The sequence below is a fragment of the Pecten maximus genome, chromosome 17, assembly GCF_902652985.1.
Source record: "Pecten maximus chromosome 17, xPecMax1.1, whole genome shotgun sequence".
In the NCBI taxonomy this organism is placed as follows: Eukaryota; Metazoa; Mollusca; class Bivalvia; order Pectinida; family Pectinidae; genus Pecten; species Pecten maximus.
In genome coordinates, this window is record NC_047031.1 from 26,101,713 (window position 1) to 26,326,097 (window position 224,385).

The 224,385-nt window shown below is 35.7% G+C and overlaps 4 protein-coding genes across 17 annotated transcripts; 2 read left to right on the plus strand and 2 right to left on the minus strand.

Annotated features, from left to right (window-relative positions):
- Window positions 1-8,147: 8,147 nt before the first annotated feature.
- LOC117315584 (cell wall integrity protein scw1-like) lies at window positions 8,148-177,770 on the plus strand. Of its 14 annotated transcripts, none has more exons than XR_004529722.1 (13): window positions 8,148-8,814; window positions 139,459-139,536; window positions 145,183-145,245; window positions 149,067-149,129; window positions 149,896-150,034; window positions 153,447-153,610; window positions 154,469-154,501; window positions 155,366-155,392; window positions 156,870-156,893; window positions 159,666-159,907; window positions 163,274-163,284; window positions 165,004-165,073; window positions 169,819-169,839. XR_004529722.1 is itself a non-coding variant. In XM_033869835.1 (13 exons), exons 1-13 carry the CDS (start codon window positions 8,719-8,721, stop codon window positions 169,867-169,869), a joined length of 1,164 nt encoding a protein of 387 aa, XP_033725726.1. In that variant the 5' UTR covers window positions 8,148-8,718; the 3' UTR covers window positions 169,870-177,770. The 14 variants fall into 14 exon arrangements, 12 of the variants coding, with proteins under 12 accessions (XP_033725726.1, XP_033725728.1, XP_033725727.1 ...); XR_004529723.1 differs by lacking the exon at window positions 169,819-169,839 and adding an exon at window positions 168,292-168,311; XM_033869835.1 differs by lacking the exon at window positions 163,274-163,284 and adding an exon at window positions 168,292-168,405 and having other exon boundaries at window positions 169,819-177,770.
- A 2,589-nt stretch (window positions 177,771-180,359) lies between these two features.
- LOC117315258 (zinc finger protein 239-like) lies at window positions 180,360-191,316 on the minus strand (the record flags this gene model as incomplete). The annotated part of the gene is made up of 4 exons (XM_033869405.1): window positions 191,248-191,316; window positions 189,495-190,633; window positions 187,771-188,804; window positions 180,360-180,416 (listed from the first exon to the last, which is right to left on the minus strand). Coding segments are annotated over exons 3-4 (1,041 nt in total), but the record flags the coding sequence as incomplete, so codon positions are not given.
- A 5,457-nt stretch (window positions 191,317-196,773) lies between these two features.
- LOC117315259 (heat shock 70 kDa protein 12A-like) lies at window positions 196,774-209,723 on the plus strand. The gene is made up of 4 exons (XM_033869406.1): window positions 196,774-197,175; window positions 206,738-206,962; window positions 207,194-207,353; window positions 207,741-209,723. The coding sequence occupies exons 1-4, from the start codon at window positions 196,774-196,776 to the stop codon at window positions 208,757-208,759; spliced, it is 1,806 nt and encodes a 601-aa protein (XP_033725297.1). The 3' UTR covers window positions 208,760-209,723.
- A 2,659-nt stretch (window positions 209,724-212,382) lies between these two features.
- Window positions 212,383-219,336, minus strand: LOC117315260 (zinc finger protein ZFPM2-like). The gene is made up of 2 exons (XM_033869407.1): window positions 219,161-219,336; window positions 212,383-213,228 (listed from the first exon to the last, which is right to left on the minus strand). Exon 2 carries the CDS (start codon window positions 213,223-213,225, stop codon window positions 212,383-212,385), a length of 843 nt encoding a protein of 280 aa, XP_033725298.1. The 5' UTR covers window positions 213,226-213,228; window positions 219,161-219,336.
- Between the last annotated feature and the right edge of the window lie 5,049 nt (window positions 219,337-224,385).

Consider the following 224,385-nt stretch of genomic DNA (forward strand, 5'->3'; position numbering starts at 1 on the left):
TCATTGAACCGTGACCAATGATTCTATCTAACACTATGATCCCCTGTAATGGGGAAGTTGGGAGAGTCGTACTGTTGTATATTGAGCCGATGTGTATAATAATAAAATCTCCCTGAACGTGCCTCTTAAATATGAATTAATTTTAAATATTGATTAAGTATGGAGAAAGGTTTGTGAATATGTAAGTACACGTTATTACAAAGGATTAGTCCGACCCAGACTACACATGTGTACACACACATACAGACACGCGACTCACAACTTTGTCAGCTTGAAAACTCGTCCAAAGTAACCACGCGTTATAAATGCAGTTACCTGATAGTTTTGCATTATAGTTAGAGCTTAATTATTGAATTTATTGTTTTTAAGTACAAAATTTGATATTTTTGTGAAGAAATTAAATTAATATCTATGTGTATATATTTACATCATAGAGTTTCACTATCAAGCTCGTGGAAGTATGTAATGACGTCACACACGTAGATTAACATGTATATTTATACAAGGTCATTAGAACGGGTGATTATTGAAATATGAAATCGATAAGTAATCATACAGGTAGGTTGTGTACCTGGTCGTGCCGCGTCAACTCTGTGTGGAACAAAACCACTCTCGACATTGTAAATCGTTCATCAGAGTTCAGGAAACCCTGTACCTTAAGGTTTACGAACGGGAAGCATGTTGGAACTTTCTGTATATTTCAATGCTTTCCTATAGCATATTTTAGTTTAAGAACCCTTTTTTTTTTTTTTTTTACAAAGTTATGAAATTTAATAAACTTACATACCTAAACCTGATCTGACTATTCGTGAGAGGCGACTAAATTTGAGGAATTTATCTTCTTTCATTTTTTTTCCGCCCTCATGTCTCCTAAGACGTAACCTTACTTTCAGATTTGGAATCCTTGTTTGGAATGCTATGGGTTCTGCCCAAGAATGTGGCGTACAAAAGCTTCTAAAATGCTACTTGTTAGGTCCTGCTTGTCAAGAGTCACGTGTCGTGACAAGTTTCGGCGACGGAACAATTCAGTCATTTACATTTGTAACCCCCCACCCCCACCCTACCCCACCCGAACCCCCTATCCCCAGCAACACTCCCCCTCCCCACCCCAAAACCCAACCCACCCATGTATTCCTAGATCCCGATGTCAAAACTACACTTAACCATTGACGTGACGTGGTTGAGCATGAAGTTAAGAGATCTAATATCATTTGATCCTCCTTTGTAAACACCATTACATTTTCTGCTTAAAAAGAGGCTTGCTTGATTAACAGGTAATCCTTCCTTAAAACTATTCAGCTTTTCTTCAGAGTTGTAATCAGTCAAAATACTGGCAAATGAGACGGATATTGCTCTACCCGATTTCTAAATTCCTAAAGAATCCTTTTTTTTTAAATTTTTTTTTCTTCTTCTTTTTATTGCTGACTGGAGTATTTGTTCAACTTGACCTTTATCTACACTTCTAACTGCCATCCTTAGTACAGTTATATTAGGATACACTTTACTCCAGAATTGGAAATAATGAAATGTTAATTTTGAAGAAACCCAAAGATCTTTTTTCCATCTTGAACATCCTAAAAATGTTTCTTTTATCTTTAACCGACCATTCCTTATTCCAATCTGAAGAAACGTCTTCCTTCTCTTCTGATAAGAGGTTTCTTTTCCAGGAAAGGAGAATGGCGTTACATTGTATAAGTTACGTAGTTGTTAACCATACGGGGACGTATTTCGTTAGACAAACGACGATGGGTTGTAGAAAATGATTGGATTTGTGATCGACAACATGTTCTTTGAGTCTGGTGACCAGATTTTCCAATAGAATATTGACATACCCACGGGAACAAAGTCTGCTCCTCTGTAAGGCGTCTTGTTGTGGTATCATATGAGGTTGCTCATATTGAAGATCTTATCAGAACAGGTAATGGAGACCTTGCTATATTGACGAAATGTTGCCATGTCGATTGTATACATCATGAAGAACTGTAGGGCAGTGTAGACTCTTCAACATCAGACGCTCAACGTGTTCTTACTTACAGAGTCTTCATACAACTAAGCTGCCCGATAAGTGTGTTTTTTCACTTTCTCATTTTGTTCCATTTCTGGTTAGTAGCATCCCTGCTTCCCCAATAAATTCGATAATTTTGGGAAACGAAAAGTAGCTTTGTGATGGAAAAGTAATGCTGAAAGCTTATATCAATTCCTCTATTCAAATAGTCGAAAAGTATCTTCTTTGGAGTGGAAAAGTAATCTTTGGAGTGGAAAAGTAATCTTTGGAGTCGAAAAGTAACTTTGGAGTGGAAAATTAATCTTAGGAGTCGAATAGTATCTTGGGAGTGGAAAAGTGATTCTGGAAGTAAAAAAGTAAACTTGGGAGTTGGAAGTAACTTTGGAATGGAACAGCAATAACATCAACGCATTTTTAAATGTTAAATATTCCATCAAAAGAACACTGGTTTTCGTATGCGTTCTATATATGTGAATGTTATATTAAGGGATTTTTTTTTATTTTACCGTAGAATATTTCTCTGTTGAGAGAAGTTTTACAGGTGAATATTTTCGTGTATTAAGAAGTTTTATGTGTGAATATTTTCGTGTATTAAGAAGTTTTATTTGTGAATATTTTTGTGTATAAGTTTTGTAGGTGATTATTTTATGTTTTCGTGTATAAAGAGATTTTATATGTCACGGAATATTTTCGTGCCTAAAGAACTTCTATATGTGAATATTTTCGTGTATAAAGAGGTTTTATATGTCACTGAATATTTTCGTGTATAAAGAATTTTTTATAGGTACATATTTCCATGATTTAAGAAGTTTTATAGGTATAAATTTTAACAATACATCATGTGTGAATGCAGATGTTTTCCTTTAAAACAATCGGTTTAAACACGTGTTTTACACGTGAACTAATGGGATGATCGCGATGAAGACTCATTACCGCGTGTTTCGTCAGTGAATTCACTCCACACCAATATCTATACCGACTGTGTTACACTGTATTACACTTTATGTGGTCGCGGTAAAGTTATTTTGACACAAATTATTCGTAAATTATTTCCATTGTTCATTATTTTAAAAATTCGATTATTCTAAATAGTAGTTTCAAATGTTAAAATAGGTCTTAATAGGTCTATAAATATATCATCTTTTAAAACGTTAACAGTGCAAATTTTATACGAACTTGTCAAGTCTGGATCGTCCTACATTAACGTGCACTGCACTTGTGGGTTACACGTGTGTGTGTGTGTGTGTGTATAACACGTGTGTATTGGGTGTGATTCCCTTGTTCACGCCGTATGTGTGGTGTATGTGTGTATGACACATGCATGTGTATTAGGTGTAATTCCCTTGTTCAATCTCTCTCTGATATGTCAATCATTATATTTTCGTTTCTTTATCACATTTTTGAATATTTGTATATGCCATCATGTGACTATGTAATTGTTTATTATTTTGTTATTATTTATTGGAGAATTTATTGGTAAAACTTGCTGACTAATCCCTTTGACATTTTTATATGTCAATAAAATATGTTTAAACTAAACATGTTATGCTGTGTATGATATTCACTTTAATAAGTAAGTCATGTTCATTGAACTTATTTGCTTAATATATTTCAATAAACTTAATACAAAATGTGGGGACTGGTATGGCATATGAAATTACGTGTTGTCATCCGATATATTAATGGGTTTTTTTTGTTTCTTTTATATATACATATACTTTTATTATATCATAATATGCTGCCAATTGTAAACACTATTATATAAATCTTTTTTTATAATTCTTTTATTTTTTGAAGATTTTCACATATTAAAACAATAGACATGGATGACAAAAATAAAAACCAGACAAAGAAAAAACATACATACACACACTCTTACACATACATGTTGTGATGATGATCAGCATCATCATATCATCATCATCATCTTGCATCATCGTCATGTATCATATAAGCAAACATGCAATATCATCATATATTATAAATATATATAAATATATATATATAAATCTTTATGGGAAAGGACGTTTATAAGTTGTACAACTTGTGTTTAAACTAAACATATTAAACTCGCTAATTCTTTGCCTTCAGTAGAATTGTAGGTGTAGGGGTAATGTTTATATCATTTGACTTACATCTTAAGATATACTTGTTCTATTTTATCTTCTTTGTTATTTCTATTATCTGTCCATCCGTTTTGTTGTTGCTTTGTTTTGCTTCTTTCTTTCTTAATTTTTAGATTACAAATTGAACTCTAAAAATGTCACATTCTTATATTTTTATTCTTTTTATTGGACTTTTTCACCATAAACTTAGATATATGTGGATCATTATGACAGATTTCTTCATATTTCAGATCTTGTTTTGTTTGTTTTATATTTTTGTTTATCAATATAAACTCGAGCCTTCTCCATTACAGTACAACGCCACCTGTAATGTACCATATGGCGGTATAGTTTTGGTGTGTATGTGTGAACACTCACCCTGACATATGGCTCGTCTCGAGACAATAATCACGCGACAGTTCAATTAAGGTATCGCTTAATTCAATTAATCCGGAATTGGTGTTTTCGCTTCACGACAAGTTGTTGATATTTCGTCGATAAATATTTTGACAATAGAAATTATGATTTGTAATTAACTGTGTGTAGACAGTGTATAGACATTCCTTTGTAATCTTACATGGACTATAGCGACAACCTTTAAACAGTGTCGTAAATACCATAAATTACACATGTCTGTGTAAAAATAAACTGCAATGTTGTTACTTAATCATCTATTATTTTATCATTCGTTACTTTATCATCTATTACTTTATCTTTCGTTACTTTATCATTCGTTACTTTATCATCTATTACTTTTATCATTCGCTATTTTACCATTCGTTACGTTATCATCTATTACCTTTTATTACCTTATTATTTATTACTTTACCATTTGTTACTTTATGATTCATCGTCCATTACTTTACTATTCATGACTTCATCATTCATTTCGTCATCATCTATGACTTTATCACATATCACTTTAATATATATTACTGTATCATATATTACTTTATCATATATTACTTTATCATTTATTACTTTATTATACATCACTTTATCATATATCACTTTATTATACATTACGTTATCATATATTACTGTATCATATATTTCTTTATGATATATCACTTTATCATTTATTACTTTATCATATATTACTTTATCATATATTACTTTATAATATATTACTTTATCATATATTACTTTATCATTTATTACTGTATCATATATTACTGTATCATATATTACTGTATCATTTATTACTGTATCATATATTACTTTATCATATATTACTTTATCATTTGTCACTTTATCATCTATTATTTTATTACTTTTAGTGTCATATGTATTCCATTCCTTTCGTGATCTATTATTAAACTTTTCGGAAGCAGTATAATTTTTGTTTTAATGTATTCTATAAATCATTTTTTGTGTAAGAGGCATTCCTTTTTCCTAATTTAGATTTTATTGATTAATTTGTTTTGTGAAGGAAATGTGGAAACCTATACGTGTCATCTGGATTTTGTTTTGATCTGTAACGAATAAAAAGTTCCATGTGATACATGTACATATGGGCTTTCGTAAGGAGGCGTTTCTTTTATAATTAATTACGATTTATATAATTAAATACGATTTATATAATTAATTACGATTTATATAATTAATTACGATTTATATAATGTTCTCATCTGATGAATGATGTCTACCTCCGCTGATCGAAGTCAAAAGTTGGATCCATGGACGATCGATTCTCATGTCTTTATAACACGCCTGTATTTCCTGGTTTTAAAACACCTTTAAATTAACACATCGCCTGTATAATGCGTCATCAGTAAGTTAATCGAATTAACGGTGTTGAATATTTCATCGTTTTTTTAATACAGTAATTATTTGGTTTTTCTGTCATACGAAGAAAACGTGATGTCATAAAACGTCTGATCAATTATCACATAATCGACATGTTGTCTATTTGGTTTGGTTTATTTTGTTTAACGTCCTATTAACAGCCAGGGTCATTTAAGGACGTGCCAGGTTTTGGAGGTGGAGGAAAGACGGAGTACCCGGAGAAAAACCATCGACCTACGGTCAGTACCTGGCACGTAGGTTTCGAACTCGCAACCCAGGGGTGGAGGGCTAGTGATAAAGTGTCGGGACACCTTAACCGCTCGGCAACCGCGGCCCCGCCTATAATTTAATGAGTTCGTCCCTGTAATAATTTTGAATATGTATATAGTGTTATATATCCTGGAGTGTTTTTCATTGGCTACATTATTCATAATGCGATTACGACGTCATTATACAGGCAATGACGTTATGTCATTAATTGAAATAAAAACTGCCTCCATTTGAATTTTTCCTTCACATTTTGTAAATAAAACATGTTAAAATTCAAATTTTCTGGGTTATGTGATAAAACATATTTAATTTTTTTTTAATTGAATTTTATTAAACTTGTGTCGAAGTTTCATTTTTTTCTCGCCAAGGCTCGCAAAGAGTAAAAAATTCAAAGATTAATTTAATAAAATCTCATTTGAAAAGAAAACTTATTTAGATTCAGTATTATAAGACACCCGTACAGCACCACACTATTATGGTATTGATGTCATTAGAATTTTGATGTCATCAATAATTCTATGACGTAACATGATTTTCACGGAACCATATGCTAATTTTTTTTTGTCTTCTGTCTTAAAAAGAAAAAAACCTTTGAGAGTTTTCGCTTATTTTCTCATGATTTTGAATCATGTTATAAATAGAATCTTAAACTCGTGTTGAAGTTTGCATCTAGTTATCAAAATATTGAATTCGTTAAATAAATTCCATACTACATTGAAACGCGTGTTCGATCTTTTTTTTATCAATATCCTGAATTAAATGTTATAGCTTTGTTTGCTTGTTGCATTTATTTACCACGAAGACCACAAAGGTCTACTCCACAAACATAATATACAAGTCTCTGATTTAACACACCCGAATTCATCAATCAATCTACGTCATAGCTTATCTAAATAAATATCAGTGCTGATTACCTAAAGTACATTTGTGATTTGAAACAAAAAATGATTCGTAAAATTCAAAAATAGGATGTAAGTCAAGATATGTGAGAATAAAATGGCCAACGCCAGTCTTGATTGGCCCTATCAACTCAATAGCTATTCCTCTCTTTGTGAATATGCAAAAAATATATTATCTTTAGAATGAAAACGTAATCTATGCCTAGGGATTACAAATGTTTATTATCTTATACTAAATATTACTATATATGTACACATTGTCAGTTCATTTATCTCATAAAATTGAATCTAAAAAATTAATTTCATTTAACATAAAGCTAACAAATCTTGTTAAGATGCTGTTCCAGGACCAGGTTTTAAAAGTGTAATTACTAGATTTCACTCACGGTAATGTTATCGGCAAAATAATGCGAACGGAACAAGGCGACATTAATTTTTATGGATTTGACTGTGTATGATAAATAGGTTTTCAAACAAATATCGTTTTGTTAGAATTTAACAAGATTTTATTGTTTGTGTGTAACATAGTAATCGTGATAGCATTATCGATAAAATTATACGTCACAAAACACTTTTTCTAGTCTAAAGAACAAAGGTGGTATTTTTCTTATTGTTTTTTTCCCCTGTACAGACACTGTGTATATTTTACATTTAAATCGTATCGCCAAGTTGTCAAATTTCACCCCCATTCTCAACTGTTTTTAAATGTCATATATATTTTCATGGTCTATGGTTTTGTAGTTGTAAGCTCTTTAATGCCACTTTTCACATACATATTTAAACTCTACACAGTGATACGGGCGTATTATTTTGTCTGTAAGCTGCTATAGACTTCAGGCTGTAATACCACTGTTTTATTTACATTTAATCCAGCGAAATTTGTACTAAATAACGTTCCCAATCGGATTGCGATCATAATTCTTTATAATAACGCTCTCGATCGTTAAAACCACGTGGAGCTGTACAAAGGGGCGGGGTTACCGGGGTCAGCGAATGATTGACAAGTCCATGGGATATCGAATTTTGTGACGTCACCCAGTGAATGTGCTCGTGCATTTGAATAACAAAATAAACCCTATCAGAGTGAAATAGAAAGCAGAGAGCTGGAGACCATTTGTGCTGGCGAGTCTGGCAGTGTTTGTATGAAGTCCAGCCCGAACACGTGTGTCAATGTAGATATTAGATAGCTGTTCTTACCTCTGTCTTTCAGAACGCTTGTATTTACTACACGGAACACGGCGCACTCACTCGTACCGTATCAGAGGAGATACTCTATATATCTATATTACCTACTATGCGGTCACTCTGAAATACTCGGGCTTCAAAATAGGACTTACCTACACCGGAGAAAGGAGTTAATTAAATTTCACTCAATTTTATTTTACACATAAAGGTGTCTTTCTTGTTCGTGCGCTTTCTTGAGGATTTTTATATACAGGTGACATTCTGTTAAACGTCGCTGCATCAAAACGCACGTGTGTGAATGCTCCACTGATGCAGAGTGTTCGAGGTGTGTGTATTTTGGACATATCGTGGCAATAATATAGTGTTATTCAGACTTATGGTGTTTACAAAGCCTGGAATTTAATTTATATACAAACATACCAGTTATTTATTTGAATATTTAATATTTTTCCTGAAATTATTGACTATGAGAACAGATATGGCTACTACTACACTGAATACGGATACAACGATAGCCCTGAGTCAAAGCATGGACTCGGTGAATGCCGCAGCGGAGGAAGAGGTAAGATTTTTTAAAGGACAAAATAATTTAATTAAAATTTTATTTTAAATTATTTTCTTAAAATTTCATAATTATAATATTAAATTAATAGCTAATGTGTTTCTAGTATATACGCATTCCCATGGGCCTTGTGTATTTATGTTCAGAATATATTTATCAGCTTGACAGCTATTATTAGCGTATTTTAGAAAGTCTTTTCATATCGAGCGTACCGGCACGGACGAGTGACCACACTAACGAATCCCAATTTACAAAGCTCGCGCTGGGATAATATAGCGTCATTGTTTTTACCAGACAGAAAAAAAACAACTTCCATAACCAATATATCTACATGATGTGTATATGATTGTAACACCGGCTAAACTCTGTACTTGTCATCTTTTCGTGCCAAACTACCTGTTACATACATGCTTTGAAGTTTGAACACGAACTGTGATGCTATAACACAGTCGCCATACAGCGACGTCAGTTGTTATTACCTGTGGGGAAAACACACGTGTTTTTCACAAGTTTTCAAGCCATTATGGCCTTTTGTAAAGAATCTAACGTGTCAATAGCGTGAAGAAAATCTATTGGAAACCCAAATTACCTGAGTGATTCAAATCTCTGCCATAAAACGTAATTATTTCATTTGTGCGAGATAGATTAGGTTGAATATTTACACAGAGATATTACGCTGACAATCCAAACAGCCCAACACGAAATAGCTCTATCTGCCAATTTCTTTCGTATTTCCAATTTATTAATTTTCTTACGGTAGAAATGTGTCGAGACTTTAAACCTGGGCCAAACACAATTACTTTTATAAAATAGAAACGAGTCTTTTGTTAAATGTGAAGGAAGGATTAAATATTTTGCTAGCGTTAGGTCTAAGCCTTGTACTAATCCTCGGCCACACTGTTGATAATTAGGACTAGCTATCGGGTCACTGGTGCGTGACGGCTAGTATTTTCTATTACCGTCTTGAGTTCAAACCGGTTTCCCATTTAACTGAACACTCTCACTCTTTACACATGTTCTGATGTGTATGTACTTATGTTTAAATTGAATACCCAGACTGAATGAATTAAAATGTTCTCATTTATCAAGGAAATCTATTACTTCCGATATTGTCTGTGTGTGTACAGGTTCAGAAAAAGTTTGGATGATTTGAAATGGTTTTTGATTATATAGCATTCAGGCCAAGATTGTATTCATCGATTCCTGTATTTCTTTATCCACTTCTTAAGCTCGTTATTCTAAGATATATATAATTATAACCATAGGATATGATATTGATAATTTATAGATAGATCTGGTGTGGTATATAGGAAAGGCACGGTTATAAAAACCCTCTATTCAAAGTTTTTGATAAAATTCAATGCTTTGAGTTAAATAGTCTCAGATTTATTATTTAACCAAGCAACCAAAATGGGAAGGATTATGTAATTGAACCAAATTTTAAATCCGAAAATTTTCTTTAATGTTTCAATTTTTTAAACATTTCTTAGGCAAGAAGTACCATTTATTTTTGTCTTAAAAACTTCTTTATTACATCAAACAAGCCTTTATAAACAAGATATATTATTTAGGAAATTTCCAAATTTCACTGCATTAAGATATTTTGTTTACAAATATATAAAATGATTATGTGACTTTTGAATGTAATAATCTATTAGCCCAGTATCTCAAAAGATTCTCTCTAAACATCCTTTCTGTTAGTTACATTAATAGGACTATATGGAATGATCCCCGATTCCTTTAACTACACGATTAACAGGACTAAGATATCGAATGATCCCCGATTATATTAACAACATAATTGTGATATTTTGTCACGATCTAATGAGGTTGTTAACAAACACTTAGGTCAAAGTTATCAACTTTTCAAAGTCATAGTATTCAGCTATTCATCATAGATCTTAAGTCTGGTATCCAATAGTTTCCTCGGGCTCTCCACCCACCTGTTGACAGAAAATCTTGAAAGATACCAAAACCGAGTAGCTATTTGATAGTCGAAATCATTAGAATTCGGCTTTTTGGGAATCATTGGGCATAAACCTCTTGCACACAAACATCATTGATTATGAATTAAGCATTATAGCTTATTTTACTGAGAATCCATCCTTCAAATATCACGAAAACAAAAGTAATATTTTGATGTTTCCAAACAAAATGATTATCAATACTTGCAGGCTGTAATATAGAGCTGTTAAATTCTTACTGCTGCTATAGCCAAAGTGTGGAGTTTCACAGCCCATAAAAATTTTCCTCTATAAGGCTGTCCGCCATTTCATCAATGACAGTGAAATTGATTAGTTCATATTCAGCCTTGGGAAAGTAAAAAAAAATCTGGATGACATTTTCTGTAGTAACTAAATAATTATACATGTCTTGCTCAACACCATTTCAGTTTTGAAATTGTTTCCAGTTTTCCAAGGATAATTGTGTCTTTATAAGAATGACGATCACAATTTGAACTTTTCTCCGCGGTTTGTTAAACACATTCAAGTTTCCTGTGTAGTGTGTATCATTGAGCTGGCATTTCACAACAGAGTGAAATGGATCTCGCCAGGTATCATATTGTGTAATGTAAAATTAAACACAAAAAAATAAAGATATCATCAACCTTGATGTATGCATGTTTTGCTGGAGTATAGAGTTTGTATTGAAACATGACTAAAATCTGTACCAGAATAACTTTTGACCTTTTTGGGCACCTGAATAACCTTTGACCTTTTTTGGGGGTCAAACTGATTTCCCCTTATGTAATAGATAGGACTAATAGTTGCTATCACAGATTGGGAAAGCAAAGTCCCCTTACTTTGATAGGAGATTGAGTGTCCTATATTTATGTGAAAATAAGGGGAGGATAAGATGGAAAATTGGTTGTGATGGGGTAAGGTGAGGATGGGGGTTGGGATGGAGTGTCGCGGTGGCTGGAGGGGAGGTGGGTTTGTGTCTTAATTAGAGTTGAAGGGGGACTTAATGGTTCTGATAGGGGAGGAGGTGTATGTGTGTTTAGGGAACAGTGTCATGGTTGAGTTAAAGAGGGACTTGCTGGCCTAGATGGTGAAGTATGTGGGAAGCTGGATGATAGGGAGTTGTTGATCGTATCATTTAAAGTTCAGAGAACCTTGAGATATTAAGATACCCCATCTCTATTACCTAATGATCCTCGCTTCCTGAACTCTCTTTAAATTTTTCAAATATGTTGTTGAGATCAGCTGGTGATTTTCAGTGGTGTGATGAGATGTATCAAATTACTATGAATAAGCTTGTTGTACAGTCCTCGAATAAGCTTGTTGTACAGTCCTCGAATAAGCTTGTTGTACAGTCCTCGAATAAGCGTGTTGTACAGTCCTCGAATAAGCGTGTTGTACAGTCCTCGAATAAGCTTGTTGTACAGTCCTCTTCGTGACAAACTTAAGGTTCCTCCCACAAGCCAGAATCTCATGAAAATAGATTCTGCATTGGTTTATAATCCTTTCGTAAACAGTTCTACTTTTTCCAAATACATCTTTTCCTGTACCTTATTATCTTTCCTCTTGTCTGTTCACTTCCCTCTGTCATCACTACTCCTCCACCCGACCCCTTTTGTCCTGACCCTTTTGTCCCGACCCCTTTTGTCCTATCCACTTCCAATATCATCCCTTGATCCACACTGGTTCTGATCCCTTCCCCTATGCATGCTCTCTGCTATATTTAATTAAGATATGTAAGGAGGAATGAAAGCAGCCTCGGTGAGGGTATACAGGCCTATGTGAGGGTGTATGGCCAATGTGAGGGTATATGGCCTAGGTGAGGGTATATGGCCTAGGTGAGGGTATATGACCTATGTGAGGGTATACAACCCAGGTGAGGGTATAATGGCCTATGTTAGGGTATACAGCCTATGTGAGGGTATATAGCCTATGTGAGGGTGTAAGGCCAATGTGAGGGTATACAGCCTAGGTGAGGGTATATGGCCTATGTGAGGGTATACAATCCAGGTGAGGGTATATAGCCTAGGTGAGGGTATACAGCCTATGTGAGGGTATACAGCCTATGTGAGGGTATATGGCCAATGTGAGGGTATACAGCCTATGTGAGGGTATATGGCCTAGGTGAGGGTATAATGGTCTAGGTGAGGGTATATGGCCTATGTGAGGGTATACAATCCAGGTGAGGGTATATAGCCTAGGTGAGGGTATACAGCCTATGTGAGGGTATACAGCTTAGGTGAGGGTATACAACCTATTTGAGGGTATATGGCCTAGGTGAGGGTATGATGGCCTAGGTGAGGGCATACAATGAGGGTATACATGTATGTACAGTTTGTTTCAGGTATCTGTAGGGAGGCGGGGGGAGGGGGGGGGATATTTGTCAAATCTAGACTTATTTATCAGTGAATGTAGACATGTAGAACTCTGTCCTAATTATCTCGGGGTAGGAGCGAAGTCCATCACAGAGAGAATCTATCTCTACTGTAATCTTGGTCGTAGGGAGATAACATGGCGGTGAGATTACCGGGTGGGGATGTTGCTGATTTGTGGGGTCCCCTATGGGAGAGGCTGAAGATGCCATGGATGACCATCCTTATTACATATTGATAAATCTTTATTTCAACTCCCCGATGTTACCCTTAAACATCTCAATCCCACTTAATGTTTTTATCATAGTTTTATGATGTAATTTAGGAATTTGGATTTACTCATGTTTGGGACACATACATACCAGTTGTGGAGTCGTGATTTTCCTGTGAAAGACTCGGTTACCCGATCTTATAGTGGTAGTCTCAATGTTCATACTTGGAGATTTCAATAAGAATCCAAACATTGCTGTGTTTGTGTTTCAACCTTTTTTTTACCATAAGTATGTTGCAATAGAAAACCAGTCATATTATACCAAGAAAATTGGGAATTGTGTCCGTATATATAAAATGAATATTTTTGAGCGTGAAGAAAATTATCAATATTTTTCTGAAGTTTATGACTTAACCAGACATACAGCAGTATATATGTACCCCCCCCCCCCCCCCCCCCCCCCCCCCCCCCCCCTCGGTCGGTAGTTGAGAAAATGTTCTTATAAGATTTTAGTACAGATTGCAGAAAATTCAAATTCAGAAAAATGCTGTACAAAATGAACTTTTTTTCCCCTTCGAGGTAGAGTGTAGTTGGTGTTTTTTTTTTTTTTATAAAAGTACAGTACCGATCACTGTGTGGACTTGATCACTGTGAGGACTTGACTTTAAAACTTTGACATATCCGCTATTCTGTGATGAATGTTGAAACAAGTACGGAGTATTAGGTCGGGATACAGGGTGACAGTACACTGATAAAAACCTCTAAATCAACAGTCTACTCCATCATGGTTCTCCTCAAGGTCTGCTCCAGTCCTGGGAGATAAACGGGCATCAACGTGTGTACGAGTTGTCCAACGATTTGTATTCACACTGGAACGACACACTATTTATGAACGATTCGTACAGGTCTCTCACACTGGAACGACACACTATTTATGAACGATTCGTACAGGTCTCACACTTGAACGGCACACTATGAACGATTTGTTCATAACTTTCACACTCAAACACCATAATTTTTTATGTATGATTTGTACAGGTATTTCACACTTAAACACCACAATATTTATGAACGATTTGTACATAACTTTCACACTTGAACACAATATTTTTGTACAATTCGTACACGTCTCTCACTCTCGAACACCACAACATTTATGTACGATTTGTACATAACTTTCACACTCGAGCACCACAATATTTATGAACGATTTGTACAGGACTTTCACGATCAAACACTCAATATGTATCTATTTTGTAGTTAACATATAAAATTGATATATGTATACTCATGTATATTGAAGTCACTATAATCAATCCCAATGGTTGAACAAAACAGTCTGCCAAGGTTAAAATTTAGATATATCGGACATTAAAATGTTGATGTGCTGGTTATTTTACTGCATCTAAAACAGTCGGAAATTCTCATTTGTACATTCATTGTGTTCATCGACTATTTTGTGAAATCTAGAAATTGAATTTCGCCATATATATATATCTGAACACTTTTAAGTCCTAGTATGCTTTTTCTTATTTCAGCATTTATTTTCTAAAAAAACCCAAAAACATTCTTGTATAAAATGTGTTTTTTTTTCTCCATTTAGAAATATACTGTAGAACTAAAAGCATTTGTTGAATTTCAGTTAGAATACTAGTCCTTGGAAATGGGTACGCTGAAAAATAAAACTGTTATGCAACAAAGCAATCATCCTTCAGATTGTATAGAAATTTAAATTCAGCACACACATACACACCGGCTTCAGTAGAGGCCCCGTCGAGCCATTGTTTCCTATACTGGGATACTGTAAGGATGTACAAATGTACAGACAGCGTTCAATAAAAGATGAGCATGTTTATATAATGCATTTGGTAGGTATTTTCCTCAGTAAGGCTGACTATAGTTACATATATTTGATTGTGTAAACTACGTGAGCCTAGCGTCGCGTCTGTACGTGAATACATACGTGAGTTTGATGCAGTACGACCAGACTACGGTATTGTATCCTGTCCAAGCTGATGAGTAGAAAATAAAGAAATGTGTGTTTAGAACATCATTTCTATTTCCATAATTATGTAGTTAATTTGTTTAAGTGTTAAAATATTTATATAACGTACCTGCCCTCATCTTCAACCATCAGAAAATATAATTTAGTAAAATATTTAAGATATCTAAAACATTTTAAAACAAAGTAGTGTCTTGTTTAATTTTTAAAACCACCTTAATTAAAGTTCATCGAGTTCTCAGAAGCCCAGTATATACCACCTATGTGTATGAATTCAATAAAAGCTTTTCGGCACATGCTACGTGAATTATGTTCTGGTCTGGATCTATTGAAAGCTTTGAAGCATAGGCTTTTGGTGTGATGTGTACAAGCATGTTCATGGATGGTTCAATTCGACTTAACAACCCCAATTTCTGATACATAGCTGTGTGTGTGTGTGCACCGTTTCATTTGATTTGGCCCAATTTGACTGAAGCAAAGATTTTTTTCTGTACGGCATATAAATTCAATGCCACAAAGATTTGACTTTGGTACAGACGATGTGTTGGTTTTAGTTATTGAGATTCAATGAGCGTTGTACACACTGAACGGCCTCCATAGACAGATCAATAACGATTAAACTTTCCCTCTCTTATAGTAACCTCGTTTGCTTCTTCGTCCAAAGGATCCCATCGTCTGCCTCAATTATAAGTGAGAGAGCATGTATCAGCAGTCGCTGTTCGAGGTCTGGCGAGTATATAGACAACCTATTAAAGCAACTCGATGTACACGCAGTACAACAAAGAACTATTATACCAGTATTATTGATAATCTACCTACGATATTTCTCTGTAAACACAGGCGAATCAGCTGGTACTGAACCACAGTGAGTTAGGGAGGCTGGACATTGAGCCGCGATCATTATATCTCAATAGCTCCAGGCTAGGTTTTAATCGCGGGTCTGCGTGTGTGATGTAAATACAATCCTAGGTTGATATTGTGTACTTTGTAGAGCTAATCTGTATGGGTGTTTTTCTGGACACTATTACTGTTATTTATGTAAATAAAAATGCTGCTACAATAACCTCATCTTATCATTTGATACAATTTATAAGCTAATGTAAAATAGATCAAAATGTATAGCTGGGGTGTCATTATGAGGAACAATACCAGATGTACAGGAATTAGGATGCATATTATCTGAACCACTCAGAGACACAATATTCTTTTTCGGATCTTACACTTGTCATGGAATGATTACGATCAATTAAGAGATAAATTAAGAAATAACTTAAGAGATAGATTAAGATATAAATAAGAAATGAATTAAGACAGAACAAGAGAGAAAATATAAAAATTTCTCATTATCTTATATTCAACACAAGAACAAACTCGTAAGTCAGAGGGCCTGTGGTTTAATCCTTAAAGCAAAGAATGACCTGTGCTTCATTGATACAGCGATATTTGTCTGATGTTGGAAGTCGTGAAGGTCATATAGATCTAATAATTGATGAGTGTGGTGTATACTCACATATTGATTAGGTCTCGGTATGATACTCCAGTAATTAACTGTAATGAGACAAGGTGAAGTTAACGGGAGGTCGTCGGGAAATGTGAGCTGTCTTTATAGACGACCCGTGTCCAGGGCTGTGAGGGCGTTATAGCATACCCCTCTCAGTTATCGTGGTGTCCAGGGGCTGTGAGGGCGTTATAGCATACCCCTCTCAGTTATCGTGGTGTCCAGAGGCTGTGAGGGTGTTATAGCATACCCCTCTCAGTTATCGTGGTGTCCAGGGGCTGTGAGGGCATTATATCATACCCCTCTCAGTTATCGTGGTGTCCAGGGGCTGTGAGGGCGTTATAGCATACCCCTCTCAGTTATCATGGTGTCCAGGGGCTGTGAGGGTGTTATAGCATACCCCTCTCAGTTATCATGGTGTCCAGGGGCTGTGAGGGTGTTATATCATACCCCTCTCAGTTATCATGGTGTCCAGGGGCTGTGAGGGTGTTATAGCATACCCCTCTCAGTTATCGTGGTGTCCAGGGGCTGTGAGGGCGTTATACCATACCCCTCTCAGTTATAGTGTTGGACTGTGGCGTTATACCATACCCCTCCCAGTTATAGTGGTGTCCAGGGCGTTATACCATACCACTCTCAGTTATAGTGTTGGACTGTCTCAATAGACGACCCATATGAGCTGTGAGGGCGTTATACCATACCCCTCTCAGTTATAGTGTCCAACATTTGTGTAAGTTTTATGTGTAAGTACAGTACAGTGTTAGGTAATCAGAAAATTTTGGAAGAATTACTGACTTCACATCCTCACACAATCGTTTCATAGATTTACCCCCCCCTTACCCTACCTACCAACCCCCCCCCCACCCCCCATCCGGCCCCCTTACCCTCAACATGCACATCTCCTGTAACCCCCTTCTTTGTATCTCCTCCCCCTCTACCTTCACATTCCCATCACCTTTTCAAATCCCACTCCAACCCCCAACCCCATTCCTCAACCCCTACACTCCCTCGCCCCAAAAACACCCTAATACCCTCCTTGTTGTTCTTGTCCCCAAACATGCCCCATATCATCATTGTTGCTGTCACCCTAACCGTCCAAATCATAACCCTCTATAATCCATCAACCCAACACAACCCACAATTATTCCTGACACATAACCTGTCCGTTCTTCTCCAAAACTGTCACATATAGCACAATAAGGTGGGGAGGATGGATGTATAGGGGGTCTTAACTCAATATAACTACACAAACCTGTCCTGAAAGGTCATTCGGTACACCAGGTGTACCGGCTGACCCCTTGTGATCATCATTAAGAGTTAATTATGGGGCTCGTGGAACTTGTCGTTGATTACATTGGTGAGGTATCATACTGGTTTACCCAACATTTCAGGTGACACATCACTTGTAAGCCTGGTGTAAATACAACACAGCATTGCATGTAGGAATAAATTCACCGTCCTGACGCGAACCCAATAAACTCCTGCGAAGATTTCAACAAGATGCATCACTCATGTCTGTGAGAACTGTGAATTATGTATGTGGATTCCTTCTCATTTAAACACATACCAGTGTGTAGTTTATCATAAAAAGATGGTAGTGAAAAGAAAATGGAAAAATATATGCTATATTTAACAAGTAATCGGACCATAACAGTAAGTCCCCCTCCACTCTAACCCCCTCAGTTAGCTAAGGAAACCGGTAACATGAATATGATTGTTAAAGGTAGATTGAGGAACATCTTGATATGTTTTTTGTATTTAGATAATCATTTTGAACCAGTATTTTCAAAAAAGGGAATGCAATTGTAGTATTTATATTAAACTGACATGCTGTGTTGTGAAGGGAGCCATGTCATCCACACAGTATGATACCATATGACCGGGGTCGAGGTCATTACTAAGTTCAACAGAGGTGAAGTGAGTATTTCCTGAAAATGTTAAAATTAAAAAAAGGTAAAAATTAACTGTATCCTAACAAAGCTTTGAACACATTGGCCCTGCATATCTTCTGTATTTATAATAACATTATAACAGGCCAGACCATCTTCACTACTAAACCGGTTAGTTTACTCCCAGGACCCTAATACACTGGACTGGACTGGATCCACTCCATAAAGAATGCCAACCCATATTTTATCAAGTCATGGAACACTAGTTTATCAATGATGGAGGTACAGCTTACTGAGACTGGTTAGTTTCATTACAGCAAATCGAAAACTGTTCAGTGGTATATTTTATATTTCCATTGAAAGTAATCTACAAAAATTCTGTTATTTGTATTCAGGTAAGTCAGAAAAGTATAGAAGTATAGAAAATATGTTTTTTCTATTAAGTCATTATTGAGTTATTGTTTTATAAATGTTTGAATGATTTGGCAGTGTGTTGGTGTCTGTTGGACTGGTGTAGGGTTTGGCAGTGCACTGGATGGAAACCACTTAGCCCTGAACTAAGAGGTGATCCCTGATGACCTCAAGTTTCAATTTCCCTGGGACTTTTTCATTTTCTCTGGTCTAATTACATACACCAAACTGAAGATCAGGCAGTTTGGACCCCACCACAAACATCCTTATGACACTGATCACAAACATTTCTATGACTGATCACAAACGCCATGATGACACTGATTACAGACATCAGTATTGGTGATCACCATGACACTGATCACAAACGTTTCCATGACTGATCACAAACGTCATGATGACACTGATCACAGACATCAGTATTGGTGATCACCATGACACTGCATGATCACAAACATTTCCATGACTGATCACAAACATCACCATGACACTGATCACAAACATTAGGTACTGTTATCGCCATGATGACACTGATAAAATGCAAACATTTCAATGACTCTGACCACATAAATATGTCCACAAATATTTACGGATATGTTTTTCGAAAATCTTGGAAACAGAAACTTTGTACTGGAGATTTCCAATTCAACTGAAATAACCTGGAGAGTCCAGTCAAAAAAAAAAAGGAGAGTCCAGTCAATAATAAACTTAAAATACTGTCCGGAATAGAGAATTGAAAGCTATAGTATTTAAACTGGAATCTGTATGCCATCCTCCTCCTTGCTGTTAGTATCTGTGGGTTACATTAGGTAGTGTGGGTAGTTACACCAACTATATCCTATTGTGTGTAACATATACCACCCAGACTCTAGGTAAACGGGAGATTTATACACAGTATTATACACAGTACGTATACCACTGTTGTCTCCTGCAGTTCTCTGCTCTCTTCCATTGATTTTGGGTTTTATATCGGATAAAAAAGACAGTTTCAACCATTCAATGTCAGTTAGAAATTTAATGTATTTTAAAATTCAATAAGTCAGACCTTGTATATTAAATTATGTAATCCTTGTGTTGCTAGGTTTATAGGACTGATAGCCTATCTCGGCAGATTACTTGTACCGTACTTAGGTAATTAAACATCCAAATATCTCGGCAGATTACTTGTACCGTACCTAGGTAATTAAACATCCAAATATCTCGGCAGATTACTTGTACCGTACCTAGGTAATTAAACATCCAAATATCTCGGCAGATTACTTGTACCGTACCTAGGTAGTTAAACATCCAAATATCTCGGCAGATTACTTGTACCGTACTTAGGTAATTAAACATCCAAATATCTCGGCAGATTGCTTGTCCCAGTACTGTATCAAGGTAATTAAACCACCAAACACCAGTACTGTATTTATGTAATTAAACAACGAAATACCAGTACTGTATTTATGTAACGAAACAACGAAATACCAGTACTGTGTTTACGTAATGAAACAACGAAATACCAGTACTGTATTTACGTAACGAAACAACAAAATATCAGTACTGTATTTACGAATTGAAACAAGGAAGTAACAGTACCGCAGCCTTGTTATTAAACAACGGAATAACGTTTTCGTTACTAGGTTCTTAAACAAAGGAATAACATTATCAGATCTTTAGGTGCAAACACAAACTTTGACTCAAAGGGGTTAAATTGACTTATAATAGGAAAGCAAATTTTGTTGGCATTCTAAGTGAATTTTAATATCTATCCATGGACTTATTACTAGACATGGGCTTATTACTAGACATGGGCTTATTACTGGACATGGGCTTATTACTAGACATGGGCCTATTGTCTGAGACATGGGCTTGTGGTCAAATAAATATGATCTGATACAAAAAAAAAAAACCAATGCAATACAAGTACAAAAATTGGCCGAGTTATAGAGGCTCCGATCCTTAAAGTACCTGGGAGGTTCATGATGTTAGTCTGTAAACAATCGCTAGTAGTGGTTAACGATGCGTATGAAGTGTGGAAAATCTATAAAGTTTGACACGTTTGAGATAAGGTTTAATATCTGTACATAAATAAGTATACACATGCATTTACATTGTATGATAAATCAAAGTCAATCTCCTTTTGTTATCTTACTCACTAAATGATTATAGCTACCGAATCTTTATCAGATAAACATTGTCGGCTCTAGTGTCAACTGGTATTATCCTGATATAGGGTTTGTGTGTACACTTAGATTTTCACAACTTGGTTGATTTTATGTGGAAGTTATCAAAGGAAGGTGTTAGATAGCAGCAGCCCGTATCTCTAAAATGTTCAATGTTCAAGGTGCATTTACGGTCCTATAACACTAATTTGATTGATCAGGCTAGATCTGATTCCTATTTGCATAAAAACGTTCACCGATCAAGATGCATTCACTGACCAAGATGCATTCACTGCACTGATTATTTCTAAAACGTTCCATGTTCATGGTGCATAAACTGTTTGATCCAAATTTGAAACTCATTCTCTTGTTTGAAGGGTGCTTTGTTAATATAACGTTATAGGTGTTAATTATCCCTAAAATATTATATAATATAAGTATACAGAGTGTATATATTCATGGCTGTAATGGTTTCTTATATGTTCAAGGTGCATTCATTTCAGATCAATCTAATCCATTCTCTTCTTTGAGTGAAAGTTTGGTAATAATTGATTTCACTTCAGACCTGGGTTAAGAAGGGTTTAAAGATTAGATGGATTTAAAATCCAGTGTTTGGAAAACTAGCCAGATATCTGTGTTACAGATTAGCGGTGATCAAATATTGAAGGTTTGCTCGGGGTTAAATGCTGTATGTCTAAAATTCTGGCAATTATGTCTTGTTTTAGATATACTCCGTCCAATATTACGGTAATTATGTTCTCTCTAAAGACTATGTGTCAACGGTAAGGCTAATTACAGGTAATATACCTGACTGACTTCATTAGGTAAACAATATCTAGGTATTAAAGCTCTCCAGGGCGTGTTTACTGTCTCGCGTAGTTACTCTGATTTACGAGCTATGAATTACAATTCATGATTTGCATTTTCATGATGGATGAAGTTGGTGATATTTTTTTTACATGTTGAAAACAAATTTCAGCTCTTGAATGAAATCGCTTATAATTGTCAAAATCTGAGGTGATGAAAAACCATGATTTGTCTTGAGAAATTTACGAAGGGTCAAACGTGCGGCCCACAGGTTCCATCACTCGAATCATTTATATAAAGGAAAATTCTCTTCAGAATGAAGTTTGATTGTGAAAGTGATCATAATTATATGATTAAAACCTGCCATATTTTCAATGAGAATCTGAATGAAATAAAAATAGAAAAGCTCCTGCTAGATTTTGGAGACGACTATGTAAGTGCACCAGTGTCAGAGATGTTTTAGTGCAATACCATTTACAATTTATTATTTATATATATTGTATGGAAAGAAAGCCTCAATGATTGATGGAAGATAAAAAAAAATGTAATCTCTGTTCCAAGTGATTGGTTTGATAGGAACTGTGGAGCTATTGGCCTGGAATATAGGAGACACCTGCCTTTGAGAAATAAATATATCAATATTTCATATTGTTTGCATTCATATTGTTAGGTATTGCCACCTGCCTTTTTCCCCTGAGAAGATTTATAACTCTCTGTTTAAATGTTGGTATACTATTATGTATCATGATATTTCACACAAAGAAAAATGATCAGAATAGAGATTCTATATATCACAGACTCAAACAAGTATTGCATTGCCTTTTATTGCATTTATGGTGGAATGAATGCAGTGGGATACAGACATTCTATTTTCTGTACATATATAATCACAAGCACTCAATTATGTCATAGACTTACAAAATCAAAGGAAATCCTGTTTTGACGTTTTCTTAAACTTGTATTTTTTTGGCAATGTTTAAATCATTGTCATAAATCTAAACAATTGAGGAAAGTTTGCGCATATATTTTGTTTTAACCTGTTTTTAATTCCTCCTCAATATTACGTCATAGTTTTCATTCTTTTATTGAAGTTGTTATCAAATCATTTTTTTTTATCAAAATTGAGCAATAAATTTTAAATATTTGTTTGAAAACCAGAAAGTCCAGATTATAAAAATATTATACAATTAAGTGAGTGTTGACACTGTACTTCAAGTCAGTATAAAGACATACATCCAAAGACATACACACCTAGTCTGGGTACCTGATCCCCTACCTATAGTACTCGGGATACCTGCTCATCCTAACACACCAACCTGGCCTGTTTACATTGCAAACTCAATGATAATATTGGCAATTCATGACCACTATTTTCATTTTAAAGAGAGCGTGTCTTTATATTCACTGCGATCCACCTGTTTATTTACTGCGGTGGTAACGCTTAGTTCCCAGACATCAGAAAACGCTTTTGTGATGAGGATTTCATTCAGTGGGTACAAATCCTACTTGACGCTTAGTCGCAGGTATATTATTTTGAGATAAAGAAGAGTGTGTTCAATAGTTGTGTTTACCTGTCAGGACACGCTCGTAAAGATTTATCATCCCTGACGCGTTTACCGATAAAATAGTTTACAAATAAACAACAGATAACGGATGTTTAACACTATTCATTTTAACTCTTAACTAGTTGTCTCAAATTATATAGAAATAAAACAAAAAAGTGAACATTTCTATTATATATTTGTAAGATGATTTTTGTACATTTGTAGATTCAGTTTCAAGTTGACAATACTTTATTTGTGGTGTGTCTCCTCGGCAGCGGTGGATAGGTACCTTAGGAATCATCTACAAATGGAAGTAAACCGTTTGTACACTGGTATAGATAGATAATGGGAGGGTCAATAGTTGTCAAATCCGGTCATTTGTCAGATGTCGGTATCACTGTGGCCCACAGGAGGTGGGAAAACAATGGGACATATCTATAAATAAGTTATAACCTTTACAAAATGAAAGATGATAACAAAAAATGAAATAAAAAAATGTATGAAAGCTATTTATATGTGTGTTCCTATAAAGAGCTTATTCTTAGAAAAAAGTTAGAGCAAAATATATACATTTGTCACCAACTTTAGATCTCATTTGAGATTGTGATTCAACCTGGATTTGACCTAGATTTGTATGGTGGATGTCATCAATTTGATCTAGATTTGTATGGAGGGTGTCGTCAATTTGACCTAGATTTGTAAGACATGTCGTTGATGAAGCAGAAGACGCTTACTCTTCTGTAACACCTGGTCTTGTTCTCCTTGTCTCTCTCTCTATATATATGCAAGTCAATTTTGTTGTTAATATTTTGCCCTCATTCAATCAATTTTGAATTTGAATTATGTTGGTATTCTTTGTTGTTTTTGTCAATCAATTCATTTTATATTCATAACAGTTAAAGTAAAAGAAATAATTTATAATGAATTAATACTCTACAAATCAAATCAGTTCTTCTGGACATCGCTACAGAGGACATGAGCTATGAAGACATAACTGTATGGTGTCAATATAAAAATAAAGTTATAATTGTCTTAGATAAACAATCTAAAAAAACGACCTGAATTAGAAATTTTCTTCACATTCCTTAATCACCAGCACACTATTGACACAGTGTTCCCCTCTCTAGACGTGTATGTGTACTGTAGATCTGAAGTTTGGGTGGAGTCATCTTTGGGTGGAGTCGTCTATTTACAGGTTCAGTAAGGAACAGGTAATGAAAAGAATCCTGCCCACGCATGGGCTCGAACTAGTGACCTCTCTCTCTCTGTACGTGTAATACCGTACCCCTAGACTGAAAATAAAGCCCAGCTGGACTAGCAGGGTGTCATGTACTCTAATTCTGTAAGATTACGTAATTTCTTCTCGATAGGTTCATGTCTGGTAGGTAATAGGCCACTCCATGTCTATTGATCTGAGGTTAGAAATGTGATTTTATTGTCCTGCAGTAGGACCCACCCTCCTACTTTGTGTCAAAGATTTTACATTAATTATCTCCTAAGGCCTATTATTACAAGATAAATATGATACTCGCTTCTTTACTAAGTCTTTGCCCACATAGCTTTGTTTCCACCAAAGTCTCTCAATCTCCTTTAGCTTAAACTCGGAGTGGTCAACAGCACTTTGTAGGAAGGTGTTATTTATAATATTTGGTCCCTAAGGGCTCAAACTGTTTCCACTAGTGAATGCTCTACCTGGAAAATAAAAATCCTGTCTGGTGGACCCTGCGAGTCTGTGAGGTGACCTGTAATGGTCAACTTTTACACAATAACTCTGGAGTTCAGAGAATTGTTTTCTCCGAGGTGGGAACACTGGGATATTAAGTTTTAGTGTCGGTGGCAAAAGGAAGGTCAAGGTCCCTTTTATAAATGGTTTTGTTAAATTATAGTCCAGGGAAATTTGTGAAAGAGACCGATCTTTTTATCTACAATAATTGTGTACTAAACAGTTTTATCATTGTGTGAAATCTCTGTAATGCTTCAAAAGTTTCTACTGGTCTTAACAACAGATCAGGTCAAACTCCTGTCCAGAGTGAGTGGTCAAGAGTTTTGAAGTAGACTGACCACACTGTAAAGTATTTCTCTAAATCCACTGTTATTTGGTGGCTGTGTAACGGTGAGGAATTTTATGCTAGATTTGTTAAATCTAAATAGTTAAGTCTTTGGTCGGTGTTTTTCTTACAAAGGTCTAGAATTTTTTAAAGTAGCATTATACTATGAAGTTTTAATGGTAAAGGGTCATCAGACATTTTAATGGTGAAGGGTCATCAGACATTTTAATGGTGAAGGGTCATCAGACATTTTAATGGTAAAGGGTCATCAGACATTTTAATGGTGAAGGGTCATCAGACATTTTAATGGTGAAGGGTCATCAGACATTTTAATGGTAAAGGGTCATCAGACATTTTAATGGTGAAGGGTCATCAGACATTTTAATGGTGAAGGGTCATCAAACATTTTAATGGTAAAGGGTCATCAGACATTTTAATGGTAAAGGGTCATCGGACATTTTAATGGTAAAAGGTCATTGGACATTCAGTATTCTACTATAAAACGGTGTGAGGTTGAAGTCTGAATCCTTTATTCCATGTTCCATTTCTGGGAAATTTGATATACTGTAAATGTTCTAATTTTCCAGGGTTTTATTTTCCGTTACAATTAAGAAGGCTTCAACTAAGTCATGAAAAATATATAGATACATGTCAAAAATGCATCCTTGCTGCTTCAACTTTTGTTAAAACTGTGTAAATTTGACCTTTTGAGTTAAAAACCCCGTTTCAACAAGGTATATCATATACTGTATAAAGATGCTGATCTATGTATAATAAAAATGTAAAATGTAAAATATACTAGAAATAAAGAAAAAAACTTCTTTATATATAACAGTGTGAAGAATTGCAAAGATGCGTTGAAAAAGTACTAAAGACAAGTTGTCGTGTTTTTCTTTATCTTTATGTAATACCTCATCCGTAGGGATCATACTTAACAATTTCGTCATATATATTTAACCTGCCGTTTTAATGTACATTTTAATTTTCACGAAAGGTTGAGAAGACTCGTGGAAGATTAATATCACAGAATGTCTCTATGAACCTTGAGATGATCCACTCAATCTCACAAACAAAATCTTCAGGGACTTATCTCAAGTAAAAGTACAAATGAACAAACAAAAAAAGAAGTTAAAATATTATTAGGGTAGTGTTACCTAAATCACCTGATATAGTCCTCCAACACCTAATACACCACATCTGGTGGAAAGTGGCCCAACATATGTTTAAAATGTAACCTGATCAGCCCTAATTAGTACTAGAGAAATAATTACACCTATTTAAATCTAGGGAGTGCTTATAGTTTGAAGATAGTGAAAGAGCTGGATAAGGGGCTCACACAGGGACAAGTTTTAATATGGGGAAATGGAAATATCACTACATACTTAGGACAGCTGCATCTTTTCTTAGAAAGAAAACCAGCGTGAAAAAAATGTCTTCCCTTCTCAAGATGGAAAAATCAGTACTTCATAAAATTATAGTCTTCTTTCAGAAGGGAAATTATTACAAAAAACAAAACAAAAATTCTCCAGATAGAAAAATCATGAGTTAAGAAATGTTTGATCACTTCTTGAAGAAAAATTGAATACAGGAAGCTATTTTTTCTCAATGTTAAATCTAAACGAGGAATTTCTTAATCTCAATTCTCAACAAGGGGAATATTATTGTCAAGTCAGTTACAATTCTCATCAAGGGGAAAATGATTGTCTCAACAAGTTGACTTCTAACTTGTTTGAAGTTGTATTTGTGACAACCTGTACAATAAAATCTGAATAATGTTGGTCACCTGATTAGTTTCTGAAATATATCGGAGTTTGATATCGAGGCGTTTCTTTACTCAATGACTATTCCTTATGTGTCTGGTCGTCATATCTATTAAAGGAAAAAAATGACATTAAATGCTTACCTCATTATCATAAGATCAAAGAGTAAGAAAAAAACCTAACTGCCCATCAAAGTCGAAAAAAAAATTATATGCTGGGTCATGTATTTAATAAGGCATGTTTTTCGTAAGATGACTAAATAGTGAATATGTTTCGAACAACATTCACTTCACTTCCACTCCCCGAATTAGAAGCGACGCCAAGTTTTAAGTTGATCGTAGAAACAATTGCCGTTTATATTTTTCTGTTGTGTCATCGGTTTAAAGTACATGTTGGCTTATTGTTTACTCTGGCCCCAATAACAAAGGACTTTTTGATGAAATTATTACTCATGATTTCGGCTTCAGTAAATTATGGCTAACGGTATTATGAATATGTATTTACCTGTGTTTTTTCTGAATATGGAACGGAACTTAATACAATCCGATGAAGGAAAAGTATATAATCTCTGAAATATGAAGTCACTGTGTCACATTTAAAATTTTTGAAAATCATGGAAGTGAAAAATTCAACGACAAAGGAGACCGATTGTTTGAGTTTTCAACGAGAACGCGTTTTTACCTGTAGCTGAAGAAAACACCATCGCTTTTATTGTGGCGATTTGAAAGAGAAACTGAACACCCAGTTTTGTTGTTCCGTTTGACAACACCTTTTACGATTTCTACACAAAGAATATGTTGTGCCAGACCAGTAAACGTGGGTCATTTGAGATCAACTAAGTACGATATCGCGTTTTCTTTCAATCAGTAATTTGGTTTTATTATACGGGGGTTTATAAAGCTAAATACAGCTGCTATTAAATACAGACCCAAACAAACTGTTGTTGTTCAGATTTAATTACGGTACGTTGCATTTGCAGTTCAACATTTATGTTTTTTTCTATTTTGATTGGTGTTTCTCTGGTGAATGTTTTTGTTTACTGAAAAGGGAAATGGTTTGTTAAACATTACTGTCTGGAATGTGACTGTTTGTTTTAAAACGTCTTTATACTCTCCTAAAATATTTCCCCCCCTCCTAGTGAAAATTGAAATGTGATATCCTTGCACCAACCAAAGGATTGGGAAGATGGCTTGGATGTGATGTAGGTCTCTTGATAAGAATCTAAAATGGTTAACTTTTGTTAATGGGTAGAACTACATGTCTTATGATTACACACCCCTCTCTCTTACCCCCTCCCCTCACCCACCCCACCCCCTCCCTCCACCCCTCTCTCTCTTACCCCCTCCCCCCACCACCCCACCCCTCTCTCTTACCCCCTTCCCCCACCCCCACCCCCACCCCCTCTCTCTTACCCCCCTCCCCCTCTCTCTTACCCCCCTCCCCCCACCCCCACCCCCTCCCCCTCTCCCCCAACCCCAATCTCATATAATGTAACCCCCCCCGTTCTCGCTGCATTACAAACATGCACACAGTTTTTTTCTTCTAATTTTCCCTCTCTTTGCTAAAACCAAAGATGGAAGCTTCTTAGTATAAATAACACACATAGAAACTCACCAAACTGTACCATGTATAAATATATAAAAAAAGATATTCTGAATATGATGTTAATAGCTGTCTGTATAATTGTGGTGTCACGCCATAGGAAATTCTAGCCATAGTTATAAGGGAACAACAAATTATAGGGTTTTCGATAGGCAAAGAACAAAGATTTGTCTGCTTTAGAGTAGCCTTAAGGTTTTTTCGATCGGCCAAGACAAAAGATTTGTTTGTGTTAAGGGTAGCCTGTGGTTTTTTCGAGTGACCAAAAAGAAATTTTTGTTCTTAGGGTAGCCAATAGGTTTTTCGATACTAACCATTTATATGTATAAAAAACATGATAAATTAGGTGCCGGAGGGGGGGTTGGAAATTTGTGCTTAGACCGTGTGGAAGCCAATTGCAGGAAATAAAAACACAAACATCTTTTGGCCTTATTGTTACAAATCATTAATATGTACATGTTTATATTAGCATTTAGACAAAGACCTATGCTGAACCCATTGTTTTAAAGCTTGATTCAGTAACAAAGTGATATTTGTATCTCGGATATTTTCAAAAATAATGTTGAAATTTGGTTCTAAGAACGGATGATGCCAAGAGATTCCAATGATTTTTCAGGACGTGGCATGTGTAATCAGACCATAGGGACATGTCTATAAGGATTTTTTGTCTTTATCAATGAACAATGATTTAAGTTGACCATACGTAGAACCTGTCTGTCACATGTAGGTCTATGTTGTTTGTTCACAGTGGTATCTTTTTGTACAGATACCAGTACATTACCAAACATAAATTACTCTCTGCTGGAATTCATCAAATTAATTTGCATACTGAAGTTCAGCAGACAAACAACATATCAGTTCCGACACGATCTCAATATTTATTCAACTAATTAGTTTAAACCAGGTCTTGTCTGTCAATATATAGACACTGGAACATTAGTTTTATTCATAATTTTGTTCACGCATGGATGATCACAGAGCCAGTTAAATGCCCTCATACAGTGGTGAATGAGGCGTATTGTTTTCTGCCCACGTTACTTAACGTTTATGATACATAAGTTATGAACGAGCTGACATTTTTAATGACTTATCCAGAAACGTTAGCAATGTATTTAATGAAAGTAAATGATCGGGACTCGGCAGCTGTCTAGAGGGATAGTGATAGACAAAAAAGGGAAGTAAATTTGATGGATGAAAGATAACAGCTTCATACAACTGTTAGCTTGAGGGCTATTAATGAAAGTTAAATCAAAACATTTTTTAATTGAAAATTGAAAATTCTGAATTGAAATTTAATCTCTTATAGTTAATTGTAATGTTTTTAAAATATTATGATAAGGAAGAATTGTAAAAGAATTTCAGAGATTGATCTTGAGCTTGAGAAAGCGACTTGTAGAGCTGATAAAACAGTGGGTAAATTGTATGAAGTTTAATGACATTGAGATTAGCATTCAGTACTTGTTTTGGCGAATGATAAAGCAATATATGTAATGATAATTTGGACTCTAAAAACAGATTCTGTTTCCTCAATCTGTTAGGGACTAACTTTAGAAATATGTGAATGTAAAGGTGAAGGAGTAATAAAAACATCCTGGACTAGTGACTTGTCGTTCTTACGGCAAGAACCTTACCATTAGTCTAAAGGGAAATTCCCACTAGTCTGAGCTAGTAAGGTGACCTATACTCTCCACATCCTACCACTAGGCTAAAGGGAAATCCCCACTAGTCTGAACTAGTAAGGTGACCTATACTCTCCACATCCTACCACTAGGCTAAAGGGAAATTCCCACTAGTCTGAACTAGTAAGGTGACCTATACTCTCCACATCCTACCACTAGGCTAAAGGGAAATCCCCACTAGTCTGAACTAGTAAGGTGACCTATACTCTCCACATCCTACCACTAGGCTAGAGGGAAATTCCCGCTAGTCTGAACTAGTAAGGTGACATATACTCCCCGCCCCCCCCCCACAACAGTGATAGTGATTGGACCAATTTTAGATCCTCCCTTGGTAAGTAAGTCAGTTATAAGTTCTTAACGGCCCATCAACACTATAAAGGTCATTAAGGCCAAAATATGGTGAGTAAAATTATGAATAAAATAGTCAAACGAAACGTCAAACAAAACATGTAACTATATATTGGTAGACCTCACGATTAGTTCAAAATTAAACAGTAGCTATGGTTACTCTCCTTATACAGACCAACAGCTTTCAGATACATGTAGTTCAAAATTTAGTGCATGATAGGTTGTTTACAACACTTATTATGTAAGGTTTTAGATTTTTCAGTATTTTTATTTTAATGAAAAGAGGACTATCAATCTACACTGACGTATTATGTAGTACTAATGGGTTATCTGCCCTTCGTTCAATCTTAACCCGTCACGTTTGTGTTTAATGTTTCTATTTTAAGTATTTTCAACTAATATGTCTGTCACCAGAATGTTTATATTTTAAACAAATCTTCCTAAATTTGTTGTTGTCAGCAATACAAAGTAAACACCAATGAGCAACAGGAATGGAATTCACATCTAATTTGTGTGACTTTTGACCCAGTAATAATACTTTAAACTTCAATCTTGACTTTTATTCACAGTCTGACCTAGAGGGAGATTCATGCACCTGAACCTATCTCAAACTAACTTAACACCTGTATAAGTGAAAGGACTAACTTACTTCACTAGAAATAAATTCTTTATGTATCGAGGAGTCCTGTTTTCAGCATTGTATCCAACCTATCCGTGTTTTGTATTGTTTATTTTGATATACTATACATACCTGTATCAGTGTTACCTGTTAAGGAGAGTTCCCACCTGGCTGAAGTTGTACTACTGTGATCACCTGATGATGATATACCTGTAATAGGTGCATATCCCTAAAGGTAGTGTCATTGTCTCGTTAAGGTGAAAATTGCCATCTGGAATTGCTTACAATAATGTTGATTTTTTTTGACTGGCTGTAATTGAATTTTTAATGCGAGCTATTAAATTGTGAGGACCAGTGGGAAATTAAAGACAAGCTGACGTTGTTTTGTCTTTCTGTCCTGTGGTGATTGATTTACATTACTGAGGGTTTGATTACTCTACAACAATTGTTCTATGTAGATCGTGAAATAACTGCCAAATTTAATTGACTGAAATGAGAAACACTGCTATGTAGAGGTAAATGTGAAATTTGTTTGTTTAATTAGTTAAGACTGACACGTCTATTGTTCATTAAGTGTTTCTCAGCTATTTGTAGTTTTGTTTAACAATGCTTGGATTTTATGATGAGTTATCTCTCTTTGGCATATTTTATTAACAAACTCTTAATGAATTTGCAAAAGAATTGAAGTGAGAAAATTGGACTGTTTATATAATTACATAGTCTGTGTTCTTGGAGGAAATTTGTTTCTTTTATTATTTTTCTATCATTAAAGAATTGTTTGAATTATTACACCCAGTAATTGTCTCCCCTTGGTTTATTTTTAGTACTATATTTCATATTGATGATGAACCATTAAGATGATTGTAATTACCTCCCCTTTCTTTCATGGTGACATTTCAGTCATTGAACAATGATTTGAGTGGTTGTAATTACCTCCCCTTTCTTTCATGGTGACATTTCAGTCAATGAACAATGATTTGAGTGGTTGTAATTACCTCCCCTTTCTTTCATGGTGACATTTCAGTCAATGAACAATGATTTGAGTGGTTGTAATTACCTCCCCTTTGTTTAGTGGTTAAATTTCAGTCAATGAACAATGATTTGAGTGGTTGTAATTACCTCCCCTTGTATTTTGTCCTTGGTCATTATGTAGAGACATTGAGTAGATAAGGTTGTTAGTATTAATATATAATTAAGAGATCATTTGTAGTTGGTTACATCCATGTGTACATACAGGTATGTGAGGAGGTCGATCAATTAACAGAACATGATTAGTCTGGATTCTGCAGTATTTTTTTATCATTAAATAGAATTAATTAATTTTAAAGTGTCATGGTGTTGTATGTGTAAATATGGTGCAGTTTACACTGAAAGCTGTTGTGTGTGTTATGTAATATCAGGACATCACATGATATTGATCAGTATATTATAACTATGTATATACTAGCTGTATTAAGACTGCAGACAGCCTTGGCATTGTACCTGTACTCGAACCTGTACAGGTACACATCAGTTATACCTGTAAATTGATTTTACCAAAAAGTCAATATGTAGAAAATGAAAAAACCTGCTGGAGAAATTTCGTTTTCTGTTTGGTATAAAAAGATAATTGCTTAGCAAGGTATCACATGGTCTTAGATGTTTGTTAGGAAGGTCGTCAACAGTGGAATTCTCATTGGACAGGTATTTCAATAGAGGTTATTTTTTTAATTTAATGTATGTTGAGGTGTGGGACATGCCTGTCGATATGTCATTATGTCTGTCATGTAGTTCCTCAAGACACGCTGTAACACAAAAGGTCTCCAAAGTTAAGAGATAACTCGGGAGAGGTTTTCTTAGGGTGGTGTCTTAACTCTGGATCTCAGGACAGGTTTTCTTAGACAGAGTGGTACGTGTTTTAACTCTGGACATCAAGACAGGTTTTCTTATACAGGGTGGTGTCTTAACTCTAGATCTCTGGTTTTCTTAGACAGGGTGGTATCTTAAATCTGGATCTATTGGGGTGTAGTGTGTGGCTAATTATGTCATGTCTAAGTTACCATATACCTGGTAGATATAATGTAAATAAGAATTCCTTGCAATGGAAAATATAAAAAAAAATCAACAAAACTTTAAGACTTTTGTGCAAGGCCTTTCTGCCTTCATAGACTTCTTTAGGCTCTTTGCTGCCAATACTAGGCCCCATTCCCAACTATTTCATATTAAAGCCAGATTCCTTAAATTTGCAATTCACACCTAATTTGTTTTCCCTACAAATTTGCTAATATTCTTACCAAAATGAAGCACAATGGCCCCATACCCCCAATACAGAGAAAACGGCAGTGAATAGCAGACATCTAATGCTTTCATTTGTTTAATAAACTTGACTGTCCTCACCCCCGGATTCCCCTGTCACCAGGGACACATCCTGTCCCAGTTTTAAATTAACACTTGGTTTATAAATCCCTACAGCCTACCCACATGTGGTGAGAAGGTGACGTTAAATGTCTAAAAGTTCTGTTAGAAAATGTATTAGTAGTGAAACAACTTTATCAAAGAAGGAAGTGCCGTGTGATGTATTGTTGATAATCAGCAGAAAAATTGGGGTGTGCAAGCTCCCTCTGTGATACTGACTATTAAATTGATATAATGATTCATCGCTACAAAGTCAATATGTAGGTCATAGTTAATATTTTCGTTGTAGTTACTTTAAAGTTGGATATTTTCATGTCAGATATTTCAAAATCTCAATCCATGCTGACTCATAACACAGTTTTACAGATATTTCATATAAAATATTTGAAAATCTCAAACCATACCAGTCCATAACTCAGTTTTACAGATATTTTCATGTAAAATATTTCAAATCACACACTGTACATGCCCTAAGCCCCATAGCAGTCATGTTTACTGCTTTTTTTCCTCTTTAAAACTGTTTTAAAACCTAAAAAACATATCCTTTTAATTGTTTGTATATTGGATGTGTATATCTTACAACTTTTAACAACAAAGTTCTAAACAATGTATTCTCATAATTTCTTGTTTTGGTTTATGAATTTGAATTCAGATGTCAGATATTTACTCTTTCAATTTCAAATTGAATTTTTTTTTTTTAAATTCCCCTATCTAGTCTATATATAGGCATAGTTTTGTATATACATAGGTGTAAATTTGTGCCATGTGAGGTGAAATAGCTATGTTGTGGAGCCGAGTGAGATGTCCCGCTGAGTGCAAGTTATTAGAGCTGACGTTTAGGTATTCTATATGTGATCCGAGGGCTTGTCAAACCTGGTGTTTTGTCAGAACTCCGTGTTAGGGGCGTTAATCTTGTGTGATCACTCCCCGGTCAGGTTCACACTGGTTATGTTAATAGGGAACGTCTATTATACATCATCCTATGTGTGATATATACAGTGTCCGACGCTGACATGTACTGCAGACAATTAGTATTCAAACTAGTATACAAACGGAGCAGTGACTATTATAATATCATGAATGCCGAGACTAATAGTGATATACAAACGGAACAGGGACTGTTGTATATGGTCTCAATATTCGTAATCGTACAATGGCCCCAATTTCATCACCATTCATGAACATAAAGCATTATAAAATTGGAAAAAAAAGTTATGGAACTTTTCTTAAATTCTTTGAAATGCTTTCCAATGGAAATGTTTTAATGTGTTCATGTTAATGTGTACTAATATCAATATAAAATATTTGATGGAATATATAATGATATGATATTAGATATAAGATTTTGTGTTGAAATATGGTATTTCCGCTAGTGTAGGCAGATTTTAGTTTAAATACGGTACAGTAATTGGTTGTGTTAGATGTAAGCTTACAGAGATTACAACACATTGGATATTATGTCATATTGTGTATGAGCTGTTTGGCATTGACTTATCAACACACTACGGTGAAATGCTCATAACGATTCATATATCAAAATTTATATGTGAATTTTAATTAAGCTAAATCTATATATACACTGACTGTGCCGACATGGTAAGGTTTTGATATGTAATATGTAAACTGAATCATCCTTATTACTGATCCACCCACTGGCTAGACCGTCCTGATATCCACGTAACTTCAGTTGGGAAATATTAATTTTTAAACATGAGGAAGCTGAAGGTGAAAGATGTAATCTTTACCATTGACCCAGCTATATGATAAAATCTGTTTAAAACATGGAAAATTATTTACTTAAATTCTTTGCCCCTCCCTGAATCATTTATCATTGACGTAAATACAAATTTCTTTGGCCCTATCCTTACATGTCGCTGTGACACAGCAGTATTTTTCCTGTCTTTATAACCAAGTGTCTTATACGATCCCATTCCAAATACATTTTAGCTTTGTTTTTACCATAATGAACTTCTCAATTATTTAAAACTCCCGAAAACCCCCAGAAAAATATAATGGCAAACATCATGCAAAGTAGAGACGAAATAAGGGTAGACAAGGGTCGGAATTGGTGTGTGACGTCATATATAACTGATTAGTTTGTATGACACTCATAAAAAACAATTACTGGGCAGGGAATGTAATTTTTTTGCATTTCCTCTCCACCGTATCTGTCTATGGACAAAACTTCAAGAACATTTCTCATCAGCCGTATTCTTCTATGGACAAAACTTAAAGTGGACATTTAATGACCAACACTATTTTTGAACCATTCCCTCGGGAAAGGGGATACATGAAATATAAAGAATTCACTATCATATCTAAATACTCCTACACTGTATACTACACGTTCCTGTATACTTTCCTCGGTCTAGAACATGCCCTACATGTAAATTACAGGTTTTCTTGCTCCATGCTAGGGGTGTAAAGTTACCGTGAATAAGATAATGTGTTTTTCTCCATGTATAATGAATGATAAATTGCTGGAACCACATGAAGATTTGAATTTAAACCATTGCCCTCCTCTCAAATTCCTCCTCCCCAGCATACACCTACTCCACTGTCTACTCTACTTTTTGATAGGCAGCAATAAAGTTTTTTAAAATAGCATAGCTAGCTTAAGGGAAATTCTTATATCATTTCTATTTAACAAAAGCTGTACATTAGTTTATGATATTTTGTAGATTTTATTTAATATTTTTAAAAATTTAAATAAATATTAATGTGACGTTCAGTGTTTGGATGAAAGTGGAGGAACATCAAAGTTAGAAAAGTTTGACTGATGATGTTGAGATGACAGTACTTGATGTTTGGGAGATATTTACTCGCAGTGCTGACTACATGGTGGGTGATGAGAGCAGAGCTAATGATAAGTTTGTAAACCAGTGGATGGATAGATATGTTCCCCTGTACAAATTGTAGTAACAGTGTAATTCCATGTACTGGAACTGTGGTTGGACACGTCTGGAGCATTTGACAGTTGGTCATTTTATCAACTTAAATGTTTTTAAAATATAGATAATTCTTCTGTAAGAACCTTTACCCCATGGACAGCATGTGACAGGCCTACTGTATGTTATAAATGGAGGTAGCCACACACTGCTACAAAATACTCTGTCTCGAAATGATGTCTCAGAACTCAGATGGTCCTTCAGGAAAATACTTTACCCTAATAGCTCTGAATATTCTTCAGTGAAGTGGCCACCAACTACTACAAAATACTCTGCCTCGAAATGATGTCTCAGAACTCACATGGTCCTTCAGGAAAATACTTTACCCCAATAGCTCTGGATACTCTTCAGTGAAGTATCCACCAGCTACTACAAACTACTCTGCCTTGAAATGATCCTTATATGTTTCCTGATGTCTCAGATCTCAGATAGTCCTTCAGCAAGATACTTTACCCAAATAGCTCTGGATATTCTTCAGAGAAGTAGCCACCAGCTACAACACAATAATCTGCCTTAAAATGATGTTGCCTGTTTATAAGGCTATAAAACCTAGAGAAAAAATTTATCAGACATAAAATAAACAAAAACGTGTTATGTTTTGATTGAATACATTTTTTGGTAATTTTACAGCTCATAAAAAGTCAAGTTATCATGATCAACCCTAAGCATATGTTTGAGTGTAACATCGTGTTTGTAAGACATTTTACATATGTATTTTGGCGTTTTGACTAGTGTCTACACACTCGAACACAATTGATAAAAACTAGGTATGTCACTTTCTTTCGTACTGACAATTACCTGTTTGTGACAGGTAAACCAGAGATAAGTTAGTGTTAATGGATTGTGAGATTTGTCTGTATCCCTACAGGCCGATTGTTTCGAGCTGGTTTCTCTCAACTCATACATTGTGTTAACACTCAATTGGCGTGTTGTACGCCTGAGGGCAGAGCCACCTAGTGGAGAAAATAAAGAAAATTTGTGGCATAAGACCTTCACGTTTACTAGAATATAAAGGACAGGCTGTAGATCGGTCACGCTTGATTAGATGCAGACATATGTCACTCAGCTTGTCCATGACTGATAACGGTTAGGGTGGCTCTAGTGTTAAATCAGGGGAGATAATTAGGTTTAACAATTGTCCAGCCCGTGTGTAAAGTGTATGACAGTGTCGCCTGTCTCCAGTATTAAAATAACAAATACAAATTAAGCTTATAAGTTTGATCTTTAGAGATCTACATGGTTAGATTTTAGCTCTAGTCATCAATTCCAAACTAGGGCCAAATGAGGCTGGCATTAGAATCAGCAATTCCTCACACTAACCCTGTGGTTTGGTAGTCAGTCTAGTTTAAATCAGGGGAGACAATCATGTCTCAACATATTGTTTAACATGAATGAAATGTGGATACACGAGAACAACCAAGAATGATCCATACTGTTATACTCACATTGAACATTAGTTACAGGGACTGAAATCCTGTTTTACGAAGATGAAGATCGCTGTGAGGTCTTAAGAACATTTTTGGAGCTTGGCCTATATTCATGAAGTTACTTTTATTTCAAAGATGTAGTTCTATAAAAACAGCCAAGATGATTATTGATTTTCTCAGTTTACCAGAAACAAATCTGGTACAAAAATACATCACATCTTTATGTACAAGATAATTGAATTTGGAAAAGATCTGGATTTTCTCTCTTTTTGCAAACATCTGTGACTTATGACCTATGCCCTTTACTCAGATGTGACCTCTGACCTCTGACACTTGAGATGTAACTGTATAGCACTCCACTGAAAGAATGATAATAACTTAATTGATGGGGAAATCAAAATATTGAGATAAATAATGGCCGACCTTGATTGCTTCACCAGCGAGGAGTAATTGATTTTACCGCGCTGATTAAGATAACCTCGCCTGTGTCTGTTGTATAGTTTACTTCGTTAGAAATCCACTGTATGGTGGAATGAGGGACGTGAGGTAGAACAAGAAAGGACTTTAAACAACGATTTCTGCTTTTGTCACAAATATTTCATCTCAAATTTGACTGTGTTTGTATAGATTAGGGTTCGTCTTGTAGTGGCAATACTGGTCTAATAGAATCTTGCTGCAGTGTGTTCTGTATAGACAGGGATATCTCAACTCTTGTGTAGGAGTTTGGCTGGCCAGCACTCCGCAAGCCCAACTCTTACACTTCATAAAATTACATCCCTGAACAGACCCATGTTTGATTATTTTACTCGCATACTCAACAATAAACAAAATTCCATACAAAATAAACATGTATGAAATTCCTCTGCCCAAAAACAAAGGTTTCTAGGGTTTATAGACACATTTCTGACATAATGGAAATATAGTAAAAAATGTCATGTCAAAAAATGTATTAATATGATGTCATAGTGCAGGTGAGCTGTCTTGGCCTACCACAGTAATGACCTATGACGTGCTAAAATCATGACCATTTCTAATATTTCAGTACGTTGTATCAAAATTTCCACAATAGTATTGATATAAATGTGTACAAAGTATTATGTAGTTTTAACGTAGTGTATGTTTGATGAACTTTTCGGAGAACGTTTTTGAGAGAACATGTCTAGGAGACTGACCCGAGATGAATCTCGACGATTACACAACAGCTTGGGCTGTATCTGTCGGCGGTGTACTTTAATTTTACACTCATTCCTCAGATTTTTACAGTAACACATGTTCCTTGGAGTCTGATGAACCCTTTACATCACTTTTGATCGCAGTGTTTATATAGGATTAACATTTCGCTCCAGTTTAATGAAAGACTTATCAGTTATCTCCAAACCCTTTAACTCGACCGCCCCCTGAGAAAGCAGGGAAAGCATACCTCTACTGTATCACAGAAAATTGTTGTGTATCTATGGGAGAGAAGGGGTATCTATGGGAATAGGGTGTATCTATGGGAGAGAAGATGTATCTATGGGAATAGAGTGTATCTATGGGAGAGAAGGGGTATCTATGGGAGAGAAGGGGTATCTATGGGAATAGGATGTATCTATGGGAGAGAAGGAGTATCTATGGGAATAGTGTATCTATGGGAGAGAAGGGGTATCTATGGGAGAGAAGGGGTATCTATGGGAGAGAAGGGGTATCTATGGGAATAGTGTATCTATGGGAGAGAAGGGGTATCTATGGGAATAGGATGTATCTATGGGAGAGAAGGGGTATCTATGGGTGACAAGGGGTATCTATGGGAGAGAAGGGGTATCTATGGGAAGAGGGTGTCTATGGGAGAGATGGGGTATCTATGGGAATAGGGTGAATCTCTGGGAGAGAAGGGGTATCTATGGAAATGGATGTGCATCTATGTATGGGAGTTTTTTTTTCCTAAAAAAGATTTTAATTTTTTCATTGCTTTTTATTTTCTCCATATTTCCTATCTATATCCAATTTCCCACATTTTCTGGAGGCATTGTTTCTATGCTCCATTCCCTGACAAAACACATAAACAGCGTATTTTATGACGAATTACTACAGACCAGTTCTCTTTTAGTATTTACCTTCACATCATCTACACAAGAGAAGGAAACTTATCTTGACCTAGTTCTGCGGAGTATTATTCTTTTGAAATTTTAGGGATTCTCTTCCTTTTTGGTTCAATGTCACATGGAAAACAGGTTGAGGTTAATTCGTTGCTTATATGGACATACCAATGACCTTTCGTTGTTTTTCTGCAGCGAAAACTGAAGAATGGCAAATGCAACCAAATATATTTATTCTTACCCATACAGCTAAAAGTATTTAAAGAAATATTTGTTTTTGCGACTTGGCAGTGATAATGAGTACGCCTGTTCTTGGTTATACCTGGCATGGTCTCTCTCAGTCTGTTCCAATTAATCAATTCTAGATGACAATTGTGTTATCTACTTCCTTGTCATTCAATAAAGATGTTGAGAATTCCCTCTGTAGATAGTGGACACAGCTACACAAGTCTGTCGGACTGATTTAGCTGTTTAGACAAAGTGGACAAATTGACACCAGTCTGATGGACTGATTTAGCTGTTTAGACAAAGTGGACAAAGCTACACCAGTCTGTTGGATTGATTTAGCTGTTTAGACAAAGTGGACAAAACGACACCAGTCTGTCGAACTGATTTAGCTGTTTAGACAAAGTGGACAAAACGACACCAGTCTGTCGGACTGATTTAGCTGTTTAGACAAAGTGGACAAAGCTACACCAGTCTGTCGACTGATTTAGCTGTTTAGACAAAGTGGACAAAACGACACCAGTCTGTCGGACTGATTTAGCTGTTTAGACAAAGTGGACAAAGCTACACCAGTCTGTTGGATTGATTTAGCTGTTTAGACAAAGTGGACAAAACGACACCAGTCTGTCGACTGATTTAGCTGTTTAGACAAAGTGGACAAAACGACACCAGTCTGTCGGACTGATTTAGCTGTTTAGACAAAGTGGACAAAACGACACCAGTCTGTCGGACTGATTTAGCTGTTTAGACAAAGTGGACAAAACGACACCAGTCTGTCGGACTGATTTAGCTGTTTAGACAAAGTGGACAAAGCTACACGAGTCTGTCGACTGATTTAGCTGTTTAGACAAAGTGGACAAAACGACACCAGTCTGTCGGACTGATTTAGCTGTTTAGACAAAATTCTACATTATGTACATCTGTAATGTCATTGTATAGCCGTTTTTTTTCATGATTTCCACCTGTTGTTCCAAAGATTTCAAAATACCACTACGAAGACAGAAGATAAGAGGGTGTATATTTCTTTCTTTGTCTCTCACCAATGCCTATGTCTTCTGTCTTTCTCTCTTTCCATTTCTCACTCGATTCTCTCTATCGTTTCCCACCTATAATTCCATTCCCTGTATCACCATTTCTCAGTATTACTGTTAAATGTTCGCTCTGTGTTCTCTCACAGTTTGTCCTCCCTAATTCCCTTTCATCGACAATAGATATAAAGAAATTCCTCTATATTAGCCAGTCTCTGTACACCCTGACTAGATAGGATGTCTGGGTCGAGTGCTATCTGGTACTGGAAGTCAGGACTGGACTATCTCGGGATGAATTTTTATGAAAACAGATGGTTAGCCATAGATCTGTTGATTATATCTGGCTTTTTGTGAGTAGAGGATGGTAAACTGGGCAAACCATGAGGGAGAGTTGGTAAAGAGAAGCTGTTAACACACCTGTGTTAGTGTTCAGGGTGTCAACTCATTCTGTGGGGTTTTAAGGATTGGTCAACTTACGAATCATATAAAAATTATAACAATATCTCAGAATTGTTATATGCTTTTCTCTATGAAATGAAAATTGTTCATTTACACATGGTTAAGTTGACAAATCTTTGTTAGAAAGGACTTCATTATCAGTGGGTAAACTGTCAACTTGCTGTCTAATGTCTTTTATTTCAAGTTTCTTTCAACTTACAAAATTCATGATATACAATTGAAAACATTCATTTAGTTATTTTGTATTGAATAATATTCCTGTGATTTGTTAGCTTTACATTTACGTTTTAAATGAAATAAATCCTAATAGTTGATGGCAACTAAATGAATAATGTCCCTTCATATGGAGTTATGGCCCCTTGAAAGAATTAAGGAATTGGTTACAGGTGGTGTTTGCCCTTTAATATAAAGAGTTATGGCCCTTTGAAATACAGCAGGCTAGTGTTGTTCACCCTTTTATATAGAGAGTTATGGCCCTTTATACAAGTAATTATGGCACTTTGTTTTTTTTTTGAAAATTTTTTGATGGGGTAGTGGAAGGTTGATCACTTATTTTGAATTGTTTTCTGCTGGTGACAAAAAACTGACTATAACTCATAGTCCTTTGGATTTTAGTATAGGCTTGCAGGGTAGGATCTATATCCCTTGACAGAACTGGCATGTAAGTCATAAGTTTGTCAATGCAGAAACTTATTGCATTGTAAAGATATTAAAACTTATCAAATATTTCATTTATGAGAACTGAAATCTAACATAGAACATGTGTATGTTTGATAAAATCTGTGTAAAACTAAATTATTGATGCATTTGTGAATACAGATTTACTTCTTCAATCCAGTCTCTCCCATGGCTCCCATAACACTTTACATTTGGAGTTTAAAATGAAGTAAATTGCTGAAAAAAATATTTTGCAAAGATTTCTCATCTCGTATCAGGAGGATGTGGCTTTGAGGCATGCGATGTGCAGGTTGTACTTCGTGTTGTGTAATGTGGTATTCTTTGTTTGTACTTATGAGTCACAATCAACCAAGATTCAAGTATATATACATTCAAATTAAGTTCTCCATTACAAAAATCACATCTCGAAGTTTTACTTTAAAAAGCCTGGTTAGTTTTGCTCTTTAAGTATGCTATACAGATATCAGTCATAAGGGTGATCTTATATGTGTTAACTTTTGTTTGATATTTCACATGGACAGGTAAATGATCTATCAAATAATGAGAAAAGGTTTGATACTGAATTAAAAATATTAGCCTATTGGAATACCTGGATAAAGACCATCATATAAGGATCTGTATGACAGATATTTTGACGCACTAGACGGAGCCACATGTTGATTTACACATTAGAGGGAGGCACATGTATTTTAACACACTAGAGGGAGCCACATGTATTTTACACACTAGAGGGAGACACATGTATTTTAGCACATTAGAGGGAGCCACATGTATTTTAGCACATTAGAGGGAGCCACATGTATTTTGACACCAGAGGGAGCCACATGTATTTTGACACACTAGAGGAAGCCACATGTATTTTAGCACACTAGAGGGAGCCACATGTATTTTAACACACTAGAGGGAGATCCAGCCACATTTATTTTGACACACTAGTGGCAGCCACATGCATTTTGACACACCAGAGGGAGTCAAATGTATTTTAGCACACTAGAGGTAGCCTAATGTATTTTTACACCAGAGGGAGCCACATTTATATTTTGACACACCAGAGGGAGCCACATGTATTTTGACACACTAGAGGGAGCCACATGCATTTTGACTCACCAGAGGGAGCCACATGTATTTTGACTCACCAGAGGGAGCCACATGTATTTTAGCACCTCAGGAGGAGACACATGTTGACATCCATGCGGAAGGGTACCACATGCTATTTTATAAATGTATTTTAGCACACCAGAGGGAGCCACATTTGATTAAAACACACCAGAGGGAGCCACATGTTGTGTGATGGTGGCCTTACTGATATGTACAAGGTGTTACATGATTATCGACTGTTATGCGACACCATTGTCATTCTCTCTGCGTCTTTAACTGCCATGAAATTACCTGTTTTTGTCCAATAAACCTCGGAGTTCTACAGTCATATGTATGTTGTATACTGTAACCTTCTCTATTTGAAACTTTAATTTTTTCTCCTTCCTTATATCTTGTGTGTTTTTAATTCACCCAAGCATCTGTTGAGCCTCGCCTCCCAGCCAGGCCTTGTTTTCTATGATCTATATAGATGTAACAGGAACACTACACCTTGTGAGGTCAGTGTAACTATAGCGTGCCAGTTTGTGTTATCCGATTATGATGCCGGAAATATTATCCATCTGTCTGCAATATATTCGAGAAAGCTCCGAACATCCCAGAGCATGCATCGTATAACGGAGGCTTTTCAACATATTTATATTATCATTTCCAATTTTTCTTGTGAGTATAAAAAAAATCGCTCTTGTTTCAACATCTGGCCTGAACAGGGATGCATGACGCTGAGCATATGTCTGGTTAATTCAATTACGTCTCTCGTCAATAAATAACTATTGGTTATAATGTAATTACTCTAGAGGGGGCCCCGGGGTTACGATTATCATCAATTTTATATCATCTCCCTCACTTTCTGCTGGCCGGTATCACTGTGGGACTTGGTGGAATGGCCGTAAGGTAGTGGGACGGGGTGTCATTAAAACAGATCCTATTGTCCATTGGACACGATCGCACTTGACCGACAAATTAGGTTGGATAGGTCAGGATCCGGAGGTTGTAGGGTTGGAGCCTGGAGATCGTGTCTGATAATGGAGATGATATAGGAGCGCCAACCCTAGGTATGGGAAGGCATTGCCCAAATATGGTCGTTGTGTAAAGGTGGAAAATGTTACATGTATACCTGGCTCTTTAAAAAAAAATTGTTTAAAATGTGCAGGCACTTCTGAATTTTAGAATAAAAAAAAGGATTAAAACTGTGTGGTAGGAAAAAAAAAGATTTGAAACATTTTGGTGATGTAGAGATATTTTGATTTAGCTGGTGTGAGCCAGCGATTTGTACAGGAGATCAACTTTCCAACCGAGTAAACATGATCAGTTTGTTGCCGTAACAATCTGATCTGTTACCGTGACAAGTACACCTTACCAGGGTACAGGGCCAACTCCAGTGTAAATATGTGTCCTTGACTTCGTAACCACAGGTGTCACACTGGTATCAAATGTGATGTTTTCTAAAAAATAAAAAATGTAGCAAGCAAGTGTCAGAGATAATCAAAGCCTAATTAATGAACTCAACTGTAAAGTAAGAACATCGAGGGAAGTAAAACCCACATCATTGAAGATAAATAAACCATGCAGGCCCATTGGTATATTGCTGTTATTTTTAATTCAAGTATAATTATAAATATATATTATGTAACTCGTCTTTATTTTATTTAGTATTTTATTTATTTGTTGTTGTGATGATATTAAAACTTAATTTATATATTTTTTTCCCTCTTTTGTCTTTTCAGGTAAGTGTCAAGTTAACAGTAAATCTGGATTACACAGTTATCTCTCCTTGAATCCTGTTACCATGGTTACAGTTACAAAGTAGGTGATGGACAAACTTGACCTGTTGTATATAGGTCACTGTAAAAAGATATGGTTTAACATGCATTATCAACATTCATTTTGGAATGACCTGGAAACAAGTTATACCAATCACTCCTGTTAAAACACACGTTAGCTGGTAGCTAGGGCAGGTGCCCCCCCCCCCCCCCCATACATTTTCATATCCAAATGGGAATTAATCCAAAGTCACATTCCATCTGTACCCCCTAACTTACAGGTAAATTGTACCTGTCCATCTGTAGACCCCTCTAACATATACAGGTAAATTGTACCTGTCCATCTGTCGACCCCCTCTAACATATACAGGTAAATTGTACCTGTCAACCCCTCTAACATATACAGTTAAATTGTACCTGTCCATCTGTCGACCCCCTCTAACATATACAGGTAAATTGTACCTGTCAACCCCTCTAACACATACAGGTAAATTGTACCTGTCCATCTGTCGACCCCTTTAACATATACAGGTAAATGTCTATCCATACCTCACCTGTTTGTTTTGAGGTCAACTCATATTGTTGTCGGCCAATTTAAGGTTCATTTTTCACAATTTTCACTTCATTTATTCAACCCTGAATAGAATAATTAACGAGCCGTATATAATAGCAGTGATTTCTATCTAGTCGGCGAGAGGCATGTATTCTGCATCTAGAATGAGGGTATATGGACGGGTAGTTGAAGATAGTCCTCATTATCAGTTGAATAGCTGTTGATCTATGCAAAATATTCGCTAAACACAGAAATTGTTCCATTGTACAAGTCTGACGAGAGAGGTCAGAGTATAGGTCTTGTATGTACGGATATAATGCAATTAGTTCTGTATACAGAGATAATTTCCACAAACTTTTTTCATATTCGTGTCTAAAATATTCTATACAGATAATGTCACCTAAAGGTGGAAAGTCCCGTTATGATCCTATGGGAGTTTAATTCTTCTGAAAAGATTCAATGAGAAATTTGAAAGACTGCCTATTTAGGAATAATATACCTATAATTTCTTAAGGCATTTTAATTCTGAAATTAAATTTCCATTATGTTGAGGAACGAAATATCAAGATATTATTGAAAAATTATTTTTTGGCACACAGTACTTTAGGAAGCCGTATTGATAATTCTATTAAAATTTGTTTTTGTAAAATGACTGAGTTGAAGGTTCAAGCTGTTCATGTTTTTTCTTGTATATTCAAAAGATAATGGATGACTATGTTGATTTTCATGCTAAACATTTTTTGGACAAAAATTGAATACCATTTGAATTTTCTACAGAAGATGTCCCACATAGATTTCCATTGCTGATATTGTTATCAGTTATACAATCTCTTAAACATGTATATAAAAATGTGGAAGAAAAGGTACAGAAAATGTATTTTATTTGTGAATAATCAATGAAAATATTGAGAAATGACTTGTTCAGCTTTTAAAAAATTCTGAAGAAAAATTAAAGAAACAGTATTTCCTCTGCTAATATTCCATGAAAAAATATAAAAAGAGAGTTAGTCGATGCATTCTTATATATGTCATAAAAAAATATTTAAGAAAATTTGTGAATAATCAATAAAGAATTACAGGAAGTAAATTGTTTATCTGTAGTGTCTGTTATTGAAAACTTGAGCAACATTAGTTTGCTTAGAATGGTATTGTTGCTTGACCGAAGATAAAAATGGCTGACCCACGAGGCTGTATTGTGATAAGTCGGATATAAACTTATGAATTACTTATGGGATGGGGAGTTTTATGTATTCTGTTTAACTGTTCTGAGTCTCGGAGGATTGGCACTGCGCAAGTTGGACGTTTAGGGCCACGATTCTGCTTCATAAAAAATCCATAATTACTGAAGCATAACACTTTTATGTTCTCCTCAGTTGAGGAAGTCAGGGTCCCATGAGAGCTTTGAAGTACATACATTTTTCATAGGTATCTCCATTCATAAGTTAGGCTCTATACAAAACGAGGAAGTCATCACCTTTTTAAGTGTTTTACAACCAAAGTACATCCATGTTAACTTCGACTGCTGTATAGCTTGGTATTATGATGTTACACTGTATTAAACTGTTTGTTGGTGGTGGACGGGTTGTGGATGACGGTGAAGTATGTGTGGGCATGGGTGGAGATGGAGGGGGTGGGGGTGATGGGTGGAGGGCAAGGGGTGGATGATGCTGAAGTATGTGTGGGCATGGGTGGAGATGGAGGGTGTGGGGGTGATGGGTGGAGGGCAAGGGGGTGTGTTTGATGGATGGAGGGCAAGGGGGTGTGTTTGATGGGTGGAGGGCAAGGGGGTGTGTTTGATGGATGGAGGGCAAGGGGGCGTGTTTGATGGGTGGAGGGCAAGGGTGTGTGTTTGATGGGTGGAGGGCAAGGGGGTGTGTTTGATGGGTGGAGGGCAAGGGGGCGAGGGGGTGTGTTTGATGGGTGGAGGGCAAGGGGGCGAGGGGGTGTTGGGTGGAGGGCAAGGGTTTGGGGGTGTTGGGTGGAGGGCAAGGGGGCGAGGGGGTGTGCATGATGGGTGGAGGGCAAGGGGGTGGGCATGATGGGTGGAGGGCAAGGGGGCAAGGATGTGTTGGGTGGAGGGCAAGGGTGTGGGCGTGATGGGTGGAAGGCAAGGTGGTGGGGGCATGGTTGATGTGGTGTGGTCAGAGGATATGCTGATGTGGGGGTCGAGGAATATGGATAGAGGTTAAGGATTTGATCAGTATTGAAGTTGTAGGGTATTGGAGGTCTTTATGCATTTGTAGATGGAATTATGAGTCTAGTAAAAAGGTCCTGCAGATATATAATGTATAAGGAAGTTCTCTTGTTTTGTCTTTCGTTCAATGTAATGAAGGAACCGGTAAATGACTTTGAAGGTAATTGATTTACAGTGTCATTCAAGTCTGACACTTACATCTATTAAGTGATAAAAAACGAGAGAAAGTTAGTAAAGATCTTGACAGATAAGATATTTGTTCATTAACACAGTAGAGTGAAGAACAGCCTCCTACAATAGAAAACAGTTTACCAAGGTTTAGATTCTACTGTGACAGAGAATACCTTCCTACAATAGAATACAGTTTACCAAGGTTTAGATTCTACTGTCACATATAATACCTGTTTGTGTGGTTATCCTATCACTGATCAGTGTGTCATGATGTTCACTACAGTAGGGTAATCACCATCAGACATCATGCTCAAGGTCAATGAATTAGTGAATAGTTTATCTATAAGGTCATATATATTTAAATGTATACAAAATAGCAAATGTTATATAGACATGTAAATAAGGCCTGCATCGTTTAATTATCGGCCAATGTCATCTAGGGGTGATCAAATTTTGTTTAATTTTCAATTTTGTGAAAGGTTTCATAGTTAATGTTTAGTGGTATACATCAGGTTATATTTGAGAAGAATAGGGAATTATTTTTTTTTTTTTTAATTTTCAATTTTGGTTTAGGTGAACAGAAATTATTGTTACTATTCAATCCCACAAAAAGGTTGTATGTAAATAATTCAGAAGGAGTAGTGGATTCAAAATTTAATGTTCAATTTTGGAAAAGGTTGATGTTATGTATGCTATCTATATACGTGTATATTGGTTATGATATTATGAGACGGCTACAAATAGATGTTTTAATAGGTTTACTGGTAAGTAATGTGATAGCAATTTGTTATTTAAATTTATTCAGATAGCTTAATTTATAAAAAAAAAAAACCCACTTGAAAAAGAACCGAGATGGATAATGGCCTCTATGTCCTACCCTATTTAACCGACATGCCCATACCTTGTAATAGTTTGGTTATAGTCGACCACAAAAGCTTAAAGATGATGTTTGCTTGTCATGTGGTAAACCCTCTAGCATGTCAAAGTCTATACATTGGCTACCTGTTATTAATGTATTTTGATTCATATATTTCCATGTTGGCCTAGACTTATCACACTTTAAGTCAATGAGTTAAATATGTTGGTCTTTTGGGCTTCTAAACTTTGATTCAAATACATTTATGCATTTGCATCCAGACTTATTACACTTTCAGAATTCAAAGATTCATACATTAGCTGTCCATGCTTATTGCTCTTTGAGTCAGTGTTTTTGTGGTTGCCTAGCCTTATTTTATGTTGATTCAATGAGTGGATATGTTGGTCTTTGGGATTCCAAATTTGAGTCAAATATGTTTATACAATTGTATCTAGGCATCAAAGAAGTTTATGTCTTGAATGTCCCAGGTTAATGTTAAAATTAGAGTCAGAGAAGATGATGCATTGGTCGCTGGCCGTATAATTCCCCTACATCTGAAACCGCGGGAGACTAGGGGTTTCCTCCCCATCCGTCTGACGTCCGTCGGTCAGTCTGTCCACTCAGTTTTCTGTACTTTTCTCAGCCATGCTTCAAAGTATGTTTGTGGAAGTTGGTATGTAACTACAGTATGAATAGCTACAGATCAAGTTTGAGTTTGAGGGTTTTGGGGTCAATGTCAAGGTCACTGTTACTACTTTTAGCGGGGCTGGTATGGGACATGTTACCAGAGTACGGGAGTACACTCATTGACAGTGTCGTTCATCTGTATCATTAATGTATACATTACGGTGAACAAGTGTTTTGACTGTACGACTCCTCTGACACTGTAAATACCAAACAAACAAACTAAATGTTGTGACATCATGTGTATAAATACGTTGTCATACCAATCATCACCTCTAGCCAGTGTAGGCTGGGAAATCCACCAGTGTTATCATGACAAACACGTGGTTTAGACAGATTTATCCAACCATTTAATAAGTTGTCTCCCCTTTTAGTTACAAAATTTTTCTGTCGACCACAATAATAATTTGGAACATCTGCCTAACGCTGTTTTGAATGCTTGAATGTCCAATTCTATGGATATTCCTCGGTTTGTACATTAAAAAAAAAAAAAATTGCTTGGGTTGAGGTCGATTTTTGTCACACCTGCAAAGTAAAAACTGCCTGTTTAGGACAAATGTTTATTTAAGACAAGTGAGTAATTCAGGGGCGGTACATCGAGTTATAGATATTCAAGAATCTTGTCCTTCTGTCTGAGATAATGTTTTTGTCACAACTTCAAGTTATAAAATGTGCCCATCATTTTCTTCACTTTTTGGAAAAAGGTCTTTGAGGATAAATTAACTTTTTAATTCAGGTAGTCATTTGGCAGTTAGATTGTTGATACATTTGATCTTTAATGACAGCGACGGTCCTAATGACAGCGGTGTTCACTGGTTGCTATTTGTCAGCCAGCTATGAAGGCTGTCCTGGTTTAATACTTTGTTTATATAGAGTATCAAGGTCAATGTCATTTGACAGAACATTAATGAGTTACTCAGGAAATAATAATGTCTTCATGAAGAAAGAGTCAGTGTTAATTAGTGTAAGAGTATCTGAGCGGCAAACGACTAGTTAGCATGATCACGAGGCAAAAACAAACAAGTTAGTATGATCACGAGGCAAAAACAAACAAGTTAGCATGATCTCGAGGCAATAAACAAACAAGTTAGCATGATGACGGGGTAAAAACAAACAAGTTAGCATGATGAGGGGGTAAAAACAAACAAGTTAGCATGATCATGAGGCAAAAACAAACAAGTTAGCATGATAATGGGCAAAAACAAACAGGTTAGCATGTTGAGGGGCAAAAACAAACAAGTTAGCATGATCACGAGGCAAAAAAACAAACAAGTCTAGGGTCTGATAGCCTGACACATCCTATCAAGATTACCTTCTGCATTGTACCATGAAAATATTTCATCTGATAATATTTTTTCAAAAATTAAAAAAATTAGCCCATTATATAAATCATTAAATATCAAGGCTAATTTAGAATCTTACTTTAACAAAGAAGAAATTCTATGAAGTAAAATAAATTCTATTAAATGCAAGAAAAAAAAAAAAACTGGATTTAAAGCTAACAATTGCTTTAGTGCAGAGGGAGGACTCGGCAGACCTCGAGTTGTTAGGGACGTTTTGAAGACACCAATAGTTAATCAATACAAGTTTGGCCTTCTCATCCACTGCGTGCAGTCTCTATCTTGTAATACTGTAGAAATACTGTCTGCAGGCCCCTCTTAAACGGTGTGTGACATGGCAAAACCTTCATTCAAGTTGGACACTGTCTCATAGCGATTACCCTTCTTAAGAAACTCTCAAAATAGAATGTTCCGTTTTTGACCTCTATTTTGAAATACGTGTATATATCTTTTTTGCCCTGGAGACTCAAGTTTTGATCACCCAACTCAATATACCCTTTTGCTTTTGGCTCCGATTCAAAATATCTATCTTTTTTTGCTCAAACTCAAAATATTGATTGTATTTTTGGTCCCTAATTCGAAATACTCATCTATTTTTGGACACCCAGGAGACCAGGGCACACGAAATATTGATCCTTTTCAGGAAACCCAACTCAAAATATGTATCCTTCAACTGACCTATTCAGATTATCGTCCTGTCCATTTTCAATTGTCTCCATGTAACCATTGACAACCATTGAAGGACAGCATTCCTGAGACGATGAGATAAAAATAATGTTATTGTTTTAAATCACCGTGTTCTTGTTTGTCTATCAAGCTATTAGTCTAAGCATTTATAAGTATAGGAACTAGACAATGATGAAATGATGTCCGAATGATTCTGAAAGGATGTCCGAATGATTCTGAAATGATGTTCGAACGATTCTGAAATGATGGCCGAACGATTCTGAAAAGATGTTTGAACGATTCTGAAAAGATGTCAGAACGATTCTGAAAAGATGTCAGAACGATTCTGAAAAGATGTTGGAATGAATCTTTCATGTTATATGAAAGATAGAGGAAAGGTGACAGATTTCTGTAAGGCCTTTTTTGTCTTGTTAAGGTCTGAAATATGCCTTTGTACTGTCTGTAGAGATTAAAGATTAACGACTGTACTAAGCCCAATAAGGAAAGGTTATGGTGTGCACTACATGTGAAAAGTACATGATGCTCGGAGTGTTGTTAAATATGTATGCAGGTTAGTTTGGTCATTAATTGTACTGAGGTCACTTCTGTCTTCTGTAAAGCTCTTCTGAGACATCTGTCTTAGAGAGCCTTCTCTAGTCCAGTTGTAACTTGTTCTAAGCTTGTCTCTGGGACATTTATACATTGTTCTGAGCTTGTCTCCAGTCCAGTTGTACTTTGTTCTGAGCTTGTCTCCAGTCCAGTTGTACCTTGTTCTGAGCTTGTCTCCCAGTTGTAACTTGTTCTGAGCTTGTCTCCAGTCCATTTGTACTTTGTTCTGAGCTTGTCTCCAGTCCAGTTGTAACTTGTTCTGAGCTTGTCCCCAGTCCAGTTGTACTTTGTTCTGAGCTTGTCTCCAGTCCAGTTGTACTTTGTTCTGAGCTTGTCCCCAGTCCAGTTGTACTTTGTTCTGAGCTTGTCCCCAGTCCAGTTGTACTTTGTTCTGAGCTTGTCTCCAGTCCAGTTGTCACACTTTGTTCTGAGCTTGTCTCCAGTCCAGTTGTACTTTGTTCTGAGCTTGTCCCCAGTCCAGTTGTAACTTGTTCTGAGCTTGTCCCCAGTCCAGTTGTACTTTGTTCTGAGCTTGTCCCCAGTCCAGTTGTACTTTGTTCTGAGCTTGTCTCCAGTCCAGTTGTACTTTGTTCTGAGCTTGTCCCCAGTCCAGTTGTAACTTGTTCTGAGCTTGTCTCCAGTCCAGTTGTACTTTGTTCTGAGCTTGTCTCCAGTCCAGTTGTAACTTGTTCTGAGCTTGTCCCCAGTCCAGTTGTACTTTGTTCTGAGCTTGTCTCCAGTCCAGTTGTACTTTGTTCTGAGCTTGTCTCCAGTCCAGTTGTACTTTGTTCTGAGCTTGTCCCCAGTCCAGTTGTACTTTGTTCTGAGCTTGTCTCCAGTCCAGTTGTACTTTGTTCTGAGCTTGTCCCCAGTCCAGTTGTACCTTGTTCTGAGCTTGTCTCCAGTCCAGTTGTAACTTGTTCTGAGCTTGTCTCCAGTCCAGTTGTACTTTGTTCTGAGCTTGTCTCCAGTCCAGTTGTACTTGTTCTGAGCTTGTCTCCAGTCCAGTTGTACTTTGTTCTGAGCTTGTCTCCAGTCCAGTTGTACTTTGTTCTGAGCTTGTCTCCAGTCCAGTTGTACTTTGTTCTGAGCTTGTCTCCAGTCCAGTTGTACCTTGTTCTGAGCTTGTCCCCAGTCCAGTTGTACCTTGTTCTGAGCTTGTCTCCAGTCCAGTTGTACTTTGTTCTGAGCTTGTCCCCAGTCCAGTTGTACTTTGTTCTGAGCTTGTCTCCAGTCCAGTTGTACCTTGTTCTGAGCTTGTCCCCAGTCCAGTTGTACCTTGTTCTGAGCTTGTCTCCAGTCCAGTTGTACTTTGTTCTGAGCTTGTCCCCAGTCCAGTTGTACTTTGTTCTGAGCTTGTCTCCAGTCCAGTTGTACTTTGTTCTGAGCTTGTCCCCAGTCCAGTTGTACTTTGTTCTGAGCTTGTCCCCAGTCCAGTTGTACTTTGTTCTGAGCTTGTCTCCAGTCCAGTTGTACTTTGTTCTGAGCTTGTCTCCAGACCAGTTGTACTTTGTTCTGAGCTTGTCTCCAGTCCAGTTGTACTTTGTTCTGAGCTTGTCCCCCGTCAGTTGTACTTTGTTCTGAGCTTGTCTCCAGTCCAGTTGTACTTTGTTCTGAGCTTGGTCTCCAGTCCAGTTGTACACTTGTTCTGAGCTTGTCCCAGTCCAGTTGTACTTTGTTCTGAGCTTGTCTCCAGTCCAGTTGTACCTTGTTCTGAGCTTTGTCCCTCAGTCCAGTTGTACTTTGTTCTGAGCTTGTCTCCAGTCCAGTTGTACTTTGTTCTGAGCTTGTCTCCAGTCCAGTTGTAACTTGTTCTGAGCTTGTCTCCGTCCAGTTGTACTTTGTTCTGAGCTTGTCTCCAGTCCAGTTGTACTTGTTCTGAGCTTGTCCCCAGTCCAGTTGTAACTTGTTCTGAGCTTGTCTCCAGTCCAGTTGTACTTTGTTCTGAGCTTGTCCCCAGTCCAGTTGTACCTTGTTCTGAGCTTGTCTCCAGTCCAGTTGTAACTTGTTCTGAGCTTGTCTCCAGTCCAGTTGTAACTTGTTCTGAGCTTGTCTCCAGTCCAGTTGTAACTTGTTCTGAGCTTGTCTCCAGTCCAGTTGTACTTTGTTCTGAGCTTGTCTCCAGTCCAGTTGTACCTTGTTCTGAGCTTGTCTCCAGTCCAGTTGTACCTCGTTCTGAGCTTGTCCCCAGTCCAGTTGTACCTTGTTCTGAGCTTGTCTCCAGTCCAGTTGTACCTTGTTCTGAGCTTGTCTCCAGTCCATTTGTACTTTGTTCTGAGCTTGTCTCCAGTCCATTTGTACCTTGTTACCTTACTCTAAGCTTGTCTCTGGACATTGATACCTTGTTCTGAGCTCATCTCCAGTCCATTTGTGTCTTGCTATGATATTATATGGTAGATCTTGGAAACCAATTTATCATCGTTGATATTTTTCCTCGACAATAACTGTGACATAAGGTACATATCTTGAATTACTTAAAATATTCAACATGTTTTCTGAAATTGATATTGGCCCATAAACCTCCCAGGGAACCCTGTATATAAGCTGTATGGTTCTGTGTGTGAAGCTTTAAAGCTACTTGGAAGGAACAGCACGCAGGTTTTATATAAAACACCCAAGGAAATCCTTCATGCTGTCGTTTCTCGTAACTCATTCCCAGAAAACTTGATACAAAGTTGTTGCGGTATAATTTAAATTGTTCGATTAATCTTGATTTCTGAAATAGAACAATGGGCATTTTGATGAATAAAAATAAATTGACAAACAAAAGCAAAATTGAAAAAAGAAATTTATCAAAAGAAAAATTGGATTTAGAAATTACCCACAATGCTGTTTGAAGGTCACTAGGATTGGTAGGGCTGTTATGTACTTGTGGCTTACTCGGATTTTACTGAGGATGTTGTGGAGGACGGTTTCTTTGAACTCGACCTCAAACCTTGTAAGATTTCAGGGTCTTCAAAGACCATGAGATAATTTTATCATGGTAACTGAATGGACCGAGAGATACAGAAGTAAAGGCTTGTTAGGGCATGGGCCAGGTTTATGTAGATAGACTGCAGATGTGTTTACATACTGTTTAAATCTTTGTCAACTTTGTACTCACATGAATTATTTTGAGCTGGTGATATTTTCAAATTTAAAACAATATTTATATTACATTTTCACACGCACTTCAAAGCTATACCACTGATGTCAGAAACACCAGAAATCATCATATGGAAGCAATGTTTTAAGAAATTTTGATTAAATTGTTTTTAACAATTTTTTAGATATATTTCAGTAAAGCTGACTAATCGCTGAAGTACTTGTGATGTAGCGGGTTTGATTGTTATTCTGTCCATATTCCTCTGTGAAGAAACATCATTAGTTAATTCATAAAATTTCTCAGGGAGTCTGGAGAACTGCTCTGTTGGATGAATCTTTCATGTGTATTGTTAGTGTTCTGCAAGTGATATCACAATATTAGTGAGGATTCCAGATAATGCGTCTTTGGTATTGCTTAAACAGTTTATGTTCATTATCAAATTCTTCCTCTGACCCCTAGAAAAATTTTGGAAGCACCGATTTTTAATGGTTAGGCTAATTCATGTACATTAATAGGGATGACAGGAGTGATATAATGGTATTATAGAATCAGGTGAGGTATGCATTCCTGTCCAATCAATAAAAGGTATGATGCTCTAGCACGCTAAGGTAAACATATTGTTAGTTGTATTAAATATATATGCTACCCTTTGTACCTCTATTTTAGAAGAGTTCTAAGCTAAAGTACCAGGTAAATTGTCATTAATGGCACGGGTATTTATTTTGAGCTAAATGATGAAGTGTGGCTGAATTATGTACAAAATGATTGAATACATCAGTTAGATACACAAAAATTAGTGACTCAATTTTAAGGTACACAAACAATGATGACAAACCAGGTAGGTACATAAAAAATGATGACACACCAGATAATGTACACAAAAATTGATGACACACAATATGTGTGTACACAAAGTTGATATCACATGATACACATTAATGTTGATAGAAGCAATGAATGCAATTTACGTCAACTGATCTACAAACACTTATTGCAGGCCACCAAATTCTATTCTTTTGTTTATGAATAAATGCTGAACCTTGTATGTTGTAAGTGATTTATGTCGACATGGTGGCCATTGGTGAATGGTAGAGTTAACCCTTTAACATAGGCCATAAAGCAGATTAATTAGCCCTATCACCAAAACAATGGGTTTGATTACTGGACTAATGTGAACGGATTCCATGTTTACCATCTTAGAGCTTAGCCACGGGATCTCTAAACTGGGGTTCATCATTGTCCGTGAGGGTATTACGGAAATGAAATCGACTTGACCAAAATCAGGCCCTTCCGGACCAACCATTAATGGTATAAAGTATCGGATGGAATCAGCTCTGGAGAATCAGAGGAAAGGTCGGGAGGGAAAGTTACAGATCAATGATAATGGACAGCAGATTGGTGAGATTCCGCGGCCCAGTGTAGACTGATCACCTTAATACTGTCTAATTAACAATGATGGACAACGGATATATCATAGCCTTCGTAGGATTTCTGAGGTGGACATTACTGTACTGTGCTTATAATTATATCTCGATACATTTAACCAGCATTGACAATTCTTCTGATTCTGCTCCCATCAACCTTATATCGGCCATATCTTACAACACGATGAAATATTAAAAATGCTGATTTTATCTCGTATATCATTTTATTTGTAGGATTTCAGAGGTGGACATTACTGTACTTTACTTACATAGATCTCAATAAAGTATTAACCAGCATCGACATCTATCTGACTCTGCTATAAGGCTAACCTTCTATCGACCATATCGTATCATATCTAATGGTGAACATACTGCAACCACCCTGATATAACATCAAATATATTCAGAATTAAGGGTCAAAATCTATTTTGGAAAATAATGATATTTTTTCAATTATTAATTGGAATGTAAATTCTCATCATGGTTATGGCTACACGATCAAATTGGTCATGCTTTTATGTCTTTTAACTTTCATTAATTTTCAATACCCATTGTGACCTTTATTTTGATGAATGACGTCTGACAAAGGAAAACAGAAAAATATAGAATGCAAACAATTTGATTTAAGAATCTCAATTTTGGCATCAAAAAGTTTTTCACTGGAAATTGATAAATATATTGAAATTAAATTGATAGGTACATAATTCAACAAATTGACAAAATGCATGAAGCAGAAACTAACATTATTCAATAGCATTCTACCTGAGAAAACACTATATCATATAAGGGTATAGAGCTTCATAGCCTAAGCTGACCTTTGACCTGTGACCCCAGTGGGTGAGTTTTTTGTTGACATTGGGTTTACAAGTGTATGAACACACCAGCTCATAGAGGAGTCCTGTGTTTATCTAAGCGTCCTGTGTCAATTTGTGAGGCAAACAGCAAATGTGTGGTGTCTGTCAATATGTTGTATAGGATTTTCAATCATTATAGCGATATCCTGTCTAATTTTGAGATCAGTTTGTCTGCATGCCTTGTTGAGCCGGGCAGTGTGACCGATACTTTGATCTCGCATGTATGGCAAATCATTTTATATACTGTTACATGTACAAAGGCTATGATCTATTAAACTTGTGTTGATTTACAATGTTCTACCATAAACCACTCGTACATGCAGATATTGAGATTTGATTTCAGCCAGAAATCTGTAACAAAGAAATAGATGGGAATATACTTATAAACTTTAATCTTCTAAACTTAACATTTTAGTTTAAATTCTTTTAAAGATAAATAACTTCAAAATTTTAATCAAATTATCATTAATTTCTAGGAATTTTGAAATTAAAACTATCATATTACTTCTGTTTGGCCATTAACCTTGGATAATTAAGCCTGGAGGACTAACATCTTAATTTAAATAAAAGATATACGTATTGTAGGACAATGAAATGATATTTGTTAGCACTATTGATGGATATGTGGTGGCTTTTAGCTGGGTATGCATGGGCTAATTGGCTGTACTGTATATATGTATTTGTGATTCAATCATAAAAAATGATTGATCAGGTAGATTTAGCAATTTTTAATAATTTTTGAAAAAAATACACAATGATATATTTCTGTTGAACAGGTCTATAGATCTGTGTTCCTTATGTTGTCCAATTATCATAATGCTCTCCGTCAGGAAGTTATCATGCATTGTTTTGTGTGCTTTAGTTTCTGTGACAAGAAGACCAATTTTTCTGTGAAGGTACTTAGATACTCTGTTCAAACTGTCAGAAACCGTGTATCATTTGAGGAAAATTATTTTTCAATGGATCGATATTTGAAATAATGTTTCACAAAGTAGTTCTTTATGATGGTGGCTATTACGTATTTTCAAATACATTAAAAACAGAACAAAACAGCAGAGTAAAGAAACAACTACATATACGGGTAATTTTAGTCGTCTCTCGAGTTCATAATGTGATTTCGACTCCATATTCCCACGTTGAAGCTAAAATAAATTGGCCCAGGCTATTCCCAGTGCTAGGTTGGAGATGTCGCATCACAACTGTAGGTTTATATGAATGTAGGATGGTGATATTCTGACCCACAGTGGTCAGTGTCTGGCTCATGGAGGGAGGTGTGTGACCTTTATACAGGTCACTGTTCTTGATACTGACCTGTCTGCTTTGTAAAAACTAATATACATGAAACATAGGTATGATTACATGTTAAAAAAAATGCTTTCCATGGCACCATAAATGTCATGTGATGTCAAATAAGGACTTATTTCTCACAATTTCGACTGACTTGATTCATAACGACCACAGGTGATGAGTGGTCGTGACAGTTTTCTCTTACTGTGTTATATAGGACTTTGATAGACAGATCACAATCTGATTGTCAAAAACACTGCAGGTTAAGGGAGAAGTGTTGTATGGATAATCATGTTAGCTTCAGCCTCAAAGTGTGAAATAATTACCCAATAGATTACACTGTCTCATCCTGCCACAAAATCAATAGCCAATGGCTAATGTTGTTACATCTAGCCTTCAGTCAAGCGATCAATGTCCAATAGATTACTCTGTGACATCTCATTCTAGAATCAATAGCCAATAGCTAATCTTGTTACATAACCTGCTCTTGGGGAAGTGGGAGGATATCATTACATAACGTTAATTTTTTTTTGACTTTCAAAGAATTGATATTTCTTGCATTCGAAGGGTTCTAAATAGTCTGCTTAAAAGTTATGAAAAGGTCCAATACTTTTATGGCAAAAAAGCTGAAAAACGAGAATAAGGTTGTGTTTTATGCCAAAACAAACAGACAATTCTTTTAAGTACTTCACACTTTTTGAAAAAGAATATATGAAAAATTTAAGTGATGAATGGATTGAAAAGATAATACTTTGAACAACCAGACAACAAACTCATAAAATAGTAATAATCTGCCACCTTGCCTTCAAAATTACATCATCAACCAATAGATAAGCTTGTTACATCTCCCCAATAACATCTGTCCAATCACTAATCCTGTTTTATAGTCACCTGGACCAGTCATCAAATAGATACACATGTTACATTGGAGGGATCAATGGTCCCTACAATAAGGTTACATATTGCTGTTTGACAGGAAATCAGAAATCGTTGATATTTGTATAAGAGGACCATTAGCCCTGTATTACTACAGACACCTGCGAGTATTTGTCTCTTTATATTGGCACAAGCAGGATAATCTCTGGTACTGTAATCTAAATACAAGGAAATTCTCACCGTACGGATACAGTAAAACTGCCGCAATGTCTCAACATAATGAGTTTTCCTTTTGTTATAGATAGAATCGCATATCCAGTCATGTATGACTAAACAAATGTTGTGTCCCTTGAACAGTTTGGATTTCAATGAGGTAATATTATCCTGTATGTACTGGGACTCGAACTAGGAACCTCTCACTCCCCTACACAGCATCCTACTCGGTACTGCTATAGACAAAAGGGACATTCCTTCTAGCCTGGGCTAGTTAGATGACCTTTACTCCCCACTTTTACTAGTAAGGTGAAATTGTTTACAATCCTACTTCTCAACACCATGGGCGTAACATGGAGGATATTGCTCATGACCTTGTTTTCAATCCTCAGAAAAGACTATTTGTAGGTCTCCTTTTAACAAATTTAAATGGGTACATATTTCATACTGAGCATTCTGATGGACTATTTGCATTTAACAAATTATGATTTTTTTTTGTCATAAATATCACCTGCTTCTTATACGATAATGAGGATCAATAAACAGGCTTTATTAGAATCAATGTCCACACACAATACTATCGGAGAACAATTTTCATGGAGGAATATATCTCCTGAATAATTTAACCCTAGGAACTCAACATTGAACTGGAGGGTATTGATTCTGATTTGTGAGGAGTCGGTACTCATAGGTGTATAGTGAATTACTAACACACAGTGTCCTACCTGTCAGGTCTCCAGTTTTGGAATTTCATCTCAAATCAGAAATTTTTCGATTAGATATCTTTTATCCAGAAAATTGAGGGGACTATTGCAGCAACAAAAGTAAAAAGTCAAGAACTAGAAATCCCTAGGTCTGAAAGACTTACATGAGGATGTTATTAGGGGCGATGAGGAATTGTATTTTAGGGCCGGGTTAGTGATAGGTAGGTGGATCTGATGGGGATTATCAGGTTGTGGTCAAGTAGTGTGAGGGGTTAAAGGTGGGGATACGATGGAAGGTCATCATGGGTCACTGCAGGTGTTAATTCCCAATTGTCCTACAGACTTTAGAGTCTAGTTTGTCATAATTTCATTTAATGTAGCCATATACCATATCATTCAATCTGATGTAGGCTCTGCAGGGTATGAATCATTTTCAATCTGAATATAGAAGGAAACATCTCAAAATAGCGCAGCATTAAATTACTACAATTTTCCACAATTAAATTGTCGTCTTGGGTTTCTCATTCTGCCTCACATATACATACAATCATATCTTAACAATTTTATTTAAAATGAATTTTTCATCAACACGCTTGCCAAGTCTCCATATTTTTGTAGACATTTTTTGGATCAACAGAACACTTTACATCTTGCTTCTTGATCTCGGAATGACATTTTTCTTGTTTAGATTTTATCTCGCGGTCTCGCAGATTCTCTTGTCATGAAAAGTCTGAACTGTTTGTAACATGTTCTTAATTTCATATTTTTTCGTTCCTACATCAATAGATACTCATACAAAGGGAGATAACTTTACTCTGTTGATACATTTCGTATTTCATGTTTCTACAAAAGGGATGACAATATTCATATGGCATACAGTAATATATATTTTTCAAAGGGAGATAAATTAGCAGTGTTTATGCATCTCTTCATTCTCACAAAGGGAGATAATATCAAAATGTTCAAATAAACATACATCTATTTATTTGAACTAAGGGGAGATAACTCTACAATGTATATGCTAGTATATCATGTATATGGAATTTTATATCAATATGAATTTATATAAAGGGGAACAACTCTGTATTGTATATTAATGAACAAATATACAGCAAAGTATTACACAGGTAAATTAGGATCATAATGGAAAGTAAAATTTAATAATGCTTGCAGCCCTTAAAAGTTCCTTAGTGGATCTTTATATTGTATGTAGAATATACGGAGAATGTTATTAAATATTTAATAAGAATTGTTGTTATGTTGCCATGGTGACACGGGTATCCTGTGTTTTAGTATAGGATAATTATCAATAAATGACTCATTCTTGAAGGATAAATCTTTAAATTATAAATGGTGAAAGTATCCTTTATGTCCGTTATCTGAAACATTTATGATGCACATTGATGGGAACCTGAGATCATGTTTCCGGAAACAAAAGTGTATTAAGATCTCACGTCAATGTTGGGAAGGTATCCTAGTAACCTGCTGTGAAATTTGATATACGATTTTCTGTACTTTTAGGGACAGGGCGTAATAAAATGTTCTGATTTTGTTAAAAAGCTGTGAAGACTTCGATAAATATCTGCCTGATAAAACAATCTATTTAGTGTGAGTTATGTGTGATAATCAGGAGGATGAGGTACTATCATTTACCTACTAACTACCTTGTCAGTAAATTTATCGTTCTATCATCAGACTGTGAGATAAAGCTGTAGCTCTGAATGATAACAATTATACAGTTCAGTACCCTAGACTACTACAACAGAGATGTGGATTCTCTTCAGCACAACAGAAACTTCTGAAAAAGATTTTAAAAAATGTTTTCAAATATTATGAAAAATTTTGGGTAAAAACTTCAGTGACAGGAAAATATAATCATCCACAGCAAGACTTCTCCTAATAAAGAAGTGTAATATTTTCCTGTTTTTATTCCTCGACTGTTAAAAGGGCCTCGTGACGTTTTCCTCTCCGTCCCTCCTGAGATATTTTTGGCTATATTTTTTGTCATGCAACATAGTACTGATATCATAAAGCTGTGTAAAAATGAATTGTCATGCAACATAGTACTGATATCATAAGGCTGTGTGAAAATGAATTATCAGTTTTAACTTCACTTTGTCATCTCCTTTTTTGAGCTACTTTGCCTTGGATGTAACATGATATTTGCCTGAAAGCTATGTCATTTATAACCACTGTAAATTCTGTAGCAAGGATGTTCAAAGTTTATATCTACATGATCAATACACATTTTGCTGTCTTTTATAGATTCTCATTTGATTAATCAGAACTCCAAAAAAATATTCATTACAAGCATTACGACAGTTCCCATGGATACAATTATGATATCATAACCGACAAACACACAAAATGGCATATATAGTCTTTAAATCACACTTCTCTCTAGTTATACAGTTTGTATGGTGGTATGTTGTCATAAATATTGGTTGGTGACTGACCGTTGTGGTCAGATCATCTTCTCTAGTGTCGGCCCACAGGTGAACATCGCTTGTCATTCATCATGCTTCGGAATATATTTGGAATGCATAACAGGAGTTACGTGTTTTTTCTGGTATTTTTTTCCAGTATTTTTTCCGGTGTCACATTGTAGCATTCCTGGACTATTATGAGGGATTTCTTGAGCTGTTAATTATCCACATTCCAGAATTCTGTTCCAATTTGAAATTATTTCATATTTATATTTTAAGACATTAATCCAAAAATGTGCAGTTTACATCTGAATTAATCTATTTTCTTCCCAAAATGACAAAAAACGTTTCCAGAGTATTGAAAAAAGCCTTGCAGTCTGAGGTTGTCCAATCTGAGGTTGTCCAATCTGAGGGTTGTCCAGTCTAAGTGAAAATTGAAGTTTTACCAAAAATTATAAAAACCATTCCTCATACCACAAATGTAGCCGTTTCTTCAACAAAATAAATCATATCAAATAACTTTTCCTATCTTAATATATGCACTATTGTAGATCCTTGTAAAGATAAATACCTCTTTAAAATGTTTGGAAAACTCATCAATATCAGGTAAATGCTTGTCACATTATTCTATAAATTACAAAATAAAATCCTTGAAGTCGTTTTGTTTATTGAAACATTTAATTTAGTACCAGGTTGTAAAGTAAAGTTTGGAATAGAGCTGTTTTGTGATGTCTACTGTTTAGAATACACAAAAACAAATTTAAAACTGTCTATAGTTGTCCAAAAATATGTTATAGAACATTGTGCATACTGTATGAAATTTATTTGAATCTTGAATGACAAAGAACTCATTTGATATTATCATATAGTGAAGGAAAAAAATTGCTTAAACTGCAATGATTTAGTTGATGATTAAAATTCATTCCAATGTTTAACAAATAAAGTGTTAACAGGAAAGGGATGTTTATACGGTTCACACATCAATTGCAGATTAAAAAGAAAATTAAAATGTTTTCAGTCTTTTATCGGCAGTGTAATATGTAAGGGAGATAATTGAGTTTGTATTGCCGGTGTATGTATTAAATGAGTTTTTGTAATGTTCCTGCAATACAGACACTAATCTTCTGTCAATTTTCATGTTCATTTCAACAAGGATGTCAGTTATATCTTATCGAACCCAGCCCTTTTACAGATAAGTGACATAATGAAATTTTAAAGTGTTGAGAGTGTTTTTAGATATATGTGATGTCTGTCAAAACATACCTATGATAATTACCCCTCTTCTTCATAGTAGCAGGATCCAAATACATCTAATGGGCTGGTCTATTGTCAATTTATAGGAATGCATACACATTATGGAATAGATTAGATTTGTCGGTTTAAATTCTGTTATCTCTGTAATTGAGCCTTAAGGTTAAAGGTCAAATGATACCTATTGTATCGGTCACATGATCAGTCTGCAGGCGAGCATGACATTGGAGAATGATCTGTTATGAGATATGTGGAAGGGTTTATTTTGTCATGATTTTTAAATGTCTGTACAGAGAAAGTGTCACATGTGATTACCAGATTATTGGGCTATATCATATGTCCTTATTTAGTATCGCGTGTCAGATGTAATAAGATACCAAATTAAATTGTCATTAACATACACATCTCAATTTTACTCCGAAATCCTCATTCATGTAACATTATTTTTATCTGGGTAACACAGAACCACACAGAACTTTTTACACGGACGTTGGACCTCCCGCATCCCGTATATCGTTTTTATTTGTTTTGTTTTGAATTTAGTAATGTTTGCAGTTTAGTCACATAGGCTGCACTAAATCATTTTATAAACTTCAAAAACTATTAATTCTACAGCAATTAAAAAAACATGGCCACACCCTCTATATCAACTCAGATCTTATGTGTTGGTTCCCTTACAACAGGACAATATCAATATGTTGTATATAGAGTCTATAGTGGCCAGGTGTGGATGTTGTCAATTTCGAGCATAAAAATGAATTAAAATCATCAAAATAAAACATTTCATAAAATAAATTTTACTATTTCAATGAAATGCAAGATATTAAAAGCTACCAATAATATTGTTTAGAAATTAAAAAAAACATATTTTCTAAAATAAAAAAAAAAAAAGATCTAAAAATATGTTGACTCTGTTATGGTATTGTTGGTAGTAGTCAGCTGCATGGGACACATGTTTGTCGGGAATCACAATGAATGTTTTATTTTGAAGCTAAATTCTATTATACTCATGTTTTCATGTTTGAGTTGCATAATCTCCTGAACCTTGTGTGAAAAACTACAAATTGTGGTATGGGTTGTAAAGTTACACAATCTACCATATTGTACATAATAAAAGGGCACCTGTTTTGGGAGGGAATATTTAATGTAAAATTCAAATGATTCTGATAAAATATTCCAGGTTTATTCTATTTCTGGTTTGATAATGTCCCAGTTGTCCAGTTTGCTTCTTAAATATATTAATTCTGTGAAAACAGTTCCATCAGAATATTTTGAATAAAATAAGGTTCTATAAAGCGTTAAATTCAGCTGATACATTTGTCATTGTAAGTCTTATATTTCAAAATCTTAGAAACTGTTGGAAATATTATGGAAATTACAACTTTATATACCTGTTTGGATCAGCAGATTTTTGGTTATGCTATTTAAAAAATAAAATCTTCACTTAAGCCAAAAAAATTGGTACTGCAGATTGCAAAATGTGCTTGAAAATAAACTAGAGGTTACAGCTCATAACTGGTTGTTTAGTGAGGTAGCCACCAGCTACTACAAGGAGATTCCACCTCAAAACAATTATGGCTTTCAAGGGTGAAAATCAAGAAAACAAACAAACACAGCATTCCTCATATGTGTTTTGAAAATTAAGATTTCTTTGTAACATCTTAAATTCTTCTTAAGAAGAATGGTTTGTTTAAAAACAACAACTTGTCCTTGATCTGAAAAAAAGGAAGGAAAAGTAGAGCCTGATGTACCAGTGTAATCGCCATGGTAATGCATGACTAAGTTCCTGATGAGGCTGTACTCCACAAACCAGACCCCAACATTAAGTATATCTTACCATCCACCACAGACCCAGGCCAAACTGCCATACAGTTAATGATGCAGAAAGAAAATGACAAGCTTTTTATGGCCCCTGATTCAGGGTCTCCTGCATGCTTGACAGTGTTATTATCTTTGTGCCTCATTTAAGACTGATCACTTCATTCAAAAATCTGGAGTCCTACTGTCTCCTGGGGAAAATAAGAAAAAAAATATGTAAAAAATCTCACAACATGACAGTAGTTATCAAACTGGCTAGTAGTTAAGGGTGTATGCTACCATACTGTAACGAGAGTCTGCCTGATAAAAGAGTTTCACACAACGACTCTTGTACTGGAATATGTAACTTGATGTAATTCATTCATGGGTGATTATTAATTAAAGCTGATTAGATTTCTAAATGAGAAAATCATTTTAGTGTGTAATTTCATAAGTGACATAATCATGCTGTCAAGTTAAGAGGTAACATATTTTACCATCAGAGATGTAGAATGTCTATGATATACCTACTGTTCTTATATAAAAAAAACATATTGGCTATCATATTTGCAGGATATCTACTTCATCAACATATATAAGATTTACAGGAGATTTACTAAACAAAGCATCAATTTTAGCCGTCAGTGTTTTAGGATTTCTACCATACAAACAATACATCTACCAAACTGACTATCAGAATGGTAGGTTATCTGTTAGCAGCTATGGCTAAACAATTTTAATGTTGTGTTGGGGATCTACATAGATATTGAGTAATACATACATGTATGCTATTGTGTTTGATAGATAATATTCTGATATGTCGAGACAATCCCTCACTTTTGATCGTCAAAATTCCATCTCACAGTTATAATCTTTAACTGTAGATTTTCTCCTCCAGTAATACAACAGAGTTATAATTTGTAATCCTGGTTCCTTTTTACGGGGTTGAATTTTTACATTAAATTTGACGTTTGGTTGTGTAAGCTTGGTGAAATGAGTTGGTTTATACTAGATGTCGGACAGATTTTAAATCCGAATTCCTTCTGTGTCAGTCAAAAATTCACCTGTCATTGCTTTCTCATAAATATGAGTAAATTAAAATTTTACAATTGTGTCAGTGAATTATACAATGTATAAAGGCTTGTGACATCACAATTTGTTATTACATTGACACTCTCATACAATCGTCTTTACGTAGGATTTCATTTTTTTTTTACGACAAATGGTTGATTTAGTTTACTTGTCTGAAATTATCATTATTTATAAATTCTGATACAGACATGTCACAGTGTTTCTACTTTAAGCTGTTTATTGAACTTTCATGTTCAATTATCATTGAATCAACTTTTTAATATCAAATTTTTCGGATATTAAATTTTGATTTCATGAGCTCATATTATCCTGTCCAATTTTCCCAAAACAGCTAAAGAAAAAAAGCGGTTGTTTGATGTCTTTTCTCTTGATTAATTCTTTATCTGGCAGAGTTTATGACTTTTTATAATCCCAAAATACCGTAATTAAATGTCTGACGGCTGAAAATATTGATCAGCTCAATAGTACAAAATTCCAAAGCTTCTGTGTTAAGATTGATCTGACTTCAAAATCCAGATCAGTTTTGTCTATCAAGGTGATGAGACAAAGTTCTGCAGATAGGAACCTGTTTAAGTTCGATTTCAAGGTCATTCATTAATCTGTGTAGTAAATAAAAGATATGTCATTCAATTAAAAAATACAGACATGTTCACAGATATTTCCTTTTTTAGTGTAAATCTCAGTTGCTCTTGATAGAATGCTACATACCTCCTGTATAATGTTCAGTGAGGTAGCCACCAGCTACTACAATCAGAGATTGGTTGTTCATGAGGCAATAAACCCAGCCAGCCAACAAATGTTCTTGTGTGATGATGTATCGACTGTTTCCTGTATCGTCACAGCTGTTCCTCACTGACACTTCAACATCATCAATAATTCTTTTTTATTCTTTCAAGGTCAAGGTTATTTAAGAATTGAGAAATTGAGTTATTTTAACAGGACAGTTGAGATACACTTATGGTACTATGTAGTATATGTCCAGTTTCCTTCCAAGATAGAAATAGAGAAATTAAATTCTAGACTTTTGTATTTTACAAAATATTCTTTACTTTGTGAACCTTGTGTCAAATTTGACTTCACACTGGATATGAGTAAGCTGACAACCTCCTCATTTACAATTATATACATTTTATTTGTATAAATAGATTATATACATACTGGTATACCTATTGTGAGACCATGGTTAAAGATTCACTATATAAACCTGAAGGTCACCATGCCAACATTCTTTGCCAATGAATAGCAGATATTATACAAATCTCTCTTCCTTGATACCAGAAAAAGATTAAGTTCATCGGGATTATTTCTCATGGGCTGTGGAATTATTTCTTGGAAAATGTGAAGCACCACAAACTAATTTGTAACTCCACATAGAAAGAAGATAATACATTTTTTTGTGATGCACTCAAACGCAATTGATCAAATTACAGTTAATGATAAACTAGTAAGTAATTTCTAATTATTTTGCACGGAACGACAGATAAGAACTAGAGCCTTAATGATCTGCTACATCAGGAAAACAGGAAGGATTTCAGCCTTATGTAACACCTGTCTGACAGTTGTTGTTGTTCCTCTTTCATGTTAAAGCTTATCTTCACAGAGACGATGCAAACATTTCAAGGAGTCAGATGTCACAAGTATATTGAGGGTCATGGTATACTTTCAATCATTTAACTTGAATGTTTTAACAATTCGTCAAGGATTAAAGGATAAAAAGTGAATGATAAAATCATAATCAAACGATCAAAACAATTAAAATTGAAAAAAAAAAAGTTCACCCAAAATTAGGGCAGTTGAAATTGATGTTATATGGCTGATGATTAAGTAATTTCGCAATATATTAGTAAATATAAAATTAGATAAGAAATAAAAACTTCTGGAATTATTTAAATTGGATGTAATATAATGTGGCTGACAAAGTAGTGGAGACTGACATACAGTATTGTTTTATAACAGTACATCATGGTATGATTCACCATTCGCCCAGTCTTAGAACCTTGTACTGTCGATCTGGCAGTCTGTACATATGCTCTCATATAAAATTCTCTATTTCGCAATGTGGTCTGTGCCGAAAGTTTTGGCAAGTAGCAACAAGCCAGAACTGGATCAATGCATGTATCCCTGACAAATCTGACTCTTCTTCCTTCATGCAAAGTCAATGGGTGGAACCAGATTCAGATAAACACTTGAAAGACCCAGGGCAGGTTGAAGGTCAAGGTTAAAGGTCATGTGCTGCGTCTGCATTTTGGATTAGGGTGTTTTTTGAGGGTCTGGTATCTGAGTTGAGATATGGCTTATTAAACCCACCCACTCCTTGGTCCTATATGACAGAGATGATTTCTAAATCTGTTTGTTTTATAATTGACGGCCAACTCATGCGATGCTTGTCTGTCAAACTGTGTTTGCTTGTTATATTTTAATGTAGATCTTGATGTCTTGTTTTAAGATGGAAAGTGACGTCTGGCATTAGCAACTCTCAACATTTAAATTGATTTGAATATGAGTTTTACTCCATACACACATGGAAAGTGTTGGTAAAGAGGTTTATAATCAGATATTTAAATCGTGTACGATTAAGTTAAATAGGCCTTGAGTGATATGAATTTATACCGTAATGGTGAACCTGAAATAGATCGCCTGACCTAACACTATACTGTGACCCTACATATTTTTGCGTACTAAAATTTTAGTGCATCATCAAATTCTTACAGCATATTATCATGTGAAATGTTAGCTGTGTATTGCTCATATGTTGTATTCAAAATCTTGAAAAATACCAGAAAAAAGTTCTTACTGAATTCATAGTTGCAAAACTGTTTAAAACTTCCATCGGGGAGATTTTGGTTGAAGCCTCAGATTAAAGTACATTTATAGTACCAAGAAGTAGAGTATACTGTGTATATCCGACTCCTTTAAATGTTTGTATGTAATTAACTATCATCACTATGACGATAAGCTTTAACATTAAAGAGCAACTATTTTCAAGCCTCAGAAAAGTACATTCATCTGAATCCTTTAAATGTTTGTATACAGTATACTTTAACATTAAAGTCAGCAGCAAGATTTCAAACCTCATGATGAAAAGTACATTTATAGACCTACCCATGACAAACTGATATCTTAAAACAACAACAGTAAACTTCAATCTGCTCTTTCTGCTGGAGTAATTGGATTTTGGAAGTTTAAGTGTTATAAAGAAATTCTACTGTTAATTTATGTCTTAATATTAAAGTAAAAAACAGAGTTTTTCTCCTAAATTGGAAGGGCTGGCAGCTCTGTAGATTAGTACAGTATTGAACTGGCTCACCCACATGGAATGTTAAATGAGTTGATGCAGTCATGTAGTATGTCAGATATCCTCCGTAACTCATGTTCGGGGATACAGCAGTAACATTATATGGACACAAGTGTTAGATTCTATTTATCATATAATTCCATCAACTTGATAACAAATGCTTCCCCTCGATATAGTAACCAGTTTGGTGGAAGAACACCAGAATCTTACTTGGGTCTGGAGACGGGGATATCTAACCAAGTGGTAGAGTCTATGTTTGTCACCCAAACTCTTACATGATCATTTAAATGTCTTTGTCCGCTGAACAGGCCCATGTTTGATTATTTTTCTCACATGCTTAAAAAAGTGTTACAAATTGTAAGCTGTGAAACCTGTTCATCGCCTCAACTTCAACATCCCATGAAATGTATGACAAAATTGATGATTTTATCAATTTGTGAAGTGGTTACTTTATAAAAAAGGAAGATGTTATGCTTTTGTGAGTGGCATCATAGTGTGTGCCAGATATCTTTTCCCTTCCTTAGCAACCACGATTCCAATAACGAGATTTATATTCATTACATGACACATGTTTTTACATGTGCATTAATTTCATATTAAACTATAAAAATGTATGTATATCAAAGATAATAGCTAATATGTTTTCTTTTTATCTTTTCAGGTAAGTGTCTTTTATCAACAGTATTGGATGGTATGGTGGATAGAGTGAAAAGTAGGTTACTGTGACAGTATACTGATGACTTCCTGTGTGTAAAGTAGGTCACTGTGGTAATACTTTTGAGGCTTTCATGGTAAAATACTTGGTTTAAATAGGTTACTGTTTCCAGGTTACAGTTGAAGTTGCAGCAGAATTTTTCATCATGAAAATAAAGGCCCTGGGCAGTGATAGCACATCTTAAATTTACTGTAGGCTTTGTGTAAAGGAGCATTTCTCAAAAGATTATTGCTCAGGAATCTGATGTTTGTCAAGAAGGTCTTTTGGGGGTCTATCATTGATGATGTGGAGTTCAATATTAATTACCTTGAATTTCTGAGGTGTTTTGAACCGTACCATATTGTCCTGCTTGAAGCTTGCCCTCGACTCAAAGTTTATGTTTTGGACCAGACTTGAGATTATTACTGATTAAATAAGATATGACACATTATAACAGATATAAGATGTGGTTAACCGATGATGTGACAAGTGTTTGACCCAGTTACAATGTACTACCTGTACTGATAAGTCGGAGAATCAAATCACAACCTGTTTAAAATTGTCAATCTTAACGCCAAGACAGAGTTCCTTAGTCGGAGATTAGAACAGTATCCTCTATCTTAGTAATGTTGACACTATACTTAATATACTTCTGGATAAGGTCAGAGGTCAGCTTGATTGTTAAGTTGTAGTAGTGTTCGTGTAGAGTCAGTCAAATGACATTAGAGTTTTCTCCCCTGGTTCAATACTAACTCAGGTAAATTTCGGTATAAAAACATTTGATGATGGTTTAATGGTTTATTTTTTCTTGATTTTATGATATACAAATGAACAATTTCAACAGACTGATTTGGACATAGATTTCAATTTTTATGCGTTCAATTAACAAAATCCTCTTAGATTTTTCGTTCTGGTAGAATCGTTCAACATAGACGTTCGCCAATTAGAAAGATAAGTGAAATGTTTAAATAATGTTAATTCAGACTTTGACTTAAAACACTATTAAAATGACAGCACCTTAAACCCAGTGCTTTTTACAATTTGTAATAAAAAATATTTGTAAAATAAATGAAAATATTTGTAAAAATAAGCTATTTTATAACTTTTGTATAACTACGTCCCTGTCAATAAACTCGTACTCAAACTTGTCAGCCGTAGTGGAGGTACAGTGGGTCTTTAAAGACTGTAAACGGTATTTCACAACAGTTGGGAATCGAGATGTTATATCGGCTCATATTGATCACACTATCTCCGATGGAAAGTGTGGGAGGTCTCTTTGTAATTACTTCGGTAGAAAACTGAGTTCTGTGGGTGGTGTGTTCTCTATTTCGTCACCTGACCACCAATTTATATATTTCACAATGCTTCCAATACAGCATATTAACATTTATATGTTTGGGTTTATATATGAAAAATGCCCATGTTTAGTTTTAAAATCTGGGCAACAGTTTCTGCTTGTAGTTGACTATTCATGTACAGGAACTGTTGTGATATGTTTGGAGCTTGGCGCTCATTCTTGGTCAGCAGTCTTCCGGATCTATAGACTGTGTAAGCCTCTTTGCGACCCAGAAGTCTGTTGATACCGGATTAACGGCACTTTCCAAAACAGCCTTCTTTAACCGTTACATCTGTGCCATTGTTTGAGGAAATCATAATTCGCCACCCCGGGATACAAAACCACCCTCACTTGACCTGGGTTAGTACGGGAGTAAATCGGCTCTCTTTTAACAATCCTTCTAAACGTTTGTATTTAGTTGAGGATCAAGGCATAAGACAGACTATTTAAGATTTACTTAGAGAAGGTGCTGAAAATTAAAGGTGCCCGCTTACCTGTGTAATCTGGCTTTAGGGTACAGCTGAGTCAGCACGTATGCTATGGACTTGTCATAGTAATACAAAACATATCTCACTTTTGTCTCATAAAGTTTGTAGAATGTCAGGTATAATATTATAGACCTGTCGTAGTAATACAGGTACAAAGCTCGCTGTTGTCTCACAAAGTTTGTAGAATGTCAGGTATAATATTATAGACTTGTCGTAGTAATATAAAACATATCTCGCTGTTGTCTCAAAGTTTGTAGAATGTCAGGTAAAATATTATAGACTTGTCGTAGTAATATAAAACATATCTCGCTGTTGTCTCACAAAGTTTGTAGAATGTCAGGTAAAATACTGAGCAATATTTGTCGACTTTATGCAGAAAAAAGGAAATTTTCTAAAGATCTTTGTCATTAATGAAAAGACTTTTGAGGATTTAAAAGATATATCGTGTGGAGGTCGACATTTACATCCTAGGGTGATAGTCCTGTATGATGTAATTGTGTTGTACAATCGTAGTTTTATTCAAAACGAGTTCGTTGTAATTAATGCCCTGGAGAAATACATAGCATTATGAAGTTCATTGTGATGAAGGTTTTATACTGATAAAACATCTTTTCCTCCATTTAAATCCCCCAAGGTGAATATAATAAAAATGGCATGAAAAAGATTGTTGGAGAGGTCCTTTTGAAATGCTATACAGTCAAATCTGTCATATATGATCTTCTAAGGGAAGCGATGAAAAAGGTCACATATGACAGGTGGTCTCTTAATCCAGGTTCTGGTAACTATAGTAAAACTAAAAAACATTGGGAGGGACAAAAATGGTCATATATGAGAGAAAGTCGCTTATTCAGGTTGTCTCTGAGGCAGGTTAGACTGTATTTGTATGATGATAATAGCTGTTTTCACAGTACTGTTACTTAGTAGTATTAGTCCTTGTTGTAGGCAGTAACACAGAGGACTAGATAGCATTAAGCAATATCTTGACAAGATGAAAATCAGATTAATTTATTTACTGGGGTTAATATTTCACGGGACTCACTTCAGATATTTCACATGGCTCATATTTCACAGGGGTGATATTTAATGAGACCAATATTTCATGGGGCCGATATTTCACACGGCTAATATTTCACAGGGCTGATATTTCATATGGCTATAATATTTCAAAAGGGTAATATTTAATGGGACTAATATTTCACGGGGCTGATATTTCATGAGATCAATATTTCACGGGGCTAATATTTTAAGAATGTCCTTGTTGGAGCTATTTCACATTTATTTAATTTAGGCAACCTTACGTTAATTTTGTATGTCAACTATAGTTACAGGCCTACAATATGTATTTATAATGTATGGTTTCAATATTCAATAAGTAGTTACGGTTGTGCTTTATTTCATGACCTCCAAAATATAATAACCAAATATTACCTTTTATACGGTAACTATCTTATCAGCTTTTCTAATACCTTATATAAAAAAAGGATTGCTTTGTTAAATTTGTCTCGTATTCTTAATAAAAATGTCTTTTCAATAAAAGGTTGCCATGCCGTTGACTATCACAAATCACCAGGTTTTATGTTTAGTGCCCTTTACCAGATTGTGTTACACTGTTTATTAATCAACTGAGGCCATTAATACATATAAAAGATAAAAAAAAAAGACGTTCTTTATCAAATCATTTGTCTTTGATAGTTCGTGTGTACTCATAGCATTAACTTCTACATTCATATCCATTTGGACGGGAAAATGTGCCGTCTTGAATTGAAAATGTTCTGTTTTATGGAGGATTAATGTATTTAAAAGCTCCAAAGGAAATTAAAACAATCGCTATTTTATTTAATATTTGACATTTAAATACCAGTTGTTTTTTTCTTGTGTAAATTTTCTGTGTAAAAGGGAGACAACTCTGGTTTTTTGAAAAGGGAAATGAAGATGCAAAGACTTGACTCCTGACTGAGCTAATCTGTGTAGACACAGGGAAACTTTGGTTTATTTTTTGTTTAACGTCCTATTAACAGTCAGGGTCATTTAAAGATGTGCCAGGTTTTGGAGGTGGAGGAAAGTACCTGGAGAAAAAACCCACCGGCCTACGGTCAGTACCTGGCAACTGCCCCACGTAGGTTTCAAGCTCGCAACCCAGTGGTGGAGGGCTAGTGATAAAGTGTCGGGACACCTTAACCACTCAGCCACCGTCCTCATCAGACCCTGGCGGTTGGTGTCTGCCCGACACCTGTTCCGTCCTAATATAACACTTTGATGTTGTGAGGACATCGGACCCTGTACTAACAAAGCGTACCTGTTACCTATTGCAATTGAATTTGATTTTATGCAGTGTTGTATTCCTATTAACTCTAAATTTTATTTGAATCTAAAAGAATTAATGTTAATGATAGAAAAGATAGTTTCATTCGATTTATTTTAGAAAACATCTCGCACAATTATCTAACTAAAAATCAGATTGAAGGTTGATGTGGTTTTCGTGAAGGTCTTATTTACACCATGTGACAGAAATGTGTCCTCAAGCAACTTTATATGGCAGATCGCACATCATGATTGGGCAATTTTCTTTTTCATTTTACATTTTAGATTTCATTTTCACAAGTCTGAGTCAGTAAATAATTTGTATTGGTAGCAAATAGAGGTACTGGTTTTCTAATTGATAATTAAAACTTACTCAAACGTCCAGAAATGTATATTAAATTGTTTAGTTAGAAGTTTTCCTGTGTGAACTTCAAAATCTTGATGAATCACAGACAATCTTTTTTTAACAAAAATTTATTTCACCTTACAAAGTGTGTATTTTCTCACGTTACGAGAGGAATTTGTTTTTTTTATCTCTACATGCTTGATGCACATACCAGGTTCTGTACATTTAACATGATACACAATTTTAGCTCGGTGAACAGGTTTTATGATAAAGGTACAAGTCGTGGAAGAGTAATTTAAAAATAAATTTGGATTTATTGATAAAGTTTGAAGACCTGAGATGAATAAATATGTTTCCAATTGAGACTTAAACCTGTTTTATTAACTAGAACCCGAGGAAATGTTCCCGTCTTCAAAGTAAGCAATAAATTTCCTAGCAGGGAAATGTAACTTTATTAAAGATTTTTTTTGTTAAGGTATACAGTACTGTAGACTGGCCATCAGACCTAAGTTGTTTTTTTAGGAATTGTCAAGCTAAATTCTATTACTAGGTTATCTGCCCCTAGTTTGAAACAACTGAAGCTGAAGCTTTTACATTATAAAGGTGAGAACATAAATGGATGATAATGTTCTGTAACTCTGTCTTCCTCACTCAATGTCAATATTACTGCGGTGACATTAGACGTTTTTATGATGTCACTGTGAAGGTAACAACAGCAATGAAATTAGAGATATCACTTTTTTGATATCATACTTTGGTTTTTGATGTTGCTGCATAAAGGCAACAAGAGTAAAAAAGATTTCATATAATTTTCTGAATGCCTCCTAATATGAACTATGACTAGTTGACTCCTGGCCCAGTAAAAGTGTCATTGACTCCTAGTTGACTTCCGGCCCAGTAAAAGTTTCATTATCTCCTAGTTCACTCCCAGCCAAGTAGAAGTGTCATTGACTCCTAGTTGACTCGCGGCCAAGTAGAAGTGTCATTGACTCCTAGTTGACTCGCGGCCAAGTAGAAGTGTCATAGACTCCTAGTTGACTCCCAGTAGAAGTGTCATTAACTCCTAGTTGACTCCCGGCCCAGTAGAAGTGTCATTGACTCCTAGTTGACTCCCGGCCCAGTAGAAGTGTCATTGACTCCTAGTTGACTCCCGGCCCAGTAGAAGTGTCATAGACTCCTAGTTGACTCCCAGTAGAAGTGTCATTGACTCCTAGTTCACTCCCAGCCAAGTAGAAGTATCATTATCTCCTAGTTAACTCCCGGCCAAGTAGAAGTGTCATTGACTCCTAGTTGACTCGCGGCCCAGTAAAAGTTTCATTATCTCCTAGTTGACTCGCGGCCCAGTAAAAGTTTCATTGACTCCTAGTTGACTCCCAGCCAAGAAGAAGTGTCATTGACTCCTAGTTGACTCCCAGTAGAAGTGTCATTGACTCCTAGTTGACTCGCGGCCAAGTAGAAGTGTCATTCACTCCTAGTTGACTCCCAGTAGAAGTGTCATTCACTCCTAGTTGACTCGCGGCCAAGTAGAAGTGTCATTCACTCCTAGTTGACTCCCAGTAGAAGTGTCATTGACTCCTAGTTGACTCGCGGCCAAGTAGAAGTGTCATTCACTCCTAGTTGACTCCCAGTAGAAGTGTCATTCACTCCTAGTTGACTCGCGGCCAAGTAGAAGTGTCATTGACTCCTAGTTGACTCCCAGTAGAAGTGTCATTCACTCCTAGTTGACTCGCGGCCAAGTAGAAGTGTCATTCACTCCTAGTTGACTCCCAGTAGAAGTGTCATTGACTCCTAGTTGACTCGCGGCCAAGTAGAAGTGTCATTCACTCCTAGTTGACTCCCAGTAGAAGTGTCATTCACTCCTAGTTGACTCGCGGCCAAGTAGAAGTGTCATTGACTCCTAGTTGACTCCCAGTAGAAGTGTCATTCACTCCTAGTTGACTCGCGGCCAAGTAGAAGTGTCATTGACTCCTAGTTGACTCCAAGTAGAAGTTTCATTGACTCCTAGTTGACTCCCAGTAGAAGTGTCATTGACTCCTAGTTGACTCGTGGCCAAGTAGAAGTGTCATTGACTCCTAGTTGACTCGCGGCCCAGTAGAAGTGTCATTGACTCCTAGTTGACTCGTGGCCAAGTAGAAGTGTCATTGACTCCTAGTTAACTCGCGGCCCAGTAGAAGTGTCATTGACTCCTAGTTGACTCGTGGCCAAGTAGAAGTGTCATTGACTCCTAGTTGACTCGTGGCCAAGTAGAAGTGTCATTGACTCCTAGTTGACTCCCAGTAGTAGTGTCTGACTCCTAGTTGACTCGCGACCAAGTAGAAGTGTCATTGACTCCTAGTTGACTCGCATTAAAAGTAAAAGTAACATCTCCCACTCAGTGGTTCACGGTGCATATGATGGCACGTAAGATGATCTACCTGTATGTTTCTCACCTCAGCATTGCACTCACCTGTGTGTGTAGAAAATGACAAGGTGATACCTGTAGAAACAGATGTTCATTTCACAGTATACAACACATTAAAAAACTGTGTCCCATGTGCTATATAACTTTGGTATCAGGTGTAAAACAGAGACAGAAAAAATATTGTCATCAAATATTTATATTTACATAGGTAACAGAACAGGTTGTACAGAACAGGTTGTACAGGACAGGGAACCTCATAGGTCAACATCCAAAAACATAAAAATATAAAAAAAATATTATTGTTTATAATTGGTGTCAGAAGAACAAACATAAATGTCATTTTGAAACCTGTTAAATGTCACTTGTATTGGGTTTTGTCAACAAATAGAGGAAGGATATTGTTTAAAAGTGTATATATACATGTTCCCTATAATAAATAGAAATACAACTGTCTCATGGGTGAGTGAACATCGAGTGTTAAGTGAATACTATGATGTTTAGTGAGTCATATCTGGTTCAACCAGTTTTTAAATATAAATGCATTGTAATAAATCTAGTTTCTGATCAATCAAGTATTGCTTAAGCGAAAAAGTTTGAGAAAATAGATATTGGTTTGTTTATGTAATATTAGACTTCAAAACATATTATTTTCATTACTGGATTTAAAAACATTGGTTTATAATCAGAATAAAAAGACATATTTATTAGTTTCATACAATGTCCATTTTTATAGCAACAAAAATAATTTCCACGCTTATTTTTTGTTTTGCATTCCCTAGAAAAAGTTTGTATTCATCAATGCTTGAAGATGTAAAATGACGACTTATAGAAAAATAGATCAAGTTATATTTTTAGTCCGAAGTTCTGGTTCGCCTTGATGTTTGTACATTTGTATTTTGTTTTTAATTTCACGTTGTTTGCAGCATCTGCACAGTAGCCACATGACCAGGTTTCATCGCAACCAATCCTGAAACGAAAGCATACTCTAGATAAAACCAGTGATTCTGCAGGTGTCTGTCATTATTTGTTAAAAGTTCCGAATTGTCCCCACGTACATTTCACTTATTTCTAAGAATGTGCATTTCACTTTTGTTTTTTGCCATTACACATCAAAGATGGCTGCCGCAGTTGCTGATTGGTCAAAACTCAGATACGATTCAATTTTGATAAAATCGGTGCTGTAGTGTAATGAAGAATTTAGCAAAACAAAGCATTCTAAATTATATAGAAAGAATACAAACGGCTGGTTGGTCTTTTTGAAAGAAAAGCTCTTATTGGTTGATTTGTCTGAACAAGGGCTTTTCATTGGTTGGTAGTTGAAGCATTTAGTTTATACATATTCTTGTCTGAACTTCATTTGTAATTAGAAATAAGTATGTATTTGATGATGTATATTGTTGTTGCCCTTAAAATGAAGAATCTTTTATGTCTTCCATATATATAAGTTTCATATTGTTATTTTCACAGCAAATGTTTGGTGGTGTATATATGAATGGTTACATCTTTAAGAGTAGAATTGGTGTATCTATATGATAAATATTGTCATAGTAGAATTGGTGTATCTAGATGATAAATATTGTCATAGTAGAATTGGTATATCCACATGATTTCTACTGAATCTTCATTAGTATCAGGATGAAACTTGATAGAAAATGTGAGAAGCCTTCAATTGTTTAAAGTAAAGCTATAAATTTTGTGTTTCAAAAAAAAATTCTATGTGAGAATTGTAAAAGACTGAGACTTTTACACAAAACAAAGCGTTGATATTATAAAGGAACGCTTCCGATAGGACATGGACGCTTTCCTTCTAAACAAAACTTTTCATATAACTACACAATGTTATATCTATAATTCATGTTAACAGAACCCAAACAATAGTATGACATGTCTGCCTACCCGGGATAGACAATCTACATTAAACATTGATGTTTCAGCAGCTCCGTGGAAATTTCTATAAAAGTGAGAGTTATATAGCATCGGTTGTCATGTGGAACTATGAAAAAAAAGATAAAATATTCTGTGTGTTTTGAATAGCTAATAGATTGTGTGGTAGTTATGGGGTGGTTTGTGATGTGTCTTTACCACGTGTAACAGGCTGAGGCATCAGTATACTTTATATATCCATACTAAATTTGCCGTTCACACGTGTTACTTGATCCTGTTAGAAAATCGATGTCATTTTCTCTCTAATTGAGTCATCAGACTTTGGTAAATAAGGTTCTAAAGATATTTTTCTAGATTGTCTCCAGAAAATTACATGCTTCAGTGATTATGATAATATCTCGCATTCAATATGGTGTGAACATCATTTAATCGTGAGTCGGCTGTTTGACTGTATTTGTGGGAATATCCCTGTGTTATGTGTGTGTTGAAATTCGGATACAGGCTTATATCAATACTACGGACACGCTACGCTGATCAGCCATGAAATCTTCCAACCATGACCTACTCGGCAGGTATAGATATCCCTATAATGGTGGTCGGTCATGTGAGACCGTACTGAGCTGACTGGATCCAATTATATTCCATTAACACAAAACATTGTAAAGATGCAGATGACTTTGAGCACCAGACCATAGAATTCAGCTTGCCGAGGAAACTTGGGAAATATGAAGGGGTGTCATACATTTTTTATAAGTTGTTTGATTTGTGGAGTATAACAGGGTAGACGAGGACCGACTCATTTGTAGATCTAGAACGACCAAGGACGACGTGTGACAAGTATTTTGTAGTACTACTTTCTGTCGACTAACCTCGTCACTTTCCTTGTCAATGATATACTTCCACCATCCGATTCTACGCCAAAAGTTATCATAGTACATCTATTCCGGACCACGCATATGTTTGACTGGATTACTGATTTACAATCTGTAACAAACATTACCATCACCAAGATTCTGGATCTGTCTGAGAAGCATCCATGTGATTATTCTTGTGCAAGTATACATAGAAATCCGTGTAGCGAGTGGTATTTATAGAATGGAGAACCTCTAAATTCAGTCGTCAGTACTTAATGAGCACATGTGTGACATTCTGTAGCAAGGATTAACAACAATTTTCAAAGACAGCTGGGAGTATACATGTTAATTTAAGATTTGTGAAAACCGTCTCGCGAAATTTGCGAGATTACGAGACATTGCCGTTACGACTATCCTTGTTACACGATGAGCTTCTGTCCCTACGATCTAAGCACCTTGAAGGTAAGGAAAGAATGACACCGTGATGTCCTAACTACAGAACGAAGCTTAAATTCAAGGACAGAAAATGTTCTGGATATGTTAGAAGCTTGATTGTTTTTACTCGGAAATTAGGCCGTTGACGATTTTTACTGTAATGGTTTCTCATGGTAGTTTGTGTTAATTTGTTCACGGTGGCTTGTTCGCATCGTAACACGTTGGCTTTTTTCGTCATGCATGGTTGTACTAATGCCTAGTGCTGTTGGTAATGGGTCCCTGGTCCAGGAGATATTAATCCCTGATCGTTGACTAAATTATACACGTTACATCTACAAATGTGTGTTCACCATTAGTGAAGGTTTCAGTCGAAAATATGTTAGGATTGCTAAGAATTTTATGAAACAGTGAACATATTCATTGTACCTTGGTTTTATATCTGTACATTAGCTTAATGAAGGCAGAACTATAAATTTGACTCATTTGAAATGGTGGGTATATTGTAGAGGTTGCCAGTTAAGACAGCATTTCGTATAGAGAAGAAATATTGGGCCCCACTCCACCAAGGATGGAGTAGACCCTTTGTTCTTACTGAATCTCAAATGTCCATCTTGGAATAGCAGCCAGAATATCTAATCCTTCCCATGAGGGTTTTGGAGAGTGTTTCCCTCTCAAGAGACTGGACCCAAGAGTCTATAAGTCTGTAGGTCTCTAAGGAGCCCATCTAGCCGAGTCCCCCTCCCTAGAGGCTCTTAGCTCCAAGTATCTTCTGAGCACAAGTGATTTTAAGCTTCAATAGCCCCAAAACCCCAGGGAGGCTATGAGACCCAGCCTCTATCTTTAGAGTCTGCAAGTCCCAGTCTTGTGAGTGCTAGACTGTATCTACAGAGCCTGCAAGCCCTTGTCTGCCTTCAAAGACCCAGTTTTTCACAACTTGTAAGCTCCAGTGATTCTTTGAGCTCCTTCCAGTCATCTAAGAGTCCCTGTAAGCTCCAGTGATTCTTTGAGCTCCTTCCAGTCATCTAAGAGTCCCTGTAAGCTCCAGTGATTCTTTGACCTTGTCATTAAAGTCTGTGAGACATTCAGAAGCCTGTTATGAAGCTAACTATAAATTGGACTCTTTGAAATGTAGTAGAGTGTGCAAGATTTGGCTCATTTCAGCATCTGATCTCTGTATGACCCAGTCAAAATCACGGTGTACCAACTCCATCCAAGAGGGAACCTTCTGTAATCTTCGAACTAAAGACCATTGAGTGGACAATCAGCCTTAGAAGTATAAACCCCAGTAGAGGCTAGATCTGTTGAGCTCTTCAGAAGACTAAGACCCAGTTTAGAGCACGTTTGTGAGCTCTCCGACAGAAGCCCATCTAGGGCCCCAGATTTTGTGAGCTCTTTAAGCTCCAAGTACATCGAGTGCCACAGATTTGTGAGCTCTTTCAGAAGTAAACCCATCGGGAGGAGGCCCAGACTTTGAGTCTTTCAGACGTATAGCCCCCAAGTCCCAGTCTGTGAATCGCTTCAGAAAGACTAGATGCCACAGATTCTGTAAACTCCTTTCAGACAGTATAAGACCCACTCAGAGTGCCACAGATTTTGTGAGCTCCTTTCAGACAGTAAGACCCAATCAGAGGGCCTCAGATCCTGTGAGCTCTTTCAGACAGTATAAGACCCAATCAGAGTGCCACAGATCTTGTGAGCTCCTTTCAGACAGTAAGACCCAATCAGAGGGCCTCAGATCCTGTGAGCTCTTTCAGACAGTATAAGACCCAGTTAGAGGGCCACAGATTTTGTGAGCTCCTTTCAGACAGTAAGACCCAATCAGAGGGCCACAGATTTTGTGAGCTCCTTTCAGACAGTAAGACCCAATCAGAGTGCCACAGATTTTGTGAGCTCCTTTCAGAAAGTAAGACCCAATCAGAGGGCCACAGATTTTGTGAGCTCCTTTCAGACAGTATAAGACCCACTCAGAGTGCCACAGATTCTGTGAACTCCTTTCAGAAAGTAAGACCCAATCAGAGTGCCACAGATTCTGTAAGCTCCTTTCAGACAGTTTAAGACCCAGTTAGAGGGCCTCAGATCCTGTGAGCTCTTTTAGACAGTATAAGACCCAGTTAGAGGGCCTCAGATCCTGTGAGCTCTTTCAGACAGTATAAGACCCACTCAGAGTGCCACAGATTCTGTGAGCTCTTTCAGACAGTATAAGACCCAGTCTGAGTGGCACAGATTCTGTGAGCTCTTTCAGACAGTATAAGACCCACTCAGAGTGCCACAGATTCTGTGAGCTCTTTCAGACAGAAAGACCCAATCAGAGTGCCACAGATTCTGTGAACTCCTTTCAGACAGTAAGACCCAATCAGAGTGCCACAGATTCTGTGAGCTCTTTCAGACAGAATAAGACCCACTCTTTCAGACAGTATAAGACCCAGTTTGAGTGCCACAGATTCTGTGAGCTCTTTCAGACAGTAAGACCCAATCAGAGGGCCACAGATTTTGTGAGCTCCTTTCAGACAGTATAAGACCCAATCAGAGGGCCTCAGATCCTGTGAGCTCTTTCAGACAGTATAAGACCCACTCTTTCAGACAGTATAAGACCCAGTTTGAGTGCCACAGATTCTGTGAGCTCTTTCAGACAGTAAGACCCAATCAGAGGGCCACAGATTTTGTGAGCTCCTTTCAGACAGTATAAGACCCAATCAGAGGGCCTCAGATCCTGTGAGCTCTTTCAGACAGTATAAGACCCACTCAGAGTGCCACAGATTCTGTAAGCTCCTTTCAGACAGTATAAGACCCAGTTAGAGTGCCACAGATTCTGTGAGCTCTTTCAGACAGTATAAGACCCACTCTTTCAGACAGTATAAGACCCAGTTTGAGTGCCACAGATTCTGTGAGCTCTTTCAGACAGTATAAGACCCACTCAGAGTGCCACAGATTTTGTGAGCTCCTTTCAGACAGTAAGACCCAATCAGAGTGCCACAGATTTTGTGAGCTCCTTTCAGACAGTATAAGACCCACTCAGAGTGCCACAGATTTTGTGAGCTCTTTCAGGCAGTATAAGACCCAGTTAGAGGGCCTCAGATCCTGTGAGCTCTTTCAGACAGTATAATACCCAGTTAGAGTGCCACAGATTCTGTGAGCTCTTTCAGGCAGTATAAGACCCAGTTAGAGGGCCTCAGATCCTGTGAGCTCTTTCAGACAGTATAATACCCAGTTAGAGTGCCACAGGTTCTGTGAGCTCCTTTCAGACAGTATAAGACCCAGTTAGAGGGCCTCAGATCCTGTGAGCTCTTTCAGACAGTATAAGACCCACTCAGAGTGCCACAGATTTTGTGAGCTCCTTTGAGAGTAGCCATGTAGACCCTGTTAATCCCAGTCTCCCATAACACTTGTTGAGGAGATGATTGACATCTATCAGACCAACGTGTTGAGGAAGCTGTGGGCCACAGATACTGGGAGGCATGTCTGGACTTCGTCATCCAGTCTGATGGCATTCACGGAATCATGGACAGTACAAATTACACATATCTTGTGATTTTCATTTAATTAATTCAGAATGTCTTCATTTAAAAAAACCATTTCCCTTGACTAGGAACAAAGGCGGCAGTACCAAAATCTTATCCAGTATACCAGACAATAGGGAAGGGAGTACCCAAAACCTTGTCCACTATACTAGACAACAGGGAAGGGATTACCCAAAACCTTGTCCACTATACTAGACAACAGGGAAGGGATCACCCAAACCTTGTCCAGTATACTAGACAACAAGGAAGGGAGTACCCAAAACATTGTCTGGTATACTAGACAACAGGGAAGGGAGTACCCAAAACCTTGTCCAGTATACTAGACAACAGGGAAGGGAGTACCCAAACCTTGTCCAGTATACTAGACAACAGGGAAGGGATTACCCAAAACCTTGTCCAGTATACTAGACAACAGGGAAGGGATTACCCAAACTGTGTCCAGTATACTAGACAACAGGGAGTACCAAAACCTTGTACAGTATACTAGACAACAGGGAAGGGAGTACCCAAACCTTGTCCAGTATACTAGACAACAGGGAGTACCCAAACCTTGTCCAGTATACTAGACAACAGGGAAGGGAGTACCCAAAAACTTGTCCAGTATACTAGACAACAGGGAAGGGAGTACCCAAAACCTTGTCTAGTATACTAGACAACAGGGAAGGGAGTACCCAAACCGTGTCCAGTATACTAGACAACAGGGAAGGGAGTACCCAAAACCTTGTCCAGTATACTAGACAACAGGGAAGGGAGTACCCAAACCTTGTCCAGTATACTAGACAACAGGGAAGGGATTACCCAAAACCTTGTCCAGTATACTAGACAACAGGGAAGGGAGTACCCAAAACCTTGTACAGTATACTAGACAACAGGGAAGGAAGTACCCAAAACCGTGTCCAGTATACTAGACAACAGAGAAGGGAGTACCCAAACCTTGTCCAGTATACTAGACAACAGGGAAGGGAGTACCAAAAACCTTGTCCAGTATACTAGACAACAGGGAAGGGAGTACCCAAAAAGAGTCTTAATCATTTGTAAAAAGTTGACTTACATCATAAAATACAAGAAACTTCATCATGATACAAAATTTACAAAAGTCACACTAGTAAAACTGTTCCCACCTGAGTAGAATACCTGTACTACAGGTGTATAATACAGGTGAGATGAACTACCATTTGTATTTGGTCTGCCAGCCATACAACATCTGGTTCAGACAAAACTTAATTTTGCCAATAACAAGTGCTAACAGATGTCACAGTAAAATTATGATTCATGCGACCAGAAATTAAATTTAAATATAGATGTCGTGTACACACATGTAAACAGATTTTGCTACAGAATATTTAAATATTTTAGCGTGGAAGTACGGCTGGAGTAATCTCCCAATCAAGCCTGCTAAAATCATTAGAACACTTTGTTCCCCTAAGGGTACAAGATCATCATTGACTAATTACAAAAAAATAAAGTATCGCAAGACGAGCGTAATGTACAACTGAAATTGACGTTGATTATAAAATTGTTGATGCGACCTGTTTCGCCCCCATAGGGAACTATTCATGTAAGGGTGTGACTGACTGCCGCACTACCATCATACATGGCTTTGTAGAAATTTGTAATTTAACTTCTTTAGCAACCTGCAAAGTGCAAATGTCTTGTTTCCAAATGATTTCCTATTAAATAAGTGGATTTCATAGTTACAGTGTGGAATTTGTCACAGATTTTGTGTCATATGTCATACTGTATTTATCCTGCACTAAGCCTACGGGGCAAATCAATTAACTAAGAGTTTCGTAGTAAAGGGGCGGGCTTATTGGAGGACTTTTACACAACCCATAAACTCTGTCTTATGGTAAAGGGGTGGGCTTATTGGAGGACTTTATGGTAAAGGGACAGGCCACTACTGCACTGTAGTGAATATTGCTGGATGAATACACAAAACCATGATTGCTAGTAAAGATGGACTTCCTGTATTTCAGCTGGGTCAAATCCTTGTTACTCTTACCTGTTAAAATTGGATGACACCTAAACAGATATTTAAACAATTATTATGTTCAATGAACTGGAGAATTCCCATCAAGGAAGGACAAAAACATTGTCAAAATAGTTTTGTTCAACAAAACAAAACAATATCATTAAAAAAATAATTGTAACAGGAGAGTCCAACAGGATATTGTACCGAAGTAAAACAGTTACGACAGAAAACTACCCAACAGATACATGTTTCCATGGCGACCATTGATGTGGAAAGTCTTTGTGTTAACCTGCGGACATGATGATGGTTGCTCATTAGGAAAGCAGTCTGTCTCGTTTCAACACATATGTAGGGACAGAAATCCATGACAAGGATGATGTGGAGATTGTTCTGTCGTGCTTACAACAGATACCCGATATAACTTAATGGATTTGTCTGGACATTTTCTGTTTCAGAAAGTCGGTACACAATCTTCAACTGATGATGTGAATTGTTACTACAATTACAATAAATTGAAGCTGGCACACAAATTTCTGATGGCTTACTCACATCTCATCTATATATTCAGACAGATATTTTTTTCTGAGTTTACCGAGATGCATTTGAATGTTAAATTGTTGTTGATTTTCAATAGTATGAGTTAGGAAGTAATGGCATAAGAAAAAATAAAATTCCAAAACATAAATGTCATAGTTAGGTTGCAAACATCCTTAGGTCTCTGTGTCACAGTAAAGTAGAATAAACCATTAAGTCACCATGTCACAGTTAGGTAGCATACATCCTTAAGTCTCCATGTCACAGTTAGGTAGCATACATCCTTAAGTCTCCATGTTACAGTAAGGTAGCATAAACCCATTAAGTCACCATGTCACAGTAAGGTAGCATACATCCTTAAGTCTCCATGTTACAGTAAGGTAGCATACATCCTTAAGTCTCCATGTTACAGTAGCATAAACCCATTAAGTCACCATGTCACAGTTAGGTAGCATACATCCTTAAGTCTCCATGTTACAGTAAGGTAGCATACATCCTTAAGTCTCCTTGTCAGAGTAAGGTAGCATACATCTTTAAGTCTCCATGTCAGAGTAAGGTAGCATACATCCTTAAGTCTCCATGTCACAGTAAGGTAGCATACATCCTTAAGTCTCCATGTTACATATTAAGGTAATATATAGCCTTTAGTTACCGATGTCACACAGAAAGGTAACATACACCCTTAAGTCTCCATGTCACACAGTAAGGCAACATACACCCTTAAGTCTCCATGTCACAGTAAGGTAGCATACATCCTTAAGTCTCCATGTTACATATTAAGGTAATATATAGCCTTTAGTTACCGATGTCACACAGAAAGGTAACATACACCCTTAAGTCTCCATGTCACACAGTAAGGCAACATACACCCTTAAGTCTCCATGTCACAGTAAGGTAGCATACATCCTTAAGTCTCCATGTTACATATTAAGGTAATATATAGCCTTTAGTTACCGATGTCACACAGTAAGGTAACATACACTCTTAAGTCTCCATGTCACTGTAAGGTAACATACACCTTAAGTCTCAATGTCTGTGTAATATATCATGCAGCTAAAGTAAAAGCTGCCCGGACTATTGCTCATTTTCTCACTTCTAATTTTATTTTGTTTTATTGTCCATATTTCCCTATAATCTGCCATAGATACATGTTCATCTAAGAATATCGCTACATCAGTCTTGGAGCTAGTTCTGAGTCCATGTTTGACATGATGCCCTGTGATGAAGATGTTTTACAGAGGTGGGGGTGAAATAAAGATATGTTACAGGTTTCAAGTATAAAAAACATGGTTAAACAGGATCCCTGATGTTGGACAGATAACCATCAGGCTAAAAGGGTAGAACTTTTAAACATGTACCCAGTAATTAAATAGGCATAGCTGGTGATGGAGCCGATAGTGTCAAGAGCTCTGTATGTGCTTCTGCCCTTTTAACAGTGAAGGTCGGAGAAGGCAGATAAGGAAGCAGACCTAATGGTAAGGTCAGAGGTCACTAGGGTCATTGTAGTTTCCTCAAGGTCAGCATTGTTGTAGGTTGTGTAGGGTCATAGTAATCTAGATTAGACAGAATAGGGAGTGGGTGGGAGGGAACGTGGAGCAGGAAAACTGATGATAAGAATAAATGAAGGGAAAACAGGAAGAGCGAGAGATAAGAGGGGGGAATACAGAACAAGGAGAGTGAAAGATAGTAGGAGGGAGAGAAGGGAAAACAGGAAGTGTGGGAGATAATAGAGGGCAGGTAGAACAGGGAGAGAGGATCGAAGAATAGTAGGAGGGACATAAGAGATGAGAAGAAAATTAAATTTGAAATTTAAGTGTGAGAGGAAGATGGAGATATGTTTTGGAAAGCATCAAAATGAAAATAGGAGCTGATGGAAAGGGTGAGACAGAGAGAAGAAAAACAGAAAATGGAATGCTATAGTAGAGGGAGGGAGAACAGGAAATGGAATACTAAAGTAGAGGGAGGCAGAACAGGAAATGGAATGCTATAGTAGAGGGAGGCTGAACAGGGAATGGAATGCTATAGTAGAGGGAGGGAGAACAGGAAATGGAATGCTATAGTAGAGGGAGGTAGAACAGGAAATGGAATTCTATAGTAGAGGGAGGGAGAACAGGAAATGGAATACTATAGTAGAGGGAGGGAGAACAGGAAATGGAATGCTATAGTAGAGGGAGGGAGAACAGGAAATGGAATGCTATAGTAGAGGGAGGCAGAACAGGAAATGGAATACTGTAGTAGAGGGAGGCAGAACAGGAAATGGAATACTATAGTAGAGGGAGGGAGAACAGGAAATGGAATACTATAGTAGAGGGAGGCTGAACAGGGAATGGAATACTATAGTAGAGGGAGGCTGAACAGGAAATGGAATACTGAAGTAGAGGGAGGCAGAACAGGAAATGGAATGCTATAGTAGAGGGAGGCAGAACAGGGAATGGAATGCTATAGTAGAGGGAGGGAGAACAGGAAATGGAATGCTATAGTAGAGGGAGGTAGAACAGGAAATGGAATACTATAGTAGAGGGAGGCAGAACAGGAAATGGAATGCTATAGTAGAGGGAGGGAGAACAGGAAATGGAATGCTATAGTAGAGGGAGGTAGAACAGGAAATGGAATTTATAGTAGAGGGAGGGAGAACAGGAAATGGAATACTATAGTAGAGGGAGGCTGAACAGGAAATGGAATGCTATAGTAGAGGGAGGGAGAACAGGAAATGGAATGCTATAGTAGAGGGAGGCTGAACAGGAAATGGAATATTATAGTAGAGGGAGGCTGAACAGGAAATGGAATGCTATAGTAATGGGAGGGAGAACAGGAAATGGAATACTATAGTAGAGGGAGGCAGAACAGGAAATGGAATATTATAGTAGAGGGAGGCTAAACAGGAAATGGAATACTATAGTAGAGGGAGGCTGAACAGGAAATGGAATGCTATAGTAGAGGGAGGCAGACCAGGAAATAGAATGCTATAGTAGAGGGAGGGAGAACAGGAAATGGAATGCTATAGTAGAGGGAGAGAGAACAGGAAATGGAATGCTATAGTAGAGGGAGGCAGAACAGGAAATGGAATACTATAGTCGAGGGAGGGAGAACAGGAAATGGAATGCTATAGTAGATTTAGTGTAGAAGATTGGAGGACAGAAATCAAAAGGAGAGAAGTTAAAAGTGCTGAGGAATGGAAAACACAGGATTGAGAAGATAATTGAGGAGTTTGATGATCGTGTTGAATATGAAAGTTAAAATGTTCTTATTTTGTTAATATGGAAGTTATCTCATGAAATTAACACATTTAATGTTAGAATGGTAGACATTGTTTATTTTTTTACCAATCCAGTAAGGTTTAGCTAGCGAGGCTCTCCAGTTCATTATACAATATGTACTGAATTACCACTCATAATTCATAAATACTCCATTACGTCACAACATCTGCAACATTTTAACATTCATTAGATTCATTAAAATTGAAACAGTATATTTTGTTAGTGTATTGATGTTTAATGCATGCATACTTTTAATTTCTATACAACTTTCCCCCCAGCTGTTGCAGTCTGGGTGGGACATCTACATAAAAGGGCTCCAGTAACATTTCATACTACAGTTATTTCTTACTCGTTTATATTCTTACATTCACACGGCTTCTTTAGTGTGTCACATACAGTGAAACCTGACTTTACTGACAGCTCAGTCAGTTGTTGTACCGACAGTTGTACATATGGCATGCAACATGTCTCCCATATGTCTCCCATATGCTGTTCAGTGAGGTAGCCACCACCTACTACAAGGAGACTGACTAATATGCACACGTTAATTTTCTTCAAACTTACTCAATGCCATAACTAGCATGTTTTACCAAGTAATATGGCCATGTCATAGATATCGTAATACGGAAAGTGTGTTGTCATCAATTAATGATGTCTTCGTAGCGAAAAACATTCTGTTGGAGTCAAAATTTATCTGTGTCCTGGGGAATTTAGAGTTTCCCCTTATCGCGCATGATAAATAGAATCTCATACTTGTGTCAACGTAATATGTTTAAAAATTTGTTAGATATTTTGATATTTCACTCAGCGCAACACTTTTAAGACATATCAAATTATTGAACTTGTTAAATAAATTCTGTGTTACATTTTATACATGTGCAAGATCTTCTATGTCTAACTATCGTCACTGCTGTTAGCCATGTGGTCCTGAAACTGTCCATCTTTCTTGTCCATCATACACTGATACAGTTACAGTTACTGGCAATGGGACAACGATTATTCAAATTTTGTTATAGCGAGATTCAGCCGTTTCTCTACATCTGACAGAATTTATAATTCATACAACTGGAGTCGGAGAATTTATTGCGAATTTCTCCTCACACGTTTTCCCGTGTGTTTACAATGTAACCATAGAAACATAATAGTCGGGAACTCGTGCATGAAAACATTGGACCATAAATAAGAAGGAGCTGACACAAGTGAGCCCTACTTAGTTATATAGGGGTAACTCAGGTTTCAATTTTTTTTATTAAGTTGTTGTAAAATTTGAACTTATATGAATATCAACCAGATTTTTATCAAAGTTTTTCATTTATTCTTGGCTCAGATTTTGTAACTTGGCTACATTCAAATGAATATGATAACTAGGTACGATAAATTTTCTTGAATTATGAAGACCTTTTACCAAATTTTTATTTGAAAATTTTATGAGAATTATATTTAAGTTTAGATAGATGGTTGTTTTTGGAGAGATATTTTCTTCTTTACCGTATTATAATTGAACTTCAAAACCTCTAACACAAACTCTACTTATCTTAATTGTATAGCCTCATAATCCTGCCACATACTAAACCACATGATAGTAATGTAAGTGTTTCAACTGTTTGACTCTTGAAGTTTTGGATTATGTAGTTTGAATTTTTAATTTATAATAGAATTTCGTCTAGAATTTCATCTATTTAAAAACAAAATGTATAGTTTGCTGAAGTGCTGATTTTTAATATAATTTCGTCAAATTGAGAACAAATAAGATTTTCTGAATTTTTAATTTATATTAGAATTTTATCAAGTTTAGAAAAAATAAAGTTTACCATCAACTTGTTATAATAATCACATCAACATATATACACCCTGGTAAATAGCAATATGTTTTTGTCATTTACCGTGCCATCATAAAGAATTAACCGACATCAAAATTTTGTGACCTCTATCGTAACACCAGTGTGTATTTCAGTAAGGTATATCGTAATTTGAAGTGAAATGTTTGTAGAATAAAGAATCCACGTTTGATGTGGATAATGTAAATGTTGAAATGATTAGTGTTTTAAGTGAGAAGCAGATGTGGGCTGTAAACGGCCGGTATTGTGATCATGCTTTGTTCTATAACTATTGTTATATGTATTGTTAACAGTTGGAATTAGCTGTTGTTCTTTAGGGAGAATATCTCTCGGGTTAGATTCCGTTTTTTTGGGTGGTTTTGGTACAGTATTTATCCAGCAATAAGCCCAAGTCTGATAATAAGCCCATCCATCTATTGCTGTATTGCATGGTAAGATTTCAGTGTTTTGAGAGGTGTTGGTACAGTATTTATCCAGCAATAAGCCCAAGTCTGATAGTATGCCCCACATGTCTGATGGTGTGGCCAATTGGTTAGTTAAGTTTGGTGACTAATATATCATACTTTTTATTTAATTTCCAGAAATGGGTTTATTGAATCATGAATACAATATGTAGATGTTTGGTATTTCATTGAATGAGTAATTGAATAAAATGTCCCAAAATGTTGATACGATGAAGTACAAGGTCCCATGGTGTTGATACGATGAAGTACAAGATCCCATAGTGTTGATACGATGAAGTACAAGGTCCCATGGTGTTGATACGATGAAGTATAAGGTCCCATGGTGTTGATACGATGAAGTACAAGGTCCCATGGTGTTGATACGATGAAGTACAAGGTCCCATGGTGTTGATACGATGAAGTACAAGGTCCCATGATGTTGATACGATGAAGTACAAGGTCCCATGGTGTTGATACGATGAATGAATTACAAGGTCCCATGGTGTTGATACGATGAAGTACAAGGTCCCATGGTGTTGATACGATGAAGTATAAGGTCCCATGGTGTTGATACGATGAAGTATAAGGTCCCATGGTGTTGATACGATGAAGTACAAGGTCCCATGGTGTTGATAAGATGAAAGAATTACAAGGTCCGATGGTGTTGATACGATGAAGTACAAGGTCCCATGGTGTTGATACGATGAATGAATTACAAGGTCCCATGGTGTTGATAAGATGAAAGAATTACAAGGTCCCGTGGTGTTGATACGATGAAGTACAAGGTCCCATGGTGTTGATACGATGAAGTACAAGGTCCCATGGTGTTGATACGATGAAGTACACGGTCCCATGGGGTTGATACGATGAAGTACAAGGTCCCATGGTGTTGATACGATGAAGTACACGGTCCCATGGTGTTGATACGATGAAGTACAAGGTCCCATGGTGTTGATACAATGAAGTACAAGGTCCCATGGTGTTGATACGATGAAGTACAAGGTCCGATGGTGTTAATATGATGAAGTACAAGGTCCCATGGTGTTGATATGATGAAGTACAAGGTCCCGTGGTGTTGATATGATGAAGTACAAGGTCCCATAGTGTTGATACAATGAAGTACAAGGTCCCATGGTGTTGATACGATGAATTACAAGGTCCCATGGTGTTGATACAATGAAGTACAAGGTCCCAAGGTGTTGATACGATGAAGTACAAGGTCCCATGGTGTTGATACGATGAAGTACTAGGTCCCATGGTGTTGATACGATGAAGTACTAGGTCCCATGGTGTTGATACAATGAAGTACAAGGTCCCATGGTGTTAATACGATGAAGTACAAGGTCCCATGGTGTTAATACGATAAAACACAAGGTCCCATGGTGTTGATATGATGAAGTACAAGGTCCCATGGTGTTGATACAATGAAGTACAAGGTCCCATAGTGTTGATATGATGAAGTACAAGGTCCGATGGTGTTGATATGATGAAGTACAAGGTCCCATGGTGTTGATAAGATGAAGTACAAGGTCCCATGGAGTGGATGTGGTGAAGAATCAAGCGAAGGATCCCAAAGAGCTTGTTGAATGATGCAAGGTGTCAGTTTGTAAACAAAGTGATAGCTGTACATTATGCTGTATCAACGTCATCTTCACGGTATAATAGCTACTTTATCAAGCGTTGACATATAATATACAAACAAACAGCTCTCTATCCGATTTCTCATTCAAAACAAAGTAGTAGATTTCAACAAGCCATACCTATTAAATGTTAAGTTAGAACATTTAATTTTCTCCTTTATCATGTATCATCCTTTTTTAATTGGCAATGTCAATGTTTGTTTCTTAATTAATCTAAATACTTAAAAAACTACTGGTGTTGTAGATCAAATTACCATCTGTTGTATTTCAAACCAGATCATTGTAGGAGAGAGTAGTACATACTGGGCGATTTGTCTGTCCCTGTCAAGCTGTTTTCCTGGATTGTTTTATCAAGCAAATAGACAATGAGCTGAAATTTAATACCTGGCTTTGTAATAATGTTACCTTTCCAGTTTAATACCTAGTTTTAGTTTGTTGTTGTCCACATTGACAGAGTTATGTCCCTTTGAACTTTAGTTGTTTTGAGGGAGTAGAAGGGGCTGTAGAATATTCTTCACCAGTTTAATACATAGTTTTAGTTTGTTGTCGCCCACATTGACAGAGTTATGTCCCTTTGAACTTTAGATGTTTTGAGGGAGTAGAAGGGGCAGTAGAATATTCTTCACCAGTTTAATACGTAGTTTTAGTTTGTTGTTGTCCACATTGACAGAGTTATGTCCCTTTGAACTTTAGTTGTTTTGAGGGAGTAGAAGGGGCTGTAGAATATTCTTCACCAGTTTAATACATAGTTTTAGTTTGTTGTCCACATTGACAGAGTTATGTCCCTTTGAACTTTAGTTGTTTTGAGGGAGTAGAAGGGGCTGTAGAATATTCTTCACCAGTTTAATACATAGTTTTAGTTTGTTGTTGTCCACATTGACAGAGTTATGTCCCTTTGAACTTTAGTTGTTTTGAGGGAGTAGAAGGGGCTGTAGAATATTCTTCACCAGTTTAATACATAGTTTTAGTTTGTTGTCGCCCACATTGACAGAGTTATGTCCCTTTGAACTTTAGATGTTTTGAGGGAGTAGAAGGGGCAGTAGAATATTCTTCACCAGTTTAATACGTAGTTTTAGTTTGTTGTTGTCCACATTGACAGAGTTATGTCCCTTTGAACTTTAGTTGTTTTGAGGGAGTAGAAGGGGCTGTAGAATATTCTTCACCAGTTTAATACATAGTTTTAGTTTGTTGTCCACATTGACAGAGTTATGTCCCTTTGAACTTTAGTTGTTTTGAGGGAGTAGAAGGGGCTGTAGAATATTCTTCACCAGTTTAATACATAGTTTTAGTTTGTTGTTGTCCACATTGACAGAGTTATGTCCCTTTGAACTTTAGATGTTTTGAGGGAGTAGAAGGGGCAGTAGAATATTCTTCACCAGTTTAATACGTAGTTTTAGTTTGTTGTCGCCCACATTGACAGAGTTATGTCCCTTTGAACTTTAGATGTTTAGAGGGAGTAGAAGGGGCAGTATGGTTTCATGTTTCATTTGCTGACATTTAATCCGATACATTGTCTGACAGTTAATCCGATGCATTGTCTGCTTAACTGAGGACAACTTGCTGCTAATAAAGTTAATAGTCGTGTTTTGTTAATCTAAAAAATCTCAAGTCACGTAGGCTGTTTACGATAAAGCTGTCTACCGGGGTCATGCAACTATACTAACATTAAGATTCTGTGCTGTGGAAACATACATCTTTAAATTTTATAAAGGTACACAAGATTCCAAGGGATCAAATTAATTTCTACATTGCTAGTGGTAGAGAGCACTTATCAGTTAATATTGGTGGTGGGTCTATAACAAGTACATGCACACCTTATTTGATGTCCATAATTGTACTTCTATACAAATTATACAAAAAGTTGAAAATGTCTGTATGTCCATTTAGGGAAATTTAAGATTTAAGTAAGATGATTAAATTGACATTAAACTTTTAAAGTAGGTAATTAAAACCCATTGCATGGACTAGGTTATTTAATAAAATGTCACTGATTTTTGATTCTGTTGTGCTTTCTGTAATAAAAAAAAACCCAGCCACAGCTTCATGAAGCAACATATATAAAATGACAAGCAGAGCAACTTTTACAAAACCTAATTATACATACATGTCATATTTTGATATAAAAATTCTCTGAATAATTGAATTAGAGTTTGCAGTAACCATTAAAAGTATAATAGTACAATGATGTGGTATCTCATGATAATGGCCATTGTGCTATATCATAGTCTTGTAGGTGCTTGATTGGCTCCTCTGATTACAAAGGTGTTTTAAGACTATTCATGAAACTGATTTTGTCATTTGACTCTCCCATCAAATGTTTTTTTTTTTACCTATTTTACCTTCACTTAAGATTAGTTATAATAATCAGAGAAAAAATTGTTTTGAAAATTTTGTATGACAATTATGATTTTATGAACTAGTTAATGTAAAACGATAAGGAGCTTATTGCTTTTGGCTTTGAATTTTAGACTTATTTTAAAATAAAATGTGAACCATTTGTAATCAAATCATATTTCTTAGAAATGATCCCATAAGTTAGCTTACATACTTTCAGATTTCAAATTTCCAGCTGGTAGATTGTGGTCAAAATTTATACAGCTACTTTCAAATTAATTCTTAAAACTACATCTTTCAAGCTATGATGCATTTTACAATATGATTGATTGATAGGATTTTAAAAATTCCAAAAAAAAAAAAAAAGCTTTTCTGATCATTTTCGTCTGAATTTGGGGTAAAAATTTGGAGTCTCTTAGGTAAAAGTTTTAAAGTGTGTTATTTTCCAAAACAAGGAAAATGGAGGAATATTTTACAATTTAAGTTTAAATTATTGCTTTCCCAAATTTATACAAGCACGGGTTGCTAGAAAATTAGATCGAAAACAAAACTTTTTATAAGAACCAGAATTGTTGTATTTAAGAACCTGTTAAAATATAAAAGTATGCTTTAGTAATTAATGAAGTTGACATAGTGGTGGGCAGACACAGACACCCCAGGATGTGACATATCAAACCCATTAATGTTGGTAGTAGCTTTAGATCTGTCGTCAAAGGTTACAACGGTTTAATACCTCTGAGTAACTACACTTAATTTACATACTTAATTATGCTACATATGAATAAAAAGTCAGATTAAAAGACTAGAGGACGGCTTTCAAAGAGAATTGACGTTCATTTGACATTCTATATGATAGCTTGTCAAAAACTTGCATATATCTCCATTTATAAAAAAGACTTGTAATGAAAATAACAAAAAACATACACATATAGATATATAGGCAAATTATTGGTGCATTTAGGATATTTGGTCTGTCACTGAAACATCAACAGCTATTTCACCTCATCTTTACATGTTAACATAGGACCACCATTTTACACTACCATCCTGTAGATGTGAAGTTCATATATACAGAACAAAGGATGTGGAAATGATGAATTGTGTTAATTCTGGTGTGGGTTTCAAATGGGGAACAATAGTTGAAAACTTGCCACAGTAACTAAGTGACAAGCTGACAACCTTTGTCTGAAGTTTGCCATTCGGTCCTCTAGGCCATTGGTCCCAAGTGTTCTGCATCAAATTTAATGAAAGCACTGATTCTAATCTCAAAGATGTTTGCATTGAATGCACAATGATGGCCACCACAAACTGAATCAATTCGTAATAAAAAGTTTTCTGTTTTCTCATGATCTGCTCTTGTGACCTTGACCATGATGATGCAACCCCTCATTACCTCCCTTTGATTTAATTTTCGACCATCTCCAGGGGGTGCTGTTGACACTGCGAGCTTGTCTGGTCACTGAAACAGCAATGTAAATGTTACAGTGCATGACAGCTTCAGGATGCAAGTCTGCGATGGAGGATACATGAAAGTGTACGCCTTGTTTGTTGCTGCCTTCCATTGGCATTGATGTATTTTTGTTATGTTGACAGTTAGCCTATGTGGAAAATAATTGTGTGTTAAAAAACTGTTAATAATGACCAGCCTATGTGGAAAATAATTGTGTGTTAAAAAACTGTTAATAATGACCAGCCTATGTGGAAAATAATTGTGTATTAAAAAACTGTTAATAATGACCGCTTACAAATGTATATAGAAAGTTCACGAAATATTCTCTTAGAGAGTATAAATGCACTTTGTTTAGAGAGTATGCAGCAGGGATGCCATCTAGTGGCTGTAATGGTATTAACTGGTCTGTGTTTTTTCTCAATGACACGTTTGCATGTTCAGCTAGATACATCGTACTCCAAGCTTCCGACTGATCACAGACGAGCATACTTCAGTTGATGAAACCGTTCCCTTGGAAACATTACATTAACTGATATAAAAAGGGAAGAAAAACAATGCGTGAAAAGAAATTGACACGCTCAAATACATTTCCTCCCATTTTGAATAGGAAACAGCAGTTTTGTGTTCTGTTCATATACGCGATTGTTCTCGATATCAGATCAACTCTGATGTTCATGCCTATAGCTAATACATGAAGGTATTAAACGGAGACTAATATGTCTGAAAGAAAACAATGGTTTCTTCTAATAGAAAACATGTCAAAGTGAAGACTGTTATTCCATGACCACAGTACACAACAAACTTAGGTCCCGGAGGTTTCATGAATAGGTCAAAACATTTCTCTGTACTTTAAACACTTGGAGAGCAAAGATGTACAAACATTTTTTGGAGTTTTATTAATAAGTCGCGCATTCCCAGTACTCTCCACCTATGTACAAGGAAGGTCATCCAGAGTTTTATAAATAGATCACCAACTCCTGGTACTTTCTACACTCAAAGACCAGGAACAGAACTTCACAATGTAATATGAATGATTCATTCATTCCTCGTACTTCTGTGCTCCGAGACGACCGATGGACAAGGAAGCAAGTCCGGAGTTTTATAAATAGGTCATAAATTCCAAGTACATCTGTACTTGTAAGAAGTATGTACTTGTTAGAAATATTGGTTTTTGAGGAGCTAGACATATCGTAAGCCATATTTGGGTGTTCACAGTAACATATATAGGAATTCCATTAGAAAACCCCTAAACAACGTGTTTATGTAGCTTCCTCGTCCTTTCTACTATGTATCATATACAACATGCATCTCATTTTGTATCACAATGAATTCGGTATTGATTTATTTGTGAAATTCTAATGTTTGTGTTCATAAAGTGGTCTTTCAGAGATGAGGAAGCTGCGATACTAAACCGCAGGAATTTCTCCGCGTTATAAATTTATAGATTTTTTTAGTGCCCCAATTTTTGTTTCCGTAAAAGTGCTGGGATGCTTTATCGTAGGAAATTTGAATATATTTGATATGACAGAGGTTTTGTGGGAGAGGTTGGTGAGACAACTGTCTGGTATTGTAATAGACAGCTTGGCTGTTGACTGAGGCTGATTACAATTGGCGAATCATTTTAGTACAATAACACCAAACCGTCCATCACATATAGGAGGACTATTCAGAATATAGATCACATTTCTTATCGGTTTCCTTAACTTGGTATCGCCATTATATGTCCATTAATTGTATTGAATATCATTCTCAATTGTAAACACCCTGGGAGATATGGACCAAGTGTACTGTTGTTCAACAATGGAATCTTCCAAATAATTTTATCTGTCTCCCCTATGAAATATGGTTTCTTCCGCCTGTGTTCTTTATGATGTAATGTGTTTTGTGATGAGAGAGAAGGTTACATGATGGATGACCCCAGTTATGTAATGAGGCTGGAATTTCTTAATAACTCTTCTCAGTTTTCTCTTATTTTACCAGAAAGACTATATCTTTCATAATTGAATCTCCAACTTTCTGAGAATATTTTTGATTTGTGGGTAAACAATACACCTGATTACATAAGAGCTTTGAAATGTACAAGGAATTTACCGTCCTATCACCTGTTGTCGTGGTGATACATGTTACCTGTTGTCGTGGTGATACATTTGACCTGTTGTCGTGGTGATACATTTGACCTGTTGTCGTGGTGATACATGTTACCTGTTGTCCTGGTGATACATTTGACCTGTTGTCGTGGTGATACATTTGACCTGTTGTCGTGGTGATACATTTGACCTGTTGTCGTGGTGATACATGTTACCTGTTGTCGTGGTGATACATTTGACCTGTTGTCATGGTGATACATGTTACCTGTTGTCGTGGTGATACATGTTACCTGTTGTCGTGGTGATACATGTTACCTGTTGTCATGGTGATACATTTGACCTGTTGTCGTGGTGATACATGTTACCTGTTGTCGTGGTGATACATGTTACCTGTTGTCGTGGTGATACATTTGACCTGTTGTCATGGTGATACATGTTACCTGTTGTCGTGGTGATACATGTTACCTGTTGTCATGGTGATACATGTTACCTGTTGTCATGGTGATACATTTGACCTGTTGTCGTGGTGATACATTTGACCTGTTGTCATAGTGATACATGTTACCTGTTGTCGTGGTGATACATGTTACCTGTTGTCGTGGTGATACATGTTACCTGTTGTCATGGTGATACATTTGACCTGTTGTCATGGTGATACATGTTACCTGTTGTCATGGTGATACATTTTACCTGTTGTCATGGTGATACATGTTACCTGTTGTCGTGGTGATACATGTTACCTGTTGTCATGGTGATACATTTGACCTGTTGTCATGGTGATACATTTGACCTGTTGTCATGGTGATGTATTTTACCTGTTGTTATAGTGATGCATTTTACCGGTTGCTGTAGTGATACATTTCCAAGATTAATTTTGTTCTAAAATAATTAGTTTTACCAAATACTTGACCTGACTTAATGAAGGGAACATGGGTTTCCTGTGGTTGAGATTTTTCTGCCTGGCTTCTGATAAAGTTGGAGACAATTAGGGACTTTCTGTCAGAGTTTGAAATGTCCGGGCACCATTATCAGGGCACCATTATCGGACAGCAATTAATCTGTAGTGTTAAGAAATACCAGAAAAAATTCTGAGCATGGAACCTATCATTTAGAGTTGGTAGACGTTTGTTTGTAGACTGTGTATGGTAGGCAGACATTATAACACTAATTTCAGTCCTAAGCTAACTCTCTTATCAGTTCCGATGTTATGTTTCTGTGTTAATTTTGATGAAATTGGCCAAATTGTGGCAAGCAATGACTGTCAATAGAAATGTACAACATGATTTTTACAAGCCAGCTGATATTGACGGGATCATAAGAGATATACTTGTCAGAGAACGACCAGACATCTGTTTATGTTATCTGTGTATTTAAATACTGTGGATCTGTATTGGTATACAGCATCATTCTAACACGACTATTTACCTGTGTGCCTGTAGTAGTATTACAGAGAAGTCGGGGACATGCTCAGTTTATTACCAGGCGTTGGATGCATTGCCTGTGTCTAGTTATCAAATGATTAATTTATCTCGCCACGAAGCATGCACGGTGATGTGGTTCACATGGTACGGAGGCTGGAGACGGGCTTCGCCTGCGAGATCACACGCTGGTGACCATGTCAACCCTCCTGGGGCTGCAGTCACTTGGTGCAAACATAGCCCCTCCTAGCGGTCTCATTATGAGAAGGAAATATATCGAAAAATCATCACTTAATAAAGCAGACTGGATATATTTACATTTCCACTCGATGGCATTATACACACACTACCAGAATCGGTGTTCATTGAGATATTAAATACAATCAGATCTGAGTCATTTGAATGCTTCTACCATTTTGTATAATTGTCCGACTACAAAAAAAACATTTCTGCTTCATGATGCTATTCTTAGAATATTGTTGACCTCAAGCAATTCATTAATGCAAATAGTATTTGGTTCAAAAGATTGAAAATTATATTTGATATTTTTTTTAGGTTTTTAATTTTTTAATAATCCATTGATATTGCATGTAAAATTTAAATTCAAATGTAAATTCTAAAACTTTCATTAAAGAAATATTGGCATTGTACTTGTATTTAATGAGACAAATATGGAACATGTTGATAGATTTGTTCTAAATTGATTGATGCTTGGATAAATAATGTGATTGGGTATCTGATGTAAACTTGTTAAGTATGTTTGCTTTTAATTGAATATCAACAATACAGATGATTAGGCCTTAATTATATATACATAGTAACACCTACTAGGATTGGTTGATTACATCCTGAATGATTGCAACAGCTAATTTGATTGGATACTCTGATATAAAAAACACTCCATACATTCAATATGATTGGTGGACTAATTATTACCGGAATTATAGTAACAACTAATTTGATTGGCTACTCAGCTAAAAACCATACAATTGGTCAGGATGCCTTTATCTTTTACGCAATTATCTGATTGATTTTCGTACAAGCTGATTATTGATGGACTCTCTAGAGCAGGGAATTTCCTCCTTTACAATGCCACCTGGTGGGCTTTTTTGTATTTACTGATGATTATGAGGCTGGGTCAAGGTTGTCATATTCACTCAAGTCTCAATGACAAAAAAATCTAATTAAAAATCCATCAGATTGGACCTATAGATTGAAGCCTTGCTGTAATTGTTGGTGAAGAAGCAGATAGAATTGTAGCCGATGTCTGTAATGGAATAAATACCTTATAGAGACAACGGGATCATCTTCTGGTTTTAGTAGATTCCGGCTATTTTTGTTCTAGGGTGATAAGTGGTCAGAAAAACGTGGATTGGTGACATTTCAGATTTAACTGTGAGTCAGTTAAGGTCATACACAGTGTATCTAGTCGAATTTATAGAGACTTAAATATAGACAGGGTTTGTAATACAGGTGTCCAGTTTATACAGACTTAGACAGGGTTTATAATACAGGTGTCCAGTTTATACAGACTTAGACAGGATTTATAATACAGGTGTCCAGTTTATACAGACTTAGACAGGGTTTATAATACAGGTGTCCAGTTTATACAGACTTAGACAGGGTTTGTAATACAGGTGTCCAGTTTATACAGACTTAGACAGGCTTTATAATACAGGTGTCTAGTTTATACAGACTTAGACAGGGTTTATAATACAGGTGTCCAGTTTATACAGATTTAGACAGGGTTTATAATACAGGTGTCCAGTTTATACAGACTTAGACAGGATTTATAATACAGGTGTCCAGTTTATACAGACTTAGACGGGGTTTATAATACAGGTGTCCAGTTTATACAGACTTAGACAGGGTTTATAATACAGGTGTCCAGTTTATACAGACTTAGACAGGATTTATAATACAGGTGTCCAGTTTATACAGACTTAGACGGGGTTTATAATACAGGTGTCTAGTTTATACAGACTTAGACAGGGTTTATAATACAGGTGTCTAGTTTATACAGGGTTTATAATACAGGTGTCTAGTTTATACAGACTTAGACAGGGTTTATAATACAGGTGTCCAGTTTATACAGGGTTTATAATACAGGTGTCCAGTTTATACAGACTTAGACAGGGTTTATACTACAGGTGTCTAGTTTATACAGGGTTTATAATACAGGTGTCCAGTTTATACAGACTTAGACAGGGTTTATAATACAGGTGTCCAGTTTATACAGACCTAGACAGGGTTTATAATACAGGTGTCTAGTTTATACAGACTTAGACAGGGTTTATAATACAGGTGTCCAGTTTATACAGACCTAGACAGGGTTTATAATACAGGTGTCCAGTTTATACAGACTTAGACAGGGTTTATAATACAGGTGTCCAGTTTATACAGACTTAGACAGGGTTTATAATACAGGTGTCCAGTTTATACAGACGACTTAGACAGGGTTTATAATACAGGTGTCTAGTTTATACAGACGACTTAGACAGGGTTTATAATACAGGTGTCTAGTTTATACAGACTTAGACAGGGTTTATAATACAGGTGTCCAGTTTATACAGACTTAGACAGGGTTTATAATACAGGTGTCCAGTTTATACAGGGTTTATAATACAGGTGTCCAGTTTATACAGACTTAGACAGGGTTTATAATACAGGTGTCCAGTTTATACAGACTTAGACAGGGTTTATAATACAGGTGTCCAGTTTATACAGACTTAGACAGGGTTTATAATACAGGTGTCCAGTTTATACAGACTTAGACAGGGTTTATAATACAGGTGTCTAGTTTATACCGACTTAGACAGGGTTTATAATACAGGTGTCTAGTTTATACAGACCTAGACAGGGTTTATAATACAGGTGTCCAGTTTATACAGACTTAGACAGGGTTTATAATACAGGTGTCCAGTATATACAGACTTAGACAGGGTTTATAATACAGGTGTCCAGTTTATACAGACTTAGACAGGGTTTATAATACAGGTGTCCAGTTTATACAGACCTAGACAGGGTTTATAATACAGGTGTCCAGTTTAGACAGGATTTATAATACAGGTGTCCAGTTTATACAGACTTAGACAGGGTTTATAATACAGGTGTCCAGTTTATACAGGGTTTATAATACAGGTGTCCAGTTTATACAGACTTAGACAGGGTTTATAATACAGGTGTCTAGTTTATACAGACTTAGACAGGGTTTATAATACAGGTGTCCAGTTTATACAGACTTAGACAGGGTTTATAATACAGGTGTCCAGTTTATACAGATTTAGACAGGGTTTATAATACAGGTGTCCAGTTTATACAGACTTAGACAGGGTTTATAATACAGGTGTCCAGTTTATACAGACTTAGACAGGGTTTATAATACAGGTGTCCAGTTTATACAGGGTTTATAATACAGGTGTCCAGTTTATACAGGGTTTATAATACAGGTGTCCAGTTTATATAGACTTAGACAGGGTTTATAATACAGGTGTCCAGTTTATACAGACTTAGACAGGGTTTATAATACAGGTGTCCAGTTTATACAGACTTAGACAGGGTTTATAATACAGGTGTCCAGTTTATATAGACTTAGACAGTGTTTATAATACAGGTGTCCAGTTTATACAGACTTAGACAGGATTTATAATACAGGTGTCCAGTTTATACAGACTTAGACAGGGTTTATAATACAGGTGTCCAGTTTATACAGACTTAGACAGGGTTTATAATACAGGTGTCCAGTTTATACAGATTTAGACAGGGTTTATAATACAGGTGTCCAGTTTATACAGACTTAGACAGGGTTTATAATACAGGTGTCCAGTTTATACAGACTTAGACAGGATTTATAATACAGGTGTCCAGTTTATACAGACTTAGACAGGGTTTATAATACAGGTGTCCAGTTTATACAGACTTAGACAGGGTTTATAATACAGGTGTCCAGTTTATATAGACTTAGACAGTGTTTATAATACAGGTGTCCAGTTTATACAGACTTAGACAGGGTTTATAATACAGGTGTCCAGTTTATACAGACTTAGACGGGGTTTATAATACAGGTGTCCAGTTTATACAGACTTAGACAGGGTTTATACTACAGGTGTCCAGTTTATACAGACTTAGACGGGGTTTATAATACAGGTGTCCAGTTTATACAGACTTAGACAGGGTTTATACTACAGGTGTCCAGTTTATACAGACTTAGACGGGGTTTATAATACAGGTGTCCAGTTTATACAGACTTAGACAGGATTTATAATACAGGTGTCCAGTTTATACAGACTAAGACAGGGTTTATAATACAGGTGTCTAGTTTATACAGACTTAGACAGGGTTTATAATACAGGTGTCCAGTTTATACAGACTTAGACAGGGTTTATAATACAGGTGTCCAGTTTATACAGACATAGACAGGGTTTATAATACAGGTGTCCAGTTTATATAGACTTAGACAGGGTTTATAATACAGGTGTCCAGTTTATACAGACTTAGACAGGGTTTGTAATACAGGTGTCCAGTTTATACAGACTTAGACAGGGTTTATAATACAGGTGTCCAGTTTATACAGACTTAGACAGGGTTTATAATACAGGTGTCCAGTTTATACAGGGTTTATAATACAGGTGTCCAGTTTATACAGACTTAGACAGGGTTTATAATACAGGTGTCCAGTTTATACAGACTTAGACAGGGTTTATAATACAGGTGTCCAGTTTATACAGACTTAGACGGGGTTTATAATACAGGTGTCCAGTTTATACAGACGACTTAGACAGTGTTTATAATACAGGTGTCCAGTTTATACAGACTTAGACAGGGTTTATAATACAGGTGTCCAGTTTATACAGACTTAGACAGGGTTTATAATACAGGTGTCCAGTTTATACAGACTTAGACAGGGTTTATAATACAGGTGTCCAGTTTATACAGACTTAGACGGGGTTTATAATACAGGTGTCCAGTTTATACAGACTTAGACAGGGTTTATACTACAGGTGTCCAGTTTATACAGACTTAGACGGGGTTTATAATACAGGTGTCCAGTTTATACAGACTTAGACAGGGTTTATAATACAGGTGTCCAGTTTATACAGGATTTATAATACAGGTGTCTAGTTTATACAGACTTAGACAGTATTTATAATACAGGTGTCCAGTTTATACAGACTTAGACAGGGTTTATAATACAGGTGTCCAGTTTATACAGACTTAGACAGGGTTTGTAATACAGGTGTCTAGTTTATACAGACTTAGACAGGATTTATAATACAGGTGTCCAGTTTATACAGGGTTTATAATACAGGTGTCCAGTTTATACAGGGTTTATAATACAGGTGTCCAGTTTATACAGACTTGGACAGGGTTTATAATACAGGTGTCCAGTTTATACAGGGTTTATAATACAGGTGTCCAGTTTATACAGACTTAGACAGGATTTATAATACAGGTGTCTAGTTTATACAGACTTAGACAGGGTTTATAATACAGGTGTCCAGTTTATACAGACAGACAGGATTTATAATACAGGTGTCCAGTTTATACAGACAGACAGGATTTATAATACAGGTGTCCAGTTTATACAGACTTAGACAGGGTTTATAATACAGGTGTCCAGTTTATACAGACTTAAACAGGATTTATAATACAGGTGTCCAGTTTATACAGGGTTTATAATACAGGTGTCCAGTTTATACAGACTTAGACAGGGTTTATAATACAGGTGTCCAGTTTATACAGACTTAGACAGGATTTATAATACAGGTGTCTAGTTTATACAGACTTAGACAGGGTTTATAATACAGGTGTCCAGTTTATACAGACTTAGACAGGGTTTATAATACAGGTGTCCAGTTTATACAGACTTAGACAGGATTTATAATACAGGTGTCCAGTTTATACAGGGTTTATAATACAGGTGTCCAGTTTATACAGACTTAGACAGGATTTATAATACAGGTGTCCAGTTTATACAGACTTAGACAGGGTTTATAATACAGGTGTCCAGTTTATACAGACTTAGACAGGATTTATAATACAGGTGTCCAGTTTATACAGACTTAGACAGGATTTATAATACAGGTGTCCAGTTTATACAGACTTAGACAGGGTTTATAATACAGGTGTCCAGTTTATACAGACTTAGACGGGGTTTATAATACAGGTGTCCAGTTTATACAGACTTAGACAGGGTTTATAATACAGGTGTCCAGTTTATACAGGGTTTATAATACAGGTGTCTAGTTTATACAGACTAAGACAGGGTTTATAATACAGGTGTCCAGTTTATACAGGATTTATAATACAGGTGTCCAGTTTATACAGACTTAGACGGGGTTTATAATACAGGTGTCCAGTTTATACAGACTTAGACAGGGTTTATAATACAGGTGTCCAGTTTATACAGGGTTTATAATACAGGTGTCTAGTTTATACAGACTAAGACAGGGTTTATAATACAGGTGTCCAGTTTATACAGACTTAGACAGGGTTTATAATACAGGTGTCCAGTTTATACAGACTTAGACAGGATTTATAATACAGGTGTCCAGTTTATACAGACTTAGACAGGATTTATAATACAGGTGTCCAGTTTATACAGGGTTTATAATACAGGTGTCTAGTTTATACAGACTAAGACAGGGTTTATAATACAGGTGTCCAGTTTATACAGATTTAGACAGGGTTTATAATACAGGTGTCCAGTTTATACAGACTTAGACAGGGTTTATAATACAGGTGTCCAGTTTATACAGACTTAGACAGGATTTATAATACAGGTGTCCAGTTTATACAGACTTAGACAGGGTTTGTAATACAGGTGTCCAGTTTATACAGACTTAGACAGGGTTTATAATACAGGTGTCCAGTTTATACAGACTTAAACAGGATTTATAATGATATTCAGATCATCCCAAGGTTATGTACCTTTTAAAATGGTTTTTACTCTAAGTATTTGAAGTATTATTGTCAAAGCCAAAAAATTTAAATTTTAAATTTATCCTGTGAAACATATGTATTGATCAGACACAGGCAATGCAGTTGTGTTACAAAAGCTAAGGGAACATTTTCTGGAGTTTAAGTGAATTTAAAAAACGTAAAAACCAAATAGTTTGTGTTTAAAGCATTGTATATAGCTGTGCGGAATATTCTAAAGTATGAAAAGTATGTAATGTTATGGGGACGGAAAATAACTACCACATACACGTAAATCTATGACGATCCCGTGTAACATTTACATGTCAAAACTGTACAGCATGGAATTAGCTTTTATTTGCATGTCAAAATACTGCAATGCTAAAACAAAATACCAACATACCGTGAAGCACAAAGGTCTCAAAGTTCCCAAACATCAAATAAAAGCACATTCAAAACCTGGAAAAGACTGCTAGACAGCCCGGTTCTATAGACTTTTATATATGCAAGTCTTTTTAGAATGTATTTGTTTTTTTGTTTCCTGTCAGAAGACTGAAATAATTCCCCAGAAAATACTGTTGCATGTTGAGACATATAAGGAATATCCAGGCATCTGTTTTTATATGGACCCACAGTCTTATTAGTAAAATATATATCTTGTTCTTTTTTTATGCATCATTTATTCTTGTGTAAATATCCAGAAAGTAAACATAATATTATGATATGTTTGAAAAAGAATAGATTAGATATCTCAAAAGATCAAATATATATACCCAGGTCTGGTTCCAGACACAAAGGTCTGGCGATCTTTCATTGGGCCTTCGTGTTTGTTTGTAGCCGAGTGAGGGATATGTAACTCTAAAAAAAAAATCTGAAAGCTTGTTAAGCTGAGGATCTGCACTCAATGTATATCATGGTTTTTCTTTGAATTGAGAGGTTTTTGAGGAGAATTGGGCTATTTGTGTCTGTAGTCTATCATGATACACGAACCTGACGTTTCCAAGTTGATTAATATTGTATTCTTTGATCTTCTTCAGTCATAGTTTCATATAGGCGAGTAAAAATACCTAGAGAGCCGTTCTTTATATCAAAATAGGCAAGTAAAAATTCCTAGAGTGAAGTTCTTTATATCAAAATAGGAGAGTAAAAATACCTAGAGAGCGGTTCTTTATATAAAAATAGGCGAGTAAAAATTCCTAGAGAGAGAGGTTCTTTATATCAAAATAGGCGAGAAACATTCCCAGAGAGCGGTTTTTTGTATATCAAAATATTCTAGGAAAAATTTCAAAGCTAAATGACATCTTTGTTTAGTCTTTGAAGTAATTGGGATTTTTATAGAGGTTAAATTGCTACATTTCATGAAATTGTATTTTACATATAATTTTTGACCCCATTAGAAAGAATCATGAAATATAAATCTCTCTTGATACAGAGTTAATTAGTAAGGAATTTAACTGGTGTGTGTGAAATATAGAGAAATTTGTTCTATTTGAACAAAACGTTTATATTTGTCCCACAAAATGTTACCAAGTAGAGTTCAATCAGAAACTGTGTATGTAATGTTATTGTGACTAATGTTGTTTTCTCTTTTTGTCTTTTTAGGTAAGTGAACTTAAATGCCATGATGGGACTCGCTGATTGGTACTGTACAATGGCTGTCTTAAATGTGGTACAGAGAAAGTTTACTCTGGGCTGGAAATGACCTGACACAATGGAGGTTGACATAGAACCAATAACAATGGATACTGATACAAAGTACTAGGTCACTGCTGTCGGTTACCATGGATATTGGTATAAAGTAGGTCACTGTTGTCAGTTGCCATGGATATTGGTACAAAGTAGGTCACTGCTGTTGGTTACCATGGATATTGGTACAAAGTAGGTCACTGTTGTCAGTTACCATGGATATTGGTACAAACTAGGTCACTACTGTCGGTTACCATGGATATTGGTACAAAGTAGGTCACTGTTGTCGGTTACCATGGATATTGGTACAAAGTAGATACTGCTGTCAGTTACCATGGATATTGGTACTAAGTAGGTCATCACTGTTGGTTATCATATATATTTGTACAAATAAGGTCACTGCTGCCAGTTTTTATGGATATTGGTACAAAGAAGGTCATCACCATTGGTTGTCATAGATATTTGTACAAAGAAGATAACTTTTTATTGTCACTTGCCATTGATATTGGTACAAAATAGGTCACTGCTGTCGGTTACCATGGATATTGGTACAAAGTAGGTCACTACTGTCAGTTACCATGGATATTGGTACAAAGTAGGTCACTGCTGTCAGTTACCATGGATTTTGGTACAAAATAGGTCACTGCTATTGAGAACTCTTAAGTCCTGTTAGATTTTAAGTCAATTTTTTTTTTATATTAAACCACTGTAACTTTGGAAAATTACCGTGTAGAATTGATTCCCAAAGAACCTTGACATCCACATAACAACACTAAATTATTGATACTCCATGGTGATGTGGTACATTATAAACCTCTTATACATTACTACTGAACTCGACAGACAATAGACCTGTGGTCGAGATCATATCACTGTGATAGACATCTTCATTTTTTATGGGTATCAATTTTTGAACTCCAACTGTCCATTGTGAGGTATACAATAAGAGAAATATTGTGATAAAGATTTGCTTTGGCAGACAATGGGAACTTATATCAAAGAAACCTATAAAACAATTCTACTACAAAGAAAGTGAGACTGGATTATCAAAACCTCGTGGGAACTCTTTTGTTTTGAAGTTCAAAAAGTATCTGACAGATAGGCACAATATATGAACATCAGATTGGTTTAGAGTCGTATAAACGTTCTCGTATGTTAGTTAATCATAATGAAACTGAACAGAATTTTTATTTAGTTGCGTAACTTATCTCTAGTTAGTTTGAATATGTATGTAATATGTTATGCTGTGTATCTATTATAATGACACTCCATCTCAGTTCTAGTAAACAAGAACAAAATAGCGGTATTCTGTATACCTATCTGTTTCAGAACAATTTCAAACATGCTATATATTTAGTTTAAAATCCTTTAGGCTTGCAGTCATTAGCTGTATAAGTAGATATGTAATTGTTACCAGCGATGTTCTGTACAACAAATCAACAATATTTATATCGTAGACACATATGTAAGCATACAAAATCTACTGTTGCCTAGTTACGGAACCAGACAACACTAGAGAGTTCTGATAAAATGCTTCATTAGCTAAATTCAGTGAACTAGTACATACTATTTCAATATAACCAGCAAGATGGGAGTAGAAAGTGAAATGTTGTCTTCGTGCAAAAATCATTTTGTCATACTTGGCATCTAAAAGGCATTCATTTGAATACATTGTTTAGATACTGATGAATGATATTAGTGATCGTTTGGTTAGAAATGGATAATTATAGATGTTATTTATGTATTGCATTTGCCTTAGTCATGTCCCTGCCATGAAATAGGGAAGGGGGCCCCATGTAGTGCTACCCATGTCCTGTCCCGTCACATCTGATTAGGGGTGACCTTGACCTTGAGGTGAAGCTAGGAGGCTTAAATTTAGGTAGATGTTAGGGGTGACCTTGACCTTCAGGTGAAGCTAGGAGGCTACAATGTAGGTAGGTGTTAAGGGTTACCTTGACTTTGGGGTGAAGTGCGGAGGCTACAAAATAGGTAGATTTTATGAGTGACCTTGACCTTTGAATGGGGATGTATAAAGTATGATATATGCTACAGTTTATGTTTTGCTAAACACTACCTGTATTCATATCAACATCAGCACAGATTGCATTTCCCTTAATTCATATCCTTGGAATATTCCATAATATACCTGGTTATTGAATCGGAAGCAACCATTGCATAATATAGGGATGCCAACTTGTTAATGAATGATAATGACACTAAGTGGTGAAGAATTGGATCCATTGACGAAAAAGCAAGAGTGGAAAATGACTGTATAATGGGTGTACCTTGTTAAACATTAGTAATCTTCACTTAGCTACATTAGAAATAACGATGACGTATCGGAACTACTTCAGCTGAGTTTAGTGTTTATTTTAGAGTTTTTTCGCTGCAGGTTATATCATGGAGTATTTAGATTTTAGGTGTCTATGTGTTTAACGGTCTAAATTAAAGGTTTCTTATTGATTGAAGGCCATCTACCAACTGTTGTTTCTCTTCAGGAGAGTTCTCAATATGAGTGAAGAGCTCTTCTTAATTGAAAACCACATAAAAGGATTGCGTAATCCTCCATACTGTTTACCATGGGAGAGCTTTTATAATACAAGCCGTTAATGTAAATAGTTCAGTTATCAGAAATAGACACTTGTATAATTCTAACAGCTAAGATAATTTGTAAATATAATGATGATAATTTGTAATTAGTTGTTAAATATAAGTGTACGGAAATAAGTCGGGAATTATTGTATTTTTTACTGATATGGTTTGTTTCTATGACACTAAATGTCCTTCCATCAGCCAGGGTCAGATGAGGACAGGTGTCAAGGAGACACCAACAGCTAGGGTCAGATGAGGACAGGTGTCAAGGAGACACCAACAGCTAGGGTCAGATGAGGACAGGTGTCAAGGAGACACCAACAGCTAGGGTCAGATGAGGACAGGTGTCAAGGAGACACCAACAGCTAGGGTCAGATGAGGACAGGTGTCAAGGAGACACCAACAGCTCGAGCCATATGAGGATAAATGTGTAGGGGGACACAGCTACATGGGGTCATATGAGGAGGGGTGTCTAGGGGACACAAACAGCCAGGGACATACGAGGAGGGGTGTCTAGGGGACACAAACAGCCAGGGACATATGAGGAGGGGTGTCTAGGGGACACAAACAGCCAGGGACATATGAGGAGGGGTGTCTAGGGGACACAAACAGCCAGGGACATACGAGGAGGGATGTCTTGGGAGACACCAACAACTGGGGTCTTATGACAACTAGTTTCAAGGGGAAAGAAAAGCAAAACAAAACAAGAAAAAGAGCAGATAGGACAGATACAGAAGGTCAAAGTATGGTAGTGGGAACAGCTCACATTAGATATGCTAATTTTAGCAGCATTCTTATTTTACCCCAAATTTACGATTCTCCTAATTATAGCTTTCATTAATTTTTTTTAAGCAAATGTTGTGGGTATGCTAATTCACCAATGCTTCAATCTGTTAAATTGTGATTGCTTACTATACAAACCAACTGACCATGGCAAAACCTGCATTTACTGGTCAAGTGGTCAAATGTCATATGCCAAGCCAATAGAACTCCATGAGGTCAAAATTGGTCAACCGAGGTCAAGTCTGGTCAAGTGAGTAATATCTTAATGGCCAAGTGACAACTATCCTTAATAGTCAGACAATGATACCTCCCTAGTAGTCGTATAATGATGCCTCCCTAATGGGACCCATGTGACACTTGTGTCTCAATCCAATGGTACAGTGATTTCTGATCACATGCCTTACATGTATCCTAGAGAAACGAAGGAAAACCTATAATTATAGTCACTGGGACATAGACAAGCATAGAGAGGAGTTTATAATGAAACATATGTTCAGTTAATTAGGAAAGTAGGATTTAGGTTTTATAAATCGAAATGTCATATTTAGGCATTCTGATTTATTGATACAAGGGGCCTTATAATGTTGCTGTTGATTTTGAACGCGATTCATTGATACAAGGGGCCTTATAATGTTGCTGTTGATTTTGAACGCGATTCATTGATACAAGGGGCCTTATAATGTTGCTGTTGATTTTGAATGCGATTCATTGATACAAGGGGCCTTATAATGTTGCTGTTGAATTTGAATGCGATTCATTGATACAAGGGGCCTTATAATGTTGCTGTTGATTTGGAATTTGATTCATTGATACAAGGGGCCTTATGACGTTTCACAACCTCACAATAACAACAAATATTTCACATCATACAAGAGTTTTCTGATGATGTTGAGTTCCTGAGAATTACCACTTGAGCCCTTTTGTACCTGGTCGTTGCCTCAAAGCCACTAACAATTGATTTTGTTCCTATACAGTCTACGGCTTCATGTTATGTGCGTGCAGTTGTTGTTATTAGTTCGTATTGTACAAAATATCTAGTAGAGGTTAATTTAATTAAAAGTGAACCATCTGACTTGCAGATAGAAATAAAAATGGCCGTTTTATGTCCCACTGAAACCCAACAATGGAGTGAACATATTGTTGTATGTATTTTATTGCGAAGGACCATTCAGATTATTGATGGCCCTCTAGTGCTACTTCGCTTTGTTACAGCTCTACATCATAAGAGGAGTCGAGCTCTCCTGCCCCCTCTGTCCATTTTTTCAAATTAAACCCGTAGGATATGTATTGTCTGTCTATTGCTCTTACTCCTGACTGCCACCTCCGAGCAACCATTTCTGTGTGGTAGACGATTAATGGCGTAGTCTAAAAAAATATTCCCAACTGCATGATGGGAAGGTTTTTTGTGACGCTATAATAATTAGTGCCAATTGAGGGAAATTAATGTAGGAAGGAACCCTGTTGTATTCCTTTACTTCCTCGTTAAAGTACAGGACATGGTTGTACTTTAGCGTAAGTACAGACATGACAACACGTCAGTCCAATTAAAAGGACATGTCTTCTCCAGTTTGTTTAGTACTACCGTATTTTACCTCAAATAAGATCCTAGCCTGCATGCACTTTTGTGAAAAACCAGGAACGGGGTTGGGGGTGGGAGGGGTGGGAGGAGTTGGATGAAAGGGTGGGGTGGGGGGGTTGGGGGTTGGGGGTGGGGGAGTTGCTTGCAATAAAGCCCCCCTTCTTACATTTCATTTGTGAAAAGTTAAAGATTATTAAGCTTCAAACATTGGCCGAAGCTTCACTGAATGTTGTGTCGCTGCCTTGAATTGTTTTTTTGATCTTGTATTGTTTTTTTGATCTTGTATTGTTTTTTTGATCTTGTATTGTTGAATAAACTTGTTTTTGATCATGACTTGCAGTCAAGTGAGACTTCACTGTTTCTGAGAATGTTAAAAGTTAATTGAAACTATATTTTAAAATTTCAAGAAGCAGGTGAGATACTGATGACTACCGAATATAAAAGCTTTCTGGTTGTTGGTTTTATGGCCACCTCATATGAAGTCCTTTATTGTACGTAATTTGAATAAAATTCGGAAAAGCTCAAATATGTTTACACTTTTCATGTTACTATTTATACTTGATATCTGAAATATCCCAAGGAGGTAGATCGGAAGACATCATTCTTGGAGTCGATTACTGTAATCAGACTTGCTTGATTCTCAGAAGTGTTGAAATAATAGGTTCCTCTGAAGATTTGTGAGATTTTGTAGAGAAGATTTACTGCCTGTCAACCCTATATCTCCCCTGTCAACCGTCCCAAGCTATTGATCCAGGCCAGCCTATCCAGATCAGTGGGGGTATTGAGTTAAATGGTGTTCGCACAGACATTGGAAGAGCTGAGGAGGCAAATGAAATTACCACCTAGTGTTGTAAATTCTAAGTGAAGCTGGTTTCAGGGAATCGCACCAATAGTGAACAAAATATTGGATTTACACAACCAGGAGATTTATCAATAATTTAGGATAGCACTCGATCCTCATGTAGGCTTGTCAGCTACGGTGTGTAGGACGAAGATAGAACTCGTCATGTAGGCTTGTTGGTTATTGGTGTATAGGACGATGATAGAACTCGTCATGTAGGCTTGTTGGTTATTGGTGTATAGGACGAAGATAGAATTCGTCATGTAGGCTTGTTGGTTATTGGTGTATAGGACGAAGATAGAACTCGTCATGTAGGCTTGTTGGCTATTGGTGTGTGGGACGAAGATAGAACTCGTCATGTAGGCTTGTTGGCTATTGGTGTATAGGACGAAGATAGAACTCGTCATGTAGGCTTGTTGGCTATTGGTGTATAGGACAATGATAGAACTTGTCATGTAGGCTTGTTGGCTATTGGTGTGTGGGACAAAGATAGAACTCGTCATGTAGGCTTGTTGGTTATTGGTGTATAGGACGGAGATAGAACTCGTCATGTAGGCTTGTTGTCTATTGGTGTATAGGACGAAGATGGAACTCGTCATGTAGGCTTGTTGGTTATTGGTGTGTGGGACAAAGATAGAACTCGTCATGTAGGCTTGTTGGTTATTGGTGTATAGGACGATGATAGAACTCGTCATGTAGGCTTGTTGGTTATTGGTGTATAGGACGATGATAGAACTCGTCATGTAGGCTTGTTGGTTATTGGTGTATAGGACAAAGATAGAACTCGTCATGTAGGCTTGTTGGTTATTGGTGTATAGGACAAAGATAGAACTCGTCATGTAGGCTTGTTGGTTATTGGTGTATAGGACGATGATAGAACTCGTCATGTAGGCTTGTTGGTTATTGGTGTATAGGACGATGATAGAACTCGTCATGTAGGCTTGTTGGTTATTGGTGTATAGGACGATGATAGAGCTCGTCATGTAGGCTTGTTGGTTATTGGTGTATAGGACGATGATAGAACTCGTCATGTAGGCTTGTTGGTTATTGGTGTATAGGACAAAGATAGAACTCGTCATGTAGGCTTGTTGGTTATTGGTGTATAGGACAAAGATAGAACTCGTCATGTAGGCTTGTTGGTTATTGGTGTATAGGACGGAGATAGAACTCGTCATGTAGGCTTGTTGGTTATTGGTGTATAGGACGTAGATAGAACTCGTCATGTAGGCTTGTTGGTTATTGGTGTATAGGACGAAGATAGAACTCGTCATGAAGGCTTGTTGGCTATTGGTGTGTGGGACAAAGATAGAACTCGTCATGTAGGCTTGTTGGTTATTGGTGTGTGGGACGAAGATAGAATTCGTCATGTAGGCTTGTTGGTTATTGGTATGTGGGACGAAGATAGAATTCGTCATGTAGGCTTGTTGGCTATTGGTGTATAGGACGATGATAGAACTTGTCATGTAGGCTTGTTGGCTATTGGTGTATAGGACGAAGATAGAACTCGTCGTGTAGGCTTGTTGGTTATTGGTGTATAGGACGAGGATCATCATGTCGGTAGTCGAGTTGGTAGTCTGCCCACATAACATCACAAGGTTAATGATGTTCAGGTAGTCGACTGAGGTAGGTTGGCTGTAACATCATGAGGATTAATGAATCTTAGTCGGCCAGACATTTGATTCCTTTACAGTATTGGTACTACAGTTTTGGGTTTAGGTCTGGGTCTGTAGTTGTAACAAGCCAGCCTTGTAAGGACAATCCTTAATATTGTTGGTTGAAATAAAATATTTTGCACCAAAAAATAAATTCAATTTAAAATTTACCTATATGACTGTCAAACTTTTGATAAGATATTGTTGAAATAAGATGGAATATTTAATAAAATTAATTTCATCAATTTTGTATCAAGCTGACGTTTTTTTAGACATGCATTTCTGGACTAGGATACTGTACTAAGTCATGCTATGTTAGGGTTTTAACAGTGATAAAACTCGTCCTTTTGTCTGCAGAACCACAGACTTAAGCCATAGAAATTATATCATATACTCTCTTACGGCATAGTAACATGCAAGTATTCTCTCTGTTGCCTTGGGAACAGAAATCATGGTAAAATGATGAAAAGTAAGCCTGTGTATTCTCATTCAACTAATTTCTGTTTTTACCGAGCACTATACACGATGTAAAAATCACGGATTCATACGGCCAACTTCAGGCACATGTAATCTCTCACTGACGTCATGGCGACCGTTTTAGGACTTGCAATATTAATGAATATACAGAGTCAAGTAGCAAATTTCGATTTAGATCCTAAATTGATCGGAAGTGAAGCAGTTCAAGGTGGAAGTCTGCTGTGGAGCTGTCGACGAGTACCAATTGTATTCTAGATGTTAATTTGTTATTTTAAGTTTTTTTAAGACAATTAACAAAAATTAGACAATGTTTATTTTTGGTTATGGTAAAACATAGCTAGTTCACACCTGCATTAACTGGTTTATTTAGACGAATGTTTCAGAATGTAAATTCTAGATAAAATGAAAATTGGGATCTGATGGGTTTTTAATCAAATGTATATTCTAATCTTTACATTAAATCTATTATTAATTTATAAAATATCATTGATCATAATACAATGTTGATCTGGTAAATATGATAAGTCAATTTTATAATAGTATATATATCACACTTACTAACCTCTGTATTTAGAAGGTCTACTATTATTTACTAATATATTCATTTCTACTCTAAATTTAAACAAAAATTATCTTAAGCTTCGATTACATTGTTCATAATTTCAGAGAGTTACTGTAAATGACTTAGATTTTGTGGATACATGATTTCGTGAACGCTGATCTGGAAATTACTTTTTAATTCGTAAATGATGAGCTGTTAAAGTCATTGACATGCAAGACTCCTATATCGGTAACTGCATGGTAGCTTGGCCATCATCCAGAATTGTTTACTTTCATGCAAATAATCGCGAGGTATTTGAATTTGCTTATTTACTTTCCTCCCATATTAACGCCAAAATAAATCCTTTCGCGAAATTTAAGTGAGTTACAGTAGTTTGTATTTAAGGGAAGTTCATGAATTTATTTTTCTTAGACTTAAAAACCAATTTCCCCCAATCCATGGAGATCTCAAAACATTGACATGTTTATGTTTTGCAATACTGATCAGGTTAAAACCTACATTTTACAGTAACAGAAAAAATGTCAATGTGATATTATGATAAAAAATGTTATTTTGAAACCTGAAAACATGCATGAACTGGGAAATAGGAAGTGAGGGCCATCACATTAAAGCTACCGAGTACAAATAACTGATTAATATCGTGATATATCGTGGTATTGTCCTATGATTAATATTTAGGAGGTTCGTTAATACACGATGCTGGATCACAATATACCTATACACGGAGAGTAATTTATGACAAATGTTTATTGCAGTTGTGATTGACATTTAGTCTTAAATGCTGACGTTTTGTTATACATAACAAATGTATTGGTATGTGTTAGAATTGTCTGAGCTTGTATGTTCCAGTAATTCTAACAAACATCTATATCATTTTGTGTTTTTAACATGTCATCACACTGCCTCTTTCACTTTCTCTGAACTGTTGTCTTTACTTTTATTATTCGTTATTTGATCCGCCACCAGCCTCAGGCTCTCACACCTTCCCTTCTATCGTCATCGCTAAGTCTCAGCCCACATTTTCCACTTTTCCTATCCTACTGTCCTCAATGCCATCAAACTCCTGCAGGGCAGGTCGTCGCCTGCTCCTTCTTTAATCAATTACATGTATACAGTTATAAAATATTGATGTAGAGTTTGGTCACACACTGGGAAAACACACATCCACACTGTTGTTGATACCAGCTCTCTTAAAAGTATTCTTCAAGAATTGGGGGAAAAGTCCTTATCATCTTGAAAGAGGAGATAGGAAAAATTAATTATTTATCAAAAGACAATCGGACCAAGGGAGAATTCATTACTTGTCAAAGACAATAAGTACCAGGGGAGAATTCATTACTTGTCAAAGACAATCGGTACCAGGGGAGAATTCATTACTTGTCAAAGACAATCAGTACCGGGGAGAATTCATTACTTGTCAAAGACAGTCAGTACCAGGGGAGAATTCATTACTTATATTTTATCACAGACAGGTAATTTCCTTATATGATGAGAAATCAAACATGAAGTCTTCATAACTCCGGAAATTTATTATGACATTATATGATCTTCATGTCATAAAATATGTCACTGTAGGTGGTTAAATCCAGACAATCAAATGTTTTACAAAAAAAGTAATGTTTTCAAATTTCATCATATTAGTGTAAATTTGATTAATATCCTGTAGGCTCTTTAAAAAAAATATTGAATTTTATTCACTTAAAATTTCAGCATTAAACACCAAAACCTCCCTTATAACAGTATAGGAATTTCAGAGCCATGAAATTGATTTGTACCCCTTTGTCGTGTAAAATGGACATTATTTGGTTCTGTCGACACAAACATTTATAGCAAGTTGGGTGATAAAGCAATAATTGTAGTCGAGAAAACGGACATATATTTTTATCAATGTTTACCTATCAGATATAATGGAACAGTCCATCTCAATGAATGGATGAGTTGTGTAGGCACTTTCAGGGTTGTCAGGATTAAATTGAAAACGATTATCTGCATAAAAATCCAATACAGTGTTAATAATTGTTTTATATGGAGATTTATATTCGTCTAGGCTTGGCCAGGCCACTGGGTTGTTATTTTCTTTTGTCTTGTCTAATGGTAATATTATGGTGAACATTTGGTGATCACTATATCATCATAATTGAAACAATGTTATTGTTTATTGAACAAAAAACATTATATAAAGCTGCATGATTTGGCCCAGACAAACTTTTATAATCAAAAATAATAAATTTTGTGAAAAAGATATATCGAAATTGGAGCTGACTACGTGTCCATGGGATCGAGGACAGCATCATGGTTAAGTTGTGAAATATACTGATCTTAATATCATCAACAATATTGATAGCTATAAATGGGACATAAACATTTCAATGACTTAGATTTGTGTTGTGATCTATATTAAAGAGAGTCTTGAAGATCTGTGTTGTTCCTCCATTGGGGCTATACATCTCGCTGATCTAGATAGGAACACATAATCCTGTGTAGCCGACCTTATTATGCATCTCTAACGATCAAATCTAAATTTTTCTTACTTTAGTTCCTCCCTAATGGATTGATAATGAATTGCTTTTAGAACTTACTCCTTCATAGCATACTAAAAAGTCCCATCGGTATATTTTTCTCAAAACTTTGTACTATTGAATCAATACAAGCTATAGTAAGTGGAAAAATTGAAAACAAAATAATTAAGTTATTGAATCTAGGTCAGAAAAAGATGTCTTGCAGAATACTGTAGGGGATTTGTGCGGATGATGGAACATTTTTAGAAATTAAACTGAGTTTTGTGTATGTTAGTTTGAAATTTTATTAAAAAAATGAAACGTATGTGATCCAGTTATATTATACATGTATAGACACAATTGAGTGAAATTTCTAGGTTTGACTTTCAAAAATGACCTTTGCGCTTCTAACCAGCTTAGGGGTTTGAAAGGCTTCCTTGATTATGTTTTACAGGAAGTCACTTTAATGGATTAACATGTGTTTTATTGGAAAATTCAATAAGTTTCTGATGCCTGCATGCTGCTGAATGTTAAATTTGGGATATTTCTACTTCATACTAAAAATCTAAGGAATCTACCGGTAGATAGAGTTTTTCCAGAGGTCACAGGGTTCATTAAGTGTACTTAGTCACCTGTACATGTATATAGAAAAGTCAAATCCGGCAATGATATAGAAAACTATACCAGCAAAATCAATTGTTCACAATTGAAATGTCAAAAAATAGCTGTTCCCATGGAACAAATGTATCAAAAACCTTGGAAATCCGATTTTGATATGTGTGGAAGTTTAACGGAAGCATGACTGGATACAGAGGATCTTTATATAGAATCACACGGGTGTAAAGCCATTAATAACACACTGAACATTTCCTGTAAATGATCGGGCGATATTTTTCATTTCGAAAATATTTCTTTATATAGACATGTGCTTTATTTTTAAAAGATAAAAAATTAGAATATGTTTCTTTTGATTTATGTGTAGAGTAAACCTTGTCTAAACTGATGGTCATCAACACCAGTCTCTCAGGGGAGCACAAATTAGGGGAGATAATCACGCAAGTTAGTCACACAAGTTAGGGGAGATTATCATGCAAGTTAGTCACACAAGTTAGGGGAGATAATCACGCAAGTTAGTCACACAAATTAGGGGAGATAATCACGCAAGTTAGTCACACAAGTTAGGGGGCGAGCGTGGAATAGACCCTGCATATGCTTTTGGGGGCGAGGGCAAATTAGTTACAGTGCATGTTTTAGGGCTGTGATATTAATTATTTCCCTTATCAACTGTTCCTGTGGTCAGTACTGAGAAATCTATGAAATGTAGAACATAGTCATCCAATCCACTTTTCCATTGTCTGCTATACACTCACTCTACCCAGCTGGGACGGGCTTTGTTATAATTGAACACCTTCCCAGGTACGTCCTGTCCAGACCCGAATTGCTTTGAGTCATATTTGGTGCGAAAGGAAACGGGGCGTCTGTGTCTGAGGTATAAAAACAATGAGTAATTATAGGGCCGGGCCGGCCACCATTCGGTCGTAATAGAGGCAGGGAGGCGCAATTTACGCTTATTCAATAACCATGGTCCATGAATAATTTAGCAAAGTACGAAGTACAAGTCTTCTTATTGATTTGTATACTTTGGAATATCAATGGTAAACGTCTGGTTGAATTAAAAAAAATAATCATGATAAAGAAAACCTTCAATTAAATTACAAAAAAAAAATGGCAATGGGAATTCTATTTTCCAAATATTTTATTACTTTCAGGATAATGTTTTTAAACATTGTCCATCAAATAAAAATATTGACAAAGTATGTAGTAATTTCATCAAATCTCTTTATAAATTAAACTTAATTTGTAATCATTTTTGATAAATTTCATTGACTTTGTTAAAAAAACAATGGACATGTGTCAGGTCTTTATTATTACAAAATAATAAAGATGGAATTATGGGTTTTATTACATCATTCCCAACTTGTTGGTTTATATACATCATTTGTACAATACCCTGATGCTTTATATTTTTGTGTGGCTTGAAATCCGGTTTAGGAGGTTTGAGACACGTAATAAATCAAACTCTATACTTGTACCAGGTTGTCATGGGAACCAATATACAAATATTTCCTTCTAGCCCTCGTCCCAGAAACATGTATTGGGACTTCATTTGGTTCGTCTCCCCTGTGAGAAATGTGTACATTACAATCCTCCCTCACCCCCAAAAGCATGTACAGTGACTATTTTGCCCTTGTCCCCAAAAGTAGGTACTTGTAAAAATATAAACTGTATTTATTTTAATTGCGAAACAAGTTATATCAACTTATATTAATCACGCTTGTTGGCCCGGATAGAAGCATGCGAGGGGTCTTATTGTGGGAGGAAACCGGAGTACCCAGGGTAAACCCACATGGTCGGGCAGGTGACCCCATACCTTATCACATCCGATCGGGGAATCAAACCCTGGCCGCCCAGGTGAAAGGCAAATGTGTTACCACTGTGCTATCTGACCATCCAGGTACTTCAGATTCAGTGGTCATCCTTTGTACAGGACATCTCCTCCTTATTGTCTCATGTTTGGACCTTAAACTAAGAACTTCATTGATCAACATTCTATATATAGCTTCTCTCACTTATCCAAAATTGTAGTGATGGTTAGAGAACTTTATAACAGTTTAGCTGTGTTCTATAATTTTCATCATATTGAAGATTCCCTTCCCCCCCCCCCCCCCCTGACAGAATATAATGTAATCAGGCTACAAAAATAGTGTGATCACTTTCTTATGTCATTCAAATACAAAAAAAAAGCCTATTGTGAAACCCAGACAGTTATTCCTCATTGTCAAGGACATGTGGACCATTTACCATATGAATCAAACACTTGAAGGATTCAGATCTGTCTCGAAATCTTTGACGGCACCAGACCACTCCAACTTATCATTAGAACAAAGTTAAGCTCATTGTCATTGTCTCCCAGACGTATGATCAGCCGGATCGATATTTAGGTCATCGCTGTTATTATTTTTTCACAGCCGTTGATTTGTGTGATTTATAATTCTTGTCTCTAGACTACAGGTAGATGAATTTTCCTTCTTTTCTAAAAGTGTGTTTTGTACTGGTTCTCCCTGATCTCTTTCTTAATTTCATAAAGTAGGAACAGAAAAGTTAATCTGAATCAATGATGTGTCTCCTTGCTATTAATGCTGGTATTTTGACAGCTCTTATCATGTCTTTCTTTATGTCGCCCTCTTCTTTGATTTTGGAATCACCTTTTGTATTGTTTTGGTCTATTCCATTTGTAAAACTGGTGGGATGTCAGGTTACAAACATGCTACCAAAAAATAACCAATATTGACATTGGTAATAAAATTTAGCACTTTTGTATATATCAGACAAATATGTGTACAAATTTAACCTATCTCCCCTTGTCTAGACCAGTGGACTTATCTGTCTATATTTGTGGACCATTCTATGTGATCGTTTTAGGGTAGAAGCCATCCAAGCCCTTGAGACATATCTTTTTAAACAGGATTTCAATTGAGGTGTCAGACATAAAATGATAGCTATTATAAGCAGAGACAAAAATGGCATTTAATTTAAAGTTGTTTTTTACTTTCATTTAAGAGATATTACAGTGTTTATTTTTGAACATTACAGACATTTAAATGTTTTGTGTGCTTAAGGTGTTATCCTTTCATTTAATCTGCGTTGATGATCTTCTTGTCCTTTTATCAGAGTAGTCCCCCTTGTTTTTACAGCTAAATAATTTAACGGAAGTTATATCTATAGTTGATTGAAATTTTCTATTATTGTTGGTTTTAATACAGATCTGATGTTAAGTCAATATTGTAACTGATTCACAAAATACATTTATAGTATTTAATGGGAATTTCCTTACCCAGAATGAACGTAATGTAAATATTTGATTTAAGGTCTACTGACGGCTAAACCCATATGTAACCAGAACGACATGCCATTACTTTAGCCAACGTGCCATTCTGAAGATGGAAAAACTACAAATAATTTAAAACCCTAGTGTGGAACAGCATTGTCAAATATCACTAGTCGTATAATGGAGCACTGCATCTCCGAGTTCGTTTTCACTTTTTCCCCCATTTTTCACCATTTTGTCCCCTCCTCTTTCGACATTTACTAATAAATTTTCTTCAATTATAGCCCGTTGATGTCGAGAAAGTCCCATAGATAATAGTAATAATTACGCGTTACGTTGTAACTACCCTCATCTTGTGCTCAGGCGTTCCGATAAAGTCTTCCTACCGTAAATTCCGCTGATCGATTCCTTCCGACCCGCAGATGTTGCCTTGTATATTGATGTGTCAATGATCAACATACCTCTAAAGCATCGAATCGGTCAACCGTGCAGGGAGGCAGGTCGTTGTTCAATGAACTGTGGTAATTTCATTGTTGTTTAACTTTGTGTTTACTTTGTCACTCTCAATTCGATACAAAATAACAACAATATGTTGTCAATAAAGATCTCGGTTTACACACGATTGAGCTCTGTGGTCCAGAAAGAACATTGGAATCTATTTAATAACATGACAAATGATTAACTTGTAATCATGAACTCACCTGGGAATGTAGCTCTGACGGGAGTGGTGTAGGGGGCGTCCATATTGTTGCATCGGCTGAGGTGTAGGGATAATTATAAACAGGGCCCACAATAGAACGATAAACGTTTACCCAGGGAGTATAATACTCCAATACCAACAGGGAAGTTATCACAATAACAACACCACTTGTCAGTTGTATGTCCGTATCAGACCCGTAGGGTACTTCAGTACAATGATGGACTTATCATACCTACATGGGTCCTTACAGGGTCTACAGGGTCCTAACAGGGTCCTTACAGGGTCCTTGCAGGGTCAGGGGTCCGTACAGGGGTCCTTACAAGGTCATTACAAGGTCATTACAAGGTCATTACAGGGTCTACATGATGATGATGATGATGATGATGCATTTCCTGAGAAACAGAGGATGTTTCTGTGTAGAAGCCAATATGTACTGATGAAATCATAACGGGTTGTGTTTATGGTAAAACCTAATTATCTGGGAACAACATGACTACACTGTCGATGGTGTATGTAGAACGTGATGATTGGGATCTCTGTCACTTGACAGTGTTTCACTGGAAAATGCAATCAACATTCTCGCTAATTTGTCACATTTCAAACTTCAGTAAAGACGTGGCTATGTACTTTACATATGTATTTTTTCGTTGTTTTGAAATTGAATTCTTGGCCATTGTCACATAAACACAAGTTATAGTTCTTGAGGGATAAGTCGGTGAAATTTTTTAAGTGATTTGTAAAACATGTTTGCTTTAAAACAACGGTAAATTGGTGTCACAGATATAGTTGTGTGTGTTTCTGATGTAAAAATGTGTCTGTATATAAATAGATAATATTGTGTTAAGAGGTAAATGATAAGTAATGTCTAGTGATTGGCTGGGAATACAACCAATCATTACAGAGTTCAAATAGAGGATTTTCCTGTGTAACTATGGAGACCTACCTGTATAAAGAGACCACCTGTACAATGTTTCTGTGTAACTATGGAGACCTACCTGTATAAAGAGACCACCTGCACAATTTCCCTGTGTTACTATGGAGACCTACCTGTATAAAGAGACCACCTGTACAATGTTTCTGTGTAACTATGGAGACATACCTGTATATAGAGGCCACCTGTACAATTTTTCTGTGTTACTATGGAGACCTACCTGTATAAAGAGGCCACTTGTGATTTTTTTAGAGAGTAACTCAGTAATAACCGGAACAAACACATTAAGCCAAATCAACCAATCAATCAATTTTCTAGTGTTACTATGGAAACATACCTGTATATATATATTGAGATGAAGATGCCTCACCAGCTGTTACTGCTATTCTGAGTCCTAATTTACCTGTCAATCCATATATGGCAGTGTCATTATTAGAAGAATTTGTTTACCTAAGAATATGAAAACTTTGCTGATCATTGTAATTTTACTGTTAATTTTGATACAAAACATGATAAAATATTTCCGAGTGATGAACCTTGATGCATGTAAGCGTTCCAGATACACCAGACATGGCATCATTATATACATGCTATTTTAAATGTGATCAATTTTCCCTGATAATAACTAGGCATACATCCTAGATTTTCTCACTAGTTCAAAGGTAGATGGGGACACATGAGCCAGCCTACTTAATGGTCTGTAATATCACAACCAGTGTCTACTTAAGGAGCTTTACAGCTCCAATGGACTTAATTTCCTGCTCCGCTAGTCACCCAGGGGCAGTAACTCTGCAGGGGCTAATTGCAGTCACGATCACGGACATTCCTTTTAGAGTTTATTGAATTTTATTTTTTGGTCAGGGTAGTTGGAGTGTTTGGAGTGGGGGTGGTTGGTGTTGGGGAGCTGTCATTTGAATTGCATTTATTATTTCTTTTTCAATTTTTAATGTGAAACAAAATTTTGAATTATGATTATTTCTGACACACAAACCAATCCTGAGTCTTAATGAGTTATGCAGGGGTCCTTACAGGGGTCACAGATCCTTACAGGGTCAGGGGTCATTACAGGGGTCCTTACAGGGGTCACAGATCCTTACAGGGTCAGGGGTCATTACAGGGGTCCTTACAGGGGTCACAGATCCTTACAGGGTCAGGGGTCATTACAGGGGTCATTACAGGGGTCACAGATCCTTACAGGGTCAGGGGTCATTACAGGGGTCATGGGTCCTTACAGCGTCAGGGGTCATTACAGGGGTCATGGGTCCTTACAGGGTCAGGGGTCATTACAGGGGTCACGGTCCTTACAGGGTCAGGGGTCCTTACAGGGCCAAGTTCGATTTTGGACATGAGTAGGAGTGGATGGGGCACATGAGTCTGGACGGTGGATGTGGTACATGAGTCTGGACGTGGTACATTGAGTCGGGATGTAGTGCAGATTGATCCGCCATGTGGAATGCATAAACATTCAGACACATTGATGATTTTCTATAAACAATTGATGGATAAATTGATGATGGAGATATGATACATGATTGTTATAACTATTTCATTGATAACTTACGGGATGAATCGTATCACTTTCATCTGTTTTTACAAGATTTTTTGGGAAAAGGTTTCGATCAAGAAGTGAAACAATATGAAATTTAACCTTCTCAGGTCTGAAGTTTATTTGTATATCTGATGTGGCGTGAAGTGCTCACAACACGTATAACATGTTAGGTCAATGTAATGAGACGCAAGGCCGGGATCGCGTGCTTCAATTCCATCAGATGACAAAGGGCCCTACATACAGCAGCACTACTACAGCCATGAATATTCAGCATAGCGTAGATGTCATGCAAGCAACGAAAGTTCAATACATACACATATACACCTGTCTTACCTGTACTACATGAAATGGGCTGTCGACCGGGGGACAAGACATTACCTTAGATTTCTCACTTCATTTCCTCTTTTAATGACATATATACAGTTATGTGGATAAGGTTTTATGTACCAAGTAACTTTTAAATTAACATTTTCCCATTTAGAGTACTTTAGATATCATATAAAAGGATAACACAGACATGTTATTTATAAAAGGCAACCCAACTTTTCAATTTGTGATTCGCGTTTGAAATTAATCATTTTGAACCTAGTAATGCTGTAGTGTATTTATCCTGTGCTTCACGCAAAAATTCTATATAATGTATATATACTGTACTTGATGGGTGTGTGATGTTTTGAAAAAAAAAAAATATATATATATTTATAGATAGGTATGATGAAAACATATCCTTACTTGAGTGACAGATCGCTGTTTGAGTTGGCTTACCTGTTTGCCTAACTCTTGTTACCCTATAACGAGGGGTCCACTTCCGAGGGATTGGCCTACGCATTAGTAGCCTATCTTGGGTCAGCCCAATGAGAGTGTACTAAACTTTTTTTCGGTATTACCGCTTTCTCACCTCAAAATCTTAATTGGCTGTGATAGGATCAGAACCACACCTTACTTCATTCAGAATTGCCGGATGTCATCACAGAGTTGCCTTAACTTTATGACTAGGAATGTCCGGGTAATGCAGGATTTCTAACTTCTTATTAGATAGGTGCTCCCTTATTTCTTTGATTCGATTGCCTAACTCTGATGATCTATATAGCCTGCTAACTCTGGTGACGAGAGATTTCACTTAACTATGAGCCATCATTTTTAGTTTGCCCAACTCTTTTGATCAATTATGACCCCCAGTTTGCCTAACTCTGGTCACCTAAACATTTGGTCATTAAGCAGATCTGATAGACATACGTCCCTTTAATAAATTGCCAATACTTACTAGCAGTGCCCTTTACATTTTCATCTATATACCAATTTTATAGATCATTTATTATGGAATGGTCATCAAACATGTCATATTGTCCGGTCAGTGGTCAGTCTATGATCTTCCTGTTATTATTGACAGGGCAGTGTCTTTCAGGTGTGGTCAATGATATAGTGGTGATGGTGGCCGGAATCAAATTGACCGCTAATGTTGTCTGTCACTAGTGGATTGAATAGGCATTTGAATGTTAGATCACTGTAATGTAAATCTACTTTACAACAGTTACGAAACAAGTTATATCACAGGCGCCTGTGTCCCTGATGGAACAGAGTGAGGGGTCTTACTGCGGGTGGAAACCATGGAAACCGTAGTACCCAGAGAAAACCCACGGTGGTCAGGCAGGTGACCACATATATTACATTTTCACATAAGATCGAGGAATCATACCCTGGCCGCCTATGTGAATTTCAGCCAGCCGACCAGCCAAGTTATATCATTGTAATGACACAGTTATACAATCACTACCAGGAAAGGTCTGAAAGTGTTGAAACAGGTCTATATACAAAATTATAAAATAGAAATATGTATTTGAAATATTTTCAAGTCTTAATTGCTTGTGTTGCTGTGGCGGCTGCTGCTGAGGATGATGATGAAGATGATGATGCTGATGATGACATTTTCTCTTCAATGAGCGACGATGACAATGATATCAATTGATGATGGTGATAGCGTTGGTGATAATGATGATGATTGCCTTTAGTAGATGATTAAGATGACGGTGATGACGATTGGAATTTAATGAAGTTGTTGGTGACATTTGCGATGTATGCGTATACTCATGAGAAATGACCAGCATTGTTATGCTGTGCTGTTTTGAAAATCTTCAAAATTAAATAAACTTTCACTTGTTGATATTTGTCAATTCCAAACTCTACAGTATCGTCGGATATCTAGATAATCATACTTTATCAAATTATAATCCAAGTTTGTCTTCAACTGTTAAGTATTTAAATAAACTATAGATAAAATTTTGTTTACAAGAGATCTGTCTTTTGAATGAGTGATTCTGACAATGTGTGTGAGTTAATTGAGATAGTATTGACTTTCTGATAACCTGTTTTCTATAGAAGTGACTCCTATACAGTCCTATAGATAGGGAGATAGACTGATAACAGGTAGGAAACGATTCTCCACCAATCAATTTTATTATATTACCTCTGTGATGGCTAGGTGTTATGAATTTTTAAATTAAATAACACGAATGGTCGACACAATGGTCTCCAGAGTGTAATTTAAAATTCACAAAGGGAGACTTATAGACCGGTCTTTGTTACAGGTGGAATTTTACACGGCAACCAACGGAATTGTCAGTGATCATTAATTTTATTTTAGATCCCCTTGTCTGAAATAGATGTTATCATTTGTGAGCCAAAGTATTGTCTTTGGTGAAGAGCTTTCTGTTGACTTGTAGTACGTCCATCCATCGTCCATCCGTCAGTCCATTGTACTGTTTTCTGAAGACTGGCTGTCTTGTTGTATACTTAAGTCAACAATAAGTCTAAATACAGGATCGGACAAGCTAAATTGAAGATAGACTGTGTATAATAATGACTAAAGTCATGTTAATTCACACTTATAGAGCTTAATTCTATCTACCTTATGTGTTTCTTTTCTGTTTTCTTTTGATATCCAAACAATAATCTGATGTTGATACCAAATTTGTAACATTAATCAAAACCAAAAGCTGATTTAGGAAAAATGAGAGAATCATATTTCCTTATTTGGCAGTATGTCAATTAAAGTCAATTAAAGTCAATTAAAGAATGTAAATGTAAAAAAAAAAAATTAAAATAGCTTAATTAACATTGATATAATCAATGTATACCTGTAACGTATTACTTTGATACTTATATAAACTGTAGGATAATGTTACGGTTTGTGTTATAACTCTCTCACGTAAAGCTGTATTCCGATCGCCATAGTGATATACAAGATGGCCGAGCATTTAGTTTACACTCCAATCACCATAGTGATACAAGATGGCTGTCTGTTGATATACGTATTAAAATATTTCGTTGGGTGATATAATGACGAATATTTTATTTTAGATAACTCTTTCTCTTTAAAGTTTGTGATGTCTGATCTACGATTTGACTTTGACATAATCCAGGGAGATTTTCAAGTTATTATGAAGTGGAGTTTTATTTTTACTTTGTCAATTTATCAATATAAAAACATTCATTATCCACTTCACACTGACTTACAGCTGTTTTACGATGGTTAAGGAGTCCCTGACGACGTTCTGAGGACTTAGATCAGGTTAAAATATCACACATTGTATAAAGGGCTGTATTTAGGTACTGTTAAAGCACTATACAAGCCATGATCTGTTTATTACAGAAATTTTGGACCCGTTGAATCCCTTTTCCTGAAGATTATATATTTTGGGAAAATGAAGAAGTATACTAAATTACGATACAATTTTTATCCAAAATAAACGAAAATCATGGTTGGTATTGCACCACATATTTCAGACTCGGAAGATCAGAGGTGTGGTGAGATCTCTATACATTGGGACAATATTTTATTTTTGAATATACAATACATAGTTTGATATTATACAGAATATGATATTGGGAACCTGGCTACAAGAGTTTAAATCTGTCAACAATAAAAAGACAAATATAATACACACAGCTTAAATAACATCAACGATTATGTAGATTTAACTAATATAGCTAATATTAAATAACCAAAGCTGGTCAGGAAGTGCTAAGACCATGGACAGATATATTGATCAGTGAGGTAGCCATCAAGCTACTACAGGAGAACAATATGAAGGTGACCCAGGTGGTTGATGGGGGGATAAATTCAGAAAACAAGCAAACAGCGAAAAACCATTATATTTGTCTTTGGGTTTTTTATCTCATAAAAGTAGGCAAAATCACATCTAGAGGTGATTCATCTATACGTGAGGAGGAAAAGTCCCAAGAGAATCCGAAGTGACATGAAACATTTAATGTAAAATCAATATTTTTTAATCAAACATTGGGGACTACTGTTCTTGAGATCTAGGAAGGCTATTTATTAATAAACACAAACAAACTTATCCTCATTTTCAAATTAGTGTTATTATTCTGATCAATTTTCAACAGTCGCCATCAAAATTTGAAAGAAAATAAAATTGTTGTGGTATTCCCTGAGGTTGGTGGAAGAAGATTTCTGTTGTTTTATTAATTAGATTGTGTGTTTTTTCACTTTCACACAATTTAATGAGTTAATGTTGGCCTTAAGATGACAGTAATGCTAATTATTTATTTAAATCTACTTGATTAAATTCAAATGGAACTGGGACACAGATATACATTTAGCAGTTGATTAAACTTGTCTCTGAATAAACTGAATTACAAAATAATTGATCATGATTGGAAGTTTTCCTTCATTTCCATACATAATTTACAGTAACAAAATATTATTTTATGCAATATTTTCCAATCATATATATATCTAAAATTCTATCATCCATTTTTAGTGTTATCAGGAATTGGTTGTGTTGTGACTTCAAAATTTAGAACATTTTGAAATTCTGGAATTGGTTGATATTGTTGCCTGGAGATAAGATAAAATGTTGTATTTCTATTCTATTACATGATTTGGTAAAACAGTTTTAACAAATTCCAAACTTTTGTGAACCAAAAGTAAGCTATCATGATAAAATGTAATTTCCTATGTTCTTTATAATTCAAACATTAGAACAGAAATATCTTCCCAAATTTAGGATAGTATAAAACTCAGTATTTTACACGGCTATGTTGTCCCCGTTGTCCTACTACAACATAGAGTTCGTTGATATAGAATTGTATTGTATTACGGCGGAGGGACAATAGAATTGTATTGTGTTACAGCGGAGGGACAATAGAATTGTATTGTGTTACGATGGAGGGACAGTGTAACATGATATACGTATATTATTGTATTTCAAATCACGTAAAGACGATTTACTTGTTTGTCGTTCTCATTGCCAAACTCGGTACTCAACATTGATATAACTCCCTGTAGAACAGGCATCAAAACCTCTTCTGATTGGATAAAATTCTACATTTGCGAATTGTAGGAGTCAACGATACATGTATATATTTCCCTGAAAAAGTTCCTCTGTGGATGCAACAGGATATTGCAATATTTTTTTTTTTAATATTATCTATTTTTCATGACCTTGCTCATGTTCGTGGGATTTTAGAACATTACCAGGAAGGAAGAAGAAAATTTGAAGCGGATAAGTTGGACTTAAGCTATCCTCAAGAGGCGGTATTTGTACCTTAATCTGTTTTTGAAAAATGGATGAAAATTCCCACAGCAACAATGCTGTTCCATGTAAACCTTGAAAAATATTGTAAACTGTTGGAAAAAAAATCATTGTTTTACATTCTAGGGGGAAAATTGTGCCAAAAATCAATTTTGAAACATGTAGTGTATTGAGAAATCTCCTTTTTAATGTGTTACATACATGGTGTTCTGTTGTTCAGGGAGATGTTTATATTTTGGTCATTTATCAAAGCTAGGTTTCCTGGTACATTTCCCTTTCTTTTCATTCACAGACTTTTAGTGATTGATTCAATTCAGCAAGGCAAATCTGTTTATCATTCCAAGAAAAAGTCTTTTGTGTTTTTTGATTACTCGCATATTTATCACTCCATGTACTTTTCATCATTCCGTTCGATTAGAATAATGATGTTGCATTCGTTTATTTATATGATAACTTAGCCTTCATTAATTAACATTATGGAGCAATCTGTATCAACTTATAATACAGCCACTCTTGTTGGCCTGGATGGAAGAGGGCAAAGGGTCCCAATACTGTGGGAGCCCATACCGAAATAAAGCACAGAAAAAGTACAGAAAAAATGTACTAAAAAAACTGGAATACCTGGGGAAAACCCACATTGTTGGGCAGATGAACCCATACCTTTTCATGTCCGACAAGAGAATCTAACCCCGCTGGCATTGATGAAATACAAGTGCACTATCCACTATGCCACCTTCTGACCACCTGCTACATAGTGTCTGCTGTACATGGTACAAAAGTCATGTATTTCTTTTATCCCCATATAAAACTACTGTAGATGTAATTAGCAGCAAAATGAGCTCTTACAAATTAGGCAGACTTGAGATAATTGAATAATTTCTTTTGTCTTTCCACGAAACCATTTTATGTACTGGAACAAACGCAGTGAATTGTCTAGTTAGGGTTTTGTGTTCTAAATCAAATTTGGAAGTAATTGAACAAGAGGGGATGAAGAGCAGCGTTATATTGGTCAGATGGGGAAACCATCGAGGTAAAGTAATCATTGGAAGGTGTCGGGGTACTGCCACAACTTCGCGTTACAATGTGTGGGAATTCCGGTTCACAAAATCATCATCCCTGGATAAGAGGTTTAGAAGTTACAATACAGTTCATAAAATCATGATAAGAAAATAATTGTAGAATTTATAGAGTTCAGAAAATCATAATCTCCGGATAACAGTTGGAATATTAATGATGGTAGAGCTCAAAAAATCATGATGAGTGGATATCATAGAAGTTATGGTATACAGCTAAAAAAATTATGAAAAGTGGATAATTGTAGAAATTACGGTAAAGCTCACAAAATCATGATGAATGGATAATTGTAGAAATGACGTTATAGTTCACAAAATCATGATGAATGGATAATTGTAGAAATTACGGTAAAGCTCACAAAATCATGATGAATGGATAATTGTAGAAATGACGTTATAGTTCACAAAATCATGATCTAAGGATAACAATAGAAAGGACATTGTAATGTTCACAAATCATGATCATTTGATCAGTGTAGAAATTATGGTAGAGTTTGCAAAATCATGATTATTTTGTGTCATTGTATTACTATGGGAAGGGATAACAGAAAAGTTTTACAAAATCTGAAGACAAATTGATTCATCTAATGTATTGCAATGTGAATGAATTATGGTAAAATTTGAAAAACAGTAATCAAACTGCCAGCTGAAACTGTCATTGTCTCGTTTTGCTCTGTGTGGATCCAGCACGTGATACTATGTTATGTGGGTATAAGACAAATTCCTGTGAAGTATTGGAGAGTATTCATCGTAACTTGATCAAAAGAGGAAAAGCTGCGGTGTATTATATAGTGTATCTACTCCTATCTTGTTGGAAGGTTTATCGCTCAATTAACGAAAATATGCGGTTACAATTATAGGAACACTGTGTGGTTTTATTATATAGAATAAAAGGATCGCCATGGAGAAGTCGGTTAGCGAACGACAGTTTTATTCCGACTCTGTTGTTTCGTGTTACGTTTGGTTTGCTAATGTAGCCCTTGTTAGTGTACTGTGTCTTTAAGTAAAGCTTCTTTGTGACATTGATTAATACGTCAGTGCCGATGTTTGTAATAAATGCCCAGACAATGCTAGCAGGGTCTGATGACAGAGTTATGCTGTGTGTTTTAGTAAGATTTAATAGCTTAGTTCATGTCAGTGTTTAACTCTGTGTCTTTGTGCATCTTGGAAGAAAGCTTTTCAGTGACTTTGATTCATATCCGATTAATGTCGATGCTGGGTTTTTTTGTTCCCAGTAAATATTCAGGACTCAAGTGTTTGATTGAAATATCTGTTAGTTGTTTATCATCTTGTACCCAAACATTAGGCATGAGTTAAATTATCTCGAGAAATATCGATATTAATAGAAACAGTGGTACAACTCTTGTCTATAACAGTTGTTTCAATGAGGTTTCATTATGTCTGAGTTTTATTGAATTGACTTTAAAAAAAATCTAATATGATTTTCATGACAACCTTAGAGAGTTACAATATTTACATTGTAATAAGTGAAGGGGTCAACCCATACACTTCAGCTAGAGTGTAATAAGTGAAGGGGTCAACCGATACACTTCAGCTAGAGTGTAATAAGTGACGGGGTCAACCCATACACTTCAGCTAGAGTGTAATAAGTGAAGGGGTCAACCGATACACTTCAGCTAGAGTGTAATAAGTGACGGGGTCAACCGATACACTTCAGCTAGAGTGTAATAAGTGACGGGGTCAACCGATACACTTCAGCTAGAGTGTAATAAGTGACGGGGTCAACCCATACACTTCAGCTAGAGTGTAATAAGTGACGGGGTCAACCGATAGACTTCAGCTAGAGTGTAATAAGTGATGGGGTCAACCGATAGACTTCAGCTAGAGTGTAATAAGTGACGGGGTCAACCCATACACTTCAGCTAGAGTGTAATAAGTGAAGGGGTCAACCGATACACTTCAGCTAGAGTGTAATAAGTGACGGGGTCAACCCATACACTTCAGCTAGAGTGTAATAAGTGACGGGGTCAACCCATACACTTCAGCTAGAGTGTAATAAGTGAAGGGGTCAACCGATACACTTCAGCTAGAGTGTAATAAGTGACGGGGTCAACCCATACACTTCAGCTAGAGTGTAATAAGTGAAGGGGTCAACCGATACACTTCAGCTAGAATGTAATAAGTGACAGGGTCAACTCATACACTTCAGCTAGAGTGTAATAAGTGACAGGGTCAACTCATACACTTCAGCTAGAGTGTAATAAGTGACAGGGTCAACTCATACACTTCAGCTAGAGTGTAATAAGTGACAGGGTCAACTCATACACTTCAGCTAGAGTGTAATAAGTGAAGGGGTCAACCGATACACTTCAGCTAGAGTGTAATAAGTGACGGGGACAACCGATACACTTCATCTAGAGTGTAATAAGTGACGGGGTCAACCCATATACTTCAGCTAGAGTGTAATAAGTGACGGGGTCAACAGATACACTTCAGCTAGAGTGTAATAAGTGAAGGGGTCAACCCATACACTTCAGCTAGAGTGTAATAAGTGACGGGGTCAACCGATACACTTCAGCTAGAGTGTAATAAGTGACGGGGTCAACCCATACACTTCAGCTAGAGTGTAATAAGTGACGGGTCAACCGATACACTTCAGCTAGAGTGTAATAAGTGACGGGGTCAACCTATACACTACAGCTAGAGGTTAAAGAGACTGATGCTGGACAATGAGTTAAGTATTGTGACTGATCTGATAAATATACAGTCCAACCTGCCTAAGTGACCACCTAAATAAAGTGACCACCTGTCATATATGACCTTTATTTTTTCCTCCCAATGTCATTTACTATACTAAGTTATCTGAACCTGGATTAAGAGACCACCTGTCATATGTGACCTTAGTTTTTTCCTCCCAATGTCATTTACTATACTAAGTTACCTGAACCTGCATTAAGAGACCACCTGTCATATATGACCTTTATTTTTTCCTCCCAATGTCATTTACTATACTAAGTTACCTGAACCTGCATTAAGAGACCACCTGTCATATGTGACCGTAGTTTATCCTCCCAATGTCATTTACTATACTAAGTTACCTGAACCTGGATTAAGAGACCACCTGTCATATGTGACCTTAGTTTTTTCCTCCCAATGTCATTTACTATACTAAGTTACCTGAACCTGCATTAAGAGACCACCTGTCATATGTGACCTTAGTTTTTCCTCCCAATGTCATTTACTATGCTAATTAAGTTGCCTGAACCTGCATTAAGAGACCACCTGTCATATGTGACCTTTTATTGCCTCCCTTGGGCGGTCACATATAACAGGTTTGACTGTAGTATAAATGATAAGTTTAGTTCCATTATTGGTATCAGAGAGTTGTGTGTTGTACAGTACCATGACGCCAGTTTTTTAACATTTCCTCGTTATAACTCTACACCCATGTGTTCATACAGGCCATCATAAAAATATAATATGGAAATAAGTTTCCAAAATATGGAAAATTCAATTTTAAGACCATCTTAGGATCTTTTTCAATTTTCGGCTAGAAGATAATTAGTATATTGAGACTATCTGTATTTACAGACAATTGAAATATTTCCACTTCAAATTAAACATAATTGAAATGGTACTTTGACTTTTCTTCTATCAGCAGCCATTCCTTTACATCAAAAGAAAAAAAATTAATTAAAAAATTAGTTAAAAAATTAATTAAAAAATTAAATTGAAAGAAGGCTGTTGAAATTATATATATTGTTATTGTTTGAAAACTGTTAAATATTTGTTTTCATTTTGCTTTAGGTGCGGACCCTGTTTGTTAGTGGTCTTCCAATGGATGCAAAACCCAGAGAACTATACCTGTTATTTAGGACATACGAGGTAATATTGTCACCCTTACTTAATGTATCTCATAAAATATTTGTAAAGACAGTAAATCTTGTAAAAGTGATCCTATCAGACAAAATATCTTGTAAAAACAGCAAATCTCGTAAAGTGATCCTATCAGACAAAACATCTTGTAAAAACAGCATATCTCGTAATGTGATCCCAAAAACAGTCTTTGGGAATTGTGCGGACTGTAGTTGATAATTATTTATTTCTTATATCAGGTAACAGATAACATGTCATATAATAATAAAAAATAAATTCTTAATTGTTTTACCCTGGTAATACATTTTGTAACTTAACGACATATTTCTTACATCATTAGAATTTTCTGAATTTTCAAAATTTTTTATACTCCCTCATATAACTTTTGATCTTGTTGAGTTTAAGCCTTGGTAAATCTCCAAGGTTACCAGGAAATTCCTAGCTGAGTAATATTTGGTTAATCTCCGAGACTCCTAGTTAGTGGGAAATCACAGTGTTGGGTACTATTTTGAAAATCACTGGTAAAACAGATTTGGGAGGATGGAAGGGGAGTGTTAGGTTTTTTGGAGGGCACTTAATAAGGACCAAACTTTTGGGTATAGAAGGTAGACTCTGATGGGTTAAAAATTAAGTCTTTTTCTGCGGCAAGGGAGTGGAATCGGTAAGACTACGTAGAGGATAAATTTTGGTGAGAGGGCTGTTATAGGGATAAATTTGGAGGGAGAAGAATGCATGGAGGAAGATGGTAGATCTGTGGTAGGAAGTATAGATTGGGGGATGGGAGGGGAGGGCAAACGTGAGGTCTAATTACATATGTCTCCAATTCTGGTTCGTCTGTGCATCATGGGTGCAGAAACAGCCTGACCTGCTAAGTGATTAATTGGAGTGATAAGAAAACATATGTAGAGAAGATCCAGCCATATGGTGTTTCTGTGTGTTCTACACACCGCTTGGCTTACGTCAAGAAATCCAAAAACACGAGCAGAGCAGTTCTATCTACCATTATATCATCGTTTAGTCCTTTTAAAAATATAAATACGTATTACATTTAGATTTGAGTGCACATGCCCTCAGATTTTACAACCCAAGGATTTTTTTTGTTTTTGTTTTTTTTATTAAATATTTACTACTGGAGGAGATGATGAAGTTATAAAGCGTATTTAACTGTTATACAATTGCTTTTTTTATTGAGTTTAAAAATCTCATCACCTTTTCTGAAAGCGATCTTGTATTTGTAAGAGATTGTACGCTACTAGTTATTTTAAGATAAAAAAATCTATGTGTCTGTCGTAAAGAAATCCTGAATGTTGGTTCCACTGTAGGATATTTTCGGTATCGTCTAACTTATGTCCAATTTAGATAACTTTACAGATGCCTTTGAAGCATATCTTTGGGACCATCCCCTGTGTACGACTGTTACATGAGAAAGTTGTTTTCTCTACAATAATTAGGAAAATTTACCATTATCTAGATAGGCCTGAGTACACGTTGTGGGTGTCCTCCACAATTCTAATGTACATGTAGTATATAATTCAGACCCTTTCTGCCTTTTTCATTTTTGTGACATTACAATAGTTGGATTCCAATTAAGATTCTCCTGATAAAGTTGATATAGGGTTACTGGAATAGAGTGATTGATGAATTTATGGAAGTTAGAAATACTCTTGAGGGAAAGTCCTTTTTCTTTTCAAAATCCAATTATTTTATTTTGTTTTACTGAATACATCTAGTTTTGTTGACCACCATTCTAATTAGACATGAAGTTGGTCATTGAACTAGCTTTCCCATCAGGAGCAAGCTCAGAGAAATTAACATTGAGTTATTTATTTCCGGGGGGGGGGGGGGGGGGGGGGGGGTGTTGGCTTGAGGGGATTGGTCTTGATGCATTGAGGGTAGGAGAGGGTGTTGATTTGATGCGAAAAGGGGGTAGGAGAAGGGGTTGGTTTGATGTGAAAAGGGGGTAGGAGAGGGGGTTGGTTTGATGTGAAAAGGGGGTAGGAGAGGGGGTTGGTCGTGATGCATTGAGGGGTACGTAGGAGAGGGGTAGAGGAAAGAGGGTTGGTGTTATACAATAGGGGGTAGGAGAGGGATAGAGGGATGATGATGTTAAACTCACACAATACCTTTGTTATCATCAGGTGGTTCTACCTTGATAGCTTGTCTTTTTTAAAGGAAATAGAGTTTAAAAATCTATCTTTTGTTTAGTTTCTCAAATAAGATTCTACACTAAACAGTGTTTGAAGAAAAAATTTCAAAGACAACTTTTGGAACTGCAAACCAACAACCTTTGGACCTGCTGGCCATGATAGATCTGCTTCATGATAATACTTGCCTTCATGCTGTACTGCAAGCATTGATAAGACGCTGATTAACATTTGGCTCAGTCTCAGACATTTGGAATAAGATAAAAGAAAAAGGAAAAGAAAAATCTATGGTTATCTGAAGCAAGGAAGCTGATAAGGTGTTTTTTCTTCTTTCCTGTCTCTTTTAGGCCTTGTTTTATTTCCTGAACATAATAGATTTTTTCGCACATAAAGAGAGTGTATATACATTACATTTAGTTTCCATGGTTAAACAAACTTACTTCCCCTAAATGACCTTAATGAACTTAACCTTCTATTTGTTTGGAACAAACCATTGTAAAAGTTGAGGACAAAGGTTACAATGTAGAGAGAACTCATCTATTTTGTCCAAAAATAGACTGTAAGATACGTCTTCTCTAATTAGGAGGAGTAGAACTCCCAGTCAATCACTCATTCGTCTAATTCCAATCCAAAGTCTGACATCCATCGTGATGTTACTGATCCTAGAAATCTACCACAGAAGCAGGAAGCATGGTGTGGATTTGCTTCCTGCTTGGATAAGATAGAAATGTCAATCAGTTGACATTTCACTTTGTCTAGAAAATTTCATTTTGTCTTTGAAATTATTGCCTTCATGCAGTAATAGGGATTAGATTAGTGCTAGCTTTGATAACCATTGTCCGTTTTGATCATTCTTGGTAGCTTTACACTCAATAGAATATGTTACAACATGGAACTTGGGATATTTTTCTCTTGATATTTATCTTGTGAATATTGAAAAAAAACAACCTCAAATCGCCCAAAAAGCTCCCTTACCCCCCTAAAATATAAATGGTCGCTTTAAATCTCTGTCATACCTTAAACTAGATTTTAGTTCAACAATTTCATCTTTAGTAGCATAGTTATCAATCAATTAATCAAAAAGGCAATCAAAGAAAAAAATTCAAGTTAAAATTTATTGATGAAATTGATATGATATGAATATTAATGGACAAATGCCTGTATCTGAATGATAGGAATAAAATTGATCATTAAATTCATTGCATATATTTGACGGGAAAGTTGAAATTTTGGAATTTATATGATAATTAATGGACAAATGCTGCTATATTCAAATCTAAATTAAGCGAGTAAAGTTCATCATTACATGTTTTGTGTTCAACAATTTGGAATGAAATTTAATCTGACGTGGAAGATGAGAAAACAATCTTTCTACAGTTTATAACAAAGTTTGCAGAAGACTTTGCTTTTTTTTTAACAATTTTAAACAAAAGTTAATGTGATGTGTAAAATGAGAAAACAAAAAATGAATAAATAAATGAATTACGAGTAATCAATTAATTAAAAGAAAATAATAAGTATTCCACTATTTTCAAATTGTTTACTTAAATAAAAAATAGTCTCATAATTAATTTCAGTTATAGTTTCAGTTTTTCAAATGAAGTTGAACTTGTAATGTAGTTAATCTGTTAAATGCTAAACCTTTTCCACATACTTCAAGTGTGGGTTTGGGAATTCACAACAGAAACTCAAAAATCAATAGACTGATGCATAATTCAACCCATTTGTTGGTACTGGGTATTCCTTATGCTTCCTAGAATTGATATATTTTTTTTTCTCCAAGGTTGCTGTGAATTTCTTCCCTGAGATAGGAATTTGTTTTTGTATAAATGTTTTCAGCAGAAATATAAAGCATTAAAGCTGTTTTGTCTGTGATACAGTGATTTTTTCTTTGTCTCGATTCTTCAATAATCTGAAATTTATTCTCATCTATCAATTTTTTTGTTAGTTTTATTTTAAAAATTTGTGTTATGTTTATTGAAATTTATTTTTGAGAATCAAATCAAACAGGACTTTGTTATATAACATTTGTGAGTCTTTAAGATGTCTATTTTGTCCTGAAGGCTAACCGTAATATTACTTGCATGATTTGAATAAACTTTATTTATTTCAATTTGAATGATTTAAATGCACTGGTCAAAAATAACCACATTAGTTACCTTTCCTGGTTTATCTACTTCATTCCTAATTATCTCCTGTTAATTAGATGTATGCTTTGGTATTATAGATAGAAATGGTATACACAGTCCCTGAATTGTCTACCCTTGATTATTAGGCATCTACTTAATTTAGGATTGTCTCCCCCTGGTTATTAGTTATATATAGATGTAACATGTTATAAAGCTCTGATTGACTCCCCTTGCTTGTAATTTAGCTTATTTTCCTGCCTGATTCCCATTGAACAAAGCATGGTTAGAAGATTGCATTTATTTCCCAATTTTCAAATTAGTGTAAAATATCTGAAAATAAAAGATGAAATGTTTTGGGTTTTTTTTCTTTGCAAAAACAAATTTGTTTAAATCCCAACACATGTAGGTTCATTTTATTTTCACTTATTCATTTATTTAAGAGTGTATGACTTGTTGCTAAGCTAACTATGCTTTGTCCCTGTAGATCCTCCAACCCTGTAATCCTATCCAAAAAAAACAGTAAAACATGTTTTTCATTGAGATTATGTATTTCGGAAAAAATTCAGTTGCACATTCAGACTAAAAATTAAATAATAAGTTCAAAGTTTTTGTTTGTTCCGATTCATCATTGTTTAAAGCTCTGTTTCCAGTAAAGAGGAATTGATTATCTATAGAAGGGCAGAGACAATTTGATAGATTCCTTATATAATTTTAGTTTCAGTCATTGAAATAAGGCCATTGTGTTTATGATTTTTATCAATTAAGAATTTGCAAGCACTATGATGAAGAGAGCATGGAAGCTATGTAACATTTAAATTTATAGGTGTTTATTTTGTTTTATTTACCTTTTTATCATTTTTGCACAAGATTTACTATGCAAGGGGAGTAACTCCCCTAGAATCTGCAGTGATATCTTTGTGGATGCAGAACACAGAAAAGCACATGCACATAATGTAAAAGCAATTGTTAAAAGTCAAATTATAAACATGCTTTAATTGTTGCACAAGAAACAAAAGAAAGAAAAATCCTTGTTTTTTACATCTTCATTTCTACCATATATTCACTCATACACAACTTGACTTTTGACAAATAAAAAAACATATTTTCTTCTCAAATAAAGTCCATTGAAATCACACTATTTTTTTTATGAAAAACATCAGTTTGTATGAAAAACATCAGTTTGTTTATATTAACATGGGAATGTACTTCTCGAATGCTTAAGTAATGGATTGGTAATTTACTTTTCTTTTCACTATGTTGCTTTTTAGTGTATGTTGGTATTAATTAATTATGTAGAGCAAAAAATAAATGCACATGCAAAGTCTGGGTGTGCGGTGTACATGTACTTAATTCTGATTGGTGGCAGTCTTATTCGTTTCCAGGGTTACGAAAATGCTTTGTTAAAGGTGATGGGAAAACCTGGCAAAAATAATGCCGTAAGTAATGTAAGTGTCATTGCCATAGCAACAGATATGGCTTCATTTCTACCTTTGACAGCACTTTCACGAAACTAGCGGATCCAGTTGCCATGGCAATCTGAATGCCATATTGTGTCTTCCCACTTTGCTTGGAGACAAGGCCATTGGTTGCTGTATGGTTGTTTCTCACCAGGTCGTCGTCATGGCAACTCACCATTGTTTGTTGGCTAACATCACAGTTTTTATATATTTGTTACTACCATGTCCGATTGCTGTCTTAAGTCAGTCCAACATTACACAAAAATGCTTAAAAATGGAATTCTTATGTAATTGAGAGAAAAAAAAAGACTGATCAGTGCTTTTTCATGATAAATGCAAGATGAAAATAAAAGCTGAATTTGTTTTCATGTTTTGATCATAGAATATTCCTTTATCTTTTCAACTGTAAACAAAATTTAATAATGGAATATTAAATCAAAAATGAAATAATTACTTTTCTTTTGCATCATATTTCCCGAGGAAATGAAGCATTTGAGAGAGTTGGTATGACTTGTGATGACATCGGGAGGATTTGCATGTAGATATTGACAGCCTAATAGAAGCCTAGGAATGGCATCATTGTACAGTAGACGGAACTAACCATTAACATTCACTATGTGTTGCGTAATTCTGGCGTCGTCACTAGATGGCGTCACTAAACATCACTGCACGTTGTGTGTACGTCTCACTACTGTTATTGTTTCAGGGGTACGAGAACTCCTTATTGAAGGTCACCAATAAAAATGGCAAAAACACTTCTGTAAGTACGCAGTTCACCGATCACCGAGCACTAATGTTGATTTCTAACAGAAAACATTGACGTCATTGTATATTGGCTGTGTGTGTTGAAATCATCTTACATGTCATTATGTGCTATAGTCTGTTATATACGTGGCTGGTATCTTGTTTCAGGACTGTGTCATTGTTGTCCAATATATACAACATTTCTGGTTTGTTTTAGGAATAGATGGAACCGCATCATTTAGATTAAATTTGATAAAAAATAAAATGATCAATGCAGGATAATTTTTTAATGGAACAAATCTTCAAAATAATTAAATGTGGAATATAGAACATGTTTATATCTCATTTGTCCTTGTCATGTGATCATGCCTTATTTGTCTCTGATCATGTGATCATGCCTTATTTGTCTCTGATCATATGATTATGCCTTATTTGTCTCTGATCATGTGATCATGCCTTATTTGTCTCTGGTCATGTGATCTAGCCTTATTTGTCTCTGATCATGTGATCTAGCCTGATCTGTCTGGCCGTTTGACCACCTCCTATTTGCGTCTGGCCGTTTGACCACCTCCTATATGTGTCTGGTCATAATTATGCCATTGTAGTGTTTTTGATTGTCCCTTGCTGTGTACTCTCTAGTTGTTTACCTTCGAATTTGTAGTAATTCTCATGGATTCTGTTTTGTGTCTGTGGTAGTGGATTCTGTCAGAGTAGGGGTACATGATGTATGTGTATCTGGGTGATGTAATGGTAAGGTCTATCTGTATACTAGATTCTGTCAGAGTAGGGGTACATGATGTGTGGGTAGGGGTACATGATGTGTGGGTAGGGGTACATGATGTATGTGTATCTCGGTGATGTAATGGTAAGGTCTATCTGTAGTACTGGATTCTGTCAGAGTCGGGTTACATGATGTGTGGGTAGGGGTACATGATGTATGGGTTATGATGTCAGTGAAGTAATGGTAAGGTCTATCTGTAGTACTGGATTCTGTATATCTCGGTGATAGATAATGGTAAGGTCTTCCTGTTTGGTACTAAATTCTTACTCCCTTGGATATAATGTCTTATCAGTGTTGGTGTAAGTGAAACTTAATGAGGATGGCTGGATAATTATAGGGTTCGTGTGGGAGGTAGATAGGATAATAAGGGTGATAAAAAGTCGTAGATAATTATAATTTGTTTCGGAGAATTACCGAAAATACCAAAGAAATAGATTCTTGAACATTGCGAATTATGGAATGGAAATTGAAAATTATCCCGGAATTTTTTGTTGACGGTTCAATTAGCCAACTGCTTCAGTAGGAATCTAATTAAACTCATTGTGTTAGTGTGTGTATTACATATTTGTAGATTGCTTGGCTTGTACAAACTATTACATTTTGTATTATTAATATCTAAACAATTTACGTATTGAATTATTCTATAAAAGTTTTTATTGTCAACATGTTCTTCACTTTTTTTTGAAAATTAGATACTTTGAAAAAAATACATATGTAGAGCATTTTCTTCAATATCTATAATTTCAGCAAAAAAAAAAATAATAATAAAAAAAAAATCAAATCTTTAGTATAACAGAGAATTTGGTAACCAGTAAAAAAAATCCAGTTAATCCACAATGTTCCCTTAGTATTCATAATCTTAGCAAAAATTGTTTTGCTTCAAACTTTTAATTGAAATAGAGAATTCATTATATATTGGGGGGAAAAAAGGGAAAAAAAGGAAAAATAAATAAAGAAATAAAGAAACACGATACTTTATAGTAATTTCATGGCTTTTGGTATATTTCTGATATAATTTGTCACCAGTATCAATAAAAATGTTCATTAAAATACAACTTCTGATAAATAATATTTCCTTCTTGATGTTAATTGTGATGCAACACAAAAAAACAACCACATGTGGGTTGTGGGGAAACTTGTAGTGATTTCAATGAGGGGCCCCTCATACAGACTAATCAGGCCTTTATAATGATGGCAATTCTCAAAGAATTAAATTAAGATAATGAATTATCTTTTATCCTGAGGGAGGCCCTTAACATCATCGTTAGCTGTTAATGAAGAAAGTTCCAGAAAACTTGAAACTTCAGCGGTTTATGTTGAAGTTCATATCTGATAAATGTATTTAAGAAATAGATGTATTGTTTTCACCAAGACATATTGGACATCCTCCCCTGTCAGTTTGATGGATCAGCGATGTGAGATGATCAAATATAGTTTTAAATTAGATGTGTTTTGAATAACTAACAGCTCTATTTCCTGCTCAATAAACTTGTGCTGTCATATTGCAGCTCAATCATTAGGACTGTTATAATTAAGAAATTACAAATTAAGAATTAATTAACTGAAATATTTCAATATCAGGTATATTTGCTAAGGTGATTGGCAGTATTTTAATCTATCTTGCAAATTCTACTTTCAAAAACTGAGAAAAGAATAATTATTGAATATTTATTTTATATTATCGATAGAACATAATGATAAAACTACAACGTTTCAATTTTTGTTATTAGAAAACAAGACAATAATTCATACACAGGTTTTTAAAAAGTTTTTTCATGAATTGGTATTATATATATAAACCATTAAATATTCTCTTTGTGAATTGACAAGCTGTATTGTAATGAAATTTTTGAAATTGTGAATTCTGAATCCCTTTGGCATCATATCCCCTAAACGTCAAGGTTCCTTTAGCTGTTTGAATATCTATTTTTGTTCTGTCTATGCCTTGTATAGCTGATGTTTCTATATGTGTGGTTTACACTGTCATGATGTTTAGAGGAATTGTCCTTGGGATTTGTCTGAGGTTGTCATCGGTCCAGTTGTCTGATGCTGTTGACTGTAAATATAATCATTTGTTGTTGTTATGTCTTGTTTAGTGACATGTGACACTTTGAAGTTGAAATTTTTTATTGCTTAATCCTGTACATTACAAATATAACTCATTGGTAAAATTATCATAATACTACATTGATTCCCCTTTGTTTTAAAATGAATACATTGTATCCCATATTTACAATGAGGTTCATAAGAAACCCATTATTGACTTTTTGCTGTATATTTTTAGCCTGTCGGATTTGTTACATTCAACACAAGAAAAGCGGCAGAAGCAGCAAAGGCCGATTTACAGGTGAGTTGTCTCCCCTAGGTAAAATTACCTCCCGTGAATTATTTTCCTTAAATATTGGAATAATTATGATATTATATCATCCCTTGATGAATTGGATAACAATGATATTCATTATATCACCTCTGTTGAATTATCTCCCTTGAATAATTGACTAGCAGATATATTCATTATATCATCTCCATTGAATTATCTCCCTTGAATAATTGACTAGCAGTTACATTCATTATATCATCTCCATTGAATTATCTCCCTTGATTAATTGACCATCAATAATATTCATTTTGTTATCTCCCTTGAATAATTGACTAGCAGTAATATTCATTATATCATCTCCATTGAATTATCTCCCTTGATTAATTGACTAGCAATACTATTCATTTTATTATCTCCCTTGAATATTTGAATAGCAATAATATTCATTACATAACTGGTAAGTAGGTCTTCTGTTGATGAAGATGAGATATAGGATATTAAACTACTGTCATACTAACAACACAAACTGTGCTGCCACAAAAGTAAATTTAATACATTATCAAAGAAATACAAAAGTATATACAATTTAATTCTTCTCTGTATTGTAGATGGTGAGAGTTAATCACATCTCTGTAATACTTAACTTTATTCTATCTAGGGTGTCCGTTTTGATTGTAGATAGTGAGAGTAATCACATCTCTGTAATACTTAACTTTATTTTATCTAGGGTGTCCGTTTTGATTGTAGATAGAGTTAATCACATCTCTGTAATACTTAACTTTATTTTATCTAGGGTGTCCGTTTTGATCCCGACCTTCCACAGCTACTGAGGTTAGAGTTCGCAAAGAGCAACACAAAAGTCACCAAGCCTAAGCAACAGAGCCCGCAGCCAGCCGCCACGCACCCAACACTGATTCACCCAATCACAGGACGTAAGTTTCCATAGCAACACCTTATATGGCAATCTGTAGCCACACCGCTGTGTATGTCAATCAGAATTTTATTGCCACCTACCTGTCTCTTTTTATGAAATCATATATACCTGCTCTAAACATTTCTGTCAATCAGAATTTTATAGCCACACCTTTACACCTTCAAGCAAAATGACACAGCCACGCCCTTTCTTTTATCAAATCATATTTTCACATCCTTTTAGGAGAAAATCTGTGGCCCACACACCTGAATATAAACACTTTTACAGAAATGCGAGCTTTTCAGTACATATCACCTTTATCTTATAAACTATGTTTAAATTGCAAAATTTCAATAAATTTGCATTGTACACCATATCAAAATATGTCAGCACCTCTCTATAGCACCTCCCACTGACAGTGAACTTTGTGTACGATCTGCTAATCCAATATTTATATATTTATACATATCTATTAAGCATTATAAGCTTTTCAAATATGCTTTGTTATTGTATTGATAAAGTGTCTGTTTTATGTGATTAAATCTGTGTAAACATTTATTTGGATTGAAAAATCAATTATTTTCAGTTTTAAAGCGGATTCTTGAAAGAGATTAGTTCTGATCTGTGCTGGTTATAAGCTTTAACGTCTTCACATGATTCAGCATTGGAGACAAACGTTTCTCTGATGTCTTATTGTGTAACAATCCTATACTATAGAGTAGTTATCCTCAGGTATTAACAACAGGACTCGATTCTTTTTCTTGTAGGACAAATAACGTTAGCAAGTAGGTGACACATGGTAGATGTGAGGCAAGCAAAGTGACAGAAAACAAAATAAAGCTGGAGAATAAAAAAATCAGGGAGAATTTAGTCTAATATGTTATGTACTAGTACATGGCAAAGTACTGTAAATTTAACGAATTTCCAGGATAGAAAATAGCAGAAATCAGATACTTTGAAAAGTTTCTTTTGCTTTTAATTTGTTTTCACACATGCCATGTCTGATAATGGAAAAAATTCATCCAGATTTTAACTCGGAAGAATTTCCCGTATACAGGGTTTACTTAAATTCAATGAATTATTTGTGAAGCCCAATTTCATTACAATGTATAGGGGTCTAAATGTAGGGTTTATTTAGGTTTTAACAGATATCTGATAAAATATTTAAACTGTTTGCAAGTATATGGGCTTCAGTTTCAATCCCATGATTCTAAAATATTTAAACTGTTTGAAAGTATATGGGCTTCAGTTTCAATCCCATGATTCTCCAGCTTTGTTAGAGACTGTGTTCATACTGTATCACTTCACTGATATTACTTCAAGAAAAAAAATTCAAAATGGTGAAAGTTACATATGGTGGTATGTCTTTAATAAGTTTAGGAAATTGGACAAAACAAATGTAACAAAAAGGGTTATGTGAAGCCAACAGAATGGTTTCATATTTGGTATTGATGAAGAATTGGATCATTAAATATGGCCGGAATAGATTCACTACATCACGAAGCATTCCACTGAGGTGTTGTGTTTGTTTTGTGTTGTGTTACGGAGAATTGTGTGTTGAGCAGCACTATGGGTAACAGGATAAAAAAATGTTGTCAAAAGAACAAAAAAAAAAAGAACTACTAGTACTTATCAGAGAAGTTAACTCTTAATATTGACGAAAATGTTGTTCTTCACATGATTTATTCATCAAAAATGTTAGGAACTTGAATCATTTCAAAGAAAAAAATAGTTTAGCATGTTATTATTTCCCCCAAAAAATGTTCAACCTCTTTCAGTGATGATTACAATAAGTAAAACAAATTGTTTGGTGTAATTTGCGTTCCTAAAAACAGTTGGTAAATCTTGTGGAATGTCAATGTAAATTTTCGAAAATCTAGATATGGTTATAAAAAATATATGGTTATACAAGATTTTATGGTTTACAAGATTTTGTTAACTTTGTTAAAGATAACTTCAATGGATATAATTGAACAGTTACAGATATTTACCTGACAGTAATCTAAGTAATTAATCATCTACAGCTAGGTCTGGTAGGTCAGATTTTAACAATTGATCTTGTGTCCCTCTTCATCATGTTACGTTTCCTTGTTAGTACTTTATGTTGATATCTGTGGCAGAAAAATTCAGTACATTATTATATTGCTTCCATTTAGATTTGACCCAACAATTGTCATGAAATTGTTTTCTTTTTCAACATTTTTGATGTAGACTCAGAATTGGTCAATCAGAGAACCTGGTGAAACAGATCAGCGACCTTTGAACTTTGACCCCATGTGATCGGCAGCCTAGGGTTTTTGGCCCCGACTATGGAAACCGGTGCTTTGTTATGAACTTCTCTTCTATAAATAACCCTACCAATGTTGTAGCAACTCGCACCAACAACTTACGCTAAAAACCTGCACCAATAGACTGTATCAAGTCACTGGGTTTATTTCAAGCAACGTAATGCTTTTGATACATTTGCATGGTTCAACGCTTCTTGGGAGTTCTTTATACAGGCCCGGTAGACCTTTTCACCCTGTTCTCTGATTCCTTTTAACTCTGACCTCTAGCCAACGACCTTGACCTTGATTATTTGACTTGAGAATCTGAAATAAGAATTTGATTAATCTGTTTCTGAGGATTTGTCTATATTTATGATTTCAAATATTTTTATAACTCATACTGGTCTAATATGTTATTTCTGGAAAATGATTGGATTGAATAAAGAATTTTGATATATATTATTTCTTAACATTGAAAAAATTCTTTCTGTTTAAAGAAAGCTTTTTGAATATATTAACATACAAAATGCATGACCTTTGACCTTTTTGAACTTGAGACCAACTTACCATATACTGGCACTCCCCAGCACCAGTTGGCTTGCAGACTGACCAGTCACATAGCTCTAAAAAATACAACCTGTTCACCCTTCAGAGCTCTTAGAATGGACTGGCCATTCAAGATCAATGGGTTAGTCCATTAGTTGAAGGGACAGGTTAGATGGACACCAGAAAAGAATTCTGTTTCCATAGTCACAATGTGTTACTATAGAATTCACACAAACACCGATGGTAAAGGGACTCATGCTGCAAAACCTGTTCATTGCTTAAAGATAAGTGATAATGCTTATTTGTATTCTTTTGAAAAAGAAGCAATTATTTTGTTTTCAGCATGCAAAACTGATCACTATAAATAATTTATTTTGAGAAATGGAAGGGTAGCTAGTTCTTAGATAGCACAAGTATTCTCCTAAAATAGTGTATATTTGAATTTTTCTTTTCAAATCTAATTAGCCAGAGATCAACATAGATTATGAACATGTTTTGCAGTATATAGCAAACTTTCTTTCCTTGTGGTCCCGGTTTGTGTATGAATCTCGCTCACCAGGAAAAATTCCAGACTTGCATTTATATCACGTGTGCCTCTCTTTCTCCCTCCACTTACAGAAGAGTTAGGAACAGCTACGTTTTTCCCCAGCGCACCTGAGGCATGGGCGCCGCATCCTTTAGCGGCCTATCCCGACTTGACGCAGAGTGCTGCCGCCGCGGCCACAATCCACCAAACAGCCGCACTTATCCACCATCCCGCTCTCGCACAAGTACCGGTACGGGTTAGTTGTCAATCTTTATTACCAATTATTGCACTTGTACAGAAGTAGATGTTTTAGTATTCACCAAGGTTCCAGTGTTAAAAACGGTTGTTAGCTTAAGTTGGCACAATAGTTTTTGTCCATGTATGATATACGTACATGTAAAGGAAGGATTATGTTTTTTTATTGAAATTTTTAAACTAAACTATTTTCATGATTTATTTTATCATTATGTTGTGCTACGCATCTGATCATTTTTATTTTCAAAAAGAAAATTCTTTTTATTTTTGCTTTGAAAAACCAGATTTTTGTAAAATCTTTATGATGTGCCTCTTAGTAGCTGACTCTGCTTCCAACAGCTGGGACACATTTGTCTCAATATCATCCCACTTGTCACCCACCTCTGCAAGAATGCATAGCTACAGATAATACTTTTATGTTGATGTGGTGTGTGCGTGTGTTTGGACAAAAAAAGAGAAATGACTTTAATTTTTCTTGCACAAAATTCATAAATATGGCACTTAAGTAGAAATTAATATTATGTTAAACCTTGAATACATTTAAAAAACTGACTTTTTTACGAGACCGCTCTTACATGAAATTTTTTTTATAGCACAAGTATTTGTATCGTTATTTCTGTCACACATAGAATTAAATCAATCATATTTTGAAACATTTTGTCGCCTTAAGCTTTAGTGACATAGCACCTGACATTCCTTTAAAATGAAAAACAGTGAAATGTGTTTTGTTTTATTTGATATTAGATTGATAATATAAGTAACAAGGCAGAAAAAATCCCAATAATATGTGGAAAGTTATATTTCAAAAGAATTTCTAGATTTTTTTCATCAAAATTTTATTACTATTTTCTTTGAACAGCGAACTGCAGACTGGTGTACAGTAAACTGCCAAGTAAGAGTACACTATAAAAAATCTCTCACAACAAACTTGGTAACTGGTAAAATTTTAATAGAAAATAAAATCTTCAATTATTGCACATGTCTGTATTTTATTAATCAATCTTAGCACCTGCAGCCCCCACCCATCAGTATCATGTGGTAGGTTTATTCAGGAAAAAAGTCACTACAATGTGCAATTTTGCTTTCTTTAATTGCACCATTTCTTAATTGGTAATGAATAAATACCAGGTAAAAGTTATTGTAACAATCGCAAAATAAATAAATAAATAAATAAAATAAAAGGAAAAAAGGTAAAAATTAAAAAAAAAAAAAAAATATATATATATTAGAAAAAATTAATAAACTTGGTTTGTTTAATTTTTTCTTGTCTGAATATTTTTTTATCAAAAAACAAATCCTTAGATTTTCTTTGTTTTTTCACTTAGATAATTATTCTCATCAATTGATAGAACTAAATGAAGTGTAAATATGAACAAACATTGTATATAGTTTGGTTGTATGTGGAGAGATTGTTGATGCCTCTAGATGTTCTCGTTAGTTTCAGTTTCTGCACAAATATAAAGCTGTACATCAAATGCAAAATAAAAATAAAAAACTCAGAAAAAAGAACAATTGCTAGATATATTTAACATTTTGTACAACCGATAAAATGATCTTGACTTTTCTTTTCTTCTAGTGAACAAAAGTAAATAATCTTTTAACTGCATTCATTTTTTTTTTGTTTTTTTTTTTTGCTATAAACTGATTTTTTTTATAAACAGCTTTGGTAGCTGTGACATATATTTTGTGCTTGCTTAGATGTTAACCTTGACCTTTCCTAGACGTTGACCTTCACCTTTCCTCTTTTAATTTACAGGACACATGGCTACAACAACTTCCTCAGGTAAGGCAATATTTAATCTAAACCATTTATCCTGCACACAATACGTATCTAGATGAATATGTATTTGGGTTTTCCCCTTCTCCATTGTTATACCCAGTTCTGGGATTTGAGACTAATTCACTGTGGAAATAGCTTTCAGCTGTTTGGATTGCATGAACTAGATATTCAGCCAATATTACCATGTATGTCCAGATTTTCAAGTTCTTTTTGCACCTAATGGTATTTTGAAATCAGCTTGAAATGTGAGAGTTTTTCATGTAGCTGAAAAAATGGCAAATTCCTATTTTTGAGTAAATTCCACATTAAAATATATTTTAATGAGGTATTTATTGTAAAAAGCATGAAATATATATGTACCTGTATATATATTTATAATTTTAGCTTTATATTCATACCAGTAGGATTTGAAATGAATTCAGTATCTTATTTGAAATATGTGATGATATTCCTAGGATTTATATATTATATTTGGTTTTTTGAAACTACAAAGAAAGACACTCCCATTCCACATGAAAAACTCAATTAGTACAGAAACATTCATCAGTTAAGTTTTTTTTGTACCTGATAGAAATTTTAAACAGATGTCTCAAATTATTGATATGAATTGAAAAACAAAGCAAATATTAAATTAGTAGTTTTTTACTCATTTTCAAAAAATCCCATTAGTACAGAAATATTCATTTATCAAGTTAATTTAAGAACCTGATACAAATTTATTGATGTAATTTGAGAGTTAAGTATTTAACAGATAAGCCTAAAATCATTAACATGAATCGAAAAACAAAATATATATAAAAACAGTAGTTTTATACTCATTTTCAAAAATATTGAATATTTATGTTTCATACATTTTTATGTTTACAGATTAATTATAATCATCTGTTAAATAAAAAAAAAATTTAAAAAAAAATTAGAGAATTTAAAAGTACTAATTCAGAAATTCAGAACTAGGACTTTAATAGTATCCGTAATAGAAAAATAGAAAAAGAGGGAATAACTTGATATACTTATCTGGCTATAAGAGCATTTCTGGCCAAAAAAAACATTAACTTCTGTTTAAGTTAAAATACTAACAAAAATACTTTATTGTCTTGCTCTGAACCCGATCTTCGATTTTGAGAAAGCAAAGTTTCGGTTTTTGTTTTTGCGCCATTGGGTTTATTTCAAGATTATAAGCAAAGCTAAATAAATAAACAAATAAATAAATAGATAGAAGAGAAGGTAAGCATAGCTAAATAAATAAATAAATGAATAAACAGAAGAGTTTTTTAAACATAAAGTGGAAAATTTACAAAAAAGATTGGAATCTGTCAATTTCTTTCGCTCTACACTGCACCTAGAATTTCTCCAGTATCACAAGTCCCAAGTTTGTTTTAATGAAAATCAGGGTCTGGAGAGTGTACACCAGCTAATGCTTAAACGTTTACCAGGTACAAACATACGGAGGAATCTGATCAATTTTCTAATCAAATTGCAGGAATGGTACCACCAACTCGCTCAGGTAAACATAATAAATCAGTCAAAATTTAATTTTAATTTGAGTTCAAGAATCAAATCAAGTTTTAAATTACCTTTTTATGATCCAGCATGAAAAAAGTTCCTTTTGAAAAATTAGCACTTCAGTTGCTTTTAGTTTCAAAATGAATTTATAAGGAATGATTTTGGAGAACAACTTTCTGAACAAATTTGAAAGAAATTTTTAATCATTTTTTGCCTGATACAATTTGGAATGAACTGTTTTCAATGCATGGTTGAAAAAAAGTTCATTTCAATTCAAGGTACTTTATATTGCAATACATTACGTGAAAATTTAAATCATTTTGATATTGTGGAATGGTACCGTGCAGGTTGATTAGGATAATCAGCTGTGACATTTACCTGTCCATGAGAGATGACAGCAGATGAAATACAACCAAACAGATGAAGATATTTCAGTTAGAATAACTACTGTTCCAAGTGTATCCATACAAATTTCAATTTCAAAATAATCATTTTGAATATTAGTTTCATGGGATCGAGACTAGATATATTCAATTTGTAAAATGGGAAAAGAATAAATTAGGAGAAAATATGCAATGAGTAAATTTGAGACAGAAATTTGTAGGAAATGTAAATTGTAAGATCCGAAAAGAAAAAAATGAATATATAATTTGTAACTTTTAAAATTGGGAAAGAAAACTTAAGAGAATGTATTCAAAGAAATTTGTAAAATGCGAAAAGAACAAAATTAGATCATATGAAAATATATATTTTGTAAAGTGGGAAGATAAATTAAGGAGAGTATATCAATATATGTAATTTGTAAAATGAGAAAGGAAGGAAAATATAACAATGAATATACAAGTCTGGATTGAATTCCTAAAATAGGATTACATGCGTAGTCTGGAATGTTATTATCTACCCATTTTAACATATATATCATTTCTCGATTCCATTTTACACTATCAAGCAACCTTTTCTTTTGTTTTTTCCCATAATTTTTCTTTCATTTTGTTTATAAATTTGTACAATTTGACTTTTAATTCCAATTATTGTCTGTAAAGCTATGTGATAATTTTATAGCTACTGAAAATGTCATTGAAATTTGATAGAAATTATTTTTCAAATTATTTTTGAAAAACACGGAAAAGGTCTAATTTTTTCAAATTATGTGTCTTATATTAACTATGTTTTTGCTAAAACATATGCAGTGATAGAAAAACAAAGGAAAACGGAAGGATAGAGAGGAAAAAGCGAATGTTTCCTTTTGAATTAAATATCAAATACAAGTAAACAATCAGCCACTTTCATGAAACTATTGTAAAAAATCTTGATAACCATACAAGTCATTGCAATAATGAAAAAAAAAATTTCAAAAAAAGAAAAGAGAAATAATTAGCATATCAGATGACAATTGAAATATCCGTAGCTATAACGGTATCTATCAACACTGTTTATATATGATCTCTCTCTATCTCTCTTGTGAGTTGTGTCCCTTGCATGACAGCCTAGTAATATAGCAATATGGCTTTAATGACTAGACCAGACCAATTCAAAATTTCATTAATCTTCAGTCACGCGGCCTGCTTACCTCCAGATGTTTTCTTAAACAGGATCTCATTTAGATTTAATTTACTAGTGAAATATTAAAAAAAGCTTATTCCAAGAAACCCTGGATATGTTTCACTGATATTTTCTCTCGTTTCCAAATATGAAAATGAATTCAGAGTCATTTGGGATTTCATTTACAACTGAAATGTAAAAATAAAAATTAAAAATCTGTCAACAAACCAAGAAATTATTTGAGTGGTGTAGTATATTTAAAAAAAAAAGCTTTAAATTTCATTTTAATTGATAACCCATGCTGGTGTTTTAAGCTAAAGCGTGCGTTCTGAATGATTTTGTGAACTTATGAATTATCTGGTCAGCTGATGTATGATTCTTCACCTCAAATTAGTTGTCATATATTTATATATATTTTACTATTCACAGTCATGCGTTACATAACTTCTCAGCACTGTAAATGGCACTGTATGATTACAGTAGATGGTTTCCATGGCGATGACCTCACAGCCTTAGAATTTGACCTCCATGACAAATTTGCTGTCTTTTTGTTGGCTCTGCTTTAAATGTCCAAATTGTGATTCTTGATCCGTTGATTACTAAAAAAGAAATAATCTATTAATTAAACTTAATACAGCAAATAAGTCATGGAACCAAGGAATGACAAAACAGTTGACTGGCAGAGAGGGATAACATACCATTATATGGAACTCTCCGTTTAAATTGGCCAAACATTTTCTGATAATTGTTTCAATCCCATCCTGAAATATATAAGACACAATATGAAATTTGCATCTGTGTAAAGTCCAGTTTTATCATCTCCCTTTTATGATGCAATATCATTCCAGTAAATAAAACAAAATGGTCCTTGTATTTTGATGAAAATGATTTTATTGCAAATTTTCATTGATTCAAATCTCTTTAAGTGACCAAATTCTGCTGATCTGAAATATTACTATTTGAAAAATGATTTTAAAAAATCAAGGACATTTCATATGAAATCAGAAGAAATTATGCATTTCTGAACCAAAATATTATAGTATTTTATTCTGAGAATCAATCATGTTTTGGCCAAAAATTCCAAAACAAATAAGTTAACCACCCAAACGGTCAACATTTGTGCTGAAATCATTCTGCTACATTCCTCTTCAAAAGAGAGATACAAGTAAAGAAACAAAGGAATTGATTGGTCAATCGACATACAACCAACAATACGATTGGTTATTCTCAGATTCACCACCCTGCCATGATGGCCCCCTCTGCTGTGTCGGCCGCCTTGCCACACCCCCCTATTGCCGCCACGCCTATCTTAACTAGCCCTATTAGCACGATGAGCACCACACCTGCCGCTGCAGCGGCAACGTCGAGCCCAGGGGTGCCGCTGACACCGAACAACGCACCATGCTCCACGCTGTTTGTGGCCAATCTCGGCCAATTCTCCTCTGAACAGGAACTAAAGGATCTGTTTAGCAGGTTAGTTACCTCCCCTTGGTTGACATAACACCTTCTGGTGGTCATGGTAACACCTTTGACCTGTGGTTGACAGTCAAGAAAAGAAGTTGGCAAAGGTAGGAGAGGTCAAAGTCCAATGTGTTGATTGAGCTGAAAGGTTGTATAATTTAAATATTAGGAAGGCACCAATGAGTGATATACAGTAGCCTGGTACATCATATTTGTAAGAAATAGTATATGTATGGATGTTAAGAAATTGTATGGCTGAAAGAAGTCATAGAGGTTATGGCAGTGATATAGGTCATGGCATTCACAGAGGTCATTAAAAGGTCATTGTAATATAGGTCATGGCATTCACAGAGGTCATTTAAAGGTCACTGTATTATTAAGTCATGTTCATGAAGCAAACGTTACGAGGTTACAGGCAGTAAGGGTTACATGGACTTAAGTTATCGCACAAGTTAACTTTTAATTGGAATTAGTGTCTCGTGTAATTATCTGTTAAGAAGTGATGTTTGCCCAAAGTGTTTTCGGCGAGTTTACGCCTGCGAAGATGACATTTTTAGGCTATAACTTATTGCTTTTCATCACTTAACTTCTGCAATTTGGCATAAAACTGTAATAAGTTGGAAGTTACCTGTGGAGACAGGGTATTAAGATATTGTTTAATGGTAGGTTGACATGGAATATTTTGGCTGTCGTGTTGTGAATGTGAAATAAAGTACCTGTGATTTGGACTGTATTCTCTCACTTGGTGCTGTCTAATTATCACCAGATAATTTTCTACAGAATTTCATCCTCCTAGTATTGACTTTGTCAGTTGTGAAGTTCATCTTGTCACTTTGAGTGGTTTTCAATGTCATCCACAGGTTAAAGGGAAACTAACTTCACATAGAAAATTGGTTTGAAAATCTTTTTACTATGAGAAGTATTGTCATGACCAAAGAATGCGATCTATTTTGGAGCAAATGTTTGAAAAAATGTCATTGGGAAGAAAAAACAAAAAAAAACTTGTAATGGCTTTCTGGATTTGAGTGAAATTTTTAGATCATTTTTAATTCCAAAGAGGACAATCACTAGCACCTGCATGTTCTAACAAATGCTTATTAGGGATATATTCTAAAAATAATATACATTATACGTCTGTCCTCAAATACACCATTATACTTCACCAGATTTTTCTTATTTAAATATTTAGAAGGGTGATGATATATGTACTAACAACAACAAAATAGAAAAGAAAATAATTTTTAGCTGTCAAATCAGATTTTTTTTTGCTCCAGAACGGATCGCAATATAAGCTGGCCAATCGTAATGGAGGATCAAAACATTTTTAAGCATCAACATCCAATGGGCATTAAAGGGAAAAACAGATATTTAGTAGCCATTTCGACTCATTTTGCATTCATAATTAAATATTCAATCTAAATATTTGTTTGTACAAAAAAGAGTTTTCCATACCAACAAATGATGTGTGTTACATCATCATCAAATGTGTATTACATCATCAAATGATGTGTATTGTGTCATTATAAATATTATCAGAATTGTCACTATTTAAACATGAGCAAAGTCACTTGTTAAGCATTATATCGTTTATAGTCATCACATTTAGGAGTTCAGAAAATAAAATTACCACTATTTTCACAAATTACAATATTGTAGCTTTTAGATTTATTTTATTGCTAACAAATTCCGCAAGTGAAATGGATAAAGTTTTCGCATCTTGATGACATCTCCTTTAAATAGTGAGCGGTGATTTGAAGATAAAGAAGTTGTCCTAAATGATAAAGGTAACTTATAACATAGCACCTGTACAGGCCAATTAGCACACGGTGTGTACACCATAGCAACATAGAGTCAAACACAACGCTCAGTTGTACACCAAGCTTATATACTATACTTAGTATGATTGCCGCCACTCTCTAGTATCGATGCACAATGTACAAAGTCTGTTCATTGGAGATGTAGATGTGCTGGTATTCTTGGATCACATTTCTTTTGAGGCATTTGCCAATTCCACATTTTTTTTAGAATTTAAATTTGAAGGTGTTTGGGCTTGAACTTTCACTTCTTAATAATTTTCCATTAAATTATTTTTTCAAATTGCACTTTGAACTTTCAACATCAAATGCTATACATTGGTTTTAAAATTGAAATTACAAGCGCAGTATTTTGATAAATGTTGCTATACTTAACCTACTCACAGCTTTGACGTCAAATACAATACACTCGTGGTCATAATTCCTACGCAAAAATCTCTTCAATTCTAACGACTTTATAATAAGAAAACACATCAATAAATAAATCATTTCCAAGTAAAATTAATGAATTTTTCAAAAAATCATCACAGAATACGATCCATTAAAACACGCTCAGGGACATGCTTGGCTGTTACTGTAGGCGGAATTTTATTGACTCCTTGCACTAAATTGCATCAATATAATTGAATCCGAGTCACTTGGAAGTTTATGTTGATATCTCCGTCTGATAAGGCCTAGAACATATGTCCTGGGTCTAATTCTTGCACATTATTATCTAGGATTTTTTTTTTAAATGTGGAAATTAGAATAACTGTTATGCTACTTTAATGAATTAGTTATGAAGCAGTATTTAGATTTGTTTGAAAATACAGTGACAATTTCAATTATTCTGATGACAAAAATAAACTTTATGAATGAGAACTGATTATTCAGCAAGAGAGTAGTGTACATGCTCTATAAAGGTAATTATAGTGATCAGAAAGTCTGGCAAGTAGCCTCATCCATAATGTCAATGACTGATTGATAAAACATCAATAAAATATCTCCAAACATGGAATAAAAATGTAAATCTTTTATAGGAAAAATATGCGTTGGTGAATATTTCTGTTGTGAAGAATAACCAAAACCAAACTTCATAGAGTATGCCAAGCACTTACTTGAGATATAGAATAGGAGATATTTCTACTGTGGAGAATAACCAAGCACTTGTGAGATGTGGAATAGGGGATATTTTCTTGAGATTTTGAGGTTTGATTCCTCATGTATTGACCGTTTCGATTTGTATTTGTTTAAAGAAAGATATCACTGATAGCTCTCTATAAATCTAGGATGCTTTGAAAATTAACCTAATCCAAGTGAGGCAAAATGATTCTGTTGGCTGCTAAATCTGGTGTTTTATATTTACATAGTGTTATTTTAATGATTAGATATAAGTGTACTTGGCACTATATTAATGGGGTTTCCATAATAAACAAATATGCAATTATACAAAATTATATACTTGAAATGTTTTTTCCATATTAATATATATATATAAGATTTCTATTTATCGTCACCGTCAAAATCAATCGCACACAAAAATGTAACCTCGGTTCTGATTGGCTGTTGGTTTTTTTCTGTTTAGCCTGTAAAGAAGTATGTATCCTCTTTTCTGATTGGCCTGTTACGATTTGATTTTAACAAATATATATATATCTTAGTTTCTGTTTTGTTTATCACCGTTTACACAAAATAAATATTTAGCCTGTTTTATCATTCTCAAACAATTTTGTCTACAACTTTTCATTTTTTTTGTGTTTTCATTTTGATCTCAAACTATGCTTTTTATCAGATGTTTGGTTTTATGTATCTATATATCTCTGTGTTGTATATCATCTGTAATCCCATGTCTTTATGTATTACACAACATTTCACAGTCGAATGTCTTTGGAACTACTTTCTGTCACATTAATACGCACTTGTGGGACTACTTGTCTATAGTAATGGTCTGTGCTGCCGCCTGTAGTTATAAATCTTTACTAACTCTTCTTTATTCATTTTCACCTGTCTACGATCACTTTCACATCCTCAGATATTGTGTATCTCTTTGTTTTCTTTTTTTTCACTTTCATTTTGTCATAAAGTTATACCTGTGCATTACGATTCTACTTCCCTGTTATGCGGACTATACTTCACTGTATTTTTGATTCTAGAAATGAGAAGATTTTTTTTTATAGTATCAGTCTCCTGTTTAAAACATGTCTTATAGTTATAGAATTAAGAGTTCTGAATCAAAGTAAAGACCGGAAACAATTGTGAATTTTAGAATAATGTATGCTATATAATATTTCAAATCATTAAATGTTAATACAGGTGAGATGAAAAGTAGTGAAACATTAAAAGGATCTTGTATTTGACATGTATGTGATGCTTCAGGGTAATGAATTTTTTCTGAGAAGAGCTATCCGTTTGTGATGATTTTTCAAAACCTGGCCCTTTCGACCCGCTTCTGACATCAATGTTTTGTTTTGATGAATCATTACCGACAGATTGACAGCTCTTCTCACTGTGATTTTATACAGCCCAGGAGGATAGATATCATGTGTCAGACAATATCACTTGAATGTTTGACTTAGTAGTACTAACACAGTCTTACCTGTACTGATAGCTACTGACTTGTAATGTTATATAACAAGAACGTTCACCAATATCATCTCCTTAAAGATGTCCATTCAATAAAAGTTTTGCTGTTTATATTGTAATTATTATTGATAGTAACCATAGGGTGATCATTTCTTTTTGATATGGTTCTAGAATTCAGTATTTAATGTAGGGATAGTAATTTTGCCGGTCTTATATTTACAACTGTCCCATACTTTCTACAATGAAACAGAGCAGTGTTTGTAGATACAATCAATAACTGTTACTTTAGCAGTATTACATTATATAGGTATATATATCTTGTCATTTTCAAATGAAAAAAGTTATATGCAGTGACAGTCAGTTAGCATTTTGTGTTAGAGTTCTCTCCCTTTAGAATGTTAGATTTCAAAGTTTTGACATGCATATATGGAAGAGTCAGTTCACTAAGGTAAATGGAGTTCAGGATAGGGTACATAAGCCTTTATGCATTTCCTATATATGTTAATGTGAATTTTAAGTTGTCTCCCCTAGAAACTGTTATCATAATATAACAATTCAGAATTGTTTTGAGTGTATAACTAATATACATCATGTTTTAAAGATAGGATTTATAACGGTAAACAGTGTGTCAATGGTGAATTGTTAGGTAACATACACCCTTAAGTAGGAACAATTTGAGACAATGCACAACTGGCCTTCACCATTAGGCTAAACAACAGCGTTTTGTTACAGTTTCCAGGGTTTCAGCCGGCTAAGAATGCATAACAAGGGTGGATCGCCAGTGGCATTTGTGGAATTCCAGGTAAGAACTCACTTTATTGACCAATCGATCAAAAAGTTTTAACTGGTTCTTCATGGACATCAAGTACAGCTGCATACAGTCGATAGATCAGCCGAATATTATATATTGTTGATCTTTTTTGACAACCATAGAATAACAAGAAATTGTGGTGTTGACATTGACATATTGAAAGTATTCAATCCAAAAAATATATATTATCTTCAGTAATTGCAAGCGCAAAATGATATATTATATTCAAGTGTAAGCCCATACAATATATCATCTTCAATATACAGAAAGTATCAATTAAAAAAAAATATATTATCTTCAACATACAGAAAGTGTTAACTGTCAAAAAAATTGTTCTCTTCAACATACAGAGAGTATATACTCAAATAATATATAATTTTCAACATACAGAAAGTACAAATGCAGAAATGTTAAATCCCAAACAATATATTTATCATCAATATGCAGAAAGTGTTAACCCAAAAATATATTATCTTCCATATACAGAAAGTACAAACAGAAATTATAAACTAAATAAATATATTATTTCAAGCATACAGAAAATAAAAACCCAAAAATATTATCTTCAATATAAATAAAGAATAGACTAAAAAATATATTATCTTCAAACATACAGAAAGTGTGAACTCAAAAATATATCTTCAACATACAGAGAATATAAACTCAAAACATATATTACCTTCAAACATACAGAAAACGTAAAATCAAAAATATATCCATCTTCAACATACAGAGAATATTAACTCAAAAATAAATATCTTCAAACATACAGAGAGTATATACAGAAAATGTAAACTCAAAATATGTTATCTTCAATATAAAGAAAGTATAAACTCAAAAATATATCATCTGTAAACATACAGATTTGCATCATCAAAGAAATTCTACCCTACAAAGCAGTATTCTACCAGAATTTCATGGGATATGTTAGCAAGTGGTTTCAGTAGCCGTGTAAGGTGTTTCAATACTTCGCATTATTCATTTATAAGGCCTAAGAGATCATTAAGTTCTAGTTCTGATCAATTCTTCTAAAATCTGTTATTGATGTTTAATTAAGCTGATGTCGAGAGAATGATGTGAGAGGATTCAAACACCATGTCAATTTTAATGAACATATTTAGTTCAGTTCAATTTCCAGAAAAAAAAGGTATTTTATAGACGATGTAATGTCAGTTTCAACCTTCAAGCAAGTCATAAAACGTCATATTGACCTATGTTTACTATGATAATCATGGTCACTTAGAAGCTAGGTACAAGCTCTAACTGTGTTTCTGTAGCAAATCAACTGACATCCCAGGCAAACGCAGTTAAGACTCTATCCTTTCTGGACCTCCTGGAGAACGCGGGAAAAGTTACGGCATCGTTTGTTTTCTGCGGTGTTAATAATTCATTCTTAATTGGTATTGGGCCGATCCGTGGTGGGCCTAATCGAGAGGTCAAAGGTCAGACATCATCAATATTTCCGTTTGTTTAGAGATGGCATCCTGATTGCTTTGTGTTAGATGATCTGACTTGTGTGTGCCGTATGGTATGTCAGATCAGATAATGGATTTCTAGCACGTTCTAGGAAATTCAACCAACAATTCCATTCTTTCATCTAGGAAGAAATTTTTTAGTGACCTGATCTGTTAATCATGTTTTTGCCTTTTAATTTTGATAACAGTATAAATCGTCTCTGTATGAGGCCATTACAGAAAAAATACCTAGGGTACATGTACTTTGATTAGAATTATACTGTAATTTAAAAGTTACAGATTAACATGTCATCACTGTGTAAGATGCATATCAGGTAGTTGACTCGTCCTAAATATTGATTTATACATTAAAACAATATACATTATTTATCTTGTCATAAACTCAGGGTGCTAATTAACACATAAACTTTGATCAATTAAATACAATTTTAAAGTCAGGTAGGTTACTCGTCCTGAATACTGATTTAGACATTAAAACAATATACATTTTTCATTTTGTCATAAACTCAGGGTGTTAACACATAAATTTTGATCAATTAAATACAATTTGTGAAATATTGGACAATAACCCAATGATCAGGTCTTCGTACGCTGTATATGTACTGACTGTATGTAGCAAATACTTGTGTTCATCTTTCTATGAAATGTCTTGTTTTCATTGTTTATCCATTTCATTTTTTGTCATGGTGAATGAATATAATAATTTTGTGGTACATTGATGTTACCATGGTTACTAAGTCGACAGTTTTGGCGACAGTTAAGAACACTGGATTATAATATATTATAATTCTTCTGTCTGAGATGAAGAACAAATTATGACGTATCATTTGTACGATATTATCTAATGATTTAAGGTGGGAATGTAAATAAAGAAAACCTAAATATTTGGAAATTAAATTGCTCTGATGGTACTTAAACACGGGTAAGGGGAAAGGCTGATTTATAATGATATTTGTATTTCTGAAAATGTTTGCCAAAGCTTGATGAAGTTGAACCAGGTCAATACTGTAGAGAATTGGGTCAATTAACATTCATCTGCATACGGTCATACCCATAGAATGTCAATAACTTTACACTTTGTATTTTCTTTACAGCATTGTATTGTTTTATACCTGTGCACAGCATCATGTTAGAGTTGTCCTCCTTTGATTAATGATGTAGCTGATGCATATTTCACTTCTTGTTTTACTTCCCAGCACTGTATCAACTCTTATCACCCCTTCAGCTGCTCATGGAATGGTCCAACACCTAGAAATAAGACATTCCATTACTGATATTTGGGTTGATATGCACACTTGCCTTGCTTGACAACATGATCACTGTATTGCGTCAAAAAAATTCTGACTGTCACAATTCTTTTCTAAAACGCTGATTGCGAATTGAGCACATTTAGGGCTTGACATTAGACAGGAAATTAGAATGGGGAAAAGACCTCTACCTTCCCCTAATTAACCTGACAGGATATGTACATCATTAACCTTGGTTGATATGATCCCTTACTTGGATTCAGTTTAATGACCTTTGACTTTTGACCTTTCCTTGCTGTTGGGATGATGTTCCCCAACCGACAAATCCTAACCTTCAGTAATTTGAGGGTCTGTGAGTTTTTGACATCAATATATTTTTCGATCGACATTTGGTCGCCGGTCTCCTGATCCTTTCTACATTCAGTGATGTTGTTCCATTAACCTTTGGGTCCATGACCTCTGACACTTGACCTTTCTCCATTATCAGGATGTTAGACAAGCTTTGGAGGCCAAGAGCAGACTACAAGGTTTTGTACTGTTATCGTCAGACCGTGGAGGAATTCGTATAGAATATGCAAAAAATAGGATGGGGGAGGTCGTGGTGAGTGGACTTTAAATGTTGCTATGGCAACATCCAATCAAAAATTCAAGTAAGAATAATTTGAGTACTTAAGCGAAATGTTTGGCTGTTGCAAATTCATAGATATTTTTGCTGAGGTACCATTCGGGGTGTAGGTACAGATTTTTATAATTATTTAGATGTAGGACAAACATATATCTCATTAGCCACCATTCTAAAATTACTGCAGTTCCTTCATTTTTTGTTGCATTTTTTTCTGAGCATAATTAACCTGACATCCCAGTGGCCTACATTAGACTGTTCCTTATAAATGGGACGATCCTATTTTGATCACAGGTATGTCAGGTGAATTTAATCCCCCTGTTATTCCTATTAAAGTCTTTTAAGCTTGAACATCTTTGAAATCTGTGCATCTATTCTTATCTGTATTCACATATGTATATACCATTTAAACTTTACTCTTTTGGGTTTTGTGTATGTTTGTATTCCCATTTAAGTTATACAATGTATTGAGTAGTACTTCATTAAACACATTTTGATAAATGTAAGAAATCATCAGTTCCATCTGTTCATATAAAAATATTCTTTAAAAATTAAGGCAGGATTAAAACAGTAATAAATGAATTATTTGTTTAATTCAAAATTCATAGAGAAAAAAGACATTTAAATCACAATTAAAGCATTCTCTTAGCCTGTTCCCTTGTTTCAGTTCAATATAATTCCTTTACCAGTAGAATGCATTAGAAGTTTTAGTTGTGCAACCTTTATACAGTTCCCCAAATGGACCTCACATATTTAAAAATCACGTGATCACTGCATGACGTATTTTGATTGGTGGATGGGTAAGCACAGCCAGTAGATTTGCATTTGTCCACCTAAATAAGTATAACGTAATCAACGCTAAGTTGTAGTTTCTTGTTTTATTTGTCATTCTAGTCTCTCGTGTGGTGCGAATGAATAACATTGGTTTGAACATGGAGTTCAGTTATCCATACCTTATACTACATGTAGGTCCTGTAATTTTTTGCATGTAGTTTATTTTTGCATTTTTTCTCCGATTAAGAAATTTTCAAATCACTAAGGAACTGACTACTTAATGTCTTGTTAATCTGTGTGTAATGGAGACAGATACTGTCAGTGAAGTCTATAACAATCCAAAAGTTTGTTTTAGTTCAATAAGTTGAATTTGTCTCCAATGTTTTCATAGTAATAGGTAATATATTTTCAGGGATTTGCCCACTAAATAAAGTAAATAGGTAATTTTAAAAGTACTTTTTGAAGTGATTGCTTATTCCCGGATATTTTAATCATGTTCTTCATGTTCAACCCTTTTGTTACTCTAGAGCCAGACCAACAGGTGGAATGATTGATGTTATGATGAAGTAACTAAACTGATACGATAACTTATGTTTATATCGGTGTTTTACTTTTCAGGGACAGAACGAGGTTTTAGGTTCTCCGATTTCTCCAAATTCTGCCTTCTAAGAAAATAGTTCCTACGGATGTCTCCATGGTTACCATTAACTATACACGATTTGGTTATTCACTTGTTGTCTGCTCATGGATCCCATGGCGTTGCCATGGATACCAAAAGTCTTGTTGCCAGCCTGGAATTTGTTGTTTTGTCTCTTTAATGTTTTTTTTATTATTTGTTCTTTTTTATAAATATTGCTGTCAGTTGAGGTTACCATAGTAACTGACCTGATGAAGTATTCGTTAGTTAGGGACTAGTATAAGTAGTATATGTAATTATAATGAGTCGTGTATTATGCAGTAGTGCGCCTGGTGGTATTAATAAAAAAAACTTTATGCATGTTATTGTACAATACTACGTTAGAGCTACAGACTACAATCCTTTTCAACAGTGTGATGTTTATAATATTGTATATTGTACATGTGTTGATATTTAATATGTATCAAATGGTGTATTTTGTAAAATAAGAAAATATTGAAATGCAATTTTTCTCATGTTGATGTGTTTTCATAATAATGAATGTAGTTTTCCATCTTGTTTATCCTGCATTCCTGTTTTAGGTAGGTGGAACCATCCAGTTTGAACATGTAAAGAAAGAAAACTGGATCGTTCCATTTTACAGTAGGGAAATTGTAGTTTCAAGATGGTTGACATTTTTTTGTCTTTATACATAAAATGTAAAAAAAAAATGTGATTTTGTAAAATTTCATATCTATGTTAGCGTTTCCCATTGGCTCTTTTCCGTCCAATAAAATCTTGACATATCTGCGGTGCAGGGCATATCCACATTTTAACGAATACGAATAAAGGCCTTTTTAACGTAATGTGTTCAAATTGTATACAAACACAGCGTTGTGCAAATAAATTGGGAAACCAACTTTGTTACTATATAAATACACGAACACCATTGATTGGTTGTATAAGTTAACCTTTGACCTATGACCTTATTTGGCATTACCATGCACTAAAATGCACACAATAGGTATGCTATCACCGGTTTATGTACATACTTGAATACCGGAAGCACAACTTATATACAGTGAAATGGTTGTGGAAACATTTTGCATCTTTGAAGTAGAAAATTGCATTATGTTTTAGAATAGTTTCCAACGGAAAGACAAATAGCCCCTCTAAGTTTATATACCTGATCAAAGCCTGTTACGTGTTAGTTAAGGTTTCAACATCGTTAATTTGCATAAATACCTAAATTGTTTGAATATAATTTTTTTTCTATAAATTTTCTAAAACTATTTAAACAATTTTTTTTGAGAAATGTTACCTATAATATAAAATTCAATTAACATTATTTGTCATATGAAAAATAATATTGCAATTTTGCACTTTACACTTTTAAATGAATAAATGTTCTTGTCGAAATCTTTATAGAATAAGGACGGTCAGAACATGATGTCCATTGATAACATGGAATTGTCTTTTAAAACAAACTTTTGGGAAGCTGAATAGCTACATAGTTGATATGCTTCTACACTTACTTTATCTGTTAGTGAAATGGAACAGTACAACGAATGAAACATTTTCTGGCAAAATGTTTGTAAGTTAAGTTTGATGCAATAGTGTCACAACACAGTTTCGCCATAGTGGGAAGTCGCTTTGGAAATCACCTCGTAGGTATGCAGTCTTCTTTCACTCCAAGGACAAATTTTACAACTGAAGATCAAAATATTTATATTCATCTTTAAATGATGTGCAGTTTTTGTTGATGCTTTTTGATCAGTGCCAGTTTGAAACTTTCTTGTATCTTACAATCTCGCTGTGCAATAAATGTCAATCTTATTTGCCTTTGTACATTTCATAAACAAACTAACATTTGTACATTACAATTTTATAACAAATTAACATTTCCAACTTTTCTACATTCTTTATCACAATTTTCTATTCCAAATGGAAATAGTAGTCGGAGAACAATATATTTATTACATTATGCAACACAACCTGACAACAGGGTATCCGGTGTTTGTAGGGAGAATCGAGTTATAACAGTATAGTCCGTAAAGACAAAGAAATGATTAAAAAATCAAAATAAAATTGATTTATTTATCACTGAATTGAAAATGATCTTAAGTTTGTATCATAGAACTTAAAAGACATCTAATGCGATATATTGTTTCTTAAATCATAAAATGTACAAATAATTTAAAATGGTTTGAAAGATATCTAAAACTACATATTGTTACTAATTTATTACTAAATGAATGGAAACATTTTGACAGGATTTATTAGATGATAAAACCTACAAGCTGTTAAATATTTATCACTTTTAATTATTGAACCTTTGGTGTAGTCAGTTTTTGATTTTTAAACTTATTCATTGTTATAATTCTGCAATTTTTGAGCTTAAATTAACTTATCAATTTGTTTGATGATTATTAATGATGTAATGGAATGACAAATATTAAAGGAGTACATAATTCTAAATCACCCGTGACTTTGTGAAATATTCACAAACCAGGTGAACACGAAGTTGTTATCTACTATATCGGATATTGTGATATTTTTACCATGACCGTTATTGTGTTTTGCAGATTAAATTTTAAACATATTGTGGACCAATGAAATTTATAAAGAACAACATTTCCATCAGATCAACGTAATTATTCAAACCGATTGTTATTGAATAACTATGGTTGCTAAGCAACACTAGATATTGACGGTTTATATTAACAATTAGGTGTAAATATTCATTATAGAGATAGAGTTGATTCATTTTAATTCAGATTGGTCAAATCGAAAAACAGTGACAAGGCAACGTAAATCCAAAGCATTCATTTTACGTTTTCGCCATTTCATTAATATTCCCCACTAGTTATATTGGGTATCTTGAGCAGATGTAGATCGATAACATATGCACATTTTTCTAAGGCTTTGGTTTTTATATAAAATTTGTTCAGATATATTGCTCTGCCCATATTTGCATTCAGGGAAACAACTCTAATAATCACACGAAGAGCCCCATGTCTGTACCATTCAGTGTATGTTTATTCTTCGAGATGAAGATAAGATTAAATGCATCAACGATAATTTTCTCCGTGTAAATTGTTATATATATTGTGTAACATTCCAGGGTGTTTAGGTACTCCATACAGTGTATAAAGTGTTGCCTTGGTTACACTCTATACAACGTATGAAGGTTGACATGGTAAAACTGTGCATATGATATGATGATTACCATGGCGCTACTACACCGTACAAAGGTTGCCATAGTAACAATACATTGTTTGAAGTTGCCATGGTGACACTGCACAGAATATGAAGGTTGCCATGGTAACATTGTACAGTGCGTGAAAAGTTACCATGATGACACCTTATACATTGTACGAAGAGTTGCCCTTACAACAGTGCTTAGTTGATTAATGTCTTACCGTTTTTCTCTAATTAATCGGTATACTGTTATCATACGATCACATTTTTATGTTTTTGGTCATTTCCCCATTTTTGATGCAATGTAATTTCAAATTATGATAAGCAGTTCTGTGACGTCAATTTTGGTATTTGAGGCTTTTCTCTACAGAATGTCTTTGAAATCATGGATATTAATATTTCTTGGTCATGGATATTCATACACACCTGGTCATGATTATTACTTTTCTTCCTAATTTTCATGAATTTTCAAATTCATGCAGTCAGAAGACATTCACATTTTACTATTATAAGTGAATCTAGAATGATTGGTCCTATTAGGAGTTGTGTAGGGATTCGCTTCAGATATCACCAGAGACGTGATGAAATGACTCATCACATTTTGTAGGATTGCTTTTGATGCAAACTTATGCAAATTGGAACGAGTATGTAGGGTTATCGCCCCTGATCGTCGGAAGTGTGTACATGTTTTTGGGTTGTCTGTTTGAACGTGTGGTAATTATATATTATATATTAAGTCACTGCTTGGGACTTGCAACAATGAAAACATTTTGATGAGCAATTTACGAGATAATGTCGGTACCGAAAGTGTGTAGTATTGAGATATGTTACAATCATCGAGTATAGGCATGTACACTACAATCCTATGGAAGGTCATATAGCAATAAATACAGTTGTACAGCAGTGATTTGTAGCGGAGAGCAGTTGTATGTGATGTAGTAAAACATATGAGTCGTGATGCAATAATGAAGAAAACCCGAGCGTAAATGCTCTTCCTGTTGGAGTCAATGCTTTGTCCCAGGCAGTGTAAACAAGGTTGTGTGTCTCGTTATTACCATGTGATATATATATATATATCAAAACACTTGTTAATGCTATATGCGATTTGTCATGATGTGGTTAGTAAAATCATCATGAGAATGTTGATGACAATTGTACTAGTTAATACCTTTTTTTGTATATTATATTTGATTGAGAGGAATATAGTTGTTTATTTACCTGTCTCATTAATTCAAATGTTTTTATTTCATTTATTTGAAATCCAACATTTAACGGAATTAAATCATCAGAACATTGTTCAGGAACTTCCAATAGACAGAAGTCTGGCAATATGCTGTCATTTCACAGCTTTTGCTCCTGAACTATCTAACAATTTTGATTATTCATTAAAACAACGTTTTCCTCCCAGAACAAACAAAACAATATAGAAAATGATGATCTCAATTCATTATTTATAATTTTAACCCCCTCCGACATAGGTATAATTAGATATAGTTTTCTTTTGTTCTTTCAGGAATATTGGTAAAATTGTCAGTTTCACTGATAATACTCATTCAAATGCAATACATTGAGTTTTGTGTATTTTTTAATCATATTTGTAACTTTTACTATCGAGTAGGCGTCCTCTGTTATCATTGGAGATTAAGTAAGCTCCTTATTGTTCATTTAGGGGTATAGTTACCTCCTTTGTTTTCATCGGGGGATTGTCTCACTTTGGCATTTCTGATACTGGATAACACCAGATGGCGTTTAATAATGCTTATTGATTTATTTATTGAACCCGACATCCCTTATTTCTAGCCTGTGTAGAACGGTGCAACGGTACATGGATAAGAATGAGGGGTGGCAGGATTATTTTGTTTAGGTCAGTCAGGAGCTGATGAATTATCAGATTTATTCATTCTTGTGTATGTTACAGGGTATTAATTCATTTTAGGGACTGGTGTTTCCTATCCCGATTCACTTGAAATATTTAAAGGAAATTCATAAAAGATTAATACTGCGTTTCCTAAATGTAAAATGATTTTGTGTTGTATGTTCTAACATCAAGCAAAGAAACACGAAACGTCAATCTCAAATTTACGATATCAACTGAAAACTTTGAACTTGGAAAATGTATTTCATTGTTTAAAGCGACTGAAGTATCAGAATTTTTTTTTTGTAACTCAATTGCAATTACTAATAAAACAATGAATGACATTTTAACGACAGTTGAGCTATCAGTATTATATACACTGGTTTAATTCCTTTGATTATGTTCAGGTAAATTATAGGAACACCACCCTTGCTCATTTTATAAATTATCTACTGACAATCTTTGTTTTCTTCGTGTAAAATGAATCATATGCTGAAAGTGTTACAATCTCATGGATTTTATCATCAGTAAACGAATATTTGTTAAAATCACTTTTACATACAACTGTAATATGCATGGATTACAATCATCACGTGATTTTCGGTCTTTCAGTAAACTTCATTCCGAGGGAACCGGTTGCCTTAAACTTAAAATCTAGTTAAAGAGTATAAAAACAGTAGGAAACCTACCCACCAATTTATTGGCATCTCGGATATTAAAGATAAAAATGTGAAACTCCAGATCTGTCACACGACACACTACCAAGTGTTATACATAAGCAAGGTAGTAGATTCTGGACACATTGATTACTCGAGATAGAATTTTTTTTTATTACTGGATACAAATATTTAATATAACAGAAAATTTATTGAAAATTTATTGAATAAAAATTGAACTTTATTATTGAAATGGAATTAAGCAAGATTCAAATATTTGAAACTTTTTTTAAAGATAACAGTATTTGAGTGAGTAAAGAGATTAGATATTATTTGTGTATTTTACATACAAAGTGAGTTTCAAAGATTCGGTAGATTCTGAGACCCCGAAGTAAAACATCACGTTATTATACGTTTTAAGGTGGTCTATACGTATATTAATATTGAGGCGGACAACCGAGCACCTGTTGATGTTAATCCTGATGATTGTTTAGTATTCAGAGATGGAGCTGATTCCTTGCCCGCTATAGTTACTTAATAAAGTAGTAGTTAGCCATATAACGAATGTATATAGATGTGTTGTATTTATATTACATTGATGTATGTCAGATGTTAGGAAACAAGCATTGACAGAATGTAAACACGAAGTTACCTCCCCTTGACAGATATACCAGCTTCATCAATTATGTATTCCACTAGTATATTGACCACTCTAACGAGCTGAATTTCTAAACTTCAACTTTTAAGTCAATGGCTCAACTCAATTAGAATTAAAGAAATAAAAATTAAAGAAATAAAAATTTAAGAAATAAAAATTTAATTCCTGTAAAATCGGCATGATAAATTTCTGTTTCTAGTAATAAGCGATGTACTTTACTTCAGTTTAACGGAGTTAGATGTAGCTGTCTATAATATATTCAAATAGGCAGCATCAAACACGTGTGTATAACTGATGTGCCCGGATGTTTTAATGGGAGATAACTGCGTGCTTCCTAACTTGCCTGTCTGCTTTGATTGACGATTGATGTTCATCTCTGAGAAAATTCAGAGGCTAAAATTAGACGTGTGTGCGTGCGTGTATTCTTAGTTCAAGTGTTAGTAGGGCAGATGGAAATGTCAGATGATTTATAGAAATGTTCGTCAACTTTCAATTTTGACTTCTTACCTGATTTTTGAGTTTGACATGTCAGATTTGAAATGTGACTGTCATGTTTATTGAAGTTTGATCATTGACCTAATTCAGTACTGGAATTGACCTTTAGCCAGGTCAAGGTCAATCTTCTTTTTTTTAACTTTCTGACTCGTTTATATTAAAAGGTTGTTGGAGGGTGTTGGCTGGAAAGCATTGTTGTAACACCAGAGTTCAATGTACTTTGTTAATGATGGTGCAGAATTTTCTGATCCAGGACAGGAAGGCGTCATTTTCAATTTCGACATGAAATCAGAAAATGTAAATAGACTCTCTGCTGTAAAAATACATATTCTATTTCCGCAATGGTCACGTGACTAACTTTGTTTGTATGCAACACGATTGAATAATTTACTTTGTCTGAACTCTTTCGTACCATATATGAATTTAAACGTTCCTTACTTTAGGAAATTCATTAACTTTAAATTTTCCATATCATAGGAGTGCATTTGCATTGGATTTAACGGAAAAAATCTTAGTTGTGGAACTTTCCTTAAAATCTGTTATGTCTTCCTATGAAAAATGGTATATTATATAATGAAACTGGGGCCAGATACGCTAAATTTAAATTTGAAGTTTATTCAATAAGACATCAACTTGTAGAGTGCCATAATTACTTTGATCTTTGATAACTTCCTGTCCTGGATATAATACGCGTTGTGCAATTGAAATTTTGCTCAAGACTTTTCGCTGTCGCTTAGAAAATGGTTGTATGACGAGTAAACCAAGAGAGGAAATGAGGGGGAATAACTCCATTATTTATTGGGAGACTGTGTGAATCATTTTATATTTATTTATCATTTTCCGAAATATACTGCAATATTCAATTGGTATTGCATGTTATACCATGTCGTCAATACATGTCTCAACCTCAGGAATGGAAATGGGTTCTTCTGACAGTAGGAGAAGGAACATCCCATTTTGGGTAGGAGGGAGTGTAGGGTGTTTTCCTCATCATGTGACTCGGTATAACGACTACACCAGAATACGTAGTTTAATCTTATCCTAAAATTAACTGTACTTTACATCTGAATAAACGAAAGATTGTCTTCATTGGTTTGTTTTTGTTGTTTATGAATGTGTGTCTGATTATACACAACAACCTACGAGGAACACATATGAATATCGCGTTGAAAATGCTACCTCGCGAGACAGCGTCTACACTGCCTCTAAAAATGCATAAACTGACACCCAAAATACAGTTATCACCAACAAATGATAAATAAAATAACGGTGGTCTAATAAACCCCCTTGTATTATCACATATGGAGGTGCAGCGAGATAAAATTCTTAGGTTTGCAATTATTTATTCATCCACTTTACTTTTTAGCTCACCTGGTCCGAAGGACCAAGGTGAACTTATGCCATACCGTGGTGTCCGTCCGTCCGTCCGTCCGTCAACAATTGACTTATTTGACTTATTTGACTTCTTCATAACAACTGATCGGAATTTGAACGAATTTTGTCAGAAGCATCCCTATGGGTAGAGGACACAAAATTGTACAAATGATGGGGCTGACCCCCTGGGGGCCTCTGGGGCGGGGCCAAAAGGGGTCAATTTGGCGCTATTGATATAAACGACATCTCTGAAACCAAGCAATGGCTATCGCTCATATTTGCATGATAGCATCACTATGGGGTGGGGATTCAAAATTGTACAAATGATGGGGCTGACCCCCAAGGGGCCTGAGGGACGGGGCCAAATGTGGTCAATCCGGCTATATTGATATAAACGACTTCTTCTCTGAAACCGAGCAATGGCTGTTGCTCATATTTGCCTGGTAGCATCACTATGGGGTGGGGATTCAAAATTGTACAAATGATGGGGCCTGAGGGGCGGGGCCAAATGTGGTCAATTGGGCTATATTCATATACATGTAATTGACTTCTTCTCTGGAACCAAGCAATGGATATCTCCCATATTTTACTGGTAGCATAACCTTGGGGTAGGAATTTGAAATTGTACAAATGACGGGGCCGACCCCCCTGGGAGCTGAGGGGCGGGGCCAAAAGGGGTCAGTTTTGCAGAATTGATATAAACTTCTGCTCTGAAACTAAGCAATGGATATCGCTCATATTTGCCTGGTAGCATCCCTATGGGGTGGGGATTCAAAATTGTACAAATGATGAGTTACGGGGCCAAATGTGGTCAATTTGTTTAAACAACTTCTTCTCTGAAACTAAGCAATGGATATTTCTCACATTTGTATGGTAGCATGGTTATGGGGTAGGGATTCAATATTGTAAAAATGGGGGCTGAGGGGTGGGGCCAAATGGGGTCAATTTGGCTAAATTGATTTAAACAACTTATTCTCTGAAGCTTAGCAATATTTTGACTGGAAGCATCCTATTGGGGTAGGGATTCAAAATTGCATAAAGGAAGGAGCTGACCCCCCAGAGGGCAGGGTCAAAAGGGGTCAATTGGTCTAAACAAGTTCTTCTCTGAAACTAAGCAATGGATATCACTCACATTTGTGTGGTAGCATCCCTATGGGGTCGCACCAAAATCAATTTCATTTCATGGATTAATGCACTTTTTGGCATTTTTAGTATTAAAATAAAACCAATGTACATGTACCCATATAAAATGCTTATGATATATTGACATAGCAATACCAGCGACAAATATACTTAAGCATCATTCTTGTTTCATATCTCATGAAACCAGGTGAGCGATACAGGCCCTCTGGGCCTCTTGTTAGATAAGAAGGGTGGTAGTAGCGCAACGTATCAAGCACTTAGTTTTTGTATAAACATAACATCTAATTGTTTACAATCATTCATAATTACTCCTTGTCGGAGATGTAGTATTGTAGTATCTTTAAATTTCGATTGAATAATAAAGTATATATACAAAATAATGAATATAAAACTTACCATAGAGCTGTTTTATCTTCTGTAACTCGTCAGTCGTATTAAGGTCATCAGTATGGAAGTGAATCATGGTAAATCCAAATGGACCTAAAGATAATATAGAACGGTGTATACATTAACCTCTATGGTCTATTAATTTATAGAATTTTGATACATTATAACATATAGCGGAAGGAAATTGGTATACAACCTAGCTCCCAAACAGTAAAATTATCTATTGGATTGTACAACAGACGCGCAATCAGTGCGATTGGTTTGGTTTAGTACTGTTAAACGTCATATCATGATATCAACAGCTGTGGTCATTTAAGGACGGTCTCTCCTGTATGCGAGATACATAGGTGAGGTGTTTGTGTATTTTGGGAGGCTGCAGTATGTTTGTCTCCTTGTGATAGGCCGGAACTTTTGTCGATTTATAGTGCTATCTCACTGAAGCATACTGCCGAAGGCACCCATCAGGACTCCCGTCTCTCCTGTATGCGAGATACATAGGTGAGGTGTTTGTGTATTTTTGGAGGCTGCAGTATGATTGTCTCCATGTGATAGTGCGAAACTGATGCATACCTTATAGTGTTACCTCACTGAAGTATACTTCGAACAGAACACCCGCCTTGGTAACATACAGACAGCGGGCGAACCAGTCATCCAACTCAAATACTGTAGGGAAACTTCCATTTTCATAGATGTGGCATGTCCGGGCCAGAGCCCCACTCGATTTGCACTCTTCTCCTTCTAGAATATATCTTCCGGTCACTCGATTTGTAGCTCCTCTGCTTCTGGAAGATTTTCTACCTCTTCCGTCTCGAAGCTTGAAGATTTATCTTCCAAGATGGCGGCGACCATATCTTAAGTGTGCGAGTGACGAGTTTCACTAGAGAAGGATTTATGACACATATATGCACGTGTTTGTGTCAAAGTGTTTGAGAAAACTTGAAAATTTGTTTATTTTGGGGTATATTCTCTCGGTTTACTCGATTTACATATATCGGAATGCGATCTTCTTAGAAAGCTTCCCTTCTGAGAAGATTGCAAATCGAGTGGGGCTCAGGGGACAACCAAAAGCCTTCCTCACAAGGGCGAACGTTAAACTTAAGGCCAAAAGTGAAAATGATTGAAAGTTATCATGGAAGCTATCGGCAATATTGGAATTAGGAGAATGGTAGTAACAATATCACATTCTGAATTTCCTCATTTAGAAAAAACTGTGTGTTAGAAGTTGTATTGGAGTTACTTGAAAAGTCTGACAGCATATTATCATAGCCGCTCATGTAGATAAAGAAGGCCCGTTATAACTCACTGCATATTGGGTCGTAGGAGGCGACTAAAACTTCTTCCGTCAAAATAGATCGTCTGTCTCCATGGTAACACTAGATATAGATTGAATCTTCCCTTTCTTTCCTGACTGCTCTGACATTATATGACATCAAAATAGATCGTCTGTCTCCATGGTAACACTGGATATATTCAATCTTCTCTTTCTTTCCTCACAGCTGACATTATGTGTTTCAGGTTTCACCTTAACACCCGTCCATATATGACTCTGAGAGTTGTGAGGACGTTAAACACGGGTTGATTTTGATAGAATATGACAATCCTACAATTATACATTTGTTGAGTAAATAACAAAGAAAAAAAGCAAATAGCCAACACACAACAACAACATGGCTGTGATTTACAGTTGTCTTTTACTTGATAATCACATCCTTATTTATTTTCGTCAAAAAAGCAGTAACACGTTTCGTTATGCTCGCAGTGACAAAATGGAGATTGGCATGGCTTCCCGGCGCAAGTGGTAGTCTGACGTCTACTACGCATGCTCGTGAATATGTCGTGTTCAACATCAGTCAGTTCAAAATTGAAGCTGTTTTCTGCTTCTCTTCTTGGTAACAAGTCCCCAGACTCTATTATGGAAAGTAAAATAGCCATGGTATACATAACGAAAGCGGTAGTTCGTTTCATAATTTCAAGGAATATATTTTTGTACAAACACGCGACAACAGAAAATCCCATAATGTCACAGATACCAAATGACAGCTAGAAATATCAAGAAAAAAAATAAGGAAAAAGTTACATACAATGTGGAACAGCCCTAAATAAATTTTGAAAGGGACATATGATGTTCTGACCCAAATTCATCAACGTTCCTAAGTAAAGAAATCCCTTGACATCCCATCTTCCCCACGGACATTCCATAAATGTCCGTGGGTTTCCGTAGGAAGGCATCATAGGATTTCACCGGGGACTGGAAAGGTAATGGCTTCGGTGAACACCCCTTATAAAAGTTATCGAATCAGTCAAGCCTGTCGGTCACTAAATACATACTTATCATCACCGTCGTGGTATCGTGACGAAGACGACGGCGATATCGAACGTCATGGTGTCGTGACGGCGATATCGACATCGACGACAACAATAACATCATCAACATCATCACCGTCGTGGTGTCGTGACGAAGACGACGACGAACATCGACAACAGCAAAAACATCAACAACGTCATGGTGTCGGGACGACGAAAATGACAACATCAACAACGACAATACTGTTATTGTTTTTTAAACCTATTTTTACTTTTATTCTTATTTTACTTACGGTACAGACAAAACAAGGCCACCAACAAGAGGATAAGATTCTTCATAGCGATTTCTCCTCGGCAGCCCAAGCCTTCGTCACTGGCAGATATGTCATAAAAAACAAACAAAAACAAAACAAAATCTTGGAACTAGATTATTCGAGCCAACCCTCAAGGTCAGAAACGTCATAGTAAATTTACCGTCTAGTAGATCATATTATAGGTGAAATATCAGAGTCTCTAAAACCCCAAATGTCATCAAAAGTAAGCATTTGAAATCCTTTATGGCTACAGATATATAATACAGACATACCTGTGGTGACGGACACACTTCTGCGTCTATTCGGTGATAAGTATATATGTAGCACAAGGATCTTTTAGATAAGCATTAGGGTCATTTTCTACATTCAACACAACTCTCTCAGTTTAAACCGTCGGCGATTCGTTAACAGACTTCCTCAACGCTAGATACTGGATGTAATCGAGAAGTCGGATCCACAAGGATTGTACAAAAGACAACTCAAGTTAATTAAATAATACGAAATCATCCGCGATTAAACTGTAACCATGGGAACGATATATATCTTAAGTTCCAATTTAACAATGATAAATGTTTTTCAAAACAAAACGGTTTCTATGACAAATAGTTACCATGAGAGGTATCGGATGTATACAAGCAAAACTACCACACATCTTTGGTTTCATGTACATAACAGTGTGTTGGCTTGTTTGTTTGTTTTCTGGGCGTATCGTCCCTCGAACATCCATGGCCATTTTGAGACGCGGTCCTCTTGTAGTAGTTGCGACAGGCCCGGTCATTTTGAGGGATGGTCCTCTTGAAGTAGTTGTGACAGGCCCGTCACATGTCATCGAGTGCAGTCTTGCCCAAACACAGCCACAGTACAGACCGGTCTCAGCTTCCCGGGAAGCACAAATCGACACGGGTTGGGGCGTGGAACCAGGCAACCCGGATCTTGGCCTGTAATTCCGTGGGCTGCGCTCTTACCGCCTGAGCTATCGTGTCACCTCGAAAGATTGCCTTAACTGATATATTTCCGTCTATCACTTGTTTTAAGGTATAGTAAAAGGGAGATGCCTCGGCATTTTCGTAAAAACAGCATTCGTGTTCATCAAATATGAATAAAAACAAATCAAATATATACATGTATATGTCAAATTCAGAATCGATGAAAAGGAAAATTAATATGGGAACCCTTGCAAAGATGATATGAAATTAGGACCAGGTGTTCCAGAAGATTAACCGTCGTCTGTTTTAAAGACAATATCCGCTCCGTACAACAAATAATTCTAAAACAGTTCATGCCGTCCGGGCGAGACATGGTAAGTGAAAACAAATTGAATCCGTCGACTTAAAATAACTAATGTAATGCAAAATGAAGCAGAAATAAATAGTTCCAAATATAATCTCAATAATGCCTAACTCACCAACAGGCATATCTGACAGGTCTGAGTTATAGCAACTTCAATAGCCAAGTGTGTCTAATCCGATATCCTCATTCTTAACTACAAATGGTGTTATACTTGTGTGTCCGTCATCGGGCATCTACAAGAAAATATAATGTTGATAGCAAGTTGTTAGATTTTCGTCGTTGTGGGAAGTAGGAATGTCACTGTCAAGTAAGGGAATCATACGCGCAATGCTGGGTAAGAATGTCTAAAAAGACTAAAAACTAGAATCTTTAAATCATTGTAGACATAACTAGGATAGAATTTCACTGTGGAGATATTATGGGAGGATATATATATATATATACCCGCATATAGACAATACTGGTTACTGTCTATATATATTTGAATATTTGTATTCCGGTGGTTCGGTTTGATCTTATTGTTTTGACCCACAAGAGTCTCTAACGTGAATTCAAATTATCTACTCTTACTTCTCTTTTCTACTGTGTCCGGTTAAAACCAAAGAGAGTACGGCTGTATATGACGAACACATGTTGTTTAATGCCATCCTCTCTGTACCGGATGGCGAGACCACATGCCTGAGGTTTTCTCCAAACACATTTTTTGGACCGATTTCTGTACGTATAATGATGATTTACAACTACCGAAGGTTGGAATTTTTTTCATCAAAGTCTCTGTTACACAGGTTCTGCATCAAACGCATGGATAGGTACATGTAGGATCCGTCTCCACGCGACATCGCTGTTTTCCATTATTGAGGAACAAGGATGATTATGTTCCTTTCTAAATACCACAGGGATGTTGTTCAGTATTGTCACAGTGGCTGGACACTGTCTACATCTCCAATAGCATATATCACTGTGTCTTTAAACTTTATAACTTTAACTCTCATTGTTGGCTAAACAGAAATCAATGTTAACTTAAACCTATACTGAAACAGGTCATGCTCAAATTTTGTCCAGATAAACTCAGGTAATGTTTATATTTTAACAAAAACAACATGTTGAGTATTACTGAACCCTTTGCACAGTTTCCAGCTAATCAAATTAATGATGATTCGGTAAACAGGCTAACTCAGTTACATTGTAGCTTAATCCAAATTGTTAATTCCTTAAATCATTTGCTTCGTGATTGTAATGGATAACTAGTTCGTGTAATGCTAACACTGGCCGAGTTGAATTACATATATTGTACATGACATGGGATATTACAGTGGATCCTATTTACATAAGGTTCATAACAGCTGATGTTGAAACTCTACTTACAAGAGTGGAATGGTAGCAAGTTGTCCACTCAATTTGTCATAGAGCCTACTCTAATATATAGAGGATATCTAACAGTGTCTTCAGTAATACCAAATATATTTCACGAGTGGGGCTAATATTTTGATATTTTTCACGAGTGCGCAGCACTCGTGAAAAATATCAAAATATTAGCCACACGAGTGCTGACATACATGTATATGTCGGGCTTTCTGATTGGTCAATTATTTTGGTATTTTCTAATCATTAATTTGATTGGTCAAATCAGCAAAAGTGATATTTTTCATATATGATATTCTTCACTAGTGAAAAATATCACTTTTATAGAATGAATAATTTTTGATATTTCACTGGTAAAAATGTAATAAAAACAGTTCTGTAATTCTGTCCAAGAGTTTGTATTCCCATAACTTACTTGTGTGTATAAGTTATTCCACAGATATATGAAGTGTATTTGGCAAATTCCCAACATACATGTATTTCAACATTTAGAAAACTTAGTACATAGAAATATTTGAATATTTGTCTAGCGATGTCACCATGCTTTATGTCAAAAGGAAAATAAAAACATTCTGAAAAAAAAAAAACAAAAAAAACTTAATGCTGAATAGGAAGAATTACTGTCCATAATATGTCAACAAATATATTATCACTATAAATATATATAGACAGTGTTTCGTTTGTTTTTTTTCTATGAAGTTTTATTCTGGAGTAGATTTTGGGTCAAAGTGGACAATTTTGTGCAAACAACTATCGATATGACAGAACAGAGAACAACAAAATAGCTCAAGCTTTGGGTTTTATGTGCATGACTTTAATTTGCATACGATGTAACAAAAAATAACAGTACATTTGTAATTGAAACAAAAACAAAAGAATGATACATGTAAATTTTCATTGAACTAAACTTAATGATAAATTATATATGAAATATACACAAATTAAACAAATTAAAAATTCGAAACTACAATGTACAATAATTTAAAAAGAATGCAATACTGACCATTATATCTGTACAAATATATTTACACTGCTGTACAGAGCAATGATTGAAAATATGAACAGAACAGTTTTTAATAGGGACATGCCTTAATAAGGTACTGTAAAAATATTCATATTTTCTGTACATGTATATAGTATAAATGGTCACCTGATAATAACAGTAGTACAGACAAGTAAATTGTTGAATGAGACAACATGCCCTTTATCAAGACAATTAAATTACAAACAATGGCATAGTATACAGACACAGAACATAAAACAGTTACATAAGTTTTGCAGATAAACCATGAACAATGTGTTATACTCGGTCGATAATTCATTCGCCGGAGTCGAGGCGATATATATTTTGTCAACTGTGTGAATTACATGAATTAAAAATCATGCAAAACTAAATCATTTAAGTCTGAACAAGAGATTAGTTTTTTAAATGGACATGCCCTTAAAAGTACTGTAAATATTATTTTATACATTTGTACAATTTTCTCTTGATTTTTCATACATCTTCTGTATATATGGAAACTAAAGTTAATGCTCATAAAAAAAAGTTATTGTAAAACATTTTCTTCAGTTGACTAGAAATCAAACCAGACTAGCTTCAATAATACTTTTCTGAGTCGTAACAATTCAACAACCGCTCACAGATTTGCCAAGTATTACTAAATCAAACCTAGAGCCAATCACAGATCTGCCAAGTACAGTATTTCTAAACCTACAGCCAATCACAGATCTGTCAAGAATTACTAGACCTACAGCCAATCACAGACCTGTCAAGTATTACTAGACCTACAGCCAATCACAGACCTGTCAAGTATTACTAGACCTACAGCCAATCACAGATCTGCAAAGTATTACTAAACATAGCTACAGCCAATCACAGATCTGCCAAGTATTACTAGACCTAGGCCTAGAGCCAATCACAGATCTGTCAAGTATTACTAGACCTACAACCAATCACAGACCTGCCAAGTATTACCAGACCTACAGCCAATCACAGACCTGCCAAGTACAGTATTACTAGACCTACAGCCAATCACAGATCTGTCAAGTATTACTAGACCTACAGCCAATCACAGATCTGCAAAGTATTACTAAACATAGCTACAGCCAATCACAGACCTGTCAAGTATTACTAGACCTACAGCCAATCACAGATCTGCCAAGTATTACTAGATCTAGGCCTACAGCCATTCACAGATCTGCCAAGTACAGTATTACTATAGACCTACAGCCAATCACAGACCTGCCAAGTACAGTATTACTAGACCTACAGCCAATCACAGACCTGCCAAGTATTACTAGACCTAATGATCCCACAGGGAACTCCCATATCCCAGGGCATCCAGTAGACCCTTGAGAGTATGTTTTTGACTCCCAAAATTGAGATCTGACTCTTGGGTTTGAAGGGACATGTCTATTTGACACATGTTTTGACCGTTCAGATTTCTGAGAAAAGGTGATTTGACTTCTGAAATTGCTCAAAGTGAAGGGTCAACTGGATGCCCTGTATCCGTTACACATTACTTAAACCACCAACATACATGTACTCGTCACAAGTAAGGTTGGTAAACCCACAGCCAATCACAAGTCTATTTTCATTGTAAATATTCAAAATAGATTTACATATCATACAAAGTTTGAATATTATTTTGGATATTTGAGCTCCAGAATATTGATTATGAAATTCAAATTATAATCGAATGTAATGAGATATATCATGGGAAACAAGCATATTCCTCCATTTCAGCATGCACAGTCACAATATATTGGCTAATATCAGGTTGAAATAACAAAATTGTGTTGTAGTTGGCAACTGGTTGAATATATATGGAAAGTCTTTTATGATGGAACAGTTATGCCATTTGCATATATATATATATATCTCAATAAATCATCTTCAATATTTCCAGCCTTTATTTGGTGTGTGCTTTTTTTGCATGTCTTTTTGCATCAGCTTTGTTTACGAAACGTTGGCCACAATGATCACACTCGTGCGGGCGGGCCTTATCTTTTTTGTGGGTTTTCATGTGTCGGCTGAGATGGTATGAGTGAAGAAATGCTCTACTACACAGTACACATTTAAACTGAGCATCTCCGGTGTGGATCAAGGAATGTCTTCTCACTCCTCTCCTGTCGGAAAACCCTTTACCACAGACATCACACTGAAACGGATTATCCTGGGAATGTTTTATTATATGTTTCTGTAAAGTCACCAAACGATTAAAACTTTTACCACAGGTGTCACAGTTGAACTGTTTTTCCATGTGTGTGACGGAATGTTTCTGGAGAGTCTCGATCCTACTGAACTTTTTTCCACAGACGTCACACTTGAACGGTTTCTCACCAGTGTGAATGACCTGGTGTCTCCGTAGGCCGCTCTGATCTGTGAACGACCAATCACAGAGACTACATTTATACGGTCTTTCTCCAGAATGAATGGTTGAGTGGGTTTGTAGATGACTTTGTCGCTTGAACGATTTTCCACAGTCTGGACACTGATATGGTTTGTCACTGGAGTGGACCTGGAGGTGCTGCCTCACTGCCACTGCCGTTTTGAATATTTTATCACAGAAATCACACGCGTGTATTTTTTTGCCACATTTACTACGTTTACTCTTCCTGTGTGAGGCGTTCTTTGTTTTTCTTTTGATTTCTGTTTTGTGAAGACAGTTTGAATTCTTTCTCCTTTGTATATCTTTATCTTTCTTTCTCCTTTGCAAATCTTTATCTTCATGTGTTTTTATATGTAATATTAAATCTTCCTTTTGGCTGAAGGCCTTACTACAAACACCACATGTTAATGAGTTAACATTCCTACAGTGCGGTTTGTTATTGTACAATTGCTGGTGTCTCTGTAAAGTTCTATCTTTAGAAAACCACTTCCCACATATATTACACATGTGATGTTTCTGTACCGGGATGACAGGGGAGCTGTTCAAACCAAGTTTTGCTGCAATTAAAAAATGAAATTGAACTTCATTTAAAAAATTTTGTTTGTACCCAAAATGCTAACACACTCTTCTAGTTGTGAGTAGTTCCATCTAAAAAAAATCTGACAAATATTGATAACAATAATATTCTGAAGTATATTGTACTGTGTAATATCACCTTACAGCCAAATCTCACAAATAGGCACATCTTATTTTATTCTAATTGATGAGAAAATAACAAAGATTATGAACTCGAGAACATGGAACAAGTTTAAACATGATGCACAATAATAGGTTTGTTGGGTGCCTTAACGACCAAATAAAAGACATTAGAACTAATTTTGTAACAAAGGTCAGGAAAATCCTATTTATTTCAGTTGTGAGGAACTGTACATGGGACCTCTGGCATACACGTATCATTCTTATGCTCATGATCAAGCGGTGGAGAGTTAAATAGAAGCTCTCTAGCCGAGCAGCTAGTATTTACCTTGGTTATAATGGATCCCTGGTAAATATACTTGTTAAAATATACCACTTAGCTACATTGAGAGATAATCTTTTTAGCTCAATTGGTAGAGCATCAGACTAATAAGTCATAGGTCCGGGGTTCGATACCTAGCAGTTCGATACCTAGCAGAGGCAGTGATTTAAATTTTATAAGTCATGCACTCGTTACAATTTTATATGTTATGATATATAGAAGAACCTACCGTTATCTGGAAGTATGAGGGTCACACATCTAGTAACAGGCCGCTTGGCTATTGAAGTTTCTCCAGGTTTAAAACCTTCTGGTTCAATTTTTACGGAAGTCCCTGCTTCAGCACATTCCTCAAGGCATTTCTTCCTCTGGATCTATATAAGCTCCGGAATCCTGTGTATGTGTGCTGTCACTGCTGTCAATTAGATCTGTTTCATTTTTTAAAGAATTCACAAATTCACTGGATTCATCGTAGGTTTCCTGAATTTCCTCCCTTGGTCCTGCATGAGATTCAGAATGCTGTTCAAGTAAGCTGTCGTTCATATCTGTTTCAATTTTGATAGAAGGCTCGGCTACTAGACATACACCGAGAGTTTCCTCCCTTGGTCCTATATCTACATATGTACTTTCATCTGGCTGATTTCTAATAGAAGGATAAATATCTGCTACAATAGAATCGTTGAGAATTACCTCCCCTGGATCAAGATTTACTATAGAAATCTTTCTATGTGTGTTTTCATATGGTTCATTTTTAACAGGTTTGGCTACAATAGATTCATGGGTAGTTCCCTCCCCTTGTTCTATACCAGCTACGTAATAACTCTGCATGTTGTCTGCTGGCTCAATCTTTACTGAAACTCCAGCTACACAAGAATCATTTCCTAGGCCTGTGTAGGGCACCAACGACACTGGTTGTATAATGTAAGCCACAGACGATTCAGGCTGTATACTGTAACCTGGTTCAGTCCCTACAGACAATTTCGGTTGTATATGATAACATTGTCCACTCCCAACATCAGACTCAGATAGCATACTGAAGTCTAGTTCAGTTTTTAAAGAAGCCTTGGGTACAGAAAAGTGACATAATTCTCTCGTCTCTGCTGTATCATCTATTGATGTTTCTCGTGGTGTAGAATCATCTGATTCAATCTTTGAATCTTGTTGTATTCTATCTTGTTCGATCTTCAGAGATAACTCAGAAAGGTCAGTTATGTTGTCTTTGATAAGTTCTCCATCTTTAGGTTCTAATTCACAGACACGACAAGCATCCCTACCATCACACATTTCTGTCTTAATAAAAAGCTCTGAATCAAAAAGGAGTTCCTTCTCATTGTAAATCCCTGTTAGATCAGCCATCTTGTGTTTCTCTTTCTGAAATTACAAACGTACATTCAATCGCCAACTAGTTAAATTATCGGCTTAAATCATACAGTGCAATTCATGTATTTGCATGATGTTAACTTATATCATATAACAGACTTATACATTAGAAATGTTAATCTGTATGCAAATGCTATTATGTACTACCCATGCAATGTTTATATGGATATCATTTAGTTTTTGGGATATCCGGGCTAGGTGTAACCACAGGTGCCCCGACTCGTTTTATAAAATAATAACATATAGAGTACATATATGTACTCAATATGTTATTATTTTATAAAACGAGTCGGGCACCTGTGGTGTAACAGGAAGGAGTAATGAAAAATACCCTGTCCGTGAAGGGCTTCAAACTAGCGACCTTTCACTCTCCAGACAAGCGTCATACTACTAGGCTAAAGGGAAACCCCAAAAGGCCTTGTGCGGGATATCAAGGTGATATTTCCAGAGTGACTTTGACATTCTACAGATCTGTCATCTAGAGATCATGAGATGTCTCGGGCTGCAAACATGTCAAACTACTGGAGTTTAAACTAGAGGAAACCCGAACTGTTTGAACTGATGGACGGTGTTATAAGATTGACACATGGTGTCAAAGAACAAACCTTTACAGAAATTAGAAAAATGTCATAATTAGGCACTCTCAAAATCCTCAGGGTTCATACCGGAACAAGTTGTTTGCTTATAATTTACGGATCCGAACCGTTTACGTATCCGGACATAACGTTTTGCCTGTAAAATAAAATTGCAGTAATCGTTTACAAAATAATCTCTCTTATATCTTATATCTTAAATATAATTAAAACGTCCGTCTCCTATGTACACAGGACGATATATTCTGTATTGTAGTTTTATATTACAAATACTGTACTGTACAGTAGGATATTATGGCGCGGGAAGGATGTCATAATTAAATATTTTTGCCTAGGCAAAATTATTTTTGCCTAGGCAGAAATCGAATTTTGCCTAGGCAAAAATAGAATATTGCCTAGCCAAAAATAGTATTGCATAGGCAAAAATATTTCTGCCTAAGCAAAAATAATTTTGCCTAAGCATAAATCGAATATTGCCTAGGCTGAAATATTTTTGCCTAAGCAATATTCTATTTTTGCCTAGGCAAAAATATTTAATTATGACATCCTTCCCGCGCCATAGGATATGTTGTAAAACATGGTCTCCCCTCTTGTGTTCCTATCCAAGTTTCGTATCGTTTTCTTTCTACATCTTCTATATTTTAGTACGTTGTAGTACCCGTTTACGGTTTTAATACAACGTCAGAGAGATATGGAAGGGACTATTGGTGTGTCAATGCGTTCCTGAAAGCCTCTAATGATGGGGCACACACTATTTCATAATCTAGGTGGTTCCAGTCTACCAATGTGCGTACAAAGAATGAGTTCTTGTATTGCTCACAGTTGTGTGTTGGTATTGTAAGTGATTTGGAATTATTTGTGATGCTTTTTTTTCGGAATACCCGGATATGACGCGACAGGTGGCGTTACTGGTCAAGATGAAGAATGTGACAATCGCAACATCTCGGTGAAATTTCCGGCAACACTCAGAAATCTAGATTTTCCGAGTGTTGCCGGAAATTTCCCCGAGATGTTGCGATTGAAGTATGTGATTGGTCAATGTAGCGGTAAATGCAAAATGCATATTTAGAATTAACAAGAAATACCTTTAAACAAGAAATATCTTAAAAAAGATAAACGGCATTGTTTTAATGCTGGTGGTTATAATGTAAAACTACTGGTGAAATAAATTAACGAACTACGATGTAATTAATAAATGCGCAGTTTCAGCTCGGATAACAAGTCTGTTGTGCGCATGCGTTTATCGTATATGTCACAAAATTTGCATATTCAGAGTGATAACATTTTAATAATTGATAATTGATGTTTTTATGTACATACATCATCAAATTCGAATGGTCATAGTTCAGAAGGTTATTTTTTTTTAAAGATATACCCAATAATATGATAAAAAATACAAAATAAATATTTGTTTACCGTGAGGTTCCTTAACTTTGTTTCGTTTTTAACTGTATATCTGCATTTTGCATTGACCGCTACATTGACCAATCACATATTTCATCTTGACCAGTAACGCCACCTGTCGCGTCATATCCAAGGCCAAAACAAAATTAGACGGCTATGCCGAAAAAATGCAAAATAAATATTGGTTTACCGTGAGGTCCCTTTAACTTTGTTTCGTTTTTAACTGTATATCTGCATTTTGCATTGACCGCTACATTGACCATCTTGACCAGAACGCCACCTGTCGCGTCATATCCGGGGCCAAAACAAAATTAGACGGCTATGCCGAAAAAGATAAACGGCATAGTTTTAATGCTGGTGGTTCTAATGTAAAACTGCTGGTGAAAGAAATTAACGAACTAATTAATAAATGCGCAGTTTCAGCACGGATAACAAAATGATATCAGTTTGAATGATTGAATGCAAGCTGAATTCTTAAGTGGATGTATCTATTCAAATGACACATTGATAAAATTATATTCCTGATTCAAATGCAGTCTTATTATCTCCAAAAATGATTCAAACTGATATAATTGTATTATCCGTGCTGAAACACATTAGTTCATCGATTTATTTCACCAGCAGTTTTACATTATAGCCACCAGCATTAAAACTGTGCCGTTTATCTTAAGTTTAAAGACATTTCTTGTTTAAAGATATTTCGTGTTTTCTATTATATTCGATGTGATGTAGTTTTCGAAATACTTAGCTTTGATGCTTCTCTTTAGCCGTTGCCTTGTTAAGTATTCGTCTGGGGGTATGGGTGGCAACATTCCCTCATTTATTTTGTACATGAATGTCACTCTTTGTTCCACACGCCTTGTCTGAAGAGCTGGGAGTTCCAAGTCCTCTACCATCCTTGTGACACATCCCTCCTCCCTGATCCTATAGTTGTTTGTTATAAATCTGGCCGCCAGCCGCTGAACTCTTTCCAGTTTGTCAATTTCTTTTTTGGTGTATGGGTCCCAAATTATGGCGCCGTACATTATGTACTAGAGGATGGAACATACCAGGGATATATACCGGTCCTATGCTGTTTTGCACAAGAATGGGCAATGTTTAAGAAGCCAAGAGTTGAACTAGCTTTCTTTTAGTAATGTTCAAAATGTGAGTGTTCCATTTCAGTTCGTCCGAGATAGTAAGTCCGAGGGAGGGGTTTGTTTTCACTTGTTCTAATATGTGTCCGTTTAAAGTATATAATTTACTCAGTTTTTACTCAACAAAGTAAATAAATAACATAAAATGTAACGATAATGTGATGATAAGTGGGACATATTTGATGTTAGGTCGGACATAATGATTTTGAGTCGGACACAGCTTCTATAGTCGGACATATCAATTATCATCAGCTTGTTCATAACGTCTTTGGGCCCACTTCGTTATTATGTGATTTTGATCTACTATTAGATGTAACCAAGTCTATAAAGTTACAATACTGCTACTAACTTGTATATGTCTACTGCCGACATTGTGTAAACAGTTTTCATTAAGTCACATCGTCATATGACATCACATGCCCGCTATATATAGAGACTACATGAAGCTGGCGAGGGTAAAGAAAGACAAAGTGGCGAGCCTTGGCTGTATTTATTCCGTAAAATGCGCGAAACTTTAAAACTGTTCTTATACATAAAATATTGTCATTTAATATGAATAAAAAACAGCCAAAAACGCATTATAGCTTTTTTCTTTTGTTGTCATGGAGGGGTTTAGATGTCTGTCAAAAGCAGAACGTGCAGTATATCGATAATGTGTTGTGAGTTTTTGGCCTTACAATGGCACATGAAGGGATTCCAGAGCGTTCTCCATTCGATGTCCGATGGTGCGAGGATTCGGTGTCCGACACAAGAGAACGTATACCGTACGTAAGTTCCTTTCATTGACTGCTGGCATTTTCATTGATGTTATAAGACTCAACCAAATACTATTGTATTCGCGGGGTCAATATTTCATATTTTATAATAATTTAATTTTGCTTGTAACAAGCATTTTCATTGGCTCAAAAAATTATGTTATCATCTCATAACCGTTAAAAAAAACTGTGACGTCAGCGGAGTAATCGTTGTTCACGGGATTTTGTATTTATCGATGCGTTTTTAAATATCTGGAGCAAAATAAACATGTTAAACTTAATGAAAATGTTTCTTATCGTTGTTAATTAAATTATAAGGGTTAACTGTAATATTTTTTTTACGTTATTGAGCAATAACACAAAAAACTGGGGTGTACTCTTTTCATAAACCGCTTCGCGTTTTATTCAGAGTACACCCCAGTTTTTTGTGTTATTGCTCAATAACGTAAAAAAAATATTACAGTTAACCCTAATATCAACAAAAAAGAAATCCCTGAGCAGGTCATGGTACGTATTATTTATCTATTATCGGAGTATATTTCACATCCCTTCTTGCATTTTTAAAGTAGGTCTCATGTATAAAACAAGAAATATCTTTAAAAAAGATAAACGGCATAGTTTTAATGCTGGTAGTTATAATGTAAAACTGCTGGTGAAATAAATTAACGAACTAATTAATAAATGCATTTCAGCACGGATGAAAAAGTTATATCAGTTTGAATCATTTTTGGTGATAATAAGACTGCATTTGAATCAGGAATATGATTTTATTAATGTGTTATTTGAATAGATACGTCCACTTATTCAGCTTGCATTTAATCTTAATGTTGTTTCGTTTTTAACTGCATATCTGCATTTTGCATTTACCGCTACATTGACCAATCACATACTTCATCTTGACCAGTAACGCCACCTTTCGCGTCATATCCGGGGCCACAAGAATAACAAACGGCTATGCCGAAAAAGTCAAAATATCTTCCTATTTCCTGCCATTCAATATTCAATCACGACTTTGCTTTACCCCTTTATGTCAGCACAGCAGCTATGAGTGGCCTTAGGGGCGTGTCTGTAAGATGTGGCGCACTAGCCACGTGCACGAATACATGTATGTAGCGAGCATATACGGGGCTTAACGTTGGGCGTATACTAACAGACCGTTACACCCGAACTTCGTGTCACCACGTTAGTCGGTATGCTATAATATATATATCTGTGATTTGATTGATATTGTTATAACGCGGACAATTAATAGTTATACGCAACTACATATTATGTCGGTTCTTTCAAAATAAACAGATAGAAGGAAGCACATCTTCGCTAGCCAAGGCTTCTGATTACGTTACACTCCACGAACGTTCGTGGAGTGTAACGTAATCAGAAGCCTTGGCTAGCAAAGATGAAGGAAGCAATGAGCTATTGTTTCTTTCCCTCTGCCTCTTCTGATAAATAATGTATTGTATTCGGTTTGGTTTGATTTGGTTTATTTTGTTTAACGTCCTATTAACATCTAAGGTCATTTAAGGACGGCCTCCCATGCGTGCGACATGTATGCGTGTGGTGAGTGCGTATGTGTGTTTTGGGAGGCTGCAGTATGTTCGTGTTAAGTCTCCTTGTGATAGGCCGGAACTTTTGCCGATTTAAAGTGCGATCTCACTGAAGCATACTGCCGAAGACACCCAGCAGCACACCCCACCCGGTCACATTATACTGACAACGGGCGAACCAGTCGTTCCACTCCAAAAATGCCGAGCGCTAAGCAGGAGTAGCAACTACCATTTTTAAAGACTCTGGTATGTCCCGGCTAGGGGACAGAACCCAAAACCTTCCTCACAGCGGCGAACGCCCAACTAAAGGCCAAAAGTGAGGCATTGTCAAGGGAGACATTAGGAAGAAGAAAGTTGAAAGGAAAAAAGAGAAAAGATAAGATCCCAAGTTTAGTCGCCTCTTACGATCATGCAATGGGGGCAGCAGGTACAATTCTTACGCCCTACCTGCAGGGCAAGTGTTGTATTCGAGGAACATGCATCTTGTTAACAAATATTGATGTCTCCCCAAAGCGAGGAGTGTAATGCATTTTTGTAAGATATTACACGAGTGACTGCACAGATAACATGATCAAATAATACTAGAGTATGATACACATAGATTAAAACAGCGATAAACACCTTACACTACGATCTATGTACAATACAAAGTTCAAGGGGCAATAACTGGGAATTTCTGGTTTCATTTTGTCTTTTAAAATGGCAGATGGGAAAGGTTCTGAAAAAGAGAAAGACAGCCAGATAGCCAATGGAGATAGTCAGGGGAATGGACAAACGGCTCCTGGTAATACTTGTTCGGGGACAGATAAAAATATTGTAGCTGCGATAGACTTCGGTAGCACCTACTGTGGGTATGCCTACACGTTCAGGACCGAGTATGAGAAGTCGACTGGGGCTCGACAGATATTCAGCAATAGATGGTCTGACTCGGGGTCGCTTTTGTCCGCAAAGGCCCCAACCACCGCTCTGTTTGATTCCGAATATAACTTCCACTCCTTCGGGTACGAGGCTGAGCAGAAGTACGCTGAGCTGATCGATAGAAAACAACACAATGAGTGGCACTGTTTCAGGAGGTTCAAAATGAAACTTCATGACAAAATGGTAACGCATTTTCTCTTCAAATATCGTAAGTTACAAAAAGCATGTTGCGAGTGCATTCGATGTAAAATTCAAACATCACTATACATTGCATACAAATATAAACTGTCGTAGAATCATACTACTCAAAGTTAGTAATCATACCTCTACTTTATTTACTCTATACTGAAGACATCGTCACGCCATGTGCTTTTCTGGCGGGAAGCTTTAAGTTGAACAGTGATATTGGACTTCTCTGAGAGAAGAAGAATTATATTCTGATGAAGTTTCCAACATTTTCTTGTGAATATCTTCAGTGATTGGTTGTTTCAGAAACATGTTATATATGTTTCTCGTTATTTTTTTTTTTTACTTTTGTCAATATTCCATTTGGATTGTGTGTTGATGAGACGTAATACCAGCCTAAGTCTTATATCTCTGATTAAACGATGACGTCATCATAAGTTGAAAAAAGCCGGCACTTCTTACAGTTGTTTTCATTTCCAAAAGGAAAGGATTTCCTTCGGCGCCGTGTACATGTTAGGCCTATATCTTCGTACTTCGTATATATATAATTAATTATTCCGTATCCTGTCCCTGACGTCGACACCCGTGTGCACATGTGTAACCATCACACATCAGCCAGTCGAACCACGCACGTGGACGATGAACTAAACTTTACCAACTCAGGCGGGGGATAACGGAATGATCATTGTTTTATTTGTTTGACAGTTTAATTAAAAAAAATGTTCCAGTCTAACAACATGTTTTGAGATCCAGTTAATCAACTCCATACATAACTTTGAATTTAGATGTGAACTTATATCGGTACTAACTGACTTTTCTGCAAAATTTACCATTTTATAACAGCGGCAGTCATCACGTGAATTTGAAGAAACTGAACAATATCATATATAACAAAAATGTGTACCTCTTATCTAGCTCTTGATTTATCAATGTTGATTATTATGATCATTGCTCTTTTGCCATGTGCTTATTATATTGCACAACATCATTGTTTTCCAAATACTAGTGGATGTTTTTCTCAGATATATTATATCAGAAATATACTATTAATTAAGAGTGAAATCTCTGCTGATATTACGGTGATTACATGTCATATTCGGTTTACATTTTCAAGGATGAGCATATAATTCATAAATCATACCAACTTTATACAGTTGATGAATGGCTACGGGTAATATTATAATTCAGTACATTGTAATGTTTTTGGAACTGTTGTGATGTTATGCTTGTAGTACTTTATGATAATTGATATATGTAGAATATTACTGTATGATATTGTGATTTTTATTGAAGAACCATAAGGCCATGCTGAGGTATTTTCAGCGCGTATATAAAGCTACGATAAGGCTGATAGGGATAGATATAAAGCTGGCAGGTTAATGTATATTTTGTTGAATTATTGTAGGTTTTATTATGGTTCATTACTCTATAACTTTTAATCACATGGTCTCATGACGCAACATGATGATACTGCGAATGATAGTAGCAGTTAGTTGAGTATTGCCAGAACAAACTAAATTGATGTCATTTTAAATATGTTTTTTAAATCTTGAGCTTGGTAAAATGTCACTCTTGTTCAATTTGATATCCTTTTATAGCAAATTAAACCAGTATCTTAAAACTATCTATTATGCATGTAAATCTCTTTCATCTTTGCTCTTTTGTCTGGAAGGTGTATGTGTGATCCATAGTGCACGATGGAAAGTGTAAGTGTGAATGTTTGATATCTAATTGCATAGTATGAGATTGATTTTTGTACTTGAAAGTATCATACAGTAAATTGCAATATTCAAAACAATTTCATCTAAAGTTCATATGTTTGCGTATGGTTATTGATATATTAATTAACTGCTTACTTCAAGTTATTATTGTAATCTCTTACACCCATGGTAAAATTGTGTTTGCATAATTTTATTTTGTGGGCGGGGATGTTGTGTACATGTATATGGCAGTATGGGTGTGATGAGATTACATAATTGTAACAGTGTGGTCTAGGGGGAGATAATTTGTAACTCGTATTGTATGAGTTATCCCCCTTGCTAGAATTCTCTAAATAAAAAAAAGATATATTTGTCAGTCAATACAAGGACATGGAACAGAAAACATGTGTTTGCGTTGTATATAGGTCTCTGATGATGTGAATCATAAGCGAGTTCCCCACTCAGTAAATAATAATGAGACCAAACACTCCGGAAGTGTAGCGTCTTCTTTTTTTCCACTCAAGAGTAAATAGCAAAGACTTTTTTCATTTGCAGAAAAGCAAATTATAATATTACAAATTGATGTATTTTCATTTGTCGTTGCTTATAAGTTGGTTACACTCATAAAATACAGACACAGACAGACAGACAGACAGACAGACAGACGGACGGACGGACGGACAGACAGACAAGCGCGCACACACAACCACACGCGCGCACGCGCACAAATACATACATATAAATAACAAACAGACAAATACTTTCACATTATATATATATATTTAAATATGTAATTTCCAAAATATATTTTTCATGGAATTATAATTTGCTTTTGCAATTTTTTTTCTCGCCACAATGTTTTAGTATTTATTTCGAGTTGTACATTAATAACATAACTTGAATATCATATTTATAGTCAATTTCTTCAAATTTCGATCCTTAGTGTATTTTATCATGTATTTGGGTAACAATATCGACAGGAATTACTTTGCTTAAATTTGATTTATGATAACACCATAATTCATTTTTTATTTGTCTCCTTAATTCCAATTTTGTGAGTTCTATGTTTGGTTGTCTTTTATTGTGTTTTACATCATTCCGACATTTCCAAATTATCCATTTCATACTTCAGATTAAAGTGTTTGTCAATGTAGCAAAAGTTTCGGTTCCTATATTATCATGTAAATAGCCAAGCATAACAGTTTCCTCTCCATCAAGTAACTCTGTGGTGTACCCTGGTAAGATATTCTTTAATAAGGTTTCTACATAATTTATGACAAGTTTCGTATATTCACATCTGAAGAATAAATGTTGGAAATCCTCATTTTCAGTTTTGCAGAAATGACATTTTCCAAATTTTACTTTTTTTCATTTCAGTATATAATATTTGATGTAAACATTTCCATTGAAATTCTTTGATTTTTTGACAGGTTAATATATCAAAACAATTCAGCCAGATTTTATTCCACGAAAACCGCTTTTGGTAAATTCTTTCCCATTTGTTCTGAACAGCAGGTTTGGTATTGGCATTCAACTTCATGCTTATATAAAGTTTTAATTTTTATGTTCGGTCGTTGTATTGTTACGATCTAAAATATTCAATTCAGAATTCACAAAAAGTTTAACATTACCTTCATCCCTCATTTCATCATCTATTAATATTCTTTTATAATTTGCTGGTATTGCAGATTTAAGTTTTGCCAACTCAGATATGCAATTTCTTTTATCCGTCAATCTTCCATAGATTTCGTGATCATGTTTTAACTGTTTCTGTGCCGTGTCCCATAAATCTTCTATCATATGTATTCCACTTTTCGAGAAGGAACTAAAGAAGAGTGGTTTTCTATTAAATACAATCATATGATTTCCAAATAATTCTTGTTCCAAAATTTCCCGTTTGTTTCTAGGTTTATTGAATCGTAAAAACGTCGATCATGCTGTTAAAAGATTTTTTTTTATTATAAAATTGAGGCATATGTGTAAGATCCAACAAACTTAAATCGGAACATTTGCATAGAAAATTATTCATTTGATATCTTTGGTCAAATAATTGCAGCCAGTGTTGTCCTATTGCATTCCATGTAGTTTTGCCAGTTTGCATAATTTTGTAAATCAATTTTATTGTTTACTTAATGTAAAAAAAAATAACATCCGTAATTTTCATCCCTCCATTAGCTTTTTGTGAACGGATGATGTTTCGTTGAACCATTTCCACCTTCCCATTCCATACAAATTTCCATATGATAGAGTTCAGTTCTTTCAAATATTGTTCAGGAACGTCTATTTCGAAACCAATCTTAGATACGATGAATGATTTCATAATTACATTTTTTCTGAACATTGAGAGATTTCTTGTTTTTCAGACTTGCACGCAACTATTAATCTTTTTTATTTTTTCCCTCCATATTGCATCGTCATCGATTGCGTGCCCATAATGGACACCTAGTGTTTTAATATTAGATCGTGTCCAATTTATTGCTGTGAATCTAGGTATATTATCTTTCCATCTTCCAAGATAAATTCCGGTGTTTTTTTGTAAATTTACTTTAGACCCAGAAGCCTTTTCGTATTCTCCTAAAAGTTTGCATGATTCCACTATTGAAGTTTCATCTTTGATGAATAGTTGGGTGTCATCCGGAAACATATTTAGCTTAGTTTCAATTTGACCTGACAGTGTTAATCCTTTTATGTTATTACTCTTACGATTTGAGCACGCTAACGGTTTTACTTGTAAAATATACAAAATTGGTGCGATTGGGCACCCCTGTCTAGCAGATCTTGATATGTCAAAATATTCAGAGATAAACCCGTTTGTCTTAATACATGTTTTCTCATCGACTAACAACATTTGTACCCAGCCCCTCATGTTTAGCCCAAAGTTAAAACGTTCGAGACATTTGTCTATCCACCCCTATTCAACTCTATCAAAAGCTTTTTGCTGATCTAAAAAGATAACTGCGCCCTCTTCATTCTCTAAATTAGTATAATCAAACACATCTTGTATTAATCTATTTGCATCAGCAACATTTCTCCCCGGGACGAAACCCTTTTGGTCCGGATGAATCTTTCTTTATACGGTTAGCCAACGTTTTGGCAATTATCTACATTTAACATTATAAGTGGACGCCAGTTCTTTATATCTTCACGTTCTCCTTTTTTTGTACAAACGTGTTAGTATCCCTTTTGATTGCGAATTGGATAATTTATTTTTTCTACATATTTCATTTACAAGTTCATAGAATTCATTCTTAATGACATACCAATATATTTGATAAAATTCTGCCATTCTGCCAACTATGCCATCCTCACCCGGAGACTTATTCCTCTATTTCATTGATACTTTTCATAATTTCTTCTTCTCTCAAATATTCGTCCATACTTACACATTTTTCGTCTGAAATTTTTTTCTCTACATTTTCCAGAAGTGTATTAGCAGCTTCTCTATCCCACCCTTCAGAAGTAAAGAGTTGTTTGTAAAATCTAATCTGTTCCTTCTGAATAGAGTATATATCTTCTTTATACTCATCCTCAACAATTTTTGATTTTATGCCAGAGTTTTTCTTATGCTCGTTGTTTTTCTAGGTTAAAGAAGTATTTAGTTGATCGTTCATTCTCTTCAAATTCCTGAACTCTCGCTCTAACCCTCAATCCTGTTGCTTTATTGCTATAATGCTCTCTAAGAATATTAGATATCTTGTTGATTTTTTCATTATCCGTATTATCAGTTTTTGTTAGTATACTTAGTTCCCTTTCCATTTCATTGATGTGCCCATCCGTTTTGTTAAGAATCTTTGAAATAGAAATCGTAATCTCTTTTATTCTAATTTTTGCCATGTCCCACCAATCTGTCAAATTATTATAGTGATATTTTTCTGTTGTCCAATGCCTCCAGAAGGCTTGAAATGTATTTTTAAAGATGTCGTTTCTAATGGTATTAACATTCATTTTTCATGTCCCCGGACCATTTTTTGTCTTATCTATATTTATTCGAAGTGTTATCATATCATGATCACTATGAACACACTGTATACTTTCTGTTTTGATTATATCACTTTCAATATCCGACGATATAAGGAACATGTCGATTCTTGATTTCAAATTTCCTCTCCTGAAAGTGAATTCATGTTTTAATGGTTGCGTAGTCTCCAAATATCTATCAGTTGGAAAGAATCCTGAAAAACATTGAGATTAGATGCTGTAAGATCATTTGTATTTTTTGGTGGATATCTATCAATATGAATATTTAATGTGCAATTAAAATCTCCAGCATAAATATAACTACTCTCACAATCATGATTGCTTATTATTTTTCTTGCAAATTGGTTACGCTCTGTACAATTATTTGGTGTATAAAGGTTTACTAATTTGAATAGGTCTTTATTATCACTTTTTATATTGCATGTTAGTAATCGACCATCTGAATCTCTACTGAGTTCCGTCAAACGTAATTTTATTTTCGCATTTGTTAGAATAGCTACGCCTCGTGAGGCTGACGTACCATTGTTCCATATACTGTTGACTCCTCCTAAAACAGACCATTCTTTCGACCAAAGGTTGATATCCTTATAACTACAATGCGTTTTGCATCTACTTTCTTTTTGATTAACCAATAGAAATATGCATTTCTTTTTTCGACGTTCCTTAAGCCATTGGCATTAATTGATGTTATAGATACAGACCTAGTTTACATTAATAGCATGCATACTTAATATTTTGATAGATGTCATTTACGAACACATGTATATTAGACGTAACAACAAGTTATTTATCTTCTGTTGTGTCAGTTCCGGGGTTGTCATGCCTTTGTATCTTACTTTGATGACGTTCTGTTGACGGTGGTGTAGCAACGCTCATATATCGCTGTCTGTTAATCGGCGTGCCAAGCATTGGAACTGGTTCGCAAACTGTTGTTTCCATGAATACAGAAAGTTTATTACGGATTTTTGCGGCGCCCTGTTCACTTATATGAACGCCTGTGGTATCGAAACCATCATATAAACGGTCAATGACTGTTCGTTTGTCAGTGAAAAGATGCGGTGTACCTAAGTAACTCGGAGTAGGCTTTGTTCTACATATTTGTTCTCAAAAATTGTTTACATTTTCTGATACATTGTTTAAATACGAAATCTTTTTACCGTTTCCCTTTCTGGGTATGATTCCACATATTCCAACAGGAACATTTGGGAATTTGCACTCAATTTTGTTTATGGCCGCTGTAAGGTCCACTATAATTTGGTCTGTACCACCTTAATTACGCGTGACATCATTTGTCCCCAAGCAAACGGTGATATTTTAATGTCAGAGTTTTTAGGTATACTTGAGATTTTTTCTAATGTTTTATCTATGTCCGCTAATGACGCACCACAGACGGACGCGTTTACAACGTTCTTTGATTTAAATTTGATACGTTTCGCGTTTGAAGCACCAAGTATAAGCGATACCGGTTTATTAGTATTTTTCTCTTCGGGATCTGTATCAGCAAGTGTTCCATTATCTGACTCGGGAGTGTCGTCCATATTTCCTTCTCTACCTTCGTTGGCATATTCCCCGCATTGGCCCACGTCACGTTGTCTACATTCCGATTGGATGTAACCCGGCATTTTGCAGTAGTGACATAGACGAGGTTCTTTTTTAGGGCAATTTCGAGCTAAATGATCAGTGCTCTCACATAAATGGCATTTTTTGTTGTTCACGCACTGGTTTGTTAGGACATTTGAATGACGGGTGATCTTTCAACTCGCAATGAAAGCATGGCGTTCTATTGTTGTTCGCAAACATACGTATGTCAAAACGCCCGACCGATGCCCGTATCGGGAGTGTAGGGACCCACCCTACAATATTCAGGTACCTGGTACCGTTTTCTATATTGGTACCGCGAATGGTCCCCCTTCTAATACTTACAGGAACGAATTGACCGTATTTAGACATGCATGACGCTATAGCATCGTCACCGAGTTCGTATGGGGCGTCTTTGATTGTGATATTTGTTACAGTTTTCTCGACTTCGAAAAGTTTCACCGATTGATTTTTTATTTCAACTCCGTTGAGCAGTGTAGTACGCTTAGTGTCTCCATTTTGACAACTAATTACACATCCGTCCTCGGTTATCTGTACTGCTTTTATTTTGTCTGTAATTTTCAGTTTCTCTATTCCATTAAGTACATCTTCGTGACTTAGACCCCTGAGAAACTTATGATAAAAATGCACCGATAGTTCTCTCTGGAGAGCCATATACATATATTGTGTAGCCCTAGTACAGGAATGCGGTCAGTGCACGGTTTATCGATAGCGTCGATAGCGTTTACGATTAAATGAACACGACTCAACTTTACATGGCTGGCTATTAGTGACTATAGGTAATGAGTTGATACGAATGTGGTCTTTTCTGACTGTTTAGTATCAGTTCACGACTCACAATAGATAAATTTGGATAGCTGAACACATCAATATAAACCTCACCAAATCCTGAGACCCCATCTGTTCTCTAACTGATCGAAATACGATCAAAACACCGGAGCTCAAAGTCACTGTTACCTGTGTCTTCAAGGGCAGATCACTCCCCCAAAGTGTAGCGTCTTCTTAATTATAGAATACAGTATAATGATTTAACGTCCAAACTCTGACAAACAAACACAAAAATACTGTTTTATGTAATTGACAGGCGCTCATTACCGCATACCATTACTAATCTTTACTACTGTGCTTCGAGGTAAGAAGGAAATGACGAACACATAACAAAGATTGCGTTTTTCATTATCAGTTTGGCTCTCTGCTTTTGTCTGGTAAGACACCCACATTGACCCTTGGTAGGTATCAGAGAGCAGGTGTTACTAGAAAGCTAGAATAAATTCGATTGAAATATTTTTCCCGAATGTAATATTGCTAGGTTTGGTTAATTCGAGGCGAATATTGGTATTATACTTGGGAAAGGTTCGTCAAAGAGATTGTACAACCCGAATTACATTGTATGAGCGATGTGAGCACTAAGTTAATTCCAAAGACAAATAAGTACAGAGAATAGCCACTTGTTCCGAACAACTAACACTAATACTGCAGAACTTCACAACAAACAGTGTGATATCTTTGTTTAGAATGGTCTTTATCGTCGTTATAAATTGCCGAGCTTTGCAGACAAACGTGACTTTTCCTCTGAAGTACATACAGAACAGTTGAGTTGTACAAACACATATATGGGTACAAATTACAGTCTCTGGAGAGCTATCCGATTGGCTGCTGTCAGAGAATAGAAACAAATAAATACACGACACGTCGTAGAATTATCATTGCTCATGAATATGAAAATTGTAGTATGTTTATGTAACGTATTTTCTCCAATTTTTCTAGTCGTTAATGAATCTCAGAAGCTGGTATGTTGTCTGTTGTGTCATGACACACCAGCGAAATCGGACAACAGCTACATTTCCACCAGTAAAAAGCCGTTTTTGTAGTGACATGATACACCTACTTCCGTCAAAATCATTTTATTCGACCTTAGAGCGTGTCATATACCGATGTTTTCTACCAGGTTCAATGCGCCAAATCGCTAAAAACAATTTTTGGTTAATCTGAAACCAGCAAATGACAGCCATTTTGTAAAATTAGAAAACGGACTTTTTTTGCTGTAGACTGGAGATTATGTTAGCAATAGGTTATTCATCACTAAAAACGTGATTCTTTAGGTCGAACAACCGTTTGGATGATCATCTGTTGCCGTCCATATGGCTACAATTTGACGCCATAACGAGAAATGTTAGGCAGTCCTATAAATCAAATTATTTGTTTAGAGCTTGTTAATATCCGATCATTGCCATCCAGATGTGCATTCATCAGTATTCATGAATTGGTCTTTACATTCACAGACGTTGAAGCGTGAACTGGAAATCCCGGATGAGGCTGGAAGACTATTTCCCGCCAAAAAGGTGTTCACCGATAGCATACGGTACTTGCGCGAGAAGTTGGTGGAGGAAATTGAGAACCGAAATCCTATGAAGATTAAGCTTAAGAAAGTGATCCATTGGGTGCTCACCGTCCCAGCTATATGGACTGAGCCCTCAAAACAGTTTATGCGCGAGGCTGCGACTGACGTAAGCAGTAATTACCAAATATTGTATTTTAATATACCGCATATTCTAGTGTAAGGATTGGCTGATTGCAAATATTTTTTTCAGATGTGTTGATGTGATCATTCAATAGCATAATCGTATCTCCTTTGCGCATTATCCAATAAGCAATGCTATAATTGCTAAATTGACTCTCGACGACGCTTTGAAATATATATTACAATGATCGATTTTTCTCTCTATTATCCTATCTAGGCGGGAATTCCTTCAGAAGATCTTAGGATTGCCCTTGAGCCTGAAGCAGCTGCAGTATACTGTCGTTCCCTCCCACTAGACACTTTGACTGACTCCCAAGACCAAGAGGTGACTGGGGCATTTCGTCCTGGTGGGTCATACATGATCATCGACCTGGGAGGTACGTATATCAAACAACAGTTCATAACTATATTTAACGGTAAAAGGATGGTCACACCTTGCCAATTTGTCCTGTCAGAACTATATCGCAGCATAACTTTTTTTAAGAAATCAATTTTGCTTGCTCCGATTAAAATTCCATTGATGTATATCTCTATATGTGTATACAGGTCCTTTGCAGCTCTCGTGCTGTTTTTATTCTTTATTTTAGTAAGTGACGATCGGGTTTAAAACATCGCTTCCGCTTTAAATTAAATTGTTCAATTGCCCTTTCTAAAATGTCTGTATTCTTCAAGTTACGGGAAAGTTCATCAAGTAGACTTAGTGATGTGTTAAACATCATAATCCATTATATTACCCGGGTAACAGTATATCGGTTTATCACTAGGTGGAACGGTGGACATGGCGGTTCACGAGGTAAGTAAGGACGGCCGACTGATCGAAATTTGGAAAGCGTCGGGCGGACCCTGGGGAGGTACCTCAGTCGACAAAACGTTTTACGACTTTGTCGTCAAAATGTTTGGCAAAGAATTTATAGAACAATTCCGTATCACGAGAGCGAAGGAATGGATGAAGTTATCGATGGAGTTCGAAACACAAAAAAGGAAACTGAAGTTTGACACCAACTACAATATCAAGGTAGAGCTTCCCCCGCGTCTTATTGCCGAGAGCAATCTGGAAGTTAAAGACTTAACATCCTTTAACAAACTAAGTATAGAAAACGATGATTTCAAGAATTTTTTCCAACCTTCCACAGAAGACATTGTTGCCCATATTCGGTCGATTCTAGCGGAAGTGGGAAAGGTCGACCTGATTTTATTGGTTGGTGGATTTGCTACATCCGGGTATGTTAACCGAGTCATAAAGGACGCTTTCCCTGACAAACGCGTGGTAGTCCCGCTTCAGGCCGAGGTAGCTGTAATGTACGGTGCTGTGCTGTTTGGATTTGAACCGTTGGTAATCAGTTCAAGAGTTTGTCGACACACCTATGGAATTCGGGTTACTGAGGATTTTAAAGAAGGCTATCATCGAACCGAGTATATGGCGATTATTGACGGTGAACCAAAGTGTAAAAACATATTCAGTGGGATTGTAAAAGAGGGAGAAACGGTGGGTTTGACGGAGACCCGCAATAAAACGTACACATCCACTCATCGAGACGAATCCAGACGGTACATTTCAATCGAGTTTGCTGTATTCGCCTCAAAGTCAGTCTGCCCCAAATACACGACAGAAGAGCCTTGTGTTCGGCTTGGCTGTATCACTATTGAGCCCCCAGCGGACGGATGGCCACCCAAAGTCAACTACAATGTTGACATGTACTTCGGGCAGACAGAATTTAATATCACCGTGAAAAACGATGCGAATGGACTGGAATATAGCTCCAGCTTTGACTTTCTTGGATAATAACACAGTATACATGTACATACAGCAATGTTTAGAGTATTTACCGCTCTCTGTAGAGGTACCGACCAGACTTTGGGAAATAGGGTCCCCGATACCAGTAACATCAAATAGAGCCTTATAGAAACTCCCATTTAATGTGTGTTACCAGCCTTACAAGTCTCATAACAATAAACGGTTAAATTAATACGTCACTTCAGTCACTTTAAATTCAAACTAGAGTGTAAGTTGTCGAATGAATTCCGATTTAGCTGGTTATCGGAATTGGTGACCATACGATACCTGTAAAAATGGCAGGGCCATCCTTTTATAAAGAACTTTGTAAAACCGTATCAAGAACATAAAATAAAATGAACAAGATAAAACGTATGGTATTTATGATAATAGATATCAAGTTATAATTAAGTTATTTTTTGATAGCCACATACATATATATTAACAAATACTATCTCGATGTACTTCGGTTGTGATAAATTTACCGTAGAAGTATGATAATTGCACAAAATTTCAGATACCATAAATATTTAGACTATGCTGTACATAGTAATATCTATATCGAAGTTATAACCATTAGATGGCTTCCGAAATTCTCTATTTGTCATTGACTTAAAAACATGATTTGACAGATCAAAGATACATGCGGTAAATATCACTTTTGTTTATGTCAGAACATTGTATTTATTGTCTACACAATGAATTAGACTTAGGATTTGGGATACTTTCCTGAAGACATAGATATAGAGCTCTCATTGTTAATGCCATCATTCTCATATACAAATAAAGACTTTGGATGAGGGCCGTCCATGGTTTTACGAACCTGGCCTGGACAATATTCCCCGAAGCCGAAGGCCGAGGGGGATATAGTTCAGGACAGGTCCGTAAAACAATGGGCTGTCCGAAACTAAAGTCTGCATTTACTTTATCACATGATTTATATCAATATAAACAAAAACTAACAAAAAAAACATCATTGGGTATTTTTAAGGAAATAATTGATGTCATATGTGATCTCATTAGGACCAATGAGTGATAGTGTAACATAGGAATCATATAATAAAAAAGATAATAACCCATTCGTGTTTTTAATGTAATGAACTATTATGTAACAAATCTGCATCTATTAACACAAGAGTCCAGTATGTTTACTACAAGATATTTGGTATAATCTTGTAATAGTAAATTCAATGCATTGGTCAATTTCTGTAACTAATATGTAATATTTATATTTCCACTCAATTCAGACTCAATGAACCTACCACAGTTAACTCGAGTCATCTTTCAATGAACTATATCAAGTCCGGCGTAGGAATACATTTGTCGAGCTTGGACTATATGTTTTAATTCCTTTTCAAAAGTGATCATATTTATATGAAATAAATTCCTTTAAAACTAATATTTGTTTTAAATCGCTATTAAGTTTGTTCACGAAAAAGAAATCCTGAAAGTATTAACCATATGTAGACGAAGAGTGATGACGTACATTTCGGTAAGTTCTGTGGTAGACACCCCCCCCAAAAAAACAACAACAAAAAACCAAGAAAGTTCCTCTAAAATACCTCTTTTGTAGTTTATCAAAATATATTTGGTGTAATCTCTTAATTCATGTAGTAAAATAGAAGAGTTGATCAATTTTCATCACTGTTAAATATATATTTGTCATTAAACCAAAGTAATTGTACAGATCACTATAAGAATTGACAATGTAAACTGTACAGTATATCTTACTCTCTTGTTACCAATTACAATATATTTTTAGACTCGTCTACCATAAATCAAAACATTTGTACTTTGAAAGTTTGTGTAGATATACTCTTGAACATCATCTGGTTAAAAATAATTAGACAGAGAGAGAGAACATCTTTGTATCTGGAGAAAACTGAATTAAACGCACTGCACTTGATCTGATGGGTTGAGTTCTTTCACTTTATTGACTAAAACGGTCGACCTCAAGGACAGACGAGATTCGTTTCAGTAAGTATCGCAATCTAAGGACTAATCAATGACCCTGTGACCTTTAAAGTAGGTAGTATAGTAGAACAATTTTAATTGTCTTTTATCCCAGCATGCTACTTGTTGTGTTTGTATTGGTTCTTTTACTTATAAACTACCAGGACAACGCACCACTGCTTGGAACATTTTAATGGCAGTTCACAACATTACAAACCGGAACCATGCGGTTCTGTTATAGGAACGTACTAACATCAGGATAATGACCACGGATAGTAACGGATACATACATAACAAGCCAGATATCATCACCAAATGCAGCATATTGACAACGGGCAAACGCGTACGCCTGACTACGGACAGCTCTTTGTGCCAGCTGAGCTACAAACAACACTCGCTAAAGCTGGTGTTTTTGTTGAAAGAAATGCCATACACAACAACCCGCTCGTTGTGTAAACACTATACCTGTGATTACCTCGGACAGATGATGTATCATATAACATTCTAAGGGCAGTTTCTGTCCCAATGGTGAGGTATACGTCAAATAATATAACCTTACTTGTAATAAGCTTCAAAATTCGTGTTACCAGCCCAAACATTGTGGTAAATTAAAATATCAGGATTAACTTGAATATATTTTAAAGTTATGTGCCCATTGTGACGTTTACAAATGGGTTCGTCACTACCTCTAATAGATCCTGGTTAGTGACTAGTCTACAGATGCAAATATATACAAATATTACTACTATTTGGTAGCCTTTAACATTTAACGAGAACATATAACACATAAAATATAAGTTTTATATATACAGTGGTCTGTCTGACCGCTGACACTTAATCTTAATACTATAACTCGTCCCGTACCACTCACAACGGCTAGTTATAATTACTGGTCGCCGGTCTGTGTGTGACCGCTGACTATACGGCTACGGGGATTCAGTGACTAGCAATATGTGTAATCGAACATGATTATACGCTCTGACTGTTCCCATGTATTTTCATCGGCCACCTAACCCCTGGTGTTTGCTGCTGACCACCAACACTACTTATAGTATGGTCGCTGACATGCCCGCCGACTACCTTGTAGTTGCTGACTTGACCGTCGACTACCTGCTTGTAGTCGCCAACTAAATTGTAGTCGCTAACCTATCAGCCTCTGCCAAACACTCTGTGTTAAAACGATTAGTTGATGGATCAAGGAGAAGACCGTGGTCACATCTATCTTTCCATAACTAGCTACCTTTCTTAGGGTCTCTCCGCTTCTGTCTGTACAGTTTGGATGCCGAAATCAGAGTGTTTGTGTTCTGTCAGAGCCGGCTTTTATACCCTCCGATATAGACCATCTGAGTCATTCAAGTGTTTTACATGCAAGGGTAGGATTACATAATCAAGCGTGCGGAAGAATGCACGAGAATAGTTCAGGACCCGGATGAACACATGTAAACAATACACAACGATGCCTGATCGGTATGTGTTATCTATTTTCATTACACTACCCACGCCTTCGAGGTTGAAGCTTCCATGCTTCTTAATTATGTTAGAACGAAATCATAAGAACCAAAGGAAAACAATTATTTACAAAACAAATAAACTTTCTTTATTAATCCAGCAGTGTTGAAACACTAGTGTATGGACACTTCGTTTAAGTGAGGTCCGTCCAAATGTTGTGGGCATCTAGCCTATTCTCTATTTCCAGTGAAGGTATCCAAATAAAAATAGGTTTCATCTACCGTGGTTTGTTTCACTTGCTTGCCTGCATCATGATATCGATAAGTGGTCGTGACTGTCCGCTTAGTTTTGTTCATGGCGGGCTCCGTCTGGACTCCAACACTAACAAAACGTCGACTAACCGTACTCGTATGTCGCTTCGTGGGATGATCCAGAGTTACTGGTTTCGGGATGACATGTCGCAGATCTGTGGCACGTAGCCTTTTGCCTGGTTCACCACTTTGTTCTGCTATTCTCTTCTTATGAAATGGCAGTGTAGGTTTTGTTGATTTCCTGATCACCCGACCCATCAAAGAATCATCCGGGGGTACAGGATTTGTGGCCACTGCTGTAGCTGAGGTTGAAGGTCTGTTGTCAGATGGGACAACTGGCTCAGTAGTTTCTTTCTCCGACTCCTCGGACAGTAAGCTCCCAGGGTCCTGCTTTTGCCAATCTTCTGTTTCCTTAGGCGAAGGATAGGAATCATCATCCGACCCATCGTCACTATCACTACTGGAGCTGCTTGAGCTGTCACTGGATCCTGCGGTCTGCTTATCCTCTGGTAGATTAGACACATGGACGGTCTCAGGTTGGCTGTTTTTGTCCATACCCTTCTCTTCGATATGTCTTTTCTCATGACGAGTAAGGTATACTTGCTTTGTAGTCGTGAAGTTACAATGCGTACAGGCAAATGCTTTCTTTTCAGAGTGTTTCAGACCACACATCACAAGATGCTCCCTGAGCTCTTCTGTTCCAGCGGTTCTGAACTTGCACATAGGACATGCCTTCATTGGGGTCGTCTTTGTGTTTACCATTCTCTGAAAGTACCAAAAGCTTTGATTAGTGGTATATCTTCTTCATGTGATACAGGTATTTTATGATAAAACATCTCAAGACATAGACTAGTACAAAATATAGTCAGAGTGTTTGGCAGGTGCTTTCCTATGTCTGCGACCCTGTTTTGGGTTAGTTTCTATATTCTTAGAACTAATATTCTTAAGGTCTCTCCCAGACTCGTTTTCACTCTCTTTGAAAGTAGCACTCTCCTCACACCAATCACTTCTACTGTCATCAACTTGCTTGCTCTCGAAACAACTCTCGTCAACCTGAGTCTGTTGCTCTTTAACTTTTGCAAAATCCTCTGCATTCTCATTCCTGAGCATCTGAACCTTTTTTGGCTTCATGCGGTCTACATGAATTACTTGTAGCTTCCCTTTTCGCCCACAGCGTACGCGATATGTGACGTCAGTGAGTTTTGATATCACTCGGAATGGACCCTTCCAGCGACAGGCTAGCTTTGAACTTTGTCCTGTCTTGACGTTGGGAAAGAAAACGAATACATCATCACCAGCTTTGAATGGTTGCCAGGAGAGTTTCTGATCATGAAGCTTCTTCTGTCTAAGCATTCGTCCCTTTACACTTTCTCTGACTAACTGATGTGCGTCTTCCATCTTTTCCTGTAGCTCCCACGCCCATGTATTCTGTGGTAATGCTTTCAGATTTCGTGGCATTGAGTATTGTAGATCTAGTGGAGTAGAAGTTTCTCTTCCAAGCATCATGAAGTTTGGGGAATTGGAAGTGGTCTCATGTTCGGTTGACCGATATGCCATCATGACATATGGCAAGTGTCTGTCCCAGTCAGTGTGTCGCTCATTCACAAATGCCCTCAACATGGTAACCAGTGTCTTATTGAACCGCTCAACCATACCATCTGACTGCGGGTGGTAGGGAGTGGTACGGGTCTTTTGAATTTGCAGTATACGACACATTTCCCGAAACAATGCACTCTCAAACTGAGAGCCCTGATCTGAATGGATAATACTGGGGACTCCGAATCGACAGACGACTTCTTCTACCAGTATGCGTGCTACGGTCTCTGCGTTCATGTTTTGCATTGGAAAACTTTCTGTCCACTTTGTGTAGTAGTCGGAGATAACCAAGATGTGCCTGTTGCCATCATCGGTCTCCGGCAATTCGCACAGAATGTCCATAGCTATGCGCTCCATTGGGTATCCCGATTCAGTTATCTGCATAGGTGCTCTCTTGGTTTTTGTCATGTTCTTGCTCTTAGCACACATCGTGCAACCAGTGACATATCGTTTGATATCATCTTGTATCCCAGGCCAGTAATACTGTTGGCGGATCTTGGCAAGAGTCTTTCTTGTTCCCAGATGAGCAGCTGTCTTGTTATCATGGGCATGACCAAGGATTGTGCGACGTTCGTTTCTAGGAACTATGATATGAACTACTCCTTTTTGTGTTTTTCTCACCAATAGATCATCTTGAATGGACAGTATTTCAAACTGTGACCATAGGGATTTCACTGTTTTGTTTCTGCCACCTATGGACTTATACCCAGGTCTTTCCCCTTTCTTGACCCAGTCAATAACCAGACCTAAGTCATCATCTTCCTCTTGTTTTTCGCTCAGGGTTTTCTCACGTTTTTCTTTTTCATCAGATTTACAAGTGTCTATGCTCCTCACTATCTGAGCTGTAGATTCAGTTGCTCGATTGTCTGCCTTCAGTTCCCAGTCTGGGTCAAAGTTGCATTGACGACAAGGGATCCTGCTCAGTCCATCGGCATTCTGATGTTGCTTCCCTGGTCGATGAATGATGTGCATGTCATATGAGCTTAACACCTGAAGCCATCTTGCCATCTGGCCCTCTGGGTCTTTGAAATTTAGCAACCATCTGAGCGAACTGTGGTCTGTTCTGACAGTAAACTTTCTGCCATACAGATAATGCCGGAAGTATTTTGTGAAATTGACGACAGCCAGTAACTCTTTACGCGTTACGCAATACTTCCTCTCTGCCTTGGTCAATGTTCGTCCTGCAAATGCTATGGGTCTCTCTATGCCATCAATTTCCTGTGATAGTGCAGCCCCAATAGCTTCATGACTCGCATCGGTGTCGAGTATGAACTCTTTACTAAAATCAGGGTGGGCCAGAGTTTTTGCACTTGTCAATTCTCTTTTCAGAATCTCATACGCTTCCTGACACTGAGGTGTCCAATCAAATTTCCGTCCCTTTTCTGTCAGCTTGTGTAGGCATTTCGCAATCACAGAAAAGTTTCTGACAAACTTTCTGTAATAACTACAGAACCCCAGGAATGACCGCAGTTGTTTGATGTTGACTGGGACTGGCCACTCCGCAACTTTCTTCACCTTATCTGGGTCGGTGGAGATACCTTCCTCCGAGATCTTGTGGCCAAGGTAAATGACTTCTTTGGCAAACAGACAACATTTTCTCGCCTTTAGCTTTAATCCAGCTTCTTGTAAGCGTTTGAACACTTGTTGCAGATTCTCAATCATGTCTTCAAATGTCTTCCCGGTCACGATTATATCGTCTAGGTAAATTAAACAGGTCTGCCACTGTAAACCTGCTAGTACCGTTTCCATCAGTCTCTCGAATGTCGCAGGAGCTGACGCTAGACCAAAAGGCATGACCGTGAACTCATAAAGACCTGTTCTTGTCGCAAATGCAGTCTTCTGGCGATCTTCAGGAGCCAAATCAACCTGCCAATAACCGGAGTTTAGGTCGAGTGTTGAGAACCACGAGCAACCTGACATTTGATCAAGAGCCTCGTCAATACGTGGAAGTGGATACGCATCCGGAATGCTAACAGCATTCAGCTGTCGATAATCCACGCAAAATCGTAAGCTCCCGTCCTTCTTTTTCACGAGGACGATCCCAGAACTCCATGGACTGGAGGATTTCTGTATGATCCCTCTGTCAAGCATATCCTTTACTTGTCTATCAATCTCGGGACCAAGATTGCCTGGCACTCTTCTTACTGGCTGTTTTATGGGTTTGGCACCCCCAGTGTTGATCTTATGTTGAATCAAATCTGTTCTACCCAGATCGTCGTCAGTAACGGCAAACAGGTTCTGATGTTTTAGCAGCAATTCATACCCAGCGTTGTATTGATCTGTTGTAAGATTATTTTTGGAGTCATTCAACAATGTTTGGATATCTGCCCTAAGTCCAGCTACTTTGTTAGGTGTCGGTTCGTCGACGGTTCCCATTACACCTTCAATAGTGCTGACCTGAGCAATCGTTGTCCCTGGGTAAAATTGTTGACTCTCGTTGCCCAGATTCATTAATCTTACAGGCACCGTAGTATCATACTGCACAAGTGCCCTAGCGACTAATGCTCTCTCTGTCTTCAGAAAAGTCGCTGGTTTCTCAACTAGAAGTAGTTTGCTGGCTGTTTCACCTTCTGGTAAACATACCTTCCCTTGGACCACGACCTCACTGTTGGCAGGAATGGTTACCTTCTCTGTAAGTGAAAGTCGGTAGCAACCCATAGCACCCTCGTAGAATGTCGGTACCGTTACATCATCAAGTGTGAGAACACCTTTCTTGAAATCAAGAGACCCATTTCTCTCCTGCATTATGTCTAGACCCAGAATACCATCGGTATTAATCTTAGCAATAATTGCTTCCACATAAATGTCTTTTGTCTTATTAAGCCGGATGACAAAACTCCCTTTGCCCTTGACCTCAAGTTTCTCACCACTAGCTGTTAAAACATCTTGGTGAACTCTACTCAGGCGAGGTTTAGCTGATTCTGTAATTTTATCAAACACTCGCTCTGATATGATGGTGACTGTTGCCCCTGTGTCAACCAATAGGTTTACTTTAGTTCCATGAACTTCGGCAGTTATATACATGCCTGCTTCCTGCACGGCTGTAGACAACCCAATGCCAGCTCTTGGTTTCTTTTGTCTCTGTCGACGATGGGTGTTCACCTGCTGGGCCCCTGGTTGTTTCTGACTTTTATTAGGGTCATTCTTTTTGTCAGGCTTGGGACAATTTCTACGAAAATGTCCCTCCTCACCACAGTTAAAGCAGTTCTTGTTCCTGACCACATTAGACCTACTTCTAGACTTCATCTTTCCAACGTCCTTTTCCAGAGACTCTAGCTTTTTCTGCATGTCCTGGAGCAGTTTTAACATCTCTGACCCCTCAGATGTTTCAGTATTAGTATTTCTAAGATATGATTGGCCTTCCTTTGATTTCTTCTCACAGCGGTTGTATGCCTCTAATTCAACCGATAGTTGTATGGCCTCAGTCAAATTCTTAGGCCTCGACTGTTTGATTCTTATGCGCATCTCGGAGTCTGCAAGTGCTTCAATGAACTGTTGCATAGCCAATGTCTCCCTAACATCATTTGGCACTGTGCGATATGCCAAGTTCACAAGCCGTCTAATCGCTTGTCCCAGTTCTGGTAAACTTTCCGATGCTTTTTGACGCCTCTCCATTAACTGAACCCTATAAAGCTCAGTCTGGTTTGGGGGAGCAAACCTCTCCTCCAAGGCTTTGACTAGCGACTCATAATCCTGCTGCTTAGGAATGTCAAGGTCACCCAGTATCCCTTGAGCTTGGCCCCGCAATGCTACTGCTAAGTGGAGACCTTTCTCATTATCAGTCCATCGGTTTATTCGAGAACAAGCATCAAAATGTGATTTGAAGTCAACCCATGGAGATGTGCCGTCATATGTTGCCGCTTTCACGGTAACCATTTTACTTTTATATTTTGTCGACATGTCCCTGACTTCATCATCTGTTTCTTCAGCATCCCTCCTGCTGGCAACTCTACTCATTCTTTTTTTTCTGGTGGTTACATTGTCATATTTGTGACCATCTAGTCTGTGATCATTATCCACACCCAGCGGACATGGTACAGATGTCATTGGTTTAGTGCGAGACAATAGATTGTGACTGCTAGCCTGCATCTGTTTCATTTGTTCTCCGAGCTCTTTAATCTCTTGTTCAAACTTTTGTATACTTTCGTCCCTTAATCCAAGACTATAGTCTGGAGAGAACCTCTCCGGTTTTAGACGAGTATCTTTTTCTTTGGTTCCAAACCCAGAGTCGACAACTGCGTGCTTCCGCATCGGTATATTGGGTTGTGTGATAGGGGTTGAGAAATCAAAATGAATATGACTTGTGTTGTTAAAGTCAAGACCATTATCTGATTCCCTGTCAGACTGGTCACTGGTATAGCCTTCTGCCATATTATATCACAGAGAGAATATAAGTAACAAACAATTTTTTTTTTTATTATTATTATTACATCAACAACAGTTTATAAACTGTAGACTACTAAAATGTCACAAACAAGTTGTCAAATAACCAGGATCCCACCGCTGCCACCAAAATTTGTGACGTTTACAAATGGGTTCGTCACTACCTCTAATAGATCCTGGTTAGTGACTAGTCTACAGATGCAAATATATACAAATATTACTACTATTTGGTAGCCTTTAACATTTAACGAGAACATATAACACATAAAATATAAGTTTTATATATACAGTGGTCTGTCTGACCGCTGACACTTAATCTTAATACTATAACTCGTCCCGTACCACTCACAACGGCTAGTTATAATTACTGGTCGCCGGTCTGTGTGTGACCGCTGACTATACGGCTACGGGGATTCAGTGACTAGCAATATGTGTAATCGAACATGATTATACGCTCTGACTGTTCCCATGTATTTTCATCGGCCACCTAACCCCTGGTGTTTGCTGCTGACCACCAACACTACTTATAGTATGGTCGCTGACATGCCCGCCGACTACCTTGTAGTTGCTGACTTGACCGTCGACTACCTGCTTGTAGTCGCCAACTAAATTGTAGTCGCTAACCTATCAGCCTCTGCCAAACACTCTGTGTTAAAACGATTAGTTGATGGATCAAGGAGAAGACCGTGGTCACATCTATCTTTCCATAACTAGCTACCTTTCTTAGGGTCTCTCCGCTTCTGTCTGTACAGTTTGGATGCCGAAATCAGAGTGTTTGTGTTCTGTCAGAGCCGGCTTTTATACCCTCCGATATAGACCATCTGAGTCATTCAAGTGTTTTACATGCAAGGGTAGGATTACATAATCAAGCGTGCGGAAGAATGCACGAGAATAGTTCAGGACCCGGATGAACACATGTAAACAATACACAACGATGCCTGATCGGTATGTGTTATCTATTTTCATTACACCATTACGCAAAAACAAAACAAAACGGAGCGTACTCTCATAAACCCTATCGCCGTTTATTTAAAGGACACTCCCTTTTTTGTTATATCTCAATATCTATATTCAAGATATTTTCCAGAAATCAAAATCATTGACTTTTTTATTGTAAAATATATACACAGGCAAAATGTCTTGAGGTCAATTTGACCTAAATTTACATGAAGACATTCTTCCTGTGTAATGCTTGTGGAATTTACTTACTATAGTATTTACATAGAGACGTTGAAGCAGTGTACACAAAATATAAGGGCAGGTGTAAACAAATCAACGTATAGATCAACAGTCATATGTATCATAAAACGTAATAATACTTAATTATAATTTAATTTTGCTTGTAACAAGCATTTTCATTGGCTCAAAAAATTATATTATCATCTCATAACATAAAAAAAATAAAAGGAACTACTTTCAGTTATACCGGAAGTAGCGGAGTAATCGTTGTTCACGGGATTTTGTATCTATCGATGTGTTTTTAAATATCTGGAACAAAATGAACATGTTAAACTTAATGAAAATGTTTCTTATCATTGTTAATTAAATTATAAGGGTTAACTGTAATATTTTTTTACGTTATTGAGCAATAACACAAAAAACTGGGGTGTACTCTTTTCATAAACCGTTTCGCGGTTTATGCAGAGTACACCCCAGTTTTTTGAGTTATTGCTCATAACGTAAAAAAAATATTACAGTTAACCCTTAAATATTATCAACAGGTGTAGTTGTGTGTAAACGCAATAATATTGATTTTATCAACAGGAGTATATATATGAAAACGTAATATAAAGTACCCATGCAGGTAAACAATGAGAAATATCAGGAAAAGTTACAGCGTTCGGAAGGCATATCGACAGTTATATTATAGTGCTGATTACATGGAGTTAAAATTTCGACGATATTTAAACTTTGAGGATAGGTAAAATTATGAAAATTTCTGAGAGGATCTTTTTGTTTGTTTACAACTTTCAATAAATCTTTTAAAGAATTAACCATTGAAAATAAACGTTCATGGTTAAACCAGAGACATATATACTCTGTATATATGTCTCTGGTTAAACAACAGATTTTATTAAAAGAGATTTAAAAGTTTAACCTTTGAGGCGAGTTTCATAGAAAATAAAAACCGAATTCAGATACTGAGAAAACTTACACTTTGAAAGGTTTTAAATTCAAGATGCTGAGGACAAAAAAATTGTGCAATTTTCAATTCATTGTGTAACATCATTATAAATATGACATTAAAATCAATTTCTGACTGTCGAAAAAAGGGGTAGATTACACTAAAGACATATGCAAAAATATTACATGAGCTAATTCACTTGATATCAGGCCAGTAATATCATAGAAACAGCAATTAATCGGTACACATACTGAAAAACAATAGATATAGGAAACAAGAAATATCTTTAAAAAAGATAAACGGCATAGTTTTAATGCTGGTGGTTACAAGAGCTCCGTTAGAATGTAAAACTGTTGGTGAAATAACCGAACTAATGCGTTTCAGAACGGATAACAAAATTATATCAGTTTGAATCATTGTTAGTGATAATAAGACTGCATTTGGATCAGGAATATGATTTTATTAATTTGTCATTAGAAAAGATACATCCACTTATTCAGCTTGCATTCAATCTTAACTTTGCTTCGTTTTTAACTTCATTGTTTCGTATTTAACTGCATATCTGCATTTTGCATTTACCGCTACATTGACCAATCACATACTACATCTTGACAGGTAACGCCACCTGTCGCGTCATATCCGGGGCCAAAAGAAAATTATACGGCTATGCCGAAAAAAACTATCAGGAATATCTTTATAGGCTTGTGAATCCGGATGATCGTTCAAATTTGTTTACCTCCTGTTTGAAATTTACCGCTTTTCTTAGCTTCTGATGATCGACAAAACCGGATGATTTGAATCGGGGCAGGAGAGATAACTCTACTTAACAAGTTTAAGAACTTGTAACGCACTGTAATACAAAATAGAATAGGTCCAAATACACCTATATCATAACATGTTCTCAAGTCCCTTTGTCAACTCTAATAGCATAATAAAAAAAACAAAATAACAAATTTTTTTTTTTATTTTCCAGAACTTTCAAAATAGGGATCACTTCTCTTAGACAATCAACATATAATTTATCTATCATGTAATGAAACAATGGCAAATTACAAGCACAAAATAATATCACGAGTCCATCTGTGTAACTACCGGTAATATCACGAGTCCATCTGTGTAACTAATATCACGAGTCCATGTGTATTACCAATATCACGAGTCAATGTGTGTAACTAATATCAATATTTTATTTAAACCTTAAGGCATCGAGGGCCATCATTATATGGATTATATTCATAATGTATACATTTTTGTACTTGAAAACTTCTTGTTAATTCCATTGTTAATTTAGTTCATGTCTCAAAGCACAATATTGTACCTCCAAGACCTCCTCTTAATAAAATACTTTCATATATTCATCTGCTCATTCTACTGAATGTATTGGATTTTTTAACATCACGAATACAAATTAACTGATTAAAATTATCAACAAACATATTTTATCATGTAATAAAAAGAATGGCCTTTTATACTCCAATATCACGAGTCTATGTGTATAAGGTACATATATGGACTTCAGACGTATACCTGGTAATCTTTGAACAACAATGACTGCATTCAGAAGATTAATTTTTATCTTCCATAACTCAAAAATAACACAAAAGTTTAATCCAATAAATACATGTAACAACATTCAATAATAATTTGTTCATATCATAATCTGTACAAAGCTATGCATGGTGAACAAAGAGCAATAACTCTGTATAATACATAGCTAGTTGATGATTAAATTGATAATGGTTTATACAGTATTAATGTATTATACCCAACATTTTTTTAGCAGAACACGCATCCATCAACTTCATGTCTAAATTTAGGGTAAAAATTCTGGAGTCTCCCATCTAAACTAGGAAATCTGGCATTTGAGATAAAAAACTTCCTTACTGAACTAGAAAACAAAAATATATTACATAATGGACTTAGACTTATCTTTCTCTATGGCTACATTCAGAAGATTTCAACAACTTCAAAATGATGCAAAGTTTTTAATCTGATTAAGGGTTAACTGTAATATTTTTTTTACGTTATTGAGCAATAACACAAAAAAACTGGGGTGTACTCTTTTCATAAACCGCGAAAAGGTTTATGAAAAGAGTACACCCCAGTTTTTTTGTGTTATTGCTCAATAACGTAAAAAAAATATTACAGTTAACCCTTATAATTTAATTAACAACGATAAGAAACATTTTCATTAAGTTTAACATGTTTATTTTGCTCCAGATATTTAAAAACACATCGATAAATACAAAATCCCGTGAACAACGATTACTCCGCTGACGTCACAGTTTATTTTTTTTATGTTATGAGATGATAACATAATTTTTTGAGCCAATGAAAATGCTTGTTACAAGCAAAATTAAATTATTGAACAATAACGTCTAATAATAATAAATAAAATTGATATAATAAACTTAGATTACATTCACCAGAGAGAAAACATGAAAGGTTAACATTTCTACTGAAATATTATTGTGGTTAATTAAATTAAATTAACAAAGCTTTTTACAATATCAATATAAACACCCACTTATTTCATGTACACACTCCATTAAGTTCAGATGGTTCCAATGGATACAAATCTCTTCAAATTCTAGTCTACATCAGCAGTCTGCTTCACACGTTTAACGGCCAATGTTGATTTTACTTTTTGACATGTACTTATTAATATAAAGTGCAATTATTAACCTAGACTATCTTGCACTTTAGACTAAACTTCTTTATTAAAAAAAAAGGGCCATAACTCTGGATAAAGAAGGGGTTAAATATAATAAAAAAACAACTTTTACAACCCTTTAAATGTAAAAATCAAATAAAGAAAACAAAAATTCGTTAAAAAGAACCCAGATCCACAGTACCGTTTAAGAAATATGTACCAGATTAAGTTCTGGTCTTCGAGCAAACATCAATACCTGTAATACATTTAGGTCAAGATGTCTTTTTTGTATGTATTGATTACACTGCAATTCAAAGAGGGTCTAACAGGTCAAATTAGGAATATTCAGGTCATAAAGCATTTTTGCCAGATATTCTCCATACAAGGCCATGCACAGCAAACAAAGAGCAATAACTCTGTATAATACACTGGAGTACATTTATAATACCTTTTTAAAATTATCACAACATTCATTCCAATAGGTAATCACATGTGATTTGATTTGAAGGTATTGAAGTACATATATTCTATCAGGACATGCATATAAATCATATATAACATAAATTATAAAGGATATAACAGTTTATGATTTTTGTCCAGTCTCAAACACCAATTTAGCACCAAAATAATCAGACAGAAACCTGTGACTACCAGGTGAGACTAAACACCTATTATGATATTGAAGTAGAGAACAAGTAAAATTCTAGACACAATAATGAGATACTCGCAGGATAATATGGTTATTTGTTTTTAATGTAAAAATATGACTAGATACATACGAAAAAGTAAATGATAATATATTCTATAATATTTTGACATTACAGGGGTTGACACTAACTTAATCGCCTCGACAGACCGCCGGGCTTCCAGGTTTTGACATGAGGTACCCGGGCTGCCAAAGGTGAAGCCTCTCCTGGGGGATTTGGAGGCATGTCCTTTTAGCCTCTAACCAACACGGAGGAAAACATTGAATTATAGATGCAGTATCCTGCGTTCTAGTTCATTCTGAGCATAAAAAAATATAAGAACTTACGCCAAAGGGTTTTATAAAATAAGTTTTGAAAATAAAATCATTTAAGGAAATGAAGAAAACTTTAGCTGGACATTATACATTTGGCTGAAAATGTTGTGGGCTGCTGGTCTGGACATAAATTCTGACAGCCCA

What these genes read in the sequence shown, in the direction of transcription:
- LOC117315584 (XM_033869835.1), top strand. Translation starts at nt 8,719, where the DNA reads ATGAGAACAGATATGGCTACTACTACACTGAATACGGATACAACGATA. An exon ending in GATTCACCCAATCACAGGAC is followed by an intron (nt 150,035 to 153,446) that starts GTAAGTTTCCAT and finishes CTCCACTTACAG; the next exon opens with AAGAGTTAGGAACAGCTACG. An exon ending in CTAAAGGATCTGTTTAGCAG is followed by an intron (nt 159,908 to 165,003) that starts GTTAGTTACCTC and finishes GTTTTGTTACAG; the next exon opens with TTTCCAGGGTTTCAGCCGGC.
- LOC117315259 (XM_033869406.1), top strand. Translation starts at nt 196,774, where the DNA reads ATGGCAGATGGGAAAGGTTCTGAAAAAGAGAAAGACAGCCAGATAGCC. An exon ending in TGAAACTTCATGACAAAATG is followed by an intron (nt 197,176 to 206,737) that starts GTAACGCATTTT and finishes TTACATTCACAG; the next exon opens with ACGTTGAAGCGTGAACTGGA. An exon ending in CATGATCATCGACCTGGGAG is followed by an intron (nt 207,354 to 207,740) that starts GTACGTATATCA and finishes GTTTATCACTAG; the next exon opens with GTGGAACGGTGGACATGGCG.
- LOC117315260 (XM_033869407.1), bottom strand. Translation starts at nt 213,225, where the DNA reads ATGGTAAACACAAAGACGACCCCAATGAAGGCATGTCCTATGTGCAAG.